Source organism: Oryctolagus cuniculus, chromosome 19, assembly GCF_051225735.1.
Source record: "Oryctolagus cuniculus isolate XC-2025 breed Fujian yellow rabbit chromosome 19, ASM5122573v1, whole genome shotgun sequence".
Lineage (NCBI taxonomy): Eukaryota > Metazoa > Chordata > Mammalia > Lagomorpha > Leporidae > Oryctolagus > Oryctolagus cuniculus.
In genome coordinates, this window is record NC_142885.1 from 30,643,312 (window position 1) to 30,931,669 (window position 288,358).

Consider the following 288,358-nt stretch of genomic DNA (forward strand, 5'->3'; position numbering starts at 1 on the left):
CTAAGTAATACTTGTAATTAATTGCAAAGTATGTATAAATGAAATCCACCTCTTACTATTTTTCAATATTATTAAATCTTGTCTCAATCAAGTTAACTTTTCTTTAATCTGGAGGGGTGTGTGATTTAATTAAGAATTTAAATGGGCTGGCGCCGCGGCTCACTAGGCTAATCCTCCACCTTGCGGCGCTGGCACACCAGGTTCTAGTCCCAGTTGGAGTGCTGGATTCTGTCCCGGTTGCCCCTCTTCCAGACCAGCTCTGTGCTGTGGCCAGGGAGTGCAGTGGAGGATGGCCCAAGTCCTTGGGCCCTGCACCCTATGGGAGACCAGGAGAAGCACCTGGCTCCTGCCATCGGATCAGCGTGGTGCTGACCTTTCTCTCTGTCTCTCTCTCAGTGTCCACTCTGCCAGTCAAAAAATTAAAAAAAAAATTTTTTTTAATGTTCTAGCTTATTTGAACTGAAGCATTCTCACAGCAGAACAACTGATACTTTCTATGATGTGTGGGTACTTAAAATGCAATAAAAATTATTTTGGTACAAAAAATTTTGAAATCTATGGATATGAGGGGGTCCTCAACATTCATGGAAAATGAATGCTATTAAAAAACTGTGCATAGATTCAAATTTTTAACACTAAAATATTTTAATTATATATTTATGAACTTTTTGAAGTGTTTTCATGTTTATTTTCACTCTTTGTTTTCTTTCAAAACTATTTAGACTGAGAGGGAGCCCTATCCTAATAACTGGTCTAAAGACTGGTCTCTTCCAGACTCTTAATGCTGAGATTCTAACCCTCTGCCATCTCCTTCAGTAAAAACTCCTCTCAATCTGTGTGACCTTTTAAGTCATCCATTGACATAGGCAACACATGCTCATTTTACCATTGATTTTTAAAAATGAAAAGCCACATCCATTTTCAATGGATTACCACTATCAACCCAAAATAAGATTTATTTTTTAAAAAGACTAATGACAAATACTTTTTGAAAGTAATTACTTGAAAAGCAGTTCTTGGCTGGCGCTGCGGCTCACTAGGCTAATCCTCCGCCTAGCGGCGCCGGCACACCAGGTTCTAGTCCCGGTTGCCCCTCTTCCAGGCCAGCTCTCTGCTGTGGCCAGGGAGTGCAGTGGAGGATGGCCCAGGTGCTTGGGCCCTGCACCCCATGGGAGACCAGGAAAAGCACCTGGCTCCTGGCTCCTGGCTCCTGCCATCGGATCAGTGCGGTGCACCGGCCGCAGCGCGCCAGCCGCAGCGGCCATTGGAGGGTGAACCAATGGCAAAGGAAGACCTTTCTCTCTGTCTCTCTCTCTCACTGTCCACTCTGCCTGCCAAAAAATAAAAAAAAAAGAAAGAAAAAAAAAAAAAAGAAAAGCAGTTAATTTTCCTGGCCACAGGTTCAGAAGAGGAAACAATTCCCCCAGGGGTCACCTGTAGGCTCTCAGTGAGAAAGTGAAGCCTCTTTTTCTTGTGCTAATGGTTCTTTGATGGGGAAGCTCAGTGCCTCAGGTTCTGTTTTCATTGGTGGAGGACTTCATAGATTTAGTGTTAATCTGTAAATGTGTTTGCAATTTAGAGGTTCTGCATCCAAATTCTGTTAATAATTGAGAATTTTAGATTGGAATAACAAGTTGAGATGCAAACTCAAGTTACACTTAAGAAAATGTAGGCAAGAAATGCTAATGTTGCCAAGGGCCTCTGAGTGCTGTTTATATTACCCCTTCTCTTGTCAGGCTCATACTACTAGAGAATACTGTGGTCCTTCCTAGGTTCACACAGTTTTCATTTTGGTTTTGCCTTCTTGGTGGTCCTTGCTCCAATTTTTGCATTAAGCACTTGTGTTAAGTGAAGACTTCAGAAAATTTATTTTAAAATGAAGTTAAAAGATAAGTTATTTTGGTAAAAATATTTGTCTTAGTGCATATTTTCTGTGACCTTTATAAAGGCCCCTTGTATGTATGGATTTCAGAATTTTTTTCATCAACACATGCAGACACACATATGTACATGCACACACACAAACACACAGAAACAGAGAGAGAGAGAGGTTTGGTCTGAAGATGCTTGCAGATTCCTGAAACACATTGACACAACAATCTTAAGCCCAGTAGTTAAGCAAGTGCAAAATTTGAAGGCCATTAATTAAAGTAAAATAATGGGAAATGAGCAACAGAAACCCCATCCTTCACAAGAGTAGAAACCCACTTCACTGTCTTTAAGGGAAATTGCTGCTGGGGTATATGGAATGCATCACCACTGCCTCTTGACATGTTCACCTTAGAGAGACACAAATTAAACCCTTTCAGTTGCTGTTTTGAAACTAAAATTGTTTGACCAGTTCAGTCCCTGAATGATGTTTAAGGAATAGAGAAAAAAGCAGGAAGCTCTAATTGGCAAATTACTCCTTGTTATTTAGCTTGACTTTCAAGTTGGAAATTCCAATAATGAGTAGCTTTGGTGGGACTTGCCCTTAAGCAGAACCAGGGATTTTTTTGTTCAAATGCTATTTAATGTGATGGTATTCAAGAAACATATTGTAGCATTTAAGCCATCACTTTCTATTAAATATTGTTGTATAATAATTTTTAAATCTGTCTCCATGGATGCTTTTATGATTCTGAACCATTTAAGGGAAGTGTAAATTGCAAATAAGATGTAAATGGATTTTTCTTGTTATATAGTCTTTATAGGAGTGCTGTTACTTAATGATAATTTCCTAGAATGTTAGAAGACATGCTTACTTACCAGTTATCTTAACATGCCCATGATGGGTATTCTAAACTTCATTAGGAAAAAACAACTCAAGATTTTTTAAACTCACCCCAAACAGAATTAGTGGTGAATATTTACTTTTGAATGTTAGTGATGAATTTATTTGATTGATTAATAAGTTGCAGAAGATGTTTTCTGACATTAATTTTTACTTACTTAAATTGGGGAAAATGAACTCCAATTTGCAAAACTATCTTGCAGACTAATATTACTGAAGGATGGAGGATTATTTCAAATTTGGTGATAGATCAAGGTGCTTAAAAAGTATTTTTCATTTTCTACCTTGATGGTTCCACTGAACCTCAGTATTTAACCTTATCAAAAGTTGTAAAAAGAATGAAATAAAGAACTAGGGTTTTGCTCAATGAAAAGCAATTTTGGAAATAAATGATTATGTTTAACTTTTTTTCTTAAACTTCAAAGATTGGCTGTATCATTTAGATAAATAAAAGCTAAGGCTTTAGTTGAAATTTTCTGTTTACTTTCATTTCAGATAGGGTTATTGGGCTTCAGAGGAGAAAGACTTTTTACTTCATTTTTGTAACTTTGCATATTCACTTAAAAGTCTATTACTTGGATAACATATTTTACAACATGAATATTACTTGAAATAACCATGCAGTTGAAATGACTGTGAATTAACTACCAGTTTCCTATTTACATTGAAATGTCTCACAAAGAAACTATTGATATAGTGCTTTTGGAAATGATGATGGCTCCTGAGGTACTAATCTTGCCTTGTGTAAGGTGTCCCGTGCGTAACAGATCTTCCCAGGCAGATGAATCAATTAATTCACAGGCTTTTATTGGGGTTCCGCTCCCGGGCGAGGTTCCCCGGTCCCAACAGAGCCACAGAGTGGGGGCCCGGGAAGTCGCGCATCAGAGATTGGGGGAGCTCCTTTTATATATTCAGGGCATGGGGGTTAAAGGTTGAGGCAGGTCTGATCCTCATTGGTTGACCTTTAGGCACCCGCAGGGACCTTGACAAGGACTTTGTTCCCCGGAAGTAGGCCTCTCCATTCTCAGAAGTATAGGCCTTCCCTCCTTGTGGATCCCAAAGCTACCACCTTGTTTCTGAACACTTAGAAGTCTGAGTGGGCCATGGGCTTACACTATGCTGTGAGGAGGTATTAAGCTGGTAAATGAATAGTTTTATGATGAGATATGAGTCTGAAGTTTTCCCCAAGGGTATTTAGCCTTCCTGATTAAAAAGAAGGAAATTGCTTTTTCCCCTCTAGTATTTTAATTTCTTTACATTGGAGTATGTATTTGAAAGTAGTGATTACAATCGGAAGTGTGTCAACACTGGCTCCTTCTTTGAGGTGCATTTTGGATCCCTTACTCATTGATTAATAGGTTCAGATTCTTTTACCTTGATGAAAATTATAGTAAGCACTCTACCACATGTTGTTTTGGAGGGAAGGATACTAAACTGGGAATACTGTACACAGTCCAAATTTGTGATTTGGGAAATGATGGAGAATAGTTTGAGACATGTCATTGAAGTATATGTATGACTTGAATAGCTGCTTAAATTGTTTCCTGTATGTATACTAAGTATGTAGCATACTTAGTTTTCTCTTTTATGACCAGATTCTCAATGAGGAAATGATTAGAAAGCTATCACCAGTGGTCCAGCTAAAGTATGACAAAGGCTGAATGAAGGCAATAAGCTAGTAGATCTATGGAAGAAAGGGGGGGAGTTTACAGTTTTTAAGAGGTTAAGCAGGTTGATTGTTGACTGTGGACTTAGGAACAGAGTGGGGACTGCAGAGGCCTAAGTCAGCCATGATAGTGTCCCATGCTATGAAGTCACCCTGCAGCTGATATCCAGGTAACATGACATTTCATTAAGACTCTAACTATTGACCAAGGAAATATCTATTGTACCTTAAGAATGAATAAGCTAACTGTGGGCCAAGGCAGGAGGAGGGATTAAGGACTCCCACTGTTTCCCCTCTCCCTCCATGGCTGCATGAAGGTAAGGCTGAGTGCAGGAATGAGCATGCAAATATACTTCCTTAATCAGTTATCAAGTCTGTTAGCTTTTAGTTCTTCAGTTTCAGTAAGCAATTCTCTGATTTTCAATGTGACTGATAACCACACATAAATCTGTATTGTTGAAACTTGATTCAGTACACATACCCACTCTGTAAGAAAAGTGCAAAAAGCTGTAACCAAACTCAGGCTTGTGGAACAGCTGACTCAGGCAACTGACTCTTTCCAGGTTTAAATTCTCAGTTTGACCAGCTGAGTAAACTTTCCCTTTGGTTTTCCATCCAGACTGATTGTTTCAGTTGCCACAGTTAATTAAAGGAGAAGTATTATATAGGATATTGAATTTTATAACTAGAATTTTGTAGCTGAAGTTGTTTACTTAAATGTTTACTGTGGGGAGCAACTCAGACTAGACTAAGTTACTGGAATTAAGACTTATTCTATGCATCCGCTCTCCCACAATATGGCGCTGAGAAGGGAGAACCAGCTTCTACACAGCTGCCTCCAGTTCAACCAATAAACAGCAGGACCTGCTCCTGATTGGAGGAGAGCAGCGTACTCGGTGTGTGGGTAGCAGAGTTGGGATTGGCGGAAGAGGACTATAAAGGAGGAGAGAGACAACATGCATCAGGAACATTTAAGGGGAACATCTGAAGGAACACCTGAGCAGCCCCCGAGAGAGCGGGCCGGCGGTGTGCCGCTCCCCCGCGGAAGTGGGGAATGTGGCAGGGGGAACCGCCCTTCCATGGAGGTGGAAGGGACGGTAGCCAACCCGGGAAGAACTAGCAGCAAACCCGGGGAGGGCCGAGCAGACGAAAGAACAGCACAGGGTCCTGTGTCGTTCCTCCACGAAGACGGGGAGCGACAGTTTACTTTTATTGATAGTTCCAGATTATTTTTTCAACTTCATTGTGACAATTTTACTGTCTAAAATTGGAAATAGAAACATATTTAATGTCATTTGCAGCTTAAAATCCTTCAACAAATTCTCATTCCTTTAGGTTAGTGCTCAACCCAATTCTTGAATAGGGCATATAACTAAACGTTTGTGCTAACAAATTACCCACAAATGTAGGGACTGGAAACACAGATTTGTTTTGTCACAGTTTCTGTGGTCACATGTCCAGGAGCAGTTGGTTAGGATGCAGGGCCTCAACATTCCAGGTGTCAGCCAGGGCTGCACTCATTTCCAAGTGCAACTTAACAGGAATCTGCCTCCAAGCTCACTTAAGTGGCTCTCAGAGACTGCACAGGCTTTCAATGGAGCAATTCATGTCCACTGGAGTGACAGAACCATGGAAGAGTGAGAGAGCACCCAAGATAGAAGCCATAATCCTTAAATTTGACATGCCATCTCTCTTGCTGTATAATCCTTAGAGGGGAGGTAATAACCCAGTCCTTGTTCAAGGTCTGAGAACTACACAAACTGGGGATCACTGTGGCCTTCTCAGAGGGCTGCCTGCCACACCTGGCTCACATCAGCAGGGCTCTAACTACCTAGTGCTCTGGTTTTATCCCTTGCCAGTTTTTCATTCCAATTAGACACAGTCCAATCAGATTCTTTCAGTTTCTAAAATGCTTCATGTTCTCTTTTGTTCCCAGACATGGGGCAGTTGTCTGTCTTCTCTTTGCTTGGCTAATTCAAATATGTAGTGTAGATTTCAGCTTGATATTATCTGACCAGTCCCTCCCAATTCCCCACATTTGGGTAAGAACTCTTGTTCCTTTTCAATTGTACATGCATGAGACTTGAAGATTTTTGCTTTTTGGTGTGCCTTTTTTGCCCACTGTGAACTGTATCCTCAGTGCCTGGGTGTCTGGCACAATACCATGTACTTATTAAGTTTGTTTATGAAAGGCTAACTGAATACCAAGAGGCAGTAAGGATAGGATCAGTATGATAAGTAAGCTGATGGTCTCACACATGGATCTATCAGAGCCACCACATGTGACTTCCTTTGACTACATTTTGTTGTGTCAGATCTCATGTTTGTAGTTTTTTGGGGGGGAAAAGCCAGATGTCTGTTTTATATAACTTTGTCCTGTTTTGCCTTTTATTTTTTCCAATTCCTTAAGTAGATTTATGTTGCATATTGAATTTGGAGATTAAGAAAAAAAAGCTCTACTCAAATGAAGATTCAATTATTTGGTAGAAACAAGTCCCTGTTCTGATTTAAGATGTCCTTACCAGTTTTCAAAGTTGATAGTTTCAGAAGGACTAAGGGAATTTTTTTAACATGGGTATATTTGCTTTTCATCTTGCTGGTGTTCTAACATTAGAAATTTAGTATGAAAAAAAAATTTTTGCATTGAAAATGGAGGAATGACAGTCTGTGGGACAAGCTTGTGTGATTACATATTATTTTATGTTTCTTTTTGTTATTTATTTTCACATCAGATTGGGGGGTGGAGAACTGAGAGAGAGGGAAAGTGCATGAGAAAGTACACTCCCACCCACTGGTTCACTTTCCAAATGCCTTGCAGTGATGGGATCTTGGGCTGGGCTGAAGCCTGGATGCAGGAACTCAGTCCATATCTCACATGTGGGTGGCATGAGCTTAGCCAGAAGTTGGAGTCAGGAGGGGAACCAGGTATTAAACCCAGGTATTCTGATGTGGGGCATGGTGTCTTTTCCTTTTTTAAAGAGTTATTTTATTTATTTGAAAGTCAGAGTTTCAGAGAGGGAAGAGGCAAAGGCAGAGCTCAGTTTGGGCCAGGCTGAAGCCAGGAGCCAGGAGCCTCTTTCATGTCTCCAATGTGGGTGCAGGGGCCCAAGCACTTGGGCCATCTTCTGCTGCTTTCTTAGTCACACTAGCAGCGAGCTGGATCAGAAGTGGAGCAGCCAGGACTTGAACCAGTAGATGCTAACACTTCAGGAAGTGGCTTAACCTGCTACACCATAGCACCTGCCCCAGGACATGGTGTCTTAGCTAACTACTAGGTCAAATGTCTTCTCTATTTCTTTTTGAACTTAGAAAATGGTAAGGAAACTTTTTTTTTCAGCAAGTAAACAATAACAAAGCAACACAGAATTAATATAGTTTAACTTCTTCAAAGACTACTCTCTTTTCACTATAGTCATTTCCCCAATCTAACTTAGTCCTCAGTTCTAAATAGCCTGTTTTCCACTTCTGTGTCTTCCTGGAATGTCTTCTGGAAAAACTCATGACTGCCAGTTCACAGCCAAAGGTAAGGGGTGCCATATGCCAATCTTATTAGACTTCTCTACTGCACTTCATTCTTGATCACTGGATCTTTTTTGGAACACTTTTACTTGTGGATTTCAGGGGATCTCTTCTTGTGGTGGTAGTCATGGTTCTCCTTTTCTCTCCCCTACTCCTTCCCTCTTTCTCCTTGGCCTTTCTTCTCCTGCTCATCTTTATTTCTGAACAATTACTTCTCAACTGTCTTGATCTCCTCTTTGTCTAGTGCCTCTTGAGTATGCTACAGGTCCTATTTTGGCCTCCACATTTTGGGGTCTACAAGAGATTCCATCACTTGTGTATTATCTCTCCTCTACAGCCTGATAAATTCAAATCTCCAGCTCAGACTTTTTCTCTAAGTGTCAGGCTTACATTTGTAACCCCAGCTGACTGTTCCAGCTAGATGTTCACAAGCATTTCAGACTTCAAATGTGCCTTTTCCCCACACCTTTTTGCTCATCGCAGTTGATGGCTCCATTATCGATCTGGCTTACACAATAATCCTAGGCTCCTTATTTCTCCACCAGATTAATTACTCAGTCCAAGTGATTATATCTTCTGAATATGTGGCTCTCAACCTTTTTATTCCCCAAGAAGATGAGGACCAAAGCATATTTATAGACATGATAGTAAATCATAATGTTGGTGATCCTCATTGAAGGTAGAGGGCTGTACTCCTTAGGAGAAATCCTAAGAGAGAGTGTAGTGGTCAGAAATCCTAAGAGAGAGTGTAGAGAGCTTGAAACAGGCTCCCATGTGATTCCAATAGATTCCAGAGCTTGGGGACTGATGTCCTAAGCATTGTGTTAATCAGATGCTCTCTTCCTTGCAAATCCTACTGTTTTAGTTCAATCCCTTATCAGTTCTCTTCTTGGGGCCGGCACCGTGGCTCACTTGGTTAATCCTCTGCTTGCAGCACTGGCATCCCATATGGGCACTGGGTTCTAGTCCTGGTTGCTCCTCTTCCAGTCCAGTTCTCTGCTATGGCCCAGGAGGGCAGTGGAGGATGGCCCAAGTACTTGGGCCTCTGCTCCCATGTGGGAGACCAGGAAGAAGCACCTGGCTCCTGGCTTTGGATCGGCGCAGTGCTGGCCATAATGGCCATTTTAGAGGGTGAACCAATGGAAGGAAGACCTTTCTCTCTGTGTCTCTCTCACTGTCTACCTCTGTCAAATAAAAAAACTACTGGGCTAGCGCCGCGGCTCACTAGGCTAATCCTCCGGCTTGCAGCACCGGCACACTGGGTTCTAGTCCCAGTCGGGGTGCCGGATTCTGTCCCGGTTGCCCCTCTTCCAGGCCAGCTCTCTGCTGTGGCCAGGGAGTACAGTGGAGGATGGCCCAAGTGCTTGGGCCCTGCACCTGCATGGGACACCAGGATAAGTACCTGGCTCCTGCCATCAGATCAGCATGGTGCGCCGGCCGCAGCAGGCTGGCCGTGGTGGCCATTGGAGGGTGAACCAATGGCAAAAGGTAGACCTTTCTCTCTGTCTCCCTCTCTCACTGTCCACTCTGCCTGTCAAAAAAAAAAAAAAAAACTATTGGAACACAATTCCACCGCTGTCTAATCTATTTTCTACATAATGCCAGAGTAATTATCTAACATAGAAACCTATCATTTGTGACTTAAGACTCTTAAAGACTTCCTATTACCCATAAAAAAAACTAAACCAAAACAATAAAGTTTCTGTGATCTGCTCTCTGTCTTCCTTTCCAGTGCTCTGCCTTCCATTTAATCCACAGCCATGTGGAACTTGTCATTCTTGAGCACCCCTTCTTTTTCTCATCTTCTTGCTTCTCCTGTCTGAGGTGCTCTCTGCTTTGTTAGCTCTTTGGCAGACTATTGTTCATCACTGAGCAATCATTTTTTTGAAGAAACATTGCCCAATCTACATTCTTCTCCCCACAGTCCTCCAAAGATGGGTTCACATGGTATTTTATGAAAACTTCAGTTATTGCATTTTCTATTTTTCATGGTTTGTAATTTTTTTTATTTTTCATAATTGATTGACAGGTTTTTGGAGGTTGAAGATTGTGTTTTACTCCAGTGTTTGTTTCTGTATGTTCAGAAATATTATTGAAGGAAAGGGTGAATTGATTTAATAAATTAGTTCTTTAATTGAAAATATTTGCTGAATGCCTCTGTGTGACAGTCACCATTTTGCTCAAAGTCACAGGTAACAAATTCCTACTACTATAGATGTTATATTAAATTGCTAATATATCCTTATATAAATATCACTGGCATTTACAAGAATATTCTGATAAGGGGAGGAGACTTTTCTGATTCTAACTGAACAAATTGGGCCCTTTCCTGGTAAATAATGAGTCTCTGCTCATTATTTTCTTAATTTGTACCATGGATATTCCTTTCCTCAATGTTTCCTTGTGGGCAAGTACTTATCAGGTTGAATTTTGGGGAAAAAACTCCATTAATCATAATAGTAAATAATAGAAATATTGGATAATAGTAAAAATAAATATTAAGATAGGATCTGTTGGAGCGGCACCGTGGCTCATTTGGCTAATCTTTCACCTGCGGTGCCAGCACCCCGGGTTCTAGTCCCGGTTGGGGTACTGGGTACTAGTCCCAGTTGCTCCTCTTCCAGTCCAGCTCTCTGCTGTGGCCTGGGAGGGCAGTGGAGGATGGCCCAAGTGCTTGGGTCCCTGCACCTGCATGGGAGACTGGGAGGAAGCACACAGCTCCTGGCTTCAGGTTGGTGCAGCGCCAGCTGTAGTGGCCATTAGGGGAGTGAACTAACAGGAAAAAGACCTTTCTCTCTGTCTCTATAACTCTCTCTCTGTCTCTCTCACTGTCTAACTCTGCCTGTCAAAAAAAAAAATAGGATCTGTTGGTTCCATTAAATTTTTACTTCTATTACTTGGGTCACTTTCCTTCAGTATCATATTGCTACAAATTACACTGTTTCTTTAACACTTGTATAAATTAAAATTACAAAATCACTTCCTTACTGATATTTCATTCTAAATATTATGTTAAAGAAGAAAATTATATTTTTCTTTGTAAACATATAGAATAAACATGTTTTATAGATTCATAACTGTAGTCTTAACATAGTATATGCTGTTCTAGTTACTATAAATAGGTTCCATATTAAAAGTTTTTATTTCTCTCTAATAACAACGAATATAGTCAGTTTCAGGGGGAAGAAGTCAGATCTAAACATAAAATATCTAATTGTAAATGATTATGTAAAGTGACTATTCCTACTTTGGAGAGTATATTTATCATCATGAATTGTCACAGCTCCTCTACTACTAATGCTTTGACAATTCATTTCTAAGTGGGAAAATCAACAGAATATATGTCCACACTGTAATATCCAAACCCAGAAGATTGGTGGATTTATACTATTGGAAGAGGCTTTGAAAGTAGTTGTTCCCATTCCTCTGCCTTCTAAAAATGAATACTATATTATCAATTCCTTATATTCAGAGAAGTATAATCCATAACTCCAGAAAAGATACTCAAATATGTCAGAATTCACATTGATTCAGTTCAGTTGATTTTCTTGATAGGGAATCAAAATTTCTCCTTTCACTTAAAAAAAAAAAAGAACTCTGTAATTACGTCCATGTAATACAATGGATGTGGTGAAAGCAAATCTGAGATAAGACTCCTATTTCCAGTCTAACAACTATAACAAATATAGCAGTATTATGTTCCAATTTAAAGGATGTTGGAAGTATCATCTTTGAAAACTATTTTTGAGAAAATAAATATAAACATAAATACATAAATAACATATATATTTTTACATATTTAAGGTCTAAATGCCAGACTATTTCAAGTGTAATGGCTTCGTTCCACCAGACACTGCTTGGATGGGCACAAGCCTCCCCTTCCTCCTCCTTTTTTCTCACTCATTCTCACTCTGATACTCTTACTGATGTAGTTATGACTAACCATCCAACTGCTGCATCCTTTTTTCTTTTTAAAATCTAATTTTTTTAATATTTATTATTTGAATGGCAGAGAGAGAGAGAGAGAGGGATCTTCCATCTGTTGGTTCACTCCCCAAATAGCTGCAACAGCTAGGGCTGGGCCAGGCCAAGCCCAGGAGCCAGGAGCTTCTTCTGGGTCTCCCATGTGGGTGGCAGGGGCCCAAGCACTTGGGCCATCTTCCACTACTTTCCCAGGCATGTTAGCGGGGAGCCAGATAGGAAGTGGAGCAGCCGGGACTTGAACCATATGGGATGCTGGCACTGCAGATGGCAGCTTAAACCATTACTCCACAGCACTGGCCCCATCTAATATTTTTAATCTTACAAATTCATGTAAACTTTTCAGCACCAAGAATCTAGAAAGTCTGGGTGTGATGAAGTTAGGGACCTTACTGCAGGATAGTGAGATGTGTAAGAGGAAGGATTTTGCTGTCTTGGCTGGCAATATCTTGATCGCATATTTTTCATTGCTTTGTACCCTCTCAAGGACTTCTCCTACCTTTTTATACTTGTATATTGCCACCAAATATTTATAAATATGTGGCATTTAAAACATAGTATATTCCCTGCCAAGTGAGTATAGCAATATGTTTAAAGCTTCATGAAAAATAATCTAATCTTGCTTTCTATCATCTTTTACATTTCAGCTGTATCAGTATCTAGAAGAGTGCTGTACAGTGGAAAGAGCCACATATGCTATTTTAAATTTTCTAATAGCCATGTTTAAAAAAATAAAAATATGTGAAATTATTTTTTCTAACCCAGTATATCTTTTTCTTTTCTTTTAGGCACTTTTTATTTTCCAAAAAAAAGTCATTAATATATAAACATCTTGTTCTCTCAAAAAATTCTACAACTATACATCTGTTTACTCCATTATTTGCATAGAAAATTACCACAATACAAAAATAAGGGAAAAAGAAGCAAAACAGCAACCAATTTATGCTTTTTATGTAGGTAATGTTTCCATGTATTAGCATTTTGAAAGCTCTTACAAAATTATTTACACCATTCATCATCTATTTACATCTATTATTATCTATTTAAGAGCAACTTTTCTAACAAAATTATAATTTATCAAGTTGTGAAAATTATTTTCTAAAAAACATGTACTATATTACTACAAAATAAATAAAGATGAATGATATTTTTAAAACAAAATTAAATTTTAATTTCAATTAAGACCCCTTTTGTCATTTTGCTTATGGATTCTGCCCTTTGGTTAACAGCATCAGTATCACATTACTATTTTATATTGCACATATGTAGCACTTGCTGCCTTACATTTTCAACATAGCATTTCTATTTAAAGGCAGACACAGTATTAACAACAGATGAACTAAACTGCACTGTAATTTAGATTAAATTACTGTGTCTCACTGTATATTACATGCAAAACCCACATAAATTGTCATTTATCTGACAGTACTGAGTAAACATCTCAGTATATGAAAACATCATCATGAATACAACATTGCCATATGTGAAAACTACAGTCCTTCTTAAAAATGATACTGTGTTTAGCTTATTGTAATAGGTTTAATTTTCATATATCTTGAAGCTCTTTGGTTTACAATTCATATAAGATGTCTTTTTTATTTAAAATAAACACTCCTATTTTAATCAGTGCATGAAATTTGCTTTTAAAGTTCATTGAATGATTATTATTCCTTCCCCTTAAAGAAATGAATTTGGTGATTTTGAAAGGTATCTTACCACAAATTCTGTGAACATACTCATGGTTATTTTCAAAAAGATATATGATTTTTCCCCCAAAAGGATCCTAAAATCTTATAATAAACCTATAAAGCTGATTTGCATATTTACAAAATCTTGAATAGCAAATATAGGCAACTCATATATATATAAAAAAAACACATTTGTTCAATGGCTATTATTTGTGAATTGCCAGGTACTGCTGCGCACCTATCTGGAATCATCTATCCTCAAAAAATCCACTCAACGTCAAGTAAAATCTTGACATACAGTCCATCCATCCTTCTTCCAGTGCCTGCCAGCTGACTTGTTTACTGGTTACTACAGTAGCAATGATGTTATAATATCTGTTCTATCAAGTACTAGCCCTTTGCTGCCAATATTCATGGTTTTACAAATATTCGGATAAGTAATCTTATACAACAATGGAATGTTAACCGTTTTATGCTCTAGGGATACTTTAAGAAAATATTGATTACCTATTTTAGTCTAAATTTTTGAAAATTCATTCAGAGCTTGTTTAGACTGAGCATGAAATATACCACTTAAAAGAAATGGGTGTTCAGCATCTTGCCAGCTGTGCTTAGTAGACAGCTCCTGTAATATGGAAGTGGTACTTCCTCAGAAGTCTACTTTCTTTTTTTTAAGATTTATTTTATTTATCTGAAAGAATTACAGAGAGAGGTAGAGACAGAGAAAGAGGTCTTCCATCTGCTGGTTCACTCCCCAGATGACCGCAATGGCCAGAGCTGCACCAATCTGAAGCCAGAAGCCAGGAGCTTCTTCTGGGTCACCCATGTGGGTGCAGAGGCCCAAGGACTTTGGTCATCTTCTACTGTTATTCCAGGCCATAGCAGAGAGCTGGATTGGAAGAGGAGCAGCTGGGACTAGAACCAGTGTCCATATGGGATGCTGGTGCTTCAGGCCAGGGCATTAACCCACTGTGCCACAGTGCCAGCCCCTCAGAAGTCTATTTTCTGTGTCAGTGGGGATAGATACATCTGTGTATTGAATAGATACCTAGATTATAGCAATCTTGAAAAAATACTTGTAATTGTTAGTGATGTAATACCATCAGTGTTGTTTCCCTAAGGGATAGCAATCTGCTTCTGCCTTCCACATGCACATTGTGGGAATAGATGGAGTTTAATTTGTATATCCCTATGATAACTCTTAGGAAAACAGCTTCTCTCTGTAGATACAGATTCTACTGGAAAATAGAGTATTGTTAGGTGGAATTACATCTTGGGATATTTCTGCTTACTTTTGCTGTTGTTATTGCAGGGGAAAAATGGAGAGTAGGGGGTTCTTTGCTTTTTAAAAAAAACCTCTGTGAGTATTCCTATCTAACTATATCTTAGTACCCCTACTTTTCCCATCTCTCCTTCCCATTTACTTTTCCCATTCTCTGGTAACCACTATTCCACTCCAGGCTTCCAGGAGATCAATTTTTTTTTTGACAGGCAGAGTGGACAGTGAGAGAGAGACAGAGAGAAAGGCCTTCCTTTTGTCATTGGTTCACCCTCCAATGGCCACCGTGGCTGGTGCACTGCGGCTGGCACATTGTGCTGATCTGAAGCCAGGAGCCAGGTGCTTCTCCTGGTCTCCCATGCGGGTGCAGGGCCCAAAGACTTGGGCCATCCTCCACTGCACTCCACTGCATAGCAGAGAGCTGGCCTGGAAGAGGGGCAACCAGGACAGAATCTGGCACCCCGACTGGGACTAGAACCCGGTGTGCCGGCACACAGGCAGAGGATTAGTCTATTGAGTTGAGGTACCGGCCCCAGGAGATCAATTTTTATAATTTCCACATGAGTGAAATAATGTGGCACTTACTTTCTGTTTGTGCTTGGACAGTACATAATGTATACATGGATTGAAACATCACATGGTACCTCATAAACATGAAGAATTTTAATTTAACTTAATTTTTTATTTTTAAAATTCTATAAGTATTAAATATAATAAATAGGTTACCTCAAGCATTCAAGACAATCAGCTCAGTATTAAAAACAATTAAATATGTTCTTTGAGAAACTCAGTTACAGTAAAAGGGGAGATAAAATACATATATTTTATTATATTTTTGTACCCAAAGAAGAATGGTGCATATGTGATTACTTCTTAAACATAATGAGTTAATGGAACTACATTATTTGGCTATGATTCTGTGTTTTGTTTCTTTGATTTGGGGCAGAAAATCTTTCAAGGTATTAGGACAACTCAAGGAAAGAAGTGGATCATTTTGCACTTATTATTGGATATCAACTATATAGGGAAACTTTTCAAGTGTTAATACGTTATTTTTAATGATTTATTTTTATTTATTTGTATAGGGAGAATTAGAGACAGAGACAGAGATCAATCTTCTTTCCACTGATTCACTCTCCAAATGGCCACAATTGCTGGGGCTGGGTCAGGCCAAACCAGGAATCTGGAACTCCATCCAGGTTTCCCATGTGGGTAGCAGGGGTCTAAATGCTTGGGCCATCTTCTGTTGCTTTCTCAGGTGCATTGGCAGGGAGCAGGACTGGACTCAAACCTGCATTCATACAAGATGCTGGCATCATAAGCAGCAGCTTAACCTGCTGAACCACAATGCCACAATGCTGGCCCCAACACACTTTTTAAAGAAGTTATAATAACTATTTGTTCTCTGCTACCAGTCTGCCACCAATGAAAGATTAGAAGCTGGAAGGAAAATGAAATGTATTGGGGTTTTCTTTCCTTTTTCCTTTTTTTTTTTATCTGTGTCAGCATGAATTTTTTCATGTGACATTCTTTGTCATTGTTTGAATAGAAAAATAGAAAAGTTGTTTATCATTAGAGGGAGATTGTATCCAGAATAAAAAATATCACACAATCATGTCTTTTAAACTTTTACTTTAGAGGGTGATTATAGTTAATAATATCTAACCTCCAGAGTACTTTGCCCACATAATTGTATGGTGTAACTTAGCATTGCATTTTAGGACACTATTTAAAACCTTGAATTCAGTATAAAATATTGAGAAATATATGGGGGGAGGGAGCTGAAAAACTGTTTTGCTGCATAAAATTAAATATTGATTAAAAAGGAGCAAAGATTGTAAAAAATACCATCTCACACAAAATGAAATGCCAACTTGATGTTTTAAAATAATTTTCAATACTTGAAACAGAGTGGTGAAAATAATCATACAAAGTGGAGATTTTTCCATGGAAAGTCTTTAGTGGAAAACTTGGGGCTCAGGAGAATGGTTTGAAGTAGCTCAGAGGCTTTATGTATCTATGCCTTGCTGCTTGCATTTATGTATCAGAGGCAACAAATCAAGATCGTGAGATACAGGGATCTCAAGATGAAGAGGGGTGTGGGTTTGGCACAGTGGTTAAGTTCCCACTTGGAACACCAGCATCCCATATTGGAGTGCCTGGGTGCTGCTTCTGATACCATCTTAACTGCTAATTCTCATGCTGGGAAGCAGCGATGATGGCCCATATGCTTGGGTCCTTATCACTCATATGGGAGCCCCAGAGTGGGCTCTAGCCTGACCCAATCTGGCTCTAGCCTGACCCAGTCTGGATTATTAAGGACATTTAGGGTATGGATCAGTGAATGGTAGATCTCTGTCAGTCTGTCTCTGAATCTTCCTTTCAAGTAAATAAATAGATAAATACAACTCCCCACAATTTAAAAAAGGGGGGACTCCTAGGGAGACAGGAGTAATTGTAATGGCTCTGGGACTTGACTTGGGCCCATGCCCAAGAGCAAAACCTGGGATCATAGAATGCTTTGAATAATTATAAATATGTCATGGTTCTTTACACAGATGTGGAAATAATTTTATTTTTTAATTCCATCAGTTATATATCTTTGTAATTGTGAAGTGCCTTATCAATCTCCGGTCCAAATTAGAACATATGGCTTATTCTTCCATATATTCATCAACTTATCTAAACCTTACTTTTGCCAAAATTTAATCATATGCATTTAATCATTTATTCATCATTTTAAAACATCTTATTTATATAAAAAGAACAAATTCTATTTCCCTTTCTCCTCCTCCCATACTTTTCTTTTAATTTTTACAATGACATATTTTCAATTTACTTATTCTTTTAAAAACATTATTAATATGATTTTGGAACTTATTTCCTGGTTTGACACAAACAATATTGTGAAAATAATAAAAATAAAACTTCATTTAGACATTTTTAATAGATTTGTATGATTTTGTTTTGTTCAGGAAATACCTGTAGATTTATACTTAAAAGAAGAAAAACTTCTCATTAAGGCAGTTGCTCTGGTATTACTAACCTTGAATTTAAGAGGCGGGAAGGCTTCCTTATTAAAGTTCTTGAGGACAAAGAAGGTTAAACATCCCACACTTCAGCTGTTTATGTAAATACTGGTTGTTATACTTGAAAAGTATTGGATATCTTCTAGAAGGAATTTCATATCCCTTAAATAGTGGGCTTAATTTGAAAAATATTTGATTCCTCTTGTGTAGCTTTTTTAGTGACTCCACAGTAGTTGAGCTTTTCATTACTGTTACTATTCATAAACTAATTGTGGGGTGGGCATTCGGTGTGGTGGCTAAGTCACAGCTTCAGATGGCCACATCCCTAATCAGAGTGCCTGGCCCAAGTCTTGTTCCTGGCTCCTCTGATTTTGATTCAGCTTCCTGCAAATATTAGCTATGGGAGGCAATGGATGATGGCGCAAGTGCTTAGGTCATTGCCACTCATGTGTAGGACCAGGATGGAGTCCCTGGCTCCTGGCCTCAGCCTGGCCCAGCCCCTCTGTTGTGGGCATCTGGGGAGTGAGCCAGTAGTTGAAAAATGGATCTTTCTCTGTCTCTTTTTTTTTTTTTTGGACAGGCAGAGTAAGAGAGAGAGAGACAAAGAAAGGTTGGTTCTTTCTTTGTTGGTTCACCCCCCAAATGGCTGCTAAGGCCGGCACGCTGCCCTGATCCAAAGCCAGGAGCCAGGTGCTTCTTCTGGTCTCCCATGTGGGTGCAGGGCCCAAGGATTTGGGCCATCCTTCACTGCCTTCCTGGGCCACAGCAGAGAGCTGGACTGGAAGAGGGGCAACTGGGACAGAATCCGGTGCCCCGAATGGGACTAGAACCCAGGGTGCCGGTGCTGTAGGCGGAGGATTATCCTAGTGAGCCACAGTGCTGGCCTGGCCCCTGGATTTCAATTTTTGTAATAAAAACTTTTTAACACAAATTTTCACAAACTTTAGTATTTTTATTTATTTATGTTAATTTTATATGAAAGGCAGAGAGACAGATCTTCCATCTACTGGTTCACTTTCCCAATGCTCACAATAGCTGGGGCTTGCCCAGACTGAATCAAGGAGCTCAGAACTCCATCCTGGTCTCCTAAGCAATTGGCAAGCACCCAAGTACTTGAGCAATCACCTATTTCAAGATTGAGTTTTTTAATATTTGAACTTGAAATATAAATATGTAATGGAAACGCAAGTACTACACAAAGTAGCAATCCATTTATATACAGTTACATCTGTGCTTATTAATATTAATTGCCTCCTTTGGATAGAAACTTTTTTAAAAGATTTATTTTATTTATTTATTTATTTGAAAGAATAGAGAGGTGCAGTCAGAGAGAGAGAGGTTGTCCATCCACTGGTTCACTCCCCAAATGGCCACAACAGCCAAAGCTGAGCTGATCCAGAGCCAGGAGCTTCTTCCAGTTCTCCCACTTGGGTTTAGGGGCCCAAGGACTTGGACCATCTTCCACTGCTTTCCCAGGCCATAACAGAGAGCTGGATCAGAAGTGGAACAGCCAGGACTTGAACCAGTGCCCATATGGAATGCCAGCACTGCAGGCCAAGGCTTTAACCCACAGTGCCACAGTGTCAGTCCCTTACAGAAACATTTTAATCTGCACACTTAAGATGTTTACCAAGTTGTTTGATGATAAACATCTTTCACAGTTTTACAGATGTTGTAAGTGAAGGAAACAAATGCTAAACCATGTTCCTAGGTTGTCACTTTCTTGTCTGTTTCATCCCAGTGTTTAAAAGCTTTAAGCTTTTGATAATTTTTGAAAAGTTACAAAAATCCCTATTCTATAGCCAAATTGCAAAGAAAAAAGTGTTTACTTTGTTGAATTACCTAAATTATATTTAAAAATTAACATGAATAGTGTATAAAAAGTGTATGTTTTAGAACAACAACAACAAAAGATTGATTTATTTGAAAAGCAGAATGACAAAGAGCTTCCATCGACTGATTCACTTCCCAAAAAGCTGCAGCACCCAGGTCTGGGCCAGGAGGAAGGCATGAGCCTGGAATCTCATGCTGCTCTCCCACACAGATGGCAGGGGCCCAAGTACTTGGGCCATCATCTCTGAAATGGGAAGATTAGATATTACATATTAGATACTCTCCGATCCATTAGCAAGAAGAAGAATAAACTTGAACTGGTGTTCTGGTATGGAATGCAGGCATTGCAAGCAGAGGTCTAACCCTCTGTGCCAGAATAGGCACCCCTACTCCAGAAGCATCATCTTAACTGCTGCACTGAACACCTGCCCCATTTCTATAGCCTCTCTGCAGTATTCTAGGTATATATGATAGAAAGATTAAAGCAAACTAACATATCTATCACCTTATAAAGTTCATCATATTTTTGTGTTGGGAATGCTAAAAATATGGTTTTTTAGAAATTTTGAAATATGTGATATGTTACTTTTAACTGTGGTCACCATGCAGATCATTAGAATTTATTTCTTCAGACTAACTTTGTAGTCATTGATGAATGTCTTGCCTTTCCTTTTAGATAGTATAAAGATGGGTTTCTTTTTTTTTTTTTTTTTGAAAAAAAGAAAAATGGGATTTGTTGATTTTCTTTAACCTGCAAATAGTTGTTATAAAAAGTTTTGTTTTTCTTTTAAATAAATTCACACAAAGAAAGAGAAATAGAAAGCAATGGTGATGGCCAGCCAAAGGAGTAATTACATTCATCTTTGTATGTGTGCACACCAGTTCTGTTTACATCAACATCGGAAAACTCCACACCTGGAATCCAGAACCTTAGCTCTGCCAGCGGAATGTCCGGACGGGCGTGTAGAAGTTAAAGGGTTTCTCTCGCTTAGCTCCCTTTCAGAAGGTACCCTGACAAGCTGGTTCCCTTCTGCACTGTCACAGAACTTCTGCATACATTCTCAGTCCTAGTCGTGAGAGGCTGAAAGAAACTGAATTTGCAGTCCAATACAAAGGGGGGAATTTCTAAACTAAACAATCCAACAGTTTTTTGCATTTTTAAATTAATTTTTCATTTATTTAAAATAAAATAACCAAAAAAGTGTAAAGTTACAAAAAATGTTGTTTAAGAATAATATATTAAAACTGTGGAAATAAAAAGGGAAGACACGTCACAAAATTTTAAGATTAATATGAAGATTATAATTTAACATAAAAAATATATTCTATGGATTTGTCATCCTGATAAATAAGAACAAAATTAACAAAAAAGGCATAGTTTGGCAACAAATACGTTTTGATAAGTTAAATAAGCTTTTTTATATTGATGTGCAGTGACAAGCAAAATTTTTGCTCTGCAATTTCTAAAAGTTACATGAAGTTTAAATCCCAGGAGAAAAAAAGCACAGTGTGGATGCTCTAAGGAGAAATCTACGGTATTCTAGAGCAAAAAATCATTAATGCTACTTCTACAGGAAATCGCCTTACACAGATACTGTATGTGGAATGAATACCATTAACTGCTCACCCCTTACATTTTTTTTTTTTTTTTAGCTTTTCTCTCATATATTTTTTTTTTTGTTACTTTGTTTCTGTAAAAGATGTCACATACGAACTGGGGAACTTTAGCACCAAAATCAGGTCTCTCATAGTCCACCTACCGTCCCCTTCCTCCCCACTTAAAAAAAAAAAAAAGAAAAAAGTTAAATCACAAAGTCCCACGGATGTCAAAATCTTCGTGTCCGCTTTTCCTGCAGCATTAGCAAACCTGGGCAAGATTAGTCAACAGGGGCTCGGGATGGAAGGAAAAAGACTTTCCGGCATCAAAACCCAAGTTTGCCAAGAACAACTCTCCTGAGGCGGGGCGAGGGGTCCCGGGTGGGCAGGGAGGAAGAAATGTGTAGGAAGCTGAGGCAAGCACAGGCGCAGCTCTGTCGCCAGAGTGGGGAGCTGCTAGTTCTGGGTCACCTCCCCCTCCCCCTGGGCAGAGGCTCCGGGAGGCCCAAGTGCGCCCCCTGGCGCTGAAGAAGCAATATAGTCACAATGACAAAGTTCGATTACAAGGCACTAAGTTGCTTCTATACACTGATACTGCTTTTTCTTTTGTGATTTAGCACTTAAGGCTTAAGTTGGAAACAGGCGTCCACTGACGAATATGTGACTTGTCTTATGCGCATTGAGTAGGCTATGAAAACCTAGGGAGGGGGGGTTTCAAGCCAGAAGAAGCTACCGGGCGGAGCCAAGATGGCGGAATAGTGAGGGCGCGCACCGATAGTCCGGGAAAATTTAGTTTAATAAAAGGGGAGTTACGGTAGCCGCGGAAAAAAGAACCAGGAAAAAAATTGCACGGGAATCCTGAATCAGAGGACCTACTGGGAGAAAACAAGGTCACCCACCGCGCGGAAGCCAAGTCGCAGGACCGAGCCGCAGAAGCCCCAGGGTCTGCGCGCCAGTGCTCCAAGGGGAGTGCATGTCACACAGACAACAGCGGGGAGACTTGAGACGCTCAGGGCTCCGAGTCCACACATCGGCGCTGGAAGGGGAGGTGAGCTCAATAACCCGAGACATTGGTGGGGAAACGGGGGTCAGAATCTAGAGGGGGGCCGGAAAGTGCAGCAAACTCACTACCGGAAAGAAGGAAAAAAAAAAGCTTCGGGGTTTCTCTTCCCCCTAACCTTGCAAAGGTTACAAGGCTGCAAGGCTTGAAGAATTCCCAAGAGACAAAGAGCAGACCTCCTCTCTGGATTTACATATCAATGGGGGAGAGCTAAGGAACTGAGTCACTACAATTCAGTAGCCTAGGCAACCCAGTGGGAGTCCAGAGGAGCCAAAGACTGGAAGCTAAATACCATCAATTCTGCACAGCCGTGCCCTGTGGTGTTACTTACCCCCTGAATAAATAAAATAAATAAATAAATAAAAAGAGAGAGATTTACCACTCATAACCTGAGGGTGTCACCTTTGCACACCCTTAACCAGGAAGAACCAGGCAGAGCTCTCAGGCCGCACCCATCTCAAGCCTCCAAGGCTCCTCCAGCAGCAGGCAGTCCACTTATCACAGACACAGTATAAAAAAAAAAAAAGAAAAGAAAAAAAAAACACACAGTGACGCAAGAAGAATTAACTATGCCGAGTAACAAACACAGAAACAGAGGGAGCAAGATCAACGATGACACTATGATGCCTCCAAATAAGCAAAACACCCCAAGCCAAGAGTATGAAGATGATGAGATAGAAGAAATGCAAGATACGGATTTCAAAAAATTTATGATAAGAACATTTAGGAGTTTTCAAAAGCAAATCCTTGAACTACAGAAATCCTTAATGGACAAGATTGAAAATCTCTCTCGTGAAAATGAAATTTTAAGGAAGAGTCAAAATGAAACTCAGAAACTAGTAGAACAGGAAAGTGTAATAGTGAAGAGAAATCGAAATGAAGAGCTCAATAGATCAAATGACAAACACATTAGAAAGCCTTAAAAACAGAATGGGTGAAGCAGAAGAGAGAATATCGGACTTAGAAGATAGAGCACAGGAAAACATACAGTCAAACCAAAGAAAAGAAGAGGAAATTAGAAACCTAAAAAATATTGTTGGGAATCTACAGGATACTATTAAAAAAACCAACATTCAAGTTCTAGGAGTTCCTGAAGGCATGGAGAGAGAGAAAGGATTGGAAGGCCTTTTTAGTGAGATACTAGCAGAGAACTTTCCAGGTTTGGAGAAGGACAGAGATATCCTAGTACAGGAAGCTCATAGAACCCCCAATAAACTTGACCAAAAGAGATCCTCACCACGACACGTGGTAATTAAACTTACCACAGTGAAACATAAAGAAAAGATCCTAAAATGTGCAAGAGAGAAACGTCAGATTACTCTCAGAGGATCTCCAATCAGACTCACAGCAGACTTCTCATCAGAAACCCTACAAGCTAGGAGGGAATGGCGAGACATAGCACAGGTGCTAAGAAAGAAAAATTACCAGCCCAGAATATTATATCCTGCCAAGCTCTCATTTGTGAATGAAGGTGAAATAAAGACCTTTCATAGCAAACAGAAATTGAAAGACTTTGTGGCCACTCGTCCGGCCCTGCAAAAGATACTTAAAGATGTGCTACACTCAGAAACACAGAAACACGGCCATCAATATGAAAGAAGGGAAAGGAAGAACACCTACCAGTAAAAGAGCAAGGGAAGCTCAAAGCATATACTAGAAAATATTTCCGGGAAAATGGCAGGGCAAAGTCACTACGTATCAATAGTCACATTGAACATTAATGGTCTGAATTCTTCAGTTAAAAGACACCGTTTGGCTGACTGGCTCACAGAACACAACCCAACTATTTGTTGCCTACAAGAAACACATCTCTCTAACAAAGAGGCATGCAGACTGAAAGTGAAAGGTTGGAAAAAGATATTCCATGCCAACAGAAACCAAAAAAAAGCAGGTGTAGCCATATTAATATCAGACAAAATAAACTTTAATACAAAAACTGTTAAGAGAGACAAAGAGGGACACTATATAATGATTAAGGGTTCAATTCAACAGGAAGATGTAACTATTATAAATGTATATGCACCTAATTACAGGGCACCGGTCTATTTAAAAGATATGTTAAGGGACTTAAAGGGAGATTTAGATTCCAATACAATAGTACTGGGGGACTTCAATACTCCACTCTCAGAAATAGACAGATCATCCGGACAGAAGATCAACAAGGAAACAGCAGATTTAATTGACACTATTGCCCAAATGGATCTAACAGATATCTACAGAACTTTCAACCCTACATCTACAGACTTCACATTCTTCTCAGCAGCGCATGGAACCTTCTCTAGGATTGATCACATACTAGGCCATAAAGCAAGTCTCAGCAAATTCAAAAGAATTAGAATCATACCATGCAGCTTCTCAGACCACAGCGGGATGAAGTTGGAAATTAGCAACTCAGGAAACCCCAGAAAGTATGCAAACACATGGAGACTGAACAACATGCTCCTGAATGAACACTGGGTCATTCAAGAAATCAAAAGAGAAATCAAAAACTTTCTGGAAGTAAATGAAGACAACAACACAACATATCAAAACTTATGGGATACAGCAAAAGCAGTATTGAGAGGCAAATTTATAGCAATAGGTGCCTATATCAAGAAATTGGAAAGGTACCAAATAAATGAGCTTTCAGCGCACCTCAAGGACCTAGAAAAACTGCAGCAAACCAAACCCAAATCTAGTAGGAGAAGAGAAATAATTAAAACCAGAGAAGAAATTAACAGGATTGAATCCAAAAAAAAAACATTACAAAAAATCAGCCAAACGAGGAGCTGGTTTTTTGAAAAAATAAACAAAATTGACACCCCATTGGCCCAACTAACTAAAAAAAGAAGGGAAAAGACCCAAATCAATAAAATCAGAGATGAAAAAGGAAACGTAACAACAGACACCACAGAAATAAAAAGAATCATCAGAAATTACTACAAGGACCTGTATGCCAGCAAACAGGAAAACCTATCAGAAATGGATAGATTCCTGGACACATGCAATCTACCAAAATTGAACCATGAAGACATCGAAAACCTAAATAGACCCATAACTGAAACAGAAATTGAAACAGTAATAAAGCCCCTCCCAACAAAGAAAAGCCCAGGACCAGATGGATTCACTGCTGAATTCTACCAGACATTTAAAGAAGAACTAATCCCATTTCTTCTCAAACTATTCAGAACAATCAAAAAAGAGGGAATCCTTCCAAATTCTTTCTATGAAGCCAGCATCACCTTAATCCCTAAGCCAGAGAAAGATGCAGCACTGAAAGAAAATTACAGACCAATATCCCTGATGAACATAGATGCAAAAATCCTCAATAAAATTCTGGCCAATAGAGTACAACAACACATCAGGAAAATCATCCACCCAGACCAAGTGGGATTCATCCCTGGTATGCAGGGATGGTTCAACATTCACAAATCAATCAGTGTGATTCACCACATTAACAGACTGCAGAAGAAAAACCATATGGTTATCTCAACTGATGCAGAGAAAGCATTTGATAAAATTCAACACCCTTTCATGATGAAAACTCTAAGCAAATTGGGTATAGAAGGAACATTCCTCAATATAATCAAAGCAATTTATAAAAAACCCACAGCCAGCATCCTATTGAATGGGGAAAAGTTGGAAACATTTCCACTGAAATCTGGCACCAGGCAGGGATGCCCACCCTCACCACTGCTATTTAACATAGTTCTGGAAGTTTTAGCCAGAGCCATCAGACAAGAAAAAGAAATCAAAGGAATACAAATCAAGAAGGAAGAAGTCAAACTATCCCTCTTTGCAGACGATATGATTCTGTACTTAGAGAATCCAAAGAACTCTACTAAGAGACTATTGGAACTCATAGAGGAGTTTGGCAAAGTGGCAGGATATAAAATCAATGCACAAAAATCAACAGCCTTTGTATACACAAGCAATGCCATGACTGAGAAAGAACTGCTAAGATCAATCCCATTCACAATAGCTACAAAAACAATCAAATACCTTGGAATAAACTTAACCAAGGACGTTAAAGATCTCTACGATGAAAATTACAAAACCTTAAAGAAAGAATAGAAGAGGATACCAAAAAATGGAAAAATCTTCCATGCTCATGGATTGGAAGAATCAACATCATCAAAATGTCCATTCTCCCAAAAGCAATTTATAGGTTCAATGCAATCCCAATCAAGATACCAAAGACATTCTTCGCAGATCTAGAAAAAATGATGCTGAAATTCATATGGAGGCACAAGAGACCTCGAATAGCTAAAGCAATCTTGTACAACAAAAACAAAGCCGGAGGCATCACAATACCAGACTTCAGGACATACTACAGGGCAGTTGTAATCAAAACAGCATGGTACTGGTACAGAAACAGATGGATAGACCAATGGAACAGAATTGAAACACCAGAAATCAATCCAAACATCTACAGCCAACTTATATTTGATCAAGGATCTAAAACTAATTCCTGGAGCAAGGACAGTCTATTCAATAAATGGTGCTGGGAAAACTGGATTTCCACGTGCAGAAGCATGAAGCAAGACCCCTACCTTACACCTTACACAAAAATCCACTCAACGTGGATTAAAGACCTAAATCTACATCCTGACACCATCACGTTATTAGAGAACATTGGAGAAACCCTTCAAGATATTGGCACAGGCAAAGAATTTCTGGAAAAGACCCGGGAGGCACAGACAGTCAAAGCCAAAATCAACTATTGGGATTGCATCAAATTGAGAAGTTTCTGTACTGCAAAAGAAACAGTCAGGAGAGTGAAGAGACAACCGACAGAATGGGAAAAAATACTTGCAAACTATGCAACAGATAAAGGGTTAATAACCAGAATCTACAAAGAGATCAAGAAACTCCACAAAAACAAAACCAACAACCCACTTAAGAGATGGGCCAAGGACTTCAACAGACATTTTTCAAAAGAGGAAATCCAAATGGCCAACAGGCACATGAAAAAATGTTCAAGGTCACTAGCAATCAGGGAAATGCAAATCAAAACCACAATGAGGTTTCACCTCACCCCGGTTAGAATGGCTCACATACAGAAATCTACCAACAACAGATGCTGGCGAGGATGTGGGGAAAAAGGGACACTAACCCACTGTTGGTGGGAATGCAAACTGGTCAAGCCACTATGGAAATCAGTCTGGAGATTCCTCAGAAACCTGAATATAACCCTACCGTTCGACCCAGCCATCCCACTCCTTGGAATTTACCCAAAGGAGTTTAAATTGATAAACAAAAAAGCGGTCTGCACCCTAATGTTTATTGCAGCACAATTCACAATAGCCAAGACCTGGAACCAACCTAAATGCCCATCAATGGTAGACTGGATAAAGAAATTATGGGATATGTATTCTTTAGAATACTATACCGCAGTAAGAAACAATGAAATCCAGTCATTTGCAACAAAATGGAGGAATCTGGAACACATCATGCTGAGTGAAGTAAGCCAGTCCCAAAGGGACAAATACCATATGTTCTCCCTGATCGGTGACAACTGACTGAACACCAAAAAGGAAACCTCCTGAAGTGAAATGGACACTATGAGAAATGGTGACTTGATCAGCATAGCCCTGACTGCTAATGGACAACTTAATACATTATCCCTCATAGTATTTTTTTTGTCTGTTCTACTTAATATGACTGGTTTAATTCTGTAATTATCACACAGTTATTCTTAAGTGTTGAAAATTAACTGAAATGTGATCCCTGTTAAACATAAGAGTGGGAATAAGAGAGGGAAGAGATGTATAATTTGGGGCATGCTCGGGCTGACTTGCCCCAATTGGTAGAGTTGGAAACATACCAGGGGATTCCAATTCAATCCCATCAAGGTGGCATGTGCCAATGCCATCTCACTACTCCAAGTGATCAATTTCAGTTCACAATTGATCATAATGAAAGGACTAAGAGTCAAAGGGAGCACATAAACAAGTCTAGTATCTGCTAACACTAACCGATAGAATAAATAAAGGGGAGAGTGATCCAACATGGGAAGTGAGATACTCAGCAGACTCATAGAATGGCGGATGTCCTAAATAGCACTCTGGCCTCAGAATCAGCCCTAAAGGCACTCGGATCTGGCTGAAAAGCCCATGAGAGTATTTCAGGCATGGAAAGCCAAGACACTCTGGCAAAAAGATCTCTGTGAGTGAGATCCCAGTGGAAAGAACGGGTCTTCAAAGAGGGAGGTGCCTTTCTCTGAAGGGAGGAGAGAACCTCCACTTTGACTATGACCGTGTCTAAACAAGATAAGAGTCGGAGAACTCAAGGGGCTTCCATAGCCTTGGAAACTCATGACTGGTGCATGGGGAGATTACTGATGCCATAAACAGGAGTGTCAATTTGTGAAGTCAACAACAGGAGTCACTGTGCGCTTACTCCTCATGTGGGATCTCTGTCCTTAATGTGCTGTACACTGAGGCTTAATGCTGTGACGAGTACTCAAACAGTATATTTCACTTTGTGTTTCTATGGGGGTGCAAACGATTGAAATCTTTACTTAATGTACACTAAACTGATCTTCTGTAAGAAAAAAAAAAGAAATTATCAATTCCCAACTTGACTCTCACTGGGATTAAACATGACAATAGGTCTGATCTGATTTCATCATCATTTAAAAAAAATCATCTATTATTTTTCACTTTATGTTTCTGTGTGGGAGCAAACTGTTGAAATCCTTGCTTAAGGTATACTAAGCTGATCTTCTGTATGTTAGGATAATCGAGAATGAGTCTTGATGTGGATGGAGGGGGAGAGGGAGTGGGGGGGTTGTGGGTGGGAGGGACGGTATGGGGGGGAAGCCATTGTAACCCATGAGTCGTACTTTGGAAATTTATATTCATTAAATAAAAGATAAAAATAAATAAATAAATAAATAAATGTTGCTTCTTTCTCCCTCACCCATTGCATAAACCTCTATTTTAGCTTCATAGATCTCCTGAAAGCTAAAAAGCACATTTGTATTACTCTCACATTAAAATGCCCACATAAATAAACATATAAAGATATATTTGTAGGCTAGGTTCTATAAAAGAACATTTACCAATATGACAACTTATAGATCATGGGATATATAAACTGAGGTATAATATTTAACCTGGGTATATGTAGACTATAATAAAGAGTACTAAAAAGGGTACTATAATTTTTAACTGCTTATAGTAGTGATTTCTTATTTCTTCCATTTTCTGTACTTCTTATATTTTGGCAATAAAATTTGAGGAAAGTTCTAATGATTGAAACTACTTTCAAAATAGTTGAAATAGGAGCTGGTGTTGTGGTGTAGCAGTTTACACCATCACCCATGATGTCAGCATCCCATATGAGCACCAGTTTGTGTCCTCGCTGCTCCACTTCCAATTAGTTCCCTGCTAATGCACCTGGGAAAGCAGTGGGAGATGTGCCAAGTACTTGGGCCTGTGCTCCCATGTGGGAGACCCAAATGGAGTTCCAGCTCCTGTCCTTGGCCTGGCCTAACTCCAACCCCAGCTACTGTGGCCATTTGGGAAGTGAACCAATGGATGAAAGATATCTATCTCTGTCTTCCCAACCTGTCTTTCAAATAAATAAATGTTTTTAAAATAGTTGAAATAAAGCTAGGCATCTTTAAAAATATCATTCACTTAAGATAGTTCAATTCTGGTTGTCATCAAGGAATCATAACCAAGTGACTACTAAAGTACTATAAATACTGTTACAACACAAATACCATCCATCTTCAATAGCGCTAAATACATCTGCTCTAAAACTTTTTCACTTGACTTCCAAGACATTGCATTAATGCTTTTCAACTCTTTCCTTCACCAAACCTTCTTAATTTCTTTTGCCAATCTGTCAGTGTTTGCTTATATTCACCAATCTCTTCCCTGATTCTGTTTCACATAAATACAAAAATCAAAACAAAATAATACCTTGGATACATTTTTCAATATACACAAATATTTCACTTATAAATGAGCTTTTTTTATATTGCTTCTATTAGTTCCACCTAAGACTTAGGATGATTAAAAAACCTAAAATGAAGGATGGGTTGGGATGGGAGAAGTACAATTATCTGCATGCCCAAATGACTACACTTTGTGGTTGTAGGGACTTTCTAAATTATTCATCTAGTTGTTCCAGCCATGTCTGTACTCACCTAACTGGCTGGTTGTCCGGGCCCACATCAGTGAAACCCATTGACTGCAGTTTGAAGTACCTGAAACGTTCTGGTTTCAGGTGGACACTGAGTGTGCGTCTGTTCTTTCAGGTCTTCCATATTGGTAGAAAGAAGCATATACCAGAGCTGAACAAAGTCACAGTGATTTTCATTTTCCACTGGTCAGAAAAACAACACATCTACAACATTCACTGTCAACACCTGGTACTCAGTAAGCTTTCTCAAAAGAATGCAAGAATGGAAACCACATTTAAAGGAAAGCCAACATTATCATCTGAATAACAGCAATAATTCTTTTAACAACATAACTGTGTTCCTACTAATACATACCAACTATATGAAGTTTATTTCTAGATTAACAAATTTTCTTTAAATTCAATACATAAATAAAAAATAAAAAATAGTAAAACAATGTGTCTCATTAGCATCCACTATAGGTTTTCATGGTTAGTGTGTTAGTACTTTACAAACTATCCTGAAGGTATTTCACAGACTTCTAACAAAGTATGTATTATAACATCACTGAAGGAAATACTTTTATTAAGTAAAATTCTACTAACAAAAATATAATATGAAAAAGATAGATTATGCATGCTTTAGTTATAAAATCCCATTTATATTCCATACATGTGTTTCACTAACCAGTATACTGAAATAAACCAAAAATGCAGAAGCAGCTATAGTTCTATCAGATAAAGTAGGCTTTGAGGCAAAAACTGCAAACCAAGAATTAGAAGGTCATTATATAAAAACAGAGGAGTCATTTAATCAAAAGGATATAGCAGGACTGGCATTTAGTCTAGTAGTTAAGATGCCAATTAAGATACCTGCTTCACATATTGGAGTACCTGGATTCAGTACTGACAGTCAGCTCCTGGCTCTGGCTTCCTGCTAAGGCAGCTCTGGGAGGAAGAAGTGATGGCTTCTGCATCCACAAGGGCGGCCTGGACTGATCTTCCAGCTCCTGACTTTAGCCCCAGCCCAGTCCCAGTGACTGTGATCATCTAGGGAGTGGACTGGTAGGAGGACACTCTTTCTGTATAACTGTCTCTCTGCCTCTCAATTCAATAAATATATTCAAAATGACATAGCACTTATAAATATAGTTGCATCTAAATATATATTTTCACCTAAATATAAATATATACTTATATATAAATATATTTGTACCTAAATATATAAATCAAATATTAATAAATCTTTAAGAACAATATAGACTGTAATATCATAGTAACATACTTAGAAATCCCTTTCAGAAACTGGCTGATTGGGGCTGGCATTGTGGCACAGTGAACTAAGCTGCTGCCTGCAATGTCAATATTCCATATGTGAGCACAAGTCCTGGTTGCTTTGCTTCCAAAATAACAATACATCACCATCTTTTAAAAATAAATAAATAGGCCGGCACCACGGCTCAACAGGCTAATCCTCCGCTTAGCGGCGCTGGCACACTGGGTTCTAGCCCCGGTCAGGGCACCGGATTCTGTTCCGGTTGCCCCTCTTCCAGGCCAGCTCTCTGCTGTGGCCAGGGAGTGCAGTGGAGGATGGCCCAAGTGCTTGGGCCCTGCACCCCATGGGAGACCAGGAGAAGCACCTGGCTCCTGCCTTCAGATCAGCACAGTGCGCTGGCTGCAGTGCACCAGCCATGGCAGCCATTGGAGGGTGAACCAACGGCAAAGGAAGACCTTTCTCTCTGTCTCTCTCTCACTATCCACTCTGCCTGTCAAAATAAATAAATAAAATAAATAAATAAAAATTAAAACAAAAATAGTCAGGATATGAAATCAACCCAAGAGTCCACCACTCAATGAGTGGATAAATAAAATGTAGCAAATAAACACAATGGAATACCATTCAGGCTTAAAATGAAGGAAATTCTGTCATTTATAACAAAAACCTGGAGGCCATTTAACTACGAAATAAGCCAGGCACATGGGCAAATATGGCATGCTTTCAGTTATTTAAGGAATATTAAAAAGTTTAATTTACATAAATAGTGAATAAAATAGTGGTTATCAGGAACTGGATAGAGTAGTGGATAAGGGAGATTTTGGTCAAAATATAAAATATTTTGTTAGATGAAAGTGAAAGTTCAAGACATCTACTGTACATCATGGTTACTATTGTTAACATACTGCATTCTTAAAAATTTCAATACTGAGTATATATTAATATTCTCACCACAAAGCTTATGTATATGGTGATTAGCTCAATTTAGCCTTTCAACAACAGACACATAGTTCAAAGTGTCACGTTGCATATGAAAAGCACATACAATTTTGTCAATTAAAAATTCTTTGTTAAAAAACCAACTCACATGTCTTTCTTTCTCTTGTGTTGCCATTTCCAAAAGTCTCAGGATGACTTATTATTTATAGCACATGATAATTTTATATTTTATTTATATTCATTATATTTATATTTATTTTATATGATAATTTTACTATAGCTTGTTTTACTTATATTTATTTATATTATACCTACATAATATTACATGTAGTATAACATATAGCAATATAGTAAAATTTGAATATTTCATAACTTTGAAACTCTAAAAATCCTACAGGTGACAGACATGGAATGTTTAACTCCGTATTTCCAGAAGCTGCACTCTTTCATCACATTTACCTTGCAAAACTCCCCAGGGGTAGTCACGGCCTCTGACCATCCTTTTCCCAACTTTCACCTCATCCATGCTCCCTGCCACAGCGAAGGCCTAGAAAATAAGAGTGATATTAATTGAATTCTTTCATACTAATGCGGTTGATGCTGTACAAAAATAAGAGATGAGAATGTCACAATACATCTAATTAAACAAAGGATATATACTGCATCAGATCTCAATACTTGACAGCATATATGTGCTAACAAATTTTTTGCTAACATTGATCTCAGATTATGCACATAACTGAAAATTATCTACTGAGCAGAGCCTACAGCAGGGTATCATGCTGTGGGGAATAAAAAGAAAAAAGATTTTAGTGGACATATAATTCTTCCCCATATTTACCTGAAACACAGAGACATTGTTGAGAAAATGACATTCATACCACTTTTAATTCTAGTATAAAAATTAAAAGAAAATGGTACAGCCAGCGGTGCGGCTCAACAGGCTAATCCTCCGCCTAGCGGCGCCAGCACACCGGGTTCTAGTCCTGGTCAGGGCACCGGATTCTGTCCCGGTTGCCCCTCATCCAGGCCAGCTCTCTGCTATGGCCCGGGAGTGCAGTGGAGGATGGCCCAAGTGCTTGGGCCCTGCACCCCATGGGAGACCAGGAAAAGCACCTGGCTCCTGCCTTCGGATCAGTGCGGTGCGCCGGCCACAGCGCACCGTCTGTGGCGGCCACTGGAGGGTGAACCAATGGCAAAAGGAAGACCTTTCTCTCTGTCTCTCTCTCTCACTGTCCACTCTACCTGTCAGAAAGAAAAAAAAAGAAAATGGTACTAAAAATAACTAAAACAATGTTACTGGATAAACATAGCATTTGCTTATAAGGAATACTATATGCATCCCAGTGAATTCGAAGTGCAATTTAGAGCAAAATGGGGTCTCTATGGCTCATGACAGAGAGGTTCTCCAGGCCAAGGATGTCTGAAAAATGATAACCAAAAAACCAGTACACAGGATTTTTTTTTAGATTAGGCATTGATAAACTTATAAGCATTGTTTCTTAGATACATACTAAGTAATGCATACATTATGCCAAGAATTCAAAGAAAAATATGGAGAATAATATAATGAAAACTGTGATCAGATTTTTAAAAAGCAAAAGAATTTAAATAAATCACTTTAAATAGGCATCATACTAATTTGAAATAAGGAATATTTTGTTTACCTATGTAGTTATACATACATCTATACATCTAAGAAAACATGTATGGTTTATTTTTTCATCACACTGTCAATAAGAATCTTTGCTTGTTTACAAACATTAGAAAAATGTGCTATTTAAATCAAGCTACAGTTCAACATTTCAAAGCACACTAAAACCATAAGATTACTCAAAAACCATAAGATTACTCAATTTCATTATGGTAACATCTCAGCTGTTACAACAGTGCGGGGAAGAAGCATTCAAGAGGTTAAGTAGCAGGGTTGGAGTTATTGAATTCCACATACCAGCTGCACCAAGAACCCAAGAGCATACTGACTACAGAAATGAACATGCGTCCGCCAGTAACTTCAAAGTTCTGGCATAGCTATGTTAATCCCTTTTGATGTGTGAAAGTTTAGTATATGACAAACATTTCACTTTACCCCCCAAAGAACCCAGTCATACCCGACACACACACACACACACACACACACACACACAAATCACTTTCCAGTTACACTTCTGCATGTCTTTAACAAAACAATAAGGGATACAATCATAGCAAACCACGGGATACCTTATCAGCACGCTATCTAAAATGCCTCATTTAAAAACACTGGGTAAAAACATATTCACTGCAGCTGCTGTGAATGGCTACGGTAATTTTATAATAGAAAAACCCTGCTCCAGCAGTGCTTTCCCCAGCAGATGTCTGAAATCACAGCACATCATCACCCTGCTCACTTCCTATTATACTGTAATACACACAAAGCCCATAAAAAGCACCTTTTAACATCATATCATGATTTTGAAATGTGGGAAAAAATACAAACAAAATCCACTGTGTGGATAAAATGGTCTCCATGATATCTGGGCAGAGTGCCTTTTAAGTTTTTTATATTATTGCACAGACATTTGTTCTCACATGTTTTTCAGTTTTTATGTCTTTTCTTAAATGTGAATAAGTGCTACGGATAAAATACAAATGTAGAAAATAACAGCAGCATGATTTGTCAAAGTTAATCTCTAATTTAGTAAGAAAAATAGGATTTCTAAACTGTACTAAATGTTTAAAAATATTGTTCTAATGCAGTGTTAAGTCCTCAAAAGCCGATTCAAAGTCACGTCCACCCTACCTGCGCAGCAAGCAGAACTGAGAAAAGCAGCTCAGCTGGGAAGAGTCCCTTCAGCTTCCGTGTCGGGCGTTCCCAGTGAAGAAGTCTGGAGAGAAGTAGCCCACCTGGGCTGCTCCCCCGGTGACTGACACCTCATGGCCCCTGGCTGCACGGGCTACACATAGACCGGCTGGCACCCTCGGTCGGATCCACCAGATCGGAGTTTTCCAATCTGAGTTCTCAGACTGTGAAGCCTCTGCTCCTGAAGGCTTGGGGCATCTAAAGGGGAAGCCACTGTCATCACAGCACCTTCGGAAAGTGAATTCACAGAAGGCGAGCTCTGGTGCCTGTTTCCAGGGCAGGCGAGCGTGTCCCAGGACTTGGTACTCCCTTCGCTGGCCTCCTTCCACAGGCTTTCTTTATCTATGGGGTCAAAATTTGAGGTGTCCCATGGGGTGGCTGCTGGTGGGCACGTAGGGGGCTGGCTGCTTCCAGATGTCGCTGGAGAAGTCTATGGTGTGAAGAAGGGGTGGGCCTTTAAGTCATTGGCCTGTCCCTCCCCCAGGCAGATTAGAGCAGCTCAGCTTGGTGATAAGGTTGACCTGGCCTTGGGCTCAGCTTGACCTGGGCAGGAATGTGGAAGTGTTCTCCCAGTTGACCACCTTCAGCTGGGTTTCTGTGAGTGTGGGCACCAGCCCGACCGGCATCTCAAAGAGAATCACGCTGATGCTCCACAAGGGTGTACCTTTGCAGAGGAGTGATGTAACGTGGCAACCCAACCAGGGGGTGCACCAGACACCACTGGTGCTGCTTGCTGCCTGCTGTTCCAGGGTCTTCAGCCTGTCCTCACACCGACAGTTAGACACATTGTCCCAGAGGTCGCTGGGCTCCTGTCAGATGTGGTTTCCTTTCTGGTAGTATTGGGAATTGTGAGTTCCACCTGCACCCCATGAAGAGGCCGAAATCTGTCCCTTTGATGTGACCATCCAGCTCTATCCAAATGTTGTCAGGCATGATGTCCCAGTAGATAAAGCCTATCTTGTGGACACTCTCAATGGCCAACATCAACTCTATGATAAGAACCAGGCCAGGTGCTCAGGGAAGACCTCCATGTGGATCAGCAGGCTCATCACATCCCCACCAGGGACCAGTCCCTTACAAAGTACAGGCTGTCTTTGTCTTGGAAGGAGTAGTAGAGTTTCACCACGCACTCGTTGTCGGCCTCAGCCAGGATGTCCCTCTCGGCCATGACACAGGCCACCTGATTCCGGCTCAGCACATCCTCCTTCCTCAGGGTCCTCATGGTGTACAGAGAGTGAGTGTCCACCTTACAAGTAAAGTGCACTTCTCCAAAGGCACCAGGGTTTTGATTTTCACAAACATGGGCTTGTTCACCTTGGCCCTCTTCAGCCTGCTGTAATTAGACTCCTCCTGGTAGAGGATCTCCCTCTGTTCCTGCTCAGCTTCACACAGTCCAGCTTTGGCCATCCCTTGCTCCAGCTGCATCCTCCGGTTCACCTTCTGCTGGTAGGTTTCTATGACATTTTCCACTTGTTGCTCCATGAATTACTTAAAGTGTGACTCGCTCCTCCTCCTCCTTCCTGTTTTTGCAGCCAAGGACTTAGGAAAAAGTCTGGATCTGCTTTTTGTCCTTCCCGCATCTGTGCCCCTTGGCGCCCTAGTGGCTCTTGTCTGCCCTTTTGGCGGGCTTGGCCGCTGCACCCCCTCGGAGGCTCTGCTCCATGCCCACACACAGGCCGTCCAGGTCGTACTGCTCCGGCATGCTGGGCAGCAGCAGGTGATTCGGGTAGGGGGGCAGGCACCTGCAGTGTGGGCTGCCCAACTCCAGGTCCAGCGGGTAGGGACTGCCGAGGGTGTTGGGGGCCAGCAGGGAGGGCTTGGCCTGGATGGGGACGCCCACCTGCAGTTGCTGGCTGTTGAAGGAGTAGGTCCTTCTGGGCGCGGGGCCGTCGGGCTGGCCCTTGGCTGTCAGGCCCCAGTAGACCCCAGCCTCAGGCAGCGCCTTGCTCTGGAACAAGAGGCTGTGCCGCACGCCTTAGGCCAGAGGCTCCCAGGGCACCAGCAAGAGCACGGCCTTAGGTGGCGCCAAGTAGCGGCAGCGGGCAGCGAGGGGCCCGCAGTGCGGGGACCCAGGGAAGTGCGCCCCCCGCCCCCTCCACGCCCGCTGTCCCGTAGCCTTAGGAGGGGTGCGCTGTCCAGGGGAAGGCTTGGCACCTCCTCCAGCGCAGCCCAGCAGGTGGTAGGGTGGGAAGGCGTCGCCCTGGAAACTGGGCCTCCATGACATCCTCACCTGGGTTGGCACCAGGCCCTTTCCTGGGGAGTCTGCTTAACGACTCGCACTGTCTGTTCGTTCCTGGGGCCCAGGCAGCCCGTCTTACTGATGTATTCCGGGGCCGTTTCTATACTGCTGCCAGTCGGCTTGAGCGCTCTGCCAGCCACCTCCTGGTCACACCCTGCATTCACCAGCCTCTGCCGCATCTGCAGGTTCCCAGCAGTGCAGGTGCCGGATTCCTTAGCATCTGATTTCCCGCAGCGCTTTCTGATAAAAGCGGTGGCCCTCTGCCGTCCAGGGAGGCATCACTGCTCTGTCCCTCGGGCAACCCCTGAGTGGAAGGCCTGGGCGGCTGTTACAGCCCCTCGCGGGTCTCTTGCAGTCGCTGCCAGCTATTTCCAGAGTAAGTCATGGCAGGAAAAGTCTTTGGCCTCGTTGTTAGTCCAGTTTCCTTTCACCATAAATCTTCTTAAAGTCTTAAATTATTTAAAAATATAAAAAGCTGTCAATATTGTAAATATATTTTCAAGACAACTTCCTTTTGAAAATTTGCCTTCCTTCAACTTTTGTAGTCCCTAGAGAATCTAGATGCTGCAGAGCCTCCATGGTGAAGTCCTCACTCTCCTGCAGCGTGGTCTATGCCCTCCAAGGTGTCCTGGCCCAGGGCTCTGGGCCAGAGACCTGATGACAGTGGCTGGAGCTGCTGCGGGCCCCCCAGGGACAGGGGCGGCCCCGCAGGCGGCTGCTCCATCTTCCCGGGCTCTCACGCTGCGGTTCCAAAGCGCACATCTCCATAGGTTTCACAATTACAACTTTAGGATCTTGCTAATTCTTCCCACTGTGAACGCCCCCCTTGCTCTTCCCTTTCTTGTTCTCACTCTTATTCTTTACTAAGATCTATTTTAAATTAACTTTATATATATAATTAACTGTTAAGTATAGAATTCAATGAATTGTATGAAAGAGAAAAAATAAGGAAAATATTATAAAGGAAAAGATAAAAGATATAGAATAAAAAGCAACAGTCAAGAGAAGGGCTCCTGAAAATCGTTGCTTCTCAAAGTGTGAATTTCATTTCTACATGTTGTCTTTTAGGTGCTTTATTAGTTATCACAGGTCAGGGAGAACATACAGAGTTTGTCCCTTTGGAACTGGCTCATTTCACTAAGTATGGTGTTTTCCAGTTTCATCCATTTTGTTGCAAATGACCGTTCTTTGTTTTCTTTTCTTTTTTTTTTTTTTTACAGCTATCATCCAAAAATCAAAAAATAGGCCAGCGCCGCAGCTTACTTGGCTAATCCTCTGCCTGCAGCACCAGCACCCTGGGTTCTAGTCCCAGTTGGGGCATTGGATTCTGTCCCAGTTGCTCCTCTTCCAGTTCAGCTCTCTGCTGTGGCCCGGGAAGGCAGTGGAGGAAGGCCCAAGTGCACCTGGCTCCTGGCTTTGGATCAGCGTGGTGCACCAGCTGTAGCAGCCATTGGGGGATAAACCAATGGAAGGAAGACCTTTCTCTCTGTCTCTCTCTCTCTCTCACTGTTGAACTCTGCCTGTCAAAAAAAAAAATGCTAGTGATGATATAGAGGAAAAGGTAACCTAATCCAATATTGGTGGGAATGTGAACTAGTACAAACATTATGGAAGACAGTATGGAGATTCCTCAGAAATCTGAAAATAGATCTACAATACAACCCAGCCATTCCACTTCTGGGAATTTACCGAAAGGAAATGAAATCATCATACAAAAGAGTTATCTTTACTCCTATGATTCTAGTAGTTCAACTGACAATAGCTAAGGTATGGAATCAACCCTAGACTGAAGAATGGATAAAAAAATTTGGTATATATACATGATGGAATACCACTCACCCATAAAACAGTATGAAATTCTGTCTTTTGCAACAAAATGGATGCAACTGGAGAACACTTTGCTTACTGAAATACACAAAAACTCAAAATGTTATATATTTTCCCTGACTTGTGGTAACTAATATATACAGTACAAAAAAATAATGTTTTGAGTGAAACTGACATTTTAAAATTTGATTATTATTTACAGCCCTTGTCCATATTCCTAAGGAACAGTGGTTTTCTACTTACTACTTGTCTTCACTACAAACCAACAATAATAGTATGTGTATTCATTCATTTCACTTGTAAATGATCAAACTGGGAGAATCCTGTGGCAACTGGTGAAAAGTACTGGTGGGAATACCTAATTCCAACGATCATTCTAGAATTACTGGATGAACTGACACATGAGTTTCCACAAATACAGGGGGAAATGCAGGGCAAGCTGAAAAGGATTGAGACCGGAGTGTTAATAAGGCAGATAAGAAGCCAAAAGTAAGATGGACAAGTATTAGAGGCACTGCTTCTGGGTTCATCTTTGGTCCAGAATTTCATTTTAATACATGGCATCACTCATGTGCCTACAAACTGAAATTTTAGAAAAGCACCTACATCATCCTTCCCTAAACAATACCTCTAAAACAAGGAAATACTTTTGCTCAAAACAGCTACATATCTATTTCTTAATGTTTGTTTGTTTGTTTTTATCTACCTGAAAAACAGGGAAAGAGGTGGTGTAAAAATCATCCATCTGTTGGTTCAGCCCCAAAATTCCAGCAACATGGAGTTGGGCCATGTGAACCCAAAACCCCATCTGAGTCTCCCATATGGGTGGTAGGGGCCCAAGCACTTGAACAATCATTTGCTGCCTCCCAGGATGCATTAGTAAGAAATTAGGTAAGAAGCAGATTACCTGGAATTTGAACCAGCATCTGATATGGGCTGCAGGGGTTCAAGTGGCAGTTTAGCTTGCTGTGTCACAATACCTACCCATGGTCATACATCTAATATCTTGTCAATGTTAGCAACAGGAAGACTAAGTGCCTCATATGATTTGTCACCACAATGAGAATGTCATCAACAAGAGTCAGCATGGGTAGAACAGACATATTCACATACACAAGAGAAATCTTTGTCTGCAGCAAGTGTAACATTGACTTCCAACAGGGATCTGCTAAAACATCACAGACCTGGAACATTTTCTGACCATCTTCTGTTAAGCAAAATATACTCATACAGCAGACAGCAGCAAACACCATGGCCCAATTTCTGCTATTTCTGGGATAATAAGTGTCTTTAGGTAAATACAGAGAAAAACAAGGTTTGGGCCAGCACAGTGGCACAGTGGGTTAACGCCCTGGCCTGAAGCGCCGGCATCACATATGGGTGCTGGTTCGAGACCCAGCTGCTCTACTTCCAATCCAGCTCTCTTCTATGGCCTGGGAAAGCAGTTGAAAATGGCCCAAGTCCTTGGGCCCCTGCACCCACATGGGAGACCTGGAAGAACCTCCTGGCTCCTGCTTTCGGATCACGCAGCTCCAGCCGTTGTGGTCAACTGGGGAGTAAACCATCAGATGGAAGACCTCTGTATCTGCTTCTTCTCCCTCTGTGTAACTCTGACTTTTGAATAAATAAATAAATAAATCTTTAAAAAAAAAGGTAGGCACTCTAGGCCTTGACATGTGGGAACATTATATCACCACAAAGTAGAAGAGCAAGACAGACACATATACAGTCATGGGCAGCCAGTCAGTAGCAGTTCTACAACTTCTCCTATTGAAATGAAAATTCCCATCACAAATACAGAAAAATACATGACATATAAATGGAAGAGTGGATCACTGAAATTATTCCAAGTTCTGAAAGTACTGCCAACCAAGGATAGTTTGTTAAGTGAAACTATCTTTCATAAGTAAAGGAGAAGCAAAAGCATGCAAAGACAGGAAAAATTTAAGGAATTCATCACCACCATGCCAGGCTTCCAGAAGATGCTTAAGGGACTCCTTCATACAAAAACAATGAAATAAACCTACCATTTAGAAGGACAATGCCCACAAAAAAGAACAAAGGGTAATCAAAATAAGCAGAAGCAACTTTTAAATTATAGAACTAAGTCATTACTTATTAATAAGAACTTTAAATGTAAATGATCTAAATTCCCCAATTAAAAGAACCAGACAGGCTGAATGGATAAAAGAAAAAGGCTCAACAATATGCTGCCAACAAACATTTGCTTCTCCAGAAAAGACACACAGAGAATGAAAGTAAAAGGATGGAAAAACACACTCCATGCAGGCAGAAACCAAAAGCTTTTTGAACAGGGGTGGCTATAAATATCCCAGACAAATTAGACTTTAATGTAAAAGCAGACACAACTGGTGACCATATAATGATCAATAGGTCAACTCAACAAGAAAATACAATGGTTTTAGATGAACATATACTTAAAGCTAGATTGCCCAAACATTAATAGATCAAAAGCGACAAATAAGCTCCAGTACAACAATGGTAGCGGAATTCCACATTCCACTTTCATCTATGAACAGAACATCTAGACAAACATATCAACAAAAACATATTAGAGTTTAGCTATATAATGATATAGGACCAATGAACACATCAGATACTTAGAGAACGTCCCATCAAACAGGTACAAAATGCACAATCTTTTCATCAGCACGTGGAGCATTCTGTAGTACAGACATACATTATGGCACAAAGCCAGCCTCATCAGATTAAAAAAAAAAGGCAAAATAATATCATGTATCATTTCTTACCATAATGGATTAAAACTAGGAATCAGCAACAAAAGAAACTCTAGTAATTTCACAAATATGTGGAAACTGACAGTGTGCTTCTCAATGAACAGCAGGGTCACTGAAGAAACCAAAAGGAACATTTTAAATTCCTTGAAACAAATAAAAATAGAAACACAACATACCAAAACTTCTGGGATACAGCAAAACAATACGAGAAGGGATATTTTTAACAAGAAGTATATACATAAAAAATAGAATACCAATTAAACACACTAACTATACATCTCAAACATCTAGAAAAACAGTAACAAAAATGAGAAGGAAAGAAATAAAAAAGCAGAATAAATGAAGTAGAAACTTAAAATGCAGTACAAAAGATTGATAAAATAAGAGGTTTTTTTTTTTTTGACAGGTAGAGTTATAGACTGTGAGAGAGCGGGAGAGAAAGAGAGAGAGAGAAAGGTCTTCCTTCCATTGGTTCACTCCCCAAATGGACATTATGGCCAGCGCTGTGCTGATCTGAAGCCAGGAGCCAGGTGCTTCCTTTTGGACTCCCATGCAGGTGCAGGGGCCCAAGCACTTGGGCCATCCTCCACTGCCCTCCTGGGCCACAGCAGAGAGCTGGACTGGAAGAGGAGCAACCGGGACTAGAACCTGGTGCTCATATGGGGTGCCAGCGCCGCAGGCAGAAAATTAACCAAGCGAGCCACGGCGTCAGCCCCAAGAGTTGGTTCTTTAACATAAGTAAAACTGACAAACTTTAGCTGCGGTAAACTAAGGAAAAAAGAAGATACAAATAAGTAAAATCAGATGTGAAAAAGTAGATGGGACAACTGATAGAACAGAAATACAAGGGTCATTAGAGATTACTATAACAACAATATACCAACAAACTGGAAAACATAGAAGAAATGCACATATCTCTGGATACAAACTACCTACCAATATTTAACCATGAAAACATAGAAAACACAAACAGACAAATGAGTAATTAAATCAATTCAGTAATTAAAAATCTCTAATCTAAGGAAAGCCAAGGACCCATGGGTTTCTTCACTGCTGAATTCTACCAAATTTTTAGGGAAAACTAACACCAATTCTTCTCATACCAGCCCTCAAAACTGAATCAGATTAAACTCTCCAAACTCAATCTATGAATTCAGCATTACCTTGATTCCCCAAGCAGAAAAGGACACAACAAATAAAATAGATAACAATATGTCCAATGAGCATACATGCAAAAGCTTTCAACAAAATGCCAGCAAATCAAATCCAACAAAACGTCAAAAAGATCATACATCATAATCAACTGGGATTTATCCCACGAAAACTGGGATGGTTCACATTCCAGAGTCAGTAAATGTATATTATAATGGCTCTAATCAGAAAGACAGAAAATAACAAATGCTAGTAAGGATGTGGCCAACATGATGCTTTCTTCTTGTTAATGGTCATTAACAGTTGAAGTTTTCTGTATTAAAAATAGGGCCAGCGTCAAGGCTCAATAGGCTAATCCTTCCCCTGAGGCGCCGGCACCCAGGGTTCTAGTCCCGGTCGGGGCGCCAGATTCTGTCCCGGTTGCCCCTCTTCCAGGCCAGCTTCTGCTATGGCCCGGGAGTGCAGTGGAGGATGGCCCAAGTGCTTGGGCCCTGCACCTCATGGGAGACCAGGAGAAGCACCTGGCTCCTGGCTTCGGATCAGTGCAAAGCGCCAGCCGCGGCGGCCATTTGAGGGTGAACCAATGGCAAAAGGAAGACCTTTCTCTCTGTCTCTCTCTCACTGTCCACTCTGCCTGTCAAAAAAAAAAAAAAGTCCCATCCTACTTCAAGCCACGTTTATGTTAATACAGTAAAGAGAAAGATTACAAGTGATTAACCATCCTAGAAACCAGATAGTAGTATTTTAATAGAACAAAACTTCACAAAGGCGCAGTAGAATTACGGAATTCATTTTATCCAGTGATTTGCATTGGAAACTGGGTGGGACATACTTCTAATGAATTCTGTGACTTTATGATTTCATGCGTAGTGTAAGACTTCCAGCCCTACAGGAATCACAGGCCTGGGTTAGGCCACTGTTCTGACTCACCCATCAGGCAACTACGCCCACTTCTTTCTGCATTATCAAAGCTAGCACCCTTCATCTGCTTGACACCAAAAAAAAAAAAAAAAGCCAATTTCAGCGACTAGTTTTAAAACAGCAAGCTAAAAGTCTCAAAAGTACTTTCATCCTTCAAAGACAAGACTGGCATAACCCTATTTCTTTCAGCCCCTCGATTTTTTTTTTTACTTTTTAATAATTATATTTTTTACATTTGAAAGGAGCCAAGAGCCGCCATAAAAAAATGGCCTTAATAAAACAGTCCTGGGAAATGGGGAGTAAACTAAGTTCACAGAGAAAGCAGATAGCTACTACCCAGAGATAAGGGCTACTACCCAGAGATAAGGGCGACAGAACATCCTGGTATGCACCTAAGCCCCCTCCCCTGTGCTTGTTCAAGCTTAACAAAGAAACCATGAGGCACGTAGCCACCCCTTTCTGCTCTTCAAGGACAACCTCCCCTTGTCCAAGCTTAGACACGTAGGGCACGTAGCCCCCTGTTTCTCCTCCTCCTCGACGACCTCCTCCCATTGTAGTTACCCAATAAACTTACGCCACCCTATGGTATGTTAATTTTGTAGTTTTGCCCCTTAAAAGCTGTGTGAGATAGCTGCTCGGGGCTCCTCTCTCTTGCTTGCTGCTTGCAGCAGTAGAGGGCCCATTTGCGCAAATGAAATAAAATTACCTCCTGTTCTTTTGCATCGTCTGGTCTGGAGTCTGTGTTTCTGGGGTCGTCACAAAAGGACACCGCTTTTGGGGTCCTACACATTCCACAGGAGATTTTCTATATTTCTGATGGACACGCAATAATTTTACATATTTATGGGCTACACTGATAATTCAGGATATTGATCCTGCAAGGACGGATCTCTTTTCTCTTTATCATTACCTTATGTTGGATCCTGCGAGCTCCTGTCTTGTAGTTGTCTGGCCTCCGCGTCGGTGCCCAGCGACTTGGGGGCGGCCTCCCGTGCCCCTCATTGCCGCTGCCCACTCCAGCCCTGCAGGTCGCCCTGGGCCCACCGCCCGGGCTGCCCCTGCTGTGGCTTCGTGACTTCGGGGCGCCGCGAGTCGAGTCAGAGCAGGAGCCCAGGAGCACCCGGAGCGCCGCTTCCCAGCACCAAGAGCAAGCGCCCCGCGCGCGGAGAGGGCGCGGACGCCACCTGGAACGCCCGGGAGCCAAGGCGGGTGCCGCCTGCCGCAGCCCTCACTTGGGGGACGCGCTGTGCCGCAGCCTCCCGGCCCAGGCTCCACCTTCCGTGTCCTTGGTCCTTGACCTTTCTGCCTGGGCCAAGGGCCATGCCCCGGGGGTCCCGTGGCACTGCGGCCTGGGACCCTCTGCACGCCGGGACGCCGCGTGCCCAAGCATTCCCAACTGCGGACTCGGAGCCACAGGGCGCAGGCGGTTGGCGCGCAGGGTGCAGGCCCTGGGCGGGCATCGCCCGAGAGGAGGGATGAGCCGCCTTCTCCACGGGCTGCCACCACCGCCCTCCAGCTGCGGGACCCCGCGGGAACCGTTTCCGGTCCGGCTGTGCCTGCCTGAGCGGCTCCTGTGGGAGAAATCTCTGTGCATGAGGGAGCAGGAGCTCCGGTTACCCCTTGGCTCTGAGGCAAAGTCTGGCCTCACTCTCAGCCACCAACACTCGTCCACCGGCAGCCAGGATGGGGTCTCCACAAACAGACCCGCCCTGGGACTCACACAGAGACACCCTGGGGCTCACAGGGGCCTCTGGCCCCTCACCCTCATCCTCAGCCACCTGCCCGCACCATGTCCTGCAAGTACATTCCCATGCCATGGGTGGTGCGCGTGCACATTACAGCCCCAACACAGGCCTTAACCTCAACCTCATTCTGTTAGGTAGGAAGTCAGTTATGAGCTTATGTGTGTGTGACATAAAGGCCTAAAGAGAAGACATCTATGTCCAGCATATGCATCTGCATCTCAAAGTCATCCTGACAATGTTTCAGGGGCAGCCCGGTATTCACATCCTGCCCTGCCCCCTTCTACCTGATAACCTGCCAGGTGGAGGTCCCCGCCCCTTCTGCCTGACAAATCTTCCACAATCTCCCAGGTGCAGCCCAGTGTCTGCACTTCAAACACCCTGCTCCAGATTCCCATTCTCCAGGGGTCCTGCTCACCCTTCCTCTAAACTCAGGATGGCCCCAGCTAGGCTTCCTCCTGTCAGATACCTTCAGGGGAAAACTCAGATAGAAGTTTTTCTATTTACATCCAAAAAGCCCTTTGTTCCAAGAAGAGCAGAGGTGGGCAAGCCAGACCCATCTCCTTAAACCCCCACCCCCACCCCCACCCCCGCCCGGTCTCAACCGGACTGCGCGCTCAGCCCTCTGCCTCTCTGATGAGCCGCCCCACCTGGCCTGGTCAGGTGGAATCTCTCCACTCAACCAAGTAACCTCTCTCCTTCCCCCCCACCCCAGTCTCTCAGGTCCTGTCTGGAGAGGTGCCCATCCGTTCTTATGGATGTCCCTTCCCTAATAAACCTTGCTATTTTACCTCCCACTACTCTCTGTCTCATGCCTGAATTCTTTCTTGCGCGAAGACAATTTCCGGTAACATTTTCTCTCTGGGATCCCGGCATTTCTACAAAGCGGTGGGCAGCCCCTCCAGGGCCACTCCTAGCTTCCTCCTTTGTTTCCTAACCCCATGGGACAGCCCACGAAAGCGGGGGTAAGTGGGCTGTTGTGTGTCTTTTCCTTAAATGGGAGAGAAAAGATTGTTGCACTGGGCACCCACAGAGATTTGTTGCTGTAGACAGAAAACTAATACAAGACGCACTACCTATTGTAGCTCTTATCCATAATATAATCAAATGTGTATAAAGTATTAATATTTTTTAAAACTTCCTTATTTGAAAGGGAAAGAGAGAATCTTCCATTGCTGGTTCACTCCCTCAATATGGCTAGAATATCCACGGCTGGCCAGGCTGAAGCCAGGAGCCCAGAACTCCCACCTGAATCCCCATGTGCCTGGAAGAGACTAACATATTTAAACTATCATCTGTTGCTTCCCAGACAGGGCAGCAGAGAGATGGATCAGAAACAGAGCGGCCAGGGCTCCAACCTGCACTCAGGTATGAAACGCAGGTATCTTAAGCCTCGACTTAACCCACTGTGACACAATGCCCACCCTTATTAAGCCTATTGCCCCGATTCCTAACCCTGTATTTCAAAAACATTTTCCAACAAAGTGACTAAAGTACTAAGGTGATATTCATTTTCTTTTCCTAATAACTATTTAAAGCAATGCACCACTTGCGCCTGCCTTTGCTTGAAGCCTTTTTCTACTATATGCCTATTCCTGTCATAAGTTTCACACAAATCGTTTCTATATTTAAGTTATAATGAATATTTTTAAACACTTGGCTAACTGGTGAGGTTAACACTGGCCTGTTGTTGATTTCAAGCCACCTGCATAATGCCCTGGAATGCAGAGCTCTCACTAAGTGCTAAGTGCTAGGTGCCAGCCAGCTTAGGAGCACCACTGGAGCTAGGTCATCCCCCACAAAGCAATATGTGAACCACATTTTGATTCACTCTGCCTTCCAAATAATTTTTTTTTTGACAAGCAGAGTAGACAGTGAGAGAGAAAGACAGAGAGAAAGGTCTTCCCTTACCGTTTGTTCACCCTCCAATGGCTGCCACGGCACTGGCCCAAATAATTTTTTTGAAAACATATTATAACAAATGAGAAAACTAGGTGAAATACAAAAGAATTAAACATAACATGTTGCATATATATACTGTAGCTTAATGACAAATTAAATCTAATAAAAGCATAAAGGGAGGAGGCAAGAAACTAAAATGACTACAAGTGCAAGAAAGAGTTAATGGTGTAATATAATTTCAAAAAAACTATGATAGTCCATGTAACAAGATAAAAGGATGCAGCCAGCTGAACTTGTCTCTGCTGGTCAAAATTTTAGGAAATTCAGGTTCAACTCTAAGGGGCACACTGGAACACTGCATGTCATCCCATGATTTGCAGAGTTCCTGATACAGTGTTTTTTATTAAATAACCAGGAATAAAGGCATCAAGGGAGGAAGAAAGGAAAAGGAGAGGAAGAGGGAGGAGGGACAGGAAAATGATGGAAAGAACCCAAAGTGGAGTGCTTAGCTGCATAACAGAACCTTGTATATGCAAAGTGAAGACTTGGAGAGGGAATAAAACAAGCATTTTAGAGGAATAAAGCCTGAAAATGCATGAAGATCATCATATGGAAAAGGTATTACATTTATTGTGGGATGGCCAAAAGAATGGCAAAAGGAGAGCAAGTTCCAAAGAACTAATTTTCTATAACATATGAAAGGGACTTTATCATAAAGTCATTCAGTAATTGAATAGTGGTGGAGGAATGAGCATTTAACCTAGTGGTTATCCCACATTGGAGTGCCTACATTTGATGCTCAGTTTTGGCTCCCAGCTCCAGCTTCCTGGAATCCAGACCCTAGAAGTCAGCTCTGATGGCTCAAATGAGTGGGTTCCTGCCACTCAGCTGGAAGACCTGGATTATATCCCTGGCTCCTAGCTCCAGTCCTGGCCAATACAGGCATTTGGAGAATGAACCAGCAGATAGAGCGCTCTCTCTCTCTCTCCCCTTCTCAAATACATAATTAAAAAAATTTTAAATTTATAAATTAAGTGTGTCCACTTAAGCCTTAAATTCACATAGGAAAGGAATGAAAAATGGGCATTGTCACTAATGATGAGAGTGTATCTTGGCATAGTATCTACAACGATTACCCAATTTTAAAACTTTGAACACTTTCTGACCCAACAATTCCATTTATAAGAAAATAGTACAAAATATACATGAAAAGATAGGTCTGTTCAGTGCTGCAGCATTATAAGAAATAGAGAAAATATCACCTTTCAACTACCCAGAGGGGACTGGCTACTGAAGAACAAGACATCTATGCACCGAGGAAGTACAGAACTTAAAAGGAATAGGTTGACCTGTGTTTGCTGATACAAAAAGTCAGCCAAAGATTAGTTATTGCTGAGTTGAAAAGATGTTTTCTCTTTCCTATTCTTTAAATTCTTTAATAATGTGAGAATGGTATTTTGTAATACTTAAAACTATGTTGTCCAGTTGTAAAAGCATTCAACAAAAGGTTGGAAGATTACTCACTGCTGTGGTCTGAAATATTGGGTTCCCCTAAAAATTTGTATGTTGAGCCCCAATCACCAAAGTAAGATGTCAAGGGGTAGGCCACTGGGAGGTGATTAGACTGTGAGAGTTCTGCCCTCATGAAAAAGGCTTGATAGAAACTGTTTCTTCTGCCATGTAAGGATACACTGAGGGGCTGGCATTGTGGCACAGCAGGTTAACACCCAGGCCTGAAGCACTAGCATCCCATATGGCCACCGGTTCAAGACCTGGCTGCTCCACTTCTGACCTAGCTCTCTGCTGTGGCCTGAGAAAGCAGTGGAAGATGGCTCAAGTCCTTGGGCCCCTGTATCCACTTGGGAGACCCAGAGGAAGCTCCTGGCTCCTGCCTTCGGATTGGTGCAGTTCTGGCCATTGCGGCCAATTGGGGAGTGAACCAATGGAAGATCTCTCTCTCTCTCTCTCTCTCTCTCTGTGTGTGTGTGTGTGTGTGTAACTCTGACTTGAAAATAAATAAATCTTTTTTTAAAAAAAGAAAAAGTGTGGATGATTGAAAAAAAAAGGTGAAACAGACCATTCTTTCATTGAGAAGGAAAAGGGGAAAAAATTGGTGGTTTGGCAGCTCAAACTTAGATATAGAATTTGAAAAAAAGAGAAAACACCGCAGGAATGCCATTAGTAATTAAGACATAAACAAACACTATCTAACCTAACTGAATATCCATGTATAAATTTGATGTTCTCCATCATAAAGAGTTCTGAAACTCAAGTTTCACTCTTTAGGACATTTTACTTTTTGGACATACTACTTTTTTAATGTAAATTTTAATATACATTAATTTAATAATTTTTTATTTAATAAAAATATTTTAAGATGAGTCCCTAGTACAGAGACTCATCTTAAAATGGAACTTGAGGGATAATGTATTAAGTTGTCCATTAGCAGTCAGGGCTATGCTGATCAAGTCACCATTTCTCATAGTGTCCATTTCACTTCAGGAGGTTTCCTTTTTGGTGTTCAGTCAGTTGTCACCGATCAGGGAGAACATATGGTATTTGTCCCTTTGGGACTGGCTTACTTCACTCAGCATGATGTGTTCCAGATTCCTCCATTTTGTTGCAAATGACTGGATTTCGTTGTTTCTTACTGCGGTATAGTACTCTAAAGAATACATATCCCATAATTTCTTTATCCAGTCTACCGTTGATGGGCATTTAGGTTGGTTCCAGGTCTTGGCTATTGTGAATTGTGCTGCAATAAACATTAGGGTGCAGACCGCTTTTTTGTTTATCAATTTAAACTCCTTTGGGTAAATTCCAAGGAGTGGGATGGTGTGGGGAGCAATCCGGACTAGACTAAGTTACTCGAATTAGGACTTATTCTATGCATCTGCTCTCCCACAATATGGCGCTGGGAGAGAAGTAAACAGCTTCCGCACAGCTGCCTCCAGTTCAACCAATTAACTGTAGGACTTGTTCCTGATTGGAGAGCAGCGTACTCGGCGTGTGGGCAGCCGAGTTGGGATTGGCGGAGGAGGACTATAAAGGAGGAGAGAGACGGCATGCACCAGGAACATCTATGGGGAACATCTAAGGGAACCCGTGCAGCCCCCGAGAAAGCCGGCCGGCGGTGTGCCGCTCCCCTGCGGAAGTGGGGAATGCGGCCAGGGGGAACTGCCCTTCCACGGAGGTGGAAGGGATAGTAGCCAACCCGGGAAGAACCAGCAGCAAACCCGGGGAGGGCCGAGCAGACGAAAGAACAGCGCAGGGTCTTGTGTTGCTCCTCCACGAAGAGGGGGAGCGACATAATGGTGCCGTGACTCGGATAGGAAACCTAACTCGGATAGGAAACCTAGGACGGATATGAAACTTAGGAGGGAAGAAACGGGAAGAACTAAGGAAAATATCGGAGAGAGAAACTAGCAAACAGCCTAGGGAAAAGCCGGACGAAAAAGGAGCCGGAAGAAGCTATTGAAAGCCTAGGCATAGACTCGAAACAGCCTAGGGAAAAGCCGGACGAAAAAGGAGCCGGAAGAAGCTATTGAAAGCCTAGGCATAGACTCGGATACGGACTACGGGGGGAAGCTGGGAGAAATCTCTAAGGTCGAAAGCGAAAGTGAAAGCTAGAACAAACAGACTCGGACGTGGACTGTGGGGAGAGGCCAGGAGAAATGAGGGAGGAATATCGTTGGAGGAAAGTTTGGGGAAACATACCGGGTAGAGAAAAATGTTAGGGAAATTGAAGCCGCGGGGGGCAGGCCAAGGCGGACATGAAAGCCACTTTGGGATTCTCAAGTTAGCCCGGGAATAGGGGGCGAAAAGTTGAAACCAGAAGCTGAAACGTGAGCCTGGTTGGGATCCGTCTGATTAGCCCGGGGAGCAAAGGACTGGAAGCCAAACCGTGGGGCGGAGATGTACGCTGGGTTGAATTCGCCAGGCTAGCCCAGGGAACTTAGATTGAATGCTAGTGGCGGACACGTAAGCTACGCTGTGTTACTCGCGGAAGCCGCCGCGTGCAGAAAGAGCACGGGGCGTGAATAGATAGGGAACGGGGCTGGCGTAGGCCGTGGTTCAGACGTGAAAGGGTTAAGCGTGGAGACCGCGGAGCGCGCAAAGCCAAGCCGCGCAAAGCCGGGAAGCTGCGCAGATGAGAGAGGCGCGCGGGCTGAAGCGGCGCAGAGCCGGGAACCTGCCGGCGGGGCGAGGTGCCAGAAAGCCGCAGGGATAAGAGAAAAATGGAGTGAGAGAAATGGGAATGTTGGCAGACAGAAGTAAAATGGGAGAAATAGGAATGCCCGGAGATAGAGAAATAGAGAAATAGAAAGGCCTCCCCTCAACATGCCAATGAGAAAGCTTGGATTCGGTCTGCCCGATTAGTGAGGCGATGAGCACCTGGGCGGCTAGCAGCTTATGCGCCGCAGGTCACCGAAGACAGGCACGAATTAACATCAGTAAGGCTTCCCCACAATACAACCATTAGGAGGCTTGGATTCGGTCTGCCTAATTAAGGCGGTAAGCGCCAGCAAGCAGCTCAACCAGAGTATGAGCTGCAGGTCACCGAAGATAGGCACAAACCAACACTAATAAGTCTCCCCCACAATACGGCAATGAGAAGGCTTGGATTCGGTTTGCCTGATAGGTTTTGTAAACACCTGCAGGCAGTTCTAGCAGAGCAGAGTATGCGCTGCAGGGCACCGAACACAGGCACGCATCAGCGCCTAAAAACCTCCTCACAACATGGCGAAGAGAGGACCCGGATTCGGTTTGCCTGATAGGACTTGTAAGAGCCTGTGGCAACTCTAGCAAGTAGAGCAGAGTGTGTGCCGCGGGACACCGAAGACAGGCGCGTATCAACGCTAAAAAATAAAAAGAAAGGGGGATCTGTGGGGAGCAATCCGGACTAGACTAAGTTACTCGAATTAGGACTTATTCTATGCATCTGCTCTCCCACAATATGGCGCTGGGAGAGAAGTAAACAGCTTCCGCACAGCCGCCTCCAGTTCAACCAATTAACTGTAGGACTTGTTCCTGATTGGAGAGCAGCGTACTCGGCGTGTGGGCAGCCGAGTTAGGATTGGCGGAGGAGGACTATAAAGGAGGAGAGAGACGGCATGCACCAGGAACATCTATGGGGAACATCTAAGGGAACCCGTGCAGCCCCCGAGAAAGCCGGCCGGCGGTGTGCCGCTCCCCTGCGGAAGTGGGGAATGCGGCCAGGGGGAACTGCCCTTCCACGGAGGTGGAAGGGATAGTAGCCAACCCGGGAAGAACCAGCAGCAAACCCGGGGAGGGCCGAGCAGACGAAAGAACAGCGCAGGGTCTTGTGTTGCTCCTCCACGAAGAGGGGGAGCGACAGGATGGCTGGGTCGAATGGTAGGGTTATATTCAGGTTTCTGAGGAATCTCCAGACTGACTTCCATAGTGGCTTGACCAGTTTGCATTCCCACCAACAGTGGGTTAGTGTCCCTTTTTCCCCACATCCTCGCCAGCATCTGTTGTTGGTAGATTTCTGTATGTGAGCCATTCTAACCGGGGTGAGGTGAAACCTCATTGTGGTTTTGATTTGCATTTCCCTGATTGCTAGTGACCTTGAACATTTTTTCATGTGCCTGTTGGCCATTTGGATTTCCTCTTTTGAAAAATGTCTGTTGAAGTCCTTGGCCCATCTCTTAAGTGGGTTGTTGGTTTTGTTTTTGTGGAGTTTCTTGATCTCTTTGTAGATTCTGGTTATTAACCCTTTATCTGTTGCATAGTTTGCAAATATTTTTTCCCATTCTGTCGGTTGTCTCTTCACTCTCCTGACTGTTTCTTTTGCAGTACAGAAACTTCTCAATTTGATGCAATCCCAATAGTTGATTTTGGCTTTGACTGCCTGTGCCTCCCGGGTCTTTTCCAGAAATTCTTTGCCTGTTTATCCCTCATAGTATTTTTTTTTGTCTGTTCTACTTAATATGACTGGTTTAATTCTGTAATTATCACACAGTTATTCTTAAGTGTTGAAAATTAACTGAAATGTGATCCCTGTTAAACATAAGAGTGGGAATAAGAGAGGGAAGAGATGTATAATTTGGGGCATGCTCGGGCTGACTTGCCCCAATTGGTAGAGTTGGAAACATACCAGGGGATTCCAATTCAATCCCTTCAAGGTGGCATGTGCCAATGCCATCTCACTACTCCAAGTGATCAATTTCAGTTCACAATTGATCATAATGAAAGGACTAAGAGTCAAAGGGAGCACATAAACAAGTCTAGTATCTGCTAACACCAACCGATAGAATAAATAAAGGGGAGAGTGATCCAACATGGGAAGTGAGATACTCAGCAGACTCATAGAATGGCGGATGTCCTAAATAGCACTCTGGCCTCAGAATCAGCCCTAAAGGCACTCGGATCTGGCTGAAAAGCCCATGAGAGTATTTCAGGCATGGAAAGCCAAGACACTCTGGCAAAAAGATCTCTGTGAGTGAGATCCCAGTGGAAAGAACAGGTCTTCAAGGAGGGAGGTGCCTTTCTCTGAAGGGAGGAGAGAACCTCCACTTTGACTATGACCGTGTCTATACAAGATAAGATTCGGAGAACTCAAGGGGCTTCCATAGCCTTGGAAACTCATGACTGGTGCATAGGGAGATTACTGATGCCATAAACAGGAGTGTCAATTGGTAAAGTCAACAACAGGAGTCACTGTGCACTTACTCCTCATGTAGGATCTCTGTCCTTAACGTGCTGTACACTGAGGCTTAATGCTATAACGAGTACTCAAACAGTATATTTCACTTTGTGTTTCTATGGGGGTGCAAACGACTGAAATCTTTACTTAATGTACACTAAACTGATCTTCTGTAAAAAGAAAAAAAAAAGAAAGAAATTATCAATTCCCAACTTGACTCTCACTGGGATTAAACATGACAATAGGTCTGATCTGATTTCATCATCATTTAAAAAAAATCATCTATTATTTTTCACTTTATGTTTCTGTGTGGGAGCAAACTGTTGAAATACTTACTTAAGGTATACTAAGCTGATCTTCTGTATATTAAGATAATCGAAAATGAATCTTGATGTGAATGGAAGGGGAGAGGGAGTGGGAAAGGGGAGGGTTGTGGGTGGGAGGGACGGTATGGGGGGGAAGCCATTGTAACACATGAGTCGTACTTTGGAAATTTATATTCATTAAATAAAAGATTAAAAAAAAAAATGGAACTTGATACGTGGCCGGTGCCGCGGCTCACTAGGCTAATCCTCCACCTTGCGGCACCGGCACACCAGGTTCTAGTCCTGGTTGGGGCGCCGGATTCTGTCCTGGTTGCCCCTCTTCCAGGCCAGCTCTCTGCTGTGGCCTGGGAGTGCAGTGGAGGATGGTCCAAGTGCTTGGGCCCTGCACCCCACGGGAGACCGGGAAAAGTGCCTGGCTCCTGCCATCAGGGCTGCGCCAACCATTCGAGGGTGAACCAATGGCAAAAGGAAGACCTTTCTCTCTGTCTCTGTCTCTCTCACTGTCCACTCTGCCGGTCAAAAAGAAAAATTAAAAATTAAAAAAAGACATTATTTGAAAAAAAAATTGAACTTGATTGAAACTGACACTCAATAAAGCAATCAGCAAGCATCGACCCAACCACTTCCTAAAATAACTTCATTTAAAAAGTTCTCATTGCCATGGGCATGGCACAGTGAGTTAAGCTGCTGGTTAGGGTGCTCACATCTTATATGGAAATGCCAGTTCTAGTCCCTACAGCACTTTTTCAGATCCAGATTCCTGCTAATGCACCTGGTAAGGCATCAGGTAGTGGCTTAAGTCCCTGGGTCCCTGCCACCCAAGTGGGGAGATGGAATTCCCGGCTCCTGATTTTGGCCTGGCCCAGCTCTGGCTGTTGTGGTCATTTGGGGAGTGAACCAGCTATGAGCAAAATCTCTCTCTCTCTTTTCTCTCACTTCTTCTTTTTCTCTTTCTGCCATTCTTTCAGATAAATAAAATAAAAATATAAAAATAAAAGGTATTCATTTTTGGTGCATAAACTGTACAAATATCCTCATCAAGATAGCATTTTTCTTCTCACCTATTGGTAAGCTCTGGAATTTTAATGTGTTTGCCTTTGCTGTTAAATAGGAATAGTCTTCTGAATTACTAACAAAGTCAGGAGACTCAAAAAATGTAATCATGATTTAAACTGTCATTGATATTTAACTGCAAGGAATATAAAAGTTAAGAAAAGTTAATTCATGTGCAACCATAAAAAGCAAGCCTTTAACATCTGGGTCTGTACCAGTGTACTCAGTCAATAGTTTCCAATCTTACTGAAGCCCAGAGAGTTCTATTGGGAAGATATACTTAACTGTTTCTTCATCATTAGGTTTCTTTGTAGGCATACATGTTGGTACATTTTCTGCCATGTCAAGTTGAAAGAACTGAAAATGAAGAAATAAAGTCTTAAAAATGTTCTTACAAAGGTTACATTCTTATTTTATATCACCACAGACCTGTTTTGAGTTGTAGCTGTCTTGCTACAGAGGCTTCTACACAATAAATAATATATATTCAAGATACGTGGTAATGCATGTAACCATAACACAAAAGCATTCTAGGAAAGGTAACTTCCTTTTTGAAATCAAGAGGACAAAGAGCACTCACTCTTCATTAAAGGACTCTACAGTCATGAGAAACTAGAGACTTTTGTTTTAATCCATGCTAAACCAACCAAGAATCCTGCATAATTGCTTATCTTTCCAGAACAGCTTACCAGGGGAGTCTGGGCATTAGAGTACAACAACTGAAGGAGAATTAGAAAGACAGAGCTTATAGAATATAAAGGAGTCCCTTGGACACTGAACTAACACAATGATAATTCTCACAAAGCACCTACTATGCATCCAGCATTGTGCCCAGGGCCTTGTGCTTTACCTCGTTTAGTGCTCCTAGGAGCCCTGAGGTGGACAGATTTTCATTGCCATCTGCCAGGTGGAAAAAAGACACAGAAAGCCAAAGGAACTTACTTGCCCAGAGGTCCAGCAGGTCTGAACTGGTCCCAAAGCTGGTGTTCTTCCTACTGGCCACACTTGTGGACCAAATCACCATTTCCTATGTTTGCAACAGTTGCAAAAAAGGAGGGGAGGATACAAGGGAGTCCTGTGTGCTGATTTCCCAGGACTGCCTGGGATGACCCTGCTACCTTACTTTTGAGAACAATAGCACAAAGATATGAAGAATAGGAGGCTTATTTTAAGAGGAAATATTATATATGGGTAACATAAAAAAAGAAAAATTAACCAAATCAAAAAACGACTCTTTGTGGTGGTCTCTTCCCTGGATCTACTCTGAAAATTGCTACCCCTTAGAATATATAAATTCTCTCATTTTCCCTAACATTAGTTGAGTTCTCTTCTATAGATAACATTCTGTTCTATGGCATGGTTTACTCTAGCATAGATTATACAAAGATGCTATATTTGTTTATGCTGGGCATCACAGTAACTTCTAGTCATTTAATTACAATTGGTAATAAACATTTAAATTACTGGGAAAATGTTGCTCCCTAACTTCTTATTCACTAAGAATGCAAATAAGTTACTACAAATTCAAGAGTATCTGTTTCTGTATAACTGCTGATATATTGGCACATCTGCCCAAGTCTAGTTTGAAAACCAGACATTGGTTGGTGTGTATTTCAAAACCCAGTTATAAATGAATTGCAGGAGACCAGCATTGGGGCATAGCAGGAAAAGCCTCCACCTGCAATGCCAGCATCCCAGCCCCTGCCTATGTGATCATCTGGGGAGTGGAGCAGCAGACAAAATACCTCTCTCTATCTCTCCGTCTCTCTTGGTAACTCTGACCTTTTGGCCTTGCAGTTAAGAGACTGGTTGGGGAGCCAGCGCTGTGCCAGAATAGGTAAAGCTGAGGCCTGTGGCACCAGCATCCCACATGGGCGCTGGTTCAAGTCCCAGCTGCTCCACTTCTGATCCAGCTCTCTGCTATGGCCTGGGAAAGCAGTAGAAAATGGCCTGAGTTCTTGGGCCACTGTACCCATATAGGAGACTCTGAAGAAGCTCCTGGCTCCTGGCATCAGATATGCCCAGCTCCAGCTATTACAGCCACTTGGGGAGTGAACCAGCAGATGGAAGACCTTTCTCTTTGTCACTCCATCTCTCTGTAACTCTGTCTCAAGTAAATAAATAAATCTTAAAAAAAAAAGACTAGAACAAAAGTTCTCAAAATATGGTCCCTGAGCCCCTGAGAATCCCTGAGACTTTTTGATGGGGTCCAGGATGCTCTCTTTTCTCTTTCTTTCTTTCTTTCTTTCTTTCTTTCTTTCTTTCTTTCTTTCTTTCTTTCTTTCTTTCTTTCTTTCTTTCTTTCTTTCTTTCTTTTTTAACAATACCAAGGTGTAATTTGCCTATCCCACTGTGTTAACACTTACAGTGATGGTTCAAAAGCAATGGTGGATAAAAACATCTGCTGATCTTCAGCTCGGCAGTGCCACAAAATTGTATTATTGCTCATTATGCTATTTCCCACACACGTTCACAATAACAACAGAAAATAATGTAGAACGAGCCCTCATAAAGCATTTACGTTGTACATAGACGTGTTGGTTGTCTTGAGAATAACAGATTCTGTGAGTGGCAAGAGATAGTTATTTCTTTTTTATGAAACACTGTCAATTGTAAGAAAAATTGACGAACACTGGTATTTGGGCTTCGATATCTCAAGACAATTTCTGGGAAATAAATGAAGTGTGATATAAAACATCAAGAAAAATAACCAAGGGGTCGACTTTTGGCCCAGTGGTTAAGATGCCAGTTAAGATACCCATATGCCATGTCGGAGTACCTGAGTTCTATACCCGCTCTGGCTCCTGACTCCAGCTTCCTGCTAATGAGGATTCTGAAAGACAGCGGAGGTGACTGAAATAATTAGCTTCCTGCCATCCACATGAGGGACTCAGATCTGAGTTCCTGGCTTGTGGCTTTGGACCAGTTTAGCTTCAGCCTACTCTCTTTCTCTCTCTCTCCAAATCTCTCTCTGACCCTCTGACCCTCAAGTAATTTTTTTTTTTAACAGGCAGAGTGGACAGTGAGAGAGAGAGAGACAGAAAGAAAGGTCTTCTTTTGCAGTTGGTTCACCCTCCAATGACCGCCGTAGTCGGTGCGCTGCGGCCGGCGCACTGCGCTGATCCGAAGGCAGGAGCCAGGTGCTTCTCCTGGTCTCCCATGGGGTGCAGGGCCCAAGCACTTGGACCATCCTCCATTGCATTCCCGGGCCATAGCAGAGAGATGGACTGGAAGAGGGGCAACCGGGACAGAATCCGGCGCCCCAACCGGGACTAGAACCTGGTGTGCTGGCGCCGCTAGGCGGAGGATTAGCCTATTGAGCTGCGGAGCCGGCCTCCTCAAATAAAGTTTTAATATGTAATAAAATAACTGAAAATATATTCTGTAACTGATTAAATTTGAGCTTTAAAGCTAAAGTTTGAGTTTTTGGAAAACTTTTATTCATCTTTTTTTAAAATTTATTTGACAGGTAGAGTTATAGACAGTGAGAGAGAGACAGAGAGAAAGGTCTTCCTTCTGTTGGTTCACTCCCCAAATGGCTGCTAGGACCAGCACTGCGCGGATCCGAAACCAGGAGCCAGGTGCTTCCTCCTGGTCCTCCCAAGCACTTGGGCCATCCTCCACTGCCCTCCCTGGCTACAGCAGAGAGCTGGACTGGAAGAGGAGCAACCAGGACTAGAACCTGGTGCCCATATGGGATGCGGGCACCGCAGATGGAAGATTAACCAAGTGAGCCACGGCGCCAGCCCCTATCCATCATTATAATCTTGACAGCTTCCCAATACTTAAAAACTTTTCCAAAGATATTGGTGATTATGACAAATATAAACTTTTTTAAAGGTTTGTTTATCTATTTAATGAGATAACAAGAGAGGGAGGGAGGGATAGAGAGAGAGGGGTCCTCTACCAGCTGGGTCACTCCCCAGATGGCCACCATGGCCGGGGCGGGGCCAGGCTGCACCCAGGAGCCAGGAGCTCCATCCAGGTCCCCCAAGCGGGAGAAGGGCCCAGATGAGCAGAGCTGGGATGCAGGCGAAGCCCTCCTGGAGAGGAGAATTCCTAGCTGGAGTCCTGGTCACTGGGGAAGGGGGAACTGAGAATAAAGGTGCAGGAAGCTCCAGCGAGAAACACACGAGGGAGGGGGCGTTGGTCCCGGCCCCCTGGCCGTCCCACCCAGGCCTCCAGGACCCTAGCCTCGCTCCCCCAGCAGTTCCAGGAAGGTTCAGAGGAGCTGTTTCCTGCCACTCCCCTTGGTCAACTCTGAGGACCTCAGGCTGGCTCCCTTCCGCGCCCCCCCCGCCCCGCCCTCCTCGCCCCCACCCCCCAGCTCCCCCCAGCCCTGGTCCGGTCCCATGGGTTCCTGGCGTTGCTTCCACTCCGGGGAACTCTGCTGGGAGAGCCTGTGAGCGAGCGTCTGCACACATACATGCACACGCACGCACACGGGTACACACACACGCACAGGTGCACATGCATACAAGGGTGAACACACACGGATGCACACGGGTGCACACAGGTACACGCACGCACACACGGATGCACACACAGGTGCACGCGCGCAGTCTGCAGGGCCAGCCCAGCTTCCTCTCCCCTAGGTCCCCCCCCCCAGGGAACCCCAGACCCCCGGGCGGTGGCACCTGGTGGGCCATGGGACCCCGGGAATGGCTCAGCCCTTAGTCCCGGGGCCTGGGCCCCGGAGACGTCCCAGTGACGCCCCTCCCAGCGGAGGGCAGTGTGGGGGGCGGCGGGCCGGCCCCTGCCTGGGGAGGGGGAGGCGGCCAAGCACGGAAGGGACTATGCAGGACGGGCTTGGGGCGCAGACCCTGGGGCCCCACAGGGCAGGTCGGGGGCGGTTTCGGGCTGGAGTTGCCGCGCCCTTGGGGAGACCCGAGGGAGCAGAGCTCCCAGCGGAGGCCGGCGGCTGGGGAGTGAGCAGCGGACGCGCGAGGGTGCGTTCACGCCGGCCGGGGCCTGGGGCTCCTCGCGGCTCAGCGGCGTCCCCGTCCCGCGCAGGCATCTCCTCGCCCTTGAAAAAGACAGAGATGGACAAGTCGACATTCAACAGCCCCTCGCCGCAGGACTCGCCGCGCCTGCCCAGATTCACGCAGCACCACTGGCCCGTGATCGCCCTGCACAGAGGTGAGCGCGGGGAGGGGCGGGGGCAGGTCGGGGGCCAGGGGCAGAGCGCGCACACACAGGCGGGGGGCCAGGGCCAGGGGCTTGGAGAGAGCGCACACAAAGGCGCGGGGCGCTGGGCCCAAGCCCCACGCTGACCGCCCCGCCGCATAGGCATCGTCCGGAGTCCGCACCCGTCCTCCGCCTTGCACTTCTCCACCACATCCATTCTGCAGCAGAGGGCGTCCACCTACTTCCTGCACACGGCCATCTGCTACCCGCCGCATCTCAACCCTCAGGACCCGCTCAAAGATCTCATGTCACTGGCCTGCGACCCGGCCAGCCGGCAGCCTGGTCTGGTGAGTGCGGGGTGGCCTACGGGCGGAGGAGGGGGCGCGGCGACGCTGGCAGGGGTCCGAGGGTGGAGGAGGGGGCGCGGCGCCGCGGACAGGGTTCCGCGGGCAGCCGCAGATTCCTCCTCCTGGGCTCCTGCCAGGCCCCCGCAGCGATGCGCGTCCTGCCCTCGGGGTTTCCCATTTGGGAGCGGCAGGCGAGGTGGCACCTTGTGAACAGAGAGGCGGGGTGCAGGGGTCCCAGCCCCCTGGACCTCCAGCCGGTTTCGGGCCTGCCCAACCGCCGTAGCCCTGCCGGCGCCTTGGTCCCTCCGCGGCCGCCCCCCACCCCCGCTCAGCCCGGGCACCCAGTGCTCTTCCCTTCCCCGAAGGCTCTGGCCCCAGTCTAGTGGAAGGGGCAGCGCGCGTGTCCACTCCTTCCTCCCCCTCCCCCCGCACACACCAAGCTCCTTCCCGGCACCACCCCGCCCCCGCTCCCCGCCCGCTAGGGGGAGCCGCCTCCCAGGAAGCCGGTGGGAATCAGGGCTCCCCTGCAGGACCCGTGGTTTGCCCTCCAGAGAGCCCAGGGCCACGTGGTCAGGGCCAGAGGGGCGGGGGGGGGCAGCACTGGGGGCTCAGGGGTCTCAGGCCCCAGGTGTCCGCGGGCTTCGGGAACGAGGATCTGGACTTCACAGCTCTGGGGACTTAGGGGGACGGAGCCCCAGGCTGGCCCACTCCATTCTGGGTGTTTTTAGGATACATTTATGATTTATCTGAAAGGCAGAGGTGGGGGGGGGGAGAGAAGAGAGAGAGAGAGAGAGGTAGGGGTGTTCTGTCCACTGGGTCACTCCCAGAATGGCTGGGGCAGGGCCAGGCCAGAGCCAGGAGCTCCATCCGTGGCTCCCACGCAGGTGCAGGGACCCAGGCACCTGGGCCATCAGCCAGGGACCCGGATGGGAAGTGGAGCGGCCGGGACTCAAACCAGCACTCCATGGGTGCTGGCATTGTGCACAGCCCGCCATGGGCCACATCTCGCAGTGCAAGGGAGGGTTCCGCCTGGCCCTGGAAGCCCCCTACCCCCTTCTATACTTTTCCAGCTGAGAACCCTGGATCACAGCTTGGTGACCTCTGTCAGCCCTGCCCCGCCCCCTCTCACACCCAGGCCAGGAACCAGCTTCCCTTGAACTGCCAGGAAGCTGGCCCCAGATTCAAATCTTGCCTCAGCCAGCTTGAAGGCCCAGGCTTACCCCGCCCACTCAACTGTGAGGTGGGGGAGGGCAACTGTGTCCTGAGAAGACTCCCCTGGGGGTGAACTGGGCCATGCCCAGGGCCTGGCATGCAGTAGGCACTTAATAGATGTGGACAGCACGTAGATCCCCTCCCTGGAAGCCACACGGGGCTCTGACCACAAACCCAGGCTCCTGCCCCCAGGCCTGGCCAGGCCCCTGCTCCCCTCCCCCTCTGCAGCCCCTGACCAAGTGCCCTGGGCATGATTAGAGTGAGGGAGTGAGGCCTGCAGACCTGCGGCTGTCCTGCCTTGCCCCACGCAGCAGTTTGGAAGTTACCAAATGCCTTCGGTGACAGGCGGCCCCCAGGACCGCGGGGTGCGAGGTGCCGCGGGAGTGCGTGCAGAGGGCCGGCTGTGTGACCCCAGGCAGCGGACACCCTCTCTGGACCTGGCCGGCCCCTCGCTAATGGGCTCTTGGTCTCTCTCCTCCCTGCAGCCTACTCTGCAACCAACACATTCCCTGCAAACCGTTCCTTTGGGATTAGGACCAAGGGATCCTGTGGGCAGCTTTTAGGTACAGGTAGGGGCCGAGAGGCCGCTGGAGGGGAGCAGGGAGCCAGGCAGAGGGGCCGGCCTGGCCTGGGGGGCACACGGAGAGGAGAGGGGAGCCTGCCCGCCTCTGCTGCCAGCCACAGCCCGGGCTCCGGGGTCCTCCAGCGAGCCTGGGCTGCCTTCTCCTGGGCTCCCCCTCCTGCCTCCTGCCCAACATCTGTCCAGATGGGGAGAGGCTCAGAGAGTCCAGGGACCTGCCCAGGGTCACACAGCCATCGGCTGGAACTTGCCTCACCCCCACCCCGTGCCCCAGGCCCAGTGGCCTGTGGGGAGACCCTGCTCCGGGGAGGGGCTCAGAGCAGGGAGGTGAGTGACCCCGGGGCCCACGTGTCCCCCAACCTGCCCGCCTTAGGGGACCCTCGGCCTGAGACAGTAGGAGGGGCCCCAGAGCCCCAGCCCCCCACCGTGTTGTTGGGGAGGGGGTCTCAGATGCACAGAGAAGCCAGCCCAGAAGCTCCAGGTCATGTGGGGGAGGTCCCCGAGGCCGTGGCTGGACCCTGCTGCACCCCTCTGGGCCTCAGGCACAGGGCAGGGGCCAGCAGCTCCCACACCCAGGTCACTGGGAGCCGGGGCGACACTGACCGAGCCCAGACCCCCTCCAGTGGGGGCTTTGAGCTCCTAATTGATTCAGAAACCAAAGCTAATAGGGCTCAGGCCTGGCCCTAACTCTTCCCCCGCCACCTGCCTGAGAGCAGAGGGAAACCATGTCAAGCAAGGCCCCAGCGAGGATGGGGTGGGGTGCCAGGGTGCAGGGAGAGGCGGGGAGGGGCCTCCCTGGCAGGGCTCACAGGGAGGGGGGTCCACAGCGGGTCAGGGCGCTGGGACAGGTTGTGACTGTTGGGAGGGGGTGTGAGGGCAGGTGCCGCCCGCTCCCTGCAGCCAGGGAGGGGGGAGGAAGCCAGAGCCCCGCTCTGGGCCCCATCAGGGCTGATTCCAGCTCTGTCCGCACTTCCTCCCCCATTGGTGTTATTCCTGGCAGTGTGCCTCTCAGCCCCCCACCCGCCCCTAAGCCTCCTCCTCTGCTGCCCCTCCCCCAATCAATACCCATTGATCTCCACCCCCACCCCCAGCGCGTGCCTAGCCCTCTGAGCTGGGCTCACCTGGACACCCCAGCCACCCGCCGGCCCTGGGATCACCCCAAGGAAGGCCAGGGTCATATGCCAGAAGCCACGTGGAGGCAGAGGCTGTCCACTGGAGAGGGTCATGCCCAGAGCCTGACTGGTTGCCAACGGAAACCAGACATGAGGTAGTTGCCAAGATTAACTTGAACATGGCTGGAGGTGGGCAGCTGCGAGCTCAGGTGCCACTTCCTTGGGATGGCCCAGTGGCTGCCATGTTGCCTGGTTCCCGGGGACACCAGTGATAAGTGTCAGGGGTGGGTGACAGCTCAAGCCCCCCGGCAGATCTGGGGTCTAGGGAGAGGGACCCAAGATGCCCCCAGCTGGCCCTGGAGTCAGGAGATAGGCCCGAGTAAACACCTGCAAGTCCTGGCGTCTAGGGAGATGGGCCCGAGCCACACCCCCCAGCCCTGGAGAAGAAGGAGACAGGCCCAAACTCCATGGCCGGCCCTGGGGTCTAGGGAGACAGGCCCGAGCTGCTCTCAGACAGCCCTGGGGTCAAGAGACAGGCCTATGGCACTGTGGCTCAATGGGCTGATCCTCTGCCTTTGGTGCCTGCACCCCGGGTTCTAGTCCCGGTCAGGGTGCTGGATTCTGTCCCGGTTGCTCCTCTTCCAGTCCAGCTCCCTGCTGTGGCCCAGGAGTGCAGTGGAGGATGGCCCAAGTCCTTGGGCCCTGCACCTGCAAAGGAGACCAGGAGAAACACCTGACTCCTGGCTACAGATCAGCATGGTGTGCTGGCAGCAGTGCGCTGGCCACAGTGGCCACTGGGAGGTGAACCAACAGAAAAAGGAAGACCTTTCTCTCTGTCTGTCTTTCACTGTCCACTCTGCCTGTCAAAAATAGAGAGAGAGAGAGAGAGAGAGAGAGAGAGAGAAAGAGACAGGCCTAAGACCCCACTGGCCAACCCTGGAGTCTAGGGAGATAGGCCCGGACTGCCCCCAGCCGCCCCTGGAGTCGAGACACGGGCCCAGGCTGCCCCCAGCCAGCCCTGAGATCTAGAGTGATGGGCCCAAGCTTCCCCCAAATGGCCCTGGGATCTAGAGAGTCGGGCTTGGACCGCCCCCCACCCCAGCCCTGGAGAAGAGGGAGACAGGCCCAATCTGCCCCTGGCCAGCCCTGGGGTCTAGGGATACAGGCCTGAGCTGCCCCCAGACAGCCTTGGAGACAAGACACAGCCCCTAACTGCCCCCGGCTGGCCCTGGGGTCTAGGGAGATGGGATTGGGCTGCCCCTAGCCAGCCCTGGGGTCTAGGACATGGGACCGGGCCACCCCCACCCCTGGCCCTGGAGAAGAGGGAGACAGGACCGAGCAGCCTCTGGCCGGCCATGGGGTCTAGGGAGATGGGCCTGAGCTGCCCCCAGCCAGCTTTGTGATCTAGGGAGATGGGCCCGGGCTGCCCCCACCCCCCCAGCCCTGGAGAAGAGGGAGACTGGCCCGAGCTACCCCTGGCTGGCCCTGGGGTCTAGGGAGACAGGCCTGAGCTGCTCCTGGCCAGCCCTGGGGTCAAGACATGGGCCCAAGCTGCCCCCAGCCAGCCCTGGAGAAGAGGGAGACAGGCCTGAGCTGCCCCAAGCCAGCCCTGGGGTCTAGGGAGACAGGTCCGGGCTCCCCCCCCCAGCCCTGGAGAAGAGGGAGACAGGCCCAAGGTGCCCCTGGCCGGCCCTGGAGTTGAGACACGGGCCTGAGCTGCCCCCGGCCAGCCCTGCGGTCTAGGGAGATGGCCCAGGCTGTCCCCCACCCCAGCCCTGGAGAAGAGGGAGACAGTCCCAAGCTGCCCCCTGCTGGCCCTGGGGTCTAGGGAGACTGGCCCAAGCTGCCCCTGGCCAGACCTGGGGATGAGACATGAGCCTGAGCTGCCCCAGCCAGCCCCTGGGGTCGAAGGAGACAGGCCTGAGCCACACCCCTGGCTAACCCTAGGGTCTAGGGAGACGGGCCTGAGCTGCCCCCAGCCAGCCCTGGGGTCAAGACATGGGTCCGAGCTGCCCCTGGCCTGCCCTGGAGTCAGGATACGGACCCGTGCCACTCCCAGCCATCCCTGGGTTCAAGACACAGGTCTGAGCTGCCCCCGGGCAGCCCTGGGGTCTAGGGAGATGGGCCCAAGCTGCCCCTGGCCGGCCCTGGGGTCTAGGGAGATGGGTCAGGGCCGCCCACCCCCTGGCCCTGGAGAAGAGGGCGACAGGCCCAAGCTACCCCTGGCTGGCCTTGGGGTCTAGGGAGACTGGCCTGAGCTGCCCCCGGCCAGCCCTGGGGTCTAGGGAGATGGGCCCCAGCTGCCCACCCTCCAGCCCTGGAGAAGAGGGCGAAAGGCTGCCTCTGGCTGGCCCTGGGGTCTAGGGAGACTGGCCCGAGCTGCCTCGGACAGCCCTGGGGTCTAGGGAGAGGGGCCCGGGCCACACCCTCCCCCGGCCCTGGAGAAGAGGAGAAAGGCCAATGCTGCCCCCAGCTGGCCCTGGGGTCGAGGGAAATGGGCCCAGGCCGCCCCCCCACCCTGCTAGCCCTGGGGTAGTGACAGACATGAGTTGCCCCCGGCCAGCCCTGGGGTCTAGGGAGATGAGCACGAGCTACCCCTGGCCAGCTTTGCGGTCTAGGGAGCCAGGTCTGGGCCAACCCCCTGGCCCTGGAGAAGAGGGAGACAGGCCCAACCTGCCCCTAGCAGGTGCTGGGCTCTAGGGAGACTGGCCCGAGCAGTCCCCAACCAGCCCTGGAGTCGAGACCCGGGCTCAAGCTGCCCCTGGCTGGCCCTGGGGTCTAGGGATATGGGCCTGAACTGCCCCCAGCCAGCCCTTGAGTCTATGGAGTCGGGCCTGAGCCAACCCCCCCCCCCCCGCCCTGGAGTAGAGGGAGACAGCCCCAAGCTCCCTGGCTGGCCCTGGGGTCAGGAGAAAGGCCTAAGCCCCCCACAGGCCAGCCCAGGGGTCTAGGGAGATGTGCCCGGGCCAACCCCCCCAGCCCTGGAGAAGAGGGAGACAGGCCCAGGCTCCCTGGCCAGCTCTGGGGTCTAGGGAGTCGGGCCCAAGCTGACCCCGGCCAGCCCTGGGGTCAGGAGACAAGCCTAAGCCCCTCAGCGTGCAGCCCTGGAGTGTAGGGATTTTGGACCAAGCTGCCCCTGGCAGTCCTGGGGTCTAGGGAGACAGGCCTGGGCTGCTTCCCTGTCCCAGCCCTGGAGAAGAGGGAGACAGGCCCTGGGGTCTAGGGAGACAGGCCTGAGCTGCCCCCCGCCAGCCCTGGGGTCAGGAGACAGGCCTACGTCCCCCACTTGCCAGCCCATGAGTCTAGGGAGACAGGCCTGAGCTGCCTCTGGTCAGCCCTGGAGTCGAGACAGGGTCCCAAGCTGCCTCTGGCTGGGCCCTGGGGTCTAGGGAGAGGGGCCTGAGCTTCCCCCAGGTCTCCTGTGCCCCTGCTGGGCAGCCCCAGGCTCATCAGCTCCTCTGTGATACCAGGCTAAGTGATCTGCCCTCCTCAGGGCTTGTTACTAACTATTGTGAACTGTAAACAGGATATATTCAATGAAAACCACATCTCATTATGAGCTACAACAAGTATTGATAACTGAAATCTAAGAGATCCTCTTAATACCAGCGAAAAGCTCAACTCATGTTGCTTTCTGAAGTATAGCAGTGAGACTGAGAGTCAGCTTCTCAGAGACAAAAAAACCATGGAGCAACAGACTGAAGGTGAAGAAAGCACTAGAGGAACCTAGAAGTGTACAAGCAAGAGTAAACTTTACAAAGGAAGGCAAAATAGCAGTGAACTTCAAAAATTTTGTGTAGAACTGGTAATAAAATAGTTATTTTGCTGTAGGTTTGGAATTCATGTACATTTTTCAAAATATGCGTTTTCCATCAATTTTTTGAAGACCTCTCTTGTACATATGTTTATGTACCAAATAAAGTGCAGTGGGGCAAGGTGTTGGGTCTCCCAGTTAAACAGGCCAGTAAAGATGCCCACATTCCACACCAGAGTACGTGGATTCAATACCCACCTACAGCTTTTGATTCTTGCTTCCTAGTAATGCAGACCCTGTGAGGCACAGGTTATGGTTCAAGTAATTGAGTTCCTGCAACACATATGGGGACTTGGACTAGGCTTTCAGATCCTGGCTTTGGCTTGGCACAACCCCAATCACTGTAGTCATTTAAAGTGCTTACCAGATTGGGAGCTCTCTCTCTTTCTCTCTTTCTCTATCTCTATCGGATGATCTGCCATCTATCTATATATCTATCTACATATCTATCTATCTATCAAATCTATATCTGTTTCATTGTCTTGCTTACTCTCAGACAATAAATGAATCTTAAAAAAATACATTGGCAAGAAATTTGTATGAAAATGATTCTTAAAAGAGTTTTGCTTTTGGCAGAAGAAAAACAATCTAAGATAAAAGCAAAGCAATATAAGCAGGAATGATAAACAACAGAAGGATTAAATGTAGGGGTAAATTTAAGTTATTGACTTTAGAAAGCAATCACATGGATACCTTACTTGTTCAAAATGTGTATAATTTAAATTCTGATAATGGAAAAAAGATGAAAGTGAAACAATTACAGTAAATATGATTCTAGTGTTGTGAAAAGTAGTAAATTTGAAATACTGATGATAAGTCAGCAGTAAATCTGACAATTGCTAGGGTAACCACAAAAATAATTAAGGAATACATAACCAACAAACCAATGGAGAGGAAATTAAGTAACAAACTATATAGATTCAAAATGAGGGAGAAGAGGAAACTACTAAAACAGGAAACAAAGTAAGATGCTAAATTCAGGTAAAACATATCACAAAATTTTAAATGTAATTAACTAAGTGATCCAGCTAGAAATAAAAATTTTCTTATTTAATGGAAAAACAGTTAATTATTTGCTATTTAGGATACAATCCTTAAATGTTTAAGAGTAAAAATGTTGAAAATATACCTACACATTTTGAATAGAAGACTCTCTTGAGATCTGACAAGACAGACTTTCATGCAGGAACTATTACTAGATATATTCAGAGAGATTTCATAATGATATAGTTATCAATTCAATGGGAAGATATAGAATTCTTATGTAGGTTAGTATGGGAAGAGTTTTAGCACTTGTCCTTTTTTTTCTTAAAATTTTAAGCTTTTTATTTAGTGAGAGAAAGAACTTATCTTCAGAAACAGTAAAGATTCAGGTGAAAACAACAAAGAAAATTAAGAACATGCTCATAATTCATATTCATATGAATTGAACATGAGTTTTGCTGCATACAGAATCTTTCATAAAATAAACTTTATTAGGGTGAGCGTAGTGGCACAGTAGGTTAAGTCAACACTTACAGTGCCCATGTCCCGTATCAAATGCTTAGTTTGGGTCCCTGCTACTCTTCTTTTCCAGCTTTTATAAATGTGCCCAGGAGACACAGAAAATGGTCCAAGTCTTTGAGTTCCTGCCACCCTTGTGGAGTGAGTTCCTGGATCCTGACTTTGGCCTAGCCTAGTCCCAGCTGTTGCAGGTATTTGGAGTGTGAACCAGCAGTTGGAAAATCTCTCTCTCCCTTTTTTCTCTCGCTGTTGCTTTCGATCTGCAATACAAAGAAATAAATTCAATTTTAAAAAGATACACTTGATCAGCAGCCACTTCCCCTCCCAGGTGTAGGTTAGGCTTGACTAACTTGTGTTGACTAAGGAGAGCCATGTGAGGAAGAAGTTGAAAGGGATAGGTTTTGTGTTACCATGTTCCCTTTTCCTTGTGCTATCATGGGACAGGATTCTACTATTCTTGCTTGGCACGCCTGGGTAACAAAGATAGTATGACTTCTGTGAGCAGAGTCCCCTGCCACAAATGATGGACCTGTACAGTGAGTAAACCAGCAATCTGTTACTATAAAACCCTGCGAGTCACAGTGTTAACCTAGCCTTCCCACCTTGACCTAGTCAACTCTCCCTCCATCCCCTACCCCATGGCCACTGTCCAGCTTATGTTTTATTCACATTCACATTTTATTCAGATTCATGATAGGAGGAGGAAACCATATTAGATGATTTATATTTTCAAGATTTATTTATTTATTTATTTACTTAAAAGTCAGAGTTACAGAGAGGCAGAGGCAGAGGCAGTGGCAGAGAAAGAGAAAGAAAGAGAGAGAAAGAGAAAGAGAAAGAGAGGTCTTCCATCTTCTGGTTCACTTCCCAGATGAACACAATAGCTGGAGCTGTGCTGATCCAAAGCCAGAAACCAGGAGCTTCTTCTGGGTCTCCCATGGGAGTTCAGGAGCCCAAGGACTTGGGCCATCTTCTACTTCTTTCCCAGGCCATAGCAGAGATCTGGATCAGAAGTGGAGCACCCAGGACTCAAACCAGCACCCGTATGGGATGCCAGTACTGCAGGTGATGTGTTTACCTGCTACATCACAGTGCTGGCCACAAGATTATATACTTTTATGAATGCTATAAGCAACTAGCACTGAAAGAAATTATAAAAAGGAGATTTAATAGGTAAGACTTGTATAGAAACTACTTAGTGAATCTGTTTCCAAATAATTCAGGAGCATATTGTTACGATCTGTTTTCATAGGTTAATATTAAATAGAAATTTATTTTTAGATACATCCATCAGGAATGTCATACATCTGTATGTATGAACATACATCTGTATGTTCTCTGAATGGTTGAGAGTGAAATAAAATAATTGCTTGCATCTGAATCGATAGATTTGGTGAATAGTGATAGGTTTTAAGAGGGATATAATTTTTTCTAGTTGAAAATTGCTCTTCTCACACCTGGTAGGAAGACAGGATGTGAATGGCTGGCAGTGAGGCAAGATTGTTGCAGATTCTCTATCTTAGGAGAGTAGTGGGCTGGAGGGCTGGGGGGAAGAGGGTAGAGCTCATTAAGGAGGTAGAGTGGGAGGAAATTAAAATCAGCTGTGGGTCAGAACAGCTTTAAGAAGCAGGAGAATTGTGGCAGTGACTGCATGGAGTTCCTGATGAACAGATTGCAGAGTGAAGCAGTGCAGCCTGAACAGGCTGTATTTGCATGGGCGTTCATTGAGGCCTTCAGTATGGGGAGTCAGAGCAGGTAAAAGGAAAAAGGGCAAGGAGGGGAGCAAGGCCCAGGACTTGGAGGGCGAGGAGGGGAGCGGGCTTCGGACCTGGAGGTCATGAGTAGAGCAGGGCCCAGGCCCTGGAGACTGAGGAGGGGAGCAGAGTCTGCCCCTGGAGGGCAAGGAGGGGAGTGGGCCCAGGCTCTAGAGGGCCAGAGGGGAGCAGGGCCAGGCCCTGGAGGGCAAGGAGGGGAGTGGGCCTAGGCCCTAGAAGGCCAGAGGGGAGCGGGGTTTTGCCTGGAGAATGAGGAGCAGAGCTGAGTCCGGCTCTGGAGGGGGAGGATGGGAGCTGGGCCCAGTGCCTGGAGGGCAAGGAGGGCAGCGGGGTCTGGCCCTGGAAGGCGATGAAGGGAGCTGGACCCAGACCCTGGAGGGTGAGGAGGGGAGCAGGGCCAGGCCCTGAGGGGCGAGTAGTGCAGCAGAGCTTGGCAAGAGGACTAGGAGTGGAGCAGGGCCCAGGCCCTGGAGAGTGAGGAGGGGAGCAGGGTCTGATCCTGGAGGGCTGCAAGGGGAGCAGGGCCCACTCCCAGGAGGGTGATGGGGGAGCAGGGACCAGGCCCTTGAGGGCCAGGAGGGGAGTGGGGTCTCTCCCAGAAGGGAGAGAAGTGGGGCAGGGCCCAGGCCCTGCAGGGCGAGGATGGAGTGGGGTCTGGCCATGGAGGGCAGCGAGTGGCGCCTGGTATAGCCCTGGAGGGTGGCTAGGGGAGCAGGCCACAGACCCTGGAGTGCGAGGTGGGGAGTGGCACCCATCCCTGGAGAGCGAGGAGGGGAGCAGGGTCCGGCACTGGAGGGCAGTGAGGGGAGCACTGCACCGGCCCTGGAGTGTGAGGTGGGAGTGGTGCCGTCCCTGGAGAGTGAGGAGGGGAGCGGGGCCCAGACTCTGGATAGCGAGGAAGGGAGCGGGATCCAGCCCTGGAGGGTGATGACATGAGCGGGGCCCATTCCCTGGATGGCAAGAAGGGGAGTGGGGCCAAGCCCCTTGAGAGTGAGTAGAGGAGCATGGCCCAGGCCCTGGAGTGTGAGGAGGGGAGCGGGGTCCGGACCTGGAGGGCTGTGAGGGGAGCATCCTCCAGCCCTGGAAGTCAGCAAGCTGAGCTGGGCCCGGCCCTGGAGGGCGAGGAGGCCTGCACCTTAGGAGAGCCTTTTCTGGCCCTGGAAGGCAAGGAGGGGAGCAGGGCCCAGTCCCTTTAGGGCAAGCAGAGGAGCAGGCCAAGGCCCTTTAGGGCAAGGAGGGGAGCTGGGTTTGGCCCTGGAAGGAGCTGAGGGGAGCAGGGCCCAGGCCCTGGTGAGTGAGGAGGGGAGCAGTGTCTGGCCTGGAGGGTGGCTATCAGGCCCAAATAACAAGATGGAGGCCCAGTCTAAAATAGGTGAACCGTGATCCAGGGTCAGATCTCTCACCTCCAGGGCCGGGCCCAGCTCACCTGTTGCCTTCCAGGACCTGGGCCCCGTTCCCCATGCTGCCCTCCAGTGCAGGACCCCGCTCCCCTCCTTGCCCTCCAGGGCAGGACCCCGCTCCCCTCCTCGCCCTCCAGGGCCTGGGCCCTGCTTCCCTCCTTTCCTCCAGGACCGGACCCGCTCCCCTTGCTGCCCTCCAGTGCAGGACCCTGCTTCCCTCTATGCCTTCCATTGCCCTGCCCTGCTCCCCTCGCCGAGCTCCAGGGGCTTACCCTTCTCATGTCCTTGCCCACCAGGGCCTGGGCTGTTCTCTTGCTGCCCACCAGGGCCATGCCCTGCTCCCCTCCTCGCCCTCCAGGGCTATGCCCTATTGCCCTCCTCACCATCCTGGGCCAGGCCCTCCTCCTCACCTCCGCCTACGGGGCCTAGGACCTGGTCCCCTCCCAGCACTCCAGGGCCAGGCCCTGCCCCCTCTTTGCCCTCCAGGGCCAGCCCCCCCTCCCCTAATCACCCTCAAGGACCAGGCCCAGCTCCCCTCCTCACAGTCCTGGGCCAGGCCCCCATCCTCTCCTTCCCCTCACAGGCCACTGAGTTCCCTTTGTCACCCTCCAGGGCCTGGTCCCCATCCCCACCTTGCCCTAAAAAGCCAGGTCATGCTCCCCTCAACACCCTCAAGGGCTGGGCCCAGCACCACTCCTCATCCTACAGGGTCAGGCCTTGCTCCCATCCTTGCCCTCCAGGGCCTAGGGACGCCACCCGCATCGCCCTCCAAGGCCTGACACTGCTCACCTCCATGCATTCCATGGTCTGGGCCCCGATACCTTCACTGCCTTCCAGGGCCTAGAACTATTCCCCTCACCAACATCCAGGGCCTGGCCCCATTCCCCTCCTCACCCTCCAGGAACTGTCCCCGCTCCCCTCCTCGCCCTCCACATCCACGCCCTCCATGGCCTGGCCCCGTTCCCTTCACCAGCCTCCAGGGCCTGTCCCCTCACCCCTCCTCACCCTCCAGTTCCTGACAACACTCCCCCCCTCGCCCTTCAGGACCTGACCCTGCTCCCCTCCTCACCTCCAGGCCTAGGCCCTGCTGCCCTCCTCACCCTCCACGGCCAGGCCCTTCTCCCCTCAGGAACAGCCATCACTGCTCTCCAGGTCATGGGCCCCACTCCCCTCCTCAACCTCCAGGGCCAGGCCCCGATCTCCTCCTTGACTTCCAGAGCCGGGTGAACTCATCACCCTACAGGGTCAGGCCTTTCTCCCATCCTCACCCTCCAGGGCCTGGGACCCGCTCCCCTCCTTGCCCTCTTGGGACTGGGCCCTGCTCCCCTCCTCACCCTCCAGGGCCTCGGTCTCACTCCCCGCACTGCCTTCCAGGCTAGGGCCCACTCCCCTCAGGAAGGGCATCACTGACCTTAAGGGCCTGGGCCCTGCTCCCCACCTCACCCTCCAGGGGCAGGCTACACTCCTTTTGCCACTTTCAAGTGCCGGACCCTGCTCCCCATGCTGCCCTCAAGTATAGGACACTGCTCCCCTCCTCACCCTCCAGGACCTGGGTCCCGCTCTCCTCACTGCCTTCCAGGGCCTGGCCCTGTTCCCCTCGCCATCCTCAAGGGCCTGACCCCTCTCCTATCCTCACCCTCCAGGACCTGGGTCCCGCTCCTCTCACTGCCTTCCAGGGCCTGGCCCTGTTCCCCTCGCCACCCTCCAGGGCCTGACCCCTCTACTCTCCTCACCCTCCAGGACCTGGGTCCCACTCCCCAACTCACCCTTCAGGTCCAGACCCAGCTCCCTTCCTTGACCTCCTGGGCCGGGCCAGCTCCCCTCATCACCCTACAGGGTCAGGCCTTGCTCCCATCCTTGCCCTCTAGGGCCTGGGACCCACTCCCCTCCTTGCCCTCTTGGGACTGGGCCCTGCTCCCCTCCTCACCCTCCAGGGCCTCGGTCTCACTCCCCGCACTGCCTTCCAGGCTAGGGCCCACTCCTCTCAGGAAGGGCATCACTGACCTTAAGGGCCTGGGCCCTGTTCCCCACCTCGCTTTCCAGGACCTGGCCCTGCTCACATCCATGCCATCATCGGCCTGGGCCCCAATCCCCCCACTGCTTTCCAGGACCTGGACCTGTTCCCCTCTGTAGCCTCCAGGACCTGCCCCCACTCCCATCCTTGCCCTAGAGGGCCTGACCCCGTTCCCTTCCTCGCCTTTCAGGGCCTGGCCCTACTCACATCCACGCCCTCCATGGCCTGGGCCCCGTTTCTTCCTAGCTGTCCAGAGCCTGGGCTCTCCTCGTCCTCCAGGACCGGAACCTTCTCCCCTCAGGAACAGCCAACCCTGGAGGGCCCAGGCCCTCCTCACCCTCCAGGGCCTGGGCCCCATCCCCTCCTTGCCCTAAGGGGCTGGGCCACACTCCCCTCAACTCCCTCTAGGATTGGGCCCAGCACCCTCCTCACCCTCCAGGGCCAGGCCATGCTGCCCTGCTCACTCTCAAGTGTCTATGCCTGCTCACCTTGATGCCCACAGAGTCTGGCCTCGCTCCCCTCTCATATTCCAGGGCCCAGCCCTGTTCCCCTCTTTGCCCTGCAGGGTCAGGCCCCACTCCCCTCAGGCACGGCCATCACTGCCCTCCAGGACATGGGCCTGCTCCCCTTCTTGTTCTCCAGGGCCTGTGCCCCATTCTCTCTCCACTTCCAGTTCATGGACTGTTCCACTTGCCACCAACCAGGGCCTGACTCTGCTCCCCTCCTCGCCCTCCAAGTTCTGTCCCTGCTCCCCTCCTCGCCCTCCAGGGTCAGGAACTACTCCCCTCAGGCATGGCCATCATGCCCTCCAGGATATGAGACCTGCTCCATTCCTTGCCTTGGAGGGTGAGGAAGGCAGCAGTGCCCAGGCCCTGGAAGGCGAGGAGGGGAGCAGGGCCTGGTCCGTGATTGTGATAGGGGAGGGGGGGCCGGTCCTGGAGGACAAGGAGAGGGCAGGGCCTGGTCCTAGAGGGCAGTGAGGGGATCAGCTCCCAGGCCCTGGAGGAGGAGGGGAGTGGGGCCTGGCCCAGGATGGTGAGGAGGGGAGTAGGGCCTGGCCCTGGAGGGCGAGGAGGGGAGCATGGCCAGGCCCTGGAGGCCTAGGAGGGGAGCAGGGCCTGACCCTGGTGGGCAGCAAGGGCAGCTGGGCCTGGCCCTGGAGGGTGGCAGTAGGTGCGGGGACTGGCCATAGAGGGTGAGGAGAGGAGCGGGACCAATATCCTGGAGGGCAGTAATGTTCCTGAGGTGAGTGGGGCCCGGCCCTGGACTGTGAGGAGGGGAGCAGAGCCCAGCCCTGAAGGGCGAGGAGGGGAGCTAGGTACAGGCTGTTGAGGGTGAGGAGGGGAGTGAGGCCTGGTCCTGGAGGGTGTAGAAGGGAGCTAGGTACAGGCTGTTGAGGGCGATGAGAGGAGTGTGGTCCGGCCCTTTAGGGTGAGAGGGGATGGGGGCCAAGCCCTGGAGGGCAAGGAGGGGAAACTGCCTGAGCCATGAGGGCAAGAAGAGGAGTGGGGCCTTGCCTAGGATGGTGAGGAGGGGAGCAGTGCCTGGTCCTTGGGTGCAATTAGCAGAGGGGGCCCAGCCCTGGAGTGCAAGGAGGGGGCAGGGCCTGGCCCTGGAGGGTGGTGAGGGGATCAGGGCCCAGGCCCTGGAGGGTGAGTAGGGAACAGGGCCAGGCCATAGAGGGCATGGATGTGTCATTGCCAGGTCCTTGAGGGTGAGGAGGGGAGCAGAGTCAGGCCCTGGTTGGTGCCCAGGGGATCTGGGCCAGGCCCTGGAAGGTAAGGGAGGGGAGCGGGACCCAGGCCCTGGAGGTGAGGAGAGGAGTAGGGTCCAGTCCTGGAGGGCGAGGAGGGAACTGAGACCAGGCTCTGGAGAGCTAGGAAGGAACGGGGCTCAGGCCACGGAGGGCATGGATGTGAGAAGGGCCACATCCTGGAGAGCAAAGAGGCAAGCTGGGTCAGGCCCTGGAAGGCAGTGAGGGGATCGGGGCCCAGTCCATGGAGGGTATGTAGGTGTGCATGGCCAGGCCTTGTGGGTCAAGGAGGGGAGTGGGGTCAGGCCCTGGTGGGCAGTAAGGGGAGTGGGGCCCAGGCCCTGAAGGCATGGAAGGGAGCAGGGCCCAGCACTGGAGGGCTAGGAGGGGAGCAAGGCCCTTCCCTGGAAAGCAAGGAGGGTAGCAGGGTCCAGGCTCTAGAGGGCGAGGAGGGGAGCAGTGCCCGGCCCTCTAGGGAAAGGAGAGGAGTGGCGTCCTGCACAGGAGAGAGGCAGGGGTGGTGTAGGGTCCTGCCCTGGAGGTTGGCAAGAGGAGCAGGCCTGCCCCTGGAGGTGAGGAGGGGAGTGGGGCCCATGCCCTGGAGGGCAGTGATGGCTGAGGAGAGAAGGGACTGGCCCTGGAGGTGAGGAGGGCAGCAGGGCCTAGGCCTGGAGGTGAGGAGGGGAGCAGGGTCTGTTCCAGGAGGGTGAGGAGGGAACTGGGCCCAGGCTTTGGAGAGCTAGGAAGGAACAGGGCCCAGGCCATGGAGGGCATGGATGTGAGCAGGGCCGGGCGCTGGAACGAGGAGGGGAGCGGGTCAGGTCCTGGAGGGCCAGCAGGTCAGCGGGGTCAGTACCTGGAGGGTGTTGAGGGGAACAGGGCCAGGCCCTGGAAGGAAGTGAGGGGATTGGGGCCCAGGCCATGGAGGGCATGGATGTGAGCAGTGCCAGGCCTTGGAGCGCGAGTAGGGGAGCCCTGGTTGGTGGCGAGGGGATCTGTGCCAGGCCCTGGAAGGCAGGGAGGGCAGCGGGGTCAGGCCCTGGAGGGCATGGAGGGGAATGGGATCAGGCCCTGGAGGGCAGTGAGTGGATTGGGGCAGGGCCATGCCGTGCAAGGAGGGAAGCGGGGTAGGACCTGGAGCGTGCAGAGGGAATGAGGCCCAGGCCCTGGAGTGCATGGAGGTGAGCAGTGCCAGGCCCTGGAGGGTGAGGAGGGAATGGGGCCCAGGCCCTGTAGGGCAAGGAGGGGAGTGAGGCCCATGCCCTGGAGGGCAGTGATAGCCATGCCTGAGGGGAGTGGGGCCTGACCCTGGAGGGTGAGGAGGGGAGCAGGGCTGGGCCCTGGAGCCTGAGTAGCATAGCGAGGCCTGACCCTGATGGGCATCAAGGGGAGAAGGCCCAGGCCCTGGAGGGCAAGGAAGGCAGCAGGGTCAGGCCCTGGAAAGCAGTGAGGGGAGCGGAACCCATGTCCAGGAGGGAAGTGATGGTCATGACTGAGGGGAGTGGGGCCTTGCCCTAGAGGGCATAGAGGTATGCAGGGCAAGGCCATGGAGGGCTAGGAGGGCAGCAAGGTCCAGGTCCTAGAGGGCCAGGAGGGTAGCAGGGCGTGGCCCTGGAGGGCAAGGAGGGTAGTGGGGTCCTTCACTGGAGGGAGGCAGGGGTTGCAGGGCCCAGTGCGTGGCAAGGGGAGCTGGGCCCAGCCAGCCGTGGAGTACGGAGAGTGGAGCAGGGCCTGGTCCTGGAGGGCAAGGAGGGAAGTGGGGCCCGGCCCTCTTGGGCAAGGAAGGCAGCAGGGTCAGGCCTTGGAGGGTGAATAGGGGAGAGGGGTCAGGCCCTGGTTGATGGTGAGGGGATCCGGGCCAGGCCCTGGAGGGAGTGGAGGGGAGCGGGGTCAGGCCCTGGAGGGCATGGAGGGGAACTGGGTCAGGCCATGCAGGGCAGCGAGTGGAGCTGGAGCGGGGCAGGACCTGGAGGGCATGGAGTTGAGCAGAGCCAGGCCCTGGAGGGCGAGGAGGGAAATGGGGCACAGGCCCTGGAGGATGAGGAGGGGTGCGGGGCCCATGCCCTGGAGGGCAGTGATGGCAGTGCCTGAGGGGGGTGGGGCCTGACCCTGGAAGGCAAGGAATGGAGGGGGGCCTAGCCCAGGATGGTAAGGAGGGCTGCAGGGCCTGGCCCTGGAGGGCGAAGAGAGGAGCAGGGCTGGGCCCTGGAGCCTGAGTAGCGGAGCGAGGCCCGACCATGGTGGGCATCAAGGTGAGCGGGCCCAGGCCCTGGAGGGTAAGGAGGGAAGCAGGGTCTGGTCCTGGTCAGGGGCAATAGGAGCAGGGGCCAGGCACTGGACGACTAGGAGGGGAGCAGGGACCAGCCTCCCAGCTGCAAGGGGAGTGGGGCCTGGCCCTGGAGGGTGAGGTGGGGAACAGGGCCTATGCCCTGAAGGGCAGTGTCGCCCTTCCTGAGGGGAGTGTGGCCAAGCCCAGGAGGGCAAGGAGGGAGTCGGGCCTGGCCCTGGAGGGTGAGGAGGGGAGCAAGGTGAGGCCCTGGAGGGAAGCGAGGGAAGTGAGGGGAGCAGGGCAGGGCCATGGAGGGCAAGGAGGGGAGCAGGGCCAGGCCCTGGAGGGTGAGGAGGGGAGCAGGGACTGGCCCTTTAGGGTGAGGAGGGGAGAGGCCCTGGCTCTGGAGGGCAAGGTGGGGACCAGGGTCTTGCACTGGAGGGTGGCAGGGGGACCAGGGCCCGGCCCTTTTTGGCCGGAGTGGGGCCTGGCCCTGGAGGGCGAGGAGGGCAGTGGGGCTCAGGCCCTGGGGAGTAAGGAGGGAATGGGGCCCAGGCCCTGGAGGGCAAGGAGGTGAGCAGGGTCAGACCCTGGAGAGTAAGGAGGGAATGGGGCCCAGGCCCTGGAGGGCATGGAGGTGAGCAGGGTCAGGCCCTGGAGGGTGAGGTGGGAATGGGGCACAGGCCCTGTAGGGTGAGGAGGGGACTAGGGCCTATGCTCTAGAGGGCAGTGACGGCCATGCCTTAGGGGAGTGGGGCCTGACCCTGGAGGGTGAGGAGGGTAGGGGGGCCTAGCCCGGATGGTAAGGAGGGGTGCCGGGCCTGGACCTGGAGGTCGAGGAAGGCAGCAGGGAAGGCCCTGGAGGGCGAGAAGGGGAGCAGGGTCAGGCCCTAGAAGGCAGTGAGGTGAACAGGGCCCATGTCCAGGAGGGTAGGGATGGCCAAGACTGAGGGGAATGGGGCCTTACCCTAGAGGGCATGGAGTAATGCAGGGCAGGGCTATGGAGGGTTAAGAGGGGAGCAGGGTCCATGCCCTAGAGGGCCAGGAGGTGAGCAGGGCTTGCCCTGGAGGGCAAGGAAGGGTGCAGAGTCCTGCACTGGAGGGAGGCTGGGGAGCAGGGCCCTGGTGGGTGGCAAGGGGAGCTGGGCTCAGCCAGCTGTGGAGTGCAGAGAGTGGAGCAGGGCCTGGCCCTGGAGGTTGAGGAGGGAAGTGAGGCCTGGCCCTCCTGGGCAAGGAGGGGAGTGGGGTCCTGCACTTGAGGGTGGCAGGGGAGCAGAATCCTGCCATGGAGGGCGGCAAGATGAGCGGGCCTGGCCCTGGTGGGTGAGGAGGGGAGCAGGATCTGGCCCTGGAGGGTGGCGAGGGGAGTGGGGCAGGGCCATGGAAGGCAAGGAGGGGAGTGGGGCTAAGGCCCTTGAGGGCGATGAGGAGAGCAGGGATTGGCCCTGGAGGGTGAGGAGGGGAGCCGGTCTAGGCCCTAGAGGGTGAGTTGGGGAGCAAGGCGCAGCCCTGGAGGGCAAGGAAGGGACTGGGGTCCTGCACTGTAGGGTGGTGGGGGAGCAGGGCTCTGCCCTGGAGGCAGGCAAGAGGAGCGGGCCCGGCCTTGGAGGGCAAAGGGGGGAGCAGGGCCCATGTCCTGGATGGCAGTGATGGCCATGCCTGAGGATAATAGGGCCTGGCCCTAGAGAGGGTGAGGAGGGCACCAGACCCCAGGCCTTGGAGGGCAAGGAGAGGAACATGGTCCAGCCCTGGGGAACGAGGGAGGGAGCGGGGTCAGGCCCTAGAGGGTGGCGAGGGGAATAGGGCCAGTCCCTGGAAGGCAGTGAGGTGAGTGGGTCTTAGTCCATGGAGGGCATGGAGGTGAGTAGGGCCAGGCCTTGGTGGGCGAATAGGGGAGCAGGGTCAGACCCTGGTTGGTGGCGAGGATTTCTGGGTGAGGCCCTGGAAGGCAGTGAGGGGGGCGGGGTCAGGCCCTGGAGAGTACAAACAGGAGTGGGGTCAAGCCCTGATGGGCAACGAATGGAGGGGCAGCACCATGGATGGCAAGCAGGGGAGCGGGGCCAGGCCCTGGAGGGCGAGGAGGGGAGCAGAGCCCATGCCCTGGAGGGCAGTGATGGCCATGCCAGAGGGGAGTGGGGCCTGACCCTGGAGGGCGAGGAGGGGAGGGGGGCCGAGCCTGGGATGGTAGAAGGGATGCAGGGCTGGCCCTGGAGGGTGAGGAGGGGAGCAGGGCTGGGCCCTGGAGCCTGAGTAGCAGAGCAAGGCCCGACCCTGGTGGGCATCATGGGGAGTGGGCCCAGGTCCTGGAGGGCATACATGTGAGCGGGGCCTAGCCCTGGAGGGTGAGGAAGGCAGCAGGGTTGGCCCTGGAGTGCAAGGAGGAGAGCAGGGTCAGACACTGGAAGGCAGTGAGGGGAGCGTGGCCCATGCCCAGGACTGAAGTGAGGGCCATGAGAGAGGGGAGTGGGGCCCTGCCCTAGAGGGCATGGAGGTATGCAGGGCAGGGCCATGGAAGGCTAGGAGGGGAGCAGGACCTGGCCCTGGTGGGCGGCACAGGGAGCGGGGCCCAGCTATCCATGGAGGGAGGAAAGTAGAGCAGGGCCTGGCCCTGGAGGGCAAGGAGGGAAGTGGGGCCCAGCCTTCTTGGGCAAGGAGGGGAGTGGGGTCCTGCACTTGAGGGCAATGGGGCAGCAGGGCCCTGCTCTGGAGGGCGGCAAGATGAGCGGGCCTGGCCCTGGGGGGTGAGGAGGGGAGTGGGGCCCATGCCTTGGAGGGCAGTGATGGCCATGTCTGAAAGGGGCAGGGCCTGGCCCTGAGGGTGAGAATGGGAGCAGGGTCCAGCCTTGGAGGGCGGCATGAAGAGCGGACCTGGACCTGGAGGGTGAAGTGGGGAGCGGGGCCCATGCTCTGGAGGGCCCAATGGCCACGCCTGAGGGGAACAGGGCCTGGCCCTAGAGGGTGAGGAGGGCACAAGGCCCCAGGCCTTGGAGGGCGAGGAGGGTAGGAAGGTCCGGCCCTGGAGAAAGAGGAGGGGAGTGGGGTCAGGCCCTGGAGGTGAGGAGGGGAGCAGGGCCCAGCCCTCATAAACAGTCATCGCTGCCCATCAGGACATGGACCCCGCTCCCCATGTTGCCCTCTAAGGGCCCAGCCTTGCTCCTCTTGCCGCCCTCCAGGGCTGGCCCCTGCTCAACCTGCCACCCTCCAGGGCCAGGCCCTGCTCCCCTCCTTGCCCTCCAGGGCCTGGGCCTGCTCACCTTGATGCCCACCATGGTCGGGCCTCGCTCCGCTACTCACGCTTCAGGGCCCAGCCTTGCTCCTCTCTTCGCCCTCCAGGGCCAGGCCCTGCAGCCCTCCTTACCATCCTGGGCTAGGCCCCCCTCCATTCCTTGCCTTCCAGGGTCAGGCCTCATTCCCCTTGGGCACTGCCATCACTGTCCTCCAGGGCATGAGCCCTGCCTCCCTCCTCATCCTCCAGGGCCTGTGCCCATTTCCCTCCTCACCCTCCAGGGGCTGGCCCCATTCCCCTCCTCACCCTCCAGGGCCAGGCCCTGCTCCCCTCCTCACCCTCCAGAGCCTGGCCCCGCTCCCCTCCTTGCCTTCCATGGCCCTGCCCCGCTCCACTCGCTGCCCTACAGAGCCTGACCCCGCTCCACTCCACGCCCTCCAGGGCCTTACCCTGCTCCCCTCACTGCCTTCCAGGACCTGGCCCCATTCCCCTTGCCATACTCTAGGGCCTGACCCCTCTCCCCTCCTTGCCCTCCAGGGCTGGGCTCTCCTCTGCTCCTTGCCCTCCAGGGCCAGGCCCCATTCCCCTCCTCACCCTCTAGGGATTGGACCCTGCTCTCCTTACCCTCCAGTGCCAGGCCCTGCTCCCCTCCTTGCCTTCCAGGGCATGGACCCTCCTCCCCTATATGCCTTCCAGGTCCAAGCCCTGTACCTCTTGCTGTCATCCAGGGCCAGGCCCTGCTCCCCCTGCCACCCTCTGGGGTCGGGCCCTGCTCCCCTCCTTGCCCTCCAGGGGCAGGCCCTGCTTACCTCCTCGCCTCCAGAGCCTGGGCCCTTCTCCCCTCCTCACCCTCCAGGGATTGGCCCTGATCCCCTCCTCACCCTCCATGGCCTGGGCCCAGCTCCCTTCCATGCCCTCCAGGGCCAGGCCCCGGTGCCCTCCTCGCCATCCAGGTCCAGGCCCAGCTCACCTCCTTGCCACCAGGGCTGGGCTTTGCTCACCTCCTAGCCCTGCATGGCCTTGCCCCACTCCGCTCGCTGCCCTCCAGAGCCTGACCCTGCTGCCTTCCTCACCCCCAGGGCTGGGCTTTGCTCACCTCCTCGCCCTGCATGGCCTTGCCCCGTTCCGCTCGCTGCCCTACTGGGCCTGACCCTGCTTTCCTCCATGCCCTCCAGGGCCTTATACTGCTCCACTCACTGCCTTCCATTTCCTTGCCCGGATTCCCTTGCTACCAACCAGGGCCAGACCCCACTCCCCTCCTCACCCTCCAAGGCCTGGCCCTGCTCACCTCCATGCCCTCCATGGCCTGGGCCCTGATCTTCTCACTACCTTCCAGGGTCTGGCCCTGTTCCTGTTGCCCTCCAGGGCTTGACCCCGCTCCCCTCCTCGACCTCCAGGTCCAGGCCCCCCACTTCTCACTGCCCTCCAGGGGCAGGCCCTGCTCCCTTCCTCACCCTCCAGGGGTTGGCCTGATCCCCTCCTCGCCCTCCGTGGCCTGGGCCCAGCTCCCTTCCATGCCCTCCAGGGCCAGGCCCCGGTGCCCTCCTTCCCATCCAGGTCCAGGCCCAGCTTACCTCCTTGCCTTCAGGGCCTGGCCCTGCTCCCCTCCTCACCATCCTGGACCAGTCTCCCCTCCTTTCACCGCCCTCAGGGCCTGACCCTCTGGCTTCCTTGCCCTCCAGGGCCTGGGCCCAGCTCCCCTCCTCACCTTCTCAGGCTGGACCCTGCTCCCCTTGTTGCCCTCCAGTGCAGGACCCCGCTTCCCTCCTCGCCCTCCAGGATCCGGCCCCACTCCCACACTCGCCCTCCAGGGCCTGGGCCCTTCTCCCATCCTCGCCCTCCAGGGCCCGACCCTGCTCCGCTGGCCTCCCTCCAGTGCAGGACCCCACTTCCCTCCATGCCCTCCAGGGCCTGCCCCTGCTCCCTCTAATATTTCTAAAACCTACAATGAAGTTGATTTCTGAACTCTGGAAAATTGAAATTGTGTTAAGTAAAATGCAGATCATGCATCGGGATATCATGTGCATTTGGTCATAAAGTTTATAATCACTGTCTAGTTATAGTGGAGAGTGAACATGATGCATACAACTATGGTGAGGTATGAACGCCTGAATCTAACACTGAACTGTACATGTAGTGTTAATGACCATGCTAAATTCTAGCAGCATTTGAATCACTAGAAATATTGAAAAGCACCCCAAATATTTATAAGCCTTGCATCTGTATCCATAGTAATGATGCTAAAAGTACAATGTGTAACATTTCCCAGTACGCGTTTATATGCATTTCCCTTTCACAGACACACATGAATGCACACACGTACAAATCAGAAGCTTAGGGGTTCAGAAACAAATATTTATGGACTTTAGGCCTTCATTATAGTTTATTGACAATTGAAAATAATGAAGTTTAATACTAATTTATATGTGTTAACATTTTTGTAACTTTGAACCCACTATGCTTTCCAGCATGATTAGAAAGCCAGCATCTGCTACATCTTAAAGGGACTCTTAAAAATCGAAAGTTTACAGTGGTGCTTAAAACAATCAATACAAAGTAGGTGGTTCTGAGAATGTCTATAAATAGTGTCAATTGCTTGGCTTCCATTGCATTTGATTGTTCTCCAAGCAGTGTGGGAACTGGGTATAAACTGCCCACTTTCAGTTAAAATAACTAAAATTGATTAATCGGTGTAATGCTAGTTTTTTTTTGTGTGTGTGTGGGGGATATACAATATATATTGTAAGTATGTTCTCTCAAATTAGTGAATATAATTATGTATTTCCTAAAAATCAGAACTTAATCCAAAACAGGACATGATTTGGGGACATGAATTTTATTAGATGTTGCATTATATTAGATTTTTGTAAAATGGCAAATATTTTATTTATAGCTACCAACTCATAAAACATTTGTTGTGGAACAGTGTTTGTCTATATGCTTGGCATTGTAGAATGACAGGTACACAGTGCACTTAGTAAATTGAAAGTTAAACCCAAAGTTACATCTTACTCAAACTAATTGTGCATCATATTGTAATTTTTCCTAGATATTACATCATTGTGTTTTACTCTTCATTTCTGTGTTACTGAGTTGTGTATTTTAGTATTTGCTTTAGAGTAGAAAAAATACTCTGTTGGATCTCAAAGATTAAGGAGAATGTTTAACAATTTAAAAGTCTCAAAGCTATAGAATCTTTTTCTTGGAGTAGTAGATTAATTTTGGGGTAAGAACTCTTCGAAATGAAGATGCTTTATTGTTGAAAGTCATCAGTGAATGAAAGGAAGAATGTAAATAAAAATGGGAATATTTTCCAGTTCTGTGTAAGTCTCTAAAATATTTGAAAAGGAAAACCATTAAGTGCAAGATATGACAATATATAAGCTTTCCCTCAGATTAGAAATTTGATGCTAAATATTTAACATTTAATCTTTATTTCATAGTAACTATGAATGGAGGCCATTATGTTGACACCCTGTAAGCTGATTTCTAATCTTAAACTGAAAAAAAAAAAACATGTTTTGTTCATTACCCCTCTTCCCTCTGTGCTTGAAAACATTGGCTTTTATCACAACACTGGAAGTATATTGAAGCCAGGAGCCAGGAGCCTCCTCCAGGTCTCCCACGTGGGTGCAGGGGCCCAAGGACTTGAGCTGTCTTCTACTGCTTTCCTAGGCCACAGCAGAGAGCTGGATTGGAAGTGGAGCAGCCAGGACTCAAACCGGTGCCCCTATTGAAACCTTAAGTTTTAACCTTCCCAATAAAAATAAATCTCAGCATCATTTAAAATGTTGGCTACTGCCATTGAGTGAACACAATGAAATTTGACAAAACACTTTACTTGGGTGTAAGATACCATTCCCTGAATCAGGTTTTATGATTACCTAAGTCATTTTTCATCCTTGTTTTATGAATATAAACACCGATACGTTTTCTTAGCTTCAGATTTTGAACATTCCAGTGATGTAGCTCCTGCTAACAAAGTGCCTGAATATTTTTGACACCTCGTAGCCTTTTAATGTGTCATATCTGGTCATGTACACATGGGATCTATTATAAATTAGAGATACTTTCCATAAATAGAATAATATTTTGGATAACCATTGATGGATTGAAGAATCTATTTCCTCTTCAAATTTTGTTTATTTTAAGGCAATTTTGTGAAATTGAATATTACTTATGGTTTTATTTGTCTTTGTGTCCAGATAAAGTAATAAAATAAAATAGCTCCAATTATACCAAGTAACCCTTCCTTGTCTCAAGTGCTTAACTTTCTCTCTTCATTCTTAGATAACTGCTGTTTTTTTTTTTAACTTTTATTTAATGAATATAAATTTCCAAATTACGGCTTATGGATTACAATGGCTCCCCCCCCATACCGTCCCTCCCACCCGCAACCCTCCCCTTTCCCACTCCCTCTCTCCTTCCATTCACATCAAGATTCATTTTTGATTCTCTTAATATACAGAAGATCAGTTTAGCATACATTAAGTAAAGATTTCAACAGTTTGCTCCCACACAGAAACATAAAGTGAAAAATAATAGATGATTTTTTAAATGATGATGAAATCAGATCAGACCTATTGTCATGTTTAATCCCAGTGAGAGTCAAGTTGGGAATCGATAATTTTTTTTTTTTACAGAAGATCAGTTTAGTATACATTAAGTAAAGATTTCAACAGTTTGCACCCCCATAGAAACACAAAGTGAAATATACTGTTTGAGTACTCATTATAGCATTAAGTCTCAATGTACAGCACATTAAGGACAGAGGTCCTACATGAGGAGTAAGTGCACAGTGACTCCTGTTGTTGACTTTACCAATTGACACTCCTGTCTATGGCATCAGTAATCTCCCTATGCTCCAGTCATGAGTTTCCAAGGCTATGGAAGCCCTCTGAGTTCTCCGACTCTTATCTTGTTTGGACAAGGTCATAGTCAAAGTGGAGGTTCTCTCCTCCCTTCAGAGAAAGGTACCTCCTTCTTTGATGACCTGTTCTTTCCACTGGGATCTCACTCACAGAGATCTTTCATTTAGTTTTTTTTTTTTTAATTTAATTATTATTATTTTTTTTTTGCCAGAGTGTCTTGGCTTTCCATGCCTGCAATACTCTCATGGGCTTTTCAGCCAGATCAGAAAGCCTTTAGGGCTGATTCTGAGGCCAGAGTAACTGCTGGTTTCTTAAATTGAATGGTCATCTTGTCCAGCAGCTGCTCAAAAATATCCATGATTGACCATTTTGTTTGCACTAAGCAGACATGCTTTTCTTCTTTCTCCCCCTCTCCGGTCCACATCATCTTCCCATCACCTGTGCACACCAGACCCACCTGTTCCTTCCTCCTCCAATAATCACTGAACTCCACAAAGACCCTAACTCTGACCTCTCATGGTTATCCCAGATCCTTGTGTTTTCAAGACTCTCAAAACAAAATCAAGTGTGGAAAATAGGGTTGATTTTTCCACATTTTTTTTTTGTCAATCATGACTCTAATCTCAAACACACACATAAAAATCCCTGCTTTACGTAACTAATTTTAATTTGCTTTCCAAATGTCTTCACATTAATGATCTCCATTAATGACTTCTCCTTCTCATCTATACTTACATTTGGTCCTCAGTGCCATGGTTTTATTCTACTCAGCATGGACCAAATTCATCCTATTTGACATCATCCTTTATTTTATTCCTATTGCCACTTTGTGTCTCTGGAATTTAATGTATTCCCCTCCCCACAGAACTCCTAAGTTAACTGTCCTCTGAGCATTTTTATCTGTTTTTATTCTTCCCTAGTGGGATCTTGTAGGATTTCTTTACTATACCACACAGTAATATATTGACTCAATCATTTATCTTCTTAGAATTCTGCATTAACCTGAAGCTATTCCACACTTGTTATACAAATGTTTAATCATAAAGTTTGATGGATATGACACACAAAGTGCCTGATATCTATCGCTGACACACTACGTAACTTTGCTTGGACTGGCTCTTGAGTGTAATCTTGTTTTATTGAGTGCAGTGTTTTTCTGGCAAAATTATTCTTTAGAGCACGATTATACATCATTAGCATTCAAGACAGTGTTCTGTTACTTCATGAGGTGAGTACCTAGAACTCACTGTGAAGGATTCATTCAGGGAAATTTTCCAGAAGGTGTTCTGCATCCATCATTTAGCCAAGAACCCCTAGTGAATTGCAATACTGTATTCACTATCTGATTTCCTTTGATAAGAATTTTGGAGTATCTATTCATAGGCTTTCATCTAGAATTTCTTAACCCAATCATTAAAGCCTTTATTGAATAGTTGATTACTTTTGCACTGATAATTGATTTTGTTTGGTTTTAATAAATCTTTGTCCAATAGACTTGTTTCTGCTTAGCACTTCACTACTAAAACTCCATTTTGAACAAGTGTAAATTCACGTGCAGTATTTAAAGAAATAATGTAGAGGTATCCTATAAATCCTTTACCTAGCTTCCCCCAACAGCAGTAACTTGAATAATTGCAATATAATAGCACAACCAGAAAATTCATTTTGATACAATCCATCAACATTACCTAGATTTCACTAGTTTTACATGCTCTGTGTGTGTGTGTTTAGCTCTTGTTGCTTATCAGATTCATTTATTTTTAACCCACAGACTGCAGTATCTTTTTGCCAATCTGCATGCCTTGTTTTTATTAAAATCTGCATGACACCTTGTCAGATGCATACCCCCTAATTACTCATCACATTTTCTGCTGGTAGGAAAGACTATTACTTGCATAGAGTCAGGTAAATCCTATTTGTTTGGCAAATCTTACTTCTGGTATAGAAACTGCTGCTCTGAAGATGAATGAATCCTTCATGGTTGAGATTTTCTGAGGCTCCTAGATCCATGTTTTTAGTAGTAGGGTGAACCTGGAAAATGTTTGGTCAACCCACAGGAAAAGTAAATGAACAGTCACTAAAGTCTCATTGTTTGTGTTTGTGAATGGTTGATATCAATGGATGCTTTCTAACATCTAATACCTTTGGTTATATGTTATATATTTACCATTTTTTATTAAGTCTGGACAAAAATAAATGCACATTTATTAAAAAGTTTATCATAACCAAGCTAAAAATGTTTATTTTAAAATATATGGTGTCTATACTTTTAATAATCTGGTACCTATGAAATCCAATTTCCTATTAACCAATATGTATGAATATCCTGTGGCATTACTTTTAGATGAGACATGAGATGCTATAGCCATCTCTGCAGAGTTATGCATTGTTGAGCTTTATGCATTTTATACATTTATGTATTGTTGAACATTATATATAGTCAGCTCATCTTTTTTAAAATGCCAAGTACTAAATAAAACTTGAAATTATTGGACATTTGGGAAAAATAAGGACTATTAAGCAAGCTGCGTTGTACTATTTGATAGTGGCACAAACATTGGTGAGTTAAATAAAAATAAACTGCTTTCAAATTTTTAAAATTCACTGGCTTTAAAAAATAGATTAAAAATCCCTTTTATGAGGACCTTGATAGAATGATGCTGCTTCAGTCCAGGATGTCTGTGTCTGTATGATCCACTTTGCAGAGGATTATTGTTAACCCTTGTCAAACAGTGCTACAGGATTAGGGGCCATGGATCTGGGACACTGATGACCACATTGGTGGCCTGGCCAGTGAATAAAATACAAGGAAAGGGAGGGTGGGCAGACCATCAGTAATCTTCACATGGGATCTTCTGAGATAGGTTCCATAAACCACCTAGAAAGCAAAGTTGGTGGTAAGTCTACTTGTGCAACACAGTTACCATTATTTTCTGTAAGGGAGTTAACATAATGCACATGGCAATGCATTTTGGTCAGTCTTTTTATTTCTTTTTATAAAAAGATTATGTATCTACTAATTTGAAAGGCAGAGTGACAGAGAGGGAAAGAAAGACAGAGAGGTTTTCCATGTACTGCCTCACTTCCCAAATACCCAAAGCAGCCAGGGCTGGGCCAGGCAGAAGCCAGCAACCAGGAGCCAGGAATTCCTTTCTAGTCTGCCACATGGGTAGCAGGAGCCCAGGTACTTGGACCATCAGGTGCATTAACAGGAAGCTGGATTAGAAGCAGAGCAGTTGGGACTCAAACCTGCACTCTGATATGGGATGCCAATGTCACCAGCAGTGGCTTAGCCAGCCATGCCACAAAGCCTGCTGCTTGATGAGTGGTTTTTTTTTTTAATAAATATTGTTTTCCATGACTTTGCTATTGATTCCTTTTTCCTGATCTCTTTGGTTCTTAAGGAAAGATAGTTCATATTCTCTGTGCATCAGGACTTCTTCATAAACCAGTGATTCTCAAATTTTGTGAGCACTGGAGTAATACAAGCCTTTTCCAAAGATACAGAAGCCTCTTGGATTACAATTAAGTTCATCTAGAGTGGAGCTGCCATGTGTTAAATTTGACAATCCATGGAAATCATAGCATGAGATGGGAGAATGGAGTATGGGACATGTGCATGTCCTGTTCAGTGTTCCTCAGCACGTGACAAATGACAGCTCATTTCTGCCATCCTAGTCTCTGTTCTCATTTTTCCCAGTAATTTGGTGCAAGTCCCAAGTGTCTCATCATTTCATTGGGACACTGTCAGCCTACAAAAAGTCCCCAGGTGATTCTTACACACCATCAGGGTTGAGAATTCCAAGACAAGAAGAGTCTCTTTTCTCAACGAGAAGTCCTAAGACACAGGCACTTGTCCTCTGGATGTCATTCTTTTCAGACATGTCTGCCCAACAAGGCATTACAGATTTACTACAATGCATGGCTTGTATCTGTGGTTATCAGTGATAATTGTAATATTCCCTTTTATAAAAATATTTGTTTTATTTTATTTATTTGAAAGTCAGAGGAACAGAGAGACAGACACAGGCAGAAAACGATCTCTTATTTGCTGATTCATTCTGCAAATGGCTGCCACAGCTGGGGTTGGGCCAGGGCAAAGCCAGAAGCCTGGAACTCCATCCAGGTCTCCTGTGTGGGTGGCCCTGACTTAAGTTTTTCATTCATTACCTGCTGCTCCCAATACATTAGCAGGAAGCTGGAATTGGAAGTGAAGCCAGGACTGCAACAGTGACTGCAAACCAGGTGCTCAATCCACATGGGACACAAACATTCCTGCCTATTCCATTATAATACTCTTTCATGCTGTGTAGTAAGGGAACTGATAGCCACTTAAGGCTTTTTAAATTTTCATTAGGTAAACTTAAAAATGCAATCCGTTGATTCAATGAACCACATTCCATGCACACCATAGCTGTGTGTGGCTAATGTATGGGATAATGCAAGTGCAGAACCCTTCCTTCCACTAAAGTGTCCTGTTGGTCTAGACATAAGGACCAACCTTCTTAATCTTCAGCTGCTGAAAGAGGGACCTTCTCAACAGAACAAGAGATTATGAGAACTCCAACACCAAGAGAAACTAAATATGATAAAAAATGAAGCATCTTTAAAAGTGAAACATAAAGAGCATGATTTTACAAAAGAACTTTTTAAAAATAAACACTTGCATCAACCAGCTGTTTTTTAGAAGAAAATGCAAGCATGGATTTGAAGACAAATATGCATCTTAAAGCCATTCTTAATTGAGGACAATGTATAAATATCGAATGTGGGCAGTTATCAGAAGACAAATGGACTCAGAGATACTGAGATGTTAGATCAGTAAGTTGTAGACACACAATTAAAATGCAGTCAAATGCGCCATAACAATGGATATGAGTGTCAGAAAATGGTATTGTGGAAGTAAGAAGGCAAACAAAAAAACATATTCAAAAATGTAAGGTCAACTAGGGAGAGTTCCAGGCCCCTAGAGGAACAGGGAGGAGACCGTTTTTTCTGGGAAAGGTTGGGGAACATGCCAATTTGGATTCTCTATTACTTCCAAAGCTGAGTTGCCAATCCCTCAAGTAACACCAGTGTAGAATTATTACAATGATTCCAATATCTATCCTGAAAGAAACATGTTCTTACAATCAGGAGAAATGTGTAGTTTCTTCCCACTGGTGTGAAACCGTTTCTCTACTTTTGCTTTCTAATATTGAGATCACAAAGGGAAGCTCTTTGTGCTATAATTTTTTCTGTGTTTTGGGATGGACATATCTATTATTTAATTTGAAGAACAAAACATTTGGATGTGGTGATCATTGCTGGATATCCCAATAATCTATGAGTAGCAATTGTTAATGTGTCGCTCCCCCTCTTCGTGGAGGAACGACACAGGACCCTGCGCTGTTCTTTCGTCTGCTCGGCCCTCCCCGGGTTTGCTGCTGGTTCTTCCCGGGTTGGCTACTATCCCTTCCACCTCCGTGGAAGGGCAGTTCCCCCTGGCCACATTCCCCACTTCCGCAGGGGAGCGGCACACCGCCGGCCGGCTCTTCTCGGGGGCTGCACAGGTGTTCCCCTTAGATGTTCCCCTTAGATGTTCCTGGTGCATGTTCTCTCTCTCCTTTATAGTCCTCCTCCGCCAATCCTAACTCGGCTGCCCACACGCCGAGTACGCTGCTCTCCTCCAATCAGGAGCAAGTCCTACAGTTTATTGGTTGAACTGGAGGCAGCTGTGCAGAAGCTGTTTACTTCTCTCCCAGCGCCATATTGTGGGAGAGCAGATGCATAGAATAAGTCTTAATTCCAGTAACTCAGTCTAGTCCGGTTGCTCCCCACAGATCCCCCTTTCTTTTTATTTTTTGGCGTTGATACGCGCCTGTCTTCGGTGTCCCGCGGCACACACTCTGCTCTACTTGCTAGAGTTGCCACAGGCTCTTACAAGTCCTATCAATCAGGCAAACCGAATCCGGGTCCTCTCTTCGCCATGTTGTGAGGAGGTTTTTAGGCGCTGATGCGTGCCTGTGTTCGGTGCCCTGCAGCGCATGCTCTGGTCGAGCCTGCAGGGGCTTACAAGCCCTATCAGGCAAACCGAATCCAAGCCTTCTCATTGCCTTTTTGTGGGGAGGCCTTACTGATGTTAATTCGTGCCTGTCTTCGGTGACCTGTGGCGCATAAGCTGCTAGCCGCCGCAGGTGCTCATCGTGCTCATCGCCTCACTTAATCAGGCAGACCGAATCCAAGCTCTCACATTGCAGTGTTGTAGGGAGGCCTTTCTATTTCTCTATTTCTCTATCTCCGGGCATTCCTATTTCTCCCATTTTACTTCTATCTTCCAGCATTCCTATTTCTCTCACTTTGCTTCTAAACTTCTATTTCTCTTATCCCTGCAGCTTCCCGGCTCTGCGCCGCTTCAGCCAGCGCCTCTCTCATCTGCGCGGCTCCGCTTTCCACGCCCTTCGCGTCTGCACCACGGCCTACGCCAGCCCCGTTCCCTATCTACTTGTGCCCCGCACGCTCTCTCTGCACACGGCAGCCTCCGCGAGTCACACAGCGTAGCTTACGTGTCCGCCACTAGCATTCAATCTAAGTTCCCCGGGCTAGCCTGGCGAATTCAACCCAGCTTACGTCTACGCCCCACGGTTTGGCTTCCCGTCCTTTGCTCCCCGGGCTAATCAGACGGATCCCAATCTGGCTTACGTTTCAGCTTCTGGTTTCAACTTTTCGCCCCCTATTCCCGGGCTAACTTGAGAATCCCAAAGTGGCTTTCGTGTCCGCCTTGGCCTGCCCCCCACGGCTTCAATTTCCCTAACATTTTTCTCTACCCGGTATGTTTCCCCAAGCTTTCTTCCAACAATACTCCTCCCTCATTTCTCCTGGCCTCCCCCCACAGTCCGCATCCGAGTCTGTTTGTTCTAGCTTTCACTTTCGCTTTCGACCTTAGAGATTTCTCCCAGCTTCCCCCCGTAGTCCGTATCTGAGTCTATGCCTAGGCTTTCAATAGCTTCTTCCGGCACCTTTTTCGTCCGGCTTTTCCCTAGGCTGTTTGCTAGTCTCTCTCTCCGGTAATTTCCCTAGGCTGTTTGCTAGTCTCTCTCTCCAATATTTTCCCAGTTCTTCCCATTTCTTCCCTCCTAAGTTTCCTATCCGTCCTAGGTTTCCTATCCGAGTCACGGCACCATTATGTCGCTCCCCCTCTTCGTGGAGGAACGACACAGGACCCTGCGCTGTTCTTTCGTCTGCTCGGCCCTCCCCGGGTTTGCTGCTGGTTCTTCCCGGGTTGGCTACTATCCCTTCCACCTCCGTGGAAGGGCAGTTCCCCCTGGCCACATTCCCCACTTCCGCAGGGGAGCGGCACACCGCCGGCCGGCTCTTCTCGGGGGCTGCACAGGTGTTCCCCTTAGATGTTCCCCTTAGATGTTCCTGGTGCATGTTCTCTCTCTCCTTTATAGTCCTCCTCCGCCAATCCTAACTCGGCTGCCCACACGCCGAGTACGCTGCTCTCCTCCAATCAGGAGCAAGTCCTACAGTTTATTGGTTGAACTGGAGGCAGCTGTGCAGAAGCTGTTTACTTCTCTCCCAGTGCCATATTGTGGGAGAGCAGATGCATAGAATAAGTCTTAATTCCAGTAACTCAGTCTAGTCCGGTTGCTCCCCACATTAATGCATGTACATTTGTGTTACATATGATTGAAAAGAAATATGTTTCACTATGTACAACAGTGCTGAGGATTTTCTTTGTACACCATGGCTTCAGCAGAGCAATTTACATATTTCAATGGATTCTTTGTCAGATCAACACAGCAAGAAGTATAAATAATGAATCAGAAAAATGTTCTGAGCATTACAGATGAACTTTAGAATACCACTCTATGTGGAGGGTGGGACTTACGCCCCAAGATGGTGACCCACCATGGGAACTTCCACCCTCATAGTAAGATGGGAAACAGACTCCGCCCCAAGGTGGTGGCCCCCATGACCAACCACATGCTACATGCCTGATTAATGGAGCAATGTATATTAAATCAAGTTTTATTATGTTAGCTTGTTACTTTCGCCTCTGAGCTGGACTTTATTATGTTAGTTTGTTGTTTTCACCTCTGAATGAGATTTTACAATGTTATTTCCTTATTTTTCTCTCTGAGTGTGATTTTATACATTAAGCTCTATAATAGGTATAGTAGCTCTGAGATGTCAGATTACCTGTTAAGGTAGATGATCAGAGATATAACTGGGCCAAAGCTTAGCCCTATTTACCTCCTGTCTCCCCAGGTTACAAGGTGATTTTAAAAGATTTATTTATTTATTTGACAGGTAGAGTTACAGACAGTGAGAGAGACAGACAGACAGAATGGTCTTCCATCCGATGGTTCACCTTCCAAATGGCCACAACAGCTGGAGCTACGCTAATCCAAAGCCAGCAGTCAGGTGCCTCCTCCTGGTCTCCCATGCGGTGCAAGGGCCCAAGCACCCAGGCCATCCTCCACTGCTTTTTCTGGGCCACAGCAGAGAGCTGTACTGGAAGACGAGCAACCAGGACTAGAACCCGGTGTCCATATGGGATGCTGGCTCTGCAGGCAGAGGATTAGCCTAGTGCGCCACAGCACTGGCCCCACAAGGTGATTTAGCTATGGATAGTTCTACATCTGTTCCTTTGGAGACTCCATGACAGATCCACACTTAATAATTGGGAGGCCCTTCGACTAGATGGGATTAAGAAATTATAGCTAATGCAATGTATCCATGTAAAATGCTAAGAATAATTAAGCCCATGAAGACCTGTATCTGTTTTTATTTTCTCAGTTCCTACAGAGACTGTAAAGCTGTATAGCTCTGCATACATTCCTACAGACTTACTTCTAAGGGTACAGTTTAAAACTTGATATGGGATCGCAAATCCCCTTGGGCTAGATGGTAATGTTAACATCTTAAGTTTTAAAGTGATCCTGTCTATAGGATTAAGTATGAACTGCTAATAGTAAATAAAATTAAAGAGGAGTGAATGCTCCAATATGGGAGGGAGTCCTTGCAGCAGACTCACAGAGTGGCAATCTCCTTAAGTAACACTCAGTGACCTCAAAATCACCCCTGAAGGCATTCTGGTCTGGCTAGAAAGCCCACAAGAGCATTTCAGGCATGGAAATCCAGGGCATTTGTGGAAAAAGTGTCCCTATGTGGAGAACCTCCCTGGGTGAGACCCCAGTGGAAAGGAGTGGTCATCAAAGTAGAATGTACTTTTCTCCAGAGGGAGGAGAGGACTTCCACTTTGCTTATGGCCTTGTCTGAATACTGATGGAGTTTGTGGAACTCAAAAGGCTTCCATGGCCTAGGCAGCTTATGTCAAGAGCCTCAGGTGATCACTGATGTCACACATAAGAGTGTTAATTGTTAAATTAACAACAGGAGTCACTGTGTACTAACTTCCCATGTAGGACCTCTGTTCTCAAAAGAGCTACAGTATTAACATTAATGGTAAAAATTAATTCCAAAGATTTACTTTGTGCTATTGTGTGATATTATGCATCATAAGTTCTAGTTGTGGCTAAGTGTCAGGCTCCATTGCCTGTATTCTTAGGTATTTATTTAAAGTTTATTAAGTGCCTCAAATGTAAACTCTTGGATACATGTCTCTCTGTGAAATTTCTGTCTCATATGTTTTAACATAGGGTCAGCTATTTAAAGGCAGCTGAGGAGATTTCTGAGAATGACAAAATTCTGTGGAATTTGGATTCCAAGATTTGAATTCCAAGCTTTTGTATATAGCTTTAAAGAGGCCCTGATGCAGACTCTGTACTGAAAAGTGTAGCTGCTAAAGTTGTTCCAGAGAACTAAGGAGCGTCTAACTAAAAGCTCCGGTATTGGGAACTGCTGATGACAGGATTCTATGGAATTTGGATTCCAAGATTTGGATTCCATGCTTTTGTACATAGCTTTAAAGAGGCCCTGATGCAGACTCTGTACTGAAAAATATAGCAACAAAAGTTGTTATGGATTCCAGGATTTGGATTCTAAGCTGTGTGTTTGCTTAAAAAGCCTCTGACATAGACACAATGTGCTGGGCATGGGAGCTACAAAAGCTGTTCCAAGGAATCAAGGCATTTTTAACAAAAACTCCAACATTAACAATTCCTGAGCAAACCATTCATAAGATTCTCTTCAGATCAGTTTCAGCTTAAATGAAAGGGACCTTACCAGGAAAAAGGAAGACCTTTCTCTCTCTCTCTCTCTTTCACTGTCCACTCTGCCTGCCTGTCAAAAAAAAAAGAGAGAGAGAGAGAGAGAGAGAGAGAGAGAGAAGTCAATGATTATATTAACTTAATACATTTTGTGTCATGCATGGTTGCACATGGATTGGATGCCTAAGACCTACTTACAACTATATCATGTTATTTTTTAATTGTTCCACATTTAACCAGAAGAATTTGGAAACATTACCATCATTCCTCCTTCCTCCATAGAAATAAACAGAAAACTAATTCATAAACATTTCCAAATTACTCATTATTTGATTTTATTTCAGAATTAGATTGACAAAAATATATTGATTCTATTCTAACTTAGTCTAGCAAGACATATTAGTATTCAAGAAATAAAGTAAATTATATTTTTGTATCATATTTTCTCTTTGTGAGATACATTTTATCACACTGGTAAACAATATATCTAATTTAATTTTGGGGAGATCCTGTTCAAATTAAAGGTACAAAACATACCTTTCTATCAATAACTTGAAGGAATTAAAATTATGCTTGTATTGATGATATCTGTTACTTTTTGTAGAATAACTCTGCCTTTCAAAGAAAATAAATCTTAAAAAACAATTCTATAAAACTATTCAGTTAACTTTTGAGGTAAGTGATACTTAGGTGAAAATATGATGTTTGCAATATAAATACAAACAACTGGCATAGTTACTATTTGAACCATCTGGGGAACAGTGTATTTTGCTGTCAGTCCCTTATGCTATATTCTGTTTGTAAAAAGCAATTCAGAAATAAAAAGAAAGCCACAGAGAATTTAGCATGAGAGCGGTAGTCTAAACATTCCAAACCTGAAAACGTTTGAAGTCTGCAGAACTGATCTGCAAATGCTCTTGAGAAAGTGGTGTTTGTTGTGGTGGTTGTGGTTGTTTCCTGATTTCTTACCTAAAACTGGCCAGGAAAATTGAGTAATAATTCTCTCACGTGTACCTCAATGTTCAACTTTTGCCAAATAATGCTAACAGGAGTGGACAAAGGAACAAACGTGGTCCCAGAAAAAATAGATTGCTACATCAAGTTTTGAGAGCCTATAAAAAATTCAATAAGAGTTTTTGAAATAAATCTAATAATTCTCTATTACCATGTGTTTTCTCAATAATCTCATTTTGACATTTGATATGCTTAAAGATATAGATACATTTAAAAATTAAAAATAGTTTTTCTTGTATGCCTTATTTCCCACCTTTAGTAACTTTTTAAATTAAATCTGGCTTCAAACTGTGATCAAGAATTCCAGAAAATATTTTATTATATCATGGTTAGTAATTCCCCATTAAAATATTGTTTACTTTTTAAAAAATATAGTTTTCAGAAACAGTTCTTAAAATGAATTTTCAAAGATAATTATTGTCATATCCAGTTCATGTTAGGGGCTTTATTTTGTATTTCTGCCCTTTTGGAAATGGTTCATTGAGATAAACATTCATTTCCTTTATTTAAAGACTAATCACATGATTTTGGAACACATTTTTGTAGAACTATTCAAGCATCCACTGCTTTCGCAAATGTGTAATACTGATGGTTGAAAATATTTGCACATCTTTTTTATGTTCAGTGTATATTGATATTGAAAATCCATCACTTATCTAACCTGATGAAACATGAAACTCAAGGTATTATTTTATTCAAGCTAATACTTCTAATTAAATAATTTACTTGGCTTTCATTTACTTTGTAAGAGCTCCATTTTCATTGGCTTTGCCAACATTGGAATTGGTAATTTTTGTGATCCTGGGCCTATGTAATGTAAGAGAGTGGTGTTTAAAAAGTAGTAAGCAGGAGGGAGCATTTGGCCAAGTGGTTAAGAATCCCCTTCAGACAACCTTGCTACAATGGAATGAGGGCCTCTGAGTGTTGTTTCCATTTCTGTCTTCAACTTCCTGCTAATGCAGACGCTGGGAGGCAGCACAGGAGGGCTCAAGGAATTGGGTTCCTGCCACACACACACAGTATAATTACTCTCTGTTTTCAAATGGATACACGAAAACTAAAATATAGAAATATAAAACGTGGAGAAAGTTATGTCTAAAATTATCAGGCTTTCGGCGCCGTGGCTCAATAGGCTAATCCTCCACCTTGCGGCGCCGGCACACCGGGTTCTAGTCCCGGTCGGGGCGCAGGATTCTGTCCCGGTTGCCCCTCTTCCAGGCCAGCTCTCTGCTATGGCCAGGGAGTGCAGTGGAGGATGGCCCAGGTGCTTGGGCCCTGCACCCCATGGGAGACCAGGAAAAGCACCTGGATCCTGGCTCCTGCCATCGGATCAGCGCGGTGCACCGGCTGCAGCGGCAGCCATTGGAGGGTGAACCAACGGCAAAGGAAGACGTTTCTCTCTCTGTCTCTCTCTCTCACTGTCCACTCTGCCTGTCAAAAATAAAAAAATAAATAAATAAAATGATCAGGCTTTAGAAACACACACCCTGTATATTCATTAGACAATCGGCTCCTAACACTGCTACACCTGCAGGTCCAATTGGGACTGTCAGATGGACCAACATCAGCGTGACCAGTGCCAGTCCTGCCGGCTCAAGAAGTGCTTCCAGGGGGGTTGTGCAGAAGGAGGGTGAGTGGCCCCCAGCCCCGCTGCAGCCTGGTGGGGGCGTGTGGTAGGTGGGTGAATGGCACCCCAGCCCCGCTGCCTGCGGAAGGAGGGTGAGCGGCCCCCATCCTCCCTGCAGTCGGCCGGTGGGGCCTGGGGTTGGCACCTGCTAACCACAAGACCAGGGCCATTGCACCCTGTACTGGTGCAGGAATCCAATTACAGCTGTGGCCAGGGCCCGGTCCCCATGCCCAAGCCTGGCCACTGCGTCCTGAAGAAATAAACAGACACACACACAGACACACACATACATGCACACACATGCACAAACAACACACGCACATACACACATTTATTTGGTTTCTGTTGCTCCCACCCCTGCCTCTGTTTGCTTAAGGCAGGAGCCGGGCAGCCTGAGCCCATGGGGACCCCACTCTTGTTCCCTCCCCAGAAGCCCCAGCCTGGCCCAGGGCAGACAGAGTCCAAGCAGTGCGGCCCTAAACTCCAATGCCCTGCAGTTTCTCCAGGCTCCACACGGGGAGGGGGGGGCGGTGGTCTCGGGGTAGGGGTAGAGGGGGTTCCAGCCTCAGGATAAATGCGCACCCCATACCTGCTTTCTGTCTGCTGGTTCTTCCCAGGGTCTGACTCCAGTCTCTCATGCTTTCGAAGTCCTCCCCCCTCACTGCGTCTGTGAGGGAAGCTGATAAAGTCGGCTCAGAGCCCCTTGGAAAAGCCACTCCCTTCAGCTTGGGGGGTTCACCTGTGCCCCTCTTCTCACGTGGCTGATCTGAAATCCCGCTGGCCCGGCCCTCAGGTTGGCACGACTACAGCCACGTGCTGCACCCCCCACCCCATGCGCGGCTTCCCACCATCACAGCTCACAACCCCTTACTTTGCTTTGGAACCCAATGACTTCTCCAGGGACTCTCTTTGTCTTGTGCACTGTTGTGCCCCAGGGTCCCTGCATACAGTTGGCCCTCAGTAAATAGCCCATGGCTTCAGTTGCCACCAGGGTAGCCCTTCCTCCATGGCCAATACTGCTCTAAAGCAGATTTGTTAATTCGGGGGTTGGTGTTAAAGAGGGAGTTGTGGGTGGGATTTGAAGCCCACGCCCCAGCCTGGGCTGGAGGAGGAAGAGTTGGGGTGGGGGTTTGAAGAAGGGGGGTGAGCAGGTGCAAAGGCCCTGGGGTAGGATGGGGGGAGGAGTGGTGCAGGTGGGGCTTATAACCAGGGCAGCACTTTTGGGCCCCATTTGGCCACTCCTACTGGACAGCTGACTCCCACCCTCACAGGACTCAGCCCCACCTCCAGCCCCGAGTCCCCTCCAGGGCTGGTAATGTGCTCTGCGTGAGGCCGGTCCAAGGCTGGAGCTCATGGATTCTATCAGGCCAGGTGGGCCGGCTCATTAAGGCTCCTTAATTTGCCCTGCCTGGCAGCCAGCCCTCCCTGCCTCGGTTTCCCTCCTCCCACCTCACCTGCTTGCTGCGGGCGAGGCCCCAGCTCCCAGTCCCACCTGGGGAAGACCCCAGGCCCCCTCCCCACCCGGGCTCTCCTGGAGCTGGGGTGGGGGGACTCTGAGAGAGCCTCGCTCTGGCTGTCTTCTCCCTGCCCTTCTCTCTCTCTCTCCCTCCTGCCGCCCCGCAGCGCTGCAGCAGGGCCGCATCCCGCAATCGCTGCCCGGCAGCGCTGGCCGCCTCCTCCGGTAGCCCTCCAGGCTGGGTGCTGGCGTGGCGGCGGACAGAGGCTTGTTCCTGGTGCAGCTGCGGGTGTGGCAGGTGCGGGCCACGGCGGAGGGCCGCTGGGCATGGACCAGGTGAGAGCGCTGGCGGCGCGGCTGCTCTTAGCGCTGCCCCTGCTTGCCAGGGCGCCACCGCCAGCCGAGCGCGCATGGCCTTCCTGGACCAGGAGCAGGTGGACGAGCTGGGCCGCCTGCAGGGGGACTCGGTGGAGTCCGGCTGCCTCAAGGTCATGGCGCTCTCGGCCTCTGCGCGCACGGAGAGGCTGCAGGAGCAGGCGCAGGTGGCTCTCATGGAGTATTGCGCGCCCAGTACCCGTCCCAGCCCCAGCGCGCCCGGCCCTGCGCGCGCTCCAGGCGCCCCTCATTGCGCAGCTCCACTTCCTGCGCCTGGTGGGCAAGACGCCCACCGAGACAATCACCCGGGACTCGCTGCTGGCGGGCAGCCGCTTCAACTGGCCCTAGGGCTCTGGCCGGTGAGCCGCCGCGTCAAGAAGACACTCTGCTCTGATTTCGGTATCACAGATTGCACAACACCTGGAAATAGTTTCTTTAAATGTGACGATCGGTTACAACGCAGAGAGGTTAAATGAAAAAGTGTCTAATCACGACCATATTCTTTCTTAGTAACTTCAGGCAGATTTAGCATCTCTACAGTATATTAAATAATTGCCAGATATTTCCCAGGAACACCATGTTTTTCTGATGGATTTCAAAATTTCATGGGAAATAGAAGAAGATAAGTTTATGTTGGCACATAACATTTGAAATATGTATTTCTCATAATACATGTTTTCCATGAACTTTTAAAATAACCCATGTATATATAAATTTCAACATGTTTTGAACCAAAATAAATTTAACTTTTAATTCCATTTCCACAATCTTTTTAAGGTACGCTTATGTGAGTCAAACAGATGGCTTCGCTCACATAACACAAGGCTTGAGGAAATATATCTGTATAAACATGTTTTGGGGGCTGGTGCTGTGGTGCAGCAGGTTAACGCCCTGGCCTGAAACGCTGGCATCCCATATGGCCACCAGTTCAAGACCTGGCTGCTCCACTTCTGACCCAGCTCTCTGCTATGGCCTGGGAAAGCAGTGGAAGATGGCCCAAGTGCTGCACCCCTGTGGGAGACCCAGAGGAAGCCCCAGCTCCTGGCTTGGGATCGGCACAGCTCTGGCCATTGCGGCCAATTGGGGAGTGAAACAGTGGGTGGAAGACCTCTCTCTCTCTCTCTCTCTCTTTCTCTCTGCCTTTGCTCTCTCTGTGTAACTCTTTCAAATAAATCAATATTTAAAAAATAAATAAGCATGTTTTTGAAAAATAGTGGATTATATATATATAATACATCCTGCTCTGCAAGGGTTTTTTTTTTTTGCTTAATAATGTAAATATATTTTATAGCTAAACAGTATGTTTCTTCATATGGATTTATCATATACTATTAAATGAATGCTGTACTGTTAGGTATTTACTTTTCTATCCTCAAGTTTCCCTAAGAAAAAGTTTCCATAGACCCTTCTGAAACCTATTTTTTCCAAAGAAAGATTTTTTTAGGAAGTGCTTATTTGGGACAAGAGTATATAATAAACATAATCTGTATTGCTAAGACTTTTGGTACACATCACCGATTTCTTTTGCAAATTCACATTCTATTCAATGGCCATTGCCTCATATATGTCAAAATGTCAACAGTTGCAATAATTGTTTTGAATCTGATGAAAAACACATACTTTAATTTGTATTTATTCAATTTTTAAATAAACTTCTTACTGAGTTTGCTGATAATTATATATATATTATACAGTTATTATTATATTATATTATATTATATTTAAGATATATAATATATAGTCTAATGTGATATATTCTAATATATAATTATATGTTATTATAAATTATATAATTATGTTTATTATATATGTTATGTAACTATATAACTATGTTATATAACTATGTAATATATAATAATATATGCATATATGTGTGTATATATATATATACACACACACATAGATTTATTTATTTTTTTTGACAGGCAGAGTTAGACAGTGAGAGGGAGAGACAGAGAGAAAGGTCTTTCTTCCATTGGTTCAACCCCCAAATGGCTCCCATGGCCGGCAAGCTGAGCCAATTTGAAGTCAGGAGCCTGGTGCTTCCTCCTGGTCTCCCATGCAGGTGCAGGGCTCAAGCACTTGGGCCGCCCTCCACTGCCTTCCTGGGCCACAGCAGAGAGCTGGACTGGAGGAGGAGCAATTGGGACAGATTTTTCATTCATTTCTGGAAATATTTTTTAAGATTTATTTATATATTTGAAAGGCAGAGTTACAGAGAGGCAGAGGCAGAGAGAGAAAAAGGTCTTCCATCTACCGGTTCACTCTCCAGATGGCTGCAACAGCAAGAGCTGCCCTTATCTGAATTCAAGAGCTTCTTCTAGGTCTCTCACATGGGTGCAGGGGCCCAAGGACTTGGGCCATCTTCTACTGCTTTCCCAGGCCATAGCAAAGAGCTAGATATGAAGGGGAGCACCTGGGACTTGAACTGGGACCCATATGGGATGCCAGCACTGCAGGTGGTGGCTTTACCCACTATGCCATAGCATCAGTCCCAGGATATACTTTTTAATTTTAACAAAGTTAATAAACTATGAGTAAAAGTAATTGAGGAAACACAGGGAAAAGTAACACTAGTGTCCATTTTCATGTATTAAAACAATTGTTTACAGAGAAAAGAACTTTGTCAAGATTAGAAAAAAATATTGCAAAACTCTTAGGGGTAAGGCCGGCGCTGCAGCCCACTAGGCTAATCCTCCGCCTGAGGCACCAGTACCCAGAGTTCTAGCCCCGGTTGGGGCACCAGATTCTGTCCTGGTTGCTCCTCTTCAAGTCCAGCTTTCTGCTGTAGCCCAGGAAGGCAGGGGAGGATGGCCCAAGTCCTTGGGTCCTGCACCCATATGGGAGACCAAGAGAAAGCACCTGGCTCCTGGCTTTGGAACGGTGTATCTCTGGCCATAGCGGCCATTTGGGGGGTCAACCAATGGAAGGAAGACCTTTCTCTCTGTCTCTCTCACCATCTAACTCTGCATGTCAAAACAAAACAAAACAAAACAAACAAACAAACAAAAAAACCTCTTGGGGTAAAAACTTGACTAGAGATAAAAATCCACTATACTTTGAAAATCAAATCCCCAAACACAAATATAAATTCCTAAAATCCAATATAAGAAATATAAAATAGGAAAACTCCAAATTAAAACAAGCAAGTTGAATCCCAATTTGAAGGCCACCAGCCAATAAAACAGTTAGAGAAACAAAACTTCAGTTATAGAAACACAAAATATTTCAAACATTTAAGAAATAAAAAAAACTATATTTCTCAGATGTATCAAAGTATAAATAAGCAAAGCATATTTTCAGATTTCTTTTAGAAAGCCAGCATTACATTGATAATGATGCAAGGTTGACTAGAACTTTCAATATAAATTAAGTATAAACTCTCTTTCATATACAGATGCATAAATCCTTAGTATTTTTATAATAAATGAAATCGCATATGAAAATATAATGAATAACAAGTCACATATAATAAAAAATAAGGTGGTTAACATTTCTTAACAAGTCATGTAAATTTTCCAGGTAGGTGACAAATTCAAGGAGAAAATCACATGACAATTTAATGTTCAAAAACATTTAAAAATCAGCATGTAATTTTTAAAAACTGCTTGCAGTATAGTAAAAAAGAGCAATGGCTTTCTTATTCAGATCAAAATTTTTTAAAAGGATCCTACAACGAAAACCACAATTAATACAGAATCGTTGACAGCTTTTACCCTGGAAGTAAACCTAGACCAGGAAGTCTCCACTAGTGCCAACTTTTTATTGGAGTAGTTGGGGGCGAGGGGGAGAGCAAAAAGAAATAAAATAAGATGTAAAGATCAATTTCTTAACAATAAATCGCCAATATATTGGAGATATTTATTTAGGGAGAATCCATAAAATCTAAAAACAAATAAACTGATAAATGAATTTAATGTTGTGGGAAAGATCGATGTTTTAAAAATCCATTAGATTACCAAGTGCCAGCAAGAAATAACTAGAAAATATAAAAGATCAATAGGCAGAGTAGAAAACAGAAGAAAAGAAAAAAAAGAGTAAATTATGTTACATCTAAATGTTATTCAAATCAATAAGTAATACAAACGACCCAACAGAATGAGCAGAAATACAAGGAAAACGAAAGCGCCGGAATCGGATAAACAGAACTGTAACTCACTGCAACAGGTTACCGCCAGCTCCAGGCAGCATCCGCAGGGAGAAGGACGGGGACCCAGGGCGAGGCCAGTGGGTAGCAGGAGCTTGGAGGTGAGAGCCCTCCAGCCTCGGGGAGGCAGCCCAGGGGGGCCATTTCAGACCTGAACCCAGGTCTGTCTCTCGCTGTTCCCATCCAGGACAACTTGAAGTTAGGGGTCCTTGCTATGGGGGACGCTGATTGGCTCCGTGCTTTGTGACGTTCCGTGCACTCAAGGCTGGCAAACTGTCCAATCAGGCAAGGTGACGTCCACAGTGCATCAGCACGCGGGGCCTGGACGTCACAATCTTCTCAGAGTTTTGCCTGCAGAGTGAACTCCTGGGAGACAGCTCCGCCGCCAGGAGGCTCCCAAGCGAGGTCGACCTCTGCAGCTCTCCACCTTCACTCTCCAGGGACGCTGGGCACCTCGGAAGCTGACAACCACGACATGGTGAGTGTGTGGACCTGGCTGTACCGAGAGGGGAAAACGGAGCCGAAGGCCAGGAGGACACAGGCCTCCGGCATCTGTGGGCTCCATATTGGCGCTGGCACAGGGCTTCCCCTCGGTCCCCTCAGACCTGTGGGTTGGGGGCTTTACCGGCACCCAGGACCCCCGAGGTCCTGCCCCTTCCCTGCTTGGGTGAGACTTAGCCCAGAGTCATAGCAGGCCAGCTGTGTGGCAGTAGCTGCACGTCTCCCCCGATTGTGCAGTGGGGACTGGGTGGTCTCTAGGGAGAATGTGGGCTGTGTGTATGCGGTTCATGCAGGACAGGCGCTGTCGGTTCCTCCTTCCCTCCCCACAGGGACCTGGTTCCCCGAGTTTTCTCAATATGTGGCCTGCAGGGTACTTTCGAGGGCATTGACCTCTTTACACAGCTGTTTCTAGGATGTATCACTCCTTCATATGTTTCCAATATCACAGTAACATAGACTGAGTAAGGTAGAGACAGAAGTTTTATTTGGCTTGGGTTTTTCACCCAGGTTTTAGAGAAGCAGCTTTAAAGACCCTGTAATTTGGTATTTGGGCATCGTCTTAGCACTTACACTTTCTCTGTACAGGGTGCCATCTCTATGTGCACTTTCAAAATAGAAATTTTGACCACTCAAATTTATGTGTGTTTTAAAAATGATTTCTCTTGCATGAAAGTCTTCCAAATCCTGTAGATATGTCTAGTTTACTAAGTTATTTTGGATTTATATTTTAATATAGGAGTCTGTTTAGTTTTGCTTGTTTTAATTTTTTCAAGATTGTCAGAGTACGACTGACACAATTTGTGTATCATCAAAAACTGATGTTTTGCTATGTGAGGGACGTTAAAAAGTTATGGACAATTCACGTTATCTTTTGATTACATTTTTTCATAAACTTTCTGGAATCCTCTTGTACATATACATTATGAAATGATTAAGACAATCTAACATATCCATCACATTACATCCCTTTGTTATTAAAGAATATGTAAGATATTAGCAAGTTGTGAGTATGTGATATCATAACCAACTGTTTACTGTGTTGAATATTAAGGTCTTGAGGTGTTAATTTTGTTAATTTATCTCATAGCTGCAAATGTGTGTTCAGCTAACATTTTCCCATGTCCTTCACTCTCAGCCCATGACAACCACCATTCTATTCTGTGATTAAGTGCGACTTTCTTAGATTACACATATGAGTGATATTGTGTGGCATTTATCTTTCTGTGCCTTATTTCAAATAGCCTAATGTCCACATTCATATTTTTGGATCTACATCCTGACAAAATGGAAGAATTTCCTTATTAAGGTTGTCTGTGATTCCTGTGTATGTGTGTTTATCACATTTTCTTTATTCATATGTTGACAGTGGGGTTGTCTCCATATCTTGTTCTTGTAGATAATGCTGCCAGTAATGTGGAGATAAAGGTATCTATTTGAGATACTGATTTGGTTTCCTTTGGAAATACATGCAGTTGTGAGATTGCTTTGTCATATGCTCTATGTTTAATTTTGACTGAAGACCTACATAATGTTTTCTATATTGGATGTACCAATTTACTTTCTTAGCAACAATTTTTATATTCCTTTTTTCCACCCTGGGCCAATGTTATCTTTTTACTTTTGGATAATTATTTTAACATATGCGAGATGATAATCACTGTGGTCTTAATTAGCATTGTAGTCTTCATTAGCTGTTTCTGAGCCCCTTTTAAGTTACCTGTTGGCTACTTGTATATATTCAATGGAAAACTGATCAATCCTTTGTGCAATTTTTATTACAATATTTGTTTTTGAGTTGTTTGTGTTCAAACTCAGGTTGTCCAATGTTTTCTTCATTTCTTGCTTTATCTTTTCTGTTTTTCCTATCACATGCAGAATATTTCTTAGATTTTTTTCAGTCTTTGCTTTTGTCACCTATGCGTTTAGTGTCATATCTAAACAATCATTGTTGAGACTAATATCAATGAATTTGCTTCCATTTGTAAGGGGTTTTATATTCTCAGAGCTTTTATGTAAGCCTTCAATTCATTTTGATTTGACTTTCATGCCTGGGTAATATAAAGATATTATATTTCAGTTTTTGGCATGTAGATGAACAATTTTCCTCTGCTTTAGATGTGGTCACTAAACACTAAGTGGCAGGATCCAGGCAGAAACTGTCACAGTCCAGTTTTTCCCTAATCTGCCTTGTCTCCCAGACCCACTCTTCTGTGCTCTGCTGCTCTTCCCTGTCTGCCTGAAGAGACCTCAGAAGTGAGCATGCACAGAGAGAGACACATGAAGCAGTGTGCAATGTTGGGGAGAAGCAGAAACTATGTAGTAAAGGGGCAGGGCCCAGAAGGCTCTGTCTCCTTTCTCTGAAAGCCTTGGATATACAGAGGCACTTCAAAAATTCACTGAGGGATTGACATTTGGCATGTGTTACAACCCTGCTTAGTATGTCCACATCCTATATTGGCATGCCTAGGTTACAGTCACAACTCTCAATTCCAGCTTTATGCTAATATGCACTTTTGGAGGGAGTGATGGCTGAAGTATGTGGGTCCCTGTAACCCACATGAGAGACTCGTATCATCTGGGAAGCAGAGCTGATGGGGTCCTCCATGCAGAGTGGATGAACATAAGGTGTTCCTTTGCTGCAATGTGTGTTGGTGATCTGGAAAATAACACTCCATCATGAACTTCGTATGTCAAACAATGATGCACAACTGAGAAAAGGAGCCCACTGAGGTATTCAGGCATTTTTTCAATTAGTCTATGCAGCTGCCATCCCAAGAGGGAAGGGGCCCAACTGGGATAGTCCCAGTCTGACCACATGGATGCAGGAGGTTTATTTAAATTTTGAAAATTAATTTTATTCACATTAAAGGCACAGTGATCTCTCATCCACTGTTCTCTCCAGATATTCACAATAGCTGGAATTCAGCCAGGATGTGATGTGAAAACATCAGGTTTTATGAAGTGAAAATCCCAGAACTCAGTGTGGGTGGCACAGACCCAAGTATCTGAGCTATTATATGCTGCCTCCTAGGATGCACTTTAGTAGGAAGCTGGATTGGAAGTGGAGTGGGACTCAAACCTACACACTCTAATATAGGATGTGGGTCTCAAAAGAGCCATCTTACATGCTGTTCCCCAATGCTCACCCCTCTGTTATTTTAAGAGGAGTCCTACAACAGTCCAAACCAACTCTCCTGGCCCTGATGGTCATAGTCCCTGAAGTTAAGCTGTGCAGACCCTCAACACTCTAGAAAATACCCAAGTACATCCACGCAATGGAGTGTTCACAGCAGCAGCTTCCTGCTGTGCTTGTCACTCAGAACTATGAAGCTAAAGGTGTGCCATCAGGTGCTGTTCTGCCTGACACCTCTTCATCCACTTTCCACAAGCTGATAGCACATCTGGCCATCCACATCAAAGTGGTCACTATTAGATGCTGTGTTGAAGGGGGATCCCAAGTTGTCTCATTTCAGATAAACTTCATGTGTTGCTTCAGACACTCCTCAGCACTGATGTGGCTCATCCCCCCAGATAGTCTCCATAGCAGGTCCCTTGGCACAGTAGTTCATGCACCCCACAGGCACCTCTGTGGGTGACACTCATCTGTTTACTGGGCTCATAGCCTAGATAATTGTGACCTGTGGGCACTGAATCAGGTATTACTTCATCAGTGTGGTGAACCAGCCTGCTGGGTCATTGGCAAAAAGGAGGACAAGACCTTAGTATACCTGCATGGTCAACATATTAAGGCGGGACTCTTCCTTTTATCATGAACCATGGTATTGTTTCTCCCCACTTCTCATTTACCATTTCTCATCCTTGGTTGGCATGGACAGTCTGGAATATCTCTTCTCCACCATGCCTAATGCTTTGTACAGATGGGGTATGCTGATGAAGAGCCTGTGCATTTCCTCAATTACCTCTGCACCAACACTCAAGCAAGGCCGTAGTAGAATTTGCCTCAGTTAATCACCACATAATGGCAGCATGTGGTTTGAAATTTGTATTTGTAACTTATTGCAGGTGGAAGCTTAACATCCTGCCTCACAACCATAATTCCAACCAGCCTATTTTTACAAGTTAAACAAAGAAATCATTTTCAGACTGCATTGATTTGCAAGAATGTGGTAAAATAATTCTAGTGATATTAGGGTTAGATGTTTAATATGTTGGTAAATTTGCCTAGAGAGAGTGCCTGCCTTATAATTTTGTATTAGAAAGGAAGGCAAGTTAGGGGTGACAACCATAGCATTATGTAGTGAGCAGTAGACAACTTTCCTGTTTGATTAACCCTTTGAACAGCCTGACATGGAATAGAAACTGCTCAAATGTTTGTTGAATGGGTAGAAATATCCAAGGAACCTGGAAGATATGAGAAAAACCCCAAAACCTATATTTTTTCAGTGATTTACTGTATACCCAGCTTTGGCTTCATGCTGTGGGAGCCAGTGCTGTGTCTAGGAATACTGATAGCAGCAGCAATTTATTGTGCTTCCTGTGAGCCAAGCATTCTGCACACATTTGTTTTTCATTCTCTCTGCTACTCTGTGAGTTGGACATTGTGGGTTTTTTATCCATAAGGAAACTGAGACCAAAAGAGGCGAAGCAGCTGGACAATAAACAGGAAGGTGTTCCCTTAACTCCTGTATTCTAAGGCCTGCTTGGCTCATAAAACATGCTATCTTGTGGGAAGTAAACATAATTAGGACAATTACAAATTAGCATGCTAGGGAATAATTGTATAGTATGCCTCTCTTTCTACATATTTGTGTGCTACCAGCATTTCATAAAGTGTGGGGTTTTGCCATGATTAAGTCTGTATGCTCTGAGTACTCGTTATAGCATTAAATCTCAATGTACAGCACATCAAGGACAGAGATCCTACATGAGGAGTAAGTGCACAGTGACTCCTGTTGTTGACTTTACAAATTGACACTCCTGTTTATGGCATCAGTAATCTCCCCATGCTCCAGTCATGAGTTTCCAAGGCTATGGAAGCCTTTTGAGTTCTCCAACTCTTATCTTGTTTAGACAAGGTCATAGTCAAAGTGGAGGTTCTCTCCTCCCTTCAGAGAAAGGTACTCAAACAGTATATTTCACTTTGTGTTTCTATGGGGGTGCAAACTGTTGAAATCTTTACTTAATGTATATTAAACTGATCTTCTGTAAAAAAAAAAAAGAAATTATCAATTCCCAACTTGACTCTCACTGGGCTTAAACATGACAATAGGTCTGATCTGATTTCATCATCATCTAAAAAATCATCTATTATTTTTCACTTTATGTTTCTGTGTGGGAGCAAACTGTTGAAATCTTTACTTAATGTATGCTAAACTGATCTTCTGTATATAAAGAGAATTGAAAATGAATCTTGATGTGAATGGAAGGGGAGAGGGAGTGGGAAAGGGGAGGGTTGCGGGTGGGAGGGACGTTATGGGGGGGAAGCCATTGTAATCCATAAGCCGTACTTTGGAAATTTATATTCATTAAATAAAAGTTAAAAAAAGAATTAAACAAAAAGTCTGTATGCTCTGGAGTTAGATGCATGGATTGGAATCATTCCTGTGTATGTAAAACTGGACATGTTGCCATGCATTTAAACATTTATTACAACTTCTTATAAAGTGTGGATGATAAAGGCACCTGCCTCCTTGTTGTGAGGGATGTGTAACTTGTGTAAAATAATTCAGTGTGTGGTAGGCATTGCATCTCAGCAGGTTAAGCTACAGCTTGGAATGCTCACATCTCATATTGGAGTGCTGCTTTGAATGCTAGCAACCACCATTCAGCTAGCTATTGATGTACTTGGGAAAGCAGTAGAGGATGGTGCAAGGGCTTGAGTCCTGCCACACCTCTGGGAGGTTTGGATGGAGTTCCTGGCTCTTGACTTTGGACTGATTCAGTCTTAAAGATGGGCACTTGATGATTGATCCAGTGGTTGGATGCTTTCTCCCTCTATTCTCCCTCATCACACTCTCCCCCATCTCTCTTTACCTCCTTCTTTATCTTTTACTTTGCCTTTTAAATAAAAACAGAATGGTTCAGTGTCTGACAAACTGTGGTTCTCATACAATGTAAGGTTTACAAATTCACTGATTTGTATCAGTTTTATTCATCTATCCTACACATCTCAAATGGTGATTTAAAATAGGTAAACAGTGTTTAATGAATAATATATTTTAATATGTAAATATCTAGGTCCAATTACATTAGAAAGATCCTCATTCTATTTTCACATGTAAAGCAAGATTGGGATGGACTGAATATGGGGCAACATAAACCCAGAGGCAGATGGGAACCAGAAGGAGTGGAGAAACTTTTGCAAAATGAATTATTGGAAAGTATGCTGGACAAATAGCTCATTTACATGTTTTCTTACTAGTTTTAGAATGAATATACTCTCTATGTTTTTCTTGGCAATCACAATATAATGTGACACACATGTTGTGGCAATAGGACTCCATTCTAATGTTGATCCTACAAAGCTGTTTTACTGTTTCTTAGAATTAACACTGGATTCCACCTCACTTGCAATTTTCATTAGAGAGCTGCTATGGAAAATTTCTATACCTCTCAAGAAAGAGTAATACTGTCATGTAAGGCCAGGTGCATCACGCAAATCATCCCAATCAGATTTCTCAATGCTTGATATAATCAGAAAACTGTGTTTTCTTAGCTTCTTGGTAAAGTTCACTCATAAACTCAGAAGGAATTTATTGAAAATATGTGTGTCTGTCCATGCCTGTAGTGTAACAAGTGTAGTCTATGAATTCAGTCCTGTACTTTAGGAGTTCATAGGATTATTGAATGAAGCAAGGAGCATAATAGATTTCTATTTAAAATGTATGATGGCTTTTGTACTTAAAATATGTTATAGGTCTTTCATGTCAGTTAATTGACATTAACTGTTATTTTGTATCCTTGGAACTGCATTATGGAATATTTTCCTTTCATATTTCAAAGTAAATACCATAATTCTCAAAGATGGTTTTGTGATTCTGGTCATTGCTTACAACATGTTGCTGTGAAAATAATAGAATGGTTGCAATCTCATGGTTTTATTGACTGTGGGTTTGGGAGATTCCAAAATGGAGGAAAGAATAAGTTGAAATTCTACTGATTTTGCTCTTCATTGGAGCACTGCACAGCATAAAACCACTGCCCTTCCAAGCCTTCTTCAACCACACACCTCATTCTACCAAAGTCTTTTTTTGCATAGTCTATAATTCCATTTATACAGAAGAGGCAAATATATATGGAGAGATAGCAGTTTATGACTTACATGGGTCTGCCGAGTAAAATTGGTATAATTGGAGAAAGACTTCAAAAATGCTTGTAAGAACTTTGGGAGTGATGGGACTTCCCTAAAGCTGGATTGTGGTGTTGGTTTCCACCGGTATACATTTACCAAAAGTCATTGAAGTATTGTTAGAATGTATGATTATTTTATGTATGTGATATACACAAACTTTAATTTCAATCTAAAAATTAAAACAAATGTATGCACAGTCTTTTTACCTTTAACAGAAGAAAGAATAATCAATGTTTTGATTCTATCTAGACAAGTAGTATAAAATATCAAATCATTTATATTCTGCTTTAAATATTTAGGAACATCTAAGAATATTAAATATATCTTAAAATAATTCATTTTATTGCTCAAACAAGATGTTTTCAAGGCTAATCCTATAAAAAGCTACTAAACTTTTTTGAAAGATCATTATTATTTTGATAATTACATAAATATTTTCTGAGTGCATACTAGGCAGCAAACACACAGATAAAACCAGTCTCTTCAAAAGTCTCTAATCTAGAAGAAATCAATTTAACAATGTTTAACACTAAAATCTTCAATGACTTTTTCCTTTGTCTAGTATAAACCCTTCCATTCTTCTCTAAAACAACTAATAAAACCTGATATTCAACTTATATACTACTGACTAATCCTTACATTTTATTAACCTAATCCTTGTTACCTAAGTGTTTTAGATGTTCTGCTAGAAGTGGAAGCATATCTAACATCTCTCTTTGGCCGGTTGTAGTGAAAGTTTATTCTTATTTTAAAATATTATTAAAATCATACTTAGGATGCTTATATGTCAAGGAACTGAAAACTGTTTAGTGCTATCTGTGTTAATAAAAATCTTCACGTGTGAAAAAAAATCAAATCAAATAATATAATATATATATAAATAATATCTGATAATAATACTAACACTACTACTAGATATGTGCTGTCTATATGTTAATTTGCTTGATCCAACCTGCCTATGAAGTAAAATAATTGTCTTCATTTTACATTAGAAGGGCACTTATCATGGTTTTATATTTTGCCTAAAGTAACACAAATTGTAGTTGGTAGAGGTACAATTTGATTTTTTTTTGACAGGCAGTGTTAGACAGTGAGAGAGAGAGACAGAGAGAAAGGTCTTCCTTCCATTGGTACACTCCCATAATGGCCACTATGGCTGGTCCTGTGCTGATCCAAAGCCAGGAGCTGGATGCTTCCTCCCAGTCTCATGCAGGTGCAGAGACCCAAGCACTTGGGCCATCCTCCAATACCCTCCCAGGCCACAGCAGAGAGCTGGACTGGAAGAGGAGCAACTGGGGCTAGTATCTGGCACCACAACTGGGACTAGAACCTGGGGTTCCAGCACCGCAGGCAGAGGATTAGCCAATTGAGCCACAGCATCAGCCAGTAGAGGTAGAATTTGAATCCTAACAACCTCTAGAGTCTGGCTGGCAATATCTGATAGGATGATGCCATGGATTTGCCATGCATTCTTCTACCTCAGAGCTTTTGCCCATTCTGTTTCCTTTAGAAGAACACACTTACACCCCTTTCTTCCAGTAATAACTCTTATTCATTTTTTGAAGTGGAACATAACTGTTTTCTGGAGTCTTGTTTTACCCTCTTTTTATTTTTTTATTTAGTAAATATAAATTTTCAAAGTACAGTTAATGGATTACAATGGCTTTCCCCCCTATAATTTCCCTCCCACTCACACCCCTCCCATCTCCCACTCCCTCTCCCATTCCATTCACATCAAGATTCATTTTCAATTATATTTATATACAGAAGATCAATTCAGTATATATTTTTTGTTTTTTTTTTTCTTTTTTATTTAGTAAATATAAATTTTCAAAGTACAGTTAATGGATTACAATGGCTTCCCCCCCGATAATTTTCCTCTCACTCACACCCCTCCCATCTCCCACTTCTTCTCCCATTCCATTCACATCAAGATTCATTTTCAATTATCTTTATATACAGAAGATCAATTCAGTATATATTAAGGAAATATTTCATCAGTTTGCACCCACACAGAAACACAAAGTGTAAAATACTGTTTCAGTACTATTTATAGCATTACTTCACATTGGACAACACACTAAGGACAGATCCCACATGAGAAGTAAGTACACAGTGACTCCTGTTGTTGACTTACCAATTTGACACTCTTGTTTACGGCGTCAGTAACATCCCTAGGCTCTAGTCATGAGTTGCCAAGGCTATGGAAGCCTTTTGAGTTTGCCGACTTCGATCTTATTCTGACAGGGTCATAGTCAAAGTGGAAGTTCTCTCCTCCCTTCAGAGAAAGGTACCTACTTCTTTGATGTCCCTGTTCTTTCCACTGAGATCTCACTCACAGAGATCTTCCATTTAGGTCTTTTTTTTTCCCCCCAGAGTGTCTTAGCTTTCCATGCCTAAAATACTCTCATGGGCTCTTCAGCCAGATCTGCATGCCTTAAGCGCTGATTCTGAGGCCAGAGTGCTATTTAGGACATCTGCCATTCTATGAGTCTACTGTGTATCCCACTTCGCATGATGGATCTTTCTCTCCCTTTTTGATTCTATCAGCTAGTATTAGCAAACACTAGACTTGTTTGTGTGATCCCTTTGACTCTTAGACCTATCAGTGTGATCAATAGTGAACTGAAATTGATCACTTGGACTAGTGAGATGGCATTGGTACATGCCACCTTGATGGGATTGTGTTGGAATCCCCTGACATGATTCTAACTCCACTCTTTGGGGAAAGTCCGATTGAGCATGTCCCAAATTGTACATCTCCTCCCTCTCTTATTCCCACTCTTACATTTAACAGGGATCACTTTTCAGTTAAAATTTAAACACCTAAGAATAATTGTGTGTTAATTACTGAGTTCAACCAATAGTACTAGAACAAATCAAAGAGAAAATACTGAAATGGATATGGTATTACATTATACATCAACAGTCAGGACAAGAGCTGATCAAGTCATTTTTTCTCATAGTGTCCATTTCACTTCAACAGGTTTCCCCTTTGGTGCTCACTTAGTTGTCGCTGATCAGGGAGAATATGTGATATTTGTCCCTTTGGGACTGGCTTAATTCACTCAGCATAATGTTTTCCAGATTCCTCCATCTTGTTGCAAATGACTGGGTTTCATTGTTTTAGACTGCGGTATAGTATTCTATAGGGTACATGTCCCATAATTTCTTTATCCAGTCTATTGTTGATGGGCATTTGGGTTGATTCCAGGTCTTAGCTATTGTGAATTGAGCTGCATTAAATATTAATGTGCAGACAGCTTTTTTGTTTGCCAATCTCATTTCCTTTGGGTAAATTCCAAGGAGTTTTATGGCTGGGTTGAATGGTAGGGTTATATTCAGGTTTCTGAGGAATTTCCAGACTGACTTCCATAGTGGCTTTACCAGTTTGCATTCCCACCAACAGTGGGTTACTGTCCCTTTTTCCCCACATCCTTTCCAGCATCTATTGTTGGTAGATTTCTGAATGTGAGCCATTCTAACTGGGGTGAGGTGAAACCTCATTGTGGTTTTGATTTGCATTTCCCTGATTGCTAGTGATCTTCAACATTTTTTCATGTCCCTGTTGGCCATTTGGATTTCCTCTTTTGAAAAATGTCTATTGTGGTCCTTGGCCCATCTCTTAAGTGGGTTGTTGGTTTTGTTTTTGTGGAGTTTCTTGATTTCTTTGTAGATTCTGGTTATTAACCCTTTATCTGTTGCATAGTTTTCAAATATTTTTTCCCATTCTGTCGGTTGCCTCTTCAGTTTCCTGACTGTTTCTTTTGCAGTACAGAAACTTCTCAATTTGATGCAATCCCAAATGTTAATTTTGGCTTTGACTGCCTGTGCTTCTGGGGTATTTTCCAAGAAGTCTTTGCCAGTACCTATATCTTGCAGAGTTTCTCCAATGCTCTCTAATAATTTCATGGTGTCAGGTCATAGATTTAAGTCTTTAATCCATGTTGAGTGAATATTTGTGTAAGGTGAAAGGTAAGGGTCTTGCTTCATGGTTCTGCATGTGGAAATCCAATTTTCCCAGCACCATTTATTGAATAGACTGTCCTTGCTCCAGGAATTGGTTTTAGATCCTTGATCAAATATAAGTTGGCTGAAGATGTTTGTTTGATTTCTGGTGTTTCAATTCTGTTCCATTGGTCTATCCATCTGTTTCTGTACCAGTACCATGCTGTTTTTTTTTTTTCACCATTCTACTTTACTTTATTTTCATTACAAATGAAATTAAGTATTTTAATGTAATTATTTAACATTTGGGCTTCCTCTTTCCTTTTTCTTTTTTTTAAATTTTTTTAACTTTTATTTAATGAATATAAATTTCCAAAGTACGGCTTATGGATTACAATGGCTTCCCCCCCATAACGTCCCTCCCAACCGCAACCCTCCCCTTTCCCATTCCCTATCCCCTTCCATTCACATGAGGATTCATTTTCAATTCTCTTTATATACAGAAGATCAGTTTAGCATACATTAAGTAAAGATTTCAACAGTTTGCTCCCACACAGAAACATAAAGTGAAAAATAATAGATGATTTTTTAGATGATGATGAAATCAGATCAGACCTATTGTCATGTTTAATCCCAGTGAGAGTCAAGTTGAGAATTGATAATTTCTTTTTTTTTTTACAGAAGATCAGTTTAGTATACATTAAGTAAAGATTTCAACAGTTTGCACCCCCATAGAAACACAAAGTGAAATATACTGTTTGAGTACTCGTTATAGCATTAAGCCTCAATGTACAGCACATCAAGGACAGAGATCCTACATGAGGAGTAAGTGCACAGTGACTCCTGTTGTTGACTTTACAAATTGACACTCCTGTTTATGGCATCAGTAATCTCCCTATGCACCAGTCATGAGTTTCCAAGGCTATGGAAGCCCCTTGAGTTCTCCGACTCTTACCTTTTTTAGACAAGGTCATAGTCAAAGTGGAGGTTCTCTTCTCCCTCAGAGAAAGTTACCTCCTTCTTTGAAGACCTGTTCTTTCCACTGGGATCTCACTCACAGAGATCTTTCATTTAGTGTTTTTTTTTTTTTTTTTTTTTTTTTTTTTTTTTTTTTTTTTTTTTTTTTTTTTTTTACCAGAGTGTCTTGGCTTTCCATGCCTGAAATACTCTCATGGGCTTTTCAGCCAGATCTGAATGCCTTTAGGGCTGATTCTGAGGCCAGAGTGCTGTTTAGGACATCCGCCATTCTATGAGTCTGCTGAGTATCTCGCTTCCCATGTTGGATCACTCTCCCCTTTTTGTGTTCTGTCAGTTAGTATTAGCAGGTACTAGACTTGTTTATGTGCTCCCTTTGACTCTTAGTCCTTTCATTATGATCAATTGTGAACTGAAATTGATCACTTGGACTAGTGAGATGGCATTGGTACATGCCACCTTGATGGGATTAAATTGGAGTCCCCTGGTATGTTTCTAACTCTACCATTTGGGGCAAGTCAGCTTGAGCATGTCCCAAATTGTACATCTCTTCCCTCTCTTATCCCCACTCTTATGTTTAACAGGGATCACATTTCAGTTAAATTTCAACACTTAAGAATAACTGTGTATTAATTACAGAATTAAACCAGTCATATTAAGTAGAACAGACAAAAAAAAACTACTAAGAGGGATAATGTATTAAGTTGTTCCTTAACAGTCAGGGCTATGCTGATCAAGTCACCATTTCTCATAGTGTCCATTTCACTTCAACAGGTTTCCTTTTTGGTGTTCAGTCAGTTGTCACCGATCAGGGAGAACATATGGTATTTGTCCCTTTGGGACTGGCTTATTTCACTCAGCATGATGTGTTCCAGATTCCTCCATTTTGTTGCAAATGACTGGATTTCGTTGTTTCTTACTGCAGTATAGTATTCTAAAGAGTACATATCCCATAATATCTGTATCCAGTCTACCGTTGATGGGCATTTACGTTGGTTCCAGGTCTTGGCTATTGTGAATTGTGCTGCGATAAACATTAGGGTGCAGGCCGCTTTTTTGTTTGCCAATTTAAATTCCTTTGGGTAAATTCCAAGGAGTTTTATGGCTGGGTTGAATGGTAGGGTTATCTTCAGGTTTCTGAGGAATCTCCAGACTGACTTCCATAGTGGCTTCACCAGTTTAAATTCCCACCAACAGTGGGTTAATGTCCCTTTTTCCCCACATCCTCGCCAGCATCTGTTGTTGGTAGATTTCTGTATGTGAGCCATTCTAACTGGGGTGAGGTGAAACCTCATTGTGGTTTTGATTTGCATTTCCCTGATTACTAATGACCTTGAACATTTTTTCATGTGCCTGTTGGCCATTTGGACTTCCTCTTTTGAAAAGTGTCTATTGAGGTCCTTGGCCCATCTCTTAAGTGGGTTGTTGGTTTTGTTTTTGTGGAGTTTCTTGATCTCTTTGTAGATTCTGGTTATTAACCCTTTATCTGTTGCATAGTTTTCAAATATTTTTTTCCCATTCTGTCAGTTGTCTCTTCACTCTCCTGACTGTCTCTTTTGCAGTACAGAAACTTCTCAATTTGATGCAATCCCAAATATTAATTTTGGCTTTGACTGCCTGTGCCTCCCGGGTCTTTTCCAAAAACTCTTTGCCTGTGCCAATATCTTGAAGTGTTTCTCCTATGTTCTCTAATAACTTGATGGTGTCAGGTCATAGATTTATGTCTTTAATCCATGTTGAGTGGATTTTTGTGTAAGGTGTAAGGTAGGGGTCTTGCTTCATGCTTCTGCACGTGGAAATCCAGTTTTCCCAGCACCATTTATTGAATAGACTGTCCTTGCTCCAGGAATTGGTTTTAGATCCTTGATCAAATATAAGTTGGCTGTGGATGTTTGGGTTGATTTCTGGTGTTTCAATTCTGTTCCATTGGTCTATCCATCTGTTTCTGTACCAGTACCATGCTGTTTTAATTACAACTGCCCTGTAGTATGTCCTGAAATCTGGTATTGTGATGCCTCTGGCTTTGTGTTTGTTGTAAAAGATTGCTTTAGCTATTCGAGGTCTCTTGTGCCTCCATATGAATTTCAGCACCATTTTTTCCAGATCTGAGAAGAAGGTCTTCGGTATCTTGATTGGTATTGCATTGAATCTATAAATTGCTTTTGGGAGAATGGACATTTTGATGATATTGATTCTTCCAATCCATGAGCATGGAAGATTTTCCCATTTCTTGGTATCCTCTTCTATTACTTTCTTTAAGATTTTGTAATTCTCATCGTAGAGATCATTAACGTCCTTGGTTAAGTTTATTCCAAGGTATTTGATTGTTTTTGTAGCTATTGTGAATGGGATTGATATTTGCTGTTCTTTCTCAGTCATGGCATTGCTTGTGTATACAAAGGCTGTTGATTTTTGTGCATTGAGTTTATATCCTTTTACTTTGCCAAAATCTTCTATGAGTTCCAATAGTCTCTTAGTAGGGTTCTTTGGGTCCCCTAAATAAAGAATCATATCATCTGCAAAGAGGGATAGTTTGAGTTCTTCCTTCCCAATTTGTATCCCTTTAATTTCTTTTTCTTGCCTAATAGCTCTGGCTAGAACTTCCAGAACTATATTGAATAGTAGTGGTGAGAGTGGGCTTCCTTGTCTGGTACCAGATCTCAGTGGAAATGCTTCCAACTTTTCCCCATTCAATAGGATGTTGGCTGTGGGTTTTTCATAGATTGCTTTGATTGTATTGAGGAATGTTCCTTCCAAACCCAGTTTGCTTAGAGTTTTCATCATGAACTGGTGTTGTATTTTATCGAATGCTTTCTCGGCGTCTATTGAGATAATAATATGGATTTTCTCCTGCAGTCTGTTAATGTGGTGTATCACATTGATTGTTTTGCACACATTAAACCATCCCTGCATACCAGGGATAAATCCCACTTGGTCTGGTTGGATGATCTTTCTGATGTGTTGTTGCATTCTATTGGCCAGAATTTTATTGAGGATTTTTGCATCTGTGTTCATCAGGGATATTGGTCTGTAATTCTCTTCCAATGCTGCATCTTTTTCCAGCTTAGGAATCAAGGTGATGCTGGCTTCATAGAAAGAGTTTGGGAGGACTCCCTCTTTTTTGATTGTTCTGAATAGTTTGAGAAGAATTGGAGTCAGTTCTTCTTTAAATGTCTGGTAGAATTCAGCAGTGAATCCATCTGGTCCTGGGCTTTTCTTTGTTGGGAGGGCCTTTATTACTGTTTCAATTTCTGTCTCAGTTATGGGTCTGTTTAGGTTTTCGATGTCTTCCTGGTTCAATTTAGGTAGGTTGCATGTGTCCAGGAATCTATCCATTTCTGATAGGTTTCCCTGTTTGCTGGCATACAATTCCTTGTAGTAATTTCTGATGATACTTTTTATTTCTGTGGTGTCTGTTGTTACGTTTCCTTTTTCATCTCTGATTTTATTGATTTGGGTCTTTTCTCTTCTTTTTTAGTTAGTTGGGCCAATGGGGTGTCAATTTTGTTTATTTTTTCAAAAAACCAGCTCCTCGTTTGGCTGATTTTTTGTAATGTTTTTTGGATTGAATTCTGTTGATTTCTTCTCTGGTTTTAATTATTTCTCGTCTCCTACTAGATTTGGGTCTGGTTTGCTGTAGGTTTTCTAGATCCTTGAGGTGAATTGAAAGCTCATCTAATTGGTGCCTTTCCAATTTCTTGATGTAGGCACCTATTGATATAAACTTTCCTCTTAACACTGCTTTTGCTGCATCCCATAAGTTTTGGTATGTTGTGCTGTTATCCTCATTTACTTCCAGAAAATTTTTGATTTCTCTTTTGATTTCTTCTATGACCCATTGTTCATTCAGGAGCATGTTGTTCAATCTCCATGTGTTTGCGTATGCTCTAGGGATTCCTGAGTTGCTAATTTCCAACTTCATTCCTTTATGGTCTGAGAAGCTGCATGGTATGATTCTAATTCTTTTGAATTTGCTGAGACTTGCTTTATGGCCTAGTATGTGGTCAATCCTAGAGAAGCTTCCATGTACTGCTGAGAAGAATGTAAAATCTTTAGCTGTAGGATTGAAAGTTCTGTATATATCTGTTAGATCCATTTGGGCTATAGTGTCGTTTAAATCTACTGTATCCTTGTTGATCTTCTGTCCCGTTGATCTATTTCTGAGAGTGGAGTATTGAAGTCCCCCAGTACTATTGTATTGGGGTCTAAGTCTCCCTTTAAGTCCCTTAACAAATCTTTGAGATAAACCAGTGCCCTGTAGTTAGGTGCATATACATTTATAATTGTTATATCTTCTTGTTGTATTGATCCCTTAATCATTATATAGTGTCCCTCTTTGTCACTCTTAACAATTTTTGTTGTAAAGTTTATGTTGTCCAATATTGAGATGGCTACGCCCGCTCTTTTTTCATTTCTGTTGGCATGGTATATCTTTTTCCAGCCTTTCACTTTCAGTCTGCATGGATCTTTGTTGGAAAGATGCGTTTCTTGTAAGCAGCAAATAGATGGATTTTGTTCCTTAACCCAATTAGCCAATCGGTGTCTTTTAACTGGACAGTTCTGACCATTAACATTCAATGTGACTAATGATAAGTGGTTAGTTTGCCCTGCCATTTGCCAAAGATAAGTTCTAATATATGCTTTGAATTCCCTGTGATCTTTTGCTGTGAGGTTTCCTTCCTTTACCTTCTTTCATATTGATGACTGTGTTTCTGTGTTTCTGTGTGCAACACATCTTTAAGCATCTTTTGTAGGGCTGGACGAGTGGCAACAAATTCTTTTAATTTCTGTTTGCTATGAAAAGTCTTTATTTCACCTTCATTCACAAATGAGAGCTTAGCAGGATATAATATTCTGGGCTGGCAGTTGTTCTCTCTTAGTACCTGGGCTATATCTCCCCATTCCCTCCTAGCTTGTAGGGTTTCTAATGAGAAGTCAGCTGTGAGTCTGATTGGAGATCCTCTGAGAGTAATCTGACGTTTCTCTCTTGCACATTTTAGGATCTTTTCTTTATGTTTCACTGTGGAGAGTTTAATTACAGCGTGTCGTGGTGAGAATCTCTTTTGGTCGTGTTTATTAGGGGTTCTGTGAGCTTCCTGTACTAGGATTTCTCTGTCCTTCTCCAAACCTGGGAAATTTTCTGCTAATATCTCACTAAAAAGGCCTTCTAATCCTTTCTCCCTCTCCATGCCTTCAGGAACTCCTAGAACCCGAATGTTGGTTTTTTTTAATAGTATCCTGCAGATTCCTGACAATATGTTTTAGATTTCTGATTTCCTCGTCTTTTCTTTGGTCTGACTGTATCCTTTCCTGTTCTCTGTCTTCTAAGTCCGATATTCTCTCTTCTGCTTCACCCATTCTGTTTGTAAGGCTCTCTATTGTGTTTTTCATTTGATCTATTGAATTCTTCACTTCATTATGATTTCTCATCACTATCACAGTTTCCTGTTGTACTAGTTGTTTTGTTTCATTTTGATTCCTCCTTAATATTTCATTTTCATGAGAGAGATTTTCTATCTTGTCCATTAAGGATTTCTGTAGTTCAAGAATTTGTTTTTGAGAACTTCTTAATGTTCTTATCAATTTTTTGAGATCTGCTTCTTTCATTTCTTCTATCTCATCATCTTCATAATCTTGAATTGGGGTGTCTTTTTCATTTGGGGGCGTCATGGTGACTTCCTTGTTTCTATTATCTCGGTTTTTGCGTTTGTTATTTGGCATATTGGAGATATTTGGTTTCTTCACTGTGGTGCTTTTTCTTGTTATACTATGACTCTAGATTAAGTGGACTGTCTGTTTTTGATGGAGCCTTAGAGGCTTGAGATGGGTGTGGCCTGAGAGCTCTGTTTGGTGTGCCAAAGGTGACACTCCCAGGTTAGGCATGATAGATCTCTCTCTCTTTCTTTTTTTGATTCAAAAGGAAAGTAATTCTGCACAGCTGAATGAAGTTGGAGGTAGTTAGCAGGCAAATGATATACCCACAGGAGCCAGAGATCGGAAGCTCTTTCCCAAGGACCACACAGGGAATCTGTTACGCCCTCAGAGTGGGCTCAAATTCTCCTTCAGTCTCCCACTGGGTTGCCAAAGTTACGGAATTGTAGCGTCTCTGGAGAGTACTCACGTGAATTCTGTGAGTTCTCTCCCCCACCATCTCTTTTTTCACAGTCTCAGTTCAGTAGCACCACAAATTTACTAGGACCTAATCTCCTGTTAATTTGCCCCGCCCAGAGTCAGGTTTTTCTGCTAGGCTCAGGGCCGGTGCAGAACTGAGGCCGCTCTGCTTATGACGTATGTCCAAGATGGTGCCTGCTCTTTGTCTTGCTCACCCTTGAGAGGTGAGCAGAGAGAGAGAAACCCATGTCCGTACCAGTCACCTTTTTTTTCCTCTCTCTCTCTCTTCCAGTTAGCCTGGTGAACTTCCCCCCCTCCCCGGGGGTCGTTCCCTCTAGTCTCCTCTCTCCGCTTGCCTGCCAGTGTCTCAGGCTATTGAGGTTCGGCTCACCTCGCGTTCCAGCGCTGGTGTGTTGAGTCTGCCACTGGTGTTCCGAACTGTGGGCTCCCATGCTCTCCACGCAGGTCCACTGTGAATCACGCGTTCTGGAAGAGTTTCTTCTGCTGTTTCCTCCCCTACTCTTTCTTGAACCTGCAGTATCTCCACTTTTATTAAACTGTCTCTCCCCGGACTATCAGTGTGCTCCCTTCCTATTCCGCCATCTTGCCTCCCCTAGTACCATGCTGTTTTGATTACAACTGCCCTGTAGTATGTCCTGAAATCTGGTATTGTGATGCCTCTGGCTTTGTGTTTGTTGTACAAGAATGATTTAACTATTCTAGGTCTCCTGTGACTCCATATGAATTTCAGCACCATTTTTTCTAAATCTGAGAAGAATGTCTTTGGTATTTTGATTGGTATCACATTGAATCTATAAATTGCTTTCAGGAGAATGGACATTTTGATGATATTGATTCTTCCAATTCATGAACATGCAAGATTTTTCGATTTCTTGGTATACTCTTCTATTTCTTTCTTTAAGGTTTTATAATTTTCATCATAGAGATCATTAACGTCCTTGGTTAAGTTTATTCCAAGGTATTTGATTGTTTTTGTAGCTATTGTGAATGGGATTGATCTTTGCTGTTCTTTCTCAGCCATGGCATTTCCTTTGTATACAAAGGCTGTTGATTTTTGTGCATTGAGTTTATATCCTGCTACTTTGCCAAACTCTTCTATGAATTCCAATAGTCTCTTAGTAGAGTTCTTTGGATTCCCTAAATAATCATATCATCTGCAAAGAGGGATAGATTGAGTTATTCCTTACCAATTTGTATCCCTTTAATTTCTTTTTCTTGCCTAATAGCTCTGGCTAAAACTTCTAGAACTATATTGAATAGCAGTGGTGAGAGTGGGCATCCCTGTCTGGTACCAGATCTCAGTGGAAATGCTTCCAACTTTTCCCCATTCAATAGGATGTTGGCTGTGGGTTTTTCATAGATTGCTTTGATTGTATTGAGGAATGTTCCTTCCAAACCCAGTTTGCTTAGAGTTTTCATCATGAACTGGTGTTGTATTTTATCGAATGCTTTCTCAGCGTCTATTGAGATAATCATATGGTTTTTCTTCTTCAGTCTGTTAATGTGAACATTGAACGATCCCTGCATACCAGGGATAAATCCCACTTGGTCTGGTTGGATGATCTTTCTAATGTGTTGTTGCATTCTATTGGCCAGAATTTTATTGAGGATTTTTGCATCTGTGTTCATCAGGGATATTGGTCTGTAATTCTCTTCCAATGCTGCATCTTTTTCCAGCTTAGGAATTAAGGAGATGCTGGCTTCATAGAATTTGAAAGGATTCCCTCTTTTTTCAATTGTTCTGAATAGTTTGAGAAGAATTGGAGTTAGTTCTTCTTTAAATGTCTGGTAGAATTCAGCAGTGAATCCATCTGGTCCTGGGCTTTTCTTTGTTGGGAGGGCCTTAATTACTATTTCAATTTCTGTCTCAGTTATGGGTCTGTTTAGGTTTTCGATGTCTTCCTGGTTCAATTTAGGTAGGTTGCATGTGTCCAGGAATCTATCCATTTCTGATAGGTTTCCCTGTTTGCTGGCATACAAGTCCTTGTAGTAATTTCTGATGATTCTTTTTATTTCTGTGGTGTCTGTTGGTACATTTCCGTTTTCATCTCTGATTTTATTGATTTGGGTCTTTTCTTTTTTAGTTAGTTGGGCCAATGGGGTGTCAATTTTGTTTATTTTTTCAAAAAACCAGCTCCTCGTTTGGCTGATTTTTTTGTAATGTTTTTTTTTGGATTTAATCCTGTTGATTTCTTCTCTGATTTTAATTATTTCTCTTCTCCTACTAGATTTGAGTCTGGTTTGCTGCAGTTTTTCTAGATCCTTGAGATGCATTGAAAGCTCATCTAATTGGTGCCTTTCCAATTTCTTGATGTAGGCACCTATTGCTATAAACTTTCCTCTTAACACTGCTTTTGCTGCATCCCATAAGTTTTGGTATGTTGTGCTGTTATCCTCATTTACTTCCAGAAAATTTTTGATTTCTCTTTTGATTTCTTCTATGACCCATTGTTCATTCAAGAGCATGTTGTTCAATCTCCATGTGTTTGTGTATGCTCTAGGGATTCCTGAGTTGCTAATTTCCAACTTCATTCCTTTATGGTCTGAGAAGCTGCATGGTATGATTCTAATTCTTTTGAATTTGCTGAGACTTGCTTTATGGCCTAGTATGTGGTGAATCCTAGAGAAGGTTCCATGAACTGCTGAGAAAAATGTAAATTCTTTAAGTGTAGGATGAAAAGTTCCGTAGATATCTGTTAGATCCATTTGGGCTGTAGTGTCGTTTAAGGTTTAGGTCATCACAGTGCTCAGTTTATGTCAATGATAAGTTTATGATGTCAGTTCTTTTGTGTGTTCACAATAAATGGTTTATTATATGACAAAGTTTTGTATATTGCATCTAAATATTAGTTTATGACATCAAAAATGTTTATGACTTCACATTGATTATGGTGTCACAATGGTTTTCTATCATCACAATTGGCTAAAATATCACAATGATGGTTAATACATCAAAATTGGATTATATTGACATTTTTTACTTCAAATTTGATTATGATATTACAATGGTTGGTTTATGACAATGATAATTTGTGGCATCTCAACATTAGTTTATGACAACAATGTACTATGACATCACAATTGAATACGACATCACAATGGTATTATGGCACCACAATTGACTTTGATATTGCAATGATGGTTATGGTATCAAAATTGATTATGATGCCAAAATGGTTTTTATGACAACACAATACATTATGACATCACAGAGGTAGTTTTATGTCATCAGAATGGTGGTTTATCACAAAATGATTTTCACATCAAAATTTTTATTATAATACAATGGTGTTTAATGACATCAATATTGATGATTTCACAATGGTTCCTTGGTTTATGACATCACAACATATTGTGATGGCACAATAGGGCATGATATTATTTTTATGGCAGCACAATTGACAAAGATGGCACAATGGTTTATGATATGATAATGTTGTTTTATCACATAACAATTGATTATGGCTACACAGACTATCAATGGTTTATGACAACCACATTGATTGTGATGGCAGTGTTTGGTCATTGTAGCTCAGTTCATAATAGCTAAGATATAGAATCAACACAGGTGTCCATCAACTAAAGACTAGATAAATTATTTTTTATATACACTATGGAATACTATACAGTGATTTAAAATAAAATGCAACAAAATGGATGAAACTGGAAACCATTATACTTAATGAAATAAGCCAGCCACAAGAGGACAAATACCATATTTTCTCCCTGATCTGTGGAAACTAATAGAGTACCTAAAAGGTAATCTATAGAAGTGAAGTTGCCACTTTTAGATGCAATGGTTTTAAACAGCTCTTGTCACAATTGTTAAGGGATAATTTTTTCATACTATTTGTAGAACTCTTATATATTGTAGGGTTAATCTTATGAGTATAAAGTTGAGGAGCTGGTGCTGTGGTGCAGTATGCTAATCCTCCACCTGCAGCACCAACATCCCCTATGGGCACCAGTTCTAGTCCCAGCTGCTCCTTTTTCCAATCCAGTGTCTCTGCTATGGCCATGGCCTGGGGCTTCGGATTGGTCCAGCTCTGATCATTGCAGCCATTTGGGGAGTGAACCAGTGGACCGAAGACCTTTCTCTCTGTTTCTCCCACAAACTGTTTGTAACTCTATCTCTCAAATAAATAAAATTTTTAAAACACCAAGCTAATTGAAAATAGATCTTTGTAAAAAATAAGGATAGGAGAGAGAGGAGGAAGTGTGGGAATGTGGGTGTGAGGGATGATAAGGTTGTAAGAATCATATTACAGTGTTTTATGACAATATAATGGTCTTTTATGACATCAAAATTGATTATGATGGCATGAGGTAGTTTTATGTCATCACAATTTGAATATGGCAACAAAAAAGGTAAGTTTGTGGTATTAGAAGGGTGGCTTATCCAAACTAATAGACTGATATCACAATTTTAAAAAATATTTAATTTTTTGAAAGGCAGAAGTAGAGAAGGATATTCATTCCCCCAAGTGGCTAAAATGGCCAAAGCTGTACCAGTTCAAAGACAGGAGCCAGGAGCTTTATCCAGGTCTCTCACATGGGAACAGGGACCGAGGACTTGGACTGTCCTCTGCTGCCTTCCCAAGCTCATTAGCAGGGAGACAGATTGGAACTGGGGCAGCCAGGATTTGAACCAGTGCCCATATGAGATGTTGTTTTGGCACATGGCAATTTAATCCATTATGCTACAATGCCTGCCTCCACAATTGTTTCTATGATAATGCAAAGAAAGTATATGCCATCAAAATTAGTTATTATGGAACACTGTTTATAAAATCACAACTGATTCACAAAGACAGTTTTATGATAGAAGAATGGTGGGTTTTTTTTTAAAGATTTTAATTATTTGAGAGGTAGAGTTACAGACAGTGAGAGGGAGAGACAGAGAGAAAGGTCTTCCATCCACTGGTTCACTCCCCAAATGACTGCAACTCCAGCCGATCTGAAGCCAGAAGCCAGGAGCTTCTTCCAGTCTCCCATGTGGGTGCAGGGGCCCAAGGACTTGAGCCATCTTCCACTGCCTTCGCAAGCCATAGCAGAGAGCTGGATTGGAAGAGGAGCAGCCAGGATTCCAATGGGCACCCATATGGGATGCCGGCACCACAGGAAGATGATTAACATACTGTGTTATAGCGCCGGCCCCCAGAATGGTGTTTTATCACTTAACATTTTATTTCAACATTACATTTTTTTGACAAAGCAAGGGTATTTGTGACATCAAATTTTATTATGACACAATGTGTGATGATTTAACAAAATTTATGAAAGAAAAATGGTAGCTTTATTACATCAAAATTGATTATGACAACATGATGTTATGACAATGACATATTAAGGGTATGTTTTTGATACCAGAATGTATGATACTATATTATTATGGCAATATAAAGGGGTTTATTACATCCAAATTGATTATATGGTATAATGTTTATGACATCACAACTAATTATGGCATCAGAAACATTTTTTTTTAAACTTTTATTTAATGAATATAAATTTCCAAAGTACAGCTTATGGATTAAAATGTTACAATGGCTTCCTCACCCATAAGGTGCCTCCCACCTGCAACCCTCCCCTTTCCCACTCCCTCTCCCCTTCCAATCACATCAAGATTCATTTTTGATTCTCTTTATATACAGAAGATCAGTTTAGCATAATGTTTTTTTGATAATACAATGGCAATTTATGATTTCAAAACTCATTATGATGTCATAAAATTTGGATTATGACATCACAAATGATTAGGACTTCACAATGGAAGGTTTATGATATCAGAATGAATGTTTATCAGAAACCAATCAATTATAACATCAAAATTAACTATGATTTCACAATGTGGATTATCGAATCCCAATCATTTAGGACACCAAAATGGTAAGTTTATAATATCAAAATTTATTATGACATCACAACCATATCAGAATCATATCACAGTAGTAGATTTATGAATTCATGAATTATGACATCACAATATATGAGATATGACAACAGATTTGTTGACATCACAATCACAAATGTAAAATTATGGTATCAGAATGATAGCTTATCACAAACCAATAGATTATATCATGATGTTTTATGACAATAAAGGTGGTACATGACATCAAAATTGGTATGAAGGCAGAAAAGATTATATCACTTTTGATGATATCACAAATGTAGGTTTATGATATCAGAATGGTTGTTTACTCAGACCATTTGATTATACTACAATATTATTATGAAAATATAATGTTGATCTATGACATCACAATTTCTTATGATGGCATATTGTTTTCATTATGATAACACAATTGATTATGATATCAATGACAGGATCATGATAACAGAAATGAGGTTTAACATAACAAACATTATAATCTTCCAATGTGTTAAATGAAAATACAACAGTGGTTTATGACATCAAAATTGGTAGATGTAGCAAGATGATTGGTTTATAACATCACAATTTTTATGATGGCACAATGGTAGGTTAATGACATAGCAATTGACATCACAATGGTATTTTATATCAGAATCATGGTTTACCACATAGCAATTGATTATAACATCAAAATTTCTTATGATAACAATTGTGATTAACAGCATCAAAATTAATTCTGATGTCATAATGCTCTGGCTGATTGCATCATGGTACTTTATTACAGCAACAGCAGGCTTTTACATCAGAATTGATTATATTGGCAAAAGGGAATTCTTATGTTATCAGAATGGTGGTTCATATTTGAAAATTTATTATGATATCATAGTGTGTTTTATGACAGTATGATGATGGGTTATGATGGCACAATGGTAGGACTATGATATCACAATTGATTATGACAGCACAATGCTCATCTATAATACCAGAATAATTTATCACATACCAATTGCTTTTTATTAAGTTTTATTTAATGAATATAAATTTTCAAAGTGAACTTTTGGATTATAGCTGCTTCCCCCCCCATAACCACCCTCCCACCCACAAACCATCCCATCTCTGACTCCCTCTCCCATCCCATTCTTCCTCAAGATTCATTTTTAATTATCTTTATATACAGAAGATCAACTTAGTATATACTAAGTAAAGATTTCAACAATTTTCACCCACACAGAAACACAAAGTATAAAGTGCTGCTTGAGCACTAGTTATACCGTTAATTCACATAGAACAACACATTAAGGACAGAGATCCTACATGAGGAGTAAGTGCACAGTGACTCCTATTGTTGATTTAACAATTGACACATTTATGATGTCAGTAATCGCCCGAGGCTCTTGTCATGAGTTGCCAAGGCTAGGAAAGCCTCTTGAGTTCAGCAACTCCGATTTATTTAGACAAGGTCATAGTCAAAGTGGAAGTTCTCTCCTCCCTTCAGAGAAAAGTACCTCCTTTTTTGATGGCCCGTTCTTTCCTCTGGGATCTCACTCACAGAGATCTTTCATTTAGGTCTTTCTTTTGCCATAGTGCCTTGGCTTTCCATGTCTGAAATACTCTCATCAGCTCTTTAGCTAGCTCTCAATGCCTTAAGGGCTAATTCTGAGGCCAGAGTGCTGTTTAGGACATCTGCCATTCTATGAGTCTGCTGTGTATCCCGCATCCCATGTTGGATTGTTCTCTCCTTTTTAATTCTATCAGTTTTAGCAGACACTAGTCTTGTTTATGTGGTCCCTTTGACTTTTAATCCTATTATTGTGATCAATTATGAACTGAAACTGATCATTTTGACTAGTGACATGTCATTGGTACATGCCACCTTGATAGGATTGAAATGGAATCCCTTGCACGTTTCTAACTCTACCATTAGGGGCAAGTCCGATTTAGCATGTGCTGAACTGTACATCTCCTCCTCTTATTCCCACTCTTATATATTTTTTTGACAGGCAGAGTGGACAGTGAGAGAGTGAGACAGAGAGAAAGGTCTTCCTTTGCCGTTGGTTCACCCTCCAATGGCCGCCATGGCTGGCATGCTGCGACCAGTGCACCACGTTGATCCGATGGCAGGAGCCAGGTGCTTATCCTGGTCTCCCATGGGGTGCAGGGCCTAAGTACTTGGGCCATCCTCCACTGCACTCCCAGCCACAGCGGGAAGAGGGGCAACTGGGACAGAATCTAGCACCCCAACTGGGACTAGAGCCTGGTGTGCCAGGGCCACAAAATGGAGGATTAGCCTAGTGAGCTGTGGCGCCGGCTTCCACTCTTATATTTAACAGGAATCACTTTTCACTTAAAGTTAGATACCTAAGAATAATTTTGTGTTAATTAAAGAGTTCAACCAATGATATTAAGTAAAACAAAAAAAAATACTAAAAAGAATAAAGTATTAAGTTATTCCTCGACAATCAGGACAAGGGCTGATCAATTGATTTTTTTAAAATAAGATTAATTTATTATTTGAAAGGCAGAGTTACCGGAGGGGATCTTCCATCCACTGGTTCACTCTCCAAATGGCTGCAACAGCCAGAGCTGGGCCAATTCAAAGCAGGAACAAAGAGCTTCTTCCAGGTCTCTGATGCAGGTGCAAGGGCCCAAGGACTTGGGTCATGTTTTAGTGCTTTCCCAGGCCATAACAGAGAGCTGGATCAGAAGTGGAGCAACCAGGACTCAAACTGGCACCCATACAGAATGCCAACACTTCAAGAGGCAACTTTACCCACTATGACACAGTGACAGCCCCACAAAATGCTTTTTACAACAGATTTCTAGGTCAATATAATGATGTTTTATTTTATTAAAATTGATTATGATGGGACATTGTTTAGTTTATGACATCACAAACTCTAGGGTATCACATTGGTAGATTTATAATTACAGAATGGCTGTTAGATACCAATTGATTATGATATCACAATTTTTATGACAAAACAGTTAATTTTTGACATCACAATTGACTATGATATCACATTGGATGACTTATAACACCAACATTTATGATGACATCTCTTTTTAAAGATTTGTTTGTTTGGTTGTTTATTTATTTATTTATAGATTTATTTGAAAGTCATAGTTACACAAAGAAAGAAGGAGAGGCAGAGAGGGAGAGAGAGAGAGAGAGGTCTTCCATCCTCTGGTTCACTTCCCAATTGGCCGCAATGGCCTGAGCAGCACTGATCTGAAGCCAGGAGCTAGGAGATTTTTCCAGGTCTCACACATGGGTGCAGGAGCCTGAGGACTTGGGGCAACTTCCACTGCTTTCTGAGGCCATAGCAGAGAGCTGGATGGGACGTGGAGCAGCTAGGACTTGAACCAGTGCCCTTATGGGATGCTGGCACTGCAGGCAGCAGCTTTACCTGCTATGCCACATTGCCAGCCCCTATGATTGCATCTTAACAATTGGTATATTACATCAGAATTAGTTTTGACATCACAGTTATAGCATTATAGTATCAGCATGGCAGTTTATCACAGAACATGGATTATATTATGTTTTTTATCACAATACAATGGTTATGTATGTCTATCAAAATTGGTTATGATGACATAGTTTATGTATGACATCACAATTGATAATGACATCACAATGGTATGTTTATGATATAAAAATGTGGTTTATCAGAAAATAGATTATGATATCTCAATGTTATGATATTAAATGTCAGTTTATGACATCAAAATTGATTATGATGGCACACAGTAGTTTTATGTCATCATAACTATTTGTGATGGCACACCAGTAAGTTTATTAGATCACAATAGTGGCATATCATATATTGATTAGGACATCACACTTCTGAAATATTTTATGGTGGTCTATGACAGGACAATTGGTTAGGATGGCATAATAGATGGTTTTTGACAACACACTTGACTATGATATCACAATAGTAGGTTTGTGATACCAAAATGTCATCACTATGTAATTATGGCAGTACAATGTTGTATTATGACAATATAACTTTGATTATGATAGCACATTTTGATGTATGATATCACAATTGATTATGACAGCACAATGGTAAGCTTAAATCAGAAAGGGAGTTTAGATCCAACATGGGAAGCAGATATACAGCAGACTCATAGAATGGCAGATGCCCTAAACAGACTCTGGCCTCAGAATTAGCCCTTAAGGCATTCAGATCTGGCTGAAGAGCCCATGAGAGTATTTTAGGCATGGAAAGCCAAGACACTCTGGCAAAATAAAAAAAAAAAAGCAAAACCTAAATGAAAGATCTCTGTGAGTGATATCCCAGTGGAAAGAACGGGCCATCAAAGAAGGAAGTTCCTTTCTCTGAAGGGAGGAGAGAACTTCCATTTTGACTATGACTTTGCCTAAATAAGATCAGAGTTGGCAAATTCAAAATGTTTCCATAGCCTTGGCAACTCATGACAAGGCTACATCAGAGAGCTGGATTGGAAGTAGAGCAGCTGGGACTTGAACTGGTGCCCATGTGGGATGCTGGCATTGCAGGTGGCAGCTTTACCCACTATGCCACCGTGCTGGCCCCTTTAATTACCTTTATATACAGAAGATCAGCTCTTAGTAAACATTTCAACAGTTTGCACCCACACAGACACAGAAAGTATAAAGTACTATTTGAAAACTAGTTTTACCATTGATTTTCATAGTACAACTCACTAAGGACAGAGGTCTTATATGGGGAACAAGTGCACAGTGATTCCTGTTGTTGATTTAACAATTGACACACTTATTTATGACATCAGTGATCACCCGAGGCTTTTGTCATGATCTGCTAAGGCAATGGAAGCCTTTAGATTCCACAAAATGACATTATTTAGACAGGGCCATAATCAAAGTGGAAGTTCTCTCCTCACTCCAGAGAAAGGTACCTCCTTCTTTGATGGCCCCCTCTTAGTATGATATATTTATCACAAATGTATGGTGATGATGGTTTATCACAAATCAATACTATCACAAATACTATCAAAAATCAATACTACAATACAATGATCTTATAAAAATAAAATAATGATATGACATCAAAATTGATTTTGATGGCAAATTGCTTCATTCATGACCTCAGAGGGATACTGACACAATAAAGTTATATTTACAACATGAGAAAGGTTTATGACATCACTATGTTTTTGTGACAATACAATGGTTGGTGTATGACATTACCATTCCTAATGATGATATAATGATTAGTTTATTACATCACAGAGGAGTATATCAGGATGGTAGCTATTTGATATCAGAGTGGTAAAATGATCATATTGTTTTATGACCACACAAAGGTGGTTTATGATATCAAAATTATTTATGTTGACATAATGGTTGATTTACATCATCATAATTGTGGTGTGGTTTTATGGCATAACAATGATAGTATATGGCATCAAAGTTGATTATTACATCATAATAGTGACTTATGACCTCAAAATTTATGATGATATCACAATAGTGGTTTATGATATACACTTGGATGTGACATTACAGTGATGTTTTATGACATCAGAATGGCTTGATGACATCTAAACATTTACAACAGAAAAATATATCATGACCATGGTTTGCTTATTATATCACAGTGATAGGTTTATGTGATCACTGATTAGTATATGACATAACAATGTTTTCATAACATCAAAATTGATTATGGAAACGCCATGGTGTTTATTATATTGGACTTTTAGGTTTATGTCTACTCAATGTTGTTGTTTATGATATCATAATGGTTTTTCCTGACACCCTATTGATTATGTCATCACAAAGATAGTATATTATGTCACACAGATTTTTGCATTCTCAATTGATTATCATATCATAGTGCTTTCATGACATCATTGATTTTGATATCAGAGTGAATTTTGTATTCATCACAATTGATCATCACATCATGATGGAAGGTTTATGGCATAAAATTGGTTTATAACACCATTTCATTACATTACAATGGGATGATTATCAGAATGTTATCACAATTGATTATGACATCACAATAATGCTTTATGACATCAGTAGTGAGTATATCACTTGGTACATTTATAATATCACAATGGTTGTTTATCACATCCAAATTGATAATGACATCAAACATTTTTATGAAATTAAAATAGATTTTGACACCACAATATTAGCTTTATATCACACTGGCTTATCATGATGTTACAATTGATACGGGCATCAAAATTGTTTTTGTGACCACATAATTGATGTTTATGACAACAGTATGTTTTATTTTACATGACAATGCATGAAAATATCCCAGTGATTTTAGGACATCATGATTTATTATAACAAAATAGTGGCTTCTGACATCATAATATTAGTTATGAAAAGCCAATTGATGACAAAATGATTGATTTATGACATCAAATGATAGATTTATGTCATAGAAATGTTTCATGACATGACACATGATTATGACATCATGATGCTGTTTTATGTGATTATTATTGATCATGAAGTCACAAATGCAGACCAATAACCTCAGAATTGGTTATGACATGACAGAGATAGGTTTTTGTTTTCACAATGGTGACATGTTATAAACCAATTGTTTATGACATCACAATGGATTTTGGAGCTAAAAATTAAGTTTTGTTATCACAATGGTAGTTTATAATATCACAATTTTGTTAATGGCATCAAAATTGAATATGACAAAATAAGGGTGGATATATAACAATATTAGGTTTATGACATAACATTTTATGACTTCACATTGCTTATTTTTTTAATTTATTTATTTGACAGAGTTAGACATTTAGAGAGACAGAGAGAAAGGTCTTCCTTCCATTGGTTCACTCCCCAAATGGCCGCTATGGCCGGAGCTACACCGATCTGAAGCCAGGAACCAGGTGCTTCTTCCTGGGCTCCCACATGGGTGCAGACGCCCAAGCACTGGGGCCATCCTCCACTGCCTTCCCGGGCCACAGCAGAGAGCTGGACTGGAAGAGGAGTAACTGGGACTAGAACCCAGTGTCCATATGGGATGCTGGCACCGGAGGCAGAGGATTAACCAAGTGAGCCACAGCACCAGCCCCATGACACAACATTTCATGAGTTCACATTGCTTATGACATCACAATGGATATTTTTGAATTCACAATTGATTATGACACCACAGTGTTAGTTTATGGCATCACAATAGATTTTGGCATTGTAATCTTTTGTGACATCACAAGTGATTATAACATATCATTGCTCACTGACATGACAAAAGGTTTGACATAATATTTTTAAGGTTTCACAATTGCTTAAATATCACAATTGTAGTATATGACACCACAATTAATTATGAAAACAAAGATTGTTTTATCACATTGCAATGGTCTATGTATGACATCAAAAAGTTTTATGGCATCATAATTAATTATGAAACCACAATAGTTGTTTATGACATTCCAAATGATTGTGACATAACTATGGTAGATTTAAGAGATCACAGTGAATTATATGTCTGCAGAACTGATTCTGTCCCAACAATGGTTACTTCATGTCATCACAGTTCATTTTATGACTTCACAATTGATGTTGACATCACATTTCTAGATTTGTGATCTCAAAATTTCTGTTTGTAATACTAAAATGGCCTTATTAATATCACAAGTGACTATGACATCACTATTTCAGATTATGACAGCATAAAGGTGGTTCCCTACATAATAATTTATTGTCATGTACAATGTAGGTTGATGCCATCAAAACCATGTCTTAGTACATCAACATTTATTATGAGAAACAACAGGGTTGTATATGACATCACACTAATTGTAACTAATTGTAACTATGGTGGTTTATGGCATCTCAGTCATTGTTTATATTCACAATTTATTGTGAGAACACAATGGTTGGTGTATGAAATCACAACGTAGGTTTATGGCATCACAATATTGGTTTACAGCATCACAATCACTTATTATGACATGATGCCAGTTAAACACTAGATCATAATATCAGAATGCTGGCTTTATAAATATTACAATGGATTTCATAACTTCACAATTGATTTTGCCAATTAAGCGGTAGAATTAAGACATCACAGTGGTTATCCAGATATCACAATTGTGACATCATAATTGTTTTCATGTCATAATGATGGAAGATTCATGACAGTTACATTATCATAATGATGTTTTATGTCAGCACAATTGATTAAGTCAAAACCATGCCAGATTTAGAATATAACAATGATAAACTTTGACATCACAATGGATTTTATCACTCACATTGAATATGATATCACAATTGCTTTTAAGGAATCATAATTCATTATGATATCACAAAGGATGTTTTGGACATCACAGGTTTTTTTTTAACTTTTATTTAATGAATATAAATTTCCAAAGTACGATTTATGGATTACAATGGCTTCCCCCCCATAAGGTCTCTCCCACCCACAACCCTCCCCTTTCCCACTCCCTCTCCCCTTCCATTCACATCAAGATTCATTTTCAATTATCTTAATATACAGAAGATCAGTTTAGCATACATTAAGTAAAGATTTCAACAGTTTGCTCCCACACTGAAACATAAAGTGAAAAATACTGTTTGAGTACTAGTTATAGCATTAAATCACAATGTACAGCACATTAAGGACAGAGATCCTACATGAAGAGTAAGTGCACAGTGACTCCTGTTGTTGACTTAACAAATTGACACTCTTGTTTATGGCCTCAGTAATCATCCTAGGCTTTTGTCATGAGCTGCCAAGGCTATGGAAGCCCCCTGAGTTCACCGACTCTGATCATATTTAGACAAGGCCATGGTCAAAGTGGAAGTTCTCTCCTCCCTTCAGAGAAAGGTACCTCCTTCTTTGATGACCCGTTCTTTCCACTGGGATCTCACTCGTGGAGATCTTTCATTTAGTTTTTTTTTTTTCCCCAGAGTGTCTTAGCTTTCCATGCCTGAAATACTCTCATGGGTTTTTCAGCCAGATCCGCATGCCTTAAGGGCTGATTCTGAGGCCAGAGTGCTGTTTAGGACATCTGCCATTCTATGGGTCTGCTGTGTATGTCACTTCCCATGTTGGATCGTTCTCTCCCTTTTTTATTCTATCAGCTGGTATTTGCAGACACTATTCTTGTTTATGTGATCCCTTTGTTTCTTAGTCCTATCATTATGATCAATTGTGAACAGAAATTGATCACTGGGACTAGTGAGATGGCATTGGTACATGCCACTTTGATGGGATTGAATTGGAATCCCCTGGTATGTTTCTAACTCTACCTTTTGAGGTAAGACAGCTTGAGCAGGACATCACAGTTGATTGAGATAACATGACAGTAGCTTTACAACATCATAATGGTGGTCAATAATATCACATTAGGTTTAGGATGTCACAATTGACATGATAATGATACAATGGTGGTTTAGGACATCATAATTGACTATGACAACACAGAAGTCAGTTTCTGACATCACAGTGATAAAATGTTAGTATAATAATGGTAGTTAATATAATCACAATTGACAATGTCAGCACTATTTGATTTATAGTAACAGGATGTGGATTTATGACTTAATAGCTACTTTTAATAATAAAATGTTTGGGTTATGACACCTTAATGGTTGTCTTATGAGATCACAATGGTGGTTAATGACAACACAATGTTTTTTGTTATCACGATTTATTGTCATTGCAATGTGGTCTATGACATCACAGTTGAACATGACACCACAACAAAGGTTTATGGCATCATAATTGATTATGACACCACAGAGATATTTCATGACATCACAATGTTTGTTTATGACATCTAAATATATATTTATGACATCAAAATTGGTTACAAAATCACAACAGTTTAATAACACCACGATTGATGGCACCAAAGTGGTGGTTTATAATGTTGCTATTGATCATTACAACACAAATGAAGAACATTCCAATAGATTGTTGATTTAAAAATTGTTTAGGAAAACACAAATGTTCTCAAAATACAACAAAAGGGTAGGCTCATGATATATAAGTGTTGGTTTATGACATCATAATATTTTTTATGACATGACAATTGATTGACACCACAAAGTATTATGCCACCAATGGTGTCTGGGGATATCCCAAGTGATTATGAACAGATAATGATTGGTTTATGACATCAAAATTGAAGCCTTGTGACAATTCAATGGTGTTTCCTCTGGATATTAACAAAACAGATGTCATGCATTTACCATGTTCAAGTAAAGTTAATGTAGAATACCATACTGCCCTCCCTTCTGTTTTCCATCAAACTACTCCCTCCTTCCCCTGTCTTCTTACATCAGCTTTTGCAAAGACATAATTTTAAACCATTCTATATTCACAGGCTTCATTTATGGCTAGCCATAATATTCAACAATAAAAAGTGAGAAGACTAAGGACATTAATAGTATGAACAAGTACTAAAAATGGCAATTATATCACAAAGTGTCCATCTCATTCCTACATACTTTTTTGTATTCTATCTTAGTTGCAAAGATCAGGAAAAATATGATATTTGCCCTTTTGGGATTGCTAATTTCCCTAAACACAATGGTTTCCAGTTGCATCTGCATCCATTTTGTTATAAAAGCCAGGATTTCATTGTTTCTATGGCTGAGTAGCATTTCATAACATGTGTGTATCATATTTTATTTTTCCATTCATCAGTTGAATTGATTCCATGTCTTAACTATTGTTAGCTGACCTGTCATAAACATGGAGATACAAATAATTCTTTCATATGTCGTTTTCATTTTCATTTTGTTTGAGTAAATTCCAAGGAGTGGGATGGCTGGGTCATATGGATGATTTATTTTCACATTCCTGAGGAATCAACATACTCTGTTCCATAATGGTTGAACTAATTGGCATTCCCTGAAACCGTCAATCATGGTACATTTTTGGCCACATCCTCTCCAGAATTTTTTTTTATTTCTGTATGATAACCATTACAAGGTGATATCTCTTTGTGCTTTTATTTACATTCCTAAGATGGAAAATTACCCTGGGATTCTTTTCATGTGTCTGTTGGCCACTTGAATTTCATCATTTGAAAAATTCATGTTCATGTCCTTTGCCCAATCCACTTATTAACTGGATTGTTTGACTCTTTTGTGGTTGTTGAGTTTCTTGAGCTCTTAATATATCCTGGACATTGAAGCCAGTGCTGTGGCACAGTGGGCTAGAGCCCAGCCTGCAGCACCGGCATCCCATATGGGCACCAGTTCAAGTCCCGGCTGCTCCACTTCTGATTCAGCTCTCCACTGTGGCCTGGGAAAGCAGTGGAAGATGGCCCAGGTCCTTGGGCCCCTGTACCCACATGGGAGACCTGGAAGAAACTCTTGGTTCCTGGCTTCAGAACAGCTCAGCTCTGGCCATTGTGGTCATTTGGGGAGTGACCCAGTGGATTGAAGACCGACCTCCCTATCCCAGCTCTACTACTGTATGTAACTCTGTATTTCAAATAAATAAAATAAATCTTTGAAAAATATATAGCCTGGATATTATTCCTTTATCAGTTGTATAGCTTGCAAATACTTTCTCACAGTCTGTGGATTGTCTCTTCATTTTCTTGAGTGTTATCTTTGAAATTCAGAAGATTCTTAGATTGATGCAATCCCATTTTCTCTATATTTACGTTTATTGCCTGGGCTTCTAGAGTCTTTTACAATAATGATTTGCCTGTACCATTGTCTTGTAGTTTTCTCAATGCTTTCCTTTAGTAATTTGAAGGTATTGGGTCATTGATTTGGATCCTTGATCCATTTTCATTGATTTTGCATAAGATGTATGTCAGGAGTCTTGTTTCATGCTTCTTCATGTTGAGATCCAATTTTCCTGGCACCATTTGTTGAAGAGAATATATTATATATTTTCTCCAGAGATTGATTTTAACTCCCTTATCAAAGATTGGTTATAGATGCATGGATTGATTTCTGGGGTCTCTGTTCTGTTCCATTGATCTCTATGTCTATTTTTGTGCCAGTACCAGGCTGTTTTGATTCTAACTGTCCTGTAGTATGACTTGAAATCCTCTGATATTGTGATGTCTCTGGGTTTGTTTTTGCTGTTTAGGATTGCTTCAGGGGTTGGCACTGTGGCGCTTTAGGTTAATCCTCCACTTGCGGTGCTGGCATCCCATATGGGTGCCGGTTCTAGTCCTGGCTGCTCCTCTTCCAATCCAGTTCTCTGCTGTGGCCTGGGGAAACAGTAGAAGATGGCTCAACTCCTAGGGCCCCTGCAACCACATGGGAGACCAGGAAGAATCACCTGGCTCCTGGCTTCAGTTCAGCACAGCTCCGGCTGTTGCGGTCATTTTGGTGTGAACCAATGAAGGAAGACCTTTCTCTTTGTCTCTCTCTCTGTCTGTAACTCTACTGCTCAAATAAATTAAATAAAATCTTTTAAAAAATTGTTTCAGCTATTTGGAGTCTTCTCTGTTTCATATGAATTCTAGAAATATTTTTCCTAAGTCAGAGAAGAATGTCACTGGCATTTTGATTGGGATCATAGTGAGTACTATGAATATTTTCATGATATTAATTCTCCCAATCCATGAACATAGGGCATATTTTTGCTTTAGTTTTGTCTGTTATTTCTTTTGTTAATTTTTTTTAATTTTTCATTGTGGATATTTTTTACATCCTTGGTTTCATTTATACCAAGGTATTTGAATTTTTGTAGTTATTGTGACTGGGACTCATTTTACAAGTTCTTTCTCAGTCATGGCATTGTTTGTATAAAAATATATATATATATATATATATGTTATTACCATATATATATATATGTGATTGATTTTTGTGTGTCGATTTTATATCATGCAACATTACCAAGCTCTCTTTTTATTAGTGGATTTTTTATATTGAATAGTAGAGAATTTTGGTTCCCCTACACATAGGATCATGTGATAATTTGAATTCCTCTTTCCATTTTGTATTCCCTTGATTTCTTTTTCTTCTCTAATGTCTCTGGCTAAACCTTCAAGAACTATATTGACTGTGGATATAGTTGTATGGTTCTGGATGTTAGTGGAAATTCGAACTGCAATTTAGAGCAAAATGGGGTCTCTATGGCTCATGACAGAGAGGTTCTCCAGGCTGGGGATGTCTCAAAAGTGCTAATCAAAGGGATATTTGAGAAGATGATGGTCAAAGTGAAAAAGAAAATAGAAGGTAAAAGTACGTTTTGGACAAGATGTAAAGGAATATTTAAAATATGCTCAAGATCAATAGGAACTTATGTGTATTTGTCCACCTGAATAGAAGCTGTTATAAAGGAAATGTCTAAATGCAAAATTATCAAGTACTATGGCAATGTTGAATAATTAACATTTCTTAGTCAAATAATTGGTCATGATAAAAAACTATTCCTTGTAAGTATTCCCTATAATTGAGCTCCTACAGGTAGAGTTAGAGAGAAAAAGGCAAAATCTTGCCGACAGGCTAACTTAACTCTGCCAATTCAGTCTCCCTAGTCCTTATTCGTCTCTTAGGCATTCTATTTCTTCATGAATCAATCCTAGTAAGGCATGTGCTTCTAAGAATTTGCCAATTTCTTCTGGATTATCATATTTTGCTGTTTAATTGTTCACAATTATCTCCATTAATTTTTTGTATTATGTAATACAGAGGCAATGTGTCTCTTTTAATATCTGATTTTTATTTATTTGAAATGCCTTTTTTCTTACTTAGCTTATATAAAAGCTTTTGAAGTTCTAACTTTTCAAAGAGACAGCTTTTGGGCCAGTGCTGTGATGTAGTGGGTAAATCGCTGCCTGCAGTGCCGGCGGCATCCCATATGGACGCTGGTTTGAGACCAGCTGCTCCACTTCCAGTCCAGCTCTCTGCTGTCCTTGGGCCCCTGCACCCTCATGGGAAAACCCGGAGGAAGCTCTTGGCTCCTGGTTTCAGATCGGCACAGCTCTGGCTGTTGCAGCCAACTGGGGAGTGGACCAGTGGATGAGTGGATGGAAGACCTCTCTCTCTCTTTGCCTCTCCTTCTGTCTCTTTGTAACTCTGTCTTTCAAATAAATAAAATAAATCCTTAAAAAGAAACAAAGATACAGTTGTTAACTTTTTGCTATGTTTTCTTAGCCTCTATTGGCCTTATTTCTGCTGTAAGTTTTATTACATCTTTTCTTCTACTACTTTTGGGTTTGATTTTTTTTCTTGTTTTTCTAGTTCTGTAAAGTGAGGTGGTAACTTGTTTACTTAAGATATTTCTGTTTGTTATGCCACACTAATTGCTCTAAATGTCCTTATCAGCACTGCTATACCTGTATTACACAGGTCATGGCATGTTATATTTTAATTTATTTTTTATTATTATTTGACAGGTAGAGTTATAGAGAGTGAGAGAGAGAAACAGAGAGAAAGGTCTTCCTTCCATTGGTTCAACCCCCCTCCCCAAATGGCCGCTATGGCTAGAACTGCGCCAATCTGAAGCCAGTAGCCTAGTGCTTCCTCCGGTTTCCCATACAGGTGCAGGGGTCCAAGCACCCAGGCCATCCTCCACTGCCTTCCCAGTCCACAGCAGAGAGCCGGACTGGAAGAGGAGCAGCCGGGACTAGAACTGGTACCCACATGGGATGCCGGTGCCACAGGCAGAGAATTAACCAACTGAGCCATGCACTGGCCCCAATATTTTAATTCATTTCAAGAAATTTTTAACTTCCTTCTTAATTTCTTCCTTGATCAATTGTTTGTTCATGAATACATTATTTAATTTCTGAAGTTTTATTAAGTTTCCAAAGTGTTTTGTTATTTTGTCTACTTTTATTGTAGTGTTTTTAGCAAAGATACTTGATATGGATTCCAGTTTTAAAACCTTGCTGACAACTGTTTTGTGACCTATCATGTGCTCCATCCAGGAGAATTTCCATGTGTTTAGACGAATGTGCACTCTGCAGCTAAATGGAATGTTCTACAGATGCCTCGTAGATCCAGCTGATCCAGGTTGCAAGAAACTTTGCTGTTTCTTTGCTTATTTTCTGTCTGGCTGATCTGCCCACTTATGAAAGTGGGCTGTTAAGTCCCCTAATATTATTTAGTGGAGTCTATCTCCCTGTATTACAAATTGTATTATCAAATACACTTTCCACCCCTTCCCATTTTCAAGCCCTTCTTGAAGACAAATCACTGAAACCATTGCTCTTTCCACACTGTCACAAGGTTCTCAGGAACTTTCCTCATTCCTTTTGGTTAATTTTTATTTTTCCCTTCTCTTACTGTGTATTCTCATAACCTATCTTCAGTAGCCGATTCTTTCTTATGTTTCATCTCTTCTGCAGTTGATGTCTTCTATCACATTTTTAATTTCTTGTGGTTTACATTTCAGTTGAAAGACATGTTTGATAGTTGAAATTACTTCCGTCTATCAGAGAATAAAGTTATTTCTGTGTTCACTTGAAGTTAATCGAATTTTCTTTATTTGATTTGTATGCATCTCATAAATATAACATTAGGAATACAGTAATTCTTCTGTACCTGTCCTCTCATCTACTCCTCCTCCCTCTCCTGTTTAGTCTGAGAAAGAAAAAGAAAGAAAAAGAAAAAATCGAATAAAAAACTAACAGAACTCTTCCTCAGTAGTCTAGACAAGGGCTGTTCTATGTTATTGTTTCTCTAAGGTGTTTTCACTTTTTTCCCCTTTCTCTTTTCCCTTCCTTCCTCTCCCTCCTTTCCTTTTCAAAACTTAATTGCCTTTAAAGATGAACCTAAGGATGATACCTCTTTTGTGAGCTCTTAGATTTAACTTATGAGACATAATAATATCCTCCATTTAATACACTAAAAGAAAGTGATGCTTGGGGCCGGCGCTGTGGCACAGTGGGTTAATGACCTGGCCTGAAGTGCCGGCATCCCAAATGGGTGCCAGTTCAAGACCCAGCTGCTCTACTTCAGATCCAGCTCTCTGCTATGTCCTGGAAAAGCAGTAGACGATGGCCTAAGTCCTTGGGCCCCTGCAACCATTTGGGAGACCTGGAGGAAACTCCTGGTTCCTGGCTTTGGATAGGCGCAGCTCCAGTCAATGCGGCCAACTGGGGAGTGAACCATTGGAAGGAAGACCTCTCTCTCTCTGCCTCTCCTTCTCTCTGTGTGTAATTCTGACTTTCAAATAAAATAAATAAGTCTTTAAAAAAATGGAAGTGATTCTTGAGATCAAGTTTTACTATTAAGTCTCATGATACAACTCTTTGTGGACAGAGGTCCTACATAGGAAGTTAGTGCACAGTGACTCTTGTTCATTTAACAAATAACTCTTAAGTATGACATCAGTGATCACTCAAGGCCCTTGACATGAGCCACCTCAGTTTTGGAAGCCTTTTGCATCCACTAGCTCAAGGCCATAAGCAAAGTGGAAGTTCTCTTCTCCCTTCAGAAAAAAGTACACCCTTCTTTGGAGGCCACTTCTTTCCACTGGGGTCTCGCTCACAGGGGCCCTTTATGTAGGACATTTTTTTCCATAGTGTCTTGCCTTAGCATGCCTGAAATGTTTCCTCTGGGCTTTCCAGCCAGACTGGAATGCCCTAAGGGCTGATTCTGAGGTCACAGTGCTACTTAAAGCAATTGTCATTCTATGAGTCTGCTGTATGGACTGCTTCCCATGTTGGGAGTCTTCACTCTTTTTTAATTCTGTCTATTCTTATTTCCAATCACTTAGTTCTACTTATATGATCTCTTTAACCATTTATTCCTATCTATTTGATCTTTATAACACTTAAGCTGCTATTCATATCAGCTAGTTTAAGAGATTTTGGGGTCCTATGGCTAATTGTTAAGCTGTACCGTTAGAAGTCCGTAGGAATATATGGAGGACTACATTGTTTTACAGTTGTGAACTTCATACTTTTCTCTTTTTTTTTTGATTCAAAATTTTAATGATAAATTGTGCCAGTAGAATCTTTTCAGAGGCAATGATATGTCAATAAATAATAGTTAAACTGAGTTCCTGAGAAGAACCTACCACATGAAAGTAGGTCAGAGTGCTATGAGTAACAACATGGCATTGTGTAAAATAGCATTATGTAAAAATAGTGACAGTCACAATACAAGCACAGCAGATTTCAGAATATGCCACTCATACAAATGCAAACCAGTACACAGGATTTTTTTTAGTTTAGTCATTGATAAACTTATAAGTGTTGTTTCTTAGATACATACTAAGTCGTGGATACATTATACCAAGAATTTCAAAGAAAAATATGGGGGAAAAAAACCAACAACAAAAACAAACTTTTTTTGTTGCCAAACCCAACATTTACTGAAAACGAAAAGAAACCAGTTGGCATTGAGGCCCAATTTCAATTCATCAGAAGTCAGCTGAGGATGGGGAACAGGGGATGGCCAGCCCTGAAGCCCCCTTCCCAGGGAGGAACCAGCTCTGGGGGACGGGGCTGTCAGACTTCCAAGGCCAGGCTGGGGTCTCTGGTCCAGGAATGTGTGCCGGGGTAGTGGGAGAGGAGAGGGCAGATGGTAGAGGAGGCTGCTGGGTGCAGGGTGGAGGTGGGGGAGGCAGGATTGGTCCAGGCTCAGGTGTTGACAGGGGGCAGGGGGCCGAGCTCAGGCAGCAGCTTGGGGTGAGGATCCATCCGGGCCAGGCTGCTCTGCTCCAGGGCAATGGCCTTGGCTGAATGCTTGCACTTCTCAGATCCACACTGGCACATGAAATATTTGCTTTTGATGTCCCAGAAGTGGTCACCATAGTCAAATCCTAGCTCCTCTCCAGTCCTGATGTCGCAGGAGTTTGTGGGGAGCAACTCGGACTAGACTAAGTTACTGGAATTAAGACTTATTCTATGCATCTGCTCTCCCACAATATGGCGCTGGGAGAGAAGAAAACAGCTTCTACACAGCTGCCTCCAGTTCAGCCAATAAACTGTAGGACTTGCTCCTGATTGGAGGAGAGCAGCGTACTCGGCGTGTGGGCAGCCGAGTTGGGATTGGCAGAGGAGGACTATAAAGGAGGAGAGAGATGGCATGCACCGGGAACATCTAAGAGGAACATCTAAGGGGAACACCTGTGCAGCCCCCGAGAGAGCCAGCCGGCGGTGTGCCGCTCCCCTGCGGAAGTGGGGAATGTGGCCAGGGGGAACTGCCCTTCCACGGAGGTGGAAGGGATAGTAGCCAACCCGGGAAGAACCAGCAGCAAACCCGGGGAGGGCCGAGCAGACGAAAGAACAGCGCAGGGTCCTGTGTCGTTCCTCCACAAAGAGGGGGAGCGACAGAGTTGAAGAAGGCAATGTGTGGAAATCGCAGGTCCTGGTGGAGCTTGAAGACATGGATGGGGATGATGTTGTGGTCGCACAGGTGGTTGATGAAGCGGCTTGTTGTCTGAGTCGAAGAAATAAGAGTCATCCTCGCTCACGTTGGCCTCAGCGTTGGAGATCAGCTCCCCAATGTACTCGCAGATGAAGGTGCCCTGGGGGATGGTCTGCAGGGCGTGGACCCCCTAGACATCTTGGCTGTCCGGTAGAGCTACAGTCACACCTTGATGCCGCTCTGCACCACCTGGTTCTTGCAGTTACATTCGAAAATCAGGGGCCGCTCGATCTTGTTAAATTCCTGGAGCAGCTGCCCATGCTTATCACACCAGCGGCGGATGCTGAGCTGGCCGCACAGGCAGTTGGAGCTGGAGCAGTCGTCCACACACGTGCAGTGCTGCAGGTGTGTGATGCTGGGGTCAGTGTTCATGGTGAACTCTCGCAGTTCTCTGAGATGTACTTGTAATCCTCAGGACAGGGCTCCCTGTCCACATCATTGACACAGGGGATAGGCACGTTATCGTAGCCTCGAGCCACATCCCGGCAGATGATCTCCGTGCGGATGGCGCAATTGCCCACCCCGAGCCAGAGCTTGTGGTTGAGCTGCTTCGTGAACCACACGTCAGAGCGCTCCGGGGTCAGATCCCACGCGGTGTCCCCCTCCTTGTTGCGCAGCTCGGGGTTGGCGCCTTGGACAGGAACAGGAGCACGCAGTCGTGGTTGCTCTCCTGGGCAGCGACGTGCAGGGGCGTGTCCCCGTGGTACTTCACGGCGTGCAGGTCACAGCGGGTGTTCAGGAGGCCCTCAGCGATGGCAGCGCTGCCAGTGAAGGAAGCCCAATGCGAGCAGATGTTTTCCTCGTTGTCGGTGAGGGTGACGTCGGCATCCCGCGTCAGCAGCATGCGAATCACCTCATTGTGCTGGTGCTCCGTGGCCCAGATGATGGGCGTCCACCCCCCACTGTCCTGGGCACGGACGTCCACCTGTCCCGTGCTGAGCAGCAGACTGACCATCTCCAGGTTCCCAACTTTGGCTGCCTGGTGGAGGCAGGTGGTGCCATCCTCCTTGCTGTACACACAGCCGCCTCGCTGCACCGTGTAGCGCGCCACCTCCAGGTGGTGTCCAGCACGGCCTCCATCAGAGGTGTCCCCTTTGCTTGTCCATGGCGTTGCTGTTGGCTCCAGCCTGCAGCAGCACGTGGCAGATCTCCACGGAGCCCTTCTGGGCGGCTGCGTGCAGCGGCGTGCGCTCGCTCTGCTGTCGCTCTGGATGTTGGGGTCCAGGCTGTCCAGCAGCATCAGGATCACCTTTTGCAGCTCCCCCTGCTTCACCAGCAGGTACAGCAGTCAGGGGTGGAACCGGAGCTTCTTCCTCCTGACTCCTGGATAACCAGGGCCTTTTCCAGGGCTTCCAGGCCTGGCCCTGGTGGCAGCCCCATGGCTGACAGGCAGCCTCCATTGGGCAGTGTCAGAGAGGGGCCGGAACTGCCGATGGTGTCTGCAAGGGGGTCGCAGGGTGGGCGCTGTGGCTCCCCGTGCCCACGCATCCGGGGGCTGGGCTGGGACGTGTCCGCTCTCCCAGGAGCATCCTGGGCCAGGGTTGGGGGCACGGGCACTGCAGTGCCAGCCGGGGAGGTCCCCCATCCCCCCGGCCCAAGTCTGCCCGACCACCGGAGGACGACGCCCCCGCGCGCAAGGACCCAGCACGGCACGCCTCCCGCACCGCCGCGCCCAAGGCCGGACCCGCTGTTGCCAAGAGGAAGGGGCTGGTGGCCAGCAACAAGGGAGGCCGGGCGCCCCTGGCCAGGAAGTCCTCGGTCCGCAAGACAGCCACCCGTGCCCCCTCCGATCTCACAAATATGTGAAAATTAAACAACAGTCTAAACCCCAAAACAGAACGGAGAACATAAATACACCAAGATTAATAGAAATAAAGGCAAAAGACACAAAAGCTTAAAGTATATGTACAAAGCAATGCTTAGGGGAAAATTTATAGCTAAAAAGGCTTGTATAAAGAGGAAACAAGATCTCAAGTAAGTAATCTAACCATTCACTTTAAGATACTACAAAAAGAAAATCAAACCAAACCTAAAAATAGTAGAAAGGGAATAATAAAGATTTAAGTAGAAGGTAATGAAATATAGAATAGATACAAACACTGGAATATCAGACTCTTTCAAAGCCTTCAAAAATCAATGAAACTGATAGGATAAAAAGAGAATTCGCAATTTAGTAGAATTTAAATGAAACAGATGTCATTATCAACTTTACATAAATAAAAGGGATTATACAGGAATATGCTCAAAAATCTTACTTCAAAAAATTATACAGCATAGAGGTAATGAAAAAAGTTTAGAAGATAAGGATTACCAAACTGAGTCAAAAAACACAGATAATAAACTGTAACAAGTGAAGGAGTGAGTTAGAATTTTAAAAAATCATACACAAAGAGATGAACAGTTTCCCCACTAAATTCAACAAAATTTTTAAAGAGGGAAATGTCAATTCCTCACAAACCTTTCCAATAAATATAACCTGGCACACTCCCCAATTCATTTTCTAACTACACTGATAAATGAAAGAAATCACAAGAAACTAAGAAGCCAATATCTCTGATAAAAAAAACTCCTCCCCGGTGCCGCAGCTCACTAGGCTAATCCTCTGCCTTGCGGCGCCGGCACACCGGGTTCTAGTCCCAGTCAGGGTGCCGGATTCTGTCCTGGTTGCCCCTCTTCCAGGCCAGCTCTCTGCTGTGGCCTGGGAGTGCAGTGGAGGATGGCCCAAGTCCTTGGGCCCTGCACCCGCATGGGAGACCAGGAGAAGTACCTGGCTCCTGCCATAGGATTAGCGTGGTGCGCTGGCCGCAGTGCGCCGTCCGTGACGGCCATTGGAGGGTGAACCAATGGCAAAGGAAGACCTTTCTCTCTGTCTCTCTCTCACTGTCCACTCTGCCTGTCAAAAAAATTAAAAAAAAAAAAACTCCTCAACAAAATACTGGTATAGAGCAGTATATATTTTAAATTAATACACTATGGCCAAATGGAATTATACTAGAAATGCAAATTGTTTACCATCTAAATATCAATTTATTTAATATATCAAATCAATAGAATGAAAACAAAAACCGCATGATCATTTCATTAGAGAAAACTGTCTGACAAATTATAAACGATAAATCTTCATGACAAACTGCCCCAAAACCTAAGAACAGAAGGGAACTTCCTCAGGAGCAGGTGTTGTGACATTGTGGGCCACTGTTTCGAAGGCCTATATCTCATCATATCACAGTTTATGTGGTGGCCACTCTGCTTCTGATCCAGCTTCCTACTAATGTGCCTGAAATGCACTGGATGGTAGCTCAAGTATTTGGGTTCCCACCAGCTCTGTGGCAGGAGTTCTGGGTTCCCAGCTTCAATCTGGGCCAGTCCCAGTTGTTGCAAGCATTTGAGGAATGAACCAGTGCATGGAAGACTCCTCTCTCTGTCTCTCCCTCTCTCTTTGTCACTCCTTTTAAACAAACCTTAATTTTAAAAAGAAGATTACTTCCTAAAATTGATGATAGTGTCTATGAAAACACTACAGCTAGCATTATAATGCCATGTGTGAAAGACTTCACCATAAGATCAGGAAAAGCTAAGGATATCCAATCACCACCTCTATGAAACATTCCATTAGAGATTCTAGCCAGAGGCATCTGGTTTGAAAATAAGATTAAAATTATCCTTATTCACATATAATATGATCTTATGAACAGAAAAGCCTAAGGAATCCACTAAAAATTATAAAATTAATTAATGCATTTGGCAAGACTGCAGAATGTAAGATCAGTATACACAAATTAACTGCATTTTCATATATTCACAATAAAACACCTAAAATGCAGTTAATAAAATAATTCTAGTTATGGGGTCAGCGTTGTGGCGCAACAGGTTAAAGCCCTGACCTGAAGCGTCAGCATCCCATGTGGACACCAGTTAAAGTCCCAGCTGCTCCCCTTCCGATCCAGCTCTCTGCTACGGCCTGAGAAAGCTGTGGAAGATGGCCTAAGAACCCATGTGGGAGACCAGGAAGAAGCTCCTGGCTTCAGATCAGCTCAGCTCCATCTGCCATCAGGGGAGTGAACAAGTGGATGGAAGACCTCTCTCTCTGCCTCTACCTCTCTAACTCTTTCAAATAAATAAAAGTAATTCTTTTAAAAATAATAATAATTCTAATTACAATTGCATCAAAAATAAAATACTTATAAATATATTTAACAAAAGGTGTACAATACTTCTATTCACAATATCCAGGATAGAGAATCAACCTAAATGTCCTTTAATACATGAATGAGTAAAGAAAACTTGGTACATATACACAAGGGAATATTATTCCACCATTTAAAAAAATCTTAAAGTCCTTAAGAGATGGGCCAATGACCAAAACAGACATTTTTCAAAAGAAGAAATCCAAACAGCCAACAGACACATGAAAAAAATTCAGGATCACTAGACATCAGGGAAATACAAATCAAAACCACAATGAGGTTTCACCTCACCCCGGTTAGAATGGCTTACATACAGAAATCAACTAACAACAGATGTTGGCGAGGATGTAAGGAAAAACGCACACTAATCCACTGTTGGTGGGAATGCAAACTAGTAAAGCCACTATGGCAGACAGTTTGGAGATTCCTCAGAAACCTGAATATAACCCTACCACAGGACCCAGCCATCCCACTCCTTGGAATTTACCCAAGGGTAATTAAAGTCAAAAAAAGTTATCTGAACTTCGATGTTTATTGCAGCTCAATTCAAAATAGCTAAGACATGGAATCAACCTAAATGCCCACCAACAGAAGATTGGATATGTACTCTTTATAGAATATTACACAGCGGTAAAAAAAAAAAAAAAAAAAAAAAAAAAAGAAGGAAATCCAGTCACTTGAAACAAGATGGAGGAATCTGGAAAACATCATGCTGAGTGAAATAAGCCAGCCCCAAAGGGACAAATATCATATGTTCTCCCTGATCGGTGACAACTAACTGAGCACCTAAAAGGAAGCCTGTAGAAGTGAGATGGACACTATGAGAAACAATGTCTTGATCAGCCCTTGTCCTGACTATCTAGGAACAGCTTACTATTTTATTCTTTTTAGTATTTTCTTTTTCTACTTAATACCATTGGTTGAACTCTTTAATTAACACACAATTATTCTTAGGTGTTTAAATTCAATGGAAAATTGATCCCTGTTAAAAATAAGAGGGGGAGGGGTGGCGCTGTGGTGTAGCAGGTAAAGTCGCTGCCTGTGGTGCCCGTATCCCATATGGGCACTGGTTCGAGACTCAGCTACTCCATTTCTGATCCAGTTCTCTGCTATGTCCTGAAAAAGCAGTAGAAGATGTCCCAAGTCCCTGGGCCTCTGCACCCACATGGGAGACCCAGAAGAAGCTCCTGGCTCCTGGCTTCAGATGGGTGCAGCTCCAGCATTTTGACCATCTGGGGAGTGACCCAGCGAATGGAAGCCCTCTCTCCCCAACTCCTCTCTCTCTCTCTCTGCCTCTCCTCTCTCTAACTGTGACTTTCAAGTAAAATAAATGAATCTTTAAAAAAAAAAACTAAAAGTGGGAATAAGAGAAGGAGGAGGTGCACAGTTTGGCACACGCTCACTCAGACTTACCCCTAAGAGTAAAGCTAGAAACATGCCATGGGAATCCAAATCCCATATGGGCACTGGTTCAAGCCCAGGCTGCCCTACTTCCCATCCAGTTTCCTGCTAATGTGCCTGGGAAAGCAGTGGAACATGAACCAAGTGCTAGGACCCCTATCAGGCACACGAGAGACTCTGAGGGAGTTCTTGGCTCCTGGCTTTGGCTTGGCCCAGTCCTGGATATTGCAGCCACTTAGGGAGGAAACCCCCACATGGAATATCTCTCTCTCTCCCACTCTCTCTCCCCCTTTCCACTCTCTCTCCTTCTGTCTCTAACTCTCTCTCTCTCTGTGTAACTCTGCCTTTCAAATAAATAAATAAATTTTTTTAAAAATGGTTCTCCCACTGTCTTAACAAAAAAAGAAAAAGAAGACAAATCCTTGGAAATATCTCAACCAACAAGAAAAAATATGAAAAATTAAAAAAACTGAAAATACTGTTCAAGATCTGTAGGATACTATCAAACAACCTAGCACATGTGTCTTATGAGTTCCTGAAGGTGAGGAAAGAGAATGGATAATAAGTCCTAGTTGATGAAATAATAGCAGAAATCTTCCCTAATTTGAATAAAGATAGGAACATTCAAGTGCAGACATGACCAGAAAGGAGCTTCACCACAACACATTATAGCCAAACTTCCTTTTTTTTTGCTCTCATGCAGTTGTTTAAAAGATTTATTTATTAGGCCAGTGCCGCGGCTCACTAGGCTAATCCTCTGCCTTGCAGCACTGGCACACCAGGTTCTAGTCCCAATCAGGGCACGAGATTCTGTCCCGGTTGCCTCTCTTCCAGGCCAGCTCTCTGCTGTGGCCAGGGAGTGCAGTGGAGGATGGCCCAAGTGCTTGGGCCCTGCACCCCATGGGAGACCAGGAGAAGTACCTGGCTCCTGCCATCAGATCAGTGTGGTGCACCCGCCACAGTGCGCCGGCTGCAGCGGCCATTGGAGGGTGAACCAATGGCAAAGGAAGACCTTTCTCTCTGTCTCTCTCTCTCTCTCACTGTCCACTCTGCCTGTCAAAAATAAATAAATAAAAAATAAAAGATTTATTTATTTATTTGAAAGGCAGAGTTACAGAGAGGGAGAGAGAGAGAATGGATCTTCCATCCACTGGTTCACCCGCACCAAGTAGCTGTAATGGCTGGAGCTAGATCAATCTGAAGCCAAGAGCCAGGAGCTTCTTCTAGGTCTCCCATGTGGGTGCAGGGGCCCAAGAACTTGGGCCATTTTCTGTTTTCCCAGGCCATAGCAGAGAGCTGGGTTGGAAATGGAACAGCCAGGATTTATTCCCGTACTCACTGCACCACAGAACTGGCCCTTATAGTCAAACTTTCAACAGCAAAACATAAAGAAAAGATTTTAAAATGTGTAGGAGAGAAAGACCAAATTACCTGCAGAGGACCTCCAACTAGACTGACAGCTGACTTCCCAACAGAAAGGTTACAGGATAGGAGAGAATGGAGAAACACAGTCCAAGTACTAAAAGAAAAAAACTGTAAACCCAGAATACTCTGCCCAGCAAAGCTCTCATTTATAAATGAAGGTAAAATGAAGACCTTCCAAAACAACAGAAATTCAAAGAATTTGTAATCACTCACCAGGCCTTACAAATGACACTTAAGGACTTGCTATACACAGAAATACAGATTCAGCAATATGAAAGAGTGAAGGCAGAAAATATCATAGTAAATGTACAAAGGAAATTCCAAACTAACAATAGGTATACTTAAGGGAAAAAATGGCAGGACCAGATAATTACTTATCAATAATAACCTTGAATATAAATGGCCTAAATTCTCCAGTTAAAAGATACAGGCTGGCTGACTGGATTAAAAACAAAACTCATCTATTTGCTGCCTACAATAAAAGCACATCACCAACATGATACACACAGACTGAAAGTGAAAGGATAGAAAAAGATATTCCATGGCAATGGAAAGTAAAGACAACACAAGCAAGAGGAGCCATTACAATAGACAAAATAGACTTTAGCACAAAAACTGTTAAAAGAGACAAAGAAGGGTGCTATGTAATGATTAAGGGTCCCATTCAACAGGGAGATATGTATATGCACCCAGTTCCAGGGCATCCGGCTATTTAAAACTAATGATAATGTATTTAATGGGAGACACAGACTCCAAAACAATAAAAATAGGAGACTTAAGCATCCCACTTTCATCAATGGACAGATCAACTAGGCTAAAAATCAACACAGAAACAACAGAGCTAATCTACACTATGGACTAAATGGACCTAACTGACACCTATAGAACATCTCATCCTAAAGCTGCAGAATACACATTCTTTTCATCAGTGCTTGAACTTTCTCTAGTACAGACCATGTGCTAGGCCATAAAGCAAGATTCAACATATTCAAGCAAACTGAAATCATACCATGTATCTCTTTGTCCACAATGGAATGAAGTTGGAAATTAACAACTTAACGGATTGTAGAAAATATGCAAAGTATGAACACTAACAACACATTCTTGAATGAACAGTGTGCCAGGAAATAAAAAAAAAACTCCAGGAAACAAATGAAGATGACAACACAACATACCAAAACTTGTAGGATATAGCAAAAGCAGTGTTAAGAGAGAAGTTTATAGCAATGAGTACATGAAAAAATTGCAAACACAGCAACTAAATGACTAAAAATGCATTTCAAAGACCTAGGAAAATAAGAACAAACCAAATCAAATAGGAGGGAAAAATAATTAAAAGTAGAGAAGAAATAAAGTTGAAATAAACATAACAAAAGAACAGTGAATTGCAGAGCTGGATTTAGAAAAAAAAAAAAAGCAAAATTGATACACCATTGGCCCAACTTATCAGAAAAAGGGAGAAGACCCAAATTAATAAAATCAGAGACAAAAAATAAGGTGTTAGATTGTATAGCATTGAAACAAAATGAATCAAAAAGAATTACTACAAACAGGTCTATGCCAACAAATTGGAAAACCTAGAAGAAATGGATGGATTTCTGGACACATTCAATCTACCAAATTGAGTCATGAAGACATAGAAAACTTAAATAGACCAATAAACAAAACAGAGACTGAATCAGCAATAAGATGCTCACAAAAAAGAAAAGCCTTTGTATACACAAACAATGGCATGACTGAGAATTTGTAAGTTCAACACTATTCACAATATTTACAAAAAAATGTAAACACCAGGAATAAATTTAGTAATGGATGGGAAATATCTCTACAATGAAAATTACAAAACATTACTGAGAGGGCGGAGCCAAGATGGCGGAATAGTGAGGGCGCGCACCGATAGTCCGGGAAAATTTAGTTTAATAAAAGGGGAGTTACGGTAGCCTCAGAAAAAAGAACCAGGAAAATATTGCAGACAAAACCCTTCTGGATCCAGTGGGCGTGAATCGGAGGACCTACTGGGAGAACAAGGTCGCCCACTGCGCGCGAAAGCCGAACCGCAGGACCGAGCCGCGGGACTGAGCCGCGGAAGCCGAGCCACGGGACTGAGCTGCGCAAGCTGCAGGGTCTGCGCGCAAGAGCTCGAAGGGGAGTGCAACAGCGGGGAGACTTGGGAAGTCCAGGGCTCCGAGTCCACACATCGGCGCTGGAAGGGGAGCAGACCTGCGTGGAGAGCGTGGGAGCCCACAGTTCGGGACATCAGCGGCAGACTCAACACACCAGCGCTGGAACGCGAGGTGAGCCGAACCTCAATAACCCCAGACACCGGCAGGCAAGCGGAGAGAGGAGACTAGAGGGAACGACCCCCGGGGCGGGGGGGACTTCACCAAGCTAACTGGAAGAGAGAGAGAGGGAAAAAAAAAAAAGGTGACTGGTATGGACACGGGTTTCTCTCTCTCCGCTCACCTCTCAAGGGCGAGCAAGACAAAGAGCAGGCGCCATCTTGGACATACGTCATAAGCAGAGCGACCTCAGGTCTGCACCGGCCCTGAGCCTAGCAGTAAAACCTGACTCTGGGTGGGGCGAATTAACAGGAGATTAGGACTTAGTAAATTTATGGTGCTACTGAACGGAGACTGTGAAAAAAGAGACGGTGGGGGAGAGAACTCACGGAATTCACGTGAGCACTCTCCAGAGACGCTACAATTCCGTAACTTTGGCAACCCAGTGGGAGACTGAAGGAGAATTTGAGCCCACTCTAAGGGCCGAACAGATTCCCTGTGTGGTCCTTGGGAAAGAGCTTCTGATCTCTGGCTCCTGTGGGTATATCATTTGCCTGCTAACTACCTCCAACTTTGTTCAGCGGTGCAGAATAACTTCCCTGTTGAATCAAAAAAAAAAGAGAGAGAGAGAGAGAGAGAGAGGTTTACCACGCCTAACCTGGGAGTGTCACCTTTGGCACACCAAACAGAGCTCTCAGGCCACACCCATCTCAAGCCCTAAGGCTCCATCAAAAACAGATAGTCCACTTAATCTAGAGTCATAGTATAACAAGAAAAAGCACCACAGTGAAGAAACCAAATATCTCCAATATGACAAATAACAAACGCAAAAACCAAGGTAATAAAAACAAGGAAGTCACCATGAAGCCCTCAAATGAAAAAGACACCCCAATTCAAGATTATGAGGATGATGACATAGAAGAAATGCAAGAAGCAGATCTCAAAAAATTGATAAGAACATTAAGAAGTTCTCAAAAACAAATTCTTGAACTACAGAAATCCTTAATGGACAAGATAGAAAATCTCTCTCGTGAAAATGAAATATTAAGGAGGAATCAAAATGAAATGAAACAACTAGTACAACAGGAAACTGGGATAGTGACTGAAGTGAAGAATTCAATAGATCAAATGAAAAACACAATAGAGAGCCTTACAAACAGAATGGGAGAAGCAGAAGAGAGAATATCGGACTTAGAAGACAGAGAACAGGAAAGGATACAGTCAGACCAAAGAAAAGAAGAGGAAATTAGGAATCTAAAACATATTGTCGGGAATCTTCAGGATACTATTAAAAAACCCAACATTCGGGTTCTAGGAGTTCCTGAAGGCATGGAGAGGGAGAAAGGATTAGAAGGCCTTTTTAGTGAGATATTAGCAGAAAATTTCCCAGGTTTGGAGAAGGACAGAGAAATCCTAGTACAGGAAGCTCACAGAACCCCTAATAAACACGACCAAAAGAGACCCTCACCACGGCACGTTGTAATTAAACTCTCCACAGTGAAACATAAAGAAAAGGTCCTAAAATGTGCAAGAGAGAAACGTCAGATTACTCTCAGAGGATCTCCAATCAGACTCACAGCTGACTTCTCATCAGAAACTCTACAAGCTAGGAGGGAATGGCGAGATATAGCCCAGGTACTAAGAGAGAACAACTGCCAGCCCAGAATATTATATCCTGCAAAGCTATCATTTGTGAATGAAGGTGAAATAAAGACTTTTCATAGCAAACAGAAATTGAAAGAATTTGTTGCCACTCATCCAGCCCTGCAAAAGATGCTTAAAGATGTGTTACACACAGAAACAAAGAAACACGGTCATCAATATGAAAGAAGGTAAAGGAAGGAAACCAAGGAAGGAAAGCTCACAGCAAAAGATCACAGGGAATTCAAAGCATATATTAGAACTTATCTTTGGTAAATGGCAGGGCAAAGTTACCACTTATCATTAGTCACATTGAACGTGAATGGCCTGAACTGTCCAGTTAAAAGACACCGTTTGGCTGATTGGGTTAAAAAACAAAACCCATCTATTTGCTGCTTACAAGAAACACATCTTTCCAACAAAGATCCATACAGACTGAAAGTGAAAGGCTGGAAAAAGATATACCATGCCAACAGAAATGAAAAAAGAGCGGGCGTAGCCATCTTAATATCAGACACCATAAACTTTACCACAAAAACCATTAAGAGAGACAAAGAGAGACACTACATAATGATTAAGGGATCAATTCAACAGGAAGATATAACAATTATCAATGTATATGCACCTAACTACAGGGCACCGGTTTATCTAAAAGATTTGTTAACGGACTTAAAGGGAGACTTAGACCCCAATACAATAGTACTGGGGGACTTCAATACTCCACTCTCAGAAATAGACAGATCAATAGGACAGAAGATCAACAAGGATACAGTAGATTTAAACGACACTATAGCCCAAATGGATCTAACAGATATATACAGAACTTTCAATCCTACAGCTAAAGATTATACATTCTTCTCAGCAGTACATGGAACCTTCTCTAGGATTGACCACATACTAGGCCATAAAGCAAGTCTCAGCAAATTCAAAAGAATTAGAATCATACCATGCAGCTTCTCAGACCATAAAGGAATGAAGTTGGAAATGAACAACTCAGGAATCCCTAGAGCATACGCAAACACATGGAGATTGAACAACATGCTCCTGAATGAACAATGGGTCATAGAAGAAATCAAAAGAGAAATCAAAAACTTTCTGGAAGTAAATGAGGATAACAGCACAACATACCAAAACTTATGGGACGCAGCAAAAGCAGTGTTAAGAGGAAAGTTTATATCAATAGGTGCCTACATCAAGAAATTGGAAAGGCACCAAATAGATGAGCTTTCTATTCACCTCAAGGATCTAGAAAACCTACAGCAAACCAGACCCAAATCTAGTAGGAGAAGAGAAATAATTAAAATCAGAGAAGAAATCAACAGGATTGAATCAAGAAAAACATTACAAAAAATCAGCCAAACGAGGAGCTGGTTTTTTGAAAAAATAAACAAAATTGACACCCCATTGGCCCAACTAATTAAAAAAAGAAGAGAAAAGACCCAAATCAATAAAATCAGAGATGAAAAAGGAAATGTAACAACAGACACCACAGAAATAAAAAGAATCATCAGAAATTACTACAAGGACTTGTATGCCAGCAAACAGGGAAACCTATCAGAAATGGATAGATTCCTGGACACATGCAACCTACCTAAATTGAACCAGGAAGACATCGAAAACCTAAACAGACCCATAACTGAGACAGAAATTGAAACAGTAATAAAGGCCCTCCCAACAAAGAAAAGCCCAGGACCAGATGGATTCACTGCTGAATTCTACCAGACATTTAAAGAAGAACTAACTCCAATTCTTCTCAAACTATTCAGAACAATTGAAGAAGAGGGAATCCTCCCAAATTCTTTCTATGAAGCCAGCATCACCTTAATTCCTAAGCCAGGAAAAGATGCAGCACTGAAAGAGAATTACAGACCAATATCCCTGATGAACATAGATGCAAAAATCCTCAATAAAATTCTCGCCAATAGAATGCAACAACACATCAGAAAGATCATTCACCCAGACCAAGTGGGATTTATCCCTGGTATGCAGGGATGGTTTAATGTGCGCAAGACAATCAATGTGATACACCACATTAACAGACTGCAGAAGAAAAACCATATGATTCTCTCAATAGATGCCGAGAAAGCATTTGATAAAATACAACACCCGTTGATGATGAAAACTCTAAGCAAACTGGGTTTGGAAGGAACATTCCTCAATACAATCAAAGCAATCTATGAAAAACCCACAGCCAACATCCTATTGAATGGGGAAAAGTTGGAAGCATTTCCACTGAGATCTGGGACCAGACAGGGATGTCCACTCTCACCACTGCTATTCAATATAGTTCTGGAGGTTCTAGCCAGAGCTATTAGGCAAGAAAAAGAAATTAAAGGGATACAAATTGGGAAGGAAGAACTCAAACTATCCCTCTTTGCAGATGACATGATTCTTTATTTAGGGGACCCAAAGAACTCTACCAAGAGACTATTGGAACTCATAGAAGAGTTTGGCAAAGTAGCAGGGTATAAAATCAATGCACAAAAATCAACAGCCTTTGTATACACAGACAATGCCATGGCTGAGGAAGAACTTCTAAGATCAATCCCATTCACAATAGCTACAAAAACAATCAAATACCTTGGAATAAACTTAACCAAGGACGTTAAAGATCTCTACGATGAAAATTACAAAACCTTAAAGAAAGAAATAGAAGAGGATACCAAGAAATGGAAAAATCTTCCATGCTCATGGATTGGAAGAATCAATATCATCAAAATGTCCATTCTCCCAAAAGCAATTTATAGATTCAATGCAATACCAATCAAGATACCGAAGACCTTCTTCTCAGATCTGGGAAAATTGGTGCTGAAATTTATATGGAGGCACAAGAGACCTCGGATAGCTAAAGCAATCTTGTACAACAAAAACAAAGCCGGAGGCATCACAATACCAGATTTCAGGACATACTACAGGGCAGTTGTAATCAAAACAGCATGGTACTGGTACAGAAACAGAAGGATAGACCAATGGAACAGAATTGAAATACCAGAAATCAACCCAAACATCTACAGCCAACTTATATTTGATCAAGGATCTAAAACTAATTCCTTGAGCAAGGACAGTCTATTCAATAAATGGTGCTGGGAAAATTGGATTTCCACGTGCAGAATCATGAAGCAAGACCCCTACCTTACACCTTACACAAAAATCCACTCAACATGGATTAAAGACCTAAATCTACGACCTGACACCATCAAGTTACTAGAGAACATTGGAGAAACCCTTCAAGATATTGGCACAGGCAAAGAATTTCTGGAAAAGACCCGGGAGGCACAGGCAGTCAAAGCCAAAATCAACTATTGGGATTGCATCAAATTGAGAAGTTTCTGTACTGCAAAAGAAACAGTCAGGAGAGTGAAGAGACAACCGTCAGAATGGGAAAAAATATTTGCAAACTATGCAACAGATAAAGGGTTAATAACCAGAATCTACAAAGAGATCAAGAAACTCCACAAAAACAAAACCAACAACCCAATTAAGAGATGGGCCAAGGACCTCAATAGACATTTTTCAAAAGAGGAAATCCAAATGGCCAACAGGCACATGAAAAAATGTTCAAGGTCATTAGCAATCAGAGAAATGCAAATCAAAACCACAATGAGGTTCCACCTCACCCCGGTTAGAATGGCTCACATTCAGAAATCTACCAACAACAGATGCTGGCGAGGATGTGGGGAAAAAGGGACACTAACCCACTGTTGGTGGGAATGCAAACTGGTCAAGCCACTATGGAAATCAGTCTGGAGATTCCTCAGAAACCTGAAGATAACCCTACCGTTCGACCCAGCCATCCCACTCCTTGGAATTTACCCAAAGGAATTTAAATTGGCAAACAAAAAAGCGGTCTGCAGCCTAATGTTTATTGCAGCTCAATTCACAATAGCTAAGACCTGGAACCAACCTAAATGCCCATCAACGGTAGATTGGATAAAGAAATTATGGGATATGTACTCTTTAGAATACTATACTGCAGTAAGAAACAACGAAATCCAGTCATTTGCAACAAAATGGAGGAATCTGGAACACATCATGCTGAGTGAAATAAGCCAGTCCCAAAGGGACAAATACCATATGTTCTCCCTGATCGGTGACAACTGACTGAACACCAAAATGGAAACTTGTTGAAGTGAAAGGGACACTATGGGAAATGGTGACTTGATCAGCATAGCCCTGACTGTTAATGAACAACTTAATACATTATCCCTCTTAGTAGTTTTTTTGTCTGTTCTACTTAATATGACTGATTTAATTCTGTAATTAATACACAGTTATTCTTAAGTGTTGAAATTTAACTGAAATGTGATCCCTGTTAAACATAAGAGTGGGAATAAGAGAGGGAAGAGATATATAATTTGGGACATGCTCAAGCTGACTTGCCCCAAATGGTAGAGTTAGAAACATACCAGGGGACTCCAATTTAATCCCATCAAGGTGGCATGTACCAATGCCATCTCACTAGTCCAAGTGATCAATTTCAGTTCGCAATTGATCATAATGAAAGGACTAAGAGTCAAAGGGAGCACATAAGCAAGTCTAGTACCTGCTAACACTAACCGATAGAATAAATAAAGGGGAGAGTGATCCAACATGGGAAGCGAGATACTCAGCAGACTCATAGAATGGCAGATGCCCTAAATAGCACTCTGGCCTCAGAATCAGCCCTAAAGGCATTCAGATCTGGCTGAAATGCCCATGAGAGTATTTCAGGCATGGAAAGCCAAGACACTCTGGAAAAAGATCTCTGTGAGTGAGATCTCAGTGGAAAGAACAGGTCTTCAAAGAAGGAGGTACCTTTCTCTGAAGGGAGGAGAGAACCTCCACTTTGACTATGACCTTGTCTAAACAAGATAAGAGTCGGAGAACTCAAGGGGCTTCCATAGCCTTGGAAACTCATGACTGGAGCATAGGGAGATTACTGATGCCATAGACAGGAGTGTCAATTGGTAAAGTCAACAACAGGAGTCACTGTGCACTTACTCCTCATGTAGGATCTCTGTCCTTAATGTGCTGTGCATTGAGATTTAATGCTATAACGAGTACTCAAATAATATATTTCACTTTGTGTTTCTATGGGGGTGCAAACTGTTGAAATCCTTACTTAATGCATACTAAACTGATCCTCTGTAAAAAAAAAAAAAAAAAAAAAAAAAAGAAACTATCAACTCCCAACTTGACTCTCACTGGGATTAAACATGACAATAGGTCTGATCTGATTTCATCATCATTAAAAAAAATCATCTATTATTTTTCACTTTATGTTTCTGTGTGGGAGCAAACTGTTGAAATCCTTACTTAATGTATACTAAGCTGATCTTCTGTATATTAAGATAATCGAAAATGAATCTTGATGTGAATGGAAGGGGAGAGGGAGTGGGAAAGAGGAGGGTTGTGGGTGGGAGGGACGGTATGGGGGGGAAGCCATAGTAATCCATTATTCGTACTTTGGAAACGTATATTCATTAAATAAAAGTTAAAAAAAAAAAAAGAATACTATACCGCAGTAAGAAACAATGAAATCCAGTTATTTGCAACAAAATGGAGGAATCTGGAACACATCATGCTGAGTGAAGTAAGCCAGTCCCAAAGGGACAAATACCATATGTTCTCCCTGATCGGTGACAACTGACTGAACACCAAAAAGGAAACTTCCTGAAGTGAAATGGACACTGAGAAACGGTGACTTGATCAGCATAGCCCTGACTGTTAATGAACAACTTAATACTTTATCCCTCTTAGTAGTTTTTTTTTGTCTGTTCTACTTAATATGACTGGTTTAATTCTGTAATTAATACACAGTTATTCTTAAGTGTTGAAAATTAACTGAAATGTGATCCCTTTTAAATATAAGAGTGGGAATAAGAGAGGGAAGAGATGTATAATTTGGGACATGCTCAAGCTGACTTGCCCCAAATGGTAGAGTTAGAAACATACCAGGGATTCCAATTCAATCCCATCAAGGTGGCATGTACCAATGCCATCTCACTATTCCAAGTGATCAATTTCAGTTCACAATTGATCATAATGAAAGGTCTAAGAGTCAAAGGGAGCACATAGACAAGTCTAGTACCTGCTAATACTAACTGATAGAATAAATAAAGGGGAGAGTGATCCAACATGGGAAGCGAGATACTCAGCAGACTCATAGAATGGTGGATGTCCTAAACAGCACTCTGACCTCAGAATCAGCCCTAAAGGCATTCAGATCTGGCTGAAAAGCCCATGAGAGTATTTCAGGCATGGAAAGCCAAGGCACTCTGGCAAAAGAAAAAAAAAAAACAAACAACAACAACAAAAAAAACCTAAATGAAAGATCTCTGTGAGTAAGATCCCAGTGGAAAGAACAGGTCTTCAAAGAAGGAGGTACCTTTCCCTGAAGGGAGGAGAGAACCTCCACTTTGACTATGACCTTGTCTAAACAAGATAAGAGTCGGAGAACTCAGAGGGCTTCCATAGCCTTGGAAACTCATGACTGGAGCATAGGGAGATTACTGATGCCATAGACAGGAGTGTCAATTGGTAAAGTCAACAACAGGAGTCACTGTGCACTTGCTCCTCATGTAGGATCTCTGTCCTTAATGTGCTGTACATTGGGATTTGTTGCTATAACGAGTACTCAAACAGTATATTTCACTTTGTGTTTCTATGGGGGTGCAAACTGTTGAAATCTTTACTTAATGTATACTAAACTTATCTTCTGTAAAAAAAAAAAAGAAAGAAATTATCAATTCCCAACTTGACTCTCACTGGGATTAAACATGACAATAGGTCTGATCTGATTTCATCATCATTTAAAAAATCATCTATTATTTTTCACTTTATGTTTCTGTGTGGGAGCAAACTGTTGAAATCTTTACTTAATGTATACTAAGCTGATCTTCTGTATATTAAGATAATCGAAAATGAATCTTGATGTGAATGGAAGGGGAGAGAGTTTGGGAAAGGGGAAGGTTGTGGGTGGGAGGGACGGTATTGGGGGGGGAAGCCATTGTAATCTATAAGTCGTACTTTGGAAATTTATATTCATTAAATAAAAGTTAAAAAATCAAAAAAAATGAATAATGGGATGGGAGAAGTAGTAGGAGATGGGATGGTTTGTGGGTAGGAGGGTTCTTATGGGGGTAAAACCACTATAATCCAAAAGTTGTACTTTCAAACTTATATTTATTAAATAAAACTTTTTATTAAAAAGTAAAAAAAAAAAAAAAAAATTACTGAAAAAAATGACACCAAAATATGGGGAAAAAACTTGTATATTGGTGAATTAGAAGAATTAATATCATCAAAATGTCCATATTATCATATGATGGTTACATGTATCTTTGAATATGGGAATTAAGATTAAATGAAGCCGTAAGAAAGTACTGATTCTTGGAAAACATTTTCAAGGTCAAGAAAATGTCTCCTTGCACTGGATTTTGGGGAAAACACATTATTAATCTTGTTTTTGTCAGATACAAATGAAACATATGACTAATATTGCTACTTATAAATGGTATCTTCATTCTCACATGTAAAACAACTAAACAGAAGCTTACATTCATGGAGGCGTTCACCTGAGCCGTAGTTTCATCATCTGTTGGGAAGCGGTATATTTGGATGCCATTGCTGCTCAACTCACTCATAATCCTACTCTTAAACTTCGGTAAATCACTCTTAGAAATCGTATCTGCTTTGGCAATCAATGGTATAATGTTCACCTATTAAGAAGAAAGACAAACAAATTTCACCTCTAATGATTTGTTGTTTATCTTGTAGTTTTCAAAAAGTCTCACAACCTCTGAGAATAAATTTGTGTAACCAGATGGAACTCTGGTTATCATATCTTCCTTCCAAATATTTTTCAAAAATCATTAGTACCTTTTAATATTCATCTTTTATAATTTGTTTAGAATGTTGTTTTTCTCCTAAAAGTCTCTCTCACTCCCAACACATTTTGAGTTAGTGAAATGTAAGCTATACTATGAAACAGACCATCTATTTCATTATCAATTTTATTTCTTATTAGACTGAGTGACAAAAGTCAGAAGAAACCTTTCAACACAATTGGGGAAGAGGATTTTGATGTCATAGCTCTCATTCGTGCACAGCACCTTCTCCATAAAGACATCCTAATCAGGGTCTCATCTTCACCTATCTGTGCCCGACCTAAATGTCCTTGCAGACAGAGGCCAGCATTGTGGTACAATGGGTTAAGCTGATGCAGACATCCCATACTGGAGCACTGGTCCAGGCTGCTCTGCTTCCCATCCAGCTCCCAGACAGTCTGCCTGGGGAAGCAGCAGAGAACGGTCCAAGTACTTGGGCCCCTGCCACCCACGTGGGAGACCTGGAAGAAATTCCAGGCTCCTGGCTTCTGCCTGACTCAGCCCTGGTCATTGCAGCCATCTGGGGAGTGAACCAGTGGATAGAAGCATTCTCTTTCTTACTGTCAAATAAATATAAATGTCCTTGAAGAGAGGCCAGCACTGTGGTGTAGCAGGTAACCTCCACCTGTGGGGCCAGTATCACATATAGGTGCTGGTGCTTGTTCTGGCTGCTCTACTTCTGATCCAGCTCCCTGCTAATGCGCCTGGGAAAGCAGCAGAAGATGGCCCAAGTCCTTGGGCCCCTGCACCCACATGGAAGACCTGGAAGAAGCTCCTGGCTCCTAGCCTTGGACTGGCCCAGATCTGGCAATTTGGAGAGTGAACCAGCAAATGGAAGATCTGTGTGTGTGTGTGTGTGTGTGTGTCTGTAACTCTGCCTTTCAAATAAATAAATAAATCTTTTTGGAAAATGTTCTTGAAGATGGATTTGCTTGTTTCCCAAAGACCACATGAATGTAATAGACTTTTTTGGTTACCGTAGTTTAATGACTGAGTGTGAATGTGTGTGTGTGTATCTGTGTGTGTGCATGTATGAGTACATGTGTGTGAATGTGCATGTGTGTGTATGAATGTGTATGAGTATGTGTGTGCATGTGTGTGTGTGTGTGTGTGTGAAGGGCACCTTTCTAACAAATATATTAACTTAAATTTGCAAAAATGAATTATTTTCACATTTAAAGTTGAATATTTACATATTTTAGGTTGAAGCTTTACAAATAAGCTTTTTCCCAGTTCTACTATATGATCATTCTCACATCTGTGTATTTATACTGAAATAGCTAAACTTGCAGAAAGTAAAAATATCCAAAATTCTAAAATATACTTTACTACTGTTATAATATTGAAATCATGGCTTCACAATGTCACAATGTGACAAACAGACATCAGTTTTATTGGATAATTTTTGTTTTAGATTTCTCAAATCACTTTAAAAAAACACTGGGCAAATACAAGGCTTCAAATTAAAACACAGTTGTTCAAAATTTTGTCAGAACGGGCCATCAAAGGAGGTGCCTTTCTCTGAAGGGAGGAGAGAACTTTCACTTTGATTATGGCCTTGTCTAAATAAGGTTGGAGTCTGTGAACTCAAGAGCCTTCCATAGCCTTGGCAGCTCATGACAAGAGCCTCAGATGATTACTGACTCATAAATAAAAGTGTCAACTGTTGCTGGTGCTGCGGCTCACTAGGCTAATCCTCTGCCTGTGGCACCGGCACCCCAGGTTCTAGCCCTGGGTGGGGCACTGGATTCTGTCTTGGTTGCCCCTCTTCCAGGGCAGTGGAGGATGGCCCAAGTGCTTGGACCCTGCATCCGCATAGGAGACCAGGAGGAAGCACCTGGCTTCTGGCTTCAGATCGGCGCAGTGCGCTGGCCGTAGCAGCCATTTGGGGGGTGAACCAATGGAAGGAAGACCTTTCTCTGTCTCTCACTGTCTAACTCTGCCTGTCAAAAATAAGTGTCAATTATTAAATCAACAACAGGCATCACTGTGTACTTACACCCCATGTACCATCTCTGTCCTTAATGTGTTGTACTATAGCAGTAAAACTGGTCTTCAAACAGTACTTTATACTTAGTGTGCCTATGTGGGTGCAATTGTTGAAATCTTTACTTAGTATATACTGAGTTGATCTTTTGTATATAAAGATAATTAAAAATGACTCTTAATGAATAATGGGATGGGAGAGGGAGTGGGAGATGGGATGGATTGCGGGTAGGAGGGTGGTTATGGTGGGGGGGGGAGGAAACTGCTATAATCCAAAAGTTGTACTTCTGAAATTTATATTTATTAAATAAAAGTTCTCTAAAAATTGCCAAGTTTTGATATCTAAACCTAACATCTTCAATTGTAAAGGGCAGACAAATGCTAAGGTAGATTCAAGCCTAAACCAAACATTTAGCATTGTATTGATGAGAAAGGTCAGTAAATACATCCCCTAATGGTGATGAATCATTCACATAGAAAGAAATGGAAATTTCCTACATTAACAATCCTTAGATGTTCATTTTTGAGAGGGAAAAGGCATTTATAGCAAGGATAACTAAACAATCTGGAAAAGATGACAACAGACACACTGGCTGGCCCCTTTATATAATGGTCCTTGTGAAAAGGAGGGCTTTCCTCTATCTGAAAAGTGGCTTGATGTTAGCAGACACTGTGTCCTCAACTATGAATATACTACTAATCAGGAAATTGAGGCAGCTCTTAACTGAACTAGAAATAGAATTTATTTCAACTTCATGTCATCTAAGATTACATACAAAGATTTTTTTTCAAGCTTGAACAACACATAATTAAAGCCATGGCTCTTATGATAAAGGGAATCTAGCTTTAGAACTTTTATTCTTGTCTAATGAATAAAGTTGAAGAGAAATATTTTATCAGGAATGAGTGCAGAAAAGAATCTGATGATGTGACAGTTTTATTCATGTGTATGTTGACTCTATACTGCAAATGTAATTACATGTTTTGAGGGCCAACATTTTGGTGCAACAGGCTAAGCCTCCAACTGTGATGGCAGCATCCCATATTAGAGTGCTGGGTCAAGTTCTGGCTGCTCTGCTTCCCATTGAGCTCCTTATTAATGAGCCTGATAAGACAGCAGCAGATGAGTCAAGGTCTTGGGCCCCTGACATCCCCAGGAGAGGCCAGAATGCAGCCATGGCTCCTGGCTCCTGACTCCTGGCTCCCTAGCATCAGCTTGGCCCAGCCTCATCCACTGCAGACATTTGGTGCATGAACTGCGAACCACTAGCTGGAAGCTCGCTCTCTTTCTTGCTCACTCGCTCACTCTCCTTTTCTATCTTTTGAATAAATAAAAAATCTTTATATTTATATATATACACACGTAACCTTTTTGTGTGAAGTCATTCTAGATTTATAGAGAACTGTACAAACAGTTCAGAGAAAAAAACTGAGACTTCATGGTCCCCAAGCTGTATAGCCTAGAAAGTGGCTGAAATCAGAAAGCTTAAACTCAATGCCCAAGCTTTAATCCCAGGAAGTTCAAGACATTTTTTCAAGGTCACAGAAGTATGTAATAATGCAAATATTCAAAAGCTACTTCCAGTGATAGCAAATCCTATATATTTTATATATACAACATTATATTCCTTCTGTAGGGATAAGACTAAGTTGAATGGTCTAGTTTTTCTATACATTCCATAAAATGATTTTCTATGCATTCAACCTGAAACATGAAAAATTCATAATCTGAAAATGTAATCAAATGAATAGGTCTCATAAATTTCCTCAAGAGCTTTCTAAAGCCATGAGAATAAGCATATTGGCAAAAAGAAGTCATCGTGTGTCTCAAACTTTTGCGAGAAGGAACCATGCTTCCCCCGGCTGCTTCTACTCAACAAGGAAGAGCTTCTTCAATGTTCTTCTATTCTGAATCCTTGATAGAACCTGCAGCCACAATCAGTAATGTGTCATGTTCCACACTATCAGTGGCTTCAGATGAGCACAAACAGGATTCTTTATAGTATCATGTAATGAATCTAATGTTTAAAATATTGGTAAATGATCGTGAGCTAAGTTCCCTCTTAGTGGATTTTTGACTTGAATTTTCATTTTCCAAGCCAATAGAATATTTACTTTGCCTACAAAGAAGCTAAAATTAAAATCAACCAAACACTAAGGTTTTGCCACCACAAAATTCCTCCTATGTTAAAGCCCTAAGCCTCCAGTACCTCAGAATGTGTCTATAACTGGAGAGTCTTTAAACAGGTTATTAAATTTACATGATGCTGCTACAGTGGGACCAAATCCAGTCTGACTGGTGCCCTTAGAAGAGGAAACTGGGATATACACAGCGACACAAGACGAAAAAGCCTATGATGATGAACGGAGAGGAGTCATCTGCCAGCCAAGAAAACAGGTTCCAGAAGATACAAAACCTACTGACACTCTAATCTAGGACTTACAACTTCCAGGACCATGACACAATAATTTTTTATTGTTTAAACCATGCAGTTTATGATATTTCATTAAAGCAGCCAGAGAATGAATACAAACACTTTAACAGGAAAAAATTACATATCCACATATTACAAAATAACAGGTATTCATGTGCAAATGCTTCAATATACCTTATTATTGCAAAATAAATATTAAACTTTAAAAGCTGATGATTTATCACACGCACCTTACTGTCAATGTTCTTCATTGTTATTATGTCAAGGGACTTCAGAGAATGTCCTGTAGGTGAAATGAAGTAAAGGCACACATGGACACGAGAATCGTGGTACTCAAGGAATGTTTAATCTTCAGTTCTTCTTGAAGATAGGCCTCAAACTGAGCATTTGGTAGTCAACGATTGGTTGGTAGCTAAAAAAATAATGAGCATAACAGATTAATAAAATGTGAAGTCTGTTTTTCACCATTTAATAAACAATATGTATGCTAAACAAGTTTCTATGGTGACTGAAAAGGTGAATAATATGTCCATAAAAAGGTAATTTCTGCATCCAAGATGGCTTAATAGGGAAAAGATGTGCTGACTTTGACCATGGGAATATAACAGAAGAAAAGGGTGGAGCTGCATTCTGCAGGGTACAGTTGGAGAGAAGTGTGCAGTGGAAATTCTACAGAAAGCAGAGAGACACCATGGAGCAGCGAGGATGGTACAATCACACAGCAGTGGCAGGGCATCACCAGCAACTCACGCAGCTGCTGGCTGGAGGGGACACCATCTATCTGCATCCAGGTGACTGGTGACCAGCAGGGAAGAGGAGACACCTCAGCAAAGCAGGTTGAGACTGCTGCAGCCTACACATGACAGGGAGTTTACAGAGGGATAGATCCGTGGTCCACACTGACTTTGAGTCTGGCATGAACAATTGGCGGGGAGCAGGGCACCCACTTAGGCCTGTGAAGTGCTCCCCTCCCATCACTCTACCAAGGCACCCAGACTCATTTTGCTGAGGCAGAGCAGCACCATCTTCTATCCAGCAGACATCTGGCTCTGGGAAAGCAGCCGCTCCCTCCACTGCTAAGAGTGGACCCCCCACACCCTGTGACTGTGGGAGCTATGTGGGCTGTGACTGGGAATTCTGTGACTGTTGGATAGGGCGTGGGTGTGGTTGTGTAATCATGTGTCTGGCTTCAGAGGCTCAGAGTTCCCTGAGTGTCTTGGGTGGGTCATTGCAGAGGGTTCTTCATGCACCTGAATGGGTGAGGTGCATACCAACTGTGGGCTCACATTGAACAAATGGTTCACTTGGTAGAGAGAAGCTGAGGCTGTGATCATGACAGCCAAAGTGATCATACCCACCCTCTGCTGACAACCGAGATCTACCATGCCCAACAGGGGTGTCACCCCAGACTCTTACTCCACACTAGAGTGTTAACCAGGGCTCCATGGCCACACCCAGCACATGCTTCTGGATATCCACTGATGGCATAGACACTCCACTAAGCCACAGTGGTATATTTCAAAGACAAAAGCCCTCAGAGGAGAAAACCAAGTGTTTCCACAAATGTCTAAAAATAAATGGAGAAATACAACAAACATGAACATTTATCACCTCACCACAGTTAGCACAGCTATCATCCAAAAATCAAAAAATAGGCCTGCGCCGCAGCTTACTTGGCTAATCCTCTGCCTGCAGCACCAGCGCCCTGGGTTCTAGTCCCAGTTGGGGCATTGGATTCTGTCCCAGTTGCTCCTCTTCCAGTCCAGCTCTCTGCTGTGGCCCGGGAAGGCAGTGGAGGATGGCCCAAGTGCACCTGGCTCCTGGCTTTGGATCAGCGTGGTGCACCAGCTGTAGCAGCCATTGGGGGATAAACCAATGGAAGGAAGACCTTTCTCTCTGTCTCTCTCTCTCTCACTGTCGAACTCTGCCTGTCAAAAAAAAAAAAAATGCTAGTGATGATATAGAGGAAAAGATAACCTAATCCAATATTGGTGGGAATGTGAACTAGTACAAACATTATGGAAGACAGTATGGAGATTCCTCAGAAATCTGAAAATAGATCTACAATACAACCCAGCCATTCCACTTCTGGGAATTTACCGAAAGGAAATGAAATCATCATACGAAGAGTTATCTTTACTCCTATGATTCTAGCAGTTCAACTGACAATAGCTAAGGTATGGAATCAACCCTAGACTGAAGAATGGATAAAAAAATTTGGTATATATATATGATGGAATACCACTCACCCATAAAACAGTATGAAATTCTGTCTTTTGCAACAAAATGGATGCAACTGGAGAACACTATGCTTACTGAAATACACAAAAACTCAAAATATTATATATTTTCCCTGACTTGTGGTAACTAATATATACAGTACAAAAAAATAATGTTTTGAGTGAAACTGACATTTTAAAATTTGATTATTATTTACAGCCCTTGTCCATATTCCTAAGGAACAGTGGTTTTCTACTTACTACTTGTCTTCACTACAAACCAACAATAATAGCATGTGTATTCATTCATTTCACTTGTAAATGATCAAACTGGGAGAATCCTGTGGCAACTGGTGAAAAGTATTGGTGGGAATACCTAATTCCAACGATCACTCTAGAATTACTGGATGAATTGACACATGAGTTTCCACAAATACAGGGGGAGATGCAGGGCAAGCTGAAAAGGATTGAGACTGGAGTGTTAATAAGGCAGATAAGAAGCCAAAAGTAAGATGGACAAGTATTAGAGGCACTGCTTCTGGGTTCATCTTTGGTCCAGAATTCCATTTTAATACATGGCATCACTCATGTGCCTACAAACTGACATTTTAGAAAAGCACCTACATCATCCTTCCCTGAACAATACCTCTAAAATAAGGAAATATTTTTGCTCAGACAGCTACATATCTATTTCTTAATGTTTGTTTATTTTTATCTACCTGAAAAGCAGGGAAAGAGTGTGTAAAAATCATCCATCTGTTGCTTCACCCCCCAAATTCCAGCAATAGCTGGAGTTGGGCCATGTGAAAGCCTGGAACCCAAAACCCCACCTGAGTCTCCCACATGGGTGGTAGGGGCCCAAGCACTTGAACCATCATTTGCTGCCTCCCAGGATGCATTAGTAAGAAGTTAGGTAAGAAGCAGATTACCTGGAATTTGAACCAGCACCTGAAATGGGCTGCAAGGGTTCAAGTGGCAGTTTAGCTTGCTGTGTCACAATACCTACCCATGGTCATACATCTAATATCTTGTCAGTGTTAGCAACAGGAAGACTAAGTGCCTCATATGATTTGTCACCACAATGAGAATGTCATCAACAAGAGTCAGCATGGGTAGAACAGACATATTCACATACACAAGAGAAATCTTTGTCTGCAGCAAGTGTAACATTGACTTCCAACAGGGATCTGCTAAAACATCACAGACCTGGAACATTTTCTGACCATCTTCTGTTAAGCAAAATATACTCATACAGCAGACAGCAGCAAACACCATGGCCCAATTTCTGCTATTTTTGGGATAATAAGTGTCTTTAGGTAAAAACAGAGAAAAACAAGGTTTGGGCCAGCACTGTGGCACAGTGGGTTAACGCCCTGGCCTGAAGCGCCGGCATCATATATGGGTGCCGGTTCGAGACCCAGCTGCTCTACTTCCAATCCAGCTCTCTTCTATGGCCTGGGAAAGCAGTTGAAAATGGCCCAAGTCCTTGGGCCCCTGCACCCACATGGGAGACCTGGAAGAACCTCCTGGCTCCTGCCTTCGGATCACGCAGCTCCAGCCATTGTGGTCAACTGGGGAGTGAACCATCAGATGGAAGACCTCTGTATCTGCTTCTTCTCCCTCTGTGTAACTCTGACTTTTGAATAAATAAATAAATCTTTTTTAAAAAAAAGGTAGGCACTCTAGGCCTTGACATGTGGGAACATTATATCACCACAAAGTAGAAGAGCAAGACAGACACATATACAGTCATGGGCAGCCAGTCAGTAGCAATTCTGCAACTTCTCCTATTGAAATGAAAATTCCCATCACAAATACAGAAAAATACATGACATATAAATGGAAGAGTGGATCACTAAAATTATTCCAAGTTCTGAAAGGAAAGTACTGCCAACCAAGGATAGTTTGTTAAGTCAAACTATCTTTCATAAGTGAAGGAGAAACAAAAGCATGCAAAGACAGGAAAAATTTAAGGAATTCATCACCACCATGCCAGGCTTCCAGAAGATGCTTAAGGGACTCCTTCATACAAAAACAATGAAATAAACCTACCATTTAGAAGGACAATGCCCACGAAAAAGAACAAAGGGTAATCAAAATAAGCAGAAGCAACTTTTAAATTATAGGACTAAGTCATTACTTATTAATAAGAACTTTAAATGTAAATGATCTAAATTCCCCAATTAAAAGAACCAGACAGGCTGAATGGATAAAAGAAAAAGGCTCAACAATATGCTGCCAACAAAAATTTGCTTCTCCAGAAAAGACACAGAGAGACTGAAAGTAAAAAGATGAAAAAACACACTCCATGCAGGCAGAAACCAAAAGCTTTTTGAATAGGGGTGGCTATAAATATCCCAGACAAATTAGACTTTAATGTAAAAACAGACACAACTGGTGACCATATAATGATCAATAGGTCAACTCAACAAGAAAATACAATGGTTTTAGATGAACATATACTTAAAGCTAGATTGCCCAAACATTAATAGATCAAAAGCGACAAATAAGCTCCAGTACAACAATGGTAGCGGAATTCCACATTCCACTTTCATCTATGAACAGAACATCTAGACAAACATATCAACAAAAACATATTAGATTTAGCTATATAATGATACAGGACCAATGAACACATCAGATACTTAGAGAACGTCCCATCAAACAGGTACAAAATGCACAATCTTTTCATCAGCACATGGAGCATTCTGTAGTACAGACATACATTATGGCACAAAGCCAGCCTCATCAGATTAAAAAAAAAAAGGCAAAATAATATCATGCATCATTTCTTACCATAATGGATTAAAACTAGGAATCAGCAACAAAAGAAACTCTAGTAATTTCACAAATATGTGGAAACTGACAGTATGCTTCTCAGTGAACAGCAGGGTCACTGAAGAAACCAAAAGGAACATTTTAAATTCCTTGAAACAAATAAAAATAGAAACACAACATACCAAAACTTCTGGGATACAGCAAAACAATATGAGAAGGGATATTTTTAACAAGAAGTATATACATAAAAAATAGAATACCAATTAAACACACTAACTATACATCTCAAACATCTAGAAAAACAGTAACAAAAATGAGAAGGAAAGAAATAAAAAGGCAGAATAAATGAAGCAGAAACTTAAAATGCAGTACAAAAGATTGATAAGAGTTTTTTTTTTTTTTTGACAGGTAGAGTTATAGACTGTGAGAGAGAGGGAGAGAGAGCGAGAGAGAGAAAGGTCTTCCTTCTGTTGGTTCACTCCCCAAATGGACGTGATGGCCAGCGCTGTGTTGATCTGAAGCCAGGAGCCAGGTGCTTCCTTCTGGACTCCCATGCAGGTGCAGGGGCCCAAGCACTTGGGCCATCCTCCACTGCCCTCCTGGGCCACAGCAGAGAGCTGGACTGGAAGAGGAGCAACCGGGACTAGAACCTGGTGCTCATATGGGGTGCCAGCACCGCAGGCAGAAAATTAACCAAGTGAGCCACGGCATCAGCCCCAAGAGTTGGTTCTTTGACATAAGTAAAACTGACAAACTTTAGCTGCGGTAAACTAAGGAAAAAAGAAGGTACAAATAAGTAAAATCAGATGTGAAAAAGTAGATGGGACAACTGATAGAACAGAAATACAAGGGTCATTAGAGATTACTATAACAACAATATACCAACAAACTGGAAAACATAGAAGAAATGCACATATCTCTGGATACAAACAACCTACCAATATTTAACCATGAAAACATAGAAAACACAAACAGACAAATGAGTAATTAAATCAATTCAGTAATTAAAAGTCTCTAATCTAAGGAAAGCCAAGGACCCATGGGTTTCTTCACTGCTGAATTCTACCAAATTTTTAGGGAAAACTAACACCAATTCTTCTCATACCAGCCCTCAAAACTGAATCAGATGAAACTCTCCAAACTCAGTCTACGAATTCAGCATTACCTTGATTTCCCAAGCAGAAAAGGACACAACAAATAAAATAGATAACAATATGCCCGATGAGCATACATGCAAAAGCTTTCAACAAAATGCCAGCAAATCAAATCCAACAAAACATCAAAAAGATCATACATCATAATCAACTGGGATTTATCCCACGAAAACTGGGACGGTTCACATTCCAGAGTCAGTAAATGTATATTATAATGGCTCTAATCAGAAAGACAGAAAATAACAAATGCTAGTAAGGATGTGGCCAACATGATGCTTTCTTCTTGAAACAGTTTCTTCATTAACTTTCTTCATTAACAGTTGAAGTTTTCTGTATTAAAAATAGAGCCAGCATCAAGGCTCAATAGGCTAATCCTTCACCTGCGGCGCCGGCACCCAGGGTTCTAGTCCCGGTCGGGGCGCCAGATTCTGTCCCGGTTGCCCCTCTTCCAAGCCAGCTTCTGCTATGGCCCGGGAGTGCAGTGGAGGATGGCCCGAGTCCTTGGGCCCTGCACCCGCATGGGAGACCAGGAGATGCACCTGGCTCCTGGCTTCGGATCAGTGCAAAGCGCCAGCAGTGGCGGCCATTTGAGGGTGAACCAATGGCAAAAGGAAGACCTTTCTCTCTGTCTCTCTCTCTCTCACTGTCCACTCTGCCTGTCAAAAAAAAAAAAAAAAAAAAAAGTCCCATCCTACTTCAAGCCACATTTATGTTAATACAGTAAAGAGAAAGATTACAAATGATTAACCATCCTAGAAACCAGATAGTAGTATTTTAATAGAACAAAACTTCACAAAGGCGCAGTAGAATTACGGAATTCATTTTATCTAGTGATTTGCATTGGAAACTGGGTGGGACATACTTCTAATGAATTCTGTGACTTTATGATTTCATGCGTAGTGTAAGACTTCCAGCCCTACAGGAATCACAGGCCTGGGTTAGGCCACTGTTCTGACTCACCCATCAGGCAACTACGCCCACTTCTTTCTGCATTATCAACGCTAGCACCCTTCATCTGCTTGACACCAAAAAAAAAAAAAAAAAAAGCCAATTTCAGCGACTAATTTTAAAAGAGCAAGCTAAAAGTCTCAAAAGTACTTTCATCCTTCAAAGACAAGACTCTGGCATAACCCTATTTCTTTCAGCCCCTCGATTTTTTTTTTTTTACTTTTTAATAATTACATTTTTTACATTCCACAGGAGATTTTCTATATTTCTGATGGACACGCAATAATTTTACATATTTATAGGCTACACTGATAATTCAGGATATTGATCCTGCAAGGACGGATCTCTTTTCTCTTTATCATTACCTTATGTTGGATCCTGCGAGCTCCTGTCTTGTAGTTGTCTGGCCTCCGCGTCGGCGCCCAGCGACTTGGGGGCGGCCTCCCGTGCCCCTCATTGCCGCTGCCCACTCCAGCCCTGCAGGTCGCCCCGGGCCGCCGCCCGGGCTGCCCCTGCTGTGGCTTCGTGACTTCGGGGCGCCGCGAGTCGGAGCAGGAGCCCGGGAGCACCCGGAGCCCCGCTTCCCGGCACCAAGAGCGAGCGCCCCGCGCGGAGAGGGCGCGGACGCCACCTGGAATGCCCGGGAGCCAAGGCGGGCGCCGCCTGCCGCGGTCCTCACTCGGGGGACGCGCTGTGCCGCAGCCTCCCGGCCCAGGCTCCACCTTCCGCGTCCTTGGTCCTTGACCTTTCTGCCTGGGCCGCCTGCCATGCCCCGGGGGTCCCGTGGCACTTCGGCCTGGGACCCTCTGCACGCCGGGGCGCCGCGTGCCCAAGCATTCCCAACTGCGGACTCGGAGCCGCAGGGCGCAGGCGGTTGGCTCGCGGGGTGCGGGCCCCGGGCGGGCGTCGCCGGTGAGGAGGGATGAGCCGCCTTCTCCACCGGCCGCCACCGCCGCCCTCCTGCTTCGGGACACCACGGGATCCGTTTCCGGTCCGGCTGCGCCTGGCTGAGCGGCTCCTGTGGGAGAAATCTCTGTGCATGAGGGAGCAGGAGCTCCGGTTACCCCTTGGCTCTGAGGCAAAGCCTGGCCTCACTCTCAGCCACCAACATGCATCCACCAGCAGCCAGGATGCGGTCACCACAAACAGACCCGCCCTGGGACTCACGCAGAGACACCCTGGGGCTCACAGGGGCCTCTGGCCCCTCACCCTCATCCTCAGCCACCTGCCCGCACCGCGTCCCGCAAGTACATTCCCATGCCATGGGTGGCGTGCGTGCACATTCCAGCCCCAACACAGGCCTTAACCTCAACCTCATCCTGTTAGGTAGGAATTCAGTTATGAGCTTATGTGTGTGTGACATAAAGGCCTAAAGAGAAGACATCTATGTCCAGCATATGCATCTGTATCTCAAAGTCATCCTGACAATGTTTCAGGGGCAGCCCGGTATTCGGTATTCGCATCCTGCCCTGCCCCCTTCTACCTGATAACCTGCCAGGTGGAGGTCCCCGCCCCTTCTGCCTGACAAATCTTCCACAATCTCCCAGGTGCAGCCCAGTGTCTGCACTTCAAACACCCTGCTCCAGATCCCCATTCTCCAGGGGTCCTGCTCACCCTTCCTCTAAACTCAGGATGGTGCCAGCTAGGCTTCCTCCTGTCAGATACCTTCAGGGGAAAACTCAGATAGAAGTTTTTCTATTTACATCCAAAAAGCCCTTTGTTCCAAGAGGAGCAGAGGTCGGGAAGCAAGACCCATCTCCTTAAAAAAAAACCCCAGCCTCAACCGGACTGCGCGCTCAGCCCTCTGCCTCTCTGCTGAGCCGCCCGCCTGGCCTGGTCAGGTGTAATTTCTCCACTCAACCAAGTAACCTCTCTCCTTCCCCCCCACCCCAGTCTCTCAGGTCCTGTCTGGAGAGGTGCTCATCCGTTCTTACCGATGTCCCTTCCCTAATAAACCTTGCTATTTTACCTCCCACTACTCTCTGTCTCATGCCTGAATTCTTTCTTGTGCGAAGACAATTTCTCCGGTAACATTTTCTCTCTGGGATCCCGGCATTTCTACAAAGCGGTGGGCAGCCCCTCCAGGGCCACTCCTAGCTTCCTCCTTTGTTTCCTAACCCCATGGGACAGCCCACGAAAGTGGGGGTAAGTGGGCTGTTGTGTGTCTTTTCCTTAAATGGGAGAGAAAAGATTGTTGCACTGGGCACCGAAAGAGATTGGTTGCTGTAGACAGAAAACTAATACAAGACGCACTACCTATTGTAGCTCTTATCCATAATATAATCAAATGTGTATAAAGTATTAATATTTTTTAAAACTTCCTTATTTGAAAGGGAAAGAGAGAATCTCCCATTGCTGGTTCACTCCCTCAATATGGCTAGAATATCCACAGCTGGCCAGGCTGAAGCCAGGAGCCCAGAACTCCCACCTGAATCCCCACGTGCCTGGAAGACACTAACATATTTAAACTATCATCTGTTGCTTCCCAGGCAGGGCAGCAGAGAGATGGATCAGAAGCAGAGTGGCCAGGGCTCCAACCTGCACTCAGGTATGAGAAGCAGGTATCTTAAGCCTCCACTTAACCCACTGTGACACAATGCCCACCCTTATTAAGCCTATTGCCCCGAGTCCTAACCCTGTATTTCAAAAACATTTTCCAACAAAGTGACTAAAGTACTAAGGTGATATTCATTTTCTTTGATATTCATTTTCTTTTCCTAATAACTATTTAAAGCAATGCACCACTTGCACCTGCCTTTGCTTCAAGCCTTTTTCTACTATATGCCTAGTCCTGTCATAAGTTTCACACAAATCGTTTCTATATTTAAGTTATAATGAATATTTTTAAATGCTTGTCTAACTGGTGAGATGTTTGTGAATGTTTAAGAGGAAAAACGCTGACTCGCAGCATTTGCTCACATAGAGGTTAACACTGGCCTGTTGTTGATTTCAAGCCACCTGCATAATGCCCTGGAATGCAGAGCTCTCACTAAGTGCTAAGTGCTAGGTGCCAGCCAGCTTAGGAGCACCACTGGAGCTAGGTCATCCCCCACAAAGCAATATGTGAACCACATTTTGATTCACTCTGCCTTCCAAATAATTTTTTTTTTGACAAGCAGAGTAGACAGTGAGAGAGAGAGAGAGACAGAGAGAAAGGTCTTCCCTTACCGTTTGTTCACCCTCCAATGGCTGCCACGGCACTGGCCCAAATAATTTTTTTGAAAATATAACAAATGAGAAAACTAGGTGAAATACAAAAGAATTAAACATAACATGTTGCATATATATACTGTAGCTTAATGACAAATTAAATCTAATAAAAGCATAAAGGGAGGAGGCAAGAAACTAAAATGACTACAAGTGCAAGAAAGAGTTAATGGTGTAATATAATTTCAAAAAAAACTATGATAGTCCATGTAACAAGATAAAAGGATGCAGCCAGCTGAACTTGTCTCTGCTGGTCAAAATTTTAGGAAATTCATGTTCAACTCTAAGGGGCACACTGGAACACTGCATGTCATCCCATGATTTGCAGAGTTCCTGATACAGTGTTTTTTATTAAATAACCAGGAATAAAGGCATCAAGGGAGGAAGAAAGGAAAAGGAGAGGAAGAGGGAGGAGGGACAGGAAAATGATGGAAAGAACCCAAAGTGGAGTGCTTAGCTGCATAACAGAACCTTGTATATGCAAAGTGAAGACTTGGAGAGGGAATAAAACAAGCATTTTAGAGGAATAAAGCCTGAAAATGCATGAAGATCATCATATGGAAAAGGTATTACATTTATTGTGGGATGGCCAAAAGAATGGCAAAAGGAGAGCAAGTTCCAAAGAACTAATTTTCTATAACATATGAAAGGGACTTTATCATAAAGTCATTCAGTAATTGAATAGTGGTGGAGGAATGAGCATTTAACCTAGTGGTTATCCCACATTGGAGTGCCTACATTTGATGCTCAGTTTTGGCTCCCAGCTCCAGCTTCCTGGAATCCAGACCCTAGAAGTCAGCTCTGATGGCTCAAATGAGTGGGTTCCTGCCACTCAGCTGGAAGACCTGGATTATATCCCTGGCTCCTAGCTCCAGTCCTGGCCAATACAGGCATTTGGAGAATGAACCAGCAGATAGAGCGCTCTCTCTCTCTCTCCCCTTCTCAAATACATAATTAAAAAAATTTTAAATTTATAAATTAAGTGTGTCCACTTAAGCCTTAAATTCACATAGGAAAGGAATGAAAAATGGGCATTGTCACTAATGATGAGAGTGTATCTTGGCATAGTATCTACAATGATTACCCAATTTTAAAACTTCGAACACTTTCTGACCCAACAATTCCATTTATAAGAAAATAGTACAAAATATACATGAAAAGATAGGTCTGTTCAGTGCTGCAGCATTATAAGAAATAGAGAAAATATCACCTTTCAACTACCCAGAGGGGACTGGCTACTGAAGAACAAGACATCTATGCACCGAGAAAGTACAGAACTTAAAAGGAATAGGTTGACCTGTGTTTGCTGATACAAAAAGTCAGCCAAAGATTAGTTATTGCTGAGTTGAAAAGATGTTTTCTCTCTCCTATTCTTTAAATTCTTTAATAATGTGAGAATGGTATTTTTTAATACTTAAAACTATGTTGTCCAGTTGTAAAAGCATTCAACAAAAGGTTGGAAGATTACTCACTGCTGTGGTCTGAAATATTGGGTGCCTCTAAAAATGTGTATGTTGAACCCCAATCACCAAAGCAAGATGTCAAGGGGTAGGCCACTGGGAGGTGATTAGACTGTGAGAGTTCTGCCCTCATGAAAAAGGCTTGATGGAAACTGTTTCTTCTGCCATGAAAGGATACACTGAGGGGCTGGCGCTGTGGCACAGCAGGTTAACACCCAGGCCTGAAGCACTGGCATCCCATAGCCACCGGTTCAAGACCTGGCTGCTCCACTTCTGACCTAGCTCTCTGCTGTGGTCTGAGAAAGCAGTGGAAGATGGCTCAAGTCCTTGGGCCCCTGTATCCACTTGGGAGACCCAGAGGAAGCTCCTGGCTCCTGCCGTCAGACTGGTGCAGTTCCGGCCATTGCGGCCAATTGGGGAGTGAACCAATGGAAGATCTCTCTCTCTCTCTCTCTCTCTCTCTCTCTCTGTGTGTGTAACTCTGACTTGAAAATAAATAAATAAATCTTTTTTAAAAAAGAAAAAGTGTGGATGATTGAAAAATAAAGGTGAAACAGACCATTCTTTCAAAGAGAAGAAAAAGGGGAAAAAATTGGTGGTTTGGTAGCTCAAACTTAGATACAGAATTTGAAAAAAAGAGAAAACACCACAGGAATGCCATTAGTAATTAAGACATAAACAAACACTATTTAACATAACTGAATATCCATGTATAAATTTGATGTTCTCCATCATAAAGAGTTCTGAAACCCAAGTCTCACTCTTTTGGACATTTTATTTTTTGGACATACTACTTTTTTAATGTAAATTTTAATATACATTAATTTAATAATTTTTTATTTAATAAAAATATTTTAAGATGAGTCCCTAGTACAGAGACTCATCTTAAAATGGAACTTGATTCAAACTGACACTCAATAAAGCAATCAGCAAGCATCGACCCAACCACTTCCTAAAATAACTTCATTTAAAAAGTTCTCATTGGCATGGGTATGGCACAGTGAGTTAAGCTGCTGGTTAGGGTGCTCACATCTTATATTGAAATGCCAGTTCTAGTCCCTACAGCACTTTTTCAGATCCAGATTCCTGCTAATGCACCTGGTAAGGCATCAGGTAGTGGCTTAAGTCCCTGGGTCCCTGCCACTCAAGTGGGGAGATGGAATTCCCAGCTCCTGATTTTGGCCTGGCCCAGCTCTGGCTGTTGTGGTCATTTGGGGAGTGAACCAGCTATGAGCAAAATCTCTCTCTCTTTTCTCTCACTTCCTCTTTTTCTGCCATTCTTTCGGATAAATAAAATAAAACTTTAAAAATAATAGGTATTCATTTTTGGTACTTAAACTGTACAAATATCCTCATCAAGATAGCATTTTTCTTCTCACCTATTGGTAAGTTCTGGAATTTTAATACGTTTTCCTTTGCTGTTAAATAGGAACAGTCTTCTGAATTACTAACAAAATCAGGAGACTCAAAAATGTAATCATGATTTAAACTGTCATTGATATTTAACTGCAAGGAATATAAAAGTTAAGAAAAGTTAATTCATGTGCAACCATAAAAAGCAAGCCTTTAACATCTGGGTCTGTACCAGTGTACTCAGTCAATAGTTTCCAATCTTACTGAAGCCCAGAGAGTTCTATTGGGAAGATATACTTAACTGTTTCTTCATCATTATTTTTCTTTGTCGGCATACATGTTGGTTTTTCTGCCATGTCAGACAGAAAGAACTGAAAATGAAGAAATAAAGTCTTAAAAATGTACTTACAAAGGTTACATTCTTATTTTATATCACCACGGACCTGTTTTGAGTTGTAGCTGTCTTGCTACGGAGACTTCTACACAATAAATAATATACATTCAAGATACGTGGTAATGCATGTAACCATAACACAAAAGCTTTCTAGGAAAGGTAACTTCCTTTTTGAAATCAAGAGGACAAAGAGCACTCACTCTTCATTAAAGGACTCTACAGTCATGAGAAACTAGAGACTTTTGTTTTAATCCATGCTATACCAACCAAGAAGCCTGCATAATTGCTTAACTTTCCAGAACAGCTTACCAGGGGAGTCTGGGCATTAGAGTACAACAACTGAAGGAGAATTAGAAAGACAGAGCTTACAGAATATAAAGGAGTCCCTTGGACACTGAACTAACATAATGATAATTCTCACAAAGCACCTACTATGCATCCAGCATTGTGCCCAGCGCCTTGTGCTTTACCTCATTTAGTGCTCCTAGGAGCCCTGAGGTGGACAGATTTTCATTGCCATCTGCCAGGTGGAAAAAAGACACAGAAAGCCAAAGGAACTTACTTGCCCAGAGGTCCAGCAGGTCTGAACTGGTCCCAAAGCTGGTGTTCTTCCTACTGGCCACACTAGTGGACCAAATCACCATTTCCTGTGTTTGCAACAGTTGCAAAAAAGGTGGGGAGGATACAAGGGAGTCCTGTGTGCTGATTTCCCAGCAGGACCGCCTGCGATGGCCCTGCTGCCCTACTCTTGAGAGCAATAGCACAAAGATATGAAGAATAGGAGGCTTATTTTAAGAGGAAATATTATATATGGGTAATGTAAAAAAAGAAAAATTAACTAAATCAAAAAATGACTCTTTGTGGTGATCTCTTCCCTGGATCTACTCTGAAAATTGCTACCCTTTAGAATATATAAATTCTCTCATTTTCCCTAACATTAGATGAGTTCTCTTCTATAGATAACATTCTGTTCTGTGGCATGGTTTACTCTAGCATAGATTATACAAAGACGCTATATTTGTTTATGTTGGGCATCACAGTAACTTCTATTCATTTAATTACAACTGGTAATAAACATTTAAATTACTGGGAAAACGTTGCTCCCTAACTTCTTATTCACTAAGAATGCAAATAAGTTACTACAAATTCAAGAGTATCTGTTTCTGTATAACTGCCCAAGTCTAGTTTGAATACCAGACATTGGTTGGCGAGTATTTCAAAACCCAATTATAAATGAATTGCAGGAGACCAGCATTGGGGCATAGCAGGAAAAGCTGCCACCTGCAATGCCAGCATCCCAGCCCCTGCCTATGTGATCATCTGGGGAGTGGAGCAGCAGACAGAATATCTCTATCTCTCCCTCTCTCTCAATAACTTGGACCTTTTGGCCTTGCAGTTAAGAGACTGGTTGGGGAGCCAGAGCTGCACCAGAATAGGTAAAGCTGCGGCCTGTGGCACCACCATCCCATATGGGTGCTGGTTCAAGTCCCAGCTGCTCCACTTCTGATCCAGCTCTCTGCTATGGCCTGGGAAAGCAGAAGATGGCCTGAGTTCTTGGGCCACTGTACCCATATAGGAGACTCTGAAGAAGCTCCTGGCTCCTGGCATCAGATCTGCCCAGCTCCAGCCATTACAGCCACTTGGGGAGTGAACCAGCAGATGGAAGACCTTTCTCTTTGTCACTCCATCTCTCTGTAACTCTGTCTCAAGTAAATAAATAAATCTTAAAAAAAAAAAAAAAAAAGACTAGAGCAAAAGTTCTCAAAACATGGTCCCTGAGCCTTGAGAATCCCTGAGACTTTTTGATGGGGCCCAGGATGCTCTCTCTTTTCTTTTTCTTTTTCTTTCTTTTTTTTTTTTTTAACAATACCAAGGTGTGATTTGCCTATCCCACTGTGTTAACACTTACAGTGATGGTTCAAAAGCAATGGTGGATGAAAACACCTGCTGATCTTCAGCTCAGCAGTGCCACAAAATTGTATTATTGCTCATTGTGCTACTTCCCACACACGTTCACAATAACAACAGGAAATGATGTAGAACGAGCCCTCATAAAGCACTTATGTTGTACATAGACATGCTGGTTGTCTTGAGAATAACAGGTTCTGTGAGTGGCAAGAGATAGTTATTTCTTTTTATGAAACATTGTCAATTATAAGAAAAACTGACGAACACTGGTATTTGGGTTTGGATGTCTCAAGACAATTTCTGGGAAATAAATGAGGTGTGATATAAAACATCAAGAAAAATAACCAAGGGGTTGACTTTTGGCCCAGTGGTTAAGATGCCAGTTAAGATACCCATATGCCATGTCGGAGTACCTGAGTTCTATACCCATTCTGGCTCCTGACTCCAGCTTCCTGCTAATGAGGATTCTGAAAGACAGCGGAGGTGACTGAAATAATTAGCTTCCTGCCATCCACATGAGGGACTCAGATCTGAATTCCTGGCTTGTGGCTTTGGACCAGTCTAGCTTCAGCCTACTCTCTCTCTCTCTCCAAATCTCTCTCTGACCCTCTGACCCTCAAATAAAAAAAAATTTTTTTTAACAGGCAGAGTGGACAGTGAGAGAGAGAGACAGGAAGAAAGGTCTTCCTTTGCCGTTGGTTCACCCTTCAATGGCCGCCGCAGTGGGTGTGCTGAGGCCTGGGCACTGGCTGTTTCAAAGGCGGGAGCCAGGTGCTTCTCCTGGTCTCCCACAGGGTGCAGGGCCCAAGCACTTGGGCCATCCTCCACTGCACTCCCGGGCAATAGCAGAGAGCTGGCATGGAAGAGGGGCAACCAGGACAGAATCCGGCGCCCTGACCGGGACTAGAACCCGGTGTGCCGGCCCCGCTAGGCGGAGGATTAGCCTATTGAGCCACGGCGCCGGCCTCCTCAAATAAATTTTTAATATGTAATAAAATAACTAAAAATATATTCTGTAACTGATTAAATTTGAGCTTTAAAGCTAAAGTTTGAGTTTTTGGAAAACTTTTATCCATTTTTTTTAATTTATTTGACAGGTAGAGTTATAGACAGTGAGAGAGACAGAGAGAAAGGTCTTCCTTCTGTTGGTTCACTCCCCAAATGGCTGCTACCACCAGCACTGCGCGGATCCGAAGCCAGGAGCCAGGTGCTTCCTCCTGGTCCTCCCAAGCACTTGGGCCATCCTCCACTGCCCTCCCTGGCTACAGCAGAGAGCTGGACTGGAAGAGGAGCAACCAGGACTAGAGCCTGGTGCCCATGTGGGATGCGGGCACCGCAGATGGAAGATTAACCAAGTGAGCCACGGCGCCAGCCCCTATCCATCATTATAATCTTGACAGCTTCCCAATACTTAAAAACTTTTCCAAAGATATTGGTGATTATGACAAATATAAACTTTTTTTAAGGTTTATTTATCTATTTAATGAGATAATAAGAGAGGGAGGGAGAGAGAGAGGGGTCCTCTACCAGCTGGGTCACTCCCCAGATGGCCACCACGGCCAGGGCGGGGCCAGGCTGCACCCAGGAGCCAGGAGCTCCATCAGGGTCCCCCATAGGGGCGCAGGGCCCAGGTGAGCAGAGCCGGGATGCAGGCGAAGCCCTCCCCGAGAGAATTCTAGCCCGCTTCCTGGTCACTGGGGAAGGGGAAACTGGGAATAAAGGAGCAGGAAGCTCGAGAGAGAAACACACGAGGGAGGGGGCGTTGGTCCCGGTCCCCTGGCCGTCCCACCCAGGCCTCCAGGACCCTAGCCTCGCCCCCCAGCAGTTCCGGGAAGGTTCAGAGGAGCCATTTCTTGCCACTCCCCTTGGTCAACTCTGAGGACCACAGGCTTGCTCCTGCCCGCGTGGCCTCCCCCCCTTCCCCCGCCCAGCTCCCCCAGCCCTGGTCCGGACCCGTGGGTTCCTGGGGTTGCTTCCACTCGGGGGAACTCTGCTGGGAGATCCTGTGAGCGAGCGTCCGCACACATACATGCACACGGGTACACACACACACGCACAGGTGCACATGCATGCAAGGGTGAACAAGCACGGATACGCACACGGGTGCACACAGGTACACGCAGGCACACACGGATGCACACACGGGTGCACACGCGCAGTCTGCAGGGCCAGCCCAGCTTCCTCTCCCCTCGGGTTCCCCCCCCCCAGGGAACCCCAGACCCCGGAGCGGTGGCACCAGGTGGGCCTTGGGATCCCAGGGAGTGGCTCAGCCCTTAGCCCCCCAGGCCCCGGGACGTCCCAGTGACGCCCCTCCCAGCGGAGAGCGGTGTGGGGGGCGGCGGGCAGGCCCCTGCCTGGGGAGGGGGAGGCGGCCAAGGACAGAAGGGACTATGCAGAGCGGGCTTGGGGCACAGACCCTGGGGCCCCACAGGGCGGGTCCGGGGCGGTTTCGGGCTGGAGTTGCCGCGCCCTCGGGGAGACCCGCGGGGGGCGGAGCTCCCAGCTGAGGCCGGCGGCTGGGGAGTGAGCAGCGGATGCGCGAGGGTGCGTTCACGCCGGCTGGGGCCTGGGGCTCCTCGCGGCTCAGCGGCGTCCCCGTCCCGCGCAGGCATCTCCTCGCCCGTGAAAAAGAGATGGACAAGTCGCCATTCAACAGCCCCTCGCCGCAGAACTCGCCGCGCCTGCCCAGATTCACGCAGCACCACCGGCCCGAGATCGCCACGCACAACGGTGAGCGCGGGGCGGGGCGGGGGCTGGGCGGGGGCCAGGGGCACAGTGCGCACACACAGGCGGGGGGTGGGGCGGAGCCGGGGGCAGAACGCGCACACAGGCGAGGGGCCGGGGCCGGGGCCTTGGGGCAGAGCGCACACACAGGCGTGGTGGTGGTGGTGGTGGGGACCGGGGCCAGGGTCGAGCGCTGGGCCCAAGCCCCGCGCTGACCGCTCCGCCGCATAGGCATCGTCCGGAGTCCGCACCCGTCCTCCGCCCTGCACTTTCCCACCACGTCCATACTGCAGCAGACGGCGTCCACCTACTTCCCGCACAGGGCTATCCGCTACCCGCCGCATCTCATCTCAACCCTCAGGACCCGCTCAAAGATCTCATGTCGCTGGCCTGCGACCCGGCCAGCCGGCAGCCTGGTCTGGTGAGTGCGGGGTGGCCGACGGGCGGAGGAGGGGGCGCGGCGACGCTGGCAGGGTTCCGCGGGTGGCGGAGGGGGCGCGGCGCCGCGGACAGGGTTCCGCGGGCAGCCGCAGATTCCTCCTCCTTGGCTCCTGCCAGGCCCCCGCAGCTATGCGCTTCCTGCCCTCGGGGTTTCGCATTTGGGAGCGGCGGGCGAGGTGGCACCTTGTGAACAGAGAGGCGGGGTGCAGGGGTCCCAGCCCCCTGGACCTCCAGCCGGTCTCGGGCCTGCCCAACCCCCGTAGCCCTGCGGGCGCCTTGGTCCCTCCGTGGCCGCCCCCACCCCCGCTCAGCCTGGGCACCCAGTGCTCTTCCCTTGCCGGAAGGCTCTGGCCCCAGTCTAGCGGAAGGGGCTGCACGCGTGTCCACTCCTCCCTCCCCCTCCCCCCGCACCTACCAGGCTCCTTCCCCGGCCCCCCCCCCCCGCTAGGGGGAGCCGCCTCACAGGAAGCCGGTGGGAATCGGGCTCCCCTGCAGGACCCGCGGTTTGCCCTCCAGAGAGCCCAGGGCCACGTGGTCAGGGCCAGAGGGGCCGGGGGTGGGGGGGGCAGCACCGGGGGCGCAGGGGTCTCAGGCCCCAGGTGTCCGCGGGCTGCAGGAACGAGGATCCGGACTTCACAGCTCTGGGGACTCAGGGGGACGGAGCCCCGGGCTGGCCCACTCCATTCTGGGTGTTTTTAGGATACATTTATGATTTATCTGAAAGCAGAGTTGGGGGCGGGGGCGGGGGAGAGAAGAGAGAGAGAGAGGTAGGGGTGTTCCATTCACTGGGTCACTCCCAGAATGGCTGGGGCAGAGCCAGGCCAGAGCCAGGAGCTCCATCCGTGGTTCCCCTGCAGGTGCAGGGGCCCAGGCACCTGGGCCATCAGCCAGGGACCCGGATGGGAAGTGGAGCGGCCGGGACTCGAACCAGCACTCCGTGGGTGCTGGCATTGTGCACAGCCCGCCGTGGGCCACATCTCGCCGTGCAAGGGAGGGTTCCGCCTGGCCCTGGAAGCCCCCTACCCCCTTCTATACTTTTCCAGCTGAGAACCCTGGATCACAGCTTGGTGACCTCTGTCCGCCCCGCCCCCTCTCACACCCAGGCCAGGAACCAGCTTCCCTTGAACTGCCAGGAAGCTGGCCCCAGATTCAAATCCTGCCTCAGCCAGCTTGAAGGCCCAGGCTTTCCCCACCCACTCACCTGTGAGGTGGGGGAGGGTAACTGTGTCCTGAGAAGACTCCCCTGGGGGTGAACGGGGCTGTGCCCAGGGCCTGGCATACAGTAGGCACTTAATAGATGTGGACAGCACATAGATCTCCTCCCTGGAAGCCACACGGGACTCTGACCACAAACCCAGGCTCCTCCCCCCAGGCCTGGCTAGGCCCCTGCTCCCCTCCCCCTCTGCAGCCCCTGACCAAGTGCCCTGGTCACCCTGATTAGAGTGAGGGAGTGAGGCCTGCAGACCTGCGGCTGTCCTGCCTTGCCCCACGCAGCAGTTTGGAAGTTACCAAATGCCCTTGGTGACAGGCGGCCCCCAGGACCATGGGGCGCGGGGTGCCATGGGAGTGCGTGCAGAGGGCTGGCTGTGTGACCCCAGGCTTTGGACACCCTCTCTGGGCCTGGCCGGCCCTTCCCTAATGGGCTCTTGGTCTCTCTCCTCCCTGCAGCCTACTCTGCACCCAACACGTTTCCTGCAAACCGTTCCTTTGGGATTAGGACCAAGGGATCCTGTGGGCAGCTTTTAGGCACAGGTGGGGGCCGAGAGGCCGGCCAGAGGGGGGCAGGGAGCCAGGCAGAGGGGCCGGCCTGGCCTGGGGGGCACATGGAGAGGAGAGGGGAGCCCGCCCGCCTCTGCTGCCAGCCACAGCCCGGGCTCCGGGGTCCTCAAGCAAGCCTGGGCTGCCTTCTCCTGGGCTCCCTCTCCTGCCTCCTGCCCAACATCTGTCCAGATGGGGAGAGGCCCAGAGAGGCCGGGGACCTGCCCAGGGTCACACAGGGGTCAGCTGGAACTTGCCTCACCCCCACCCTGTGCCCCAGGCCCAGTGGCCTGGGGGGAGACCCTGCTTCTGGGAGGGGCTCAGAGCAGGGATGTGAGTGACCCCGGGGCCCATGTGTCCCCCAACCTGCCCGCCTTCGGGGACCCTGGGCCTGAGACAGTAGGAGGGGCCCCAGAACCCCAGCCCCCCACCGTGTTGTTGGGGAGGGGTCTCAGATGCACAGAGAAGCCAGCCCAGAAGCTCCAGGTCATGTGGGGGAGGTCCCCGAGGCCGTGGCTGGACCCTGCTGCACCATTCTGGGCCTCGGGCACAGGGCGGGGGCCAGCAGCTCCCACACCCAGGTCACTGGGAGCCAGGGCGGCACTGACGGGGCCCAGACCCCCTCCAGTGGGGGCTTTGAGCTCCTAATTGATTCAGAAACCAAAGCTAATAGGGCTCAGGCCTGGCCCTAACTCTTCCCCCGCCACCTGCCTGAGAGCAGAGGGAAACCAAGCCAAACAAGGCCCCAGCAAGGATGGAGTGGGGGGCCAGGGCGCAGGGAGAGGAGGGGAGGGGCCTCCCTGGCAGGGCTCACAGGGAGGGGGGTCCACAGTGGGTCAGGGCGCTGGGACAGGTTGTGAGTGTTGGGAGAGGGGTGTGAGGGCAGGCGCCGCCTGCTCCCTGCAGCCAGGGAGAGGGGAGGAAGCCAGAGCCCCGCTCTGGGCCCCCTCAGGGCTGATTCCAGCTCTGTCCGCACTTCCTCCCCCATTGGTGTTATTCCTGGCAGTGTGCCACTCAGCCCCCCACCAGCCCCCAAGCCTCCTCCTCTGCAGCCCCTCCCCCAATCAATACCCATTGATCTCCACCCCCACCCCCAGTGCATGCCTAGCCCTCTGAGCTGGGCTCACCTGGACACCCCAGCCCCCAGCCACCCGCCGGCCCTGGGATCGCCCCAAGGAAGGCCAGGGTCATGTGCCAGAAGCCACGTGGAGGCAGAGGCTGTCCACTGGAGAGGGTCATGCCCAGAGCCTGACTGGTTGCCAATGGAAACCAGACATGAGGTAGTTGCCAAGATTAACTTGAATATCGCTGGAGGTGGGCAGCTGCGAGCTCAGGTGCCACTTCATTGGGATGGCCCAGTGGCTGCCACGTTGCCTGGTTTCCGGGGACACCAGTGATAAGTGACAGGGGTGGGTGACAGCTCAAGCCCCCCGGCATACCTGGGGTCTAGGGAGAGAGACCCAAGATGCCCCCAGCTGGCCCTGGAGTCAGGAGATAGGCCCAAGCAAACACCTGCAAGTCCTGGGGTCTAGGGAGATGGGCCCTAGCTACCTGCCACCACCCTGGCCCTGGAGAGAGGGAGACAGGCCCAAGCTGCCCCTGGCCGGCCCTGGGGTCTAGGAAGACAGGCCCGAGCTGCCCTCAGACAGCCCTGGGGTCAAGAGACAGGCCTATGGCACCATGGCTCAATGGGCTGATCCTCTGCCTGGGGTGCCAGCACCCTGGGTTCTAGTCCCGGTTGGGGTGCTGGATTCTGTCCCGGTTGCTCCTCTTCCAGTCCAGCTCCCTGCTGTGGCCCAGGAGTACAGTGGAGTATGGCCCAAGTCGTTGGGCCCTGCACCTGCAAGGGAGACCAGGAGAAACACCTGGCTCCTGGCTATGGATCAACATGGTGTGCCGGCAGCAGTGCGCTGACCACAGTGGCCACTGGGAGGTGAACCAACAGAAAAAGGAAGACCTTTCTCTCTGTCTGTCTTTCACTGTCCACTCTGCCTGTCCAAAAAAAAAAAAAAAAAAGAGAGAGAGAGAGAGAGAGAGAGGGAGAGACAGGCCTAAGACCCCACTGGCCAACCCTGGAGTCTAGGGAGATAGGCCCGGACTGCCCCCAGCCGGCCCTGGAGTTGAGACACGGGCCCAGGCTGCCCCCAGCCAGCCCTGAGATCTAGAGTGATGGGCCCAAGCTTCCCCCAAGCGGCCCTGGGATCTAGAGAGTTGGGCTCAGACCACCCCCCACCCCAGCCCTGGAGAAGAGGGAGACAGGCCCAAGCTGCCCCCAGCCAGCCTGGGAGTCCAACACTGGCCTGAGTTGCCTCCTGGCCGGCTCTGGAATATAGGGAGAAGGCCTGGGCTGCCCCCGGCTGTCCTAGAGTCAGGAGAAGGGCCCGAGCCACCCCCGGCCAGCCCTGGGATCTAGAGAGATGAGCCCGGGCCGTCCCCCCCACCCCAGCCCTGGAGAAGAGGGAGACAGGCCCAATCTGCCCCTGGCCAGCTCTGGGGTCTAGGGAGACAGGCCTGAGCTGCACCTGGCCAGCACTATGGTTGAGACTTGGGCCTGAGCTGCCTCTGGGCAGCCCTGGGGTCTAGGGATACAGGCCTGAGCTGCCCCCAGACAGCCTTGGAGACAGGAAACAGGCCCGAGCTGCCCCTGGCTGGCCCTGGTGTCTAGGGAGACAGGCCTGAGCTGCCCCCAGACAGCCCTGGAGGCGAGACATGGGCCTGAGCTGCCCCTGGCTGGCCCTGGGGTCTAGGGAGATGGGACTGAGCTACCCCTAGCCAGCCCTGGGGTCTAGGGACATGGGACCGGGCCACCCCCACCCCTGGCCCTGGAGAAGAGGGAGACAGGACCGAGCAGCCTCTGGCCGGCCATGGGGTCTAGGGAGATGGGCCTGAGCTGCCCCCAGCCAGCCTTGTGATCTAGGGAGACGGGCCCGGGCTGCCCCCACCCCCTGGCCCTGGAGAAGAGGGAGACTGGCCCGAGCTACTCCTGGCTGGCCCTGGGGTCTAGGGAGACAGGCCTGAGCTGCCCCGAGCCAGCCCTGGGGTCGAGACACAGGCCCGAGCTGCACCCGGCTGGCCCTGGGGTCTAGAGAGACTGGCCTGAGCTGCCCCCCAGCCAGCCCTGGAGTCAAGACATGGGCCGGAGCTGCCGCCTCGCTGGCCCTGGAATTGAGACACGGGCCGGAGCTGCCCCTGGCTGGCCCTGGGCTCTAGGAAAATGGGCCCAAGCTGCCCCCGGCCAGCCCTGGGGTCTAGGGAGACAGGTCTGGGCTGCCCCCCACTAACCCTGGAGAAGAGGGAGACAGGCCCAAGCTGCCCCTGGCCGGCCCTGGAATTGAGACAAGGGCCTGAGCTGCCCCCGGCAAGCCCTGCGGTCTAGGGAGATGGCCCAGGCTGTCCCCCACTCCAGCCCTGGAGAAGAGGGAGACAGTCCCAAGCTGCCCCCTGCTGGCTCTGGGGTCTAGGGAGACTGGCCCAAGCTGCCCCTGGCCAGACCTGGGGATGAGACATGAGCCTGAGCTGCCCCCGGCCAGCCCCTGGGGTCGAAGGAGACAGGCCTGAGCCACACCCCTGGCCAACCCTAGGGTCTAGGGAGAGGGGCCTGAGCTGCCCCCAGCCAGCCCTGGGGTCAAGACACGGGTCCAAGCTGGCCCTGGCCTGCCCTGGAGTCAGGATATGGACCCGTGCCACTCCCGGCCATCCCTGGGTTCAAGACACAGGTCTGAGCTGCCCCCGGGCAGCCCTGGGGTCTAGGGAGATGGGCCCAAGCTGCCCCTGGCCGGCCCTGGGGTCTAGGGAGATGGGTCAGGGCCGCCTACCCCCTGGCCCTGGAGAAGAGGGTGACAGGCCCAAGCTGCCCCTGGCTGGCCTTGGGGTCTAGGGAGACTGGCCTGAGCTGCCCCCAGGCAGCCCTGGGGTCTAGGGAGATGGGCCCCAGCTGCCCACCCCCCAGCCCTGGAGAAGAGGGCGAAAGGCCCAAGCTGCCTCTGGCTGGCCCTGGGGTCTAGGGAGATTGGCCCGAGCTGCCTCGGACAGCCCTGGGGTCTAGGGAGAGGGGCCCGGGCCACCCCCTCCCCCGGCCCTGGAGAAGAGGAGAAGGCCAATGCTGCCCCCAGCTGGCCCTGGGGTCAAGGGAAATGGGCCCAGGCCGCCCCCCCACCCTGCTAGCCCTGGGGTCGTGACAGACATGAGTTGCCCCTGGCCAGCCCTGGAGTCTAGGGAGATGAGCATGAGCTGCCCCTGGCCAGCTTTGCGGTCTAGGGAGCTGGGTCTGGGCCAACCCCCTGGCCCTGGAGAAGAGGAAGACAGGCCCAACCTGCCCCTAGCAGGTGCTGGGCTCTAGGGAGACTGGCCCGAGCAGTCCCCAACCAGCCCTGGAGTCGAGACCCGGGCTCAAGCTGCCCCTGGCCGTCCCTGGGGTCTAGGGATATGGGCCTGAACTGCCCCCAGCCAGCCCTTGGGTCTATGGAGTCGGGCCTGAGCCAACCCCCCCCCCTTCGCCCTGGAGTAGAGGGAGACAGCCCCAAGCTCCTTGGCTGGCCCTGGGGTCAGGAGAAAGGCCTAAGCCCCCCACAGGCCAGCCCAGGGGTCTAGGGAGATGGGCCCGGGCCAACCCCCCCAGCCCTGGAGAAGAGGGAGACAGGCCCAGGCTCCCTGGCCAGCTCTGGGGTCTAGGGAGTCGGGCCCGAGCTGCCCCCGGCCAGCCCTGGGGTCAGGAGACAAGCCTAAGCCCCTCAGCGTCCAGCCCTGGAGTGTAGGGATTTTGGACCGAGCTGCCACCGGCCAGTCCTGGGGTCTAGGGAGACAGGCCTGGGCTGCTTCTCCGCCCCAGCCCTGGAGAAGAGGGAGACAGGCCCGAGCTTCCCCTGGCCAGCCCTGGGGTCAGGAGACAGGCCTACGTCCCCCACTTGCCAGCCCATGAGTCTAGGGAGACAGGCCAGAGCTGCCTCTGGCCAGCCCTGGAGTCGAGACAGGGTCCCAAGCTGCCTCTGGCTGGGCTCTGGGGTCTAGGGAGAGGGGCCTGAGCTTCCCCCAGGTCTCCTGTGCCCCTGCTGGGCAGCCCCAGCCTCATCAGCTCCTCTGTGATACCAGGCTAAGTGATCCGCCCTCCTCAGGGCTTGTTACTAACTATTGTGAACTGTAAACAGGATATATTCAATGAAAACCACATCTCATTATGAGCTACAACAAGTATTGATAACTGAAATCTAAGAGATCCTCTTAATACCAGCGAAAAGCTCAACTCATGTTGCTTTCTGAAGTACAGCAGTGAGACTGAGTCAGCTTCTCAGAGACAAAAAAACCATGGAGCAACAGACTGAAGGTGAAGAAAGCACTAGAGGAACCTAGAAGTGTACAAGCAAGAGTAAACTTTACCAAGGAAGGCAAAATAGCAGTGAACTTCAAAAATTTTGTGTAGAACTGGTAATAAAATAGTTATTTTGCTGTAGCTTTGGAATTCATGTACATTTTTCAAAATATGCATTTTCCATCAATTTTTTGAAGACCTCTCTTGTACATAGGTTTATGTACCAAATAAAGTGCAGTGAGGCAAGGTGTTGGGTCTCCCAGTTAAACAGGCCAGTAAAGATGCCCACATTCCACACCAGAGTACGTGGATTCAATACCCACCTACAGCTTTTGATTCTTGCTTCCTAGTAATGCAGACCCTGTGAGGCACAGGTTATGGTTCAAGTAATTGAGTTCCTGCAACACATATGGGGACTTGGACTAGGCTTTCAGATCCTGGCTTTGGCTTGGCACAACCCCAATCACTGTAGTCATTTAAAGTGCTTACCAGATTGGGAGCTCTCTCTCTTTCTCTCTTTCTCTATCTCTATCGGATGATCTGCCATCTATCTATATATCTATCTACATATCTATCTATCTATCAAATCTATATCTGTTTCATTGTCTTGCTTACTCTCAGACAATAAATGAATCTTAAAAAAATACATTGGCAAGAAATTTGTATGAAAATGATTCTTAAAAGAGTTTTGCTTTTGGCAGAAGAAAAACAATCTAAGATAAAAGCAAAGCAATATAAGCAGGAATGATAAACAACAGAAGGATTAAATGTAAGGGTAAATTTAAGTTATTGACTTTAGAAAGCAATCACATGGATACCTTACTTGTTCAAAATGTGTATAATTTAAATTCTGATAATGGAAAAAAGATGAAAGTGAAACAATTACAGTAAATATGATTCTAGTGTTGTGAAAAGTAGTAAATTTGAAATACTGATGATAAGTCAGCAGTAAATCTGACAATTGCTAGGGTAACTACAAAAATAATTAAGGAATACATAACCAACAAACCAATGGAGAGGAAATTAAGTAACAAACTATATAGATTCAAAATGAGGGAGAAGAGGAAACTACTAAAACAGGAAACAAAGTAAGATGCTAAATTCAGGTAAAACATATCACAAAATTTTAAATGTAAATTAACTAAGTGATCCAGCTAGAAATCAAAATTTTCTTATTTAATGGAAAAACAGTTAATTATTTGCTATTTAAGATACAACCCTTAAATGTTTAAGAGTAAAAATGTTGAAAATATACCTACACATTTTGAATAGAAGACTCTCTTGAGATCTGACAAGACAGACTTTCATGCAGGAACTATTACTAGATATATTCAGAGAGATTTCATAATGATATAGTTATCAATTCAGTGGGAAGATATAGAATTCTAAATTCTTATGTAGGTTAATGTGGGAAGAGTTTTAGCACTTGTCCTTTTTTTTCTTAAAATTTTAAGCTTTTTTTTTTTTACTGAGAGAAAGAACTTATCTTCAGAAACAGTAAAGATTCAGGTGAAAACAACAAAGAAAATTAAGAACATGCTCATAATTCATATTCATATGAATTGAACATGAGTTTTGCTGCACACAGAATCTTTCATCAAATAAACTTTATTAGTGTGAGCGTAGTGGCACAGTAGGTTAAGTCAACACTTACAGTGCCCATGTCCCGTATCAAATGCTTAGTTTGGGTCCCTGCTACTCTTCTTTTCCAGCTTTTATGAGTGTGCCCAGGAGACACAGAAAATGGTCCAAGTCTTTGGGTTCCTGCCACCCTTGTGGAGTGAGTTCCTGGATCCTGACTTTGGCCTAGCCTAGTCCCAGCTGTTGCAGGTATTTGGAGTGTGAACCAGCAGTTGGAAAATCTCTCTCTGCCTTTTTTCTCTCAATGTTGCTTTTGATCTGCAATACAAAGAAATAAATTCAATTTTAAAAAGATACACTTGATCAGCAGCCACTTCCCCTCCCAGGTGTAGGTTAGGCTTGACTAACTTGTGTTGACTAAGGAGAGCCATGTGAGGAAGAAGTTGAAAGGGATAGGTTTTGTGTTACCGTGTTCCCTTTTCCTTGTGCTATCATGGGACAGGATTCTACTATGCTTGCTTGGCACGCCTGGGTAACAAAGATAGTATGACTTCTGTGAGCAGAGTCCCCTGCCACAAATGATGGACCTGTACAGTGAGTAAACCAGCAATCTGTTACTATAAAACCCTGCGAGTCACAGTGTTAACCTAGCCTTCCCACCTTGACCTCGTCAACTCTCCCTCCATCCCCTACCCCATGGCCACTGTCCAGCTTATGTTTTATTCACATTCACATTTTATTCAGATTCATGATAGAAGGAGGAAACCATATTAGATGATTTATATTTTCAAGATTTATTTATTTATTTATTTACTTAAAAGTCAGAGTTACAGAGAGGCAGAAGCAGAGGCAGCGGCAGAGAAAGAGAAAGAGAAAGAGAAAGAGAAAGAGAAAGAGAAAGAGAAAGAGAAAGAGAAAGAGAGGTCTTCCATCTCCTGGTTCACTCCCCAGGTGAACACAATAGCTGGAGCTGAGCTGATCCAAAGCCAGAAACCAGGAGCTTCTTCTGGGTCTCCCATGGGAGTTCAGGAGCCCAAGGACTTGGGGCATCTTCTACTTCTTTCCCAGGCCATAGCAGAGATCTGGATCAGAAGTGGAGCATCCACTCGGGCTGACTTGCCCCAATTGGTAGAGTTGGAAACATACCAGGGGATTCCAATTCAATCCCATCAAGGTGGCATGTGCCAATGCCATCTCACTATTCCAAGTGATCAATTTCAGTTCACAATTGATCATAATGAAAGGACTAAGAGTCAAAGGGAGCACATAAACAAGTCTAGTATCTGCTAACACTAACCGATAGAATAAATAAAGGGGAGAGTGATCCAACATGGGAAGTGAGATACTCAGCAGACTCATAGAATGGCAGATGTCCTAAATAGCACTCTGGCCTCAGAATCAGCCCTAAAGGCACTCGGATCTGGCTGAAAAGCCCATGAGAGTATTTCAGGCATGGAAAGCCAAGACACTCTGGCAAAAAGATCTCTGTGAGTGAGATCCCAGTGGAAAGAACAGGTCTTCAAAGAAGGAGGTACCTTTCTCTGAAGGGAGGAGAGAACCTCCACTTTGACTATGACCTTGTCTAAACAAGATAAGCGTCGGAGAACTCAAGGGGCTTCCATAGCCTTGGAAACTCATGACTGGTGCATAGGGAGATTACTGATGCCATAAACAGGAGTGTCAATTTGTAAAGTCAACAACAGGAGTCACTGTGAACTTACTCCTCATGTAGGATCTCTGTCCTTAATGTGCTGTACACTGAGGCTTAATGCTATAATGAGTACTCAAACAGTATATTTCACTTTGTGTTTCTATGGGGGTGCAAACGATTGAAATCTTTACTTAATGTACACTAAACTGATCTTCTGTAAAAAAAAAAAAAAAAAAGAAAAAGAAATTATCAATTCCCAACTTGACTCTCACTGGGATTAAACATGACAATAGGTCTGATCTGATTTCATCATCATTTAAAAAAAATCATCTATTATTTTTCACTTTATGTTTCTGTGTGGGAGCAAACTGTTGAAATCCTTAAGGTATACTAAGCTGATCTTCTGTATATTAAGATAATCGAAAATGAATCTTGATGTGAATGGAAGGGGAGAGGGAGTGGGAAAGGGGAGGGTTGTGGGTGGGAGGGACGGTATGGGGGGGGAAGCCATTGTAACCCATGAGTCGTACTTTGGAAATTTATATTCATTAAATAAAAGATAAAAAAAAAAAAGAAGTGGAGCATCCAGGACTCAAACCAGCACCCGTATGGGATGCCAGTACTGCAGGTGATGTGTTTACCTGCTACATCACAGTGCTGGCCACAAGATTATATACTTTTATGAATGCTATAAGCAACTAGCACTGAAAGAAATTATAAAAAGGAGATTTAATAGGTAACACTTGTATAGAAACTACTTAGTGAATCTGTTTCCAAATAATTCAGGAGCATATTGTTATGATCTGTTTTCATAGGTTAATATTAAATAGAAATTTATTTTTAGATACATCCATCAGGAATGTCATATGTGCATACATCTGTATGTTCTCTGAATGGTTGAGAGCGAAATAAAATAATTGCTTACATCTGAATCGATAGATTTCATGAATAGTGATAGGTTTTAAGAGGGATATAATTCAGCCGGCGCCGCGGCTTACTAGGCTAATCCTCCACCTTGCGGCGCCAGCACACTGGGTTCTAGTCCCGGTTGGGGCGCTGGATTCTGTCCAGGTTGCCCCTCTTCCAGGCCAGCTCTCTGCTGTGGCCAGGGAGTACAGTGGAGGATGGCCCAGGTGCTTGGGCCCTGCACCCCATGAGAGACCAGGAGAAGCACCTGGCTCCTGCCATCGGATCAGCGCTGTGTGCTGGCCGCAGCGCGCTGGCCGCGGCGGCCATTGGAGGGTGAACCAACGGCAAAAGGAAGACCTTTCTCTCTCTCTCACTGTCCACTCTGCCTGTCAAAAAAAAAAAGAGGGATATAATTTTTTCTAGTTGAAAATTGCTCTTCTCACACCTGGTAGGAAGACAGGATGTGAATGGCTGGCAGTGAGGCAAGATTGTTGCAGATTCTCTATCTTAGGAGAGTAGTGGGCTGGAGGGCTGGGGGGAAGAGGGTAGAGCTCATTAACAGGTAGAGTGGGAGGAAATTAAAATCAGCTGTGGGTCAGAACAGCTTTAAGAAGCAGGAGAATTGTGGCAGTGACTGCATGGAGTTCCTGATGAACAGATTGCAGAGTGAAGCAGTGCAGCCTGAACAGGCTGTATTTGCATGGGCGTTCATTGAGGCCTTCAGTATGGGGAGTCAGAGCAGGTAAAATGAAAAAGGGCAAGGAGGGGAGCAAGGCCCAGGACTTGGAGGGCGAGGAGGGGAGCGGGCTTCGGACCTGGAGGTCATGAGTAGAGCAGGGCCCAGGCCCTGGAGACTGAGGAGGGGAGCAGAGTCTGCCCCTGGATTGCAAGGAGGGGAGTGGGGCCCAGGCCCTGGAGGGCCAGAGGGGAGCGGGGTTTTGCCCGGAGAATGAGGAGCAGAGCTGAGTCCGGCTCTGGAGGGGGAGGATGGGAGCTGGGCCCAGTGCCTGGAGGGCAAGGAGGGCAGCGGGGTCTGGCCCTGGAAGGCGATGAAGGGAGCTGGACCCAGACCCTGGAGGGTGAGGAGGGGAGCGGGGCCAGGCCCTGAAGGGCGAGTAGTGCAGCAGAGCTTGGCAAGAAGGCGAGGAGTGGAGCAGGGCCCAGGCCCTGGAGGGCCAGGAGTGGAGCAGGGCCCAGGCCCTGGAGGGCCAGGAGTGGAGCAGGGCCCAGGCCCTGGAGAGTTAGGAGGGGAGCAGGGTCTGATCCTGGAGGGCTGCAAGGGGAGCAGGGCCCACTCCCAGGAGGGTGATGGGGGAGCAGGGACCAGGCCCTTGAGGGCCAGGAGGGGAGTGGGGTCTCTCCCAGAAGGGAGAGAAGTGGGGCAGGGCCCAGGCCCTGCAGGGCGAGGATGGAGTGGGGTCTGGCCATGGAGGGCAGCAAGTGGCGCCTGGTATAGCCCTGGAGGGTGGCTAGGGGAGCAGGGCACAGGCCCTGGAGTGCGAGGTGGGGAGTGGCACCCATCCCTGGAGAGCGAGGAGGGGAGCAGGGTCCGGCACTGGAGGGTGGCAAGGGGAGCGGGGCCCAGTCCCTGGAAGGCTAGAGGAGGAGCAGAGTTTGGCCCTGGAGGGTGAGGAGGGGAGCGGGGTCCAGTCCCTGGAGGGCGATGAAGGGAGTGGGGCCCATTTCCTGGAGGGTGAGGAGGGGAGCAGCGTATGGCCCTGGAGGGCGAGGAGGGAACAGGGCCCAGGCCTTGGAGGGTGAGGAGGAAATAGGGCCCAGGCCCTGGAGGGTGAGGAGGGGATGCCGGCTGGGCTCTGGAGGGCAACGAGGGGAGCAGGACCCAGTGCCTGGAGGGCGAGCAAAGGACCATGGCACAGGCCCTGGAGGGCTAGAAAGGAAGCGGGGCCCACTCCCTGGAGGGCAAAGAGGGGAGAAGGGCCCAGCCCTGGAGGGCGGTGAGGGGAGCACGGCATCAGCCCTGGAGTGTGAGGTAGGAGTGGTGCCGTCCCTGGAGAGTGAGGAGGGGAGCGGGGCCCAGGCTCTGGATAGCGAGGAAGGGAGCGGGGTCCAGCCCTGGAGGGTGATGACATGAGCGGGGCCCATTCCCTGGATGGCAAGAAGGGGAGTGGGGCCAAGCCCCTTGAGAGCGAGCAGAGGAGCAAGGCCCAGGCCCTGGAGTGTGAGGAGGGGAGCGGGGTCTGGACCTGGAGGGCTGTGAGGGGAGCATCCTCCAGCCCTGGAAGGCAGCAAGCTGAGCTGGGCCGGGCCCTGGAGGGCGAGGAGGCCTGCACCTTAGGAGAGCATTTTCTGGCCCTGGAAGGCAAGGAGGGGAGTGGGGCCCAGTCCCTTTAGGGCAAGCAGAGGAGCAGGGCCAAGGCCCTTTAGGGCAAGGAGGGGAGCTGGGTTTGGCCCTGGAAGGAGCTGAGGGGAGCAGGGCCCAGGCCCTGGTGAGTGAGGAGGGGAGCTATCAGGCCCAAATAACAAGATGGAGGCCCAGTCTAAAATAGGTGAACCGTGATCCAGGCTCAGATCTCTCACCTCCAGGGCCGGGCCCAGCTCACCTGTTGCCTTCCAGGACCTGGGCCCCGTTCCCCATGCTGCCCTCCATTGCAGGACCCTGCTCCCCTCCTTGCCCTCCAGGGCCCGGCCCTGCTCCCCTCCTCGCTCTCTAGGGCCTGGGCCCAGCTCCCCTCCTTGCCCTTGAAGGCCTGGCCCAGCTCACCACCGCAGCCTCCAGGGCCTGGGCCCCCTACCCTCCTCACCTCCTCGGCCCTGCCCTGCTCCCCTCCTTGCCCTCCAGGGCCTAGTCCCGGATCCCCTACTCGCTGTCCAGGGCCCTGCCCTGCTTTCCTTGCCGCCCTCCAGGACCTGACCTGCTCCCCTCCTCGCCCTCCAGTGCAGGACCCCGCTCCCCTCCTTGCCCTCCAGGACCTGACCCGCTCCCCTCCTTGCCCTCCAGGGCCTGGGCCCAGTTTCCCTCCTTGCCCTCCAGGACCTGACCCGCTCCCCTCCTTGCCCTCCAGGGCCTGGGCCCAGTTTCCCTCCTTGCCCTCCAGGGCATGAGCCCCGCTCCCCACCTTGCCCTCCAGGGCCAGGCTCCGCTCCCCTTGCCACCCTTCAGAGCAGGACCTGCTTCCCCTGCCGCCCTCCAGTGCAGGACCCTGCTTCCCTCCTTGCCCTCCAGGACCTGGGTCCCGCTCCCCTCACTGCCTTCCAGGGCCTGTCCCTGCTCCCCTCACTGCCTTCCAGGGCCTGACCCCATTCCCCTTGTGAGCCTCCAGGGCCTGACCAAGCTCCCCTCCTTTCCATCAAGGACCTGGGATCCACTCCCCTCACTGCCTTCCAGGGCCTGGCCCCGTTCCCTTGCCAGCCTCCAGGGCCTGCCCCCTCACCCCTCCTCACCCTCCAGTTCCTGACAACACTCCCCTCCTCACCCTTCAGGACCTGACCCTGCTCCCCTCCTCACCTCCAGGCCTAGGCCCTGCTGCCCTCCTCACCCTCCACGGCCAGGACCTTCTCCCCTCAGGAACAGCCAACACTGCCCTCCAGGGCATGGTCCCACTCCCCTCCTCGCCCTCCAGGGGCAGGCCTGCTCTTCTTGCCACACTCCAGGGCAGGGCCCTACTCCCCCTGCTGCCCTCCAGACAGGATCCTGCTCCCCTCTTTGCCTAGGAGGGTCGAGCTCTGTTCCCCTCCTCGCCCTCTAGCTCCTGGACCCCGTTCCTCTCCCCGCCCTCCAGGGTCAGGCCCTGCTCCTTTTCTGCCCACCAGGGCAGGCCCCGCTCTCTCCACTGCCCTCCAGTGCAGGAGCCACCTTCCCTCCTTGCCCTCGAGGGCCAGGCCCTGACCCCTTCCTCACTTTCTAGGTCCTGGATCCTTCTCCCCTCCTAGCTTCCAGGGCCAGGCCCCGCTTCCCTAGCCCCCCTCTGGAGCTGGACACTGCTCCCCTCCTGGCCCTCCAGCGCCGGGCACTGCTCCCCTCTTCGCCGTTTAAGGCCTGGCCCTGCTCCCCTCCATGCCCTCCATGGACTGGGCCTCGATCCCCTCACTACCTTCCAGGGCCTGGCCCGTTCCCCTCACCACCTTCCAGTGCTGGACACTGCTCACCTCCTGGCCCTCCAGGGCCTTGGCTGTGGTCCCTTCCTTGCCCTCCAGGTCCAGGTCCAACTCCCCGCCTCATCCTAGAGGGTTGGGCCCTGTTCCCATCCTTGCCCTCCAGGGCCTGGGCCCTGTTCCCCTTTTTGCCCTCCAGTGCGGGACCCCACTTCCCTCTATGCCATCCATGGCCCCGCCCTGCTCCCCTCCCCGAGCTCCAGGGGCTTACCCTGCTCATGTTCTTGCCCACCAGGGCCTGGGCCGTGCTCCTCTTTGCTGCCCACCAGGGACGTCCCACTCCCTTCCTCGCCCTCCAGGGCCAGGCCCTACTCCTCTCCTCACCATCCTGGGCCAGGACCCCTCCCCACCTCCCCCTCTAGTGCCTGAGAACTGATTCCCCTCACAGCTCTCCAGGACCAGACACTACCCCCTCCTTGCCCTCCAGGGCTGGCCCCCCTCCTCTAATTGTCCTCAAGGACCAGGCCCAGCTCCCCTCCTTCCAGTCCTGGGCCAGGCCCCCCTCTTCTCCTTGCCCTCACGGGCCATGCGGAGTTCCCATCCTCGCCCACCGGGCCTGGCCCCCATCCCCTCCTCGCCCTAAAAAGCCAGGTCATGCTTCCCTCAGCACCATCAAGGGCTGGGCCCAACAGCCCTCCTCACACTGCAGAGTCAGGCCTTGTTCCCCCCTATCCCTGCAGTGCTGAGCCCTGCTCACTTCCTCATTTACAGGACCTGGGCCCTGCTCACCTTGCTGCCCACCAGGGCCAGGCCAGCCTCCCCTCCTCACCCTCCAGGGCCTGGGCCCCATCCCCTCTTTTCCCTATTGGGCCGGGCCATGCTCTCCTCAACACCCTCTAGGATTGGGCCCAGCACCCCTCCTCACCCTACAGGGTCAGGCCCTGCTCCCATCCTTGCTCTCCAGGGCCTGGGCACGACCCCTCATTGCCCTCCAGGGCCAGGTGTTGCTCCAGTCCTCGCCCTCCAGGGCAGGCCCAGCTGCCCTCCTCACCCTCCAGGGTTGGGCCCTGCTCCCATCCTTGCCGTCCAGGTCTGGGCCCAGCTCCCCTCCGCACCCTCCATGGCTTGGGCCCAGCTCCCCTCCTAGCCCTTCAGGGCTGGGCCGTGCTCCCCTCCTCACAGTCCATGGCTGGGGCCCACTCCCCTCAGAAATGGCGATCACTGCCCTCCGGGGCATGGGCCCAGCTCCCTTCCTTGACCTCCTGGGCTGGGCCAGCTCCCCTCCTCACCCTACAGGGTCAGGCCTTTCTCCCATCCTCGCCCTCCAGGGCCAGGGCCCTACTCCCATCCTTGGCCTCTTGGGCCTGGGCCCTGCTCCCCTTCTCACCCTCAAGAGTCTGGCTCACTTCTCTCGCTGTCTTCCAGGGTTAGGCCGCACTCCCCAAGGAAGGGTATCACTGCCCTCCAGGGCATGGGTCCTGATCCCCACCTCACCCTCCAGGGGCAGGAACCTGCTCCCCCGCTGCCCTCCAGTGCAGGACCCTGTTCCCCTCCTTGCCCTCCAGGGCCTGGGACCTGCTACCCTCACTGCCTTCCAGGGCCTGGCCCAGTTCCCCTCAGCCTCCAGGGCCTGGAGCTTCTCCCCTCCTCACTCTCCAGGACCTGACCCCGCTCCCCTCCTCGCCCTCCAGGGCCTGGCCCTGCTCACATCCATGCCCTCGATGGACTGGACCCTGAGCGTGTCACTGCCTTCCAGGGCCTGGCCCAGTTCCCCTCGCCACCCTCCAGGACCTGGGTCCTGCTCCTGTCTTCCAGGGCCTGGCCCAGTTCCCCTTGCCACCCTCCAGGGCCTGGAGCTGCTCCCCTCCATGCCCTCCATGCCCTGGGTCCCACTCCACTCACTGCCTTCCAGGACCTGGACGCATTCCCCTAGCCAGCTTCTAGGGCCTTCCCCCTTCTGCTCCTCGCCCTCCAGGACCTGACCCGTCTCCCCTCCTTGACCTCCAAGACCTGGCCCTGCTCACATCCATGCCCTCCATGGCCTGGGCCCTGTTCCTTCCTAGCCCTCCAGAGACTGGGCCCAGTTCCCTCCTCGCCTTCGAAGACCGGACCCTCTTCCCCTCCTCACCTCCAGGGCCTAGGCCCTGCTGCCCTCCTCACCCTCCACGGCCAGGACCTTCTCCCCTCAGGAACAGCCAACACTGCCCTCCAGGGCGTGGGCCCTGCTCCTCTCCTCACCTCCAGGGGCAGGCCTGCTTCTCCTGCTGCCCTCCAGGGCAGGGCCCTACTCCCCCCGCCCCACTCCAGTGCAAGATCCCACTCCCCTTCTTGCCCAAGAGGGTCGGCTCTGCTCCCCTCCTGGCCCTCTAGCTCCTGGACCCCGTTCCTCTCCCCGCCCTCCAGGGTCAGGCCCTGCTCCCAACCTCACCCTCCGGGGCCGGACTCCGCTCCCCTAATTTCCCTCCAGTGCGGGACCCTGCTTCCCTCTATGCCCTCCATGGCCCTGCCCTGCTCCCCTCGCAGCGCTCCAGAGCCTGACCCTGCTCACTTCCTTGCACTCTAGGGCCTGGGCCCTGCTCCTTTGCTGCCAACCAGGGCAGGCCCCGCTCCCACCACTGCCCTCCAGTGCAGGACCCACTTTCCCTCCTTGCCCTCCAGGGCGAGGCCCTGATCCCTTCCTCGCCCTCTAGGGCTTGGACCTTGCTCCCCTCCTTGCCTTCCAGTGCCAGGCACTGCTTCCCTAGCCACCCTCCAAAGCTGGACACGGCTCCCCTCCTGGCCCTCCAGCGCCGGCCACTGCTCCCCTGCTTGCCCTCCAGGACCTGAGCCCTGCTCCCCTCCTTGCCAAACAGGGCCTGGGCCCCGCTCCAATCCGTGCCCTCCAAGGCCTGGCCCTGCTCAACCCCATGCCCTCCACGGACTGGGCCTTGATCCCCTCACTGCCTTCCAGGGCCTGGCTCCGTTCCCCTCACCACCCTCCAGTGCTGGACACTGCTCCCCACCTAGCCCTCCAGGGCCTTGGCTATGGTCCCTTCCTGGCCCTCCAGGTCCAGGCCCAACTCCCCTCCTCATCCTAGAGGGTCAGGCTCTCCTACCATTCTCGCCCTCCAGGGCCTGGGCCCTGTTCCCCTTGTTGCCCTCCAGTGCAGGACCTCACTTCCCTCTATGCCATCCATGGCCCTGTCCTGCTCCCCTCGCCACACTCCAGGGGCTTACTCTTCTCACTTCCTTGCCCACCAGGCCTGGGCCGTGCTCCCTTTGCTGCCCACCAGGGCCATGCCCCACTCCCCTCCTAGCCCTCCAGGGCTACGCCCTACTGCCCTCCTTACCGTCCTGGGCCAGGCCCTCCTCTCCACTGCCCCCTCCAGGGCCTGGGACCTGATCCCCTCGCGGCCCTCAAGGGCCAGGCACTGCCCCCTCCTCATGCTCCAGGGCCTGACCCTGCTCCTCTCCTCACCCTCCAGGGCCAGGCCCGCTCCTCTTTCTGCAGCCAAGGCAGGGCCCTACTCTCCCTGCTGCCCTCTAGTGCAGGCCTACTCCCCTTGTTGTGCTTACCCTTCTCACTTCCTTGCCCACCAGGGCCTGGGCTGTGTTCCCCTTGCTGCCCACCAGGGCCATGCTTCGCTCCCTCCTTGCCCCCCAGGGCTGGACCCTACTCCCCTCCTCACCATGCTGGGCCAGGCCCTCCTCCCCACCTCTGCCTCCAGGGCCTGGGACCTGATCCCCTTGCAGCCCGCAAGGGCCAGTCCCTGCCCCCTCCTCGCCCTACAGGACTAGAACCTTCTCCCCTCCTCACCTCCAGGCCTAGGCCCTGCTGCCCTCCTCAACCTCCAGGGCCAGGCACTTCTCCCCTCAGGAACAGCCATCACCACCCTCCAGGGCCAGGCCTGCTCCTCTTGGTCCACCAGGGCAGGGCCCTACTTCCCCCGCTGCCCTCCAGTCAGGACTCCACTCCCCTCTTTGGCCAAGAGGTCCAGGCACTGCTCCCCTCCTCATCCTCTAGGGCCTGGACCCTGCTACCCTCCCTGCCTTCCAGGGAAGGGCCTTGCTCCCCTCCTAGCCCTCCAGTGCTGGGCCTTGCTCGCTTCCTTGCCTTCAGGGCCTGGGCCCCACTCCCCATGCTGCATACCAGGGCCAGGCCAGCCTCCCCTCCTCACCCTCCAGGGCCTGGACCCCATCCCCTCCTTGCCCTAAGGGGCTGGGCCACACTCCCCTCAACACCCTCTAGGGCTGGGCCCAGCACCCCTCCTCACCCTACAGGGTCAGGCCCTGCTCCCATCCTTGCCCTCCAGGGCCTGGGCACGATCCCTCATCGCCCTCCAGGGCCAGGCCCTGCTCCCCTCCTCACCCTACAGGGTATGACCCAACTCCCCTCCACGCCCTCCAAACCAGGACCCACTCCTTTCAACCTCCATGGCCTGGGCCCAACACCCCTCCTAGCCCTTCAGGGCTGGGCTCTGCTCCCCTCCTCACAGTCCAGCGCCAGGCCCCACGCCCCTCAGGAATGGCCATCACTGCCCTCCAGGTCATGGGCCCCACTCCCCTCCTCGCCCTCCAGGGCCAGGCCCCGATCCCCTCCTTGACCTCCAGGGCCAGGTGAACTCATCACCCCACAGGGTCAAGCCTTTCTCCCATCCTCGCCCTCCAGGGCCTGGGACCTGCTCCCCTCCTTGCTCTCTTGGGACTGGGCCCTGCTCCCCTCCTCACCCTCCAGGGCCTCCGTTTCGCTCTCCGCACTGTCTTCTAGGGCTAGGGCCCACTCCCTTTAGGAAGGGCATTACTGACCTTAAGGGCCTGGGCCCTGCTCCCCACCTCACCCTCCAGGGCCAGGCTCCACTCCTTTTGCCACTTTCAAGTGCCGGACCCTGCTCCCCATGCTGCCCTCAAGTATAGGACACTGTTCACCTGCTTGCCCTCCAGGACCTGGGTCCCGCTCCCCTCACTGCCTTCCAGGGCCTGGGGCTGTTCCCCTCACCACCCTCCAGGGCCTGACCCCTCTCCTCTCCTCACCCTCCAGGACCTGAACCTGCTCCCCTCCTCAGCCTCCAGGACCTGGGACCCTGCTTTCCTCCTCACCCTCCAGGACCTGACCTCACTCCCTTCCTTGCTCTCCAGGGCTGGCCCTGCTCACCTCCATGCCCTCATTGGACTGGGCCCTGATCCCCTCACTGCCTTCCAGGGCCTGGCTCTGTTCCCCTCGCCACCCTCCAGGGCCTGACCCTGCTCCCCTCCTCGCCCTGCAGGACCTGGGTCCTGCTCCCCAGACTGCCTTCCAGGGCTAGGCACCACTCACCTCAGGAATGGCATCACTGCCCTTCAGGGTGTGGGCCCCGCTCCCCACCTCACCCTCCAGGGCCTGGCTCTGCTCCTCTAGCAGCTTTCCAGGGCTGGACCCTTCTGACCCCGCTGCCCTCCAGTGCAGGACACCACTCCCCTTCTGGCCCATAGGGCCTGGGTTCCACTCCCCTCACTGCCTTCCAGGGCCTGGCCCAGTTCCTCTTGCCAGCCTCCAGGGCCTGCCCCCTCTACCCTCCTCGCCCTCAAGGACCTGACCCTGCTCCCCTCCTCACCCTCCTGGACCTGGGTCCCGCTCCTCTCACTGCCTTCCAGGGCCTGGCCCTGTTCCCCTCGCCACCCTCCAGGGCCTGACCCCACTCCCCTCCTCACCCTCCAGGACCTGGGTCCCGCTCCCCGACTTGCCCTTCAGGTCCAGGCCCAGCTCCCTTCCTTAACCTTCTGGGCTGGGCCAGCTCCCCTCATCACCCTACAGGGTCAGGCCTTGCTCCCCTCCTTGCCCTCTTGGGCCGGGGCCCTGTTCCCCTCCTCACCCTCCAGGGCCTCGGTCTCGCTCCCCTCACTGCCTTCCAGGCTAGGGCCCACTCCCCTCAGGAAGGGCATCACTGCCCTCCAGAGCATAGGCCCTGCTCCCCACCTCACCTTCCAGGACCTGGCCTGCTCACATCCATGCCATCATCGGCCTGGGCCCCAGTCCCCTCATTGCTTTCCAGGACCTGGCCCTGTTCCCCTCTGTAGCCTCCAGGACCTGCCCCCACTCCCATCCTTGCCCTAGAGGGCCTGACCCCGTTCCCTTCCTCGCCTTTCAGGGCCTGGCCCTGCTCACATCCATGCCCTCCATGGCCTGGCCCCGTTTCTTCCTAGCCCTCCAGAGCCTGGGCCCAGTTCCCTCCTCGTCCTCCAGGACCAGAACCTTCTCCCCTCAGGAACAGCCAACATCGCCCTCCAGGGTATGGGCCTCGCTCTTCTCCTCACCCTCCAGGGCCTGGGCCCCATCCCCTCCTTGCCCTAAGGGGCTGGGCCATGCTCCCCTCAAAGCTCTCTAGGATTGGGCCCAGCACCCCTCCTCACCCTACAGGGTCAGGCCCTGCTCCCATCCTTGCCCTCCAGGGCCTGGGCACGATGCCTCATCGCCCTCCAGGGCCAGGCGTTGCTCCAGTCCTCACCCTCCAGGGCCTAACCCATCTCCCCTCCACGCCCTCCAAACCAGGACCTGCTCCCCTCCTCGCCCTCCATGGCCTGGGCGCAACTCCCCTCCTAGCCCTTCAGGGCTGAGCCCTGCTCCCCTCCTCACAGTCCAGGGCTTGGCCCCACTCTCTCAGGTATGTCCATCACTGCCCTCCAGGGCATGGGCCCTGCTCCCCTCCTCACCCTCCAGGGCCAGGTCATGCTGCCCTGCTCACTCTCCGGGGTCTATGCCTGCTCACCTTGATGCCCACAGAGTCTGGCCTCGCTCCCCTCTCATATTCCATGGCCCAGCCCTGCTCCCCTCTTTGCCCTGCAGGGCCAGGCCCCGCACCCCTCCTTAAAATCCTAAGCTAGGCCCCCCTCCCCACCTCGCCCTCCAGGGTCAGGCCCCACTCCCCTCAGGCACGGCCATCACTGCCCTCCAGGACATGGGCCTGCTCCCCTTCTTGTTCTCCAGGGCCTGTGCCCCATTCTCTCTCCACTTCCTGTTCATGGACCGTTCCACTTGCCACCAAGCAGGGCCTGACTCTGCTCCCCTCCTCGCCCTCCAAGTTCTGTCCCTGCTCCCCTCCTTGCCCTCCAGGGTCAGGAACTACTCCCCTCAAGCACAGCCATCATGCCCTCCAGGATATGAGACCTGCTCCCCTCCTTGCCTTGGAGGGTAAGGAAGGCAGCAGTTCCCAGGCCCTGGAAGGCGAGGAGGGGAGCAGGGCCAGGCCCTGGAGGGTGAGCAGGGTTCAGGCCCCAGGCCCTAGAGGGTGAGGATGGGAGCAGGGCCTGGCCCTGGATGGTGAGGAGGGGAGCAGGGCCAGGCCCTGGAGGGCGAGGAAGGAACAGGGCAGGGCCATGGAGGGCAAGGAGGGGAATTTGGCCTGGTACATGAGGGCAAGGAGAAGAGGGGGGCCTGGCTCAGGATGGTGAGGAGGAGATCAGGGCCTGGTCCATGAGGGCGATTAGGGGAGGGGGGCCGGTCCTGGAGGACAAGGAGAGGGCAGGGCCTTGCCCTAGAGGGCGGCGAGGGGATCAGGTCCCAGGCCCTGGAGGAGGAGGGGGGAGTGGGGCCTGGCCCAGGATGGTGAGGAGGGGAGTAGGGCCTGGCCCTGGAGGGCGAGGAGGGGAGTGGGGCGTGGCCCAGGATTTTAAGGAGGGGTGCAGGGCCTGGCCCTGGAGGGTGAAGAGGGGAGCAGGGCCGGGCCCTGGAGCATAAGTAGGGGAGCCAGGTCTGACTCTTGTGGGCATCAAGGTGAGCGTGGCCAGGCCCTGGAGGCCTAGGAGGGGAGCAGGGCCTGGCTCTGGAGGCCTAGGAGGGGAGCATGGCCAGGCCCTGGAGGCCTAGGAGGGGAGCAGGGCCTGGCCCTGGTGGGCAGCAAGGGCAGCTGGGCCTGGCCCTGGAGGGTGGCAGTAGGTGCGGGGACTGGCCGTGGAGGGCGAGGAGAGGAGCGGGACCAATGCCCTGGAGGGCAGTGATGTTCCTGAGGTGAGTGGGGCCTGGCCCTGGACTGTGAGGAGGGGAGCATAGCCCAGCCCTGAAGGGCGAGGAGGGGAGCTAGATACAGGCTGTTGAGGGCGAGGAGGGGAGTGAGGCCTGGTCCTGGAGGGCATAGAAGGGAGCTGGGGTCAGGCCCTGGAGGGTGATGAGGGGAGTGTGGCCCTGCCCTTTAGGGTGAGAGGGGATGGGGGCCAAGCCCTGGAGGGCAAGGAGGGGAAATTGCCTGAGCCATGAGGGCAAGAAGTGGAGTGGGGCCTTGCCTAGGATGGTGAGGAGGGGAGCAGTGCCTGGTCCTTGGGTGTGATTAGTGGAGGGGGCCCAGCCCTGGAGTGCAAGGAGGGGGCAGGGCCTGGCCCTGGAGGGTGGCGAGAGGATCAGGGCCCAGGCCCTGGAGGGTGAGTAGGGAACAGGGCCCAGGTCCTTGAGGGTGAGGAGGGGAGCAGGGTCAGGCCCTGGTTGGTGGTGAGGGGATCTGGGCCAGGCCCTGGAAGGTAAGGGAGGGGAGTGGGACCCAGGCCCTGGAGGTGAGGAGAGGAGTAGGGTCCAGTCCTGGAGGGCGAGGAGGGAACTGAGACCAGGTTCTGGAGAGCTAGGAAGGAACGGGGCCCAGGCCATGGAGGGCATGGATGTGAGAAGGGCCACGTCCTGGAGAGCAAAGAGGCGAGCAGGGTCAGGCCCTGGAAGACAGTGAGGGGATCGGGGCTCAGTCCATGGAGGGTATGTAGGTGAGCATGGCCAGGTCTTGGGGGTCAAGGAGGGGAGCAGAGTCAGGCCCTGGAGCGTGCGGAAGGAATGAGGCCCAGGCCCTGGAGTGAATGGAGGTGAGCAGGGCGTGGCCCTGGAGGGCAAGGAGGGGAGCTGGGTCTAGGCCCTAGAGGGTGAGTTGGGGAGCAAGGCGCAGCCCTGGAAGGCAAGGAAGGGACTGGGGTCCTGCACTGTAGGGTAGTGGGGGAGCAGGGCTCTGCCCTGGAGGCAGGCAAGAGGAGCGGCCTGGCCTTGGAGGGCAAAGTGGGGAGCAAGGACCATGTCCTGGATGGCAGTGATGGCCATGCCTGAGGGTAACATGGCCTGGCCCTGGAGGGTGAGGAGGGCACCAGGCCCCAGGCTCTGGAGGGTGAGGCGGGCACTGGACCCCAGGCCTTGGAGGGCAAGGAGAGGAGCATGGTCCAGCCCTGGGGAACGAGGGAGGGAACGGGGTCAGGCCCTAGAGGGTGGCGAGGAGAATAGGGCCAGTGCCTGGAAGGCAGTGAGGTGAGTGGGTCCTAGTCCATGGAGGGCATGGAGGTGAGTAGGGCCAGGCCTTGGAGGGTGAATAGGGAAGCAGGGTCAGACCCTGGTTGGTGGCGAGGATTTCTGGGTGAGGCCCTGGAAGACAGTGAGGGGAGCGGGGTCAGGCCCTGGAGAGTGTGGATGGGAGTGGTGTCAAGCTCTGATGGGCAACGAATGGAGGGGACAGCACCATGGATGGCAAGCAGGGGAGCAAGCATGGATGGCAAGGAGGGTGAGGAGGGCAGTGGGGCTCAGGCCCTGGAGGGCGAGGAGGGGAGCAGAGCCCATGCCCTGGAGGGCAGTGATGGCCATGCCAGAGGGGAGTGGGGCCTGACCCTGGAGGGCGAGGAGGGGAGGGGGGCCTAGCCTGGGATGGTAGAAGGGATGCAGAGCTGGCCCTGGAGGGTGAGGAGGGGAGCAGAGCTGGGCCCTGGAGCCTGAGTAGCAGAGCGAGGCCCGACCCTGGTGGGCATCATGGGGAGTGGGCCCAGGTCCTGGAGGGTGTACATGTGAGCGGGGCCTAGCCCTGGAGGGTGAGGAAGGCAGCAGGGTTGGCCCTGGAGTGCAAGGAGGAGAGCAGGGTCAGACCCTGGAAGGCAGTGAGGGGAGCATGGCCCATGCCCAGGATGGAAGTGAGGGCCATGAGAGAGGGGAGTGGGGCCTTGCCCTAGAGGGCATGGAGGTATGCAGGGCAGGGCCATGGAGGGCTAGGAGGGGAGCAGGACCTGGCCCTGGTGGGCGGCAAAGGGAGCGGGGCCCAGCCAGCCATGGAGGGAGGAGAGTGGAGCAGGGCCTGGCCCTGGAGGGCGAGGAGGGAAGTGGGGCCCGGCCTTCTTGGGCAAGGAGGGGAGTGGGGTCCTGCACTTGAGGGCAGCGGGGGAGCAGGGCCCTGCCCTGGAGGGCAGCAAGATGAGCGGGCCTGGCCCTGGAGGGTGAGGAGGGGAGTGGGGCCCAAGCCTTGGAGGGCAGTGATGGCCATGTCTGAAAGGGGCAGGGCCTGGCCCTGAGGGTGAGAATGGGAGCAGAGTCCAGCCTTGGAGGGCAGCATGAAGAGCGGGCCTGGACCTGGAGGGTGAGGTGGGGAGCGGGGCCCATGCCCTGCAGGGCCCGATGGCCATGCCTGAGGGGAACAGGGCCTGGCCCTTAGAGGGTGAGGAGGGCACAAGGCCCCAGGCCCTGGAGGGCGAGGAGGGGAGGAAGGTCCAGCCCTGGAGAAAGAGGAGGGGAGTGGGGTCAGGCCCTGGAGGTGAGGAGGGGAGCAGGGCCCATGCCCTGGAGGGCAGTGATGGCTGTTCCTGAGGAGAGAAGGGCCTGGCCCTGGAGGGTGAAGAGGGGAACAGAGCCCAGGCCTCATAAACAGGCATCGCTGCCAATCAGGGCATGGACCTCGCTCCCCACGTTGCCCTCTAGGGCCAGGCCTTGCTCCTCTTGCCGCCCTCCAGGGCCGGCCCCTGCTCAACCTGCCACTCTCCAGGGCAGGACCACGCTCCCCGCCTCACCCTCCAGGGCCAGGCCCTGCTCGCCTCCTTGCCCTCCAGGGCCTGGGCCTGCTCACCTTGATGCCCACCAGGGTTGGGCCTTGCTCCCCTACTCACGCTTCAGGGCCCAGCCCTGCTCCCCTCTTTGCCCTCCAGGGCCCTGCAGCCCTCCTTACAATCCTGGGCTAGGTCCCCCTCCCCTCCTCACCCTCCAGGGTCAGGCCCCACTCCTCTTGGGCACTGCCATCACTGCCTCCCGGGCATGGGCCCTGCCTCCCTCCTAGTCCATCAGGGCCTGTGCCCCATTCTCTCCTTAGCATCCAGGGCCTGAGCCCCAAGGCCCTCCTCACCCTCCAGGGCCTGAGCCCCATGGCCCTCCTCACCCTCCAGGGCCTGAGCCCCATGGCCCTCCTCACCCTCCAGGGCCTGAGCCCCATGGCCCTCCTCACCCTCCAGGGCCTGAGCCCCACGGCCCTCCTCACCCTCCACGGCCTGGCCCCATTCCCTCCTCACCCTCCAGGGCCAGGCCCTGCTCCCCTCCTCATCCTGCAGGGCCTGGCCCCACTCCCCTCCTTGCCTTCCATGGCCCTGGCCCACTCCACTCGCTGCCCTCCAGGGCCTGACCCCACTCCACTCCACGCCCTCCAGGGCCTTACCCCGCTCCCCTCACTGCCTTCCAGGGCCTGGCCCCGTTCCCCTTGCCACACTCTAGGGCCTGGCCCCTCTCCCCTCCTTGCCCTCCAGGGCTGGGCCCTCCTCAACTCCTTGCCCTCCAGGGCCAGGCCCCATTCCCCTCCTCACCCTCTAGGGATTGGACCCTGCTCTCCTCCTCACCCTCCAGTGCCAGGCCCTGCTCCCCTCCTCGCCTTCCAGGGCATGGACCCCCCCTCCCTTCCTTGCCTTCCAGGTCCAGGCCCTGCACCTCTTGCTGTCATCCAGGGCCAGGCCCTGTTCCCCCTGCCACCCTCCAGGGCCGGGTCCTGCTGCCCTCCTTGCCCTCCAGTGCCGGGCCCTTCTCCCCCAGCTGCCTTCCCGTGCAGGACCGCGGTCCCCTACTCACCCTCTAGGGCCGAGCCCTGCTACCCTCCTTGCTCTGAAGGGCCAGGCCCCATGCCCCTCTTGAATGGGCATTGCTGTCCTCCAGGGCATGGGCCCCGTTCCCCTCTCTCCTTCCAGGGCCAGGCCTCGCATCTCTTGCTGCCTTACAGGGCCAGGCCCTGCTCCTCCTGCCGCTGTCCAGGGCCTACTCTGCTCCCCTCCTTTCCCTCCAGGGACAGGCCCTGCTCACCTCCTCGCCTTCCAGGGCCTGGGCCCTGCTCCCCTCCTCGCCCTCCAGGGATTGACCCTGATCCCCTCCTCGCCCTCCATGGCCTGGGCCCAGCTCCCTTCCATGCCCTCCAGGGCCAGGCCTCAGTGCCCTCCTCGCCATCCAGGTCCAGGCCCAGCTTACCTCCTTGCCTCCAGGGCTGGGCCCCACTCCCCTACAGACCTCCATGGGCAGACCTTCCTTCCCTCCTCAACCTCCATGGCCCTGCCCCACTCCCCTCTGCACCCTCCAGAGCCTGACCCTGCTGCCTTCCTCACCCCCCAGGGCTGGGCTTTGCTCACCTCCTCACCCTGCATGGCCTTGCCCCACTCCGCTCGCTGCCCTACTGGGCCTGACCCTGCTTTCCTCCATGCCCTCCAGGGCCTTACACTGCTCCACTCACTGCCTTCCATTTCCTTGCCTGGATCCCTTTGCTACCAACCAGGGCCTGACCCCACTCCCCTCCTCACCCTCCAAGGCCTGGCCCTGCTCACCTTTATGTCCTCCATGGCCAGGGCCCTGATCTCCTCACTACCTTCCAGGGTCTGGCCCTGTTCCTGTTGCCCTCCCGGGCTTGACCCCGCTCCCTTCCTCAACCTCCAGGTCTAGGCCCCCCACCTCTCGCTGCCTTCCAGGGCCGGGCCCCACTCCCCTCCTTGCCCTCCAGTGCCTGGCCCTTCTGCCCCAGCTGCCTTCCAGTGTAGGACCCTGGTCCCCTCTTTGTTCTCCAGGGCTGAGCCCTGCTCCCCTCCTCTCCTTCCAGGACCAGGCCCTGCATCTCTTGCCACCACCCAGGGCCAGGCCCTGCTCCCCCTGCCACCTTCCAGGGCCTACCCTGCTCCCCTCCTTGCCCTCCAGGGCCAGGCCCTGCTCCCCTCCTCACCATCCTGCACCAGTCTCCCCTCCCTTCCCTGCCCTCAGGGCCTGACCCTCTGGCTTCCTTGCCCTCCAGGGCCTGGGCCCAGCTCCCCTCCTCGCCCTCTCAGGCTGGACCCTGCTCCCCTTGTTGCCCTCCAGTGTGGAACCCCACTTCCCTCCTCGCCCTCCAGGATCCGGCCCCACTCCCACACTTGCCCTCCAGGGCCTGGGCCCTTCTCCCATCCTCGCCCTCCAGGGCCTGACCCTGCTCCCCTAGCCTCCCTTCAGTGTGGGACCCCACTTCCCTCCATGCCCTCCAGGGCCTGCCCCTGCTCCCTCTAATATTTCTAAAACCTATAATAAAGTTGATTTCTGAACTCTGGAAAATTGAAATTGTGTTAAGTAAAATGCAGATCATGCATTGGGGAGATCATGTGCATTTGGTCATAAAGTTTATAATCACTGTCTAGTTATAGTGGAGAGTGAACATGATGCATACAACTATGGTGAGGTATGAACGCCTGAATCTAACACCGAACTGTACATGTAGTGTTAATGACCATGCTAAATTCTAACAGCATTTGAATCACTAGAAATATTGAAAAGCACCCAAATATTTATAAACCTCGCATCTGTATTCACAGTAATGATGCTAAAAGTACAATGTGTAACATTTCCCAGTACGCATTTATATGCATTTCCCTTTCACAAACACACATGAATGCACACACGTACAAATCATAGAAGCTTAGGGGTTCAGAAACAAATATTTATGGACTTTAGGCCTTCATTATAGTTTATTGACAATTGAAAATAACCAAGTTTAATACTAATTTATATGTGTTGACATTTTTGTAACTTTGAACCCACTATGCTTTCCAGCATGATTAGCAAGCCAACATCTGCTACGTCTTCAAAGGGACTCTTAAAAATCGAAAGTTTACAATGGTGCTTAAAACAATCAATACAAAGTAGGTGGTTCTGAGAATGTCTATAAATAGTGTCAATTGCTTGGCTTCCAATGCATTTGATTGTTCTCCAAGCAGTGTGGGAACAGGTTATAAACTGCCCACTTTCAGTTAAAATAACTAAAATTGATTAATTGGTGTAATGCTAGTTTTTTTTGGTGGGGGATATACAATATATATTGTAAGTATGTTCTTTCAAATTAGTGAATATAAGTATGTATTTCCTAAAAATCAGAACTTATTCCAAAACAGGACATGATTTGGGGACATGAATTTTATTAGATGTTGCATTATATTAGATTTTTGTAGAATGGCAAATATTTTATTTATAGCTACCAACTCATAAAACATTTGTTGTGGAACAGTGTTTGTCTATATGCCTGGCATTGTAGAATGACAGGTACACAGTGCACTTAATAAACTGAAAGTTAAACTCTAAGTTACATCTTACTCAAACTGATTGTGCATCATATTGTAATTTTTCCTAGATATTCCATCATTATGTTTTACTATTCATTTCTGTGTTAGAGTTGTGTATTTTAGTATTTTCTTTAGAGTAGAAAAAAATACTCTGTTGCATCTCAAAGATTAAGGATAATGTTGAACAATTTAAAAGTCTCAAAACTATAGAATCTATTTCTTGGAGTAGTAGATTAATTTTGGGGTAAGAACGCTTCGAAATGAAGATGCTTTATTGTTGAAAGTCATCAATAAATGAAAGGAAGAATGTAAATAAAAATGGGAATATTTTCCAGTTCTGTGTAAGTCTCTAAAATATTTGAAAAGGAAAACCATTAAGTGCAAGATATGACAATATATAAGTTTTCCTTCAGATTAGAAATTTGATGCTAAATATTTAACATTTAATCTTTATTTAATAGTAACTATGAATGGAGGCCATTATGTTGACACCCTGTAAGCTGATTTCTAATCTTAAACTGAAAAAAAAAAAACCATGTTTTGTTCATTACCCCTTTTCCCTCTGTGCTTGAAAACATTGGCTTTTATCACAACACTGGAAGTATATCGAAGCCAGGAGCCAGGAGCCTCCTCCAGGTCTCCCACGTGGGTGCAGGGGCTCAAGGACTTGAGCTGTCTCCTACTGCTTTCCTAGGCCACAGCAGAGAGCTGGATTGGAAGTGGAGCAGCCAGGACTCAAACCGGTGCCCCTATTGAAACCTTAAGTTTTAGCCTTCCCAATAAAAATAAATCTCAGCATCATTTAAAATGTTGGCTACTGCCATTGAGTGAACACAATGAAATTTGACAAAACGCTTTACTTGGGTGTAAGATACCATTCTCTGAATCAGGTTTTATGATTACCTAAGTCATTTTTCATCCTTGTTTTATGAATATAAACATCGATACATTTTCTTAGCTTCAGATTTTGAACATTCCAGTGATGTAGCTCCTGCTAACAAAGTGCCTGAATATTTTGGTACCTCGTAGCCTTTTAATGTGTCATATCTGGTCATATACACATGGGATCTATTATAACTTAGAGATAGTTTCCATAAATAGAATAATATTTTGGATAACCACTGATGAATTGAAGAATCTATTTCCTCTTCAAATTTTTTTTATTTTAAGGCAATTTTGTGAAATTGAATTTTACCTATAGTTTTATTTGTCTTTGTGTCCAGGTAAAGTAATAAATAAAATAGCTCCAATTATACCAAGCACCTGCATATGTTTCTAACTCTACCGTTTGAGGTAAGTCAGCTTGAGCATGTCCCGAATTGCACATCTCTTCCCTCTCTTATTCCCACTCTTATATTTAACAGTGATCACTTTTCAGTTAAGTTTCAGCACTTAAGAAGAATTGTGTATTGATTACAGTATTCAACCAAAAGTATTAAGTAGAACAAACAAAAAAAATACTAAGAGGGATAATATATCAAGTTGCTCATCAACAGTCAGGGTGAGGGCTGATCAAGTCACTGTTTCTCATAGTGTTCATTTCACTTTAACAGGTTTCCTTTTTGGTGCTCAGTTAGTTGTCACCTATCAAGGAGAACAAGTGGTATTTGTCCCTTTGGGATTGGCTTATTTCACTCAGCATAATGTTTTCCAAATTCCTAACAGGGATCACTTTTCAGTTAAAATTTAAACACCTAAGAATAATTGTGTGTTAATTACAGAGTTCAACCAATGGTACTAGAACAAAAAAAAATACTAAAATGGATAAAGTATTACATTGTACATCAACAGTCAGCACAAGAGCTGTTTGAGAAACAGTGACTTGACCATGCTTGTATATTTTCACTAAAAATCATTAGAATACTTATTTTGAAAAGCTGAAGTCTTAGGCATTTGGATGAATATACAAAGGATTTTCAAAAAGTGGAAAACAAAATTAAAAGTTCATCTTGGTGCAAAAAGTTTTGAACACAGTGAATAATTTTTTTCAAAACACACACTTTCCCTAAACAGTTTGAAGACACTTCATACTTCAGCTGCCATCAAAACAAAAGTAGAAAAATAATTTTTTTCATTCCAGTCAATGAAGCTGGATTAATACAGTGATACTAACTTGAACTATAAAAATTTTTATGTATAAGTCTACCATGATGACACTATTTTAATAGAAATATTTATAATCTGGAATTATTTTTTCAGATTGTGTTTGCTCATCTTGAGATGAAGATAAAGAAACATGTCTCCCCCAAATCTTCCTCTTATTTCAACTCACTCCAATCTTCTTAGTATATTTGAATGGTAATGGAAATGTGTTGACTTTTGGAGTTCTGTACTTGTCCTTCCATTTTCTACAAGATGTGTCCATTATGTATCTGTTGTCTTTTTTGTTCCATTACTAAATTTGTGGAATTTTGGTATGAAATATGCAGTGAAACTCTCAAAGAAAATAGTATATAAGGCATTACAATTACTATAAAATCATCAAAGATTTTTCCCACATAAATATGTGTATATAAATGTATATGCATATATTTATATGTGTAAATGTGTATTACTATTTATAGGTACATGGCTCTTATTTTCCACTATGATGTCTATTTTAAAAATTAAAATGGAAATCATTTGTTGTGATGCACCTGTTAAGCCATTATTTGGGATGTCCATGTAGTGAAAAGTGTCTGCATTCCAGTAACACCTCCACTTCCTATACAACTTCCTGCTAATGCTCACCCTGGGAGGCATCAGATGATATATGAATTACTTGGGTCCCTACCACCCAGGTGGGAGACCTAGGTGGAGTTCTTGGCTCTTGACAATGGTATGGCCCACTCCTGGCTCCTGTGATTATGGGGAGTGAACCAATAGATGGAAGATAATCTCTTTCACTCTCACTGTCTCATTCTGCCTTTCAAATGAATAAAAACAAATAATCTTTTAAAATTAAATGGTAAAATATCATATGGTGAGAAAGAAAACCAACAGACATACTTTCTCTTAAATACAAAGTGGTATTCCTAAAATCCGTACCTTCTTCTTAGAATTTTCTCATGTGAAATTGCACATGACAGATGGATGCTGGTATTACAGAATTACTGTACCTCCTCTCCTAGAGAAGAACATCAGCATGGATTTCAATAACTCTATTCCTCTCATTTTTTGTTTCCTGTCAAGATTATTTTGCATGAACATTTCAGTCTTGGTGACAGTGATTATGATGATGACTTATGTGTTTTTTTTTTTTTTCCCAATCTGGAATGGTCAATGGAGAAAATATCCCTATGGAGAATCTTGAAAGCCTCATTATTCCAATATCACAAATATGAAAATTGAGACACAGAAAAGTGTGGTTTTCCCAAATTCACACAAAAACTCAGAAGTGAAGCCAAGAGTAGTACCCAGCTCATGTGCAACAAATCTAATGCAACCTGCACTGTCAAGCTCACACGGTGATTAGGTTGAGTAGTGTAATTACCTAAAGTACAGGGCAGCAAAATAGTGCCCCATTTACCAACCCAGTCACAGCAAGTGGAGGAAATATGTGAATGAGAGTCACCATATGGATGGTGCTCACACATTTCACAATCCTGTACTTTACCTTCTTATCCTGAATGCTCTATAAACAGGAGTTTGAGATAGAATTTGAATAAAACAAACAAACAAACAAACAATCTCCAATTCTGGAGCCAGATAAAGACATAGGTGTTTAAATCCTGGGGTTAGAGTTTCCATCTGTGTCATGTTCATGTAAACTTTACCTCAATTGTCTCATAACACAGAAATAATATTCACAACATGAGGGGAAAGTGTATTAGAAATAAAGCACATGTAGCACATATGCTGTAAAATGATGCATGTAGTGATCCTTATGATTACTAAGCAGTAATATGTCAGTTCTCATCAAATATTTTTTAAAGATTTATTTATTTATTTGAAAGGCAGAGAGTTACAGAGAGACAGAGGCAGAGAGAGAGAGAGAGAGAGAAAGAGGAAGAGAGAGAGAGAGAGAGAGAGAGAGAGAGAGAGGTCTTCCATCTGCTATTTCACTCCCCAAATGGCAGCAATGGCCAGGGCTGAGCAAATCTAAAGCCAGGAGTCTGGATCTTCTTCTGGGTCTCCCACATGGGTGCAGGGCCCAACAACTTGGGCCATCTTTCACTTCTTTCTCAGGCCATAGCAGAGAGCTGAATTGTAAGTGGAGTGACCAGGACTTGAACTGGCACCCATGTGGGATGTTGGCACTTCAGGTGGCGGCTTTTCATGCTATGCCATAGTGCTGGCCCCTCACCACTGAACTTTAAATAAAATTTTTACTATATTGTATTATTTTTGTCAAATGGACTAGTGTATAGATAGGTAATAAATGAGACATGATGTTAATTGAGCCCAGCAGTGAAATCAGTGACAATCCCTAGTTAAGAATCATCTCAATTTCAGTATTGAATTGTGTAAATGTCTAAGGAATTTATACTAACTTTTATGAATCATGTGATTTGAAGGTTACAGATATAAATATGTCTTTGGAAATTTGAGTTATTTCTCATCACATTCCCATTGGCACTGTGTATTCACAGAAATTGAGATTATTTCAAATATGAAAATGCAGAACATTCAAAATATATTTGGTGTAAAGAATGAAATATATTTGGTGGTGAAGCAGACCTGTCCCTATCAGATACAAAGATCTGGTATAAAATTACAGCAAGAATGAAAATATGATGTTCTCACAGGTAAAAACTGACCCAGGGACAGAACAGAGTAGAGCAGAAAGCTGTGCATATGAGGGGCCTTCAAAAGCTCACGGATGGGGCCAGTGCTGTTGTGCAGGGCACTGAGCCTCTGTTTGTAACACCAGCACCCCATGTGGAGCACCAGCCTGAATTCTGGCTGCTCTGCTTCAGATTCAACTCCCTTCTAATGCACCTGGGAGAGCAGCAGACAATGCCCTGAGTACTTACTCCCTGCCACCCACATGGGAGACCCAGATGTGGTTGTGGGCTCATCTGACTGTTTGGGGGAGTGAACCAACAGATTGTAGATTTTTCTCTTTCTCTGTTTTTCTCTCTCTGTCTCCATTAGCATAACTTTCAAATAAATAAAATAAATCTTGAAAAAAAAACCCTCAGAAACCTCTTGGAACACAAGAAGTTATCATTTAATTCCATTTTCTGTGAGCTTTTTGAAGCCACTTTCTACATGGAAGCTTTATTTATGATGGAATTGAAACAGTGATCACTGAGAAAATGGTGACTTTTGTAAAAAGCTACCTAGAACAACTTGTTCTTTTTAAATATTTACTTATTTGAAAGAGTTACACAGAGAGAGGGGAGGGAGAGAGAGAGAGAGAGAGAGAGAGAGAGAGAGAGAGAGAGAAAGGTCTTCCATCGACTGGTTCACTTCCCAGTTGGTTGCAATGGCACTGATTCAAAGCCAGGAGCCAGGAGCCAGGAGCTTCTTCCCAATCTTCTCCATGGGTACAGGGGCCCAAGGACTTGGGCCATCTTCTACTGCTTTTGCAGGCCACAGCAGAGAGCTGGATCAGAAGTGGAGCAGCCAGGTCTCGAACTGGCACCATATGGGATGATGGTGCTTCAGGCCAGGGCGTTAACCCACTGCACCACAGCACTGGCCCCAAGAATAACTTGTTATTCACACAGAATAAATGGAAGCAATTGCTTTCCTCTGTATACTAAAATCAATACTTCCTGGTTTGACAGGTTCAATTTGAAACGCAAACCTTAAACTCTTTGAAGATGTAGAATACATTTGTGGCCTCAGCAGAGAGTATCCTTCAATAGCTCTAACCATTAAAGAAACAGTGTGTAAATATAAATACATTAAGAGCTTCTGATCATCAACAAATACTCCAAGAAAAGGGGAGGGCACAAACAGAGAAGATAGTAGCTTCCATACAACTGAAGGTATTAAATTAGGACTCAGACATTTTAAAGTCCATAAAGAGTAAGATTAATTTTAAAAAGAATTCATATCAGATACATGGAGGTATTTCATAGAAGCACTACAGTGGGCCATTATTTTTTTAAAAAACAAAGTTAATTTATCTATGAGAAATGAGAGAGAGAGGCCTTCCATACACTGGCTCACTCCCCAAATGGCAGCACTTCCCAGGTGCAGCAGCAGGGAGTGAATTGGACACAGAGCAGCCAGGACTCCTGGTGCTACAACATGGGACATGGACACCAACTCTGGATCCTAAACTCTTCAAAGATACTTGACTCCATTAGAAAACAGGAAAGGCAAGATAAAAGCACAGTAAGATAACATTTATTGTCATTGTGTTGTAAAAAAAAAAGTTGAACCTGGTAAATCCAAATGCCGGCAAAGATTTGGGTGAACTTGAACCTTTATGCCCTGGAATGAATAAGAAAACTAAACTGATACAACCTTGGAAAACATTTTTTTTTCACATTAGTGTGTTAAGATGAACATTCACATAACATTCAACCTATTGAAGCTCCTGGCTACGTATCCACATAGGTCCCATCACAGGTTTATCATGCAAGAGCAGAACCAAATACCTTGGAGACATCTTGAATGATAATCCCTTTCTTGTCTACTTCTCTTTATTATTGTGATTTTTAATTTTTAAATCCACAAAGCAAAAACTGGGAGGTAATACTACATGAATTCCCTTTGTTGTTAAATATGAAAGGTAATCATTTGTGTGCATCTTGTGAATGTTTATAAATTATTATCACGAACATGCAACCTGATTAAACTCAGGGTGGGATTATTTTTATATTTACTCCTCTTCCATGGTGTCTTTGTGTAAGCCTTTGAGAATCTGGTTCTCCTAGGTAGACCAAAAGGAGAAAGCACTTGAATTTAATGTTCTGTTTTGCTTCTTGTGTTTCCTTTCTTTGTCCAAGGTGAAAGTGTGGTTCCAGAACAGGAGGATGAAGTGGAAGAGGGTAAAATTGGGCCAGCTGGGCACTGCTGCCTGAGAAAAGGAACTGGTGAACGTGAAGAAAGGAACTCTGTTCCCTTCAGAGCTGTCAGGGATCGGTGCAGCCATGCTCCAGCAAACAGGGGACTCTCCGGACAATGAAGACAGCCACAACAGCGACCACAGATCAGAGCATGCACACTTATGATCCACACAGACAGGACCAACTCCATCCTCAGGAAAGAAGCACCGTGATGGCAAGTCTTACCCAACAGAGTTTTCACAGAGAGATGGCCATGGCCATGATTTTTAATATTATCAAATTCAGGCATCATGGGTCTGTTTTGCATGATTTATAGAGGATTTATACTAAGTGCCACTTATCAAAGATGCTTCCATGATGAAAATCAGAAGGTGAATTTTCTTTGAATAGTCAGAGATGTTTGGTTGTATGTATGACAGTGAGCAGGTATGTTTGCCTTTGCTTGTACTGAAAAATTAAATGGGTACCCAAGAACAAATTATGACACATTTCTACACGAGATGCCTCCAGAGTGAAATCGTTGAAGATGAACTTGCTTTAAACTCTCAGCTGATGAAAATAGGCACTGATAATGCCAGCCAGGCCAGCTTCCTGCCTTTTTATGCATGTGTCATTCTGAGACAATCCATATGTGCTTACTTGTGTACAAGTAGAGAAACATACAGTAGATAGAGTCTGATATGACATATTCTTGTACCACAGACAAAACAAACATTATGTTGCATTTACTATCAACTGCTGCTAATAAGTTTTTATACAACTTACCTAGCTCCTCCTTGATTCGTCCTATCTTGTAGCTTGAAAAAAAAATAGGATCATAGGCAAATCAGTTACTTTGTGGAAAGAGCTTTGTTGTGGCAGACACTGTGATTTTATTTCTATAAAATTAAAGCTGTTATGAATATGACTTAATTAACAAGAAAATGTTTCTTCCTTCTTAGAAATGGTGTCAGACAAGGAGCAAAGACAAATGGGCTCCCCAAGGGGATAGACAAAACAATTCTGAATGTCTTCAAATTAAATTCAGTAAAAACACATTATTTTTTAATGTGATGTATTCTTGCAGAACAACCATCTTTGTATTTTGTGAAAAATGTTTAATAAATGATCCTTTATAAATAATTTTGGTCTCCCCATTGTGATTTCCTTAATTTCTATAGATTTTAATATTCATATCTAAGAGTGCCCCAGACTCAAGTGCTCTGTGCTAATTCAGATCAAGATCATTAATGAATCAGTTTTTCATTTGTAGATTTATTATGGCAAGAAAAAAAAGCAATCTTTGGGTGATCGAAGAGAATCTAAACATCATCATACAGTAAACCATTTTCTTAATTTGAAGAATATGGCAAATTAATGTTTTTGTGTGTTTTACAAAGCAAAGAGAAAAGATAACACTAACTGCCATGACAAATAAGTAAAGTAGTCATATATTTTAAAATTTATGTTTAACATATGTGAATCAATCCAATAGTTGTTTTAAAGTCACACCAACCAGAGTCCTTGAGCTAGCAAATCAGAATCTTCATTGGAATGGACACCACAGGTATCAGAAGACAATGATTATAGGCTGGCGCCACAGCTCAATAGGCTAATCCTCCAACTGTGGTGCCGGCACATGGGGTTCTAGTCCCAGTCGGAGTGCTGGTTCTGTCCCGGTTGTTCCTCTTCCTGTCCACCTCTCTGCTATGGCCCGGGAAGGCAGTGGAGGATGGCCCAAGTGCTTGGGCCCTGCACCTGCCTAGGAGACCAGGAGAAGCACCTGGATCCTGGCCATTGTGGGGGTGAACCAACGGCAAAAGGAAGACCTTTCTCTCTGTCTGTCTCTCTCACTGTCCACTCTGCCTGTCAAAAAAAAAAAAGTCAATGAGTGTATTAACTTAATACATTTTGTGTCATGTATGGTTGTACATGCATTGGATGCCTAAGACCTACTTACAACTATATCATGTTATTTTTTAACTGTTCCACATTTAACCAGAAGAATTTGGAAACATTACCATCATTCCTCCTTCCTCCATAGAAATAAACAGAAAAATAATTCATAAACATTTCCAAATTACTCATTATTTGATTTTATTTCAGAATTAGATTGACAAAAATATATTGATTCTATTCTAACTTAGTCTAGCAAGACATATATGAGTATTCAAGAAATACAGTAAATTATATTTTTGTATCATATTTTCTCTTTGTGAGATACATTTTATCACACTGGTAAACAATATATCTAATTTAATTTTGGGGAGAGCCTGTTCAAATTAAAGGTACAAAATATGCCTTTCTATCAATCACTTGAAGGAATTAAAATTATGCTTGTATTGAAGATATCTATTTCTTTTTGTAGAATAACTCTGCCTCTCAAAGAAAATAAATCTTAAAAAACAATTCTATAAAACTATTCAGTTAACATTTGAGGTAAGTGATACTTAGGTGAAAATATGATGTTTGCAATATAAATACAAACAACTGGCATAGTTATTATTTGAACCATCTGGGAAACAGTGTATTTTGCTGTCAGTCCCTTATGCTGCATTCTGTTTGTAAAAAGCAATTCAGAAATAGAAAGAAAGCCACAGAGAATTTAGCATGAGAGCGGTAGTCTAAACATTCCAAACCTGAAAACGTTTGAAGTCTGCAGAACTGATCTCCAAATGCTCTTGAGAAAGTGGTGTTTGTTGTGGTGGTTGTCGTTGTTTCCTGATTTCTTACCTAAAACTGGCCAGGAAAACTGAGTAATAATTCTCTCACATGTACCTCAACGTTCACCCTTTGCCAAATAATGCTAACAGGCCTGGACAAAGGAACAAACGTGGTCCCAGAAAAAATAGATTGCTACATCAAGTTTTGAGAGCCTATAAAAATTCAATAAGAATTTTTGAAATAAATCTAATAATTCTCTATTTACATGTGTTTTCTCAATAATCTCATTTTGACATTTGATATGCTTAGATATAGATACACTTAAAAATTAAAAATAGTTTTTCTTGTATGCCTTATTTCCCACCTTTAGTAACTTTTTAAATTAAATCTGGCTTCAAACTGTGATCAAGAATTCCAGAAAATATTTTATTATATCATGGTTAGTAATTCCCCATTAGAATATTGTTTACTTTTTTAAAAATACAGTTTTCAGAAACAGTTCTTAAAACAAAATGAATTTTCAAAGATAATTATTGTCATATCCAGTTCCTGTTAGGGTCTTTATTTTGTATTTCTGCCCTTTTGGAAATGGTTCATTGAGATAAACATTCATTTCCTTTATTTAAAGACTAATCACATGATTTTAGAACACATTTTTGTAGAACTATTCAAGCATCCACTGCTTTTGCAAATGTGTAATACTGATGGTTGAAAATATTTTTACATCTTTTTTATGTTCAGTGTATATTGATATTGAAAATCCATCACTTATCTAACCTGATGAAACATGAAACTCAAAGTATTATTTTATTCAAGCTAATACTTCTAATTAAATAATTTGCTTGGCTTTCATTTTCTTTGTGAGAGCTCCATTTTCATTGGCTTTGCCAACATTGGAATTGGTAATTTTTGTGATCCTGGGCCTATGTAATGTAAGAGAGTGGTGTTTAAAAAGTAGTAAGCAGGAGGGAGCATTTGGCCAAGTGGTTAAGAATCCCCTTGAGACAACCTTGCTACAATGGAATGAGGGCGTCTGAGTGTTGTTTCCATTTCTGTCTTCAACTTCCTGCTAATGCAGACACCGGGAGGCAGCACAGGAGGGCTCAAGGAATTGGGTTCCTGCCAAACACACACACAGTAGAATTACTCTCTGCCTTTCAAATGGATACATGAAAAATAAAATATAGGAATATAAAACGTGGAGAAAGTTATGCCTAAAATTATCAGGCTTTAAAAACACACACCCTGTATATTCATTAGACAATCGGCTCCTAACACTGCTACACCTGCAGGTCCAATTGGGACTGTCAGATGGGCCAACATCAGCGTGACCAGTGCCAGTCCTGCCGGCTCAAGAAGTGCTTCCAGGGGGGTTGTGCAGAAGGAGGGTGAGTGGCCCCCAGCCCCGCTGCAGCCTGGTGGGGGCGTGCGGTAGGTGGGTGAATGGCACCCCAGCCCCGCTGCCTGCGGAAGGAGGGTGAGCGGCCCCCATTCTCCCTGCAGTCGGCCGGTGGGGCTTGGGGTTGGCACCTGCTAACCACAAGACCAGGGCCATTGCACCATGTACTGGCACAGGAATCCAATTACAGCTGTGGCCAGGGCCCGGTCCCCCTGCCCAGGCCTGGCCACTGCATCCTGAAGAAATACACAGACACACACAGACACACACACATACATGCACACACACGCACAAACACACACGCACATACACACATTTATTTGGTTTCCGTTGCTCCCACCCCTGCCTCTGTTTGCTTAAGGCGGGAGCTGGGCAGCCTGAGCCCATGGGGACCCCACTCTTGTTCTCTCCCCTGGAGCCCCGGCCTGGCCCAGGGCAGACACAGTCCAAGCAGCACGGCCCTAAACTCCAATGCCCTGCAGTTTCTCCAGGCTCCACATGGGGGGGGGGTTGGTCTCGGGGTAGGGGTAGAGGGGGTTCCAGCCTCAGGATAAATGCGCACCCCATACCTGCTTTCTGTCTGCTGGTTCCTCCCAGGGTCTGACTCCAGTCTCTCACGCTTTTGAAGTCCTCCCCCCTCACTGGGTCTGTGAGGGAAGCTGATAAAGTCGGCACAGAACCCCTTGGAAAAGCCACTCCCTTCAGCTTGGGGGGTTCACCTGTGCCCCCTCTTCTCACGTGGCTGATCTGAAATCCCGCTGGCCCGGCCCTCAGGTGGGCACGCCTACAGCCACGTGCTGCACCCCCCACCCCATGCACGGCTTCCCACCATCACAGCTCACAACCCCTTACTTTACTTTGGAACCCAATGACTTCTCCAGAGACTCTCTTTGTCTTGTGCACTGTTGTGCCCCAGGGTCCCTGCATACAGTTGGCCCTCAGTAAATAGCCCATGGCTTCAGTTGCCACCAGGGTAGCTTTTCCTTCATGGGCAATACTGCTCTAAAGCAGATTTGTTAATTCGGAGGTTGGTGTTAAAGAGGGAGTTGTGGGTGGGATTTGAAGCCTATGCCCTAGCCTGGGCTGGAGGTGGAAGAGTTGGGGTGGGGGTTTGAAGAAGGGGGGGTGAGCAGGTGCAAAGGCCCTGGGGTAGGATGGGGGGAGTGGTGCAGGCGGGGCTTATAACCAGGGCAGCACTTTTGGGGCCCATTTGGCCACTCCTACTGGACAGCTGACTCCCACCCTTGCAGGACTCAGCCCCACCTCCAGCCCCGAGTCCCCTCCAGGGCTGGTAATGTGCCCTGCGTGAGGCCGGCCCAAGGCTGGAGCTCATGGATTCGATCAGGCCAGGTGGGCGGGCTCATTAAGGCTCCTTAATTTGCCCTGCCTGGCAGTCAGCCCTCCCTGCCTCGGTTTCCCTCCTCCCACCTCACCTGCTTGCTGCGGGCGAGGCCCCTGCTCCCAGTCCCACCTGGGGAAGACCCCAGGCTCCCTCCCCACCTGGGCTCTCCTGGAGCTGGGGTGGGGTGGGGACTCTGAGAGAGCCTAGCTCTGGCTGTCTTCTCCCTGCCCTTCTCTCTCTCCCTCCTACCGCCCCGCAGCGCTGCAGCGAGGCCATATCCCGCAATCGCTGCCCGGCAGCGCTGGCCGCCTCCTCTGGCAGCCCTCCTGGCTGGGCGCTGGCGCGGTGGCGGACAGAGGCTTGTTCCTGGTGCAGCTGCGAACGTGGCAGGTGCGGGCGGGGGCGGCGCGGCACTGGGCATGGACCAGGTGAGAGCGCTGGCGGCGCGGCTGCTCTTAGCGCTGCCCCTGCCTGCACAGGGCGCCATCGCCGGCGGAGCGCGCGTGGCCTTCCTGGACCAGGAGCAGGTGGAGGAGCTGGGCCGCCTGCAGGGGGACTCGGTGGAGTCCGGTGCCTCAAAGTCATGGCGCTCTCGGCCTCCGCAGGCGCTGAGAGGCTGCAGGAGCAGCGCAGGTGGCTCTCATGGAGTATTGCGCGCCCAGTACCCGTCCAAGCCTCAGCGCACCCAGCCCTGAGCGCACCCCAGGCGCCCCTCATTGCGCAGCTCCACTTCCTGCGCCTGGTGGGCAAGACGCCCACCGAGACACTCACCCGGGACTCGCTGCTGGCGGGCAGCCCCTTCAACTGGCCCTAGGGCTCTGGCCGGTGAGCCACCGCGTCAAGAAGACACTCTGCTCTGATTTCGGTATCACAGATTGCACAACACCTGGAAATAGTTTCTTTAAATGTGACGATCGGTTACAACGCAGAGAGGTTAAATGAAAAAGTGTCTAATCACGACCACATTCTTTCTTAGTAACTTCAGGCAGATTTAGCATCTCTACAGTATATTAAATAATGGGCAGATATTTCCCAGGAACAGCATGTTTTTCTGATGGATTTCAAAATTTTATGGGAAATAGAAGGAGAAGATAAGTTTATGTTGGTGCATAACATTTGAAATATGTATTTCTCATAATACACGTTTTCCATGAACTTTTTAAATAACCCATGTATATATAAATTTCAACATGTTTTTAACCAAAATAAATTTAACTTTTAATTCCATTTCCACAATCTTTTTAAGGTACGCTTATGTGAGTCAAACAGATGGCTTCGCTCACATAACACAAGGCTTGAGGAAATATATCTGTATAAACATGTTTTTGGGGCTGGTGCTGTGGTGCAGCAGGTTAACGCCTTGGCCTGAAATGCTGGCATCCCAAATGCCACCAGTTCAAGACCTGGCTGCTGCACTTCGACCCAGCTCTCTCCTATGGCCTGGGAAAGCAGTGGAAGATGGCCCAAGTGCTGCACCCGTGTGGGAGACCCAGGGGAAGCTCCTGGCTCCTGGCTTGGGATCGGCGAAGCTCTGGCCATTGCGGCCAACTGGGGAGTGAACCAGTGGGTGGAAGACCTCTCTCTCTCTCTCTCTCTCTCTCTTTCTTTCTCTCTGCCTCTGCTCTCTGTGTAACTCTTTCAAATAAATAAATTAATATTTAAAAAATAAATAAGCATGTTTTAGAAAAATAATGGATATATATATATCATACATCCTGCTCTGCAAGGGTTTTTTTTTTTTTTTTTGCTTAATAATGTAAATATATTTTATAGCTAAACAGTGTGTTTCTTCATATGGATTTATCATATACTATTTAATGAATACTGTACTGTTAGATATTTACTTTTCTATCCTCAAGTTTCCCTAAGAAAAAGTTTCCATAGACACTTCTGAAACCTATTTTTCCAAAGAAAGATTTTTTTAGGAAGTGCTTATTTGGGACAAGAGTATATAATAAACATAATCTGTATTGCTAAGACTTTTGGTACACATCACCGATTTCTTTTGCAAATTCACATTCTATTCAATGGCCATTACCTCATATATGTCAAAATGTCAACAGTTGCAATAATTGTTTTGAATCTGATGAAAAACACATACTTTAATTTGTATTTATTCAATTTTTAAATAAATTAAACATCTTACTGAGTTTGCTGATAATTTTATATATATTATATAGTTACTATTATATTATATATTATATTATATTTAAGATATATAATATATAGTCTAATGTGATATATTCTAATATATAATTATGTTATTATAAATTATATAATTATGTTTATTATATATGTTATGTAACTATATAACTATGTTATATAACTATATAATATATATATAATATAATATATGCATATATATGTGTATATATATATATACACACACACACTCATAGATTTATTTATTTTTTTGAAAGGCAGAGTTAGACAATGAGAGGGAGAGACAGAGAGAAAGGTCTTTCTTCCATTGGTTCAACCCCCAAATGGCCCCCATGGCCAGCAAGCTGAGCCGATTCGAAGTCAGGAGCCTGGTGCTTCCTCCCGGTCTCCCATGCAGGTGCAGGGCCCAAGCACTTGGGCCGCCCTCCACTGCCTTTCTGGGCCACAGCAGAGAGCTGGACTGGAAGAGGAGCAACTGGGACAGATTTTTCATTCATTTCTGGAAATATTTTTTAAGATTTATTTATATATTTGAAAGGCAGAGTTACAGAGAGGCAGAGGCAGAGAGAGAAAAAGGTCTTCCATCTACTGGTTCACTCTCCAGAGGGCTGCAACAGCAAGAGCTGCCCTTATCTGAATTCAAGAGCTTCTTCTAGGTCTCTCACATGGATGCAGGGGCCCAAGGACTTGGGCCATCTTCTACTGCTTTCCCAGGCCATAGCAAGGAGCTAGATATGAAGGGGAGCACCTGGGACTTGAACTGGGGCCCATATGGGTTGCCAGCACTGCAGGTGGTGGCTTTACCCACTATGCCATAGCATCAGCCCAGGATATACTTTTTAATTTTAACAAAGTTAATAAACTATGAGTAAAAGTAATTGAGGAAACACAGGGAAAAGTAACACTAGTGTCCATTTTCATGTATTAAAACAATTGTTTACAGAGAAAAGAACTTTGTCAAGATTAGAAAAAAATATTGTAAAACTCTTAGGGGTAAGGCCGGCGCTGCAGCCCACTAGGCTAATCCTCCGCCTGCAGCACCAGTACCCAGAGTTCTAGCCCTGGTTGGGGCACCAGATTCTATCCCGGTTGCTCCTCTTCCAGTCCAGCTTTCTGCTGTAGCCCAGGAAGGCAGGGGAGGATGGCCCAAGTCCTTGGGTCCTGCACCCATATGGGAGACCAAGAGGAAGCACCTGGCTCCTGGCTTTGGAACGGTGTATCTCTGGCCATAGCGGCCATTTGGGGGGTCAACCAATGGAAGGAAGACCTTTCTCTCTGTCTCTCTCACCATCTAACTCTGCATGTCAAAAAAAAAAAAAAACCGAAAACAAAAACAAACAAACAAACAAACAAACAAAAAAAAAGAAAAACCTCTTGGGGTAAAAACTTGACTAGAGATAAAAATCCACTATACTTTGAAAATCAAATTCCCAAACACAAATATAAATTCCTAAAATCCAATATAAGAAGTATAAAATAGGAAAACTCCAAATTAAAACAAGCAAGTTGAATCCCAATTTGAAGGCCACCAGCCAATAAAACAGTTAGAGAAACAAAACTTCAGTTATAGAAACACAAAATATTTCAAACATTTAAGAAATAAAAAACACCTATATTTCTCAGATGTATCAAAGTATAAATAAGCAAAGCATACTTTCAGATTTCTTTTAGAAAGCCAGCATTACATTGATAGTGATGCAAGGTTGACTAGAACTTTCAATATAAATTAAGTATAAACTCTCTTTCATATACAGATGTATAAATCCTTAGTATTTTTATAATAAATCGCATATGAAAATATAATGAATAACAAGTCACATATAATAAAAAATACATCGGTGGTTAACATTTCTTAACAAGTCATGTAAATTTTCCAGGTAGGTGACAAATTCAAGGAGAAAATCACATGACAATTTAATGTTCAAAAACATTTAAAAATCAGCATGTAATTTTTAAAAACTGCTTGCAGTATAGTAAAAAAGAGCAATGTCTTTCTTATTCAGATCAAAATTTTTAAAAGGATCCTACAACGAAAACCATGATTAATACAGAATCATTGAGAGCTTTTACCCTGGAAGTAAACCTAGACCAGGAAGTCTCCACTAGTGCCAACTTCTTATTGGAGGAGTAGTTGGGGGTGAGGGAGAGAGCAAAAAGAAATAAAATAAGATGTAAAGATCAATTTCTTAACAATAAATTACCAATATATTGGAGATATTTATTTAGGGAGAATCCATAAAATCTAAAAACAAATAAACTGATAAATGAATTTAATGTTGTGGGAAAGATCGATGTTTTAAAAATCCATTAGATTACCAAGTGCCAGCAAGAAATAACTAGAAAATATCAAAGATCAATAGGCAGAGTAGAAAACAGAAGAAAAGAAAAAAAAAGAGTAAATTATGTTACATCTAAATGTTATTCAAATCAATAAGTAATACAAACGACCCAACAGAATGAGCAGAAATACAAGGAAAACGAAAGCGCCGGAAGCGGATAAACAGAACTGTAACTCACTGCAACAGGTTACCGCCAGCTCCAGGCAGCATCCGCAGGGAGAAGGACGGGGACCCAGGGCGAGGCCAGTGGGTAGCAGGAGCTCGGAGGTGAGAGCCCTCCAGCCGCGGGGAGGCAGAGCCCAGGGGCGGCCATTTCAGACCTGAACCCAGGTCTGTCTCTCGCTGTTCCCATCCAGGACAACTTGAAGTTAGGGGTCCTTGCTATGGGGGGCGCTGATTGGCTCCGTGCTTTGTGACGTTCCGTGCACTCAAGGCTGGCAACCTGTCCAATCAGGCAAGGTGACGTCCACAGTGCATCAGCACGCGGGGCCTGGACGTCACAATCTTCTCAGAATTTTGCCTGCAGAGTGAACTACTGGGAGACAGCTCAGCCGCCAGGAGGCTCCCAAGCAAGTCGACCTCTGCAGCTCTCCACCTTCACTCACCGGGGACGCTGGGCACCTAGGAAGCTGACAACCGCGACATGGTGAGTGTGTGGACCTGGCTGTACCGAGAGGGGAAAACGGAGCCGAAGGCCAGGAGGACACAGGCCTCCGGCATCTGCGGGCTCCATATTGGCGCTGGCACAGGGCTTCCCCTCGGTCCCCTCAGACCCGTGGGTTGGGGGCTTTACCGGCACCCAGGACCCCCGAGGTCCTGCCCCTTCCCTGCTTGGGTGAGACTTCTCAGCCTCAGCCCAGAGTCATAGCAGGCCAGCTGTGTGGCAGTAGCTCCACGTCTCCCCCGATTGTGCAGTGGGGACTGGGTGGTCTCTAGGGAGAATTTGGGCTCTGTGTATGCGGTTCATGCGGGACAGGCGCTGTAGGTTCCTCCTTCCCTCCCCACAGGGACCTGGTTCCCCCGAGTTTTCTTAATATGTGGCCTGCAGGGTATTTTCCAGGGCATTGACCTCTTTACACAGCTGTTTCTAGGATGTCTCACTCCCTCATATGTTTCCAATATCACAGTAACATAGACTGAGTAAGGTAGAAACAGAAGTTTTATTTGGCTTGGGGTTTTCACCCAGGTTTTAGAGAAGCAGAAAGACCCTGTAATTTGGTACTTGGGCATCGTCTTAGCACTTATACTTTCTCTGTACAGGGTGCCATCTCTATTTGCACTTTCAAAATAGAAATTTTGACCACTCAAATTTATGTGTGTTTTAAAAATGATTTCTCTTGCATGAAAGTCTTCCAAATCCTGTAGATATGTCTAGTTTACTAAGTTATTTTGGATTTATATTTTAATATAGGAGTCTGTTTAGTTTTGCTTGTTTTAATTTTTTTCACGATTGTCAGAGTATGACACAATTTGTGTATCATCAAGGTATGAAAACTGATGTTTTGCTATGTGAGGGACGTTAAAAAGTTATGGACAATTCACATTATCTTTTGATTACATTTTTTCATAAACTCTCTGGAATCCTCTTGTACATATACATTATGAAATGATTAAGACAATCTAACATATCCATCACATTACATCCCTATGTTATTAAAGAATATGTAAGATATTAGCAAGTTGTGAGTATGTGATATCATAATGAACTATTTAATGTGTTGAATATTAAGGTCTTGAGGTGTTAATTTTGTTAATTTATCTCATAGCTGCAAATGTGTGTTCAGCTAACATTTTCCCATGTCCTTCACTCTCAGCCCATGACAACCACCATTCTATTCTGCGATTAAGTGCCTTTTAAATAAATAAAAACAAAATGGTTCAGTGTTTGACAAACTGTGGTTCTCATACAATTCAGTGTCTCACAAACTGTGGTTCTCATACAATGTAGGGTTTACAAAGCCACTGATTTGTATCAGTTTTTTTCATCTATCCTACACATCTCAAATGGTGATTTAAAATAGGTAAACAGTAAGTGTTTAATGAATAATATATTTTAATATGTAAATATCTAGGTCCAGTTACATTAGAAAGATCCTCATTCTATTTTCACATGTAAAGCAAGATTGGGATGGACTGAATATGGGGCAACATAAACCCAGAGGCAGAGGGGAACCAGAAGGAGTGGAGAAACTTTTGCAAAATGAATTATTGGAAAGTATGCTGGACAAATAGCTCATTTACATGTTTTCTTACTAGTTTTAGAATGAGTATACTCTCTATGTTTTTCTTGGCAATCACAATATAATGTGACACACGTGTTGTGGCAATAGGACTCCATTCTAATGTTGATCCTACAAAGCTGTTTTACTGTTTCTTAGAATTAACACTGGATTCCACCTCACTTGCAATTTTCATTAGAGAGCTGCTATGGAAAATTTCTATACCTCTCAAGAAAGAGTAATACTGTCATGTAAGGCCAGGTGCATCACACAAATCATCCCAATCAGGTTTCTCAATGCTTGATATAATCAGAAAACTGTGTTTTCTTAGCTTCTTGGTAAAGTTCACTCATAAACTCAGAAAGAATTTATTGAAAATATGTATGTCTGTCCACGCCTGTAGTGTAAGAAGTGTAGTCTATGAATTCAGTCCTGTATTTTAGGGGTTTATAGGATTATTGAATGAAGCAAGGAGCATAATATCTATTTAAAATGTATGATGGCTTTTGTACTTAAAATATGTTCTAGATCTTTCATGTCAGTTAATTGACATTAACTGTTATTTTGGATCCTTGGAACTGCAGTATGGAATATTTTCCTTTCATGTTTCAAAGTAAATACCACAATTCTCAAAGATGGTTTTGTGATTCTGGTCATTGCTTACAACATGTTGCTGTGAAAATAATAGAATGGTTGCAATCTCATGGTTTTATTGACTGTGGGTTTGGGAGATTCCAAAATGGAGGAAAGAATAAGTTGAAATTCTACTGATTTTGCTCTTCATTGGAGCACTGCACAGCATAAAACCACTGCCCCTCCAAGCCTTCTTCAACCACACACCTCATTCTACAAGAGTCTTTTTTTTGCATTGTCTATAATTCCATTTATACAGAAGAGGCAAATATATATGGAGAGATAGCAGTTTATGACTTACATGGGTCTGCCGGGTAAAATTGGTATAATTGGAGAAAGACTTCAAAAATGCTTGTAAGAACTTTTGGAGTGATGGGACTTCCCTAAAGCTGGATTGTGGTGGTGGTTTCCCACCGGTATCCATTTACCAAAAGTCATTGAACAGTATTGTTAGAATGTATGATTATTTTATGTATGTGATATACACAAATTTTAATTTCAATCTAAAAATTAAAACAAATGTATGCACAGTCTTTTTACCTTTAACAGAAGAAAAAATAATCAATGTTTTAATTCTATCTAGACAAGTAGTATAAAATATCAAATCATATTATATAATATATATAAATAATATCTGACAATAATACTAACACTACTACTAGATATGTGCTGTCTATATGATAATTTGCTTGATCCAACCTACCTATGAAGTAAAATAATCATCTACATTTTACATTAGAAGGGCACTTATCATAGTTTTATATTTTGCCTAAGGTAACACAAATTGTAGTTGGTAGAGGTACAATTTTTTTTTTTTTTTGACAGGCAGTGTTAGACAGTGAGAGAGAGACAGAGAGAAAGGTCTGCCTTCCCTTGGTTTATTCCCCTAATGGCCACAATGACTGGTCCTGTGCTGATCCAAAGCCAGGAGCTGGGTGCTTCCTCCCAGTCTCCCATGCAGTTGCAGGGACCCAAGCACTTGGGCCATCCTCCAATGCCCTCCCAGGCCACAGCAGAGAGCTGGACTGGAAAAGGAGCAACCGGGGCTAGTATCTGGCACCACAACTGGGACTAGAACCTGGGGTGCCAGCACCGCAGGCAGAGGATTAGCCAATTGAGCCACAGCATCAGCCAGTAGAGGTAGAATTTGAATCCTAACAACCTCTAGAGTCTGGCTGGCAATATCTGATAGGATGATACCATGGATTTGCCATGGATTCTTCTACCTCAGAGCTTTTGCCCATTCTGTTTCCTTTAGAAGAACACACTTACACCCCTTTCTTCCTGTAATAACTCTTATTCATTTTTTGAAGTGGAGCATAACTGTTTTCTGGAGTCTTTTTTACCCTCTTTTTTATTTTTTATTTAGTAAATATAAATTTTCAAAGTACACTTAATGGATTACAATGGCTTCCCCCCCCATAATTTCCCTCCCACTCACACCCCTCCCATCTCCCACTCCCTCTCCCATTCCATTCACATCAAGATTCATTTTCAATTATCTTTATATACAGAAGATCAATTCAGTATATATTTTTTTTGTTTTTTTTTTTTATTTAGTAAATATAAATTTTCAAAGTACAGTTAATGGATTACAGTGCCTCACCCCCCATAATTTCCCTCCCACTCACACCCCTCCCATCTCCAACTTCTTCTCCCATTCCATTCACATCAAGATTCATTTTCAATTATCTTTATATACAGAAGATCAATTCAGTATATATTAAGGAAATACTTCATCAGTTTGCACCCACACAGAAACACAAAGTGTAAAATACTGTTTCAGTACTAGTCATAGCATTACTTCACATTGGACAACACACTAAGGACAGATCTCACATGAGAAGTAAGTACACAGTGACTCCTGTTGTTGACTTAACAATTTGACACTCTTGTTTATGGCGTCAGTAATCTCCCTAGGCTCTTGTCATGAGCTGCCAAGGCTATGGAAGCCTTTTGAGTACACCGAATTTGATCTTATTCTGACAGGGTCATAGTCAAAGTGGAAGTTCTCTCCTCCCTTCAGAGAAAGGTACCTACTTCTTTGATGGCCCTGTTCTTTCCACTGAGATCTCACTTGCAGAGATTTTCCATTTAGGTCTTCTTTTTTTTTTCCAGGGTGTCTTGGATTTCCATGCCTAAAATATTCTCATGGGCTCTTCAGCCAGATCAGCATGCCTTAAAGGCTGATTCTGAGGCCAGAGTGCTATTTAGGACATCTGCCATTCTATGAGTCTACTGTGTATCCTGCTTCCCATGATGGATCGTTCTCTCCCTTTTTGACTCTATCAACTAGTATTAGCAAACACTAGACTTGTTTGTGTGATCCTTTTGACTCTTAGACCTATCGGTGTGATCAATAGTGAACTGAAATTGATCACTTGGACTAGTGAGATGGCAGTGGTACATGCCGCAATCCCCCTGACATGATTCTAACTCTACCATTTGGGGCAAGTCCGATTGAGCATGTCCCAAATTGTACATCTCCTCCCTCTCTTATTCCCACTCTTACATTTGACAGGGATCACTTTTCAGTTAAAATTTAAACACCTAAGAATAATTGTGTGTTAATTACAGAGTTCAACGAATAGTACTAGAACAAATCAAAGAGAAAATACTAAAATGGATATAGTATTACATTGTACATCAACAGTCAGGACAAGAGCTGATCAAGTCATTGTTTCTCATAGTGTCCATTTCACTTCAACAGGTTTCCCCTTTGGTGCTCACTTAGTTGTCGCCGATCAGGGAGAACATATGATATTTGTCCCTTTGGGACTGGCTTAATTCACTCAGCATAATGTTTTCCAGATTCCTCTATCTTGTTGCAAATGACCGGGTTTCATTGTTTTTGACTGCTGTATAGTATTCTATAGGGTACATGTCCCATAATTTCTTTATCCGGTCTAATCTTGATGGGCATTTGGGTTGATTCCAGGTCTTAGCTATTGTGAATTGAGCTGCAATAAACATTAATGTGCAGACAGCTTTTTTGTTTGCCAATTTAATTTCCTTTGGGTAAATTCCAAGGAGTGGGATGGCTGGGTCTAATGGTAGGGTTATATTCAGGTTTCTGAGGAATCTCCAGACTGACTTCCATAGTGGCTTGACCAGTTTGCATTCCCACCAACAGTGGGTTAGTGTCCCTTTTTCCCCACATCCTCGCCAGCATCTGTTGTTGGTAGATTTCTGTATGTGAGCCATTCTAACCGGGGTGAGGTGAAACCTCGTTGTGGTTTTGACTTGCATTTCCCTGATTGCTAGTGACCTTGAACATTTTTTCATGTGCCTGTTGGCCATTTGGATTTCCTCTTTTGAAAAATATCTGTTTTTGTGACCACATAATTGATGTTTATGACAACAGTATGTTTTATTTTACATATCAATGCATGAAAATATCACAGTGATTTTAGGACATCGTGATTTATTATAACATAATAGTGGCTTCTTACATCATAATATTAGTTGTGAAAAGCCAATTGATGACAAAATGATTGATTTATAACATCAAATGTTAGATTTATGTCATAGAAATGTTTCATGACATGACACATGATTATGACATCATGATGCTGTTTTATGTGATTATTATTGATCATGAAGTCACAAACGCAGACCAATAACCTCAGAATTGGTTATGACATGACAGAGATAGGTTTTTGTTTTCACAATGGTGACATGTTAGAAATCAATTGTTTATGACATCACAATGGATTTTAGAGCTAAAAATTAAGTTTTGTTATCACAATGGTAGTTTATAATATCACAATTTTGTTAATAGCATCGAAATTGAATATGACAAAATAAGGGTGGATATATAACAATATTAGGTTTATGACATAACATTTTATGACTTCGCATTGCTTATTTTTTAAATTTATTTATTTGACAGAGTTAGACATTTAGAGAGACAGAGAGAAAGGTCTTCCTTCCATTGGTTCACTCCCCAAATAGCCGCTATGGCCAGAGCTACACCGATCTGAAGCCAGGAACCAGGTGCTTCTTCCTGGGCTCCCACATGGGTGCAGACGCCCAAGCACTTGGGCCATCCTCCACTGCCTTCCTGGGCCACAGCAGAGAGCTGGACTGGAAGAGCAGCAACTGGGACTAGAACCTGGTGTCCATATGGGATGCTGGCACTGGAAGCAGAGGATTAACCAAGTGAGCCACAGCGCCAGCCCCATGACATAACATTTCATGAGTTCACATTGCTTATGACATCACAATGGATAGTTTTGAAATCACAGTTGATTATGACAGCACAGTGTTAGTTTATGGCATCACAATAGATTTTGGCATTGTAATCTTTTGTGACATCACAAGTGATTATAACATATCATTGCTCACTGACATGACAAAAGGTTTGACATAATATTTTTAAGGTTTCACAATTGCTTAAATATCACAATTGTAGTTTATGACACCACAATTAATTATGAAAACGAAGATTGTTTTATCACATTGCAATGGTCTATGTATGACATCAAAAAGTTTTATGGCATCATAATTATGAAACCACAATAGTTGTTTATGACATTCCAAATGATTGTGACATAACTATGGTAGATTTATGAGATCACAGTGAATTATATGTCTGCACAACCGATTCTGTCCCAACAATGGTTACTTCATGTCATCACAATTCATTTTATGACTTCACAATTGATGTTGACATCACATTTCTAGATTTGTGATCTCAAAATTTCTGTTTGTAATACTAAAATGGTCTTATTAATATCACAAGTGACTTTGATATCACTATTTCAGATTATGACATCACAAATGTGGTTCCCTACATAATAATTTATTGTCATGTACAATGTAGGTTGATGCCATCAAAACCATGGCTTAGTACATCAACATTTATTATGAGAAACAACAGGGTTGTATATGACATCAAACTAATTGTAACTCACTATGGTGGTTTATGGCATCTCAGTCATTGTTTATATTCACAATTTATTGTGAGAACACAATGGTTGGTGTATGAAATCACAATGTAGGTTTATGGCATCACAATGTTGGTTTACAGCATCACAATCACTTATTATGACATGATGCCAGTTTAAACACTAGATCATAATATCAGAATGCTGGCTTTATAAATATTACAATGGGTTTCATTACTTCACAATTGATTTTGCCCATTAGAATTAAGACATCACAGTGGTTATCCGGATATCACAATTATGACATCATAATTGTTTTCATGTCATAATGATGGAAGATTCATGACAGTTATATTATCACAATGATGTTTTATGTCAGCACAATTGATTAAGTCAAAACCATGCCAGATTTAGAATATAACAATGATAAACTTTGACATCACAATGGATTTTATCACTCACATTGAATATGATATCACAATTGCTTTTAAGGAATCATAATTCATCATTATATCACAATGGATGTTTTGGACATCACAGTTGATTGAGATAACATGACAGTACCTTTATGACATCATAATGGTGGTCAATAATATCACATTAGGTTTAGGATGTCACAATTGACATGATAATGATACAATGGTGGTTTAGGACATCATAATTGACTATGACAACACAGAAGTTGGTTTCTGACATCACAGTGATAAAATGTTAGTATAATAATGGTAGTTAATATCACAATTGATAATGTCAGCAGTATTTGATTTATAGTAACAGGATGTGGATTTATGACGTAATAGCTGCTTTTAATAATAAAATGTTTTGGTTATGACACCTTAATGGTTGTCTTATGAGATCACAATGGTGGTTAATGACAACACAATGCTTTTTGTTATTATCACGATTCATTGTCATTGCAATGTGGTCTATGACATCACAGTTGAACATGATGCCACAACAAAGGTTTATGGCATCATAATTGATTATGACACCACAGAAATAGTTCATGACATCACAATGTTTGTTTATGACATCTAAATATATATTTATGACATCAAAATTGGTTACAAAATCACAACAGTTTAATAACACCACGATTGATGGCACCAAAGTGGTGGTTTATAATGTTGCTATTGATCATTACAACACAAATGAATGAAGAACATTCCAATAGATTGTTGATTTAAAAATTGTCTAGGAAAACACAAATGTTCTCAAAATACAACAAAAGGGTAGGCTCATGATATATAAATTTTGGTTTATGACATCATAATATTTTTTATAACATGACAAATGATTGACACCACAAAGTATTTTGCCACCAATGGTGTCTGGGGATATCCCAAGTGATTATGAACCGATAATGATTGGTTTATGACATCAAAATTGAAGCCTTGTGACAATTCAATGGTGTTTCCTCTGGATATTAACAAAACAGATGTCATGCATTTACCATGTTCAAGTAAAGTTAATGTAGAGTACCATACTGCCCTCCCTTCTGTTTTCCATCAAACTACTCCCTCCTTCCCCTGTCTTCTTACATCAGCTTTTGCAAAGACAGAATCTTAAACCATTCTATATTCACAGGCTTCATTTATGGCTAGCCATAATATTCAACAATAAAAAGTGAGAAGACTAAGGACATTAATAGTATGAACAAGTACTAAAAATGGCAATTATATCACAAAGCATCCATCTCATTCCTACATTTTTTTTTGTATTCTATCTTAGTTGCAAACATCAGGGAAAATATGATATTTGCCTTTTTGGGATTGCTAATGTCCCTATACACAATGGTTTCCAGTTGCATCTGCATCCATTTTGTTATAAAAGCCAGGATTTCATTGTTTCTATGGCTGAGTAGCATTTCATAACATGTGTGTATCATATTTTATTTTTCCATTCATCAGTTGAATTGATTCCATGTCTTAACTATTGTTAGCTGACCTGTCATAAACATGGAGATACAAATAATTCTTTCATATGTCGTTTTCATTTTCATTTTATTTGAGTTAATTTCAAGGAGTGGGATGGCTGGGTCATATGGATGATTTATTTTCACATTCCTGAGGAATCAACATACTCTGTTCCATAATGGTTGAACTAATTGGCATTCCCTGAAACCGTCAATCATGGTACATTTTTGGCCACATACTCTCCATAATTTATTTTTTTTATTTCTGTATGATAACCATTACAAGGTGGTATCTCTTTGTGCTTTTATTTACATTCCTAAGATGGAAAATTACCCTGGGATTCTTTTCATGTGTCTGTTGGCCACTTAAATTTCATCATTTGAAAAATTCATGTTCATGTCCTTTGCCCAATCCAGTTATTAACTGGATTGTTTGACTTTTTTGTGGTTGTTGAGTTTCTTGAGCTCTTAATATATCCTGGACATTGAAGCCAGTGCTGTGGCACAGTGGGCTAGAGCCCAGCCTGCAGCACCGGCATCCCATATGGGCACCAGTTCAAGTCCCGGCTGCTCCACTTCTGATTCAGCTCTCCGCTGTGGCCTGGGAAAGCAGTGGAAGATGGCCCAGGTCCTTGGGCCCCTGCACCCACATGGGAGACCTGGAAGAAACTCTTGGCTCCTGGCTTCAGAACAGCTCAGCTCTGGCCATTGTGGTCCTTTGAAGAGTGACCCAGTGGATTGAAGACTGACCTCCCCATCCCAGCTCTACTACTGTATGTAACTCTGTATTTCAAATAAATAAAATAAATCTTTGAAAAATATATAGCCTGGATATTATTCCTTTATCAGTTGTATAGCTTGCAAATACTTTCTCACATTCTGTGGATTGTCTCTTCATTTTCTTGAGTGTCATCTTTGAAATTCAGAAGATTCTTAGATTGATGCAATCCCATTTTCTCTATATTTACGTTTATTGCCTGGGCTTCTAGAGTCTTTTACAATAATGATTTGCCTGTACCATTGTCTTGTAGTTTTCCCAATGCTTTCCTTTAGTAATTTGAAGGTATTGGGTCATTGATTTGGATCCTTGATCCATTTTCATTGATTTTGCATAAGATGTATGTCAGGAGTCTTGTTTCATGCTTCTTCATGTTGAGATCCAATTTTCCTGGCACCATTTGTTGAAGAGAATATATTATATATTTTCTCCAGAGATTGATTTTAACTCCCTTATCAAAGATTGGTTATAGATTCATGGATTGATTTCTGGGGTCTCTGTTCTGTTCCATTGATCTCTATGTCTATTTTTGTGCCAGTACCAGGCTGTTTTGATTATAACTGTCCTGTAGTATGACTTGAAATCCTCTCATATTGTGATGTCTCTGGGTTTGTTTTTGCTGTTTAGGATTGCTTCAGGGGTTGGCACTGTGGCGCTTTAGGTTAATCCTCCACTTGCGGTGCTGGCATCCCATATGGGTGCCGGTTCTAGTCCTGGCTGCTCCTCTTCCAATCCAGTTCTCTGCTGTGGCCTGGGGAAACAGTAGAAGATGGCTTAACTCCTAGGGCCCCTGCACCTACATGGGAGACCAGGAAGAATCACCTGGCTCCTGGCTTCAGTTCGGCACAGCTCTGGCTGTTGCCGCCATTTTGGTGTGAACCAATGAAGGAAGACCTTTCTCTTTGTCTCTCTCTCTCTGTCTGTCTGTAACTCTACTGCTCAAATAAATTAAATAAAATCTTTTAAAAAATTGTTTCAGCTATTTAGAGTCTTCTCTGTTTCATATGAATTCTAGAAACCTTTTTTCCTAAGTCAGAGAAGAATGTCACTGGCATTTTGATTGTGATCATAGTGAGTACTATGAACATTTTCATGATATTAATTCTCCCAATCCATGAACATAGAGCATATTTTTGCTTTTGTTTTATCTGTTATTTCTTTTGTTAATGTTTTTTTTTTAATTTTTCATTGTGGATATTTTTCACATCCTTGGTTTCATTTATATGGCTTGTTTGTATAAATATATATATATATTTATGTTATTACCATATATATATGTGATTGATTTTTGTATGTCGATTTTATATCATGCAACATTACCAAGCTCTCTTTTTATTAGTGGACTTTTTTATATTGAATAGTAGAGAATTTTGGTTCCCCTACACATAGGATCATGTCATCCACTGACAGTGATAATTTGAATTCCTCTTTCCATTTTGTATTCCCTTGATTTCTTTTTCTTCTCTAATGTCTCTGGCTAAACCTTCAAGAACTATATTGACTGTGGATATAGTTGTATGGTTCTGGATGTTAGTGGAAATTTTTCTAACTTTTCTTCATTCAATAAGATGCTGGCTGCGTATTTGTCATGGATTGCCTTGATTGTGTTGTGGAATGTTCCTGCTGTATTCAATTTGCTTCAGGTTACAATCATGGAAGAATGTTATATTTATTCAAATATTTTTTCTGCCCTTATTGAGATGATCATATGATTCTTATTCTTCAATTTGTTAATGTGATATATCACACTTATTTATTAGTGTATGTAGAACCATCCCTGCAAATAAAGGTTAAATCCCACTTGGTCAAGGTGAATGATCTGCTGGATGTTTTTATTCAGTTAGTTAGTACTTTGTTGTGGATGTTTGCATCTATGCTCATCAGGGATACTGGTCAATAATTTTCTTTGTTGCATCTATTTATGGTTTTGGAATTAAGGTAATGTTGGCCTCCAGGAAAGAGTTGGGAGATTTCCCTCCCCTTAAATTGATTTGAATACTTTGATAATAATTGGATAAATCATTTATTTAAAGGTTTCGTAGAATTCAGCAGTGACAACATCCAGTCCTGGGCTTTCTTTCTTTTTATTTTATTTTTTAAATTTTTTTTTAGGCCAGCGCCATGGCTCACTAGGCTAATCCTCTGCCTTGCGGCCCCGGCACACCGGGTTCTAGTCCCAGTCAGGGCGCCGGATTCTGTCCCAGTTGCCCCTCTTCCAGGCCAGCCCTCTGCTCTGGCCAGGGAGTGCAGTGGAGGATGGCCCAAATACTTGGGCCCTGCACCCCATGGGAGACCAGGATAAGTACCTGGCTCCTGCCATCGGATCAGCACGGTGCGCCGGCCGCAGCGTGCCAGCCGCGGCGGCCATTGGAGTGTGAACCAATGGCAAAGGAAGACCTTTCTCTCTGTCTCTCTCTCACTGTCCACTCTGCCTGTCAAAAAATGAAAAAAAATTTTTTAAATTTATCTACTTATTTGACATTGAGAGTTACAGAGAGAGAGGAAAGGCAGAGGGGGGAGGTCCTCCATCCAATGGTTTACTCTCAAGATGGCTACAATGGCCAGCACTGCACTGATCCAAAGCCAGGAGCCAGGAGCCTCTTCCAGACTTCCCACATGGGTGCATGGGCCCAAGGACCTGGGCCATCTTCCACTGCCTTCCCAGGCCACAGCAGAGAGCTAGATTGGAAGTGGAGTAGCTGGGTCTCAAACTGGCACCCTTATTGGATGCTGGCACCTCAGGCCAGGGCATTAACCCACTGCACCACAGCACCGGCCCCCTGGGCATTTCTTTCTTAGAAGTATCTTTATTACTGATTCAATCTGTCTTGGATACTTGTCTGTTTAGGTTTTCTATCTCTTCATTAATCAATTTTGGTAGATTGTGCATATCCAAAAATCTATACCTTCCATTTATTTGAGATTTTCCAATTTGTTGGCATAGAGCAATTTCAATTTTATTTCTTTTTATTTTGCTTTATTTCATTTCTAATTTTAATTACTTTTCTTCCAGCTAATTATGATTTGTTTTGTTATTATATCTCTAGGGCCTTGACATGTATTGTTAGACCATTTATTTGATGCCTTTAAAATTTCTTGATGTTGTCAATAATTGCTATAAACATCCTTCTTAACATGGCTTTTGCTGTATCCCATAAGTTTTGATATGTTGTGTTGTCATCTTCATTCATTTCCAAGATATTTTTCTCTTATTTCTTCTATGCCCCACTGTATATTATAAGCTTGTTGTTCAGTCTCCATATGATTGCATATTTTCTATATTGTTGATTTCCAGCTCCAATACATTGTGTTCAAAAAAAGATAAATAGTATGATTTCAATAATTTTGAATTTGCTAAGACTTGCCTTATGGCCTAGTATATGTTCTGTCCTAGAGAAATTCTCATGCACTGACAAAAAGAATACATGTTCTGCAGATGTGGGTGAAACATTCTGTATATACATTTATGTCCACTTGACCCATAGTATAGATGAATTATGTTGATTATTTGTTGATTTTATCTCTAGTTGATCGGCACATTGATGAAAATAAGATGTTGAAGTCCCTCATTATTATTGTATTGGAGCCTATGTATCTCTTTAGAACTATTAACATTTGCTTTAAATAGGCATGCATGCTGGAATTGTGTGCATATACATTTTCCATAGCCACATCTTCCTGTACAATTGATCATTTAATCACTACATACTTTTTTTTCTTTTAGCAGTTTTTTCATTAAATTCTATCTCTTTCTGATAATAAGGTGGTTACATCTTCTGTTTTTGATTTCCCTTAGCATGGGATATCTTTTCCATTCTTTCACTTTGATTCTGTGGGTATCTTTTCCCACAGAAAAGGGTTGAAAGCTATGTCTAGGATTAGGGTAAGAGCTAGAGCTAGAATTATGAATAGGATTAAGGCTATTCTAAGGTTATCATTCACACTATGTTTTGGGCTAGTATTGGGTAAAGCTTAGCATTACTTCTATCCCTAGGCCTATTGTTAAGTTTAGAGCTAGTGATAGGGCTATGACTAATTTTAAGTTTCAGGCTAGATCTTGGGTTACCGTTAGTATTACAGTTAGAGGTAGAGTTAGATTTGTTGTTGAGATGAGATATAGAGGAAAGATTAGAACTACTGTTAGTTTTAGGGTTAAGCTTAGGTTAATGTGTAGGCTAGGGTTAGGGTTAAGTTTAGGGTAAGGTGTAGAGTTAGAGCTACTATTAATGTTAGGATGCAGTTTGCATCCATGTTATGGTTAGGGCTATACTTATTAGGGTTAGGGCTTGGGCTATGGTTTGGTTAAGTGTTAGGGTGATGACTTGTGCTAAGGTTAGGATTAGTTTTCTGGTTAGGGTTACTATTGTGGTTTTGGGTTTTTTTATAATTATTTATTTATTTGAAAGTCAGAGTTACACAGAAAGAGGAGAGTCAGAGAGAGAGAGAGAGAGAGGATCTTCCATCCAATGGTTCACTCCCCAATTGGCCACAATGGCCAAAGCTGCGCTGATCTGAAGCCAGGATCCAGGAGGTTCTTCCAGGTGTCCCATGTAGGTACAGGGGCCAAAGGACTTGAACCATCTTCTACTGCCTTCTCAGGCCATAGCAGAGAGCTGGATCGGAAGAGGAGTAGCCGGGTGCCAAACCAGATACCAGCATTTCAGGCCAAGATGTTAACCTGCTGTACCACGGTGCCAGCCCCTGTGGTTTGTGTTTTGCCTAGGTTTTCTGCCACAGTTGGACAGGACTGAGATTAGGATTAATGCTAGAATTAGGGCCCTGGCTTGTGTTAAGTTTAGAGTAAATGATAGATTTACGGACTGTGTGTGGATTAGGACTACAGTTCGGATTAGGCTAATTTCAAGGCAGTTGCCTAGCATTGCTGTTAGAGTCAGGGTTTGGGTAAAATTAGCCCTACGTCTATAGAATTAGCCCTAGGACTTGATGAGGTATAAAGCTAAGCTAGGTTCTTTTTTTAAAATTATGGCTAGAATTAGTTAGGGCCATGGTTAGGTTAGTGTTAGTGTTAGATGTAGGCATAGGGTTATTTTAGGTTTTAGGCTAAGCCATGGGTCAGTATTTTAGGGTTAGGAGTATGGTCTGTGTTATTACTACATTTTGATTTAAGATAAGGCCCAAGTTTAGTACTATATTTATTGCTGGGGGTAGAGTTGAATTTTTTTATAAGTTTAATTAATTAATTTATTTATTTGAAAGGTAGAGTCACAGACACAGAGATGGAGAGACAAATGTCTTCCATCTGCTGGTTCATTCCCTAAATGGCCACAACCCTTGAGGTGAGCTGATCCAAAGCCAGAAGCTAGGAGCTTCCCGTGGGTCTCCCATGTGAGTATAGCAGCCCAAGGACTTGGGCCATCTTTACTACTTTTCCAGACCATGCCAGAGAGCTGGATCAGAAGAGTAGCAGCCAGGACTAGAACTGGTACCCATATGGGATACCAGCAACACAGGTGGAGGCTACACAACAATGTTGGCCCCTAGAGTGGGATTTTCAGTTATGGTTAGTGCTAGAGCTTTATATTTAGGGCTAGGGTTAGGGTTAGAATTAGTTCTAAAGGAAGGGTGTGGGGAGCAACTCGGACTAGACTAAGTTACTGGAATTAAGACTTATTCTATGCATCTGCTCTCCCACAATATGGTGCTGAGAAGGGAGAAACAGCTTCTACACAGCTGCCTCCAGTTCAACCAATAAACTGTAGGACCTACTCCTGATTGGAGGAGAGCAGCGTACTCAGCGTGTGGGTAGCAGAGTTGGGATTGGTGGAAGAGGACTATAAAGGAGGAGAGAGACAACATGCACCAGGAACATCTAAGAGGAACATCTATCTGAAGGAACACCTGTGCAGCCCCCGAGATAGCCGGCCGGCGGTGTGCCGCTCCCCTGCGGAAGTGGGGAAAGTGGCCAGGGGGAACCGCCCTTCCACAGTGGTGGAAGGGACAGTAGCCAACCCGGGAAGAACCAGCAGCAAACCCGGGGAGGGCCGAGCAGACGAAAGAACAGCGCAGGGTCCTGTGTCGTTCCTCCACGAAGAGGGGGAGTGACATAATGGTGCCGTGACTCGGATATGAAGCCTAGGCAGGGTTTAGTGTCGTTCCTCCACGAAGACGGGGAGCGACAGAAGGGTAAAGTTAGTCCTTCTGTTATTGCTAGTGTTTGAACTAAGTTTATGATTAGGTTTACTGCTATCATGGGATTAGAGTAGAGTTAGGCCTAGAGGTAGGATTAGGGTAAATGTTATGGATAGGATTGGGTTTAGGGATAGATTTTTTTTTGTTGTTATGGGTAGGATTTTGGTTACTGTTATTGTTATGATTAGGGTTAGGATTATGTTTAATGTTAGCACTGGTATTATGACTCAGGCTAGGATTATTTGGGGGGGGTTGGAGTAGGGCATTGTTGTAGTTAGTGTTAGAGTTATGCTTTGCATTAGCATTAGGAATTGGACTAGTGTTAATTTTTAAATAACTGCTATAACCATAATTAGTAATATGACATGGTATAGTGTTATATTTAAGTTTGTAATAGAGTTAAGACTAGGGTTGTGGCTATTCCTAGTGTTAGAGTTTAGTATTAGGATTAGGGTTACATTTAATGGTAGATCCTAAAGTACCTTTAGAGTGAGAGTTACTTTTTGATCTGAGGAAGTAGCAGTGTTAAGGTTAGGGCCAGAAGCTAGTCTAGTTAGGTTTATGGTTACATATTTATTGGGAAGGGATAGGGATATGCCTAGAGCTAGGGTTAGGATTCAATTGCAGTTATTGAGGGTGAGAGCTAGGCCTGGAATGAGGTTTTGGGCTAGGTTGGACTGGCCTGTTCTTAGCCTGTGTTCGGGGTTAGAGTTAGAATAGCATTATAGGGTTAGAGTTAGGATCTTGGATAGGTCTATATTTAGACTTGGGTTTAGTGAAATGGCTGGGGCTAGGTTTAGGATTAGGTTTATGGCTAGGGTGATAGCAAGGTGTAGGGTTAGTGCTAGGGTTTGGTCTAGGGCTATGGTTGGGAGTAGAATTGTACCTAGAGTTATGTTTACAGTTATAGATAGGTTGAAGGTCAAGCAGTGTTTAGAGGTAGGAGAGGGCTCAGGTTAGGACTAGGTTTAAGGGTAGAGCTGGAGTTACAATTATAACTACATTTGAGTTCAGGGTTAGAGCTAGGGTTATAGTCAGGTTAGGTTAGAGTTATGGCTTAGATTATCTTAATGGCTAAGTGTAGATGTAGGGGTAGGTTTAATGCTGCTGTTTGGTTTAATGTTGGGATTGGTAGAGGACCAGGTTTAGAGTTAAGATTAGGGCTAGTTTTAGGGTTATGGCTCCAGATAGCTAGGGTTTGAATTACTGTTAAGTTCAGACTTAATGCTTTGCATCAGGGCAAGTGTTAGGGCTTGATCTGTTTAGGTGTAGTGCAAGAGCTACAATTAGTGTTATCAGAGGATTTAGGCTACAATTAGAGTTAGAACTAGTGCTAGGTTTACAGTTAGGTTTCTGATTAGAGTTGCAATTACTCTTAGGTTTGGGGTTAGGTTTCGGTTAGAAGCAAACTTAGGAATAGGGTTAGAATTAGTGTTTTCATTTGGGACAAGACTTATGTAAAGTTTAGAGTAAATGTTTATTAAGTTAGATATTTTGTGAGGCTCAGAGCTAGTGTTAGGTTTAGGTTTATGTCTATGGCTTGGTGTTGTATTATTGTTATGCTTGGAGTTAGGCCTAGGGTTTGCAATATGGATTGAATTTTGGTGAGGTTTAAGGCTAGGGATATGTTTATGGTTATAGTTAGAATTAGTGTTAGGACATGGGTAGAACTATAACTAGATTTAATTTTAGGGTTAGTGTGAAGGCTATGATTATTGTTGAATCTAGGTTTAAGACTAGGATTAGGGCTGCATCTAGGTTAGCTTTACCATTATGTGTAAGGTTAGGGTGATTATTAGTTTAAGAGTTGGGGCCAGGGCTGTGATAGGGTCTAATGTTAGCTGTAGAGCCAGGACTATATTTTGATTAAGGCTATATTTTGGTTTCAATTTTGACCTACGGTTAGGATTAGGCCTAGAGTTAGGTCTAGGTTTACATTTAGGTATAGGAATAGCATTAGGGTTTTTTATGTTTAAAGGAATGGATAGGCTACTATCAGGTTTATGGTTAGGATTAGGATTAGTTCTAGAGTGAGGGTTAGAGTTATGAATAAATACAGAGTTAGAGGTAGGGTTAGAGCTATTCTTAGGAATAATGTTATGGTTGTATCAGGGCTCATTTTAGGTATTTATCTATATTTAGTGTTACATCTAGGACTATGGTTAGGCTAAAGGGTTTGGGATTCAGGCTAATGTTAGGATTAGAACAAGCTCTAAGTTTAGGCTTATGTTATGGATTACTGAAAGATTATGCTTAGGACTATAATAGGGTTAGGTTTATAGTTCAACTTAGCTCTAGGTTTAGTGTTGGTACTATCATTAAGGACTGGGCTCTAACACAGCAAGGGTTAGGCTTAGAGATTGTATGATGGCTAGGGCTAAGGTTAACTTTAGAGCTAGTTTGAGGGTCTGGTCTAAGGTTAGGTTCCAGTTAGGGCTATTGCTAGAAAAAGCCATAAGTTTAGGGCTTTTATGTGGTTTAAAGCTACAGAAAAGTTTATTATTATGGACTTAATTAGGGATATCATCATGCATAAAAATATGGTTACATTTACATTTTGGGTTAGTGATAGGACTATGACTAAATCTATGGGTAATTGTTGGACTCTGCTTAGTGTTAAAGCTCAGACTAGATCTTGGGTTATAGTGTTTATTACAGTGAGGTTTAGAGCTATGTTTATATTTAGGTTTAGGTGCTAGGGATAGAGTTAATGCTAGAATTAATGTTTAAATTAGGGTTAGGGTTAGTACTAAAATTAGGAAGAGTACTAGGGTCAAAATTAGATGTAGGGTTAAGCTTAATGTTAGGGCTAGGGAAGGAGTAAGAGTAGTCTTCCTGGCTGGAACCATGGCTCAATAGGCTAATCCTCTGTCTGTGGTGCCAGCGCCCCAGGTTCTAGTCCCGGTTGGGGTGCTGGATTCTGTTCCAGTTGCCCCTCTTCCAGTCCAGCTCTCTGCTATGGTCCAGGAGTGCAGTGGAGGATGGCCCAAGTCCTTGGGTCCTGCACCCTCATGGGAGACCAGGAGAAGCACCTGGCTCCTGGCTTCGGATCAGCACGGTGCACCAGCTGCCGCATGCCGGCCACAGCAGCCATTGGAGGGTGAACCAATGGTAAAGGAAGACCTTTCTCTCTGTCTCTCTCTCTCTCTCTCTCTCTCTCACTGTCCACTCTGCCTTTCAAAAATAAAAAAAATTAAAAAGAGTATTCTTCCTGTCATTGCTAAGGTTCTGGCTAAAGCTATGTTTAGGTTGATTGCTAGAATAGGGATAGAGCCAGGGTTAGGTTTAAGTGCTAAGATTAGAGTAAGGGCTAGGGTTGGGTTATGGTTAGGTCTAGTTTTTGAACTAGGCATGGCATTTGGGTAGGGTTAGGATTAGGCAGAGGGATAGGTTCAAAGCTCTGTTAGGTTTAGTGTTAGGGTTATAATTTTATGGTCAAAATTGTGTTGGGGTTAGGTTGATGATATTTGGGGCTAGACTCATGTCTAGAGCTACAGTTAGGATTAGGGCTAGGGCTATGGTTAGGTTTAGTGTTACGGTTGGGGTAGTACTAGGTTTACATTTAGGTTTATGGTTAGTGTTATGACTAGGGTTAGGGTTATGTCAAAGATTAGAATCAGGATTTGTCTTAGAGTTAGTGTTAACATTAGGACCTGGGCTAGGGTTAGAGTTAGAGTTAAATTTGGTTAGTATTATATTGTGGCTTGGATTAGTTTGAGTGCTAGGTCAATAGCTACATTTAGGGCTATGGTTGGCTTAAATTTAGGGCTTAAATTACATAGAAGACATAGACTAGGATCAGTGGTAGAGCAAGCATTACATTTAGGGATAGGGTGTAAACTATGGATAGGTTTTGGTCTAGTTTTGGTCTTGTTTATAGTACTGTTAGTATGAGGATAGGACTAGGTTTAGTATTAGATATATATTTAGCATTAGAGCCATGACCAAGGCTAGAGTTAGAGCTTGGATTAGGGTTGTTTCTAATTATGGTTAGAACTATTGAAATCACCAAGTCTATTGTTAGGTTTAGAGTAGAGCTATGGCTATGGTTATATTTATGAGAATGGGTAGCATTAGTGGTAGGGCTAGAGTAAACATTAGAAAATTTTTGCCAGTGTTTGTTTTTGTTATTTTTTGGGTTAGGTCCTGGGCTTGGGTAAACCTAGGGTTAAAATTGAGTGTAGATTTAGGGTTATAATGTTGAGTAGGTTTGGGGCCCAGCCTAAGTTTCAGGTTAGGTTATACTTAGGGATAAGATAGGCTTAGGGTTACAATTAATGTTAGGGTTAGAATTAGAGATTAGATTAGTGTTAGGGAAGGGGTTAGTGTTAGGTTTATGAGTAAGGCTTTGCCTAGGTTATGGTTGGAGTTAGGTTAGGGCTAGGTTTGTGACTGGGTTAGACTTAGGGCTACAACTGTGGTTAGGGCTGAGTTTAGGTTGATGGTGAGGGCTAGGGTTATTTTTCAAGCTATTATTAGGGCTATGGACAAGTTTTATGCTAGGGATAGCACTAGGTTTTGTACTTGGACTATGGATAACACTGTCTTTGAGACTTGAGTTAGGGATAAGGCTAGGGTTAATGTTAGAATTTGGAATGAGGATAGCCTTTAGGATTAGAGTTAGGTTTAGAGTAATGGTTAGGGTTAGAAAATGAAATGCTGCAAGAGGCTTCTATTTGATATTCTATCTCTAGTCCTTCTGGTACTTCAGGCACACCTACTGCTTCAAGTACAAATAATTTCTATGTTGGAAGCATTGAAGCTGCATTGCTTTTTAAGGGCATTGTAGTTATTGCAGACAATATGCTTAGCTGTCTGAGGAAAATCCATGTTGTCAGCCTGGACTTATTTGAGTCTGAATCCCCTTCCTTCTCTGAACTTCAGATTTAGCAGCTCTTTTGAAGTTTGTTAATGCACAGTGTGTTCTCATGCTTGAAATAAAAATGCTTGCTATGCAAATTAGGAAAAGCCAGGAATTCATTTATTAGATTATTATCTTCTCAGGAAAAGCAACATTTTAAGCCAGTCCTAGTGTGTACTACAATTGTGTTCTGTGCACCAACCTCAGGCATATCGTATCTTTCAGATATTACACATGTATAGTGTAATGCTTACTAAGTTCATACAGTGTAAAAGAAACATTATCTTAAGTTTCCAGGAAACCTAGTGCTTAAGCTAATACTGAGCTGGATATAAATTCACTTCCTTGAGGGAAATTGAAACAAAATATCCCTTTTAAACAGTACTCTTTCACTACATCCTCATGTTGTATACTTATAATGTATTAAGTCCTATGTATATCAAGCAATCAATTGTACACACAGAGAAAACTCAATGCAGCCAATGTGTTCTAATTGAGAAGCCAGTTCAATTCCTTCAAATAACTTCAGGCACCAACATGATATTTGAAACATTGAGAATACATTGTTTATTATGGCCTTGGTTGTTAAAGTAGAAAATTCGATTAATCTTTCTTAGGAAAAAATTGTCAGCCTAATCTAATCTGTACCAGCTTGAAACATAATATATTTTTCATTATATATGTAGAGTGTGTTTCTTTATTGGAAAGCACAATGCATACTAAGTGCAGAGTTTTAATACAAGCATTCCTTGGAAGGAAACCTAATTTTATAAGTTCATACTAAACTATATAGAAAATCCATTCCTATATAGAATTTATGCAAAATACTCTTTTATAGTAGTTCATTTCTGCAGCAACACCATGTTTGTATACTTTTTGCATACTAAGGCCTATGTATATGAACCAACACATGAAAATACATGGAAAACTGTATATAGCAACATGTCTCAATGACACACTAGAACTTTTTTTATTATGATGTCAAACCCAGTATCTCTTTAAAGTAATGCATGTGTGTTATTGTGTGTGTGTGTATATATATGTATACATATATATGTATATATATATATACGTATATATGTATACATATATATACATGTATATATATATATATATATACACATATATACACACACACACAATTGACGCTTGAAGCATCAGGAATATATTTTCAATTGGGCCTCTGTAGCTAAATCAGAGAGTTCAAGTAATATTTCCCAGGAAAGCAAGGTTTTAAGTCTGTCCTACTGTGTACTCCATATCTTTTTTCTGCCAATTACATCAATAACATACCTTTCAGGTATTCTACATGTACAGGGTGATTTTGTATTTGAAAGCACAATGCTTACTATGTGCATATTGTGTTAACACAACCATGTGCTTGGTGCCTACAAGAAACATGCCCCACAAACGAAGATACACACACAAACTGAAACTGAAAGGAAGGAAAGAGATATCACATGTTAATGGAAAGTAGAAACAAACAGATGTAGGTATCTTAATATCAATTAAATAGACTTAACATAAAAATGGATAAAAGTGACAAAGGCAATATGTAATGATTAAGAAATCAATTCAACAGGAAGATGTGAGTATAATAAATGTAAATCTACAGGGTACCTGGCTATTTACCACAAATGTTAATTGATCTAAAGGGAGACATGGACTCCAATACAGTAATAATGAGGAAATTCAACACCCCACCTCCTTCAATGTACAGATCAACTAGACAGAAAATCAACAAAAACAACAGAGCTAATCTACACTGTAGACCAAAAGACCTAACTGGTATCTATAGAAAATTTCATTAGATAGTACAGAATATACATTCTGTTCATCAGTGCATGCAACTTTCTCCAGGATAGATTATATGCTAGGCCATAAAGTAAATCTCATCAAATTCAAAATGATCAAACAAATCATGAAACTTTTCTGACCACAACTGAATGAAACTGGAAATTAAAATCTCAAGAATATCAAGAACATACATAAACACATGAAGACTGAACAACATGCTCTGGAAAGAACAGTGTGTCATAGAAGAAATCAAAAAAGAAACAGCAGGTCATCACCATGGCATAGTGTGCAGTGTCAGCATCCTATGTGGGTGCTGGTTTAAGTCCTGGCTTTTCCACTTCAGATCCAGCTCTCTACAATAGCCAAGGAGATCAATGAGGATGGTTGAAGTGCTTGGGACCCTGCACCCATGTGGAAGACCCGGAAGAAGCTCCTGGATGGATCCTGGCTTCACACCAGTCCAACTCTGGCCATCGTGGCCATTTGGGGGAGTGAACCATTGAATGGAAGCCCTCTCTCTCTCTCTCTCTCTCTCTCTCTCTGCCTCTGCTGCTCTGTAACTCTTCCTTTCAAAAAAGTGAATAAATAAATCTTTTAAAAATATATAAAATAAAAAATAAATAAAAGAGAAACAAAAATGCTATAAACAAATGAGGATAGCAATACAGCATATCAGCAATACTGGACACAGTAAAAGCAGTGTTAAGAGGAAACATTACAGCAATTGGTGCCTACCTCAAAATTAGGAAGGCACTAATTAAATAAGCTATCAATGCATCTAAGGATGTAAAAAAACAACAAACCAAACCCAAAATTAATAGGAGGAAGAAAATAAAAATCAGAGAAGAAGTAAGCAAAATTCAAACCAAAAAGCAGTATAAAAACAATGAAATGAAGAGTTATTTACTTGAAAAAAAAGTTGATGCATCATTGGGCAAACTAACCAAAACAGAGGGGAGGGATAGACCCAAATCAGTAGACTAAGAGATGAAAAAGGAAATGTAACCAGAGATATCACAGAAATAAAAATGATAATCAGGAATCACTTATAAAGAACTATATGCCAACAAATTGGAAAATCTAGGATAAACAGATAGATTTCTGGACACAAACAATCTAATAAACTGAGTCATGAAGAATTAGGAAACCTAAACAAGCCAATATCCAGACAGAGATTGAATTAGTCATAAAGGCTCTCACAACAAAGAAAAGTCCAGGAATGGCTTCCATACTGAATTCTACCAGACATTTAATGAACTAATTACAATATTTTCTCAAGTTATTCAAAACAATTGAAAGGGAGAGAATCATCTCAAACTATTTCTATGAAGCCAACATCACCCTAATTCCTAAACCAGGAAAAGATACAACAGAGAAAGAGAACTATAGTCTGGTATCCCTGATGAACATAGAAGCAAAAATACCAGCTAAGTGAATCCAATAGCACATCAGAAATAGAATTCACCTTGAGAAAGTGGGAGTAATGTCTGTATGCAGTAATGGTTCAAAATTTGAAAATCAAAAATGTGATAAATCAGATTAACAAACTGAATAAAAATCATATGATTATTTCAATAGATGCAAGACAGCATTTGATAAAACAAAACATCCTCTCATGATGAAAACCTTAAGCAAACTGGCTATAGAATCAACATTTCTCATCAATCTCGGCAATTTATTTCAAAACCACAGATAGCATCTTACTGAACGCAGAAAGTTGGAGGCATTCCAACAAAGATCTAGAACCAGGAAAGGATGGCCACTCTCACCACTGCTATTCATTATAGTCAAGAAGTTTAGCCAGAGTCATTAGGCCAGAAAAAGAAATCAAATGTTACAAATTGGGATGGAGGAAATCAAACTATCCCTATTTGCAGATGACATGATGCTACCTAAGGGAAACCAAAAGACTCCACTATGAGACTATTGGACTTCATAAGGAGTTTGGTAAACTGACAGGATATAACATTGACACACAAAAAGCAATAGCCTATGTTTGCATGGACAATGTTTTGGCTGAAAATGAACTAAGATCCATTCCACTCACAATAACTGCAAAACATTAAATACCTCAAAGTAAATTAAACCAAGGAATTCAAAGATTTATATGATTAAAATTATAAAGCACTAAAGAAAGATACAGCAGTCAAAACAAATAGAAAAAAATCATCCATGTTCATGAATTGGCAGAATTAATATCATATCTTCAAAATGTTCATACTACCAAAATCAAATTGCAGATTCAATGTTATCCTAATTAAAATACCAATGACACTATTCTAAGACAAAAAGCTGAAATTTATATGGGCACACTAGACACAAAATAACAAAAACAAAACTGGAGGTATCACAATACGAGATTTCAAGACATACTACAAGACACTTATAATCTAAACAGCCTAGTACTTGCAAGAAATAGAAATGTAGAACAACAGGACAGAATAGAAACTCAATTAAAAGATCTACAGCCAACTAACCTTTGACAAAGGAATTAAAATCAGTCCCTGGAGAAAGGACAGTATCCTCAATAAGTGGTGCCTGGAAAACTCTATCTCCACATGTAGAAGTATGAAACAAGACTACTACATTATACCTTAGATCAGAATGAACCCAAAATGGATCAAAGACCTAAATCTATGAACCAAAACCATCAAATTATGGGAGAACATTGGGGAACTGCTGCAAGATATTTGCATAAGCAAAGGCTTCTTGGAAAAGACCCAAGAAGCACAGACAATCAAAACCAATATTGACAAATGAGATTACATCAAGTTGTGAGGCTTCTGAACTGCAGAAGAAACATTTAGTAATGTGAATATACAGCTGACAGAATGGAAGAAAATAATTGCAAACTATGAAACTAATAAAAGATTATTATCCAGAATCTATAAAGAAGTCAAGAAACTCAACAGCAACAAAACAAACTATATAGTAAAGAAATGGGCAGGGGCAAGCACTGTGGCATGAGAGGTGGGGCCACTGCCTGCAGTGCCAGCACCCCATGTTGGTGCGGTTTGGGTCCTGGCTGCTCCACTTTCGGTCCAGCTCTCTGCTGTGGCCTGGGATGGCAGTGGAGAATGGTCCAAGTCTTTGGGCCCCTGAACCCACATGAGGTACCTGGCGGAAGCTCCTGGCTTTAGATTGGTGCAGCTCCAGTTGTTGTGGCTGATTGGGGGATGAACCAGTGGATGGAGGACCTCTCTCTCTCTCTCGGCCTCTCCTTTTCTCTCTGTGTAACTATGACTTTCAAATAAAAATAATTAAATATTTTTAAAAAACCAGAATGGGCAAAAGACTTGAACAGGCATTTTTCAAGAGATGAAATTCAAATGGCCGACAGATATATTTTAAAAAATGCCCAGGATTACTAGCCAACAAGGAAATGCAAATCAAAACCACCAAGAGGTCCCACCTCACCACAGTAAGAATGACTCTCATATCTATTAACAAACCATAAATGCTGGAGAGAATGTGGGGAGAAGGTACAATAATCCCCTATTGGTGGGAATGTAAACTACTGCAGCCATTGCAAAACACAGTATGGAGATACCTCAGAAATCTGAAAGTAGATCTACCATATGACCTGGCAATTCCACACTTGGGAATTATCCAAACAAAATGAAATCAGGATATGAAAGAATTATCTGTACCTGCATGTTCATTGTAGCACAATTCATAATAGCTAAGATATGGAATCAACTCAGATATTCATCAGTTGATGAATGGATAAAGAAATTATGAAATTTTTATATATATATCATATATACCATATAAATATATGTATATATAAATCATATATATACATATATATACATATGAGAGACTATGGAATACTAATCAGCCATAAAAACAATGAAATCCTGCTACCAAAAAAAATGGATGCAACTGGAAACCATCATACTTAGTGAAATAAGCCAGTCTCCAAAAGACAGGTATCATATGTTTTGCCTGATCTGTAGTAACTAACAGACTATCTAAAATGTAATGTATTGCAGAGAAATGCACATTTTGAGATTTAAGGACTATTTGTATCCTTTGTCTCTACTGTTGAGGAACCGTGCTTTTTTCATCATACTTTGTTGAATTCTTTACTTAGTGTAGGGTTAATCTTATGAGAATAAAGTAAATTGAAAATAGATCTTTGTAAATATTAAGAGTGGGAATAGGAGAGGGATGAAGAACAAGGGTGACAGCATGGCAAGAAGAGACATAGGGTGACAAGTAGCATGTTTCTAAGTCATGAAATTTCTATATCCTGAATATATATATGTATGTGTATATATACATATATACACATACATATATACACACTATATATATATATATATTGAAACAGAATATTCAAATATTCTGGTTTAGACATGAAGTCTTGTCCTGTTGATACCTTCTAGCACCACTGTTCTTTGAAGTATAATTCTTCCATGTTTGAAGAATTAAAAATGGATTGCTGATTACAACATATAGTATTAAAGGAATGTAGTTAACATTCCTAGCAAGATCAGCATTGTAATTCTGTACTAATGTGTATCTCAAATCCATTCCTTGACCCAGATTCAAATGTAAGAGTTCCTTCAGGTAGTGCTCAAATATATGATATTCTCATTCCTGAAAAACAGTGATTATTAAGCAAACTAGAGCTGAGTCAGGAATTCAATTATGATTTCCTGGAAGTATAAAGCAAGAATATAATAAAATCTGTACAAATCCCTTTTCTTCAGATAAATTCAAGGAATTATAGCCTGTTCCAGTAACATTCATTTTGCTTACATTCTCATATTAATGGGTGTATTTGCTTATGAAGGCATCCGTAAGTAAAGCACACAAGGAACAGAGAAAACACAATGCAGCAACGATGCTCTTTTTGAAAAATCAACTCTATTTCTTTTATAACTGCAGGCACAATAACTCTTTTATGTACAATTCATCTACTTTCTGTTTCAATCATTAAAATATTTTGAATATGAAGGCCTGTGCAGATAACAGAGATTAAAGTTATCTTATCCAGGAAAGGCAACTTTCTTGGGTGTGTATTGCAACTGCCTTCCAGTGCCAAGTTCATATAATGTGTCTTTAATGTATTACATACAGTGTATTTTCATATGGAAAGCCCAATGCTAAGTGCATGCAGTGTTAAGCATTCCCTTACTTCAGCGTGAAATACTAATGGTGTATTATAATGGTGTCAGCTTGTATTACACTGGGGAGAATCTTCATTCCTTTAGATATCTTCAAGCAAAACACTGTTTTCCAGTAATACTCATTTTCTCTTAATTCTTTGTGTTCTTGTCACATATTAAAGTTTATATTAATTTATAAGCCAATTAATGAATATCCAAAAATAATGAATATACCTACTGTATTCAAATTGAGAAACTAATCCTGTTGCTATTATAACTTAAGGCACAACAGAACTTTCAAGTATGATTTATTTAACCAATGTTTGAATAATGGAAAATGTATTATTTATTAACCACTGTGTAGTGAAAGAAGATAATTCAGTTAATCTTTTTCAAGAAAAATGATTTTGTAAGTGTGTCCTGATGTGCACTGCAAATCCATTATGCCAATTTCATCCACACCACATCTTTCAAGTATTCCACATGTGTGTGTGTCTTCATATTTGAAGTGTTCATATGGTTAAGGCAAGCATTCCCTTAAATTGGCATTGAAACCAAACCTTGTAAGCTTATATTAAACAAGGTGTAAACAGCATATACACTCCACTTCTTGAGAGTAGTTTAGGCAAAAAACTCTTTTGAATCAACACTCACATGACCTGCATTCTGACATTTGTACAATTATTGCTTATGAATATAGAGAGAGAGAAAGGAGAGGAGTGGGAGGGAGAGAGAGAGAGAGAGAGATCAAAGAACCCACAAAGAAATCTCAGTGTTGCTAGTGGGTTCCAATTGAGACATAAATTCTGGTAACTTCAGGTACCAGTACTCTTTCAAGTATGATTCAACTACTCTGCATTTGAAATATTGGAAATGTTTTATTATTGATGCCTATGTACTTAAAGTAGGGAATTTACTTAATATTTTTAGGAAAACAAAAATAGTAAACCTGGCATAATGTATATTTAACTGCATTCTTTGTAGTACCTTTAAACTTAGCATATCTTTCTGGTATAACACAGGTACATTACATTTCTTTACTGGACAGCACAGTGCTTACTAAGGACATTTATTGTTGAGCTTTCTCATGAGTTGGCAAGGGAAATTAATGAACCCTTCTACTACACTGGCATAAATTCCATTCCTTGACAAAAATTGAGGGAAAACACTCCTTTCCATTAGCATTCAATTCTCCTCTACGGTTAAGTGTATAAACTTACTGCATTTGAGGGTCTGTGTAACTAAAGCAAATACAGACAGAAATCAATGGAGCAATAAAAGTCTATGTGAGTAGTTAATTCTATTCCTTGAAATAAATTCAGGCACAATAGCTATATCTATTATATATACATACATTATATTTATATATTACAATTTATGTTTATGCTATTTGAAGCACTGGAATCACATTGCTTACTCAGTGCAGCTAGTGTTAAGACATAATGAAAACTAATATTGTAATCCTGTAATAAACTAGATATAAACTCCAGACCTAGAGATATCTTCAACAAAATCAGCATTTTTTAGAAACATTCATATACTTATTGTTTGATATATGTATTGTTAAATGCAGCCTATATACCTAAAGCAACCATGAACATATACAGAAATCTCAGTATAGCAACAATGTTCTTATTGAGTAATAATATTCTTTGAAGTGACATCAGGCACAATAGGTCTTGTAATGTGGCTCATGTACATGACATTTGAAACATTAAACATCTACATACTAAGCACAGTGTTGCCTGTGAAGGCCTCAGTACCTAAAGCAATCAATCAACAGAAAATTCATTGTGGCATTGCTGATCTAAATGAGAAACTAACTCTACTTTTTGAAAGTACTTAAGGCACAACAGTTATGGTGTTTGAAGCAGTGGAATCCCTAACCATAAATAATTGTAACACAAGTTTCACTGGTATTGTTAAGAATAGTTCTATCCTAGACATTACCCTAGCCTTGACATGAATCATGTCCCTAACTCTAACACTAGCAACAACACTAAGCCAAAACCTATCCCTAGCCCCAAACCTAGTCTTAACCCAAATACTTACTCTAATCAGTTTTTTAAATTTATTTGACAGACAGTTAGAGAGAGAAAGGTCTTCCTTCCATTGGTTCACGCCCCAAATGGCTGCTATGCCCAGAGTTATGCTGATTCGAAGCCAGGATCCAGGTGCTTCTCCCTGGTCTCCCATGTGGGTACAGGTGCCCCAAGCACTTGGGCCATCCTCCACTGCCTTCCCAGGCCACTGCAGAGAGCTAGACTGGAAGAGGAGCAACCGGGACTAGAACCTGGTGCCCATATGGGATGCCAGTGCTGCAGGGAGAGACACAGAGGGAAAGGTCTTCCTTTTACTGTTGGTTCACCCTCCAATGGCCACCGCGGTCGGTGTGCTGCAGCCAGCACACCGTGCTGATCCAATGGCCGGAGTCAGGTACTTATCCTGGTCTCCCATGGGGTGCAGGGCCCAAGAACTTGGGCCATCCTCCACTGCACTCCCTGGCCACAGTAGAGAGCTGGCCTGGAAGAGGGGCAACCGGGACAGAATCCGGCACCCCGACCGGGACTAGAACCCAGTGTGTCGGTGCCACAAGGTGGAGGATTAGCGTAGTGAGCCGCGGTGCCAGCCTAACATCTATCTTAACCACAGACCAAAACCTAATTTTAACCCTGATCCTGCTCTGTCCCTATCCCTAACCATAACCATATTCATAACTCTTATTATTTTTTTTTTATTTGACAGGCAAAGTTAGACAGTGAGAGAGAGATAGAGAGAAAGGTCTTCCTTCCAGTGGTTCAGCCCCAAATGGCCACTACAGCAGGAGCTATGCTGATCCAAAGCCAGGAGCCAGGTGCTTCTTCCTGGGCTCCCACATGGGTGCAGGCACCCAAGCACTTGGGCCATCCTCCACTACCTTCCTGGGCCACAGCAGAGAGCTGGACTGGAAGAGGAGCAACAAGGACTAGAACCCGGCACCCATATGGGCTGCCAGCACCGTAGGCAGAGGATTAGCCAAATGAGCCACAACGCCAGCCCCTATAACTCTTATTCTAAAACAAATCCTTACCCTCTTCCTAGCTTTCATCCTTGCACTAATCCTAATCTTTACATTAATTCCAGAATGAACTCTTAACACTAACCTTGACCCTCATCCTGAATAGCAATGGTGAGAGTGAGCATCCTTGTCTGGTTCCAGATCTTAGTGGGAATGCTTTGAACTTTTACCCATTCAATATGTACACCACAGAGTATTACAGAGCAGTAAAAAAATGAAATCCTGTCATTTGCAACAGTGGATGAAATTGGAAAACATTATACTTAATGAAATAAGCCACTCTCAAAAGGACAAATAGCGTATGTTTTCCCTGATTTGTGGTAACAAGTAGAGCACCTAAAAGTTAATCTTTAGAAGTGAAATTTACACTTTAAGATGTGCTCACTTTGAAGAGCCCTTGTCTCAACTGTTGAGGAAGATTTTTTTCTTCATACTATTTATTGAACTCCTTACTTAGTATAGAGTTAATCTTATGTGCATTAAGTTAATTGAAAATGAATGTTATTAAAACAATAAGAATGGGAATAGGAGAGGGAGGAGGAAAAAGAAAGGTAAAAAAATGGGTGGGAGGGCCAGCATGGTGATGAGAACTATGTTCCTAAAGTTGGATTTATGAGGGGCAGAGCCAAGATGGCGGAATAGTGAGGGCGCACACCGATAGTCCGGGAAAATTTAGTTTAATAAAAGGGGAGTTAGTTACGGTAGCCTCAGAAAAAAGAACCAGGAAAATATTGCAGAGGAAACTCTTCTGGATCTAGTGGCTGTGAATCGGAGGACCTACTGGGAGAACAAGGTCGCCCACCGCGTGGAAGCTGAGCCGCGGGAGCTGCGGGAGCCTCAGGGTCTGCGCGCCAGTGCAGGAAGGGGAGTGCATGTCACACAGACACCAGTGGGGAGAGTTGGGATGTCCAGGGCTCCGAGTCCACACATCGGCGCTGGAAGGGGAGGTGAGCTCAATAACCCGAGACATTGGCGGGGAAACGGGGGTCAGAATCTAGAGGGGGGCTGGAAAGTGCAGCAGACTCACTACTGGAAAGAAGGAAAAAAAAAAGCTTGGGGGTTTCTCTCTCCCCCAACCTTGCAAAGGTTGCAAGGCTGCAAGGCTTGAAGAATTCACAAGAGACAAAGAGCAGGCCCCCTCTCTGGATTTACATATCAACAGGGGAGAGCTAAGGAACTGAGTCACTACAATTCAGTAGCCTAGGCAACCTAGTGGGAATCCAGAGGAGAAGCCTACACAGACTCTTTGGGTAGAAGCCAGAGACTGGAAGCTAAATATCATCAATTCTGCACAGCCGTGCTGTGCGGTATTACTTACCCCCCGAATAAATAAATAAAATAAATAAATAAATAAATAAATAGAGAGAGAGAGATTTACCACGCATAACCTGAGGGTGTCACCTTTGCACACCCTTAACCAGGAAGAACCAAGCAGAGCTCTCAGGCCACACCCATCTCAAGCCTCCAAGGCTCCTCCAACAGCAGGCAGTCCACTTAACACGGACATAGTATAAAATAAAAAAAAATTAAAAAAAAAGCACAGTGATGAAAGAAGAATTAACTATGCCAAGCAATAAACACAGAAATTGAGGGAACAAGATCAACGATGACACTATGATGCCTCCAAATAAACAAAACACCCCAAGCCAAGATTATGAAGATGATGAGATAGAAGAAATGCAAGATACGGATTTCAAAAAATTTATGATAAGAACATTTAGAAGTTTTCAAAAGCAAATCCTTGAACTACAGAAATCCTTATTGGACAGGATTGAAAATCTCTCTCGTGAAAATGAAATTTTAAGGAAGAATCAAAATGAAACGCAGAAACTAGTAGAGCAGGAAAGTGTGATAGTGAAGAGAAATCAAAATGAAATGAAGAGCTCAATAGATCAAATGACAAACACATTAGAAAGTCTTAAAAACAGAATGGGTGAAGCAGAAGAGAGAATATCAGACTTAGAAGACAGAGCACAGGAAAACATACCGTCAAACCAAAGAAAAGAAGAGGAAATTAGAAATCTAAAAAATATTATTGGGAATCTACAGGATACTATTAAAAAAACCAACATTCGAGTTCTAGGAGTTCCTGAAGGCATGGAGAGAGAGAAAGGATTAGAAGGCCTTTTTAGTGAGATACTAGCAGAGAACATTCTGCGTTTGGAGAAGGACAGAGACATCCTAGTACAGGAAGCTCATAGAACCCCCAATAAACTTGACCAAAAGAGATCCTCACCACGACACGTGGTAATGAAACTTACCACAGTGAAACATAAAGAAAAGATCCTAAAATGTGCAAGAGAGAAATGTCAGATTACTCTCAGAGGATCTCCAATCAGACTCACAGCAGACTTCTCATCAGAAACACTACAGGCTAGGAGGGAATGGCGAGACATAGCACAGGTGCTAAGAGAGAAAAATTGCCAGCCCAGAATATTATATCCTGCCAAGCTCTCATTTGTGAATGAAGGTGAAATAAATACCTTTCATAGCAAACAGAAATTGAAAGACTTTGTGGCCACTCGTCCGGCCCTGCAAAAGATACTTAAAGATGTGCTACACTCAGAAACACAGAAACATGGCCATCAATATGAAAGAAGGGAAAGGAAGAACACCTACCAGTAAAAGGGCATGGGAAGCTCAAAGCATATACTAGAAAATATCTCCGGGAAAATGGCAGGGCAAAGTCACTACGTATCAATAGTCACATTGAACATTAATGGTCTGAATTCTTCAATTAAAAGACAATGATTGGCTGATTGGCTCAAGGAACACAACCCAAATATTTGTTGCCTACAAGAAACACATCTCTCTAACAAAGATACATGCAGACTGAAAGTGAAAGGTTGGAAAAAGATATTCCATGCCAACAGAAACCAAAAAAAAGCAGGTGTAGCCATATTAATATCAGACAAAATAAACTTTAATACAAAAACTGTTAAGAGAGACAAAGAGGGACACTATATAATGGTTAAGGGTTCAATTCAACAGGAAGATGTAACTATTATAAACGTATATGCACCTAATTACAGGGCACCGGTCTATTTAAAAGATATGTTAAGGGACTTAAAGGGAGATTTAGATTCCAATACAATAGTACTGGGGGACTTCAATACTCCACTGTCAGAAATAGATAGATCATCCGGACAGAAGATCAACAAGGTAACAGCAGATAAACAAACAAAAAAAAAACCCTAAATGAAAGATCTCTGTGAGTGAGATCCCAGTGGAAAGAACAGGTCTTCAAAGAAGGAGGTACCTTTCTCTGAAGGGAGGAGAGAACCTCCACTTTGAATATGACCTTGTCTAAACAAGATAAGAGTTGGTGAACTCAAAAGGCTTCCATAGCCTTGGAAACTCATGACTGGTGCATAGGGAGATTACTGATGCCATAAACAGGAGTGTCAATTTGTAAAGTCAACAACAGGAGTCACTGTGCACTTACTCCTCATGTAGGATCTCTGTCCTTAATGTGCTGTACATTGAGACTTAATGCTATAATGAGTACTCAAACAGTATATTTCACTTTGTGTTTCTCTGGGGGTGCAAACTGTTGAAATCTTTACTTAATGCATACTAAACTGATCTTCTGTAAAAAAAAAAAAGAAGAAGAAATTATCAATTCCCAACTTGACTCTCACTGGGATTAAACATGACAATAGGTCTGATCTGATTTCATCATCATTTAAAAAATCATCTATTATTTTTCACTTTATGTTTCTGTGTGGGAGCAAACTGTTGAAATCTTTACTTAATGTATGCTAAACTGATCTTCTGTATATAAAGAGAATCGAAAATGAATGTTGATGTGAATGGAAGGGGAGAGGGAGTGGGAAAGGGGAGGGTTGTGGGTGGGAGGGACGTTATGGGGGGGAAGCCATTGTAATCCATAAGCCGTACTTTGGAAATTTATATTCATTAAATAAAAGTTAAAAAAAAGAAGAAATACCATCTAGCCTTTATTCTCCGTGTTCTCCCAATGGGGGTATGAACTTGATTGATCCCTTCCTTCAACTACATCATCTTGACAATTTGTGGGGAAGACATAACCCTGAAAAGGCTAAGTCTGATAATGAGGTGGATGGGATTTTGTGTCGTTGATTAAAAAATAAAAGATGTTTAATACTGGCAAAAAAAATTGACACTATTGCCCAAATGGATCTAACAGATATCTACAGAACTTTCAACCCTACATCTACAGACTTCACATTCTTCTCAGCAGTGCATGGAACCTTCTCTAGGATTGATCACATACTAGGCCATAAAGCAAGTCTCAGCAAATTTAAAAGAATTAGAATCATACCATGCAGCTTCTCAGCCCATAAAGGAATGAAGCTGGAAATTAGCAATTCAGGAAACCCCAGAAAGTATGCAAACACATGGAGACTGAACAACATGATCCTGAATGAACACTGGGTCATTCAAGAAATCAAAAGAGAAATCAAAAACTTTCTGGAAGTAAATGAAGACAACAACACAACATATCAAAACTTAGGGGATACAGCACAAGTAGTATTGAGAGGCAAATTTATAGCAATAGGTGCCTATATCAAGAAATTGGAAAGGTACCAAATAAATGAGCTTTCAGCGCATCTCAAGGACCTAGAAAAACTGCAGCAAACCAAACCCAAATCTAGTAGGAGAAGAGAAATAATTAAAATCAGAGAAGAAATCAACAGGATTGAATCCAAAAAAAAAAAAAAACACTACAAAAAATCAGCCAAGCAAGAAGCTGGTTTTTTTGAAAAAATAAACAAAATTGACACCACATTGGCCCAACTAACTAAAAAAAGAAGAGAAAAGACCCAAATCAATAAAATCAGAGATTAAAAAGGAAACATAACAACAGACACCACAGAAATAAAAAGAATCATCAGAAATTACTACAAGGACCTGTATGCCAGCAAACAGGAAAATCTATCAGAAATGGATAGATTCCTGGACACATGCAATCTACCTAAATTGAACCAGGAAGACATAGAAAACCTAAATAGACCCATAACTGAAACAGTAATAAAGGCCCTCCCAACAAAGAAAAGCCCAGGACCAGATGGATTCACTGCTGAATTCTACCAGACATTTAAAGAAGAACTAATCCCATTTCTTCTCAAACTATTCAGAACAATTGAAAAAGTGGGAATCCTCCCAAATTCTTTCTATGAAGCCAGCATCACCTTAATCCCTAAGCCAGAGAAAGATGCAGCACTGAAAGAAAATTACAGACCAATATCCCTGATGAACATAGACGCAAAAATCCTCAATAAAATTCTGGTCAATAGAGTACAACTACACATCAGGAAAATCATCCACCCAGACCAAGTGGGATTCATCCCTGGTATGCAGGGATGGTTCAACATTTTCAAATCAATCAATGTGATTCACCACATTAACAGACTGCAAAAGAAAAACCATATGATTATCTCAATTGACACAGAGAAAGCATTTGATAAAATTCAACACCCTTTCATGATGAAAACTCTAAGCAAATTGGGTATAGAAGGAACATTCCTCAATATAATCAAAGCAATTTATAAACAACCCACAGCCAGCATCCTATTGAATGGGGAAAAGTTGGAAGCATTTCCACTGAAATCTGGCACCAGGCAGGGATGCCCACTCTCACCACTGCTATTTAACATAGTTCTGGAAGTTTTAGCCAGAGCCATCAGACAAGAAAAAGAAATCAAAGGAATACAAATTGGGAAGGAAGAACTCAAACTATCCCTCTTTGCAGATGATACGATTCTTTACTTAGAGGATCCAAAGAACTCTACTAAGAGACTATTGGAACTCATAGAGGAGTTTGGCAAAGTAGCAGGGTATAAAATCAATGCACAAAAATCAACAGCCTTTGTATACACAAGCAATGCCGCGGCTGAGAAAGAACTGCTAAGATAAATCCCATTCACAATAGCTACAAAAACAATCAAATACCTTGGAATAAACTTAACCAAGGATGTTAAATATCTCTACAATGAGAATTACAAAATCTTAAAGAAAGAAATAGAAGAGTATACCAAGAAATGGAAAAATCTTCCATGCTCATGGATTGGAAGAATCAACATCATCAAAATGTCCATTCTCCCAAAAGCAATTTATAGATTCAATGCAATCCCAATCAGGATACCAAAGACATTCTTCTCAGATCTAGAAAAAATGATGCTGAAATTCATATGGAGGCACAAGAGACCTCGAATAGCTAAAGCAATCTTGTACAACAAAAACAAAGCCAGAGGCATCACAATACCAGATTTCAGGACATACTACAGGGCAGTTGTAATCAAAACAGCATGGTACTGGTACAGAAACAGATGGATAGACCAATGGAACAGAATTGAAACACCAGAAATCAACCCAAACATCTACAGCCAACTTATATTGGATCAAGGATCTAAAATCAATTCCTGGAGCAAGGACAATCTATTCAATAAATGGTGCTGGGAAAACTGGATTTCCACGTGCAGAAGCATGAAACAAGACCCCTACCTTACACCTTACACAAAAATCCACTCAACATGGATTAAAGACCTAAATCTATGACCTGACACCATCAAGTTATTAGAGAACATTGGAGAAACCCTTCAAGATATTGGCACAGGCAAAGAATTTCTGGAAAAGACCCGGGAGGCACAGGCAGTCAAAGCCAAAATCAACTATTGGGATTGCATCAAATTGAGAAGTTTCTGTACTGCAAAAGAAACAGTCAGGAGAGTGAAGAGACAACCGACAGAATGGGAAAAAATATTTGCAAAGTATGCAACAGATAAAGGGTTAATAACCAGAATCTACAAAGAGATCAAGAAACTCCACAACATCAAAACAAACAACCCACTTAAGAGATGGGCCAAGGACCTCAATAGACATTTTTCAAAAGAGGAAATCCAAATGGCCAACAGGCACATGAAAAAATGTTCAAGGTCACTAGCAATCAGGGAAATCAAATCAAAACCACAATGAGGTTTCACCTCACCCCGGTTAGAATGGCTCACATACAGAAATCTACCAACAACAGATGCTGGCGAGGATGTGGGGAAAAAGGGACACTAACCCACTGTTGGTGGGAATGCAAACTGGTCAAGCCACTATGGAAGTCAGTCTGGAGATTCCTCAGAAACCTGAATATAACCCTACCATTAGACCCAGCCATCCCACTCCTTGGAATTTACCCAAAGGAATTTAAATTGGCAAACAAAAAAGCGGTCTGCACCCTAATGTTAATCACAGCACAATTCACAATAGCCAAGACCTGGAACCAACCCAAATGCCCATCAAGAGTAGACTGGATAAAGAAATTATGGGATATGTACTCTTTAGAATACTATAACGCAGTAAGAAACAACGAAATCCAGTCATTTGCAACAAAATGGAGGAATCTGGAACACATCATGCTGAGTGAAGTAAGCCAGGCCCAAAGGGACAAATACCATATGTTCTCCCTGATTGGTGACAACTGACTGAACACCAAAAAGGAAACCTGTTGAAGTGAAATGGACACTATGAGAAACGGTGACTTGATCAGCATAGCCCTGACTGTTAATGAACAACTTAATACATTATCCCTCTTAGTATTTTTTTGTCTGTTCTACTTAATATGACTGGTTTAATTCTGTAATTATCACACAGTTATTCTTAAGTGTTGAAAAGTAACTGAAATGTGATCCCTGATAAACATAAGAGTGGGAATAAGAGAGGGAAGAGATGTATAATTTGGGACATGCTCAAGCTGACTTGCCCCAAATGGTAGAGTTAGAAACATACCAGGGGATTCCAATTCAATCCCATCAAGGTGGCATGTACCAATGCCATCTCACTATTCCAAGTGATCAATTTAAGTTCACAATTGATCATAATGAAAGGACTAAGAGTCCAAGGGAGCACATAAACAAGTCTAGTACCTGCTAACACTAACCGATAGAATAAATAATGGGGAGAGTGATCCAACATGGGAAGTGAGATACTCAGCAGACTCATAGAATGGCAGATGTCCTAAATAGCACTCTGGCCTCAGAATCAGCCCTAAAGGCATTCAGATCTGGCTGAAAAGCCCATGAGAGTATTTCAGGCATGGAAAGCCAAGACACTCTGGCAAAAAGATCTCTGTGAGTGAGATCCCAGTGGAAAGAACAGGTCTTCAAAGAAGGAGGTACCTTTCTCTGAAGGGAGGAGAGAACCTCCATTTTGACTATGACCTTGTCTAAACAAGATAAGAGTTGTTGAACTCAGAGGGCTTCCATAGCCTTGGAAACTCATGACTGGAGCATAGGGAGATTACTGATGCCATAGACAGGAGTGTCAATGTGTAAAGTCAACAACAGGAGTCACTGTGCACTTACTCCTCATGTAGGATCTCTGTCCTTAATGTGCTGTACATTGAGATTTAATGCTATAACGAGTACTCAAACAGTATATTTCACTTTGTGTTTCTCTGGGGGTGCAAACTGTTGAAATCTTTACTTAATGCATACTAAAGTGATCTTTTGTAAAAAAAAAAAAAAGAAGAAGAAATTATCAATTCCCAACTTGACTCTCACTGGGATTAAACATGACAATAGGTCTGATCTGATTTCATGATCATTTAAAATATCATCTATTATTTTTCACTTTATGTTTCTGTGTGGGAGCAAACTGTTGAAATCCATACTTAATGTATACTAAGCTGATCTTCGGTATATTAAGATAATCAAAAATGAATGTTGATGTGAATGGAAGGGGAGAGGGAGTGGGAAAGGGGAGGGTTGTGGGTGGGAGGGACGGTATGGGGGGGAAGCCATTGTAATCCATAAGTCATACTTTGGAAATTTATATTCATTAAATAAAAGTTAAAAAAACATTATATTAGGAAACAAAAAGATCCCCATAAGAGACTATCAGAATTATAAGAGAATTCAGCAGCTTCAGGATGCAAAATCAACACAAAAAATAATATCATTCATACATGCCAACAACTACCTGAAAAAGAACTTACAAAAACCACCTCACTGGCTGGCGCCACGGCTCACTAGGCTAATCCTTCACCTTGTGGTGCTGGCACACCGGGTTCTAGTCCCGGTCGGGGCACTGGATTTTGTCCCGGTTGCCCCTCTTCCAGGCCAGCTCTCTGCTGTGTCCCGGGAAGGCAGTGGAGGATGGCCCAAGTGCTTGGGCCCTGCACCTGCACAGGAGACCAGGAGAAGCACCTGGCTCCGGGCTTCAGATCAGCATGATGGGCCAGCCACAGAGGCCATTGGAGGGTGAACCAACGGCAAAAAGGAAGACCTTTCTCTCTGTCTCTCTCTCTCACTGTCCACTCTGCCTGTAAAAAAAAAAAAAAAAAAAAACCTCACTCACAAAAACTACCAAAATAGTGATAAATTTAATAAGGAATGTGAAAGATCTCCACAATGAAGATTCTAAAACATTAGTGAAAGAAACAGAAGATATAAAAAAAGAAACAAAAAAAATTCATGTTTCAACTACTGGAGGAATTAATACCCCCAAATGTATATACCATCACCAAAATTTATAGATTCATTGCAATCCCCATCAACACTTTAGGTCTATTCTTCACAGACATAAACAATCCTAAAATTTAGATGGAAATACAAGAGACACTGAATGGCAAAAGTAGTATTAACCAATAATAACAATGTAACCAATAATAACAATGACAGAAGCATTACAATATCAGATTCCATGACACATTACAGGGATATTGTAATCAAACAGCATGGCACTGGCATAAAAATAGACATGTAACCCAATAGAACAGAATAGAAACACCAGAAATAACTTTGTACATCTATAACCATTTAATATTGGGCAAATTGCTAAAAATTCCTTGAAAAGTTACTGGGAAAATTGGATTTCTGCATGCAGAAATTTGAAACTAGATCGATACTTATATTCTATACAAAATATTGACTAGAAATGAATCAAGGATCTAACTTTAAGATCTGAAACTATCAAACTACTAAAGGAAAGCATAATAGAAATATTGCAGGACACTGGCTTAGGCAATGACTCTTTGTATAATGCCTCAGAAGCACAGTTAAGAAAGCTAAAAAGAGAAATGGGATTCTATCAAATTTAAGATGTTTCTGCACTACAAAGCACAGAGTGAAGACAGAAATGACAGAATGGAAGACAATCTTTGAAAACTATGCATTTGATAAAAGATTAATATCCATAGTATATAAGGAGCTCAAGAAACCAAGAATGAAATAAAAGAGTTGAGAAATGGGCAAAGGATATCAATGGATTTTATTTATTGCATTTTCTTCAACCATTCATGCATCAATAGACACCTAGGTTAATTCCTTACCTATTGTGAGTTATGTTGGAAATTGGAGCTCAGGTATATCTTTCAGCTGCTTATTTCACCTCAATGAAACATATGACTAGGTGTGGGATAAATAGGTCATAGATAATATCTATTACTAATTTTGTGGGGAACATGCACTCTGATCTGCAAAATGGCTGTACTAACTTTCATTCTCACTAACAACGTAAAAGGGCTCCTTTTTCTTCACATCCTCACAAACATTTATTTTTTCTGAGAATAGCTACTTTAACAGGAGTTCTAGTTTGCATACTTCATTCCTGAAGGCATAGAAAACCTAAACAGAATAATAAACAAGATGTAGTTTGAATAAATAACAAAGAACCATACAATCTATTAAAATTTATTCCTCAAGCCACAGAAAACAAAACAGATCAATAACCAAGATGCCAATCAAGAAAGAACAAAGACCTTCCCAACAAAGAAAAGCCCAAGACCAGATGGCTTCACTGCTGGATCCTAACAAACTTTTAAAGAGGAACTAATTCCCTAATCTCAATTCTTCTCAAAGTATTCAAAACAATTAACAGGGAGAAAATCCTCCCAAATTGCTTATATGAGGACAGCATCACCTTAATTCCAAAAGCCAGAAAAAGATACAACAAAGAATGATAATCACTGACATTTATCCATGATGAACAGAGCAAAAATACTCAATAAAATATCACATAATTGAATCAAACAAAACTTCAGAAATATTGTTCACCTGGAACAAGTGGGATTTATCACCAGTACACAGAAAAGGTTCAACATATGGATATCAATATAAATGACACATCACATTAACAAACAAGTAGAATAAAACCATATGATTATGTCAATAGATGTAGAAAGTCATTTGATGAAAGACAACATCATCTCATGATAAAAACCCTTATTTCTTACCGCCATCAAGGCAATATATGACAAACACACAGCAAGCCTCATACTGAATGGGAAAAGCTGGAAGCATTTCCACCAAGATCCAGAACCTGACAAGGATGTCCACTCTCACCATTGCTATTTAATATAGTTCTGAATGTTTTAGCCAGAGGCATAAGGCAAAAAAAAAAAAAGAAAAGAAATCAAAGGGAAAGGAGGAAGTCAAATTGTCACTGTTTGCAAGATGGCATAATTCTATATATATATATGGAATTATATATATATATATTTATAAATATATATATTAAACCAAATGACTCCACCAGGAGACTACTGGAACTCATCACAGAGTTTGACAGTGTTGCAGAATATAAAACCAATGCACAAAATCAATATCCCTTGTATACAGAATGCCATGGCTGAGAAAAACTTGTAAGATCATTACTATTCACAGTAGTTCCAACAAACTTAAATACTCTGGAATAAATTTATTCAAATATAGGAAAGATCTCTACAATCAAAATTACAAATCAATAAAGAAAGAAATAGAAGATGCCACAAAAATGGAACACTCTTCCATGCTCATCGATTGGAATAATTAATATCAAATGTCCACTATATCCATTGCAACTTACAAGCTCAGTACAATGTCATTCTTCTCATATGCAGAAGAATGATGCTAAAATTCATATTTAAACAACAGAGACCTGGATAGCCTAAACAACTAAAACAAGACTGGTGGCATCAAAATACCAGATTTCAATACAGAATATACAGGGTAGTTATAACCAAAACAGCCTGGTACTAGAACAAAATTAGAAATGTTGACAAATGAAAAAGAATAAAAATACAAGAAACTAACCCACACATCTACAACCAACTAATCTTTCACAAATGAGCTAAAATTAGCCCCTGGAGAAAAGACAGTCTCTTCACCAAATGGTGCTGAAAACATTAGCTCTACACATATAGAAGTGTGAAACAAGACCCTACCTTACACCTTATACAAAAATTAACTCAAAATGGACCAAAGACCTAAATCTAGGACCTGATACCACCACATTACTAGAGGAAAATATTGGTGAAACTCTTCAATGCATTGGCATAAGCAAAAACTTCATGAAAAAAGCCTCAGAAGCACAGTCAGTAAAAGCAAAAATATAGAAAAATGAGATTATGTTAAGCTAGGAAGTTTCTGCACTGCAAAGGAAACACTCAAAAACATGAAAGACAACTGACAGAATGGGAAAAATTTTTTGAAATTATGCAATAAAAGACCAATATCCAGAATTTATTAAGAACCCAAGAAACTCAACAACAAAACAAAAAATCCAGATAAGAAATGGCCAAAGGACATAAACAGTTACTTTTCCAAGGACAAAATGGCCAATGATGAAAAAATGCTCAGGATCACTAGCCATCAGGGAAATGCAAATAAAAACCACAATGAAAGGGTAGCACTGTAACATAGTGTGTAAAACCACTGCCTGCAAAGTGAGCATCCCTATGGTCACCACTTTGAGTCCCCGTTGGTGCATTTCTGATCCAGCTCCCTGCTAATGTACCTGGGAAAGCAATGGAAGCTCTCTTATGTCCTTGAACCTCTATATTATGTGGAAGGTCCACATGAAGCCCCTGGCTCCTGCCTTTGACCTGTCCCAGTCCTGACCATTGGAACTATTGGGGAGTGAACAAATAGATGGAAGACTCTCCCTCTGCTTCTGCTCTTCCTTCAATGTAATTCTGACTTTAAAATAAATCTTTAAAAATAACTACAATAGGGAGCCAGTGCTGTGGCATAGTAGGTAGAGCTGCCACTTGCAGTGCTAGCATCCTATATGGGCACCAGTTCGAGTCTCAGAAGCTCTACTTCTGATCCAGCTGTCTGTTATGGCCTGGGAAAGCAGCAGAAGATGGCCCAAGTCCTTGAGTCCCTTCACCCTTGTGGGAGACCTGAAAGAAGCTCCTGGATCATGGTTTCAGATTGGTGCAGCTCTGGCCATTGTGGCCATCTGGAAAGTGAACTAATAGATGAAGACTTCTTTCTTTCTCTCTCTCTCTGGAAAGTGAACTAGTGAATGGAAGACTTTCTCTCTCTCTCTCTCTCTCTCTCTCTCTCTCTCCCTCTCTCCCTCTCTCCCTCTCTCCCTCTCTCCCTCTCTCCCTCTCTCCCTCTCTCCCTCTGCTTCTCTGTAATTCTGCCTTTCAAATAAATAAATATTTAAAAAAAGAACAATGAGGATTTGCATCATCGTAGTTTGAGACTATATCATCCAAAAAACAAGAAAAGGTAAGTGCTGATGAGTATGTAGAGGAAAATACACAATAATACACTATTTATGGGAATGTAAAGTAGCACAACCATTATTGGAGACAATATGTAGATTCCTCAGCAATCTGACAATATATCTACCTTATGACACAGATATCCACTCCTGGAAATTTAAGCAAGGGAAATGAAATCAGCACATGAAAGTGTTATCTGTATCCGCATGTTTATTGCAGCTCTCTTTACAAAAGCTAATATGTGGAATCAAACTAGATGTCAATCAACTGATCATGTGATAAAGAAAATAAGTTATATATACACTGTTGAATAGTACTGGACCTTAAAAAAATGAAATCCTATCTTTGGCAATAAAATGCATGGAACTACAAATCATTATACTCAATGAAATAAGCTACTCCCAAAAAAGACACATTCCTGTTTTCCCTGATTTCTGGTAACTAATATACAGAGTACAAAAATAAAATGTATATGAATAAAACTGACATTTTGAGATTTGATTATTGTTACAGCCCTTGTCTATATTCTTGAGGAATAGTTTTTATGGTATTTTTTTCTATCTATCAATTGTTGAATTTTTACTTGGTGGAAACTTGTGATTAAACTTGTGATTATAACATAAACTGAAAGTATGTTATTGTAAAAGTTAAAAGGAACATAAAAAAGGATAGAGGGTAAAATGTTGGGACTATGGATAGGTGAGTGGTAGGGTGAGAAGTATCATGCCCCTAAGTCTGTATATATGAAACACATGAAATTGGTTCACCTTATGAAAAATTTTATAGAATAATTGGATTTTAAATAGAAACAAAAAGAATAAAGCACTTAGAAAAAAATGTAACCAAGGGAATAAAATATCTCAAATCTGAGAACAATAAAGGATTACTGAAAGGAATCAATGCTCATACAAATAAATGGAAATAAATACTGTATTCATGGATTATAAAGTATATACAATAAATCAATATGATCCTAAGTGATTTAGAGATTGAAATGATTCTTTATAACACTCCAATAGTTATTTTTGTAGAAAATAAAATATACAAAAACTCTATGGCATGTCAAAGAACCAAATATCCAAATTATTATTAAAAATAAGATCAAAGTGGGATGTTTCACATTCCCTTAATTGAAAAGCAAAAGTAATCAAAAACTGTAGTATTAGCATAAAAACAGATACACTTGAAAAACCTAAGCAGCTCCAAGCTCCTGATTCCTGGCTTTAGCCTGGCATAGCCCCAGCCATTGAGGCCATTTGGGCATTGAACCAATGCATGCAAAGTTTCTCTCTCACTCCCTCGCTCTCTCGCTCTCTCTGTAACTCTGCCTTTAAAATACATTTTAAAAAGTCTTTAATTTTTTTAAATTTTGAAGAACAAAGTGTTTTTATTTGAAAAAAAGCTAATATTGTAATTGAAACATATCCTGAGGAATTCACAAAAAAAAATTCACAATGCAGCAGAATATAGGATAAAGATACAAATATCAATTACACTTCTGTATAGTAGCAATGAACATTATGAAAATATAATTAACATTCAAGATAGCATCAAAGTGAAAATACCACTAAGAAATTTAAGAATAAAAACACTGAATTTTGTAATGGAAAAATAAAAAATATAGGAACATATCATTTTTAAAATAAGTTACTTCAATAAGACATTTAATAATGCAAAAAGATATGATTACTATTAGTCATTGGGTAAATGCAAACAAAACCTAAAGATATCACTTAATATTCAGTAGGATGATTCTGATTCAGCCATAGATAAATGCTGACTGAGATAGATGGACAACATGGAACCCTCATACACTTTCAGTAAAATAGTGCAACCATTGTGAAAAATAATTTGCAGTTTCTTAGCAAGTTCTACATAGGATTATTTCTTAACTCAGCAGTTTCTCTCCTGTATGCCAAAAGATAAAAAATCCACTTGCTCACGTCTGCTCACTGCAGCAATATTTATGAAAGCCAAATGTGAAATCAACTCAAATACTGAATGTAAGAATAACAATGTGTAATATATCTTTTATAATGGTACACTATTTGGCAATAAAAATTAATTAACAAATTACCGACTACAAAAGTGAAAACTCAAGAGAAGAAATTAGAAGCAAAACCCCACATACTGCAACATTGTACAATTTCAATTATAGGATATGTCCATAAAAGGCCAATCTCTGGAGATAGATTTTAGATTAGTGCCTGTCTGGGGCTGATGGTAAATGAAACTTTACTGTAAGTAATATGAAGAATTGTGGGATTAATGAAAACATGTTAATATTATAATATGGTTATGATTATGTATATTGCCAGTACAGTACAAAGCAAAGAACATTCACCTAAATCAAGGGACAGTTAGGACTGAGCAGATAAACTCTTAAGTTTGGGCTTCACAGAAGAAACTGAATACCAACAAATATGGGAGAGTTTCACCTATTTTGTGGAACATGAAATTAATATACTCACTTTGGTTCAAAACTACTTAAAACCATAAATATGAGGAGCCTTACAATTCATAGACAATGTTTAGAATGAAATAATATGCATGTTTCAAGGAATTTTTCACCAAAATTAATCTGCTATTTAATTCATTATTTCTTGTTTGATATTGTCCTAATTCAAATTAATACCATACACACTTAGACAATCACTTCATTTTGCTTATGTGAAACAATTCAAAAGATTATTAATTACAAATTTAAGCTAAAATACTGCCTCCTAATTGCTCCACTTTTCCTGGGAAAATACCAATTCAGTTATTTTCAGATTATCTTTGTCTTAATAAAATACTTCCAAAGATACTAATAGTAGTTATGACACTAATTTAAATATTTTGACATCCCTTAATATTACACACCCAGTAAGATGCTGTTCTGGGTTCATATTTTGTTGACAATAATTATACATATCTACAGGTAACAGTGTGAAATTTTAATCACATATACAATGTGTAATGATCAAATCAAGATACATTTTCCCTTCTATGACATTACACCTCATAATCAGAGCCTTGGAATATCTTCCTTCTATTTGCTCATAAAATAATGAATGTATTACTGTAAACTATGGTCACCCCACTATTCTATGTAATACGAAGACCTTAATCCTATAATCTAACTCTGATTTGGTACCAAGCACTCCAAGTAGTTTTTACAAGCTTCTTAATTAATTAGTTTGAAAGAAAAAAAAGACAAACACACATACACACAGACAGGGAAAGAGAATATTCCCTTCCACTGAGAATATTCCCATCACAAATGCCTAAAACAGCTTTGGATATATCGTACCTCAACAATGATTCAGATATGACATCAAATGCACAGGTGACAAAAGGAAGTAAGACTGCAAAAAACTAAAAGACAAAAAAAATCTGTGTACTAAAAGGAAAACTAAACAGAGAAAACAAAGAAGGGGAGAAAAAGTTGGCAAACATAGTATCATTAAGGGAGTAATACGAAGAAATACACTCATAACTATAAATAAAATTGGACAAAGAATCAGATAGTTTTTCCAATCAAGATATGAAAGCACCCAACAGGTATTTTAAAAGGGGCCACACTGCTAACCAATACCACAATATTATCACCTCACATATGTAGAAATGGCTATTATCAAAAACTAAAAATATAACAAGTACTGAATCAGATCTTTAGAAAAAAATAACACATAAATTGTCTGAGGGAAGGTAAATTGGTAAATTCACTATGAAAAACACTATGTGGCCGGCGCTGCAGCTCAACAGGCTAATCCTCCACCTAGCGGTGCTGGCACACCAGGTTCTAGTCCCGGTCAGGGCGCTGGATTCTGTCCCAGTTGCCCCTCTTCCAGGCCAGCTCTCTGCTGTGGCCCAGGAGTGCAGTGGAGGATGGCCCAAGTTCTTGGGCCCTGCACACCATGGGAGAGCAGGAGAAGCACCTGGCTCCTGCCTTCAGATCAGCGTGGTGTGCCGGCCGCAGCGTGCTGGCTGTGGCGGCCATTGGAAGGTGAACCAACGGCAAAGGAAGACCTTACTCTCTGTCTCTCTCTCTCTCTCTCACTGTCCACTATGTCTGTCAAAAAAAAAAAAAAGAAAGAAAGAAAGAAAGAAAGAAAGAAAGAAAGAAAGAAAGAAAGAAAGAAAGAAAGAAAGAAAGAAAGAAAAACACTATGGAAGTATCCCAAATAAAATTAAAAATGGAACACATGACAAAGTAATCCCACTACTGGATGTGTATCCAAAGGAAATAAAATCACTATCTCAAAGGTACACTGGCACATCCATGTTCATATGAGCATTATTCACAAGAACAAGAAATGGAAATAACATGGTCAATAGATGAATAGAGAAAAACATGATACACATGCACACAATCGAATCACATCCAACAATAAAAAAGAAATTCTAGCATTTTATCACAACATGGATCCAAATAAATTAATGTGGACATCAGGCTGCATGAAGTATGACACAGAAAGATAAATACCACATAATCTCCTGAATTTGTGGAATTGAAGAAAATCAAACTTAATCACAGAACAGAATAGTGGTTTCTAGGGGCTGAGAGTGGAGGAAGTGTGAAGATGTTAGGAGATAAATTAACTCCTTGAGACCTAATATACAGGACAGAAATAATATCAATACACTATTCAATACTCACAACTTGTTAAGATCTTAAGTAATATTTTAAAGAGTATGCAAGGTGATATGGATATGTTAGTTTGTCTTAATCATCTCATAATACATATGTAAAAGGGGATTCCAAAAATTTAGTGAAAAACTAGATTAAATGATAAAGTGAATTTCCCGTAGACTTAAAAACACCTCAAATAACATTGCAGGCCTTGAATATACACAAATTTTGTCAATTTTATCCCAATAACCTTGAAAAATCACCCTATATCAAAATAAAAATTAAAACTTAGAAATCTAGGCTTATATTTTTGGGGTTGGGAAGGTTGTCATGGAACAGAAATAGTTTTTAAAACACCCATAAATGTAACGAGCTAAACTTTCTATTTGAAAGGTCAAAGACAGCCAACAGCCTATCAAGGGAACGTGTAAGGGCAAAGATGACACCCGAGTACCAAATTACAGTGTGCTCCTGTCCCCCTAAAACCTGAACCAAAACACTGAGTGAAATAAAACTACTTTGTTTTTAACTTACTGTCTATGACACTGTTATTTTCAACAGAAAATGAGGTCAGACCTCCAGAATGGGCTATGCTGACAGATCAGGGTCCGTGAATTAAGACCTGCTTCCGACATATTCAGAAAACTTGTGGATTCATGTCATCCCTGGAGTAAAAAGAGCAACTGAGGACCCCTTAAACAACAGCTCCTCACTGCATGAACCCTCCACACAGCCCACATTCCCCATAATGACCACTTCATCCCCACTGCATAAATGGGGAAGGCAGGGGGCTGCTGCCAGCAGCTGCCTAGAGATGGCCCCTAGGCTGTGAGCAAGAAACGGACAGGACACCTGAAGTCCCCACACTGCAGACCAGAGAGGGCCAAGGGAAGTGTCATTCCAGCAGCGAGATGGGGCCTATGGACTAGAGATGACCTCTGTGAAGCCAGCAACCTGTCAGCCTTTTCTGACAACTTCCACGAAGTCTGCCTTCCCCTCTCCTCAAGCCCCGCCCCACACACTCACCATTTCCAGTGTCCGAGGTGGGTGGCGTTCTTCAATGGAAGACGGTCAGAAAACAGCGGAGAGAGAGAGCAGCAAACGCTGACTGCCTTTAGAGATTCCCAACAACGGAGCCCACTCCTAGAACCTCCCTCCACCTCAGAACTGGAAGACTACTGACTACTGTGGCATCAAGATCCTGCGGGATTACGTAGCATTTACGCCACCACATCTGATTGAACAGCTTGCATTGCCGCGTGTGTGCACAACGTCTAAAAGACGCAGCCAATCAGAATCCTCCATAGCGCTGACATACGAGTTCAGGTCGTGCCAGATGGAAAAAATAAGAGGAGTCAGGTTCATTTCCACCACTGCGTCCTCTTTGGCTCCAGCCTCCCTGTAGTGGGAGGGAGTTTCTCCTCCCTGGTCCTGCAAACTGCTGGACTCCCTCCCACCTCTTTCTGGAAAAGACCCTGTTGGGTGTTGCAGGAACCTCCTTCAGGTCAGTTACAATTTAATGGCTGTTTATTGGCTCAGAGCCATTCTTATTCATATGTGGAACATATTTTTATGTTGAGTCCTCTGTGTTCTTTTTTATTATGAATTTAAAGAATGTATAAAGATATCACATAATTTAATCCTTTTTTTCCCATTTCTCTTGCAAATTTTTT

At 44.4% G+C, this 288,358-nt stretch overlaps 1 protein-coding gene, 3 long non-coding RNA genes and 3 pseudogenes across 8 annotated transcripts; 2 read left to right on the plus strand and 5 right to left on the minus strand.

Annotated features, from left to right (window-relative positions):
• Positions 1-30,393: 30,393 nt before the first annotated feature.
• LOC149120455 (septin-14-like) lies at positions 30,394-172,632 on the minus strand (annotated as a pseudogene).
• Positions 33,214-40,915, minus strand: LOC103347209 (serine/threonine-protein kinase LATS2 pseudogene; annotated as a pseudogene).
• Positions 89,446-100,853, minus strand: LOC149120456 (uncharacterized). The gene is made up of 3 exons (XR_016225914.1): positions 100,578-100,853; positions 97,364-97,420; positions 89,446-90,068 (listed from the first exon to the last, which is right to left on the minus strand). It is a non-coding gene; the product is annotated as an uncharacterized LOC149120456 (long non-coding RNA).
• LOC103346835 (histone-lysine N-methyltransferase EHMT2 pseudogene) lies at positions 148,230-152,090 on the minus strand (annotated as a pseudogene).
• A 17,448-nt stretch (positions 172,633-190,080) lies between the features above and the next one.
• Positions 190,081-228,394, plus strand: LOC127489782 (nuclear factor 1 C-type-like). The gene is made up of 3 exons (XM_070063810.2): positions 190,081-190,392; positions 190,618-190,807; positions 227,243-228,394. Exons 1-3 carry the CDS (start codon positions 190,197-190,199, stop codon positions 227,244-227,246), a joined length of 390 nt encoding a protein of 129 aa, XP_069919911.1. The 5' UTR covers positions 190,081-190,196; the 3' UTR covers positions 227,247-228,394.
• On the plus strand, positions 202,630-223,041 carry LOC149120457 (uncharacterized). The gene is made up of 3 exons (XR_016226049.1): positions 202,630-202,773; positions 221,579-221,648; positions 222,555-223,041. It is a non-coding gene; the product is annotated as an uncharacterized LOC149120457 (long non-coding RNA).
• Positions 228,395-228,536: 142 nt separating the features above from the next.
• LOC149120458 (uncharacterized) lies at positions 228,537-233,568 on the minus strand. Of its 5 annotated transcripts, none has more exons than XR_016226362.1 (4): positions 233,458-233,568; positions 231,914-231,991; positions 230,955-231,064; positions 228,537-229,147 (listed from the first exon to the last, which is right to left on the minus strand). It is a non-coding gene; the product is annotated as an uncharacterized LOC149120458 (long non-coding RNA). The 5 variants fall into 5 exon arrangements; XR_016226360.1 differs by lacking the exon at positions 233,458-233,568 and adding an exon at positions 229,921-230,020 and having other exon boundaries at positions 231,914-232,420; XR_016226359.1 differs by lacking the exon at positions 233,458-233,568 and adding an exon at positions 229,921-230,020 and having other exon boundaries at positions 228,537-229,143; positions 231,914-232,419.
• Positions 233,569-288,358: the final 54,790 nt, after the last annotated feature.

Coding starts and splice junctions, on each gene's coding strand:
- LOC127489782 (XM_070063810.2), top strand. CDS start 190,197: ATGCGCGAGGGTGCGTTCACGCCGGCTGGGGCCTGGGGCTCCTCGCGG. Junction 190,393..190,617: donor CGAGATCGCCACGCACAACG/GTGAGCGCGGGG, acceptor TCCGCCGCATAG/GCATCGTCCGGAGTCCGCAC.